This window comes from Taudactylus pleione, unplaced genomic scaffold (assembly GCF_031769625.1).
Source record: "Taudactylus pleione unplaced genomic scaffold, aTauple2 ptg000066l, whole genome shotgun sequence".
NCBI lineage: Eukaryota > Metazoa > Chordata > Amphibia > Anura > Myobatrachidae > Taudactylus > Taudactylus pleione.
In genome coordinates this window covers 6550924-6839281 of record NW_028284468.1, presented here as the reverse complement: position 1 = coordinate 6839281, position 288358 = coordinate 6550924, and the positions used below count along the sequence as shown (strand labels likewise).

Here is a 288358-nt window from a genome sequence, read left to right as displayed (position 1 = left end):
ACAAAGTTTATCTTAATAACTCAAATAGATTTTCTGTGGCTCTATACAAACCTATTTTACTTGCTCTTTATATATAATAATTGTTTAAGGACTGTCCCATCTCCAACAACTCCCTGTTACAGATTCCTAGGCTGTTCCATGTAAACCCCTAGAACCCAGGCTAACGAGGTCTTCTGCCACTAATAGCCACCCGCTGTTCCCTTAGAACTGGAAGACGTTCACAGGTACTTAAGTGGCCACCTGGGCTTAATACTTGGGGTAGTAGAGGTTTACACTGATTACCTTCGGAAACCAGAGAATAGCAGGAGATACTGGATACTGGGAGGAAAGTCAGTAGTATGGCTATGAAGCCGATGGTGCGACTTTGAGAGCCGATGATGCGTCTAAAGCTGGCAGTACAATTTGAAGAGTTGATGAAGTGGTTTGGAAGCCAGTGATCCGGATTTGAGAGCCGATGATGCGGCGTTGTACGCCGATGGTGCGGCTAAAACCGGGGGTACAATTTGAAGAGTGGATGTAGTGGCTTGGAAGCCAGTGATGCGGCTTTGAGAGCCGATGGTGCTGCTTTGTACGCTGATGGTGTGGCTAAAGCTAGTAGTACAATTTGAAGAGTAGATGCAGTGGCTTGGAAGCCAGTGATGCGGCTTTGGAAGCCGATGGTGCAGTTTTGTATGCTGATGGTGCTGCTGACAGAGCTGCTGGAGAGCAGGTGGGGTGGCTTGGAAGCCGGTAGCAACCAGGAGCTGACAGAGTGGCTGGAGAGCCGGTGGAGCGGCTTGGAAGCCAGTAGCTGCCAGGAGGCTGACGGAGCAGCTGGAAGCCGGGGAAACAGCATGAGCTACGACCAGGAAAGATGAGAATGCTAACCATGCAGCAGAGCCAAGAAATCCACAAGGAACACTATAGTTGGTGAGGTGGCAAAAGGCCAGCGTGTACACAAAGGGGAGGGAACCAATCATGCCGTGCTGTGGATAACACATAACATCCTGTGGTGTCCAGATCGCCTAGCAACCAACGGAACTGGAACCAGACTGCCAGAAGAAGGTAAATTGCTAGAGGGAAGCAAGTCGTGACCGCGAACTGTAATACTCCCAGTGCTAGGGTGACGGGATAAACCTAGCACCTGTTACAAGTCGCGGGCATGACTTGTCTCCCTCTAGCAGTTTACCTTCTCCTGACGCTGTTGTTCCTGTTCCGTCAGTTACTAGGCAATCTGCACGTCACAGAAGGTCACGTGTTTTCCACAGCATGGCGTGATTGGTTCCTTCCCCTATTTGTGCACACTGGCCTTTTGCCGCCTCATCGACTATAGCGTTCCTTTTGGTTCTCTCAGCTCTGCTGAATGGTCAGCATTCTGTGCTTGCTTGCTGCAATGTGTGCTGGTTCTCCAGCGGTATTGCCTAGCCACCGGTTAATGGTTTCCCAGCCGCACCAGCAGCTTCCGTGCTGCCACCGGCTCAGCAGCCACAGTATCAGCTTCCCAGCCACACCAGCAGCTTCCATGCTGCCACCGGCTCACCAACCACTAAATCGGCTTCCCAGCAGCACAAGCAGCTTCCGTGCTGCCACCGGCTCACCAGACACTGCATCGGCTTCCCAGCTGCACCACCAGCTTCTGTGCTACCATCGGCTCACCAGCCACTGTACCGGCTTCCCAGCCACACCAGCAGCTTCCATGCTGCCACCGGCTCACCAGCCACTAAATCGGCTTCCCAGCCGCACCAGCAGCTTCCGTGCTGCCACCGGCTCACCAGCCACTACATCGGCTTCCAGGCCGCAGCAGCAGCTTCCGTGCTGCCACCGACTCACAAGCCACTGCCTCCCTCTAGCAGGGAGCCTCGGCCTCCCAGCCACACTTGGCAGCCTCGGCCTCCCAGCCAACCAGCAGCTTCCAAGCTGCCCCCGTCTCCCAAATCACATCATCGGCTCTCAGGCCCGCATCGCAAGTACACAAACTTGTGTACCGGTACTCAAACCGCACCATCGGCTCTCGAAGATGCATCGCAAGTACACCAACTTGTGTACCGGTACTCAAACCGCACCATCGGCTCTCAAAGCTGCATCGCAAGTACACCAACTTGTGTACCGGTACTCAAACCGCACCATCGGCTCTCGAAGATGCATCGCAAGTACACCAACTTGTGTATCGGCTCTCAAGTTGCACCATCGTCTCTCAAATCTGCATCGCAAGTACACCAACTTGTGTACCGGTTTTCAAGCCGCACCATCGGCTCTCAAAGCCGCATCTCAAGTACACCAACTTGTATACTGGCTCCTTAGCCACACCATTTGCTCTCAAAGCCACATCACAAGTACACCAACTTGTGTACTGGCTCTCAAAGTGGCATCTCAAGTACACCAACTTGTGTACAGGCTCCTAAGCCACGCCACTTGCTCTCAAAGTCGCATCGCAAGTACAACAACTCGTGTACCAGCTCCCTAGCTGCACCATCGGCTCTCAAAGCTGCATTGCAAGTACACCAACTTGTGTACTGGCTCCCTAGCCACATCATCAGCTCACAAAGTTACATCACAAATTCACCAACTCCTCCTACCAGCTCAAAGCCGCACCATCGGCACCTTATTCCTGCTACCAGCTCAAAGCCGCATCATCGGCTCCTAAGCTGCATCATCGGCTCTCAAAACCAAACCTTCCTACACATCTACACTCAAGCCGCATCACAAGCTCTCCAACCACACCATTGACTCTCAAACCCAAACCTTCCTGCACACTGGCACTCAAGCCACATCACCGGCTCTCCAGCCAGGCCATCGGATCTCTGATTGCCTCATTGACACTTCCTGTTACAAACTCCTCACCTTACCACTGGATCCCATCAGACACTCGTGTAAGCTGCTACTACCCCGAGTATTAAGTCCAGACAGCCACCTAAATGTGAACGTCTCTAGTTCTAAGGGAACAACGGGTGGCTGTTAGTGGCAGAAGACCTCGCTAGGCCGGGTTCTAGGGGACTTACTCGAAAAAGTCTTTGTGATTCATAGCTGCGCTGCAGAAGAGTACCCGCCGTGCCTGCCAAGAACGGGTTAAGTATGGGCAGCAGTCAGCAGGGGCTGGAACAGCGGAAAGAAGGGTGTGGCTGGACAGAGTTGGGGGCGGGATTGGCTGATGTGTCTGCATTTACTGGTTCCTTTTAATAGTTTTAGTAAAGAGATAAGATTTTATAGAGACATTCTTCTGTTTCTGTTTAAATACCGTAGTTGACAACTTTCTCAAATTTTTAGGACAAGTCCCAGATTTTGAAAGATTTGACCCTGGAAATTTTCCCACTTTTCAGGATTTAACAAATGCACTATAGAGTTTCTTATCTATATGCTAGAGGTAATTCTTGCAATGTAAACTTTAATGTCATATTTTTGTATGATTTTAGTTGTAGGAATTAAAAATGAGACACAAGGGTGCCAGTACTGCACACCCTTGAGTACCACCACAAAAAAACACTGTAAACAGAAATGTATAAGTAAATGGAAACAGAAATGTACTAAACTAGCCAAAGCCCCACAAGATTATATGTATTGGTGACAGGAAACCTTTTGAAATGTTCTTGAGCCTTGGAGCTAAGAGCTTGGGCTCCTAATGTCAGGGACTTTTCACATACTGGGCCTGATTCAGAGCCGGACACTCTTTCAGAGCGCTTGCTCTGAATCAGTGCCCGCCTATTGTATTTTTAGAGCGGCCTCCTGGCCACTCACATAGCTGTGGGTGACCAGCCACAGCTAGTGCGAGCGGCCAGGATGATGGTCGCGATGGTCAAGACCATCACGACCATCGGACTTGCGACGAGACCCTTTTGGTAGGGTCTCATTGCCACAAGTCCCAGTGGACTTCTTGCTCTTACAGAGCAAGAAGTCCACCCATTGACACATCACTTGTTATGTCAGTGGGGCCGGCCCCAGACGGTAGGCGTTCCCATGGGAACGCCTTCGTCTGGGCAGCCAAGCCCCCGGCCCCTCAACATCGACAGCACGCTCCCTTTGTAGCGAGACCCGGAGCGACGGCTTGCCCGTCGCTATCCGGGTCTCGCGCATGCGAACGACGGAGCGTCTTTTGGGAAAAGACGCTAGTTATTATTATTATTAGCATTTATTTATATGGCGCCACAAGTGTTCCGCAGCGCCTTACAAAGTACAAAAACAAATTGTATACAAGTGACTTACAGAACAATACAATACAGGACATGGATAATATATATTGCTACATTAGTGACCATATCACCCAGATAAGCAACAGAGCATAAGCAACCAAGTGTTAGGTGCCCTAGTGGTGAGTAAGAAGTAAATGACACTATAGTAAGGAGAAGCACAAGAGGGTAGATGGCCCTGCTCGTGAGAGCTTACATTCTAAAAAGGTGGGGGAAGACAAACTGGGTTGACACAGATGGGGTAGATGGGGACGAATGAGCATGTAGCAAGGAGTTAGAATGATAGCTGGAAGGCTTTGATGAAGTAGTGGGTCTTGAGAGCCCGTTTGAAGGATTGCAAACAGGTGGAGAGTCTGATGCGGAGTGGGAGAGAGTTCCAGAGGTGGGGAGCTAGTTAGATTTATGTAGCGAGAACTTTTAACTTAGGGAAGATGCATACGCATGAAGCTAATAAACAGCGTTTGTACGCGGGCTATTATGCATTCGCTAATGTGCATATTTTTAATGTGTGTATGGGGTATGGTGAAATATGCGATCGCATGATGCTAATAATAGCATCGCCATATGTAATTAAGTGTGAGTTTCCCTAAAATGGCGCTGGGCGGCCATTCGCAAAATGGCGTTTTGCAGATCTCATTTTCTAAGATGGTGTCTTGTGGTCATTCGCAAGATGACTTAGTTCCAATCATGCTCATGCGCACTGGGCCAACATCGACCCGCTTGCGAGCGAAGAGAATGAGAGAAGCTGTACGTCCAGAACACGGCAGCTTCTCTCATTATTAAGCATAACCTGTGCTTTAAAAACTTTCAGCATGAAGCTGCTGAAATAAGTTCTTTCAAAGCTTATTCCTACTTTGCCTGGTGCATGAAAAGGATCAGCTTTAAATAGTTCTACATGCAGGCCCCAGTGGCTTATTTATCAGTGCATGGCAATACGGCTGATTTTCTGGCACAGCTTATTGACGCAATATAAATTTTCTCATCACTGCAATTTATCAATGACATATGGCCGGGGCAGCTGAGCGGTACTCAGGTGCTTTGGTGAGACTGGCACAGGGCAAGAAGGGCTCCCTATTAACGATACTGGATTTAAACCTCTATACGCTCCTGCCTATACCTTCTAAATCCTGCCTATACCTTCTAAAATTAACGCTATTTGCGTACGCAGTCATACAGTAAATAAATGCCTTCAGACTTTGAGATATGTGTTTCCAAAGCACAAAGGTTATTATTCAACATAAAAACAGTAGGTTACACGCTGTGATCTAAAGACAATTTAGCGCAAAGAAATCATACAGACCCAAGGTACAGTTATACATACGCACGCGCACTGGGACCAGTTACCAGCATCAACAAGAAACCTCCATCTACAGCATCAGCAAGAAGACTCCAGATTGGAGTCTGTACACACATTTATACCCTTACAGGGATAAGCAACACAATAGGCAAGTTTGGCATGGGTCCATTGGTTCCCAGTCACGGTGCTTCTGTTACAGGACATTTAACAGGTTGATTCAAATGGACACAGGTCAGCCTTCGACAGCCTTTTGTCTACTTTTTCCCGCCGCATGCAAATCTAAGCTGCTAACATTACAAAGTACATTTTAGTGTTTTAACTCTCTACAGTCCATAAGTTGAGAATGCATGTTGCGATCTTCTCACTGATGATACCGGAAAGCTGTTGAGACAGAGTAGATCAGTACAACACCAAACACGGTTTGCTTATCATGTACTAAACCTTAGATTTCAAAATAGTCTTTATTTCACAACATTAGTAAGAAATGAATAAACCTTGAATATTACACTTTGAAACTATGGAACCTTTTATGTGAGTATGCAGTGTGTAAGTATTTGCGGTTTGGGAAAAGACGCTAGTTATTATTATTATTATTAGCATTTATTTATATGGCGCCACAAGTGTTCCGCAGCGCCTTACAAAGTACAAAAACAAATTGTATACAAGTGACTTACAGAACAATACAATACAGGACATGGATAATATATATTGCTACATTAGTGACCATATCACCCAGATAAGCAACAGAGCATAAGCAACCAAGTGTTAGGTGCCCTAGTGGTGAGTAAGAAGTAAATGACACTATAGTAAGGAGAAGCACAAGAGGGTAGATGGCCCTGCTCGTGAGAGCTTACATTCTAAAAAGGTGGGGGAAGACAAACTGGGTTGACACAGATGGGGTAGATGGGGACGAATGAGCATGTAGCAAGGAGTTAGAATGATAGCTGGAAGGCTTTGATGAAGTAGTGGGTCTTGAGAGCCCGTTTGAAGGATTGCAAACAGGTGGAGAGTCTGATGCGGAGTGGGAGAGAGTTCCAGAGGTGGGGAGCTAGTTAGATTTATGTAGCGAGAACTTTTAACTTAGGGAAGATGCATACGCATGAAGCTAATAAACAGCGTTTGTACGCGGGCTATTATGCATTCGCTAATGTGCATATTTTTAATGTGTGTATGGGGTATGGTGAAATATGCGATCGCATGATGCTAATAATAGCATCGCCATATGTAATTAAGTGTGAGTTTCCCTAAAATGGCGCTGGGCGGCCATTCGCAAAATGGCGTTTTGCAGATCTCATTTTCTAAGATGGTGTCTTGTGGTCATTCGCAAGATGACTTAGTTCCAATCTAATTTTAAACTGATTCTGTCTCAGCCAATTATCCAGCTTCGACACTATTTAAGCTGGACAGTCCCCTGAATTAGGGAGTGCCCTGTCTAAAATGATGGTAGTTGGTAGGTATGGTTTAGCCCTGTCTGTGACATGTATAGAGATATCATAAGCAGCTCATACAAAGGTGCCAATCCTTGATGATATATATTATTTTATTTAATAAAATCTGTTTATTGTGCAGCATTGAACAATACAGAAATGTATAAACCAAGAAAAATAGAAAACAGGATCACATACCATAACTATGTTATATATGTACAATAAATTCTATGTAGCAGAAGGCTGTAGTTTTGGGTTTCCGTTTTATAAAACTAAAGAGGGTGCATAGCCTCTGGCCGGCACTTACATACATAATATCAAATAAGAGAGCTAAAATCATTTGGATTTAGTCAAGTGATAGAAATATACTGAAAATACCATAGTGTAAAAAAGGGGACAGAGAGAAGATAAAATTAAATAAGAAAAAGAGAGTAGAAAAGAAAAAAAGAAGAGAAAGGAAAAGAGGTACAAAATCGACAGGAGTGAATTATATTGATTATCATTCCCAATTGATAGGCTTAGCAGGATAGGTTACAGAGGGTCAAAAAGAAACACAGACATCAGGAACAAAACATTAAATGAGAATAGGCAGGGCTCAAAAGCTTAAGTAAGAGAGGGAGGGAAGGACAAATGAGAGGAACAAGCTGATACTTATTTTCCCAATTGAGTTGTTGCAGTAAAAAAACAATTTGTATTCTCAAAAACCTTCCAAATCTGTTTCTGAGTATGAGTCGGAAAGGCTGTCGGTGTACACACCCCATTTTTTGTGAAAAAATGCCACCCCCTTTTCAATAGAGAACATGGCCATGCAATATTCATGATAAAGAACCTCTAGTAAAGCTGTCTTCCATTCCCTCAATGTAGGAGCGGACCAATTGTTCCAGTGCCTTAAAATAACTTGTTTGACCACCGTAACCATAACTGACAGTAAAGGTAATAGATAGGTTATATTATAATCTTCCTCCCAAGAGGAGAAGTCTGCAAAAAGTAGGGCTCTAGTCATCCTAGGTAGACGGATATGGAGAGACGTGGTCAGGTGATCGAGGATTTTACACCAGAACTTCCTAATTTTTCTACAAGACAATAGGTTATGGAAAGTGTAGCACAAGAGATGTTGCATTTAAGGCATGAACCCGTTTCAGTTGGAACAAAATGTTTTCTTTGGGAGGGTGAAACGTATGTTCTATTTAGCACCCGGATGTGGATTTTCTGTAAACGAGCTGACTTTAGTGCTGGTAAAATCCTTGTGGTATACGGGAGCATTTCCCCAAGACCAGGCAGATCTGGAATTTTGGATTACCAGGCACCCTAAACTGCTGACCACGAGGATTCACTTAACTTGATGACATCGGAATAAAGGAAACAGATTTTAAATTATTAGTTTGTCTAACGGTGAAGACGTTCTGTGAAGTGGTGGTAAGGTCTGCGGAGCCTGAAGGGTCAGTGAGAGATTGGATGTAGTGTTGGGTTTGAAGGTACATAAAAAAATGTGAATGAGGTAGATGAAATCAAATCAAGTCAAAATCAAATTTATTGTGACATCCATATAAAATGCTTCAGCGAAAGTGAAATGCAAGATACTCACAGTCAACAGTTACATAACACAGTTTAAAATATTTAAATTAACAGTACTATGGTGTTAAAAGCAGAACTGTAGTCCACGAACAACAGTCTAACATACAAATCCTTGTTCTCAAGATGGCACAATATCTTATGAAGAACTATAAGAGCAGCATCCTCAGTAGATCTAGTAGTTCTATATGCAAATTGATAATTATCAAAAGCATCTGGGATGCTACCCTTAAGGCGTACCAAAATCAAACGCTCAAAACACTTCATATCTAATGAAGTAATAGGGCGAAAATCGTTTAAACCAGAAATAGACGTGGTTTTAGGAACTGGAACAATTGTGGTAGTCTTAAAACAACCCTCTCTTGAAGTTGTGTGTGAGAGTAATTGTCCACCCTTACAGTACCAAGATTGGAAAGCCAGGTTAGCTAGGTAGGGGAGAAAGTCAGGTTTCCCCATACAGCTATATACAGTGTGGAAAATTGGTCGCTCTAGAGGCATTTATTAATAGCAATCCAAGCCTTATAAGTGTCCCAAAAGAGGATATTACTGCGGCATGTCACAGGAATCTTAGTAATAGGCGTGTGAAGCAAGGTCGCCAGGGAGTATGGATAAAATAGAGCTTCCTCCAGTGTGTATTGGTAAAGTGATTGAAATGGAGAAGCCAGTTTGATATATATCGGAAGAGAGCTGTTTTTGCAAATGCTAGAATGTGAGGCATACCCAATCCTTCTGATTTTTGGGAACGTACGTGTGGGAGCGGGGCATTTAGGGTTTGCCATTATGCCATATAAATTTAGAGAATAATTGGGTGCAACAAAGGGCATCCGTTTTCGTTATCATGATTGGTAACATTTGAAGTAAGTAGGCCATTGTAGGGAAGATAATAGACTTAACTGCTGCAACCTTAACTACCGTAACCCTGCCTAGTAGTGAAAGTTTTAGATCCAACCAGAATTCCAATTGAGTCTTAACTTTAGGGAGAAAAAATTATAGATGATGAGATAGATGACAAGGAATATGAATCCCTACATATTTCAGTTTGTGTGGGGTAATTGTAAACATAGCAGAAAGATGAGAGGGAAGAGCAGACTGGCTGGAAGGGGTGAGGGAGTAATTCAGACTTATTAACATTAATTCGGTAACCAGCGAATGTACTGAAGTCCTTGATAACATTAAATACGGTTGGGATAGACATTGAAGGATTCGATATAAAAAGGAGCATGTCTTCCGCAAACAACCCCAATTTGGTTTCTATGGGGCATATTCAATTGAGCGCGAGGTTTAGCGAGGAAAAAAACTTGCGCCCCTTGAGCCCAATTTTGGATTACCTACCGCGGGTATGCGTGCTCCCGATACCCATGGTATCCAATTTAAAAAAGTGGTTGCAGGGTTTTCAGAGCTGAAAATCCCACGCTGCGTAAAAAAATAAATTAAAAAAATTATATACTTACCTGTCCGTGGGTCTCCGGTGGTCTACGCGGCTCCCAGTGACCTCCCCTCCATCTTCTCACTGGAGAGGGGGTTGCTGGGAGTCCCTGGAGCTGCTGGGAGGCTCCAGGGGTTGGTGGGAGGAGCAAAGGCTGCTGGGAGATGTAGTTCTCCCAGCGCCCATTACGGCTGCACATAGACACTGGAGGGGCATACACATTGGGGGTCACACACACACAACTCTCATACACACTCACTCATACACACTTACATATACTCACACACACTGACATACTCACCCTGCTGCAGAAGAGCCGTCTCCCGACGCTGCATGCAGAAGACAGCGCTGCAGAAGGTAAGTAATTGTGGTCTAATTAAGCTAATTGGAAACTTCCAATTGCTTAATTAGTCCTCAGGGATCCCAGGGCAAGTCCTGCTGATTCTTCCTAATATTAACGATTTTAGAAAAAAAATCACACTTGCTCTGGAGGTGCGAGAATAAAAACTCCCGGTGCTCAAAAAAGGAAAAAAATCTGCACCTAATTGAATAGCAAAAATCCTTCACCTGCAGGAAAAACCTCGCAGGTGCAGGATTTTTGCTTTTCTCGCCCCCAATTGAATATGCCCCTATGTCTCTGATCTTAATTTCAGTGAAATCTGGTGCTTGTCATGGAGCGATGGCCAGGGGTTCCAATGCGGCCGCCAAAAGCAATGGGGATAGAGGACACCCTTGTCTCGTGCCTCTCTGGATGGTAAAGGGAGGGGATAGGAATCTGTTAATGAATATCTGAGTAGTCGGTTCACAATATAGTGTTCCAAGAAGGCGAATAAAACTGTCAGGGAAGCCAAAGCGGGCAAGCGTCTCAAACAGGTGATCCCAGGTCACCAAATAAAATGCTTTTTCTGCATTTAAGGATAACAGAAACCCAGGATCACCCAAAGGGGAAGCCTCAAGTGAGAATTGCCAAAACTTTTCGGATATTGGTGACAGAATTTGTGTCACTGAAGAAGCCGATTTGGTCTGAGGGCCTGATTCAGACCCGCTCGCAAGCACACAGTGCTCGCAAGCAGGTCGATGTTTGCCCCCTGCGCATGTGCCGCGTCCGGCGTACGCCTGCGCGAGCCCCAGTGAGCGACTGAAGTTCAGTCACTCCGGGGCTCGCTACAAGATGGGGCGGCTGTCGATGTTGATTGACAGCTCGCCCCATTTTGTAGGCTAGTAGGGGGGGTGGTTGAGCAAACGCAGGCGTTACCAAAGGAACACCTGGCATTTGTGGGCGGCCCTACTGACATCACTCGTGATGTCAGTAGTGGACTTCCTGCTCTATTAGGGTCTCGTCGCAAGCCCGATGGTCGCGATAATTGCGACCATTTCCAGGCCGCTCCCACAACCTGTGGGTGGTCACCAACAGCTTTGCGAGGGGGCTGGAGACGGAAACCCCCCCCCCCAAAAAAACGCCCTGATTCAGAGTGAGCGCTAGCAAGGAGCGAGCGGCTCTGAATCAGGCCCTGAGTGTATAATTGATGGTAGAATTACGTTCATTCTGCTAAAATTTTTGTAATCAGCTTATAATCGGTATTAAGAAGGCAAATGGGTCTGCAAGAGGAAGGAAGAAGTTGGTCCTTACCAGGTTTTAATAGTATTTTCACCAGGGCCGAATTAAAATGTAATGGAAGGGAGTGGGAGTCAAAAATGGAGTTAAAGAAGGCTGTGAGGGGTTCTCCAATTTTAGGACAAATTATTTAAAAAAAATTGCCACTAAGCCCATCAGGGTTTTTCATTGATTTGAGGGCACCGATAGCTCCGCTAGCCTCCAGAGAAGTAATTGGAGCTACGAGTGTTTCTACTTGCGTAGAAGAAATTTGTGGCAAAAACATTTGTTGCCAAAATTTTTTTTTGTTTTCCTGATCTATGGGTTCTTGAGAATAAAGTTACTTATGGAATATTACAATAGCTTTGCCCTTATAGAATGGCAGAGTGGTCATCTGCTAGGGCTGCAGTATTAGAATTACCTCCATCTGTTGACAATAGACGACTAGGTATATTGCCATACTGGAAGAAATTATGTTTACCGGCTTATCCATTTGGGTCAAGACTTGATCGAAGTGGAGTTTGGCCTCACGATAAGAAATCCTATTTACTTGAGTGGGAGATGATTTAAAGGTCTGAAAAGCTGCAGTCAAGAAGGATTGGGCTGCCTTATATGTGGCATCTTGAGTCTTCCTGTAATTAGACATATACCCCCCAGGGGACTGCTTTAGCGGATTGCCAAAAGGGGACAGGGTTCTCTGAGTGAGACTCATTATTAAAAACATAATTATTCCAAGCTGTTTCCAGCATGGATTTAAACTTCAAAGAAGTTGCAATTTTGGCCGGGAAACGCCAATGGGAGTGAGTAACCAGGGTGTATCTGCCTTGAAACTTATTCCAAATGGGGACGTGGTCTGAGATAGTAATAGATCTATAATTGCGTCTACAACTCTGGCAGACAACGGAGTAGACAAGTAGAAGTAGTCCAGTCTAGAAAAACATTGTGTGTTGTGTTAATTCAATTGGGTGTCTCACCCTTCACACATCAAGAAGGCCAAGTTGATCCGCCATATCATTTAAACTTATCTTGGGTTGGCGGAATTGGAGACTAGAAGGGCTCTTTCTATCTAGTACCGGAGAGGCCACTAAGTTGAGGCCCCCCCCATAATAATTTAAGTATTAGCATAAGGACAGAGTAGATTAGTCAGATGTAGGTAGAATGACTTCTTGCATATTGTGGGGGCATAGACATTGCATAGTGTAACACGGGAACCGTCTAGAGTAATATCAAGTATAACTGTACATATATATATATATATATATATATATATAGTTTTCGATCGGCATTCCATATATTATGATGAGGGAAAACTTGCTTTTACATGTATGTAAAAGCAAGTTTTCCCTCATCAATGAATCCGTGGAGTGCTGCCTGTTTTGATGAATTATGTGTATATATATATATATATATATATATATGAACCTGCAATTTCAGTCATTTTGACGATGTGACCTTATCCTCTTCTTAGGGATTCTGGGATAGACTTGGGCATCAGCTACTGTGGTAAAGTCCCTTGGGCCTTGCGGAGTGAAGAGGTGCAGCCGTGCCGGGTAGATGAGGGAAAACCATTTGCCAGACTGTACCAATTGAGAACACAAAGGCGCCATCTCTCTGCAAGCCCTGGAGATTTTTGCAGAGTAGTCTTGGAATAAGAAGAGACTTTGTCCTTCCCAATGGAGAGGACCTTTGCTCCTGGCCGCAACCCAGATAGGTTCTTTGTGACGAAAATGTAGGTACTTGAATATCACGGCCCAGGGTCGAGACTGATTGGAATCACGTGGCGGATCCAGCCTGTGAGCTCATTCTATTTCCAACGAGGATAATTCCTCCGGATACCAAGCAACTCCAGCAGGTCTGAGAGCAGGAACTTGAGAAGATCAGGACCTTTGATAGCCTCTTTTAACCTTAAAAGTCAGGGGCAAACGCAGGATTTTCAAGTCTCAAATTATTTTGTCGCGACCTGTTTTCTAGGTCATCTACCTTGGACAACAGATGTTGACGAGACCTGTTGTTTGAGATCTTAAATTTCTTGGACATTCGAGACAATCCTGTTCTCATTAACAGAAACTTGATGTGAAGCAGAATTTAATTGAGATTTTAAATCCATTACAGCCTCCATACATTTTTCAGCTTGGCTCTGTAGTAAGGGTTCCATCATTTCATTTATAGCTCTCACTACTTCTGCATATGTCAGAGATGGCGGAGGTACTTTTAAAGGTATTATGGAATTGGGGAGAGCAAGAATATCTGTGAATTGTGAGGCTCCCAATGGAGATTTTTCTTCAGAAATAGAATCGGCACATCGTTCACCACCTCTTAGGGCTTTGGATTAGCAAGAATAAATTTGTCCATAACAGGCTAGGCGTGCAGCAAAAGAGAGTTAACAGCGCTCTAGAGGGAGAAATGTCTAGGTATCTCAGTGGTGGCGGCTCGGCAAGTGGGCAGTCCTACCCAACTGTAATAATCTAAAGCAATCAAGTTCTATGTCAAGCGCTAACCTCTGAGGGTCAGTAATCGTACATACAGTGAGTTGACAACCCATTAACAAAAATGGTGCAAGATAAACCCATTCGTTGTGAGGGTTTGTAGTGGAATGCAACTATGGGATGAAGGTATATGTCTGTTGATATGAAGTGATGGTATTCTAGCAATCCTATTGGTCCTAAGGACTGGAAAAAGACGTACTTATGGTTACAATATATTTATTGTTAAAATGTCACAGGGTATGTGTGCACATCTGTAAAATCAACTGTACGTGGTGACCGGATGTGATAGTTATGTCCAAATGAGTCACTTGAGCACACTTGGTATGCCTTGTGTGGTGGTGAATTATAGTCTATAGAGATGCGGCGTCCCGCGATCTCTATGGGCTGATTGTCTGATATTAAATGAAATAAAAGAATGGAGTGAGGATGGTCGGTGGTGTAACGTTGCCCGGGATGTCTTCGGGCTGGGGGGGACGCACACGGGTCCGACCGGTGAGTCCCGGATCGTACTGCCCACAACGTGGATCTGTTCGGCCGTGCACTACTGTGAAAGTGCCGGTCGCTCAGTCCAACCTCGAGGGTAAGCAGAGTCTGGGAGGAGGCAGGCCGCTCTCAGGTGTGTGAACCTGGCGTTGGAAGCCCCCTCCACTGAGCGGGATCTTACCTGGTCTGACCGCTCGTGAAACGTCCTCACTCCTCCGCGGAAGCCCTCTCCGTTCCGTCCTCTGTTGTGATGATCCACTTGCTTCCCGTGGGCACCCCGTAGCGTTGTTGTTTGTTCAGCACAGTCTGGTCTCCGTCCCTGTGCGCATGGACGTGTTGGGTCACGCGACCGTGATCCCAATGTTTGGTGACTGGGGGAACAATGATGCCACTGGTGGCTGGGTGAGTTGCTGTCTCCAGGAATGTATTCGGAATGTAGCCAACGCGTTTCGGCCTATGGTGGGCCTTTGTCAAGGATACCTTTGAGTGTCAGAGATCAGTATATATTCTGTTACAAACCAATCAGTCCCGGTGGGTGTGGTGTGCAATCGTCATCAATCAACGTTAACTGCCTGCAGGCAGTGCTTGTTACGTGACTATTCCACAGAGCTGAGCCTATTTGTAAACTGATCAGATTATGAATCCTCATATGCCTTATGTCACTCAAATGAGTGATAGTCCAATGTGTTCATATGTTTGACAGAGATATGTAAAATAAAGGTGAAACTCAAAATTAAAAAACTAGTATGTAGAAAATACGATTTATGGAGTATCGTCTACAGACACATAATGTTTGATTCAATATGTCTCTCTCTGGCATAAAGTGGATGTAAATGCTGAATTACTGACCTTAAGTAGCCCACTGTCTGTGTATAATTACACAGACTGTGTGAGTCAGAATGAACAAGTATCAAGCTGCGATCATGTATTTCAAAGCAATGCGTTTGTGTTGAATTCAATATTGAGACCCTGAGGTGTCATGGTTTTCAATAAAAAAAAACATTTCATCTCTGCCCTGTCTAGCACACGTAGGTAGTCACCTCCTCTCCAATTGGGCTGCGGGTGTTCTAGGCCCATAAAGAACAGTCCTGATGGGTCAGAATTGTGTTGTTCCTTGAAGTGTTGTGATACACTATGGTTTGAATAACCAATCCTAATATTTCTAATATGTTCATATAACCTAGTCTTTAGAGCTCTAGTGGTCCAGCCGATATATTCTAGATTACAAGAACATCTCAACAGATAAATCATTCCTTTGGTATTGCATGTCGTTTCCTCTTTTAATTTAAATGTCATATTTGTGGTGGTGGAGGTAAATTCTGTTAGTTTTTTACCATTTTTGTTGGAGTTCGTAATTTTGCAACCTGTGCATCTACTGCAATAGTGGAAGCCTTTGTGGCGGGTTGTTGGAAACATGGTTGACTGTACTAGGCTTTTGGGTTTTAAATGATTCCTAATAAGTTTTTTGTTTAAATCTGGGGCTTTTCTGTAGATAATGTGTGGTGTATCTGAAAGATGTTTTTTTAGAACTTCATCTTTCATAAGTAGTCCCCAGTGTTTCTGAAGGATTTGTTTGATGGCTCTAGCCGACTTATTGTATTGTGTGATAAATTGTACGTGATTGCCCAAATCTCTAGTCTCTTTTTGTTTATGTTTCAAGAGTTCATGTCTATCCATACTCGCTACTTCTGAGAATGCCTTTTCCACTGTTTGTGCATTATATTGTTTGTCTATGAACTGTTGTTTCATAAGACCTCCTTGCGCTAAGTAATCAGTTTGTTGTGAACAGTTTCTTTTGATTCTGCAGAACTGTCCCTTAGGGATGTTGTCCAACCATGCCCGATGATGACCACTGGTGGCTAGTATGTAGCTATTAACATCTACATTTTTCCTAAATGTCCTCGTGTGGATGTTACCTTCTTGAATGAAGATCTCCAGATCTAGAAACTGGACGGTGACCTGACTAATGTTCGTTGTGAATTTCAAATTGCGATCATTATCAGATATATGATGGATGAACTGGTCTAATGTGTCACGCGTACCTTGCCATATGAACAAAATGTCATCAATAAACCTCCGCCATAGGATCAATTGCCGCCCCGAGTCATGCCCCCCCCATACGCACTCCTCCCATTTGCACATGAAGAGGTTGGCATAACTCGGCGCCACCCTCGATCCCATGGCGGTGCCGGTTGTCTGTAGATAAAAAGTGTTGTTGAACCACACGTAATTGTGATGCAGTATAAAATCTATTGATGCAACCAAAAAATTGATTTGTTCGTGGTGTAGAGTGGTGTCCTTCTCCAGATAGTATCTAGTACTCTCCAGTCCTTGTTGATGCTTTATTATGGTATAAAGTGAAGTTACATCACAAGTAATGAGCCAATAGTCAGGTCTCCATGTTACTGTTTGTAAATTGTTGATAATGTCAGTAGTGTCTTTAATGTAAGATGGTTGACTTTTAACTATGTCTTGTAGAAACGAATCTGTATATTGTGCTAAATTTGATGTAATAGATTTTATTCCAGAAATAATGGGTCGTCCTGGCGGATTAAATTGGTCTTTATGGATTTTTGGAAGATGGTAAAAAACCGGTATGATAGGATTTTTATTTTGAAGATATTGGAATTCTGTCTTAGTGAGTATACCTGTATGAAGTCCTTTCTTCAACAATGCGTCAAGTTTAGTTTGAAATATCTGGGTAGGGTCAGATTTCAAGGGTGTGTAGGTGTCGGTATCCCCCAGAAGTTTAAGTGATTCGTCTATGTATTGTTTCTTATTAAGTATGACTATTCCCCCTCCCTTGTCAGCTGGCTTGATAACAATGCTATCATTTTGTTCAAGTTCTTGTAGTGCCTTACGTTCATGGTTGGTGAGGTTGTTATGATATGATGTTTGCCTGTGTCTATTCTTGGTTTGAGGGTTCTTTGAATCCAGCTTCTCCATATCCTCTGTAACTAACAGTTCAAAGATTTTGATCAAATGATTTTTGTATTGATGAGGAAAGAAAGTCGATTTGGATTTGAACTGGGTGTGTGTATATTCTCTATGTCCTGACTGATCTGTATCTGTAGTGTTTTTTAGAATTGGATTACTAGCGAAATATTTTTTGAGAGTCAGTTTCCTAATGAATGCTTGCAGGTCGCAATATGTATTGAATTTATTCGGGCCTCTAGTGGGTGCGAATTTCAGGCCTTTTGATAATACATTTTCTTGGTCAGTCGTCAATGTAGTATTACTCAGGTTGAATATACTTTGTTTATTGGATTCTTGAGTTTGTTTGTTTTTTTCTTTTGTTTTTTGGGAGTGTTTCCCACCTCTGCAACCCCTTCTACATCCTGTGTTTTTCTTTTTCCTTTTTGCTGTGATGTGGGTGTGTGGCAGGCTCTGACACCTGCCTCTAGATCTAAAAAAGAATCCCCCCATTTTGGACTGATGTGAGTTTCGACTTCTACTATGGCGGGTCCCCCTTTCTGATTGTTGGATGACTCAGGTGTTTCCTTTTGTATGTCTGTGACTACTGTTGTTGACCCTTGTTGATGGGTATATTCACCTCTTTGGGTATTGATATTGCCAGTGTCAAATGATAGGTCTACGAGATCTTTGTATAAAGTGTCTTCTTCTGAGTTGTACACTGAAAATGACCTGTCTGAATCTGATTCTACAACGATCTTCTTTTGCAGTGGTGGATCCTTACTGTTAGTGCCAGTGTGAATGAGTGTCATGTATTGTTGGTACGTCAATCCTTTATGTTTGTATGTCTGGCTGTATGGATCTTTGTGATTGTTTGGTAACATTGTAGTGGTGGAACTCTTGTTGCGATTGGATGTTAGACGGGATACATGCATATGTCGTTGTTTTGTCCCATGATTAGTGATTCTAGTTGTATTGTTTGCTGCACAAACTTTGTGGGACTTGGTATGGATTAAAGTCCGATCTCTGATGATTTTCTTAATTTTTTTCTTTATGATCTGGTTTTCTTTGTCTGCTAGCCTGGTGTATATGATATCCTCGGATATGTTTTTGTTTGGCTCATGTTTACCAGTGTCAAGCCCTTTGTTGATGACTTCTATTTGAATTGCTAATTTAGCTAATTCTGTTTCTTGGGTGTCAATGAGTAGTTTCATTAAGTTAATGGAACAATCGTGCAAAATCTGATTCCATGTATTCATAAATGAAGGGTCTTTCCTATGATGTGTTCTTGCTTTTTTGATTTTTAAACCTTTAGGTATGGTGGTGCACAAAATGTACCAATTAAGTACCCTTTTGTCCCACCATACCCGAGTTTCTTTGTGTAATGTCTTCTCTAGAGTATTATATAATGCATGAGTGTTGACTAACGATGTAGAAGGTATGACGCGTTCTAGATTCAAAAACTCTTGTTGGGCCCTGTCATTCCTATGGGTTCTGATGTCTAAAAGACCCATATAAATGTTGAGAGGTGCTATCTTAAATAATATACTTGAAATGTTAATGTCCTCTATATGCTGCTATTAAGATGTGGACAATTGCTCATAAGTGATACAAAAGAGAGTTAACAGTGCTCTAGAGGGAGAAATGTCTAGGTATCTCAGTGGTGGCGGCTCGGCAAGTGGGCAGTCCTACCCACGTGTAATAATCTAAAGCAATCAAGTTCTATGTCAAGCGCTAACCTCTGAGGGTCAGTAATCGTACATACAGTGAGTTGACAACCCATTAACAAAAATGGTGCAAGATAAACCCATTCGTTGTGAGGGTTTGTAGTGGAATGCAACTATGGGATGAAGGTATATGTCTGTTGATATGAAGTGATGGTATTCTAGCAATCCTATTGGTCCTAAGGACTGGAAAAAGACGTACTTATGGTTACAATATATTTATTGTTAAAATGTCACAGGGTATGTGTGCACATCTGTAAAATCAACTGTACGTGGTGACCGGATGTGATAGTTATGTCCAAATGAGTCACTTGAGCACACTTGGTATGCCTTGTGTGGTGGTGAATTATAGTCTATAGAGATGCGGCGTCCCGCGATCTCTATGGGCTGATTGTCTGATATTAAATGAAATAAAAGAATGGAGTGAGGATGGTCGGTGGTGTAACGTTGCCCGGGATGTCTTCGGGCTAGGGGTGCAGGTATTCAACGGTCACTTAGTCAGTGGCTCATTAGTATCCCAATGTTAAGGCCATAGTTGTGGGTGAGTTAAGAGATTACATCGCTAAAGTAGATTCAATGGTAATTAGAGAAGAGATGTACACAATCCGAGAGTATGCTAAGGAGTCAATTACTGAAGATCACTAATATGATATTAAATCTGAACGTTAACACCACCTATATGCACTGGGCTGAGGGGATGGTTGAAATAATGCAGGTAAATGAGGAAGAGCAGTAGTGAACTAAAATGACTCAGCACCAAAAGCAGTATGACTATGTGGTGACCTGACCAGCAGTGCCACCATGATGTGGGAAGAAGAGGCCACTAATGCAAATAAAGTCCCCTTTATGAGCCACTGAAATATAAGATTTTGGGGGGATCAGGAGGTAACAGTACCTGTGTGGCAAGTGTGGTCTACAGTACAGGTGTTATAAAGGCTGTTGCAGGAGTAACAGGGAGAGCATCCAACACTGCAGCAGGCACAATTACTGGTGTGGAGCCAGTTTGGGGCACCCCAGTAGGTGTTAGCACTGGTCCTCCTCCAGATAAGAAAGTCAGGATGATCTGTAGGCCAGAGTGGGGAGGCAGAGGTATCCCAGGAATAGATGAGGGTGATGTGGAGACACAGGGCTCACCACAGGAGTCAGTAACTGGCAGCATCTGTCCATCAAAATGACGTCTTCCCCTTAATGTCAGCCACCTCTATACAGCTAGCAGGGAGGGCTTCACTGGTAGAAGCAGAAGCCTTCCAGAGTGAAACCACACCCATCCGTCTCCAGCCAGGGTACACCGGATGAGTCAGGAGCATTGGACGTCTAGCGCAGTAGCGTCAGTGTCGATCACAGCAGACACCAGTCTGAAATTTAGGCCGTGGCTTGGGTCCAGTAGTAGGCCGCGATCATGGATCTTCGCGTAGAGGAGCGCCAGGACCGGGAACAGGACTCCACTGTGATAGAGGGCCACCAGACACCCTAGGCAGGGCTGTCATCAGGGGGGGGACCACCGTGCATCGAGTCACAGGCCCGTAGGGAGTGGAGAGAGAGGGGGGCACAGGTAGCAGTAGGAGAGGCCATAGCTGATTGGCTGCCGGTCCGCGTGCATCGAGTCACAGGCCCGTAGGGAGTGGAGAGAGAGGGGGGCACAGGTAGCAGTAGGAGAGGCCATAGCTGATTGGCTGCCGGTCCGCGAGCTGTGATTGGTTCGCGGCACGGCACAATAAGTGGCAATATTTGAAATGCCATCAGGCTCAGCAAAAGTCAGCATTCTATATCAATTCTCTCCCTGCCAACCTGGCTGCCGCTGCAGCACCGCTGCAACCCTGGGCCCCATCTCTCTCCATTTTTCAAAAGCAGCCAGCATGGATTCTACCTGGCTGGCTGCACCGGCGCAGCCAGCTGAACACACCACTAACCAGGTACTCCCTTACCTTGACATGTGCTACCCCCCCTAGTTCAGCCAGCCTTCCCTGGCTCTGTATATGGATCCGGATTTTTCAGTGTATTTTTATGTGGGCCTGAGATATATATATATATATGTATATATATATATATATATCAATGTTGATTTCCATATATATATATATATATAGATTTTGGTTTTATGTGTGTGTGAATTTTACAGCAGAACTGGTTTATGCACCAATTGATGTCCTACCCCCCTCACCTCTGCTCTATACCTACGGGGGGGGAAGGGGGGGAGGGCAGGGCCGTAACTAGGGTGGTGCAGGGCAGGGGGCACTATTCGGGCCTGTCAATTTTCTGTTTATTATCATTCTCACTTGTAGCTTTCTCTTATTTTATCCCCAACATCTCCTGGCCTCCCCTATCTCTTCATTGGCCCTTCCCCATGAGGCTATGGCCCTTTTTCGGGTGCGTTATGTCCCTATTTCAAAAATAGTGGGGGCGCCAATGATCTTTCTGGCACAGGGCGCTAAATAGTCTAGTTACGGCTCTGGGAGGCCCTGCCTATTTTGCCAGTGCTGGGCCCCCACAATTTCTGATGGCAGCCCTGACCCCAGGAGTCACTGCAGGGCCGGGAGGATGAGGTGGGAAGCCTGTAGGAGCCACAAAGGCCAGAGCTGTAGCGCTGCACATCTGCTCAGCTCCGCTGCAAAGCCACACCCCCTTGAAGACCTACTTTAATGGAAAGTGTATATTAAAAAAACAGTTGGTAACATGTTTACTCGCATATAATGCTAAAGCAATATTTTCTAGCAGTGAAAACGACATCTTGAAACAAATTTAACCAACTGTAAATCACTGCTGAAATCTCCAGGTCGGATCTTCCTACATATGCTGGTTACAAGATGTACTGTATTTAGTAAGCGTCAGAAGAGAACAAAAGGTCAGGTAAATTAATTCACAAATAATGGTAGGGGTCACACTAACATAATAACACAAAACACAAAGACTCGTATTAGCATTAATTAGTTCAACATAATTAAATGGTATATATAAGTATATAAAAAGAAATTCCAAATTAAACAGCTGGATGAAGGCCATTCCTTTAGGAAAATCAGATTATCAGAAGTATTGCATTAACATAATTTATTGATTGCACACAAGCAAATACCAGAAAGCCTCTGCCCTGGTGTAATACCTATTTATAAATATATGTCCCTAGCTCATACAGTTATCCAGCCTTCTCAAACATGTCTTCAGTGCCTTTTTAAACATTACAGATATTAAAAACTTAAACAGAAGAGACACAGCATGTAGACGGCTATAGCTCGGCCTTTATAATCTAGTTTAGTGCTCTGTCTGCATGATGCTGGCCATACATACTAATGAGAGACCCTGGCTGTCAGCTGGCCTGAAGAAAGCAAGTACTATTAAGTTGTGTATTGAGGGAACAATTGGTGAAACTGCTGGTTTGTGGGACAGGTGATTAGACATCTCCCAGGAAGCATGGTTAAAGTGAAAACCATTAATTTACTTTAAGAGCAAAAAGGGCAGGCAGCAGTAATTATCATGAATTGGTTTAATTTCAATTAATAATAATTATTTATTACTATAGATGATTATGTATATATATATATATATATATATATATATATATATATATGCACTACCGTTCAAAAGTTTGGGGTTACCCAGACAATTTTGTGTCATACATGAAAACTGACTTTTATTTATCAAATGAGTTGCAAAATGAATAGAACATATAATCAAGACATTGGCAAGGTTAGAAATAATGATTTTTATTTGAAATAATAATTTTGTCCTTCAAACTTTGCTTTTGTCAAAGAATGCTCCTTTTGCAGCAATTACAGCATTGCAGACCTTTGGCATTCTAGCTGTTAATTTGTTGCGGTAATCTGAAGAAATTTCATCCCACGCTTCCTGAAGCACCTCCCACAAGTTGGATTGGCTTGATGGACACAACAGCTCAATGGGGTTGAGATCTGGTGACTGCGCTGGCCAGGGCCGTAGCTAGGGTAGTGCGGCCTGTGCCATTGCACAGGGCACCACAGGTCAGGGGGCGCTTTTTGGGCCTGTCAAATTTCTTATTATCATTCTTGCTTGTAGCTTCTTATTTCATCCCCAGCATCTCCTGGCCTCTCCTATCTCTTCCCTGGCCCTTCCCCAAGAAGCCATGGCCCTTTTATGGGTGCATTATGTCCCTTGGAAAAATTAGGGGGGCGCACAAGGCACCAAAAAGTCTAGTTACGGCTCTGGCGCTGACCATTCCATTACAGACAGAATACCAGCTGCCTGCTTCTTCCCTAAATAGTTCTTGCATAATTTGGAGGTGTGCTTTGGATCATTGTCCTGTTGGAGGTGGAAATTGGCTCTAATCAAGCGCTGTCCACAGGGTATGGCATGGGGTTGCAAAATGGAGTGATAGCCTTACTTATTCAAAATCCCTTTTACCTTGTACAAATCTCCCACTTTACCAGCACCAAAGCAGCCCCAGACCATCACATTACATCCACCATGCTTGACAGATGGCGTCAGGCACTCTTCCAGCATCTTTTCACTTGTTCTGCGTCTCACAAATGTTCTTCTGTGTGATCCAAACACCTCAAACTTCGATTCGTCTGTCCATAACACTTTTTTCCAATCTTCCTCTGTCCAATACCTGTGTTCTTTTGCCCATATTAATCTTTTCCTTTTATTGGCCAGTCTCAGATACGGCTTTTTCTTTGCTACTCTGCCTAGGCCAGCATCCCGGAGTCGCCTCTTCACTGTAGACGTTGACACTGGCGTTTTGCGGGTACCATTTAATGAAGCTGCCAGTTGAGGACTTGTGAGGCGTCTATATCTCAAACTAGAGACTCTAATGTACTTGTCTTCTTGCACAGTTGTCCACCAGGGCCTCCCACTTCTCTTTATACTCTGGTTAGGGCTTGTTTGTGCTGTTCTCTGAAGGGAGTAGTACACACTCTTGTAGGAAATGTTCAGCTTTTTGGCAATTTCTCGCATGGAATAGCCTTCATTTCTAAGAACAAGAATAGACTGTTGAGTTTCACATTACAGTTCTCTTTTTCTGGCCATTTGGAGAGTATAATCGAACCCACAAATGTGATGCTCCAGATACTCAACTAGCTCAAAGGAAGGCCAGTTTTATAGCTTCTCTAATGAGCAAACCCATTTTCAGCTGTGCTAACATAATTGCACAAGGGTTTTCTAATCATCCATTAGTCTTCTAATGCGCTTAGCAAACACAATGTACCATTAGAACACTGGAGTGATGGTTGCTGGAAGTGGGCCTTTATACACCTATGAAGATATTCCTTTAAAAAACAGACATTTGCAGCAAGTATAGTCATTTACCTCATTAACAATGTATAGAGTGTATTTCTGATTAATTTAATGTTATCTTCATTGAAAAAAACAGTGCTTTTCTTTAAAAAATAAGGACATTTCTAAGTGACCCCAAACTTTTGAACGGTAGTATATATATATATATATATATATATATATACACACACACACATATATAACTAGCTGGGATTGGCTTTGACCAGCTCCAGATTCAAATTGCACTGACGCTGTCTATCCATGTCTTTTGCTGCCTGCTGGTGCGCCAGTTGTGATTAACTGGCGGCTCGGCCCCAAATCCACACCTGCTGGCTGCTGATGGCACACCGGGGGGAGGCGAGAGGCTGCTGGAGGGACACGGGGAGGTGAGTTGCTGGAGGGCATAATGTGTAAGGGGCACTACTATTGTGTGGAATAATGTGTTATATGGGGCACTACAACTATGTGGTATAATGTGTAAGGGGCATTACTTTGTAGTGTAAGGGGCATTACTCTGTGGCATAATGTGCATGAGGGGTACTTCTGTGTGGTAGAACCTGAATGGGCTCTATGTGGCGGCAAATGTATCTGGTTTTTTTTTCTCTGGGGGTGACCTTGCTATGTGGCCCACAAAGTTCTATTTACTCCCTTGCATGCAAACACAGAGGTTCTGGATTTAATATGAATTTGCCTAAGTCATGAAGTTTGCTCAGATTGATGTTAAAAGGATTCTTTTGTAGCTTTCTCAAAGGTTTTCAGCAGTCTGCCAATTTCCACTTTAGCCAGCCCCGAAACTTGTGTAAGTTAAGAATGTCCCCATCTTCAGGGATTTTGTGACAGTGTGTGGCCCTGGTGAAGTTCAAACCTAGGCAAAAACCTAATCCTGGTCAAACTACACCACCATGCCAAATTTGGTAATGCTAGGTCCAAAACTCTGGCCATGCATAAAGGACAAACAAACAGACAGACAGACATGCTTTCTCACTTATTATATAGATTTTGGGTTGAGTATGGGATGCCGGCGCTCGGATCCCGGTGGTCAGAATCCAAACGCTGGCATCCCGACAGGGTTAGGATACCGACACTTGTCGGTCAGTATCCTAATCCTTCCCCTCTAGCCCTCCGTTCCTAGTGCATAACCCTAACCCTTCCCCTAACCCCAGTTCTTACCGCCAGGATACTGGTGCCGGGATTCTGACAGGTGTTGGTATTCCAGTGCCAATATTCTAAGTGCCGGCATCCTGACTGTCGGGATTGTGACCGGATCCTGTAATTTTTACCCAACAGGGCGCTAGCTAGTGTGGCCGCCACATAGCCTCATCCCCTGTGTGTTTCTCCAGCCCCATACTTCAATGTTCTCTACAGCTTCAAGCTCCCTCTTGTGTCTCTCCAACCTCACGCTCCCCCATGTCTCTTCAGCCTTGTGCCCCCATGTCTCTCCTTCCTTGAGCCTCCCAGTGTTTCTACAGCCTCATGCAACCCTACTGTGTCTTCACAGCATCATCCCCCTGTGTCTCTAAAGTCTCAAGCTCATCCCCGTGTCTCTCCAGCCTCATCACCCTGAGTCTCTCACTGCTCTTGCCTCCCTTTCCAGCCTAATTCCCCCTGTGATGCTCCAGCCTCATGCCACCCCATGTCTCTCCAGCCTCATTGCCTCCCCATATATCTCTCCAGCCTCATGCCTCCCTTATGTGTCTCTTCAGCACTGGCTAGGGAGAAAAGAGAGGCATATGTCTAGTCTAGCTGGCAGTCTGTGAGAGTTGTTACATCATTTTACTTGTTTGGGTGTGGGGTGTCACTGCAATGACCCTATGAAAACTGTAACTGTACCACTACTACTTCTGTACCACTACTACTACTACTGCACCACTACTACTACTGTACCATTACTACTACTACTACTGTACCACCACTACTACTACTGTACCACTACTACTGTACCATTACTACTACTACTACTACTGTACTACTACTACTGTACCACTACTACTACTACCACTACTACTGTACCACTACTACTATTACTGTACCACTACTACTACTACTGTACCACCACTACTACTGTACCACTAATACTACTACCACTACCACTACTACTACTGTACCACTACTATTACTACTACTACTACTACTGTACCACTACTACTTCTACTACTACTACTGTACCACTACTACTACTACTATACCACCACTACTACTACTGTACCACTACTACTATTACTGTACCACTACTACTACTGTACCACTACTTCTACTACTACTGTACCACCACTACTACTGTACCACTAATACTACTACCACTACTGCACCACTACTACTACTGTACCACTACTATTACTACTGTACCACTACTACTACTACTGTACCACTACTACTTTTACTACTACTACTGTACCACTACTACTACTACTACTACTACTATTACTACTGTACCACCACTACTACTACTGTACCACTACTACTACCACTACTACTACTGTACCACTACTACTACTGTACCACCACTACTACTACTACTACTACTACTACTACTACTACTACTACTACTACTACTGTACCACTACTACTACTACTACTACTACTGTACCACTACTACTACTACTGTACCACCACTACTACTACTATACCATCACTACTACTACAACTACTACTACTGTACCACCACTACTAATACTACTGTAACACTACTACTACTACTGTACCACTAATACTTGTCACAATTTTAGTATTCTGTAGATACGGCTTGGGACTCTTGGGTATGGCTTACGTACATAGGAAACGTGGAGGCTTATGAATATACACAGGAGAGTAGGCACACTAGTGATTGTGTAGGAACTACAGACTTGTGATATGCATGGATACAGAACTGGAACCGGAGTGAACAGACTTGGCCCTCTGGGTGACCCTTGTCTAGTGAACTGCGAAGGTCAGCAAGACCAGGGATACACTCCAGGGACAGAGGTGACCTTCCTAACTAAGAACTATATAGTACTGGCAGAGTGAAACTTAGAACTCAGGCCCTGATTCAGAGCCGGACGCTCTGACAGAGCGCTCGCTCTGAATCAGGGCCGTCCTTCTCAATTTTTAGAGCGGCCTCTTGGCCGCTCGTATAGCTGTGGGTGACCACCCACAGCTATAGCGAGCGTCCAGGAAGATGGTCGCGATGGTCAAGACCATTGCAACCATCGGGCTTGCGATGAGACCCTTGTGGTAGGGTCTCGTTGCCGCAAGCCCTGGAGTGCTTTCGGCTCTATTAGAGCCGAAAGCACTCCCACTGACATCACTTGTGATGTCAGTGGGGCGCGCCCCAGATGGTAGGCGTTCCCATGGGAACGCCTCCGTCTGGGCAACCACGTCCCCGGCACGCCCACCAAAGGGGGCGTGCTGTCACTCAACATCGACAGCACGCCCCCTTTGGTACGAGACGCAGAGTGACGGCTTGCCCGTCGCTATCCAGGTCGTGCGCATGCGCTCTAGGCCAACATCGACCCTCTTGCGAGCGCTCGCGAGTGGGTCTGAATCAGGCCCTCAGACCAGGAATCAGAGTCTTATGTAGCTGGAGTAGAGCTTGAAAAAGCTAAATCCCTGGAACTGCTCTGATGCAAGACCAGGAACCCAGTGATGCACTCAGAAACTGGGAGTCAGGATAAGTAATACAGCTTTCTGGACACCTCAGTGTATACCATACTTGCCTACCCTCCCGATTCAGCCGGGAGCTTCCCGAAAATCGGGTACTGCTCCCGGCCCCCTGGAAAGGGAGGCAAGCCTTCCGGCCCCTGGCCAAACAGGACACAGCACATTATTTTGGCCCTCTGCTTCACAATGCCGGTAATCTCTGCATTGTGTAACAAAAATGATGCGATCAAGTGGCTGCACCCCCGCTCCGCCCACAAACGTGTCCTGTCACACACCCTATGCCGGCCACGCCCCCTGCTATGCCGAACTACCTGCTCCCTCCCGGAAGGGGCAGCCCCAGAATGTCGGCAACCCTGTCAGCAATACTGCACACTGAGCTCTAGCCCAGAAGCCTGCACCCTTTTCAGAAGTAGCCAAAGACAATAGCACATAGTACAGGGAAACCAATACAAGGTCAGCACAATAGTATAGCTGTATACCTGAAGTGTACCACAGAGCGCAGAGTTAATGGAGTATAGTTATCCCCCAAATGTATTATGGAGGCATCACAGCAGATATCTCTGATATCCACTGCAGTCCCTCTATTTCCTCCAGCAGTCGCAACCCCCATATGTTTCTATGGGGGATGCAATGCTGTCAGATTTACCACTTGGTCCCCACAGCTAACGCTATCTGTAGATGGCACAAGCTGCTGTAGCCTTTGGGCTACATGTCATAAGACTAGCCGGGAGAGGGTTCCATAGGAACTCTCCCTGGCAATGGCCGTCGCGCATTTGTGTGGTCAGTTGGCCGCGCATGCGCAAAATCCCAGCACGGGAGTAAAGAAAACGCTGACGCGGTCACTTCACTCCCAGCACATAGCAGGGACGGGCTCCTTTCATAGTCCCTGTCCCTGCATGAGCTTTTTTATCATACATCCTGATGCTATGATCGCATCCTACAATGCGATCATGGGCGCTAGTATCGTGCCCAGATCACATTGCAAATGCAATTGTTAATAAATGGGCCCCTGAGGGATATATAGCTAGTCATGCAGCAATGACTCTATGGACCATTATTCTGGGAGTTTTTTTATTAATACTATTTAACTCCTTCCTAACCAGGCTGTCTCCATGATTTGCCCATAATCCCCCCCAAAATCAATGTAAGGGCCTGTTCTGAATCAGACACATTCTCGGATGCATTTCCTTTCAGCAACAGCAGCCTGTGTGCTACCTTATGCTAATGCCAGTAGTGCAGGCCGCGCTACCCACTGTTTTTCCATGCGGCAGGCCGCGCCACCCACTGTTTTTCCATGCGGCAGGCCGCGCCACCCACTGCAGCCTTTATCACCAGTAATGGGACTGACACAGATCCCAAGCCGGATGCAAAGGATCTGTCAGAAACAGGCATCGTATCTACATCCACTTGCTGCAAACGAGCATAGAAATCAGCTGACATGTCCACGACACTCTAATGAGAAAGCTAAATGGTGGCGCCAGAGGTGGGGCTGCAGTACAGTCCAAAATTCAAATAGGGGAGTCACACCAACTGCCAGTGAGTACCGGCCGGCAATGTTTTGCAGTGTTTGGAAGGACAGTTGGGGGTATATTTATTAAAGTGAGAGTTCTTTAGAAGTGGAGATGTTGCCCATAGCAACCAATCAGATTCTACTTAACATTTAACTAGCACCTTCTAGAAGATAATAGCTAGAATCTGATTGGGTGCTATGGGCAACAGCTCCACTTCTAAAAACTCTCACTTTAGTAAATTTACGCCTTGGCGTGGCTCCCCTATTTGAATTTTGTACTGAGCTGCAGCCCTGCCACTGGAGCCGCCACTGAAAAGATCTATTCCAATGCCCTCCACCGCACACAGGGCCTGATTCAGAGCCGGACGCTATTACGTTCCAAAAAAGGGTCCGGCTATTAAATTGAGCGCTCGCTCTTTGTGGTTAGTTGCCCCTTTGCCGTTCGCATCACACGTCATCTCCGGTATTTATCAGATTAATCGGGTACATCGAAAGGCATCTGAACTGCTCGCAGTGCTTGTGGTAGGTTTTTCTTACTGCTATCACTGCGAGCAGTTCAGGCTAAAAGACAACCAAGTGACGTGGTCGATGACGCTCCTTTACTAATTATGCACTCCCATTAAACGCCCTTTTTACCATTAGGCACGCCTGCGCTCGGATCTCCACTCCCCCGTTTTCAAGCACCTTCCCCTGTTACCACCCAAAAACGGTACATTCTGTCAATCAAATTAGCAGCCCCTCGATGTTTTGCGAGCGCACGATTTCCGACCGCAATGACTGGTTTGCGCATGCGCATTACGACCCATACGCATGCGCAGTTGTGCTACTATCGCTCAAAGCGAACGAGTTGCCGCTTACGAGCGGCTCTGAATCAGGCCCACAGTAACAGCCCAGGAATGTTAAGTTCACGCAAAGAGAAATCCAGCAACAGACGAATCAGTCCGTCTCCACTTTCAATCTCCGTCTCTGTGTGTATGCATGGTACGGTGCATGCATAGTACGCGTTTGCTATCTGCGGTGCATGAGCAGTTTGCGGATATCTGCAAGATCAGTCCACAGGGTCCTAAATATTTACTATAACATAAATTGTTTTTGTTGAGATATCAGGAAAATAACCTGTTCGCCAGAGCTTATAAACAAGCCTTCATTATAAGTAGGACACTGGGGACGTCCCCTGTAACACAATGCTAGAATTGCAGCCTTGCAGATTTCTTTCCTCCTCGCCTGCTGTGATCTCTGCTCTGCAGCATTTGCTGACTCCTCAGTCTTGTCATATATCACTCACGATGCTCTGCAGTACTTCTGCAGTGCAAACAACCTTCTGCTCTTCCCACCCTCTCCCCTTGTCTTATAGGGTCTGTAGAGGCATAATCACTGCTATTTAAATGTCTGGGACTGTATAATATCAGCAGTTACTGTATGGGACTATGCTGATAGTATCATTATTAACCATTCACTGCATAACACCACTATGAATGTATATTATTTTGTCTTTCAATATTTTGTTATGTATTTTATTGATACTAATAAGGAAGGAAATTATAAAGTATATTTCCACTTGGCACAAACATTTACTCTTTAAAAAACAATTAACAACCTAGCAGAAAAGTTTTGAAAAAATATATCTTGTTAGTGCTATATGTACATTATTTTTTGCCCAAAATAATATAACACATTTTAAAATAATCTTTCACCTCTCCATACTTATTTTTCAGCTGCAGAAGCCTCTCTCTACAGCTAAGAGACTACGCCGCTTGCGCTCAACCGTAGAAAAATGGTGCCTGCACCAGCAATTTCTCTATTGTGTGTGCAGGCACCATTTTTCCGGTGATTACACTGCTGATTACCATAGGCAAACACAGGGGGGGTTCCGGTTGCCTGGAAAAGTAATAAATACACCTGTGCACCAACTTGGAGATCTGGAAAACACGCCCTTAGGGTTAATGCTATAGACAATCAATAGGGTTAATTATTAATACCATATTGTAAAACACTATCCAGTGCATACGGAGACCAATATGTACATACATACGTCCAGGGCAGTGGTAGGTCTTTTGCTGCTCACCCAGACTCCTGGACTTGCTCCAATGCTCTGGAATGGTATAATCTGAAATAAAAACATTCAGCTCAGGCAGGATGGCCCTACTGCCACATTTAATTGCTTAATGTGATTACTGGTCCCGTATATGCTGGAATTATGACACACAATACACTTTGTATGACGCATATTAAAGCTTGATAAGTACTAATTATGCCCTCATGGATTGGCCACACTTGCTCTAAAACCAAGCATTTGGAAACCCCCCCTCTAGAAATGCTGCATTTGCCGCTGATTACAGTGGCGCTGGTGGTGAGGTAAGTATAGATTATGGGTGCAGGGTGTCCAAGGACCCAGTGGCCCATGTGCACTGCACACTGTGCTCCCATTATAGAAACGCCCATGCCTACTCATCCTCCTTGACCTCTTTGTCACTTTTGATACAGTGGACCACCCTTTTCTCACACACCATTAACTCCTTTGGCTACTGGTTCATCTCTTACCTTGAATGCTTTCTCAGTTTTCTCTACTACTGACACATCCTCTCATACAATTCCACCATTTGTTGGGGCTTCTCAAATGTTCTGCTCTTCTGACTATACCTCTTCTCCCTGTGACAGCCTCTATCAGAGTCATAACTGGACATTTTCGTGCCCTGGATGAGAGAGAACACTTGCGCTCCACCACACCTTTCCATTTGGAGTTCTGCCTAAACTTCCAACAGCAAATTTTAATTTAAATATGTTATATTACACCTGGACTGTAGCTTTTGTTATATATATAATAATAATCTTTTTATTTGAAACTAGCCGGGATACCTGGTGTTGAAGAAAAGACTTTGAAGTACATCTGCAGCCTTTTTTTTTTTTTTACATTGCAGACGATATTGGAGACCATGGCATATGAAAATGTGCTTGGAGGAAATTAGTAACTGTCAGTGCAGGTGCAGTGTGACAGTTGATCCTCTGACTCACTGCTCTTCCGTTGGAGCTCTGCTGCCCCCTCTGATAAATATCAGCCTGTGCCTTCAGATGAGAGTAGTTTTAGGCACTGGAATCCTAAGTGAACTTGCTTAAACAAAAATATTTCAAATCAGAAACTCCATGGCCTCTTTGGTGGGTAACATATAGACCTTCATGGCCCTGACGTACTTCAAACATAGCCAAAAACCCAATCCTGGTCAAATCCTGGTAGAGCTAGGTACAAAACTCTGGCTATGCATAAAGGACAAACAGACACACACACACACTTTTTCGCTTATTATATAGATTTAGCAAGAACAAGCGGGAGGGGTACAGATGAGAAAATGTGGGGCATCATGGAAGGTATACAACACTGTACAGTAAAAAGCAAGTGTCATGACATTAATATAATAGCAAAACAATACTCCAAGCCCCTGTCCAACAACAAAAGGACAGGTGATGTGCTTGTGGGTCACGCTATTATCACTGCACACATGTAGCTATCACACCAGTAAATTTATCAGTATTGGACATAAACTAATGGGGAAACTGAGATCATATTACAGATGTATTATAGAGATGCACGCCGACCCCCGTGTTTTTGTTCTAATTCATCGACAGGTTTTGGTTTTGCCAAAACCACCCTTGTGTGTTTTGGTTTTGGTTCTGTATTTTTTTTTTTTTAAATGACAAAAACAGCTAAAATCACATAAGTTTGGCCTGTTTTTGTTCATACAGTATTATTAAGATCAATAACATTAATTTCCAGTCATGCCAAGTCAATTTTGACCACCTCACAGCTCACGATATTGTTTTCTTTCACTTTAGGCCAAAAGGTTGCACCGAGCTAGCTGGCTGACTGGGCGGCACAAACACGTGGCAGTTCAACTTTCAATATGGCACATCTAGGATACAGAGTGGCACTGTAGTGGCAGACAGGATGGCAGTTTAATAAACTATACGACCCCATATTAATCAAGAACTAGATCAGAGGCGGAGTATGTATATAATTGCAAAGAAGGAAGGATCGACTAGTTTGTAAATGTAATTACATTATTCTGAAGCAAATTTATGAGGGAGGAAGGGGATCCCACAGAATCCGAGCCCAGCTCGGGTTACCTGCCAGGCTTTGATTCCAAATCGGGGCAAAACATCATCATCCCGGCGTCGGATTTCGCGGGTTTTGGATTCGATCTGCATCTGTTGGAAAGCTGCAGGAAATGGTGCCTATATGCCTGGATTAATGGCATTGCAAAATATAAAAGAACATGAACGCGCCAGTAAAATACAGTAATATACAGTACACTGTCTGTCAAACACACACAATCTTGGCAAAGCCCATAATGAAAAGTTGTGCAATATGGAATTGTCCTTGGGCCCTCCCACGCACCCTTATGTTGTATATTAAAAGGACATGCACAGTTTAACAAACCAATCACTTCAGTGACAGGAACTGCCACTTGTGGCTGAAGTGATTGGTTTGTTTGGGCCGCCACAAAACAAGCTACCAAGGGGCAGCTGACATTGCTGGTAATGATCTCTATGTACAAACTAGCTCTACAGAGGCAAGATGTTATAGCCATTATCATCCTCACCCTCATCAGTGTGTATCATCTTCACACAATATTATTTTGTCCCCGCTGGAATCCACCATTACAGATGCCTCTGGACTTTGACATAACTGCCGTTAAAGGTCTTCCTTGTGGAATTTGTAGTTCATTTTGATGAATCTCATCTTTTCCACATTTTGAGGAAGTAGCCTCCTACACTGATCGCTGACAAGGTACCTGGCTGTGCTCAAAAAAAAAAATCACACACTGGAGGGTGGGCAGCTTAAGTAAAGCAAAGCCAGTCTATGCAAGGGCCTCCAAATTGCCTTTTTTTCTGCCAGTAGTCAAAGCGACTGTCTGACATGCCTATTTGAGTGCTGTCATTATAATAATCTTCAGCCATTCTTTGAATGGTGACCATATCAGATGGAGTCGAGGTAGAGGTGTCACTAATTTTAGGCAGTTCTTTTAGTCCCGATCAGATGTAAAAATGTTGTGTTGACTCATCTGCATCACCTATGGGTCTCTTAGGAAAGTTGAGTTTTTTCCTGGCAGCCACAGTTGCTGAAGAAACTGTAGGAGATGTAGCTGTGTCACGTGCCACTTGAGCTGACAGCTTGCCTGCCAATAGCTGTTTGCATCTCTTAAGATCTGTGTCCATTGGAAAGAAAGACACAATGCATTATTTAAACATGAAGCATATAGAGGGTGGAGTTTCACCTTGTTACTATCTCTTGCTTCAGCTTGTGGCAAGGCAAATCGAACTGTTCTTGCAGGTGTTGCAATCTTCTACATACAGCTACTGAATGCCGAAAATATCCTGACATTTTTCGGGCCACAGAGAGTATCTCCTGCATGCCTCTATCATTTAAAAAAAAAATTCTGCACCACCAAAGAGATTGTTTGCGCAAAACATTGGATGTTTTCGAAATCGCTCAGGTGCACTGCTCTCACCATATTTGTGGCATTGTCAGATTTCACAAATTTCCGAAGAGAGCCTGAGCGGGGAGAGCTATTTTACAATTACTTCCCTGAGTTTTTCTAAGAGGTTGACATCGGTATGCCTCTTAGTGAAACCGGTGATACAGAGAGTGGCCTACCTCTGAATGAGCTGGCATTTGTTAGATGCTGCTGTTGTTTAAGGCAATACACCTACCCAGTGGGCTGTCACAGTCATGTAAACTTTAGTTTGCCCTGTTCCGCTTGTCCACATATGTGTGGACATATCTTTCTGCCTGAAACTTTCCCTTTATTAATGATTTTTTTTTTCTTTATCAACGTAGTCAAATTTTTTTTTGTATTTAAGATACCCTGACTGAAAGTCTCTATGCCCTTGAGCATCGGCTTTAGTAGATGACGTTGAAGCGGTATTGTCATGATGACTGGTGGTTGCAGCAGCTTCAGCGCTAGTGCCTGGTTGCAGTGGCGTATCTATAATGGGTGCATGTGCATTTTCCCGGTGTTCTGCACATGCTCATTAGAAAATCGCCAGGAAAATGATGTGGCAGCCATTTTCCTGACAATTTTCAACTGTGCATGCGCAGTATACTCTGGTACAGCATCAGAGTCTATTCGTGTGGAAACAATTTAGCAAAGTATTAATCTGAAGACACCGTCATTTTATATATCCAAACTAGGAAATGCTAGAAGGGGAGAAGAGATGGCTAGAATGTTATGGGTATGTTGCGTGTGCTTTTGTATTAATGCTTTTCTAAATGATCACATCTAATTCTGGTATTTGATTAATTAGCCTCCTGTCCTCAACTCACTTTCCTGCTAGCAGTGCTTTCTGTAAGGGCAGATAATTTATGACTGTTGGAGATGCATCCATGATGTGTTTTGCATGGCAATAAAGGAGCACAGACCACATACTTTCTGTCTGATTTCTTCCTGTTGCTTTGCAGCAAAACCAACATTTAAAAATCCCATCTAGTAAAACTAAGCCTATGTATATTACTAGAGATGAGCGGTCCTGTTTTGCTGAAAATCAAACAAACCCGAACTTTGGAGTCCCGACTCAGGTCTTCTCACCAAGTTCAGAACTTGGATTAAAAACCAGATCTCGCGTGTTTTGTATTGCATTAATGTCCCTGCCTCGTGTTGTCAGGTGCTGTGAGGGGAGGTCAAAATTGACTAGAAATTAATGTTATTAATGTTAATAATATTAATGGAACAAAAACAGGTCCCAGTTACATGAATTTAGCTGTTTTAGCAATTCTTAAATTCAAAACCGAACCAAAACATTTGAGGGTGGTTTTGTCAAGACCAAAACCAAAACATGGGGATCCTAGCACATCTCAATATATTAGAGAGGTGCGGTTCCGTTCTCCAGAAATTCGAAACCACCCAAATTTAGTTAATTCGGACAGATCTGAGTGGCGGTTCTAATCTTCTGAGGAGATCCGGGCAGATCCGAGTCGCGGCTCTGATCTTCCCGTGGTTCAAAATTCGGATTTTAATCAGAATTTGGGGTTTTTGATTGCAAAAATTACATGATTTTAGCTGTTTTTAAAAACTTTTTAGAATTTTTTTAAAATAAAAAACCCAGATTAAAAATATATTACATGACAATATATTATGAACAACTGTGGAATTCTGCTTCTACAAGCCTTTTCACATCTAGGGTTCTATTTACCTAATAAAATACAATTTCTTCCAAATTTGTGAAAGTCTACTTGCTGGGACAGTGGTGAAAGTTGGGTTCTGTGCCACATGCACATTGAAAGAACTTTAGAGAGAGGAAGTATCTGAAGAGATCCCTTTTCGCACTTCAGTAGCTCTTTCTATTAGAGCTACCTGAGGACGACGTTAGCTATCGGCGACTAATATCCCTTCCTCACCGAGGCAAGGACCCGGGAAATACCAAGGTCATGTGTTGGTGTAAATCAGGCATGTCAAACATGCGGCCCGAATAAACAATTTCTGCGGCCCCAGAGTGTGGGCTCACATATATATAATATGCGGCCCACACCCCTGCCACGATTGGAACACAGCTCCGATCGGGCAGTACAGGCTGGCAACAGTGGTCTCTGAAGCCATCAGAAGCCTCTGATGGCTTCAGAGGCCACCGCTCCCAGTGATGCAGCTCGCGGGTAATGCCATGACATCACCCACAACGAGCGGAGCCTGCCGCTCTGGATCTAATTAGATCCAGGCAGCGACTACGTGGGACAGCGAGGACTGGAGCGGTACCCAGCGACCGTCGTGAAGAAAGGTAAGTATTGCACAGACAGGTGAGTGGGGCGCATTTTATACTGGGAGGGGGCACAACATAAGGGGCATTGCTGGGGGCACAACATAAGGGGCATTACTGGTGGCACAAAAGTAAGGGGCATTGCTCTGGACTCTGCATAAAGGGACATTATTGGGGGCACTACTAATGGCATTACTGGGGGTACAACTTAAGGGGCATTACTGGGGGCTCTGCATAAGAGGCATTACTGGGGGCTCTGCATAAAGGGGCATTACTGGGGGCACAACTTAAGGGGCATTACTATATAATGTTACCTTGGAGAACTGTTTTTGCCGCAAGCCAAAACAAGGGTTGGATTCTGCATGAGGGAGATTAGCATGTTTATAGTCCATCCAAGCTGATTCCAACCTATTATGAAAATAAATTAACTGTGAAAGATGTGTAGGGAACCTCCAATGATGATATGGGCCTCTATCAACCGTCATCTGAATCACCATCCAGACTAATGCGTGGTCGGGTTGGAACAATGGGTTCAATATTAGTTTTTAAAACTTTTGGAAAAAGAGAATGAGATAACAAAAAATGATCTATTTTCGAAAGTGTATGATGTGTCGCTGAGAGGCAAGTAAAATCCTTTACTGTAGGATCAACAAGTTGTAAAATAGAAGCTAGCGTAGGGATTCCTAATTTATGTAAAGATGTTGAAGAGGGCATAGCCTGTGAGCGATCTAAAATTGGAGATGCAATAAGGTAGAAATCACCACATACTGCTGTCGAAATCAAATAATTGGTTATGATCATCGTGCAAATTATTATCTGAACGATTTAGTCGTCTATGGTCTGATGACGAATTGCTTGGACGCTGCTCTGTGTCAAGGCATTACTGGACGCTGCTCTGCATACAAGGCATTACTGGGGGCACTACTAAGGGCATTACTTGGGGCTCTGCATAAGGGGCATTAATGGGGGCACTATTAAGGGCATTATTGGGGGCTCTGCATAAAGGGGCATTACTTGGGGCTCTGCATAAAGGGGCACTACTAAGGGCATTACTGGGGCTCTGCATAAAGGGGCATTACTGGAGGCTCTGCATAAGGAGCATTACTGAGGGCTCTGCATAAAGGGGCACTACTAAGGGCGTTACTGGGGGCTCTGCATAAAAGAGCATTACTGGGGGCTCTGCATAAAGGGGCATTACTGGGGGCTCTGCATAAAGGGGCATTACTGGGGGCTCTGCATAAAGGGTCACTACTAAGGGCATTACTGGGGGCTCTGCATAAAGGGGCATTACTGGGGGCTCTGCATAAAGGGGCACTACTAAGGGCATTACTGGGGGCTCTGCATAAAGGGGCATTACTGGGGGCTCTGTATAAAGGGGCACTACTAAGGGCATTACTGGGGGCTCTGCATAAAGGGCATTACTGGGGGCTCTGCATAAAGGGGCATTACTGGGGGCTCTGCATAAAGGGGCACTACTAAGGGCATTACTGGGGCCTCTACATAAAGGGGCATTACTGGGGGCTCTGCATAAAGGGGCACTACTAAGGGCATTACTGGGGTCTCTGCATAAGTGGCACTACTAAGGACATTACTGGGAAAACAACATAAGGAGCATTACTGGGGCACTGCATACTGGATACTACTAGGGCACTGCATAATGGGCACAAATTCAGGGAGCATTGCACAAGGGGCTGTAATACAGGGTAGAATTGCATAAGGGGCACTACTACAGGGGGCACTGTATTGGTTTTTATTAATAATAAACCTTTCAAATGATTTTTTTTTTTTTTTTTGCGGCACACTCACTCATAGACCTTGAATATTCGGCCCGGTTGGTATTTTGAGTTTGACATGCCTGGTGCAAATGGTTCATCCTGGGTTAGCTGACCTGTTTCCACGCCCCTGGTCAAGACCTGGGATTTTCCCAGGCCTGAGCTGAAAGGGCTGCGGTAAGAAAGGGGAAAACCGGGTTACTCTACAAGGAACCTCGCTGGTGGTTTGGTAGCGCTCTACTAGGCATAAATATTATGCTCCTGCATACATATTGGTGCTCACTTTTAGCCCTCTCAGCCATAAATTCTTCTCTTCTGCTCTGCTCTTCTCTTCCAGAAAGAAGATTGGCCATGATTGCAGACTGTAACTAGTTGCATTAAGCTTTAATTTTTTCATTTGCATTTTGAATATATAGGAGCAGGAGCTCTGGACTAGACAGTAACCTCATCTGTTAACACTTGCTGAAACCTACACTATTAATGATGTAGCAACGTGATAACCCTGTTCTGCAGCACAGACACAGGTCCAGTGTGAAAAGCAATGACCCAGGAATTATCCAGGAGCAAAGTTTGGTGCGAAAAGATGCAACATGGGTTGAGTCCGTGTTCATTATACCATCTCTGACCTGGGGTTTGTGTTTGAAAGGGGTATAAGGGACATAATTGTAAATTATAGAGTTCTAGACCCGATAATTATAATTTCCTATGGTGTAAGTACCATTGGTGCAAGGGGTGCAGCTGCTATGGGGCCGAGAGGTGAGGGAGGCCATTCTTCCTTATTCATGTTATGACACACATTAGTGCCCCTTTTACACAGTAGTAGTGCCCCTTATACAATGCCCACAACAGTAGTGCCCATTACACATAATGCCCACAGCAGTAGTGCCCCTTATGCAATGCCCACTGTAGTGGTAGTGCCCCTTATGCAGTCCCCAAAGTGGTGGTTCCCCTTATGCAGTGCTCACAGTAGTGGTGCCCCTTATGCAGTGTCCCCAGGAGTGGTGCCCCCAGTAGTAATGCCTTCTGTAGTAGTGTCCCCAGTGGTAATGCCGCCAGTGGCAGTGCCCCCAGTAGTGATGCCCCCTGTGGTAGTACTCCCAGTGGTAATGCCCTCATTAGTAGTGCCCCCCATTAGTAGTGCCCCTTACACACAAAAAAAACACAATAATTAACTTAAGCCCCACTCCTGCGTCCGCTGCTGTCTGTCTGGCAGCCCGCTCCTCGGAACTATGGGAGGATGTCATGACATCTCTCCCATAGTGCACACTGTGGGACCCGAAAGCCGGAGCTCTGGAGTGAACTACAGTCTCCGGCTGCTGCTGTGGGGAAGAAGCCGGGTGCCTGCTGGTAACAAAATCTCAGCAGGCACCCAGCATCTCCCTGCAGTGCTGGGTTGACATCCTTTGTTAGGTGGGCCGGAGGAGGCGGAACTGATTCCGTCTCCAAATGGAACGCAGTTCCACCCCATTCCAGCCCACTTTAACCCCTGGGCTACAGCAGCTAACACCATCTGAACATGGTGTTGGCTAATGGGTCAAGCTTGGTAAAATCAAATAAACGGGATCGCAGCAAATTTAAATTCATAAATAGGCCCTAAACTCTGAAAACTTTTGGTTTTTGGAGCTTGATAAGTAGCATAATTACAAAGTCCCAATACATTGTATGGGAGTGGCAATGTGCACTGATACTGCCATTAGCGCAGATAATATATGAGTAGTAAGGATACTAATTCAGAGGTGGACGCAATGTCAATGTTTGCGGTGTTGAGTGATTGTCTTGGTGCACGCGCAGTGGGAGTCATACACATGTGCAGTACAAAGTTTCAATGCCAAAGGTGGTCGCACAGTAGACTTGGACGCAAAGTGATTGACAGTCAGGGAGCGTGTCTGTTCCTGCAACTGCGAACTCTTACAAAGTGGTTAAGGCTCCGGCAGTTTACTTGAGACAGACATTCTGAAGGGTTGCTCAGAACATCGTTGCTGCGACCGATGGTGCGTCTGTGTGCAAGTGGCGGACTTGACACAATGCTAGTGGGCATCTCAATACAAATCCCAGCCACTGCAACATCTTAAATTTTTCCACAACCGCTGCGTATGGCATTAGAGGCGTGACGGGATTTGCGTTCACTTCTGAATCAGGCCTATAGGGAGGGTGTTGTAAAAAGGTTCAGAGGGCCTATACATCATACGCAATGGGCCCATTACACATGCGCAAATGCTAGTTTCCACGTGTTTTATGTAACAAGACCATCCATTATTAGGAGCCCAATAGGGCCGTCTATATTCAGCAAACTCCAAAAATCGAAGGCATCTTCAGAATGTGCCAATTCCCGGCACCCCGCTTCATCTTATGGAAAAGAGATCAGGGGTAGCGAAGAGGGATCCCTCCGCACAACACAGCCATTCACGACCTCAGGTCACACAGTTGGCCGGCGTCAGAGGGGTAAGTACCGCTGTAGCAGTGTTACTAATTGTAGGGACAGCTGCTTTTTGGAACTGCTGTCCCTGCACCAGAGCAATAATGAATCACTCCGGCTACGGTACTTTAAGTATCGGCCACTGAATACTTAATTATAGGGGGCATGCATCAAAGTACATTATTGTAGTCGCTCACATAGACTATTTACTCATAGGGTGCTTGACAGTCAGGGAGCGTTTGGGGGAGGCAGCAAAGAACGCAGGTGTGTCACGATCGTTTCGGGGGCATGTCACATCTTGCGTCAGCGATTGTGTATGCTACAGCAGTGTCCCTGTTCCTGCGGCCATTCTGCGGGACTATAAACTCACTGAGGACTACGACAATGGAATGTTATGCGACTGATGCTGCGACATTTTAAGCAGATACTTGGATTTACAAAGTTGTAGGTGGGCGTCTCAATACATCTCCTGGCGGCTGTGACATTTGCGCATTTTCGCATCGTAGCTTTGTACACATACGCAGCAGCGACAGCATTAGTGTACTTCTCTGACTGAAGCCCATTGTGTGGCCAATTTTTGTAATGTTTTCAACAGAAGAGTCTTCAGTAAAAACAAAAACTTGCTGCCAGGCTATTGTCTTACGTGTTTATTCTTGTTAATCTTGCTAGCAACTACTTAGCTGGCTGTATACAATATAAGTGCGAACAGTAAAACACAATACTTACCCCCTAATGGTTCAATTTGAACTATTTCCTTTGAATCCCTTGACTGCAATAGGGTTGAGATGAAAGTAGAACGCAAGTTCCAACAATGGACTTTGAAGTTTTATTTATGTACTCACAATGTGAACAATGAGTGCATTAAGCATCCAGATAGTGCCAGCTCAGACCTGTCCGCACTACAGGAAAATTGTGTGTTTTATGCTAAACTAATTCCTCATGCACCATATACCAGGAAACTTCCCAGCATTCCTTATTACTTCTTTATTAAACATATTTATTATTATTACTCATTAACAGTTATTTATGTAGCACACACTTAGGGCTCGATTCAATTACGAGCGAAGGGGGAAAGTTGCTGCTTACAGTGTACGATTCGCCCCCCTCGCACTCCGATCTCACCCTGGCCTCGCACATTTTTGCTCGCAGTCCTATGGGGCCGTGAACAAAAATGGGCGAGTCTGGCAGTACCATAAGTGTGGTGTAATCAGTTCCTAACTGTCATGTTACAGGTTGTCTTTGAAATGTGACAGGAGGTGATTGGTTGGTACTTTATCTCTAAGGCTTTGTACATCTACCCCATATATATATATATATATATATATATAATAGTTTTCACATAAAACTTGTGGCTCTATAAAACTGAAAGATTATGTGTTGTATATTATATTGCCCTTTCTTCCATCTTCATCCCCTCTTTCCTTTTGTACCCATCCTCTTAGTATACAATTGGCAAAATTAGTGATGTGAGCTATTCAATTGTTTGTGGCACTGGGCACGAGTACCACGGGCGCCCATTACTTATCATGGATTTCTGCTCGCAGCCTCCTGAGTAGGGCTTTTGGGCACCTTAACAGTATCACGCCTGGGTTTTGGGCACCTTAAGTGTCTCTTTAAATGAGGCTAGCCACTTTACGTTGTTGATCCCCTGCATTTTGGGCGTGACTTCCGTGACAGTGATGGGTGCACAACAACAATTGAATAGCACTTTTTTCGGCTACAGTAAAACAATTGAATTCCCCCTAATGTATCAAACAATCTAATTTTTAAATTCTGTCTTGCATAGTGCATAGTGCACTATGTATATCCTGAAAAGAAGGAAGAGCAAAAATAACCTGTGCTTACCAACCATTCAACTTCTAGCTATCATTTTATAAAATGTATGTAATAAATGGTAGCTAGAAGCTGATTGGTTGCTATGGTTAACGTCTCTTCTTTTTAAAAGGTTTGATGCTTCACCCCATAAATTGTGTTTGGTCCCAGGTGGGTTATGCTTACACCGCTTTCCCTCGTAAACAAATACTCCAAGTAGTGGGGCTGTTATTACAGAGAGCAAGGGAGTAGAATTGCTCCTGCTCTTACTTTGCCTGCCCTACAAGTCTCCCTCTATTCTGGTCCAACGAGTTATATATATTTCAGTATTTATTTAGGCTGCAGGCATTCAGTACTCTCCTGGGGCAATTCAGTCAGCCATAGGACATACTGCAGGAATTTAGCTGTCGGGTTAAAGGCCAGAGCTATTCAATTATTTCCTGGAGTAAGCCCGTGGCTAAGGTGCAGCTCCTGGGTTGTTTTTGGAGCTATGCTATTACCGCCAGTGATGACACTGCCACTAGCCGCAGAAGCACTAGTTAACACATAAACGCATTAAGTGCACCCTCGGGGCTAGTCGCGGGCTTAACATGGGCAGTAATTGAATAGCTCCAGGCACTTAACCCAGGAGCTAAAATCCTGCGTAAGTCCTACGGCTAATTATATTGCCCCCTCTGAGTGTGCCACTGATCAACAAATGACATTGTGCATGTAACGTACTAGTGGATATATATACAGGTAAACATTTACTGGATGCCACCATATTTTTTCAAAATGTTTTCTTATAAACACATGTTTATGCTATTTACCTGCACATAGTGTAGACAGGCATTCTGTGGACTAAATCAATGTTCATGTAAGTCCAAGTTATCATTCACTGGGCACATATTAGCAGGGGTGTATCTAGGGATCCGAGCGCCCCTGGCAATGTAATGGACTGGTGCCCCCTTCCCCTCATAATTTCAGGCAGTGCCCCCAGTAGTAGTCCCCCCTATGCAGTTCCCCCAGTAGTAGTCCCCCCTATGCAGTGCCCCCAGTAGTAGTCCCCCCTATATAGTGCCCCCAGTAGCGGCCACCCCCCTATACCCTATATAGTGCCCCCAGTAGTAATCTCCCCTATGCTGCAGTGCCCCCAGTAGTAGTCCCCCCTATGCTGCAGTGCCCCCAGTAGTAATCCCTCCTATACAGTGCCCCCAGTAGTAGTCTCCTGTATACAGTGCCCCCAGTAGTGGCCACTCCCCCCCATAAAGTGGTCTCAGTAGCGGCCCCCCTATAGAATTCCCCCAGTAGTAGTCCCCCCTCTACAGTGCCCCCAGTAGTGGCCACCCCCCCCAATAAAGTGCACCCAGTAGCGGCCACCCCCTATACAGTGCCCCCCCGTGCAAGGCTTACACGCACACACAGAAAAAAAAACAACTTACCTGATCCCCGCTCCTGCCGATGACCACCGCTGTCCACTCCTCCGGGTCCACTCTTGCTCTGCACTATAGGATGGGAGAGACGTCATGATGTCTCTCCCATCACCCGCTGCGAGGGGAGCCGGAAGACAGAGCTCATGAGTGAGCTCCAGCCGTCTCCCTCGTTGGACGATGCAGCAGCCAATGAGAGTCTGTCTGACTCTCACTGGCTGGCTGCTATAACAAACACACAGCTGCCGCTGGCGGCTGTGTGTTTGTAACTGTGTAGGGCAGACCGCTATCACTACAGTCTGCCCTACACTTGTGGGGCCCGGGGCACTAGCGATGGGTGCGGTGCAAGGCACCGGTTGCACAACCGCTAGTCCCGGGCTGATTCTACCCCTTGGCTGCTGGTAGCACTGCCGGATGGCGCCCTCCCTTTGGCTGGCGCCCCTGGCAAGTGCCATCCTGGTCAATGGGTAGATACACCCCTGCATATTAGTCAGTACTGCTACCGGTTCCAGCAAATTGATGTGCTTGCGAATATTGAATCTTCTCATTCTACAGAGGTAACATAATCCCCAATTTTGTTTCCTTTGATATACGGCCTCTTTCTCTGTCATTTGGAGTCTGTGAAAAACATGGTTCCATGTGACATAATTGTGCTTTCCAAATGGAATGTTAAGCCAGCAGCATCATTTCCGGTCACTACCACTCTGTGCCCAGGGGCACATAACAGACAGTCCCGGCCTTGCTCATTGCCATAGACATACCTCACAAAGCCAGCATAACAATGCCTGTGGTCGTTGTTTTTGCTTGTATGAATCCCCTATACCTTTAAGGGGACGTAATAATTATATACAATTTTGAAAGGACATATAGATGTATAAATCTCTTTCTTCCTACGTAAACTAAGGGCATTCTGATTCCTACAAGCTTCTTTGTTTAAAATCTTTTCCTTAATAATTTAAGACCAGGACCTGTACATCTTTGTACGTGATCATTTCTGCTCTCTTTTAGATTCAGTAGAGAAGGAATAAGTTAATTTCATAGAGAAATATCATAAATTTTAACGATGTGTAATCTAATTGGTCTATGTAGCGGATTGTATTTAAAAGATATTTCGCCAATTCAAATATTTACTGTTTTGCAGTGATTAAAAGAAAACAGGTTATTATCGGCACAATTCCCACGGCCTAAGCTACACCAACAGCTGAACAGAGGCACTTTAGTAAAGTGTTACATAATATACTATAAATACAATTAATATGTAGGAATATGGATATTTTCTATATAAACATTGGCTAATTGCACATATTTGTGTAACACTAAGATATTGCATGGTGATGATTCCTAAGCAGTAAATTAACGATTGTACTAGTCTAAAGCTGAACACAATAATCTAATATAAGTAATTATTCTTTGTCTGTACTTTTGGTTCTTGGGTAGAACTCAGTGTAATAGGGCAGCTTGTGCCAGAAGCGCCCAAAGGTGTACATTGTCTGACAATAATTTATAATTTAACCATTTATATGTATAATTTAGTAATGTGTAATATATTGGGGTATATACAATTACCCGCGGGACTTCTCCCGCGAGTAATTGGGGCTCGAAAGTCCCGCGGTGCGGGGTTAAGCTATTCAATGAAATAGCTTTTTCCTCGCGCCGGTAAATGTGCCCTCGCTCGCGGGAACACAGTTTCCGCGAGAAGTGCAGAAACAGTGTGTTTTTCTGACGCGCGCGAGGCCGACAAGGGCGGCTTCGTGCAGCTGTTACCTCGCACCTACATGAGGTGCGAAGTAAAGCACGACAGCGGGGGACTCGTGCGCGGGGTCTCGTCCCCATTAATTGACTCACCACCAGCGCAACAATTAGTCGCGGGGTAAACCCTGCGGCTAATTGTATATACCCCATAGTATCTTTCCTGAGCTGATTAATCAGAATATGAATCTGTAGTTTTATACTGCTGACTACTGCGCATTTCCCTATATCTCTATCTCACATCCTTAACTGAAAGTAACAACTCCATGAGACAACAATGGCAGTGACATGTCCAAGGGTCACGCATAATTCGCAGTGCGCATGCGCAAGCCATTCGTTGCGATCTGATTTTGGTTGCTCATAAGCCACTATCAGGTCGTTGCTTTGAGTGACAGATAGTGCCGTTTGTGGGTAGTAATAGAGGAAGGTGCTTGTGAACGGGGGAGTGGATTTGCGAAAGCAGGCGTGTCAGGCCACCAAAACGCTGTTTAAAGGGCGTGCATAATTAGCAAAGTAGCGTCATTGTACACGTCACCTGCATGTATTTCAGCCAGCGCTGATCACTGTGCTTGCGGCAGGTTAAGGCAACCCCAAGGGTTGCGAGCAGCTCCGATGGCTCATGATGGTCCCGATTAATCCTACATTTCCCGGAGATGACGTGTGTTGCGAGTGGCAAGGGGGCGTCTTTATACACTTGCGAGCGCACTTTGCCATAGCTTGCTAAAACATAGTGGGCGTCCTTACGTGACGCAGTGCAAGCATTTGATTTAAATATCCGGCCCCTTTTTGCAAGCGAGCGACCGCAACTTGCAAGCGGGTCTGAATGAGCTCCTCTGTGTGAATGGGAGGTCTACAAATGGACTGGTCTAATGAAATGGAAGATCCATCCTCTCTCCCAGTGGTTCCCAAACTTTCTTGAATCACGGTGCCCTAGAGTAGCAGCATTCTTTTTATGGCACTCCTAAACTAAATGTAAGAAAACAAATATTAAACTAAGTAAATGATGCTTACCTGTCATCCTTAGGGTCAATTGTGGGTGGTGGACAGTGTTGTGCCTCTGCTTGTCCACATACTTTATGATTGGCAGCCACCAGCACTGGTTTTGCCCATCACATTGACCATAAATAATTTCATCTGGTCCTGGACCACCAACCCATGGCGCCCAGTTTGGGAACCACTGCTCTATCACTTCAGGGACTCTGTAAACTTGATACAGTAAGTGTAAAGGCATCTTCCACAGACAAATAAGACATCCTGGACATTACTAAAGCTAAGACTGTGCGGAGATGGCAGGTTCCGCATGGTTTATGTGTCCTCCCAATTTATCAAGTTATATTGGAGATATCTCCTGTGCTAGACAAACTAACATTGCAAGCCACAGTCAGCATTATTCTCAATGATGACTACAGTATGGGCAGATTACCAGGATTCAAACACTTAGCTTTTCAGAGCTTGACTCATTAACTAATGCAATCTTCAGATGGTGCAAGTCGCTCTAGCCCTATTAGCAGAGCATTGCAGTGTAGAGGGATCAGAAGATCCCGCTCTGGCAGGCTCTGTGCTCCATCAGAAGATCCCTCTCTGGCAGGCTCCGTACTCCATCAGAAGATCCCTCTCTGGCAGGCTCTGTGCACCATCAGAAGATCCCTCTCTGACAGGTTTAGTGCTCCATCAGAAGATCCCTCTCTGGCAGGCTCCATTCTCCATCAGAAGATCCCTCTCTGGCAGGCTCCATGCTCCATCAGAAGATCCCTCTCTGGCAGGCTCCATGCTCCTCTCCAGACTGAAACAACAAAATGTTGCAGTGTAACAACCAGCAGTAAATCTACTGTTTCCTGCATACGTCAATGCTCACCCTAATGGGCATCCACTAGACGATTTTATCCCTGTCCAACCTCTTAACGATTTTCCCTTGAAGTTTCCCTTGAATTATGATCTTCCACTCTGAACAATTTGCAAAAGATTTGCAAACGATTTGCAAAAGATCTAACAATAAACTATGTTGTTTTAATCTGTGATTGAGAGCTTTCAGCTATAGTGGTCAGACAGTGGTTCATCGTTTGATCGTTCAGCATGAACGATGTGTAAACGATGTGTAAACGATGTGTAAACGATTTGTAAGCAATCAAGTGAAATTGACCTGCATGTTCAGTCGATGGAGGAGACGATCAAACGACCAGCGGGAGCGCGCATCGTACATCGTTAGAAACAATTAGTGCACGATGTTCAAACGATTATCGAACGATTTTATCATTATCGTTCAATCGTTCAACTTTATCGTCTAGTGGATACCCCCCTTAAATGTTAGGGAGACTCATGAACTTTAGGGAGTCACCCTAACATCCAGTCAACTTCTGAGTGAAATGTGGGGCATGATGATGAGATTCTTATCAAACAGTGTCATAATGGCCCTTCCCCCTCTACATGATGCCGTAATCCGTGGCACTGCGTCAGAGGTGACAGGGCCATAATAAAGTGATTTACCTGCCCCTTTTCCGACTGTAGCCATCTGAACTTACCCCCAGTGATCTCTCCCAGATGGTAAAGATCAAACAATAGGTAGCATGCTTCACTGCCAACCTCTTTGCCGGGACAGGCTCCTATCGGAGCCACTGTCCTGGTAACAATTTTTTTTAAACTTTGAGACTAATAATAGTTTCTTATCATGGCAATAACGAAACTTTGTTTACGGTGCCCCACTGCCACCACGGATAATATACATATGCAGAATTGTAGGGAAAATGTAGAGAACGTCATTGTCTCTTTCTCTCTCTAAATTAATATTATTCATTAACATGGATTAGTGATACTCTTTCTAACTAAGACATACAAAATGTGAGATTCCAGCATCAGACTCATGAAGGTCATAATTGAAAGAGAAACGTCTTCGACCACCTAGATCCCCACCTATAGGCATAGGAAGAGCAGTGTTGTGTTACACAGCCACCTTGTCTTGGTAAGCCCAGTTCTGAATGCATTTATTTTGTTATTTCCTTTAACACCTCATTACTCATTTTCCAACACAAATTTTGATTCCCTGTATTTTGAAAACTGTTTATAGCACAATATAAATAAAACTCAACAGAACACTACATGAAAAGGAAAATAACAAAGGACCTTTTTTCTCTTTAGAAAGCTCAGAATACTTTTTATCTATAACACAAAATACAATAGGCATGTAAAAAAAAGATAAACCCTATATGATCATTTGCCATATCCACAGGTTGTAACGAAGTGTAGGCCATATAATCACCTCCGCCGACCTCTCCAAGAGATTTACAGGTAAATGATTCAGCAATTATCAAGAGATCAAAGTTTTGGGGCTAACACAGGATGATTGAGCTATGAGGCAGTAGTCCAAATTTCCCATGTACGTAGAATTATCCGCAGAACACACAGAAGGTATTGATCCTATTTCACTGTAGATACAACTCTGCTAATGGAAAGATGAGCTGCTAGCCAGAAAGAAGTGGAATCTTATTTTGCAGCTGAGATAATAAGACACATTTCCTCATTTGTTTCTTCAGACCCTTAATTGGGTTATTTAATAAAACTGGCCAGGTATCAAATGCACAGCTATAACACAATACTGCTTTTAGCAAAGATTCATCTTCCAGAAGCATGGGCCTTTGGGCAACTCCACCAAATATTTTACATATTACCAAATTCCCCACACCCACAAGATAGTCAACAGAGGGTTTTCCACATATTCAAATGAGGCCCCAGCTTCTTCCTAATTTACGTGTCAATGTTTCTTTTATTGGCCTTATGCACTGTGGATTCCCAGCTCTCTCAAGCTGGGTACACCCTGTTCGATGTGTGATCCACCAACGGTGCGATGCGATTCAACGATAAATCGTGTGTGCCGTACACACTGTTAGATCTGGTGTACGATGGCACAATGTGCCGTTACATGCTGCATGAACAGCAGATGGGACGGTGCAATGAACTACAGATCGGGCGTACACACTATACGATGTGTACGATTTATCGTACGTTACATTTTATAGTGTGTACGTTACCCAGCTTTATTCTGTTTCATGGTTAGCCAAACTTAAATAATGGCCCCAGCTCTGATTGAAAGCCAGGGAGTGGGTGAAGCGGGGTGGGTCATGAAAACATAACTTGATCGCGGCATTTGCCTGCAGCAACCACTTTCTGCATCCCATGAGCTCCTGTTTAGCACAGTGCAAGGTGCACATGTAGTAGTGCCAGCAGCACCTCTGAGACCAGACTAGAAAGAATTTCTAGGCAAGCCCTGTTATGCATCAATGTGCTCCATTAAAAATAACAAGTGCAATAGGGTGACGGATGGGACCTCCCTGAAGTATTACAGTTTTCCTCTTCCATTATTACTTCTAACTTTTAAAGCTGGTGGAAACTCTGGTCACCCTGAAGTCACATTTAATTGTCAGATTTGTTTGGTGTAACGTAGCACTTGTTTATCTTACATTAAAATTCCTACCGATGTGTTAATACAGATTGGTGTCTCTTACTGTGATTAAATGTATTGGTTAACTCAGTAGTTCCCAACATTTCTTGGTTCACAATGCCCTAGAGTATCAGCATTTTGTTCATGGCACCCTCAGGCTAAAAGTTTCAGCAGAAATGATTAAATTGTGTAAATTGTGCTTACCTGTCATCCTTAGGTTCTGTTATCTGGTAGTGGACAGGATTCCGCTTCTGTTTGTCCCCATGATTGGCAGCACCACCAGCACGGAATTTTCCTATCACATTGCCCATAAATAATTTGATTTGGTACTGGCCAATTACCAGTGGCACCCCTGCAAGTTCCCCATGGCATACAGTTTGGGATACATTGGTTTTGTAAACCTTAAAAGAGAACCATTTTCTATAATATACTATACGTTAGATCATACAATTCTAAATAGCTGGGTTTATTTTGTATGCCATATTTTATACAACCCTATTCATTTATATTTGAAGTGTTCATTGTAAGACTTGCAATAAAAAGACATAATTAAAAAAAAAAAAAATAGACATTGGTATAATGCCAACTGAATGGCACTTGGTGGGCAGTTTCTGTGATCAGAGTACACTGACATTTTTTTATCTGGATTTTTTGCAATTCCAAACTCCAGGATCAATCCAAAATTTTCACCAACTGAAATTATTATTGTAATAAAATGGAGGGAAGTCTGGATTACTATGGATAAGAGGAAGAAGGGAAAGGGTGGAGATTATGATTATTAAGATGTATTCTTCTCCACCCTTTCCCTTCTCCCTGTGCGCAGATCCTTATTATCAGGTGGTTTGAGTCTCTTTCTGATTAGTAGCTCCTCAAATTATCCACATAGCCCCCATTCCTCGTTCAATGTGGATCAGTCTTGAGTACTTGGATACAATTAGATTTGCCCACTACCTAAAAGTATTGATGTGGTCCCCAAACCAGACTTTAAATGAGGAGACGCATCTCTTTAAGTTTAATGGAAAAATCCACAGTTTTTATCAGAGATGCGTCTCCTCATTTGAAGTCTGGTTTGGAGATTCTAATTGTACGAGTGTGGATGGGGTGGGGGCTATATGGCTAATTTGAGGAGCCACTAATCAGAAAGAGACTCAAACCACCTGATAATAAGGATCAGCGCACAGGCATGGTGACAGGGGGGGGACTAGTGGCACAGCTGTCCAGGGCCTCAAGGCCTGCACTCCAGCAGGGTGCTGGCAATGGGATCCGTCCGATAACTCAGAGCTGCTGTAGCCTGTAGCTGCTTTACTGCACTGGCCAATAAAGTTATTTTCAGGTTATTGTGGCGCAGCGCACGTAATGTCACGACGTCACACAGAAACGCACCGCTGAAACAGCAGAAGAGCAGTGGCGAGCTGGCAGAAGAAGGTAAGTGTTTGGGCTGGAGGGTGACTGTGAAGACTGGAGGGACACAGGGGGCTGGAGTGACTGTGGCGGCTGGAGTGACTGTGGTGGCTGGAAAGAGTCACTGGGGGATGGAAAAAAGACATGGGGGCTAGAGACATACTGTGGGGGCTGGGGAGAGATTATGCGGGCTGGAGGGTCTTTGTGTTTGCTGGAGGGCCACTGGGGGCTGGAGAGAGACTGTGGGAGCTGGAGAGTGACTGTGGGGCTGGAAATAGACACTTGAGCTAGAAAGAGACACTGGGGGCTGGAGAGAGAGACTACTGTGTTTGCTGGAGGGCCACTGGGGACTGGAGAGACTGTGGGGACTGGAGAGAGACTGTGGGGACTGGAATGAGACTGGAGAGACACTGTGGGGCTGAAGAACCATTGCTATATGACAATGACATTGGTTATATTCCTATGCAAACAGACATCTTCCAGACTACGTGATCTCTAATGTGAATACTGACTGAAGTCACCATCTACCCAGGGTGGAACAATTCCTTCAGATTCCCCATTGCCGAGAAACCAAATATAGGTAAGGAAGACTCTCAAATGACTGGCCTGTATCTGCCAGGGACTCGGGGATGGGAGGCCCCTAAAAAATTAGGTGTAAAGGGCCCCATGATTTCTGTTGCGGATCCTGTCTGCGTAAACTATCCCTTTTCACAGTAGGCGGCTGACCGCCGGAAACAAGCTACACAGATATAGTATTTTATCATAAGATAGTCATGCAGATGGCGGCTATGTACCCGTAATCCAACTTGCCATCATATGTTTCTGCACCTAGGCAAATCCCTCATCCCTGTCTGTTTTTATAATGCCTTTATATCTGTCCTCTTGTGCCAATGGAAATAGATCTCAATTTCCATTGGATGTAAACGTCCCATATTAGACTTCACCTCTATTCAGTACCTGATGAGCTAACCTTATACTACAAATAGAAATAGGGTGTACAGAATATACAAGGACTGTTTTAGGCCATATGGTGCCCAGTGCAGTACTGATATGGGTAAGCTAAGTGCCAGTTATGATAAAACTAGGGGGTCTAGTTACTAAGCAGTGTTATGAGACAGAGTGAAAAGTGATAAGAAAGTGATAAGGTGCCAGCCAATCAGCTCCCAACTGTCATTTTTCAAACACAGCCTTGATGACAGTTGGGAGCTGATTGGCTGGTACATTATCACAGACATCACTTTTCACTCTGTCTCATAACACTGCTTAGTAACTAGACCCCTAAGTAACGGAGACAAGTATGATAGGACAATGTTCAGCCCTAATAGGACTGTATGCATGTGTTGCCTGTGCCTATGAATAATGATGACACGTGATACATGCTTGTGCAGTTAGTTACCAGGCCAGCTATCACACACTTTCTAATATGTTTACAGGATGGACGTGTTCTATAGTATCAGGGCTGCAGTCTGCATGACATTTCCAAGAGAAGACACTGCCCAGTACACGCTGACAGGTTAATCTCTTATTCCACTTATTGCTGTAAAGCTAGCTTGTTCCTATGTAAAAAAAAATGCATTATTTTGTGTCTTCCACTCTTCCAGTAAGTCTCTCGGGTACCGAGCCCATTAATCAGCTTTTCCAGAAATCTTCTTTACTGCAGACACATCACAGGACTCCTAAGAAGCAGTGCAATGTATCTCATCCTTGTTACCTTCATATCATTGTACAGAAGAACAGGAGCTTCACAAGGAGAAGAATGCAACAACAACAACAAGAAAAAACATAATAGCTACAGTATGTCTCCATAATGTATGTCTCAGCTCTTACCGTCAGCTTGTTTCAGTTATGCTGGCCATACACGATGCGATGCACTGTGTAGTGCGACTGCTGATTCGTCAGCAGACGGATCGTGCTGTCACTGCCGGCATTCGTGCGGTCCCCGCAGACCGCACGATATGCCGGCTCCCCTCTCCACCATTTCAATGGGATCGTACACCGCTGCGGGAGCGCGCAGCACGATATCAGGTATGATATTCGTCGGATCGGCACGTATATCGTGCTGTGTATGGCCACCTTAAGTCACACCTGCAAATGTCTGTTCTAAAGTTCACAATAGGTCCGTTCTCATGCAATTACAAAGATCATATATTATCACATATCATTATTTGCAATAAATATATTATTTTAATTCATCAGTTATTTTGTAGCAAGTACTGTATTCATGTAGTGTTGATGAAAGCAGCTATTTTACATAATCATCAGTGTAGGGATGGGCATAGCAGATCGATCCCTCAGAAAGATCGATCTTCATACTCAATACAATGTGATTTTTGGGTCGTGGAGACACAATGGGCTAAATGTAATAGATTGCGGGAATACTGCCAGTGCGCCTGTATTTTTAATGCAACAAGCATGTTAAAGGCTAACCCAGCTTGGTGTAGCCTTTAACATGCTTGCTGCTTTTTTTTTTTGCCTACTCGCATGTATTCCCACATCCGCGCCGGCTCGCACTTTATTACATTTAGCCCGAGGTATTAACAGAATCAATCCAAAAATCCAGATGCTGGCATGGATTTTCTTACCTGTTCCCCAAAGTCTCTTCCGCCTCTGCACATGTGTTACCTTTCCTGACTCTCCAACTACGCCAAAATAATATCACTACTGCAGAAGATCAATATTAGTTCCACGTTTATTCTCTGTATTAGATGCAGAGATGCCAATCCCGCCTCGTTCAATGATTGATATGAGACCTCCGCTTGGCCACTAGGATTTATACACTTATTTGTTTCTGTTTCTATAACAGCCAGAGGTGTGAGCATTTGAAACAAATAACCTACTCACTTACAGGTTCCTTGCAGAGGATATAACAAAATAGAACGGTAAAAGTTTTATATTTTATTTGTAATTAACTGGAAGCTGACAGTAAAAATTCATTGTCCAGAAAGGTCACTGTGGTGGGGTGAACACAATGTATTTCTTAAACCTATCCTTGAGTTTCCCATCACATCTTAGGCTTGTCCTTTCCTCCCTTTTATTGTTCTTCTTATATGTATCTGAGCTGCTCACAAAACAAACAGAAAGGTTTTGGGCTTCCACCCAGGGACAATGTCCAGGGACAGTATTCAGCCACTTGGAGACTGGAATCAGCCTCTCCAGTAGAGTGACAGACAACGTCTCCCAGAGAACCGCTGACAGCAAAGTTGGACAAATTCTATGCCAGACAAGCAACTACAATTAAGGGCTTGGTTTACCTGTGACAGAAGGGGCATTTATAAAAGAAGGAGCAATTATATGAAGGGTTAATACAACAACACTCCTATTCTGGATGCTTATAAGTGTCTCTTGATGTCAAAATTCTGTATGATACAAACAAGTCAGGAGTTAATTTATGAATTGGTAAAATAGTGTTCAGAAGTGCATTTAATTATAAGTAAAGTAGTATTTGTGACTTTCCATACGCCGGGTCGTTAGCTAGTGTGGCTGCAATATAGCCTCATCCTCCCTGTGTCTCACCAGCCCCAACCCTCAAGGTTCTGTACAGCCTCATGCTCCCCCACATATTTCCCCAGCCTAATGCCCCCAGGTATCTTTCCAGTCTCATGCCCTTCTCCGTGTGTCTCTCCAGCCTCTCTTTAATCCGTTCTCCTCCCTGTCTTTCACCCCCCCTCTTTTTTTCATTCCTGGCCCCACTCCCCGCCCATGTGGGGTGGAAATCATGCGGGCCTGTGAGTGGATGGGGGTGGGGTGAGTAATTGTGAGGGGACCGTGAATGGGGGGTGGCAATCTCAGTGGCTTGCAAGCAGGGGTGTGTGTGGGGGGGCTGCAGCCACGTACAGGGGCTGTGGCTGTGCCTAGCAGCCAGCCAGAGAGAGCTGTGAGGGGGGGAGGTGGTAGGGCCTCCATTCAGCTCTCCAATGAATCTGCGCCATATGATACACAATGGACCTGATTCAGAGCTGAACGCTCTGACCAGAGCGCTCGCTCTGAATCAGGGCCCTCCTACCTTTTTTGGGAGCGTCCTCATGGACGCTCGCATAGCTGTGGGTTACCACCCACAGCTATAGCGAGCGTCCATGATGATGGTCGCGATGGTCTTGACCATCGGGCTTGCGACGGAGACCCTGTGGTAGGGTCTCGCTGCCGCAAGCCCTGGAGTGATTTTGGCTCTATCAGAGCCAAAATCACTCCCACTGACATCACTAGTGATGTCAGTGGGGCCGGCTTCAGACGGTAGGCATTCCCTTGGGAACGCCTCCGTCTGGCAGGCAAGCCCCTGGCACGCCCACCAATCAACATCGACAGCACGCCCCCTTTGGTGTGAGACCCGGAGCGATGGTGAGCCCGTCGCTCGCCGGGTCTCGCGCATGCGCACGACGGAGCTCCCTGTAAGAGCCGAAATCTCTCTGGGGCTTGCGGCAACGAGACCCTACCACAAGTGTCTCGTCGCAAGCCCGATGGTCGCGATGGTCTTGACCATCGCGACCATCTTCTGGCCGCCTGCTATAGCTGTGGGTGGTAACCCACAGCTATGCGAGCGGCCAGGAGGCCGCTCTAAAAAACAAGAAGGCCGGTCCTGATTCAGAGCGAGCGCTCTGTCAGAGCGTCCGGCTCTGAATCAGGGTGTCAGTGCATCCTCATAGACCTGCCCCTGCATGCATGTGGATGAGGTAACCATTGCTGATGCAATGTAATGTATTCACACTCAATGAAGGACTTACCAGCAGCCTGACTCTCATTCAGTAACAGCTTCATCTTCCTGTAACTAAAGATGAGCAACATTTTCAAAACAGTCCAGCAGTGTGAGCACCTTGTGTGCAGTATCATCACGCTTCTTGGGCAAAGTTTGACCTTTACTGTTCCTAGTCCTACCTTAACCGCACCATACAAAAAAATTAATTAACCGGCGCCATTCCAGCTCAATTCATAACTGTAAATTCAGCAAAATGACCACTTATGGTGACGCAAAGGCTGAGCGCAAAGTTTGAATTGGTGGAAGGTACGTTTTTTTTGTGCGTAGGGAACATTTAATATAAATATATTATATTGGGGCCTCTTTAGCTCTCACTCTTCTTTTGGTAATAACTGTTAAAAAAAAAAGTGAATCAGAAATACATTGTGCCATTTGTATTACATATGTCTCATCTCACAAACATGATGTTCAATTACCCCATGCATGTGTGTGTTGCCAATCAGCTCCATTCAAACAAGTCACCGTCTTAAGTTTTCCTTTGTACACTTCAGGTCGGCCGGTAGAACAGGATCTGGACGTTCCCCATCCTAACACTGAACCTTTTCATTAGGTGCCTGGCTCCTCTTACTATTCCTCACCAGTCCCTGCACAAGCCCAGGAAGTGTCTTTGTGCTGGATGATTAGCCGGCTCCTGCTCTGTGACTGCCATAAGAGTCACTGATGTCCCATCCATCACCGGCACTGCTATGATTCGCTTGTCACCGGTCACCTGACCCAGCCTCAGAAACACTGCTCCGATTGTAGTGGGCTTAGTAACATTACTGATACTAGTGGGCCTTGTATGTCTTATGTACTCTGAAATGCTGGGACTATAGGACACGCTTCATCTCACTCCACTCAACACATTCTCAACTGCTAGTTATAGCGCTGAGGAATATAAGTTTACAAATATAGTAGTTAATTTCCTAGTATATTAGTGTTTGTCCACTTTTCACAGTAAGACAAACTGATTTTCCATTGCTTTATTTATAACCAAAAAGTATAATTAGAATTGCATGTATTTTGCTATGCTGTTACCTTTCCGTTGTACTCCTCACTTCCGACTTTGGAGAACTCTTTTTAATATGAAATTTTGGCTACGTAGTGAACAAGTGCAGGTTAATACAAATATCTGAAATATAATAACAAAATTATTATAAACAAACTATAGTTGTCTGATTTGCACTTAATTATTCGTATCCCTCCTTACACCCTGCGACGGTCATTGTCCTTATTGCAGCCAATCACGGAGATCTGCAGCTAGAAATCTGGGACACAGTAGTTTCTGGCCATCTTTGGATATAATCGTGGATATGATCTGCGTATCATATGTTGAACATCTGGCAGGCACCCTGACTACCCCTTGTCTAGCACCCTTACTACACCTCATCTAGCACCCAGACTACCCCTTATCTATCACCCTAACTACACCTCATCTAGCACCCTGACTACACATCATCTAACACCCAGACTACCCCTAGTCTAGCAGCCAGACTACACCTCGACTACCCCTTGTCTAGCACCCTGACTACACCTCACCTAGCACCCTGACTACCCCCTGTCTAGCACCCAGACTATGCCTCATCTAGCACCCTGACTAAACATCATCTAACACCCAGACTACCCCTAGTCTAGCACCCTAACTACACCTCATCTAGCACCCTGACTACACATCACCTAACACCCAGACTACCCCTTATCTATCACCCTAACTACACCTCATCTAGCACCCTGACTACACATCACCTAACACCCAGACTACCCCTTATCTATCACCCTAACTACACCTCATCTAGCACCCTGACTACACATCACCTAACACCCAGACTACCCCTTATCTATCACCCTAACTACACCTCATCTAGCACCCTGACTACACATCATCTAACACCCAGACTACCCCTAGTCTAGCAGCCAGACTACACCTCGACTACCCCTTGTCTAGCACCCTGACTACACCTCACCTAGCACCCTGACTACCCCCTGTCTAGCACCCAGACTATGCCTCATCTAGCACCCTGACTAAACATCATCTAACACCCAGACTACCCCTAGTCTAGCACCCTAACTACACCTCATCTAGCACCCTGACTACACATCACCTAACACCCAGACTACCCCTAGTCTAGCACCCTGACTACACCTCGACTAGCACCTTGGCTATCCCTTGTCTAGCACCAGACTATCCTTGTTGTCTAGCACCCAGAATACACCTCATCTAGCACCCAGACTACCCCTAGTCTAGCACCCTGACTACACCTTGACTAGCACCCTGAATACCCCTTTGTCTAGCACCGACTACAAATCATCTAGCACCCTGACTATACCTCATCTAGCACCAAAACTACCCATAGTCTAGCACCCAGACTACCCCTTGTCTAGCACCTTGTCTACACCTCATCTAGCACCCAGACTACCCCTTGTCTAGCACCTTGTCTACACCCATCTAGCACCCAGACTACCCTTTGTCTAGCATCTTGTCTACACCTCATCTAGCACCCAGACTACCCCTAGTCTAGCACCCTGATTATACCTCGTCTAGCAGCCTGACTACACCTCATCTAGCACCCAGGCTACCTCTTGTCTAGAACCCTGGCTACACATCCTCTTGCACCCAGACTACCCCTTGTCTAGCTCCCTGACTACACCTCATCTAGCACCCTGACTACACCTGTATTGTATTGACTCTTCCACCTATTATATTATATCAAGTAGTTGCTGTCTATTCCCATTATTTAATTGATGTTTCCAATTTTGCTACTCCAATATTATTTTTAAAGGGTACAATAAAACATATGAAAATGTTATATTTACATTGAAAGTGTGACTTTCCCATTTATCAATGACTGCCAGACAATATTGGGCCTCACTCTGAGTCGGACGCAATGCCAATGTCACATACATTTTTTGCTACTGCGCATGCACAAAATAAATCCCTACAAACTTGCACAACGCAGACAGTAGCGATTGAGATGCACGGACTCTGAAATGTATTGGTATTGTATTCTGTGTTCCTGGGCAGTGGCTGGGAGGTGATAATTTTCCACCAGGAGATGGGCGTGTTACGGGCGTGTCACAGGACTGGTTGTGAACTCAGACACTAAATCGCTCACACTGGAAGCCATACTCTGATGGAAAATAGGCACCGAGTATGGGACTGGTGCAGATTTCGATGGTGCGTCCAATGGTTGTGACTAAATACGTACAAAGTGGGTTCTTGCACATTCAGATGCACTGTTGTACACCTATAGCAAAAGACCCTAACGTGGTCACAGCAGCGTGCAACGCAAAATCAGGCCCATTGTGCCTTATATACAGTATGACACTACTACACTGTATACCCATAGTGTAATGTACAATTAGCATTTACTACCAAATACTGTCAAGACTGCTCTACACTATTGTGTAGCATAAATATACCTGGTTGCCTCTGTCATAAATACTACTGGGTTTATTTTTGTGTGCATCTTTTCCTACGTAACACTGATGTGTCTGCTTCTATACCTACAGTATACAATGTTCTATGCAAGTGGAAAAAAAAAAGCTCTGTATAGACATCACTAACAACAGTGACACCTGCTGGCAATAAAAATGTACTACTCAAAACACTACTAGTAAAATAAATCCCTACTAACCAATGGTGGTGTTTTAAACTGCCCATATACAGGAATCCCCAGTGACTTTTAAAACTGAACTTTTATTAAATTACTGTAGCTAGAAACATACGATATGGTTGTTGATTTAAAACCAGCAAAATATAATACAATTGCTAGAGAAAGTAGGAAAACTGATAAAAATGAGCCATGCACAAATAAAATTAGTATAGTAATAAATAATTTGTTGAATATTAATGGGTGACATTATTGATATAGTATATCACGTCTGAGTTATGTGGACCATCAAGGATATGGGAATAATCACTGTATATCTTTACTATATACTATCTTTAGATATTCTACAATATTATTCTCACACTTTCATGCATACTGTACATTTCGTGGAGTGTCTATAATGTGTGCAGGATGTGCAGTGCACACGGGCCCCTGGGTCCAAGGGGGCCAACACCGCACACCCTGCACCCATTTATTCAATACTTACCTCTCCGGTGTCTCGCTGCGGCGGTAGCAGCGCTGTGCATATCACCATCAAAATGGCACAGCAGCCATTTTCCTGGCGTTTTGCACATGCGCAGTAGGGAAATCACCGGGACAATGGCTGCTGCGCCATTTTCCCCGGTGACCTGCGCAGTAGACTCTGGCATAGCACTAGAGTCTACTCTAGTCCCCGGAGTCTGTTGTGCTCAGTGCTCTGCCGGCCGTTGGGTAGAGAGGAGGGGGCTCCGGACGGAGACTGCGCACGGGACCCCTCCTCTCTTATGCCCCTGCATACATTCATCATTAATGTATAATTACATACTCATTGTACTGACAATGCTGCGTACACTGGGCGTGATTTAGGAAGCAGCTCATACAGGAGCTTTGTCCTGGGGCGCAGAGGCTGTGTGATAATATGTAGAAGCAGCAGGAGGCGTCTGCACTAGAAAGACACCCACTGACGGCTTTTGTGATCCGCTGGTGTGTCTGAAGACACAGCATTGAATCATCAGCATGAACATCGGTCATGGTTACTCAGGATGGCCGAGTATTTCACACTTTTGGGGCCAGTGAAGCCTCAGAGGGGGCACCCAAAAGCTCGGCACGTGTGCCCTAAGTTAATTTTGCGAAATGGCTAAAATTTATAAAATTTTATTTAATTTTTTTTTGCATTAATGTACAACTTACTTTATGTCTTATTTTATTTTAATTAGTAATTATTATTATTATTATTATTATTATAAAATGCATAAAAATGAAGTTTGAGATTGCACTTTCAGAGCACTCTCGGAGCCACTCCACCTCCTTCTCCTTCCCTGCCCTCCTCTTCCTCTGAACTTTACCTTAAATGACCCGAACAGGTTTCCGCAATGTATTCTATGGGCTCCATACTGTGTGGAACCCGTACAAAGTCTTGTCTGGTACTCATTCACCTGTTTTAAAATTGAAATAAAGAATATATAAATATGTATATCCTGTCCATTAATGTTTCCAATTCTATTATTGCTGCAGCTTTACTTTTTATTGCTTTTTCATAAACTAGCACTTGGCAATGTTACACCCCCTCTATAAATCCTGAATTAGCTTTTGACTACATGACTAATACTCACCAGGCCTGGCTAGTATTCACATAGCACTGGTTCCTAGTGACTGGATACCCAGCATTCTCATTGATAGTGCAAAGTACACTGGCTAGAATCTGGATGACTCTCTGGAATTTAGGCCCTGATTCAGAGCCGGACGCTCTGACCAGAGCGCTCGCTCTGAATCAGGGCCCACCTCCATAACTATGGAACGTCCTCCTGGACGCTCGTATAGCTGTGGGTGACCACCCACAGCCTATACGAGCGTGCAGGATGATGGTCGCGATGGTCTTGACCATCGCCAGTGCGATCAGAAGCCTGCGTTTGAGTTTCTCAACCGCAAGGCCAGGAGTGATTTTGGCTCTATCAGAGCCAAAATCACTCCCACTGACATCACTAGTGATGTCAGTGGGGCCGGCATCTGACGGTAGGCGTTCCCTTGGGAACGCCTCCGTCTGGCAGGCACGCCCCCGGCACGCCCACCAAAGGGGGCGTGCTGTCAATCAACATCAACAGCACGCCCCCTTTGATCAGACACAATGAGCGAAGGAAAGTCCTTCGCTCGTCGCGTCTCGCGCATGCGCATGACGGAGCTCCCCCCGTCATGCGCAGTGCACACCATCGACCCACTTGCGAGCGGACAGCCGCTCGCGAGTGGGTCTGAATCAGGGCCTTAGCTTAGTAGTATTTTTGTAATCAGTAAAAACATTGGGAAATGATAGTGAATGGAGGAGGCTATAGAGGCAGAGGGGTAGAGAACTGCAGAGAGAGAAGAGAGAACCGCAGGGGACAGCACAAATGTATCTTCTATGAATAACATGGAAAGGTTGGGGGAAAGATAGAGGCCCTCATTCAGAGCCGGTCACAAGAAGCGATCGCTCTCTCTGAATGAGGGCGGCCGCTTCCTTTTTTTAGTGCGGCCTCCTGGTCGCTAGCTAAGCTGTGGGTTACCACCCACAGCTTAGCGACCGACCAGGTTGATGGTCGCGATGGTGAACACCATCGCGACCATCTGGGCTTGCGACGAGACCCTAAGGTTAGGTCTCGGCAACCACAAGCCCCAGGGAGTTTCCTGCTCTGATCGAGTAGGAAACTCCCCACTGACATCATTGATGATGTCAGTGCGGCCGCCCACAAAACGGTAGGCGTTCCTTAAGGAACACCTCCGTTTTGGAAACCACCCCCCTGGCCCGCCTACAAACCGGGGCGAGCTGTTGATCAACATCGACAGCCGCCCCTTTTGTAGAGAGCTCCGGAGCGAGAGAGTTTCTCTCTCGCTCCGGGGCTTGCGCATGCACAGGGCCAACCATCGACCCGGTTGCGAGCGCATTAGCGCTTGAGACCGGGTCTGAATGAGACCCAGAGAGGATTGGGGGAGAACTGTGGGCCTGATTCAGAGATGGACACAAGGCCGATGTTTAAGCAGCCGAGTGATTATCGGAGATCTGCGCATACGGCAAGTTTCATTACAGTCGTTGCTTGCTGTGATGTTTTATCTGCAGAGTGACTGACAGGCAGGGAACTTTTGTGGGCGGCCACGCGATAGGGGAGGGGATGTGGAAACTGAAATGCATGTGTGGTGCCACCATTTTTACTGCGTGTCTCAGCCTATGACTGCCAACCCGTAAACAGTAAAAAATGGCTCAGACGAAAATGGCTCAGTTCTCGAGACCTTGCTGCATGACCACAAGCTGCCGGTGGGCGTCTCAGTACAAATTCCAGTGGCTGCAATGTTTGCATATTACATATGTTTACATATTGCAGCTGCAGTGGCATTAACGTACGTCTCTGAATCAGGCCCTGTGTGGGGAGGAGGGAGGGACACTGGTGGCACCACTAGCTCTGTGGGGTCTATTTACTAAGCTGTGTAGGAGATAAAGTGAACGTAGGTAAGGTGCCAGCCAGTCAGCTCCTAACTGCCATGTCACAGGCTGTGTTTGAAAAATGACAGATAGGAGCTGATTGGCTGGTACCTTATCACTGTTCACTTTATCTCCTAACAAAGCTTAGTAAATAGACCCCTTAATCTCTAGTGGGCACCCTGCATTGCACTGATTAGGTAATACTGCTGGCATCTTATTGGGCACCTAATACTGATATATAACTCCTACTGCTGGCATTTTACTAGACATATCTGATTTAAATGATTGGGCAACTACTACTGGCATATACCTTATTACTAGCATATTACTGGGCAGCTGCTCTCATTGTTACTGGTGTATTATTTTTAAACTACTACTATCATTCCTGCTACTGCTGTTATATTACTGGGCAGCTGCTACTAGGATTATAACTAATACTGGCATATTACTAGCCAGCTGCTGGTATAAAAGTACTGCGGGCATATCACTCAGCATTACTGGTGTCTTAATATTAGGCACCTTCTACTGACATATTAATACTAATGCTATCATATTAGTGGGATTATTTCTGGCATATCACCAAGAGTACTAGCAGTGTACATTTATTGCATACAGCTACTAATTCTGGCGAATTCTGAGAATAGCTACTACTACCAGGGGCTGGCTGGCAACTTTTAGCCTGGGGGGCAAATGCAATCAAGTGGCCCCGGATTTTCTACCAGCACACTGCAATTGCAAAATAGTCATGGTTTATCTAATGGGGATGCCATTTAAATGTGTAATGAAATATATGAAAGATCATTGTGTCTTTCATATACAATAAACTACCAAATACATAAACTACCAGCCCTGCCTGACAGAGACTATTCTAGTGACTGATATAAAATATAGGAAGCAATATACGTACAATTACCACCTGACAGCCCCTCCAATGTCCACCTCACAGCTCCTGTTCACTACTGTAGGGGGCGTGCCCAGCACTCACGGAGATACTGGGCTGCCCCCTAGCTCTCCCTGCAGTGTGAATAGATGCCGTGCCATGCTGGTCACTGGCGGGTGTAGTCACTCATAAAATCCTTGAGATGCGCCCCTGTTCATTACTGTAGGGGTTGTGCCCAGCACTTGCAGAGATGCTGGGCTGCCCCCAAGCTCTCCCTGCAGTGTGAATAGATGCCATGCCGGGCACTGTGGTCAGTGGGTGGGGATGGCTGTTTTAGTTCTTCACTCTACAGTGACCCTTATTCACGTTACTTTACACAGCAGTGCCCTTTACTCACGTTACACCTCAGTAGTGCACCTTATAAGACATTATGCCACGCAGTAGTGCTCCTTATACAGTACGTCATATTAATGCCTCTTACACATTATACCAGTAATGCCCCTTACACATTATGCCACACAGAAATGCCCTTTACACATTTTGCCACACAATAATGCCCCTTACACATTATGCCACAGTAATGCCCTTTAAAAATTATGCCACAGTGATGCACTTTTCACATTATGCCACACAGTAATGCCTATTCTAAATTATGCCACACAGTGAGGCCCTTTATACCATTGGCCACACAGTATATGAACGGTCACCTCAGAAGTAATTGGGATGGTTCTAGGAGAATATGCCAGCGGGCAGCTTTAGGTAGACTGAAAGATGACAAATATGTTTGAATTCATGGAGCTTCTCTGTCCTAATTAAAAAGGTAGTGTCTAGATGCCCTTCACGGAGTGGACCCTGAAGTCATCAGTGAGCCACCGTGCCCGAAGTGTGGCGAGCGAACAAATTCTTCGTTTGGTGGCCTTTATGGGCATGGAACCACACTTCCGCCCTTACCTCACATCACTTCCAGGTATTTACAATTAAGGGGTAATAAGCTCAACCTAATGAAAAGCTAAATAGGGTCTATGGCATGGACACCCCGTATACAGGACATAAGGCAGGGACACCCCTGTATTATAGTGTATACATCTCACGGCAGTGGGAAAGATAGTTACCAGCATGATGACCCTCCCACACGCCGCCATCTTGGGCCTGCAGCACAGCAACGACACAGAGGACTCAACGAGCCAATCGGAGTTCGCGGACCGGCATCCACTGCTGATTTGCTGCCGGTCCCAGAGCTCCGACCAGCACCTATTTGAATGACAGCGCTGGCTCTCAATGGCTGCAGTCAGTGCAGCTGTCAGGAATTTGCCACGCCACTGCAGCACAGCGCGTCGCATCCTCGGGGACCCGGATCCATTATCTAAAAGTGGGTCCCCGGTCATCAATACCAGGTAAAATACGTGCTATAGCGCGTATTTGCGATCACTGACATTGCTATGGTGTGCCCAGTACTGCACATTACTATGGAGTGCCCAGTGCTGCATATTACTGTGGTGTGCCCAGTGCTGCACAGTACTATAGTGTGCTCTGTACTGTTGTGTGCCCAGTGCTGCAAAGGACTATGGTGTGCCCAGTGCTGCACAGTACTCTGGTGTGCCCAGTGCGGAATCTTACCTGCTGTCAGTGTGGACCCAGCAGAATGAAATGTCCCTCTCCCTTTACAGGCAGCAGCAGTTAATCTGGGGAAGGAATGGGGAGCAGGAGTCCTGAAAAACTCTATCGACAAGCCCTGTCCCCCTTTTTTGACTCTCCAGACCCTTGGGTTCCTGGGAAAGAAAACCTGGCTCTCTATTGGTCAGTGGCGGCCATCTTTTTTGAAGCTTGCTGGAGGGGCAGCCATTTTCTGTAAGCCACTGCTGGTTTACTTTTCACATATTATAGTACAGAATGGCCTTGAATCACTAAAATTGTGCCGGCCCGGGGGGCAGACGGCACCCTGCCCCCAGGCCCAGATACTACTGATTACGGAAGGCGCATATCCCTCTTTGCCTTATGCAGCAGATAGGCTAGAAATACCCCTGGATTAACCCATTATTAGGTAGGTATATGCATAATTAAATAACACTCTACAAATAATGTGGTATTCTAATGGAAGCAAGAAACACTAAGGTGGGATGCAGTTGTGCAGTTAATGAACAAAGGACCTGATTCAGACCCGTTCGCGAGCACACAGCGCTCGCAAGCGGGTCGATGGTCCCCCACTGCCCATGCGCATGCCGGAGCGGGCGCTCCGTCTCTACGGGTCTCACACCAAAGCGTGGCAGCTTTCGATTGTGATTGACAGCTTGCCCTGTTTTGTAGGTGGCTGGCCTAACGGAGGCGTTCCCGAATGAACGCCTGCCGTTTGGGGGCGGCCCCACTGACATCACGAGTGATGTCAGTGGGTGAGCTTCCGGCTCTATTACAGCCGAAAGCTCACTGGGGTTTGCGGGAACGAGACCCTACCACCTGGCCGCTCGTTAAAGCTGTGGGTGGTCACCCACAGCTTAGCGAGCGGCCAGGAGGCCGTCTTTACAGAAAAACTGGGACGCCCTGATTCAGAGCGAGCGCTATCAAAGACCGTCCGGCTCTGAATCAGGCCCAAAGTGTGCACTTTAATAATACAGGTGGCAATGTCAGTGGCACGATATCGGGTCTATCATTTACACGTCCAAAAGGGAAAGATATGCATGTAGACATTTCTGTTATGCTAAAAATAACATGGCTGTTTATACAGACTTGGCCCTATAAATTGGCAAATACCAGCGGTTCCCTAACTTTCTTGAGTCATGGTGCCCTAGAGTATCATCATTTTTGTCATGGCACCCGTAAGCCAAAAGTTTTGTATTGATCAGTTCAGCAAAAATGATTGAAAATATTGTTCTTACCCGTCATCATTAGGGTCAGTTATGTGGAGGTGGACAGGGATGTGCTTCTTTTTGTGCACAAAGTGATTGGTAGCCGCCAGCACTGGTTTTGCCTTTCACATTGACCATAAATAATTTGATTTGGCCCTGTACCACCAACCTATGGCACCCCTAAAAGTGCCCTGAGGTATCCCAGTGTGCCACGGTACCCAGTCTGGGAACCACTGTCATATAACATTAACCATACGCTGGATCCAAATTTATATTAAGTCTATTAAAACCACTCTTACACGGTTTACCAATGACAACACATTATCATTTCTGCATATAAGTGTATATATTTTGTCATATTGTTTCTGTTGGAATGGGTATGTAATGCTGGCTGTCGGGATGCCTCCTGTCAGAATACCGACAGCGGCATCCCCCCCCTTCTTGTAGATTAACCCTAACCCACCCCACCCCCTCCCCGTTAGTGCCTAAACCTAACCCTCCCCCTTCGTGCCTAAACCTAACCCTCCCCCCTTAGTGCCTAACCCTAACCCCCCCAGTGGTGCCTAACCCTAAACCTCCCCCCTAGGGGTGCCTACCCCCAACCTCCCCCTCAAAACCTAACCCCGCTACGTTCCCTAAACCTTAAAATGTGTTAGGTTTGTTTTTGTATAGAGCCTCCCACATTCTGTAGTAGGACAGGCAGCCAATACCACATCATTAGCATTTTCCTGCACTATTGAACAATAAAACGAAGTAAAACTGCCTTTTGTTCTTAAGCTTCCTTCCTTTAATACAAAAGAAAAAAACAAACGTCTGTGATAAATTTATGAGTGGGGGAAATTGTTGTGTAACAAGCCACAAGGAAACATCACAATGAGACACACAAAGGAATGGTAAGGTTTGCCAAAGCATACATCTTAATAAGGACTTTTGATTTGGATATTTTGGTGTTATCTATGTTACATGGGACCATACTTTGTAGGCAGTCACTTTCCATTGACTTCAGTAGGCTCCACAGTGTTTTCCAGCATTGACAATTGTGTCATTGTAAAAAGCTGCTTGTGTTTCAATATGTCCCATTCTGCCCCTAGTTTACATCTGCAGCGCCAGCTATATTATGGAACATACTCCGGACTTCTTCTCACCACTGCTATTCATGTACCTCCCAGAGCTTTTCCTGTTTGGGTCATTGAGCTCAGCATACAGTCCTGTGTCCATGATCTCCTGCTGCCAGCTAATTGCCACAGCGCCAGTTGCAAACCTTTTGAAGAGCATTGCGTCTTTGTCATCGAATTCAATCCCGCGGATCTCAGAGAAGTCAGCTATATCTGCAATGTCTTTGGCATAGACCACAGACGGGTCTGGTACAAATGGGGGGTCCACCATTCCTGCCTCCAGTCTGTTAAAGTTTATGGATTTGAAGAAGGAATGTTTCCGTGGGTCATCATCATTGGTCCTGTGAGAAAGGATGATAGATAAGGATATAAAACAAACTATTCAACATGTAAGGGGCAGTAAGGGGTACAACACTGCAGAACTGAGAGACAGACATTCATGCACCTGTTATTGTACTCTGCAGGACACCATTAATTAAGTTCTTGATCATCCTGGCCATATTTCCTTCCATTCCCTTCTGCCATAAAAAATAGAGAAGAGTCTCGTCTAGATTCCTGCAGAAAAACCCATGGACAACCAATCCCTCCATCCGCTCATCTTTTTCCTCCCCAAAATCCAGCTTCCCTTCTCTAAACTATACCACCTAAATGATATGTCTTTGTCCACAGAAGGTATGAGCTACTGCCCTTTGAGCTAAGAAACCTCCATGTACAGTTCTTGAAATAATTCTCATCTGTCTCTAACACAGTGTTTCCCAAACATTGTCCTCACGCTTCCCCTTCAGTACAGGTTTTAAAGGTATCCATGCTTGAGAACAGGTGCCTTAATAAGTACCTCTGTCATCTTAATTTTACCCTCTGCTAGTGGGGTGTGAGGCACAAGTTTGGAAAACATTGCTCCACCCCAATAACCTTGCTCAGAATGGGGATCATTCAAGCCTCCACAGCTGGCTCTTGGTTTCAAGCAATGGGAGATCCCGGTGGGGATGTAATACAGTCTTGATTAAAGGGGATTGTCCACATTGGAAAATCCCTTTATAGTGCCCTCACTGTAGAATGTATGATGATGCTTGTTACACACTTATGTTCCTATAAGTCTTCTGAGCAAAGATAATGAATTGATAAAGCCACTCGTACTGTGCATGTGTATGAGGAGGGACCTGTGACCGACAGACAGTGGGACCAGCATACCCTCTCCCAAATAGCTTGTCTTACAGCCAGTGCAGGTGCATGGTGACTTCTCTTTACCTGAAGTGGTCACCTGGCTCTTTCTAATACTCATTGGTTTGGTGAGTGAGGAAGTGCTGGGGGATAGGAGAGACAGGGCTGCATGAAGCTAACAAGATAAGAAAGACTTAAATCAAAGTGTAGTAGGGTGTGAGACAGTAGGGTAACACCAAGGAGCATATTATACTATAGAGCAGTGTTGGCTAACCTTGACACTCCAGCTGTGATGGAACTACATAACCCAGCATGCACTGCTACAGTTTTGCTATTAGGGCATGCTAAAACTGTGGCAGGGCATGCTGGGATATATAGTTCCACAACAGCTGGAGTGTCAAGGTTAGCCAACACTGCTATAGAGTGTAAGTTTGTGAGCAGGGCCCTATCACCTCTTTGTTTGTCTGTAATTACTCAGTACTGTTATATTACTGTATTGTTTCCAATTGTAAAGCGTAGTGCAACATTCTTCCACCATGCAAGTATATGTTAATAAATAAATGAAAAAAATGTAAACTTCCTATATTGGGGGAGGAGTGTGATGGGTGAGGTGGGGTCTGTTGTGAGAGATTATGGTGTTTGTCATAATAAGGTCCACCACCACCACCAGCACCACCACCAGCAGCACCACCAGCACCACCACCAGCAGCAGCAGCACCACCAGCAGCAGCAGCACCAGCACCACCACCACCACCACCACCACCAGCAGCACCACCACCACCACCAGCAGCAGCAGATGGACAAGTTTTCTATGTGTTCTCTGCTATGACTGTTGTAGCTGGGAAAGATAAAATCCAGATTTTTTGATTAGCATTCATCAGAGGAGGAAAAGAATTTCATGTTCCCATGTCTCTAGCTTTGTAGATGGTCTTTAGCAGCCTGCAGTGCATACAGTACAAGAACAGGAGACTACTTCCCTTCAAATAACAGCGACCTAAGTAAAAATTATTATATTGCCATGCTGTAAAAAATGTGCTTTGGATTGTGGAAATAGGTGGCAGGGTTAAGCACGATGTTTATGTATCTGAAACACATTTGTAGTAATTCAAGCAAGTAACATAAATTGTTAATTTTACTTTTGCACACGAGTTTCGACCACATTAAAAAAAAAAAAAAAAAAGACCCTGCTTGGCACTAGTTAGGTAACTACAGCGCTCCCTGCTGGTGGATACAACATACTTGGTTTCCAGTCTGTATATACAGTGACAAACGCAATCAGCTTGTATGGTAGTCTGAGGGTAGCAAATATTAATTCCACAGATCATTGTGTGGCCTCTGGATTGATAAAACACATTACAAATACACACGTCTAAGGATGATGCACAGTAATCTACACGTTATGGCAGAGAGTGCATGTGTGTATGACAGAAGTATGGGCAATGTGCTGTCACATGACAACGTTCTAATGATATACACAAACAGGTCACCTACACACAGAGGGCCTCGTGCATGAAGTGCAATCAGTGTGCACAGAAATGTGCTTCATATACAGCAAAGTGGGCATCTACCCTCAACTCTTGGGGGTCACCTGTGTAATCTAGACGTGTGCGGGGCTGAGGGCAGAGATGCACTGTCAAACACTGTAATGCCTCCTACTGCATTATTGTACCACTTTTATTAATATAACTTCTGTTTATCTCCTAATTTCTGCTCCGTTCAGCCTTGTTAATGCATTCAATGAACCATGAAAGGGATGAGCCATCAGGCTCTCTATTGTGTGTAAAAATTCAAGTCCTTATGGAGATTGGACATTTCCGTGCACCCCAGCACTCACCACCACTCAAAATGACCCTTAATTCAGTAAACTTGCTGCGCAAGAGGACATTTTGTAGCTGCACTGCTTTACAAAGCTTAGTACACCGGTGCACCTGCAATATACTCTGCTGGGAATACCCTTACTCTACCACACTCAGGAAAGTGCTACACAAGTTAGACAATCATAATGTTGATATTCAGAATGTGAACAAGATAATGTCGACATGGCCTAAAAGTCGACATTGACATGTCTACACTAATGTAAGGTCGACATATTTAACATGTCAACATTATGCATGTCTACGGTGAGAATGCTGACCAAATTATGTAACCCTAACCGTAGGCTCACCCTAACCACAGCCTAATTCTAACCGCAGGCTTACCCTAACCACAACCTAATTCTAACCGCAGCCTCACCCTAACCACAGCCTAACTCTAACCGCAGGCTTACCCTAACCACAACCTAATTCTAACCGCAGCCTCACTCTAACCACAGCCTAACTCTAACCGCAGCCTCACCCTAACCACAGTCTAATTCTAACCGCAGGCTTACCCTAAGCACAGCCTAACTCTAACTGCAGGCTTACCCTAACCACAACCTAATTCTAACCGCAGCCTCACTCTAACCACAGCCTAACTCTAACCGCAGCCTCACCCTAACCACAACCTAATTCTAACCGCAGCCTCACTCTAACCACAGCCTAACTCTAACCGCAGCCTCACCCTAACCGCAGCCTCACCCTAACCACAGCCTTACCTTAACCACAGCCTTACTATAAATGCAGCCTAAATCTGATATGTGCACATTGTCGACAGACATTTTGAATATGAAGCTGTTACATGTTGACACTATAACAATGTCAACATGCAAATCAGTTCCACATTACAGTGTCGGCATTGCAAATGTTGACAATATGACTGCATGCCCTTCTCAACATGTAGCAACTTCTGCTCCTCCGCAAACACCACCCATCTTGTGCCATAAATGTGTATGCCATTCAGCGGTGGTCATTCCACCACTTCCTAGACTAGAATACTTTCTCTATAACCAGGTTTCTTGTGACTTTAGAACATGTTTTTCCACAGGAAGTATAATCTGTTTATTCTATGCTTTTGCTCTGCCATTATGCACTCGATGAGCTGTTTTAATAAAACATATCTTTTTAACTTAGCTCTGTGCTGGTGTAAGATCGGGTGGCACAGTCAAGGCCGTAACAGGGGCAGAGCAGTCAGTGCCATTACCCAAGGCGCAATGCAATGAGAATGGCATGTCCGCTGCCCACCCTAGCCCAGCCTTGCAGCTCTGCCCATCCCCAAACTGCAAGTACTGGGCACCCAATGTGATGAATTATACATGGGTAGCAAGCCCAGCTGTCTCCTCTGGCTCCCCCTTCTCCCAGTGTAGGGTTGTTGGCTAACAGCCATCACTGGTTAACCACTGATGGTAGACGGTTTTGCCATCGATGGTACAGAGCCATTAAAAAAATTTTCTCTTTCTACTTGGTGCCAGAACACGGAGCCTTGCTCCTCCACCCAATGCAACCCACTTAGCCCCGCACGCACTTCTAATTAGCCCGCTGCCCGGTGAGTAATAGAACAGGGATGATCTTTAGAGGGTGAGGCCATCAATGGTTCCCCTGTCTATGGTTTCATACCATTGAGGTTAACCATTAATGGTACCATCGATGGTTAACCCATCGTTGGCCATCCCTATCCCAGTGTACTGCAACGGTGCCACACTATTGACACTGGGGAATTAGACGTCATAGCGGGGTATTCAATTACCCGCGCCAGAGATATTCAATTAGCGAGGATCACCACACTCGTGAGTACCCGCAATCGGACTGAACCTCGAAGCTCATGGAGCTGCAAGGTAAAGTCCGCGGAATAAACACCAAGGGCCAAATGTAATAGGGTGAGAGGTTAGAAAATTAGAGTTTAGCAGTAAGCTCTCACATTGGTCGAGTTTTATCTTCAAAATGGGAAAACATCTGGATGAGATTTTAAATCGTGAGAGTTTTTTGAGTCTAAAAACATGCCAGTTTGCACGTTCACGGACTCTATTACATTGGCCGAGTTTAAACAGTGTCAGAGATTACTGCTAAACTCTCAAATTTTTCAAACTCTCACCATATTACATTTGGCCCCAAAATGGGCTTGCGTGTGGGGAAAAAAAAACATTGATTCCGCAGTTTACTCGGAATCAGTATGTTTCCGCGCGAGTCCTGATTTCTGGGGCGGGAAAAGGCTATTTAATTGAATAGCCTTTCCCCACACCGTGGGGATTTTGGCCGACAAGTTGTCGTGGGGTAAATCCCGCAGCTAATTGAATACCCCCCATAATGTCTCATCCCCTGAGGAGCTGCTGCAGGTGCCTATTTCATCCTCTTGCCTGCAGGAGCTAGAAAAGAGGTACACTATTACACCAGCCTGCCCAGCCAGAGCTGAGAGATGGAGAAAATAAATCAGCATTGTAAGTAAGTGACAAAATCATCAAATATATTATTTATTATATTATTATTGTTTAAGGGATAGGGTGTGATTTTGGGTGGGCATGACAAATCATTCAATATATTACATACAGGGGTGGGGGTTATTAGTGATCGGGAGGGACACAAGTGACAAAATCATTAAGTATATTATATATGGAGTGGGGATTTGTTAGGGAACACAAGTAACCAAGTCATTAAGTATATTATATAAGGGGTGTTTCTATTTAATCTAAGTACACAATTACAGCTATAGGGGATGGGGGGGGGGGGCGCCAGGGCTCTCTCTCGCACAAGGCATCAAAATGTTTAGCTACAGCAGTGGGCACAGTGGTGGGTGTATGAGCACTGGTATTGCCAAAGGGAGCCCTAGAGGAATAGGGGACATGCTGTCATCTGCCTACTTGTGACAGTAGAGGTACCAGGTGCATTGGGCAGCCTATCTGCAGTCATGCATCGTTTCATCATGTCCTACTTCAGGGGTGGACAGAACCTCTTTAGGAGTTTTGGGCCATTGTGTTGTGATGTACCCTTTTCCATTTGGGCCGCAGTGGCTGCACAGTCTGTTCTTATGTCACTGTACAGAAACATATATGAGTTACAGACTACACTGAGAAAATATAAGTAACCAGTGGTCTATTTCATAGCTGCCTACTCTCCCGGGAATTTCCGTGAGACTCTGGAATTTGCAGGGAGTTCCCCCGGCTCTCGGGAATGAAGGAAGCTCTCCTGCATGCTGCCCACTTTTCCTGCAAAAGTGCCCAGGGCAGGAGAATTCTGGATGAAGGAAATGTTCATATTAATTGTGGAAGAAAACTTTTGCAAAACTGCGCGTAATTTCTTGCAGAACATATTGCATATCACCGCGCATAACTTTTCATGCAAGTAACATAAACACATTCAAGTAACATCCTGACTTATACCCCAAGTATTGAGGGCAAAATAGTCCAGTCATTTAGTAGGTTGATCACATGTCTCTACTGCACCAAAACATATTCTCCATTGATACCAAACAAACCAATTCTAATTAACCAGTCAAGCGCAGTGATCCTCACCTGCTGCCCAATCGGTTCTCAGGTTTCTTGGCTAGAAATTGTTTACATATGTCTTTTGCCTCAGCTGTGAATTTTGGATGGTTGAAGACGACCTCATCCTCCAGTGTCCTGCGCTTCACCTCCTCCTTCGTCAGCTTATCCTTTGCATCTTTGAATGGTGTCTGACCTGCAACCATTTCATATACACTGCAGCCCATTGAAAACCAGTCAACAGGGTAGCCATAAGTCTCGTCCTTTAGCATCTCTGGTGCCATGTATCCATTAGTTCCAGCCTGGGGCACACACAGAAGAAGACAGCAGTTAGACCAGGTGTCCATATGTCATGATACTGAACAACTATAACTTAGATTAGAGACAGACATAGTTCAAATTTGACTTTTGGTACCATAAAATGGTTGTACTGTGGGTGGGGCAGATATAAAATGTGCAGAGAAATTTAGATTTTAGGGAGGATTGCGTCCAAACTGAAATCTAAATTGCAGCGTAAAAATAAAGCTGTCCAGCATTTGTGGACTTCATGCAAAACCAGCCAGTATTTATTTTGCTCCCACATTATATTCAGCCCCATTTTGTGGTTACATTGTCAAACAGCATATGTCATTGATAAGTAGACAATTGAGGACACAGGAAAGTTATATTTAGAAAGTGTGTTAACAGGCCCAGCGACTGAGGGGTACTAAGCTGACACATGTACCGGGTCTCATGCTTCTGGGGGCTCCTGGTAGAATACTTCCTAGCCAGCCAGTAAGAAAAAAAAAAAAACTGCCAGCTGAGCTCTTTGCCATGCACCGCGGACCCTTCACTGTAGTATTTAACTCTGCAGTGATAGCAACAGCTGAAATGACTAAAGCTGAGTTGTGCATGTGCAGCAGCTTCTCCCAAGGTGCCACACGCCGGGCCATATTGAGGGCAGCAAGGCCTGGGGGTGGCATTGTGGTTGCTCCAGCTCACGGCCAATCTACAACAGGGCACTTAGAGTGGCGGCCTGTCTGCCCGGCTCCCCTTTCTCTGCAGCTGTCCTGGGCCCTGCTGCAGTGCTGTGCCCGTGACGGGATGTCATGAACATCTCGCCACCATCAGTGATTACTCTTCCTCCTCAGCGATGAGGTGCCATGGCACGGGAAGAGGAACTGCACAGAATGGCCAAGGAATGAAGAAGAATTAGAAGAATAGAGGAAGAAAAAGATAGACGAGAAACAAAGAAGAAAACTTAGGTTAGAAAAGGGGAGTGCGAGATCGGCAGAGGAGGTGAGCTGCTATTTTCCGATCAGAGCATCTGTCTGGCTATGCTATTTTGGATACTACTTTTGTTTCAGATGCCGCAGGAAGAAGATGGACTGGATGGGACTCGGTTGGTAGACTCCATGGATGTCCAGCACAGGTAAAATAATTAATATTTGATTATTATGGGGTTGTATAATTAGCATAATAGAATTGGGGACACACTGTGGCATATGATGTAATTTGGAGGCACACTGGGGCAAATTATTTGATTTGGAGGCACATTGGGGCATATGATGTGATTTAGGGGTACAGAGGGGCATGTAGTGTGAATTGGGGGCACAGTGGGACATTTAACAGGGATCAGTATGAAACGTGGCAAAGACGAGCTCTGTAATCTTTCATCAGATGAAGCCAGCAGTGTATGAATTGTATTTTTTGCCCCTATTTTTTTTTTTTTGTTGAAATAAAGTAATGGTTTATTCCCGGCAGCGCCTGGCTGACAAAAGCAGAGTTCCCGGCAGTGGAAGCCCAACAGCCCTGGAAATCCCGATCGTTACTAAGGTAAGTATAAACTAACCTAACCTAACCCCCTAACCCTCCTTAGGGGTGCCTAACTCAAACCTCCCCCCCAAGTGCCTAACCCTAACCTCCCCCTCTAAGTGCCTAACCCTTTTCTGCAAAAAAAACCTCCAGAATACTATTCTGCACCACTTATACAAAAACGCTATTTAGCAGCTTTTGGGCCCATTTAAAAACACCAAATACCTTCAGCAAGCCAAATCGGGGGTAACCATAGGGAACCCCTATGTCAGAGCATCTTTTGGGGGGTGTCAGGCTGATTTCCCCAAATCTGATAGGACTTTCCGCTTGTTTAAGTTTCGCCCGTGTCCCGTTTTCGCCTACTTTCAAATTGAATACGGCGATACGCGGTCACGCGCGCGATACTTTTCTGCCTGCAAAACCCACGATGTAGGCGAAAAGGTATCGCGGATCTGCTCTAATTGAATACGGGCCATAATGGGACATATAATGAGAAGCGGGGGCACAATGGGGTATATAATGTGAATTTGGGTCACAATGGGGCATATAATATCAATTGGGGGGCACAGTGAGGTGTAAAATGTGAATTGTGGGCACAGTGTGGAGTATAATGCGAAATGGGGCACTGTGCAGCATATAATGGGGGGGGGGGGGGAAATGGTTTGACCAAGGTGCACAGTAATTTGCTCTTATTTGCTGCACTCCTATTTTATCGCAGCACAAGTCAGCTGCCGGACAGCTCCACCTCATGGCACATACATATTAGTAGGGTTAATCCAGAAACATCATTTTTTTTTGTAAAAAGTAAAAGAGCATCAGACCTCTCAACTGTCCCGAAGCTAGTGGGACCGCTCCAATTTGTGGACATTGACAGTGGCAGGGTTTCATCCAGAAGTGGCTGGATTGAAGTTGGGTCTGTACGGATTGGGGCAGGGCTTATTTTGTCCAAATGTCACATGTCTAAATAGGAGGGATGAAGAATACAATCCTTTATGAATTTGTGACCACCGCCTCATGTGGTAAGACATTCCACAGCTTAGCCACCTTTACATTACAGAACCCCTTATATGCTCACGTAAAAGTGTCTTTCTTCTTATTTTCTACATTGTACAAACACTACCAAGGACCATGGATTAGATCAGTGGTTCTCAAACAGGTCATGTTTTCCAGGTCATCCAGCAGGTGCACAGGTGTAGTCATTACTCACTGACACATTTTAAAAGATCCACAGGTGGAGCTAATTATTTCACTTGCGAGTCTGTGAGGAGATCTGGAAAACATGCACTGTTGGGAGTCATGAGGACCGAGTTTGAGAACCTGTGGATTAGATAAATATTTATATTGTCTTCCAATATTATTATAAATTATTGCAATAGTCTCCTTACTAGATACTTACCCCTCTCCAGGAATTTCCGGGAGACTGACGATTTTGGGGAGAGTTTTCCAGGCTCTTGGGAGAGTGAAGTGGGCAGGGCATGGGGCATGATTTACTATGAATTGTCTCATCATGGTCCTGCCTCCAGCACTGTGATTTTGGCAATCTTTGCAAAGCGATGTTGGGAGGAGGCTCACAATGGTGCGACTTGTGGCTCCATATACAAACATCCTCTGACCCCAAAAAGTGTTGTGCCTGGATCATAAAGCCCACCAAGCACAGCTGTTACAATTACAACTCTGTCGTTTTGCATTGTTCCCCTGCAGTATGATTCACTACCACCAGGGGCGGCCAGGTCTCTGGTTATGTGAGCTGCAGAAAGTTCCAGTAGTGCTGATCTCCCAAGTTTGTTCAGTGACCAGGGGTCAGGTGGCTACTAATAATCACCACTATGGCTTGCACCTGACACCTGCCTATTTAAGTTTGCCTGGTCCCAGCACTCAGTGCTGGGCCACTCATGTTTCCTGTGCTGGACTTGTGGTCTTCTAATGTTCCTGTTTCTACCTTGCCTCCTGTCTGCAGCCTGCCAGTAAATTGGATTATTTTGTTTCCTGCCACAGCCCTCTGTCTGGATCTAAACTCCATTTAAAACCTGCCCCTGTTCTGTGCTGGGAACTTGGACTATATTCACCTGCTGCCTGTTTCTGGCCCAGTTTCAGTTTTTACTATTCTGCTTGCCTGAAGTGAACTGTACCCTGAGTTTTGTTTTTGTATTCTGCAGCCTGCAAGGGCTTCACTTAAAAACCTGCATTTACATGTGCTTATGTTATATAAATGTCCTTTTTGCATCTGGTTCTGATCAGTGTTTCGGTTTATGCACACAACTGCAGAACTTATCCTGATGTATTAAACTCCTGTGACATATACTATATATTGTATTGTAAGCTGGAGAGCAGGGCTTTCTTACCTCTCCCAGCTGTACAGAGCAATGGAATGTCCATCCCTCATGAAAATGTCCTGCCCACTCCATTCCGCCCGAGCCCGTGTATACCTGTCACATTCCAGGTGGTGTGGTCCTCCTTCCCAATCAGATTAGTGCATGGTAGTTAAAATGTATTGAATTACAGGCAATTCTAAATTTTAACAAGTGTTTGTTTTTTCTTTATTAAATTGCTATTTTTCCAGTGTTTTTTTTGGATTACTTTCCGCCATCACAGTGTTGAAGAAGTATGTCAATGGAAATAAATGTATTTTGCCTTGTTATATTGTATATTGACAACAAGCCTCCTCCATTTCTACAATGAACACAAATGTACTAGATTGAGCAATATTCTGTGTCAGCTACCCGTTCCTGATGCCACCGGGCATCTTGTCACCCTGGTCAGGTGTCTAGCCCCCACTCACAATGTCTCTCCCCAGCACCCATAAGGACATCCATGAACTTGTAGTTCCTGGGCAGCTGGAGAGACCCAGGCAGGGCGATTACCTGCACAATCCATGCACTGGCATAGTTAGTGTCCCCTCGCTGCCTGCCTGGATTCACTCCTATGGAGGAGCTGCCTGGCATCCTGTACACATGGTAATGGGCAGTGTTGTATGTGCTGGTGTTCCCTGCCATGCGCCCCGCCTAGTCCAGTATTCACTGCCCTGTGCCCTCCAGGTCCAGCCATCCCTGCCCTGTGCCCACCACCAAGTTCCAGCCATCCCTGCCCTTTGTCCTCCCTCCCTAGTCCAGCCTTCCCTGCCCTGTGCCCCCCATTAAAATCCAGCCTTTCCTCACCCTGTGCCACCCCCCACCATGTATAGCCATCCCTGTGCCCCCAATAGGTCCAGGCCACCCTGTTCTGTACTTTCTATTAGTCTAACCCTCCCTGCCCTGTGTCCTTAAGGTCCAGCCCTCCCTGTTCTACATCCCCAGGTCCAGTCTTCCCTGTCCTGTCCTGTGACCATCCAGATATTACTGGTCTCCCATACACTGCCCCCACCACCCACCTTTTCCCCTGTACCCTGCACAAACCACATTTCCTCTTCCCGCTTCTCCCTTTCTCATCCCTTACCATCATCCTCCTGAAGGCGATGGAGTCCTGCTGGCTGATGATCAAGAGTGACGTGGAGAAGCCTGAGCATGGTAGGTAAGCACAATCTTCTGATTTAAATTTTATTTTCCCTCTAACTATCGTTGGCAAAAACCCTGGCAGCAGTAAAATTTCGACAGTGAAGGCTTCCCAATATGAACTACATCCACCCCCACAGCCCAAACTTTGACATTTTATTTTTAAATTGGTTACGCACCAATTGCTGCCCTACCCCCATTGTAGCTCCGCCCACATTGCCCACAGCTTCGCCCACCTCTCTCCCTCCACCAAGGGTTCCTGAGTCTATTATTCTACAAAAATAACACTGTATATATTTAATACCAAAAACAGATGACCTACAATTTGGACTTAACTAGTCAACAATTTTACATTATGGGACTATAAGCCCCTTTTAGCAATCATGTTAAAGATCACTCAGACTTGAGTATCACCAACATTGTTGAGCTGTACAATTCCAACACCATGACCTTCCCTTCTTAGAACTTGAGAAATATTTCTATCCTTTAATCACAAAGCACACAGGTGTTGAATGGCGTTCTTTTGTATACATGTATATATCAGGAACAAATGCAAGATTTCTAGAGTGGGGGCTCCAAATGCTTGTAAGGGGAAGTCTATTTATTTATTTGCACTACGAGGGCCGTAACTAGCTATGGGCGACCGGTGCCGTCACCGCAAAGGCTCTGTGGATGGCAATGTCGCCGCCCAACGGCCATTGCTCCTGGTTATGAAATGGCACCCTGCAGCAACCGCAAATCAGGGCTAATAAGCCGAGCGCAGTACAGTCCTATGAAATAAGGACAGTAGGGAGGTATGAGTCATATAACACAGATCTACATCTAATGAAAGCAGGGAGGAGAAAAAGTGATATAGGGCTTCCAAGAGATGGCCCGGGTACAAAGGGCAGGGCCAGATTAACAATGGGGCGGATGGAGCTCCAACTCCAGGCCTCCACATAAAAAATAAGCCGATCATCGCAATGATGAACAGCTGCCTAGCTGGTCACACAGTCAGCCATAAATCATAAGTTTTACATTTGTTTTTCCACTTTACTAACAAAATTATAAATTGTTTCTAATTGTATGTATTTAGGGAGACATTGGGGCTCATAGTGTATGGGGTGTACACACGTCCTTGGCTGTGATCACACTCACACATCGCTGGTTACAGCTCCTCCCCTTCTCAGTATAGGCCCTTGAACGTTTTCAGCCCAGGCCCAAGTGGCCTTTAACCTGGACCTGACTGGGGGGGAGGGAGCAAATCGGGGAGGCGTGGCTATGTCCTCTCCGAACATTTGTTCCCTCAGCAACACTGCAATGGGGAACATTTGTCTCCCTCTGCAGCTGACCCGGACCACTTCAACAAGCTCAACACGGGTAAAGAGTACCACCCCCTTGGCACCCCTGCAGAGTAATGGTTGATTCACACTCAATGATAATAGCAAAAAGGGGGGACCTGTTGTGACATGCTAGAAGCATACATGCCGACATTCAGTTTCCTCCTTCCAGGAGGGAGCTGAATGTTTGTGCACAGAGGGGGTGTGGCCGGGTGATGACGCCGTTTTAGGGGCGGAGCCACACAACCGCGTCATCGTGGCTCCGCCCCCTCTTCACAATGCCGAAAATATTGGCATTGTGAAGCAGGGGGCGGAGCCACGGTAATGCGATTCAGTGCGAATCGCGTCATTGGGCCTCCCGCTGCGGGGGTTTCTTGTAGTAGTTGGGGGGAGGGGTCAGGCGGCAGCCGGGAGGCTTGCCTGCCTTTCTGGGGGGGTTGGGAGTGGCACCCGATATTCGGGAGGCTCCCGACCAAATCGGGCTAGAAGGCAGGTTTGTGCGCTGCAGTTATAGGCTGGAATGTCCTTAATTTCAAAAAAGTGACACTAGGGGCTACCTTTTAGCATTGCACCTTCGCCATTCCGGATAGGGGATGACTTTTCAAGCACAGTGGAAACACCCCTTAAGTGTACACCTGAATGTAGGTATAGTTGGATGCAAATGATTTTCAGGCCTGATAAGGTGCATACACACGGTCAGATCTGTGATGAACTACGAACAATTTGAATGATTTTACCAACTATTTCATGGTCTACGAATTATTTTTGACAGTATTAAAATGAATGAAAATCGACCAAATCTGACTGCAAACACATCAGATGTCAGATATCGTTATCTGACAAACAGGAACGGGCATTGTTCATCGTTGCAGGGACACATCAGATTTTCTTTCAGATATGAACGACTGAACGATTTTTAAAATCGTTATTGTACAAATGTGAAGTATAATCTGACCGCGTGTATGCACCATTAGTTACACTTGGCATAAACCGCAAACAATGCAGCACACAGAAAAAGCAATCACAAAACTGCAGCGCATCTGATACATTGTAAACACGTGAGTCATGGGGGTACTTGGGCTGCTTATCAGCATTAATTAGAGATAAGATAGATCTGGTTTGTGCACGGATCTTCTCACCAAGGTTGGACCTCAGAACAAGGCAAAACGTCATCTATGTCCGTGATACATTACGTTTTGCCCCCAAGATCCGAACTTGGAAGGAAGATCCTAGTTAAAACCGGGCCACTTATCTCTAGCATTAATATGTCATACACATACATTTTCCCACCCTTCAGCTGATTTCCTTCCTGAGAATAGCACCCTGCTTTTCCCTCAGTAGGTGGAATGAAGGTACTAAGTAATGGGCCCCATCCATCTGCGATGGATTGCTGCGATCCATCAATGCTGCAACCCGGCATTGCGGGATCGCAGAAATCCAACATGTTGGATTTTGCCAATTTGACGATCGCGATCAAAAAATTATCGCGATCGTCAAATCGCTGACATTTAACATGACAAATGTCTGCGATCCAGCGAAGGATCACAGAACATCGATGGTGGGCGATCAGAAGTTTCCGATCGCATCCCTGCATCGTGACGATCCGTCGCAGATGTATGGCCACCTTTAGTCTTACTTGCCTATATATGATTATTTAATTTTTTTAAGTAATCAGGTGAAATCAGTTACCTGAGGAACTCCTAATAAGTCAGGCTCAGGGAAATCATGGGCTGGATTTTCACTTACCTTCTGCAGTTGTGATGGGAAGCCCAAAATTCACTTTAAGTACTCCACCCCGGGGTTCTGTAACCGCATTGTGCAACATACTGACCTTTGGCAAAATCCCAGGGTTCTTTATTTTCCACTAGTAGGGGCTGAGCAATATTAGTGGACCAAAATATATTCTATAAGTGCATATTACATAACAGAGGCATACTTGCCTGCTCTCCCAGAATGGCCGGGAGTTTCCAGAAAATCCTGCCGAATCGTCATCGTGAGCCGACCTGGATGCCCCAGGAAGTCGGCAAATGATATAATTACTGTTTGTGTCACCTAATACTGACACCCATATGTAATTTAAAAAACGCTGCATACATGCTATAAAGCAAGAATATTTTTCTGCGTGCCTCAATGAAACATTTGCATTGCAAACTATACATACATGCTTAGTTAAAAATGTTACTTAAAAAAACAAAAATAAATAAATAAATAACTTCTACCTTCTGTATATTACAATGGATATCAGAAGTCAGCTTGCCCTTCAGTTAAGTACGCATAAAACACCGTTGATAATTATACGAATAGAAGTAATCAATAAACTATTACCTATAGATCATCTCATCTCATTTCCGCAGAACTGCCAAAGGTTAAAGAACTAATGACCAGATGACACCTATCACTGTTTGTGCTGACAGCTGCAAAGGACTTAAGCTGCAGTCATTTGGGCTGTGAGGGAGCTTGTAACCTACAGATCTGATATGACAACTGTGAATTTCTACAAACCAACAGCTGGTGTATACCAGCCTACTGCCACTGTCATGGTAGGAGAACCATTCTGCTGCACACAGTGGCCTTTTGTACAGCAAAATGTGGGGCTAAAGGCCCAAATACATCTGCAATGGATTGCCACGACGTTTCGATCCTGCAACCCGGCATTGCAGGATCGGTGAAATCCAACATGTTGGATTTCACAGATATGCCAATCATGATCAAAAAATCATCGTGATTGGCACATTGGTGAAATGTAGAATTTCACTGATCCTGCGACGGATCGCGGAACATCGATGGATTCTGACTGGCGGATCAGCGTTTCTGATCCGATCGCAGGATCGCGCAATCCGCCTTCAGATGTATGGGTGCCTTTACCCAATCAGGGGAAGGGCAATGTAGTGTCCAAGGAACACAGAACATATCTAATTCCAGTTTGTTGGGAATACTAAGCTTTGCAAACCCGGGCAGGTGATAATTATTGAAATTACAGAGAAAGTGATGTTTGAAAACTTCTAATGAAATGAAGAGGAAAGTTTCCCAATTACAAGTGTGCAGGATGGGTCCTGCGTAGTCGCAAGCAGACCCTTCTATGCTTGACTGACAGGCAGAGGCATTTAAGGGGCGGTGCGGGAGCGGCCTACGTTCATGGATCGAATCGTCCCGTGTGTACGCACCTTAACTCAGCTGGCTGGCAGCCCGGTGCCATCCACCATCGCGACCACTGACCATCGATAGTCGCGATGGTGATCCAAGCCTGTGACATCTGTTGCAGTGCTGGGATCGCAAACACAGCAGGGGGTGTCATAAACCTCCTGCTGCATTTGCATAATAGCAAGGACGTAATTGCAAAGCTGTCTGCGTGCAGCTTTGCAATTGTGATTCTTGCTGATTCACCCCCTATGTCCTGGGCAAAGATCAGAGTTACAACCAAAGTGGCAGTTTTTATTCTGGGAATAGAAAAATGGAAGGCAGACTTTCTAAATTGACAAACAATTCTTTCAGGGGAATGGCCTTTGCACGCAGAAGTTTTGAACAGGCTGGTTTTCAAATGGGGTCAAACAGAGACAGATATAATGGCTTCTCGGGTTCAACAACAAAATGTACAGGTTTTGTTGCAGAACCAATGATCCGTTGGTCTTCCAAATAGATGCGATGGTGGTGCCTTGGATGTCTCACCTGGCCTACATATTTCCCCCAATACCAATGCTTCTGAGGGTTCATTACAGGGGCTGATTGTCTGTCAGGACATTCAGAGGCTAAATTTAATGGCATGGCTCTTGAAACCAAGATTTTAAGAAAAAAAAGAGTTTCTCATATTCAGTAGTTCATAATATGATGAAAGCTAGGAAGAAAGTTTCTTAAGACAATTATCACAGTCTGGAATAATTATATTACTTGGTGTAAGAAGGAGAAAGTCTCATATTCTTCTTTCTCGTTACCTAGACTCCTTTCTTTTTTACAGGTTGGTCTCACGTTGGGCCTTAGGTTAGGCTCCCTGAAGGTACAGATATCAGCTCTGTCGATTTATTTTCAGAAAAGACTGGCCCTTATTTTAGAAGTGAAGACTTTTCTTTGCAGGGTGTATTACACGTACAGTCACCATAGAGCCATGGGACCTAAATCTGATCTTGTACTGACAGCGGTCCAGTTTACACCTTTTGAGCCTTTGCAGGAGGCAGATCTTAAATGGGTATCTTGGAAGTTAGCATTTCTTTTAGCCATTTCATCAGCTAGAAGGGTGTCAGAATTGGCAGCTTTATCACACTTTAGTTATCCATGAATATAAAGCAGGATTACGTACTCTCCCTTCTTTTCAACCACAGTTGGTGTCGGCATTTCATTTTGAATTAGGAAATAGTAACTACTACTGTAGGTGCAATCACACGTCTATTTATTAACCAGAGAAAATCTCTCTCACTGGTGAAAATAGATGATTTACCATTTATCAAAGGGTCACCACAGGCGACAGCAACGCTACTGCCGGTGGTAATTCCTTTCTGAGAAAAAATATTGCAGCGTTCCTCCAGCCACAGCTTCCTCCTGCTTGCCTATTTCACGAGGATCAAAGTGGCACACACTCCTTCTGTTATCAACAGCTGGCACCACATATTAAGGGAACAAATGCTTTATTATTTAAGGAAAGCATTATTTCACATCTGAATCATTGCAGGGTATTTTAATTGTTTACTTATATATTTGTCTTTGTTTTTAAACTTTTTGTTTAAATTTATTGGTTAAATATGTTTGTTTTACTAATGCTACAAGTGAACCTAAAAGCCCAAGCCGGGTCACGCATGCCCATATCCCTGGTCTGGCTCAGCTGCCCCAGCAAATTTGTATGAATAAATGATGGCACTAGCGGAGGGGATTCAATCCAGGGTAATGTGCCACCGATCATCACTGCAATGTTCGGCTGAGCACATATTTGCCCATTATGGTACCCTCAGCATTGCTACTTTTCTTGCGCACCTCTATGGGGTATGGATGTTGATAGCTGCACTACGCTGGCAGATCACAGTCATTGCATTTAACCTAATTATCCCCTAGGAGGTTTTGCATTGCTGAAATAAGCCTTATCACCTCTTTTTTTTTTAATAAATAGGCCAATCAGTGCTCAAAATGACCAGATAAAGCACCACACATATTGCTTGTTGACGTGTAGCTAAAAAGTCACAAATGTATTTTATTTTGCTTCATAAATTATCCACAAAATCCTATATACACAATGGGCAGTGTAGCAATGCCAGCTATACCCTCAGTATGAAATGACCACTGCAGTGCCATTACCCATACATGTAATAGGACAACCCACTGAGAACTGGACTGCAGAAGACGTAACAATAGCTATGGATGTTATAGGGAATCGGTATGTATTACTGCCGGATCTAAGCCCGGCGGATGAAATCCCGACGCCATAAGGCCATCCGATGAAGATCCCGTCTAGGTAAGTAAGTACCCTAACCCCCCCCTCTCCCACCACTAACCTTTCCTTAGTGGTGCCTAACCCTAAACTCACCCCCCTAGTATCTTTCCCTAACCTCTCCCCATGGGTGCCTAAACCTAACCCCCCTCCCCGCACCCTATACCTAACCCTCCAAGGGGGGTGCCTAACCCTCCCAGGGGGTGCCTAACCCTAAGTTCCCCGGGAGTCCCTAAACTTCGGCTAAGTGCTCCCGATGCCCGGCTTACCTACGTTCGGTTTGCCAGGCGTCTGAATTTTGGCATGGGGCTAATGATAGGCGTCGGTATTTAGATGCCTATCTTTAGTCCTATGCCGGGCTTTCACTGTCGGGATTTCGGCGGTCGCCATTTCGACTGCTGGCATCCTGACTACATCCAGTTATAGGTAGGTAGGGCAGCAGCAATCAGGACAGTCTCACATAGCACTGAACCACAGGTACATATTAAGGATCGTATGTACTGTAAGGGTTATTGATGTTTGGCATAACAGGACTTGGTTCTAAATCTGCACAAATTAACTTCAAAAGGTTTGTTTTCCAAGAATAATAATGTCAGACCAATTAGCAAACCTTTCAGGGAAAGGCTATTACTGGAAAGAGAACACTAGAGGATTCAATACTTTGCAATCAATCGGGTTTAAACGAGGATGCGTCTTGCTTGTGCCAAAGTTTCTGATACAGTAATTCAACAGTATAGTAAGACTAATTGCAAAATAGAATTTTATATTTATGTATAATGTATCCATTCCTATATTCATGATTACACAAGACAGACACGTTTATCACAACCAAAATAAAATATAGCGGCGTATTACTCTAATGGTGCATACACACAGTCAGATTTTTCTTCAGATTTGAACGATAACGATTTAAAAAATCGTTCAGTCGTTCATATCTGAAGGAAAATCTGACATGCCTGAACGATGGACGATGAGCGATGCGCGTTCCCGATGGTCAGATAACGATATCTGACATCTGATGTGTTTGCAGTCAGACTTGGACGATTCCATTCATTTTAATGCAGTAAAAGATCATTCAATCATCCAAATCTTTGGTAAAATCGTTCAAATAGTTCAATCGTTCATCTGACAGATCTGACGTGTGTATGCACCATAACTTAAAGCACACACTACGTATAATATTTGCTGCTGTTTCTGTATGACTCATGTTACTTGTGTATTCCAATATTCTACTACTAGTAAATGGATCTGGCATATCCCAGGTCACCTTGGTTCATCCCTGCTGTATTACTTACCCCATTTCTGGTGTAGAGTAGTCCTACTATCTGGCTGGTCAGACTGGTGACCACCATGGAAGCTGTTGGATGGCGCTCGCCCTGGCTCCGACTGCGCATGTCAGAGATGGGACAGGTCTTAGCTGATTATTATGTAGCTAATGGTTCTGCAAGCTTACCACTTTGTATGCGCTCTTTACCTTATGGACTACTACAATTAAATCAGCGTATACATCTAAATATATATCAGGTAAATCCGGAGAAGGGAAGTAACCAGGTAAGAATATTTTGAGTGCAGAGATGTTCCCAATGTGTTTGGATACAGGAGCCCATGTCCATCTGGTTTACACTGCCTATTGCACCATATTTCCCATAGCAGGGAAGCTCAGGTTATTTCGGGTGGCTGTAGAGCATGACACAAAAGTAGTGTTAGCCTTAGGTAAACTCATCTTGGTATCCAGTATGATTCTACCTGAGTTGGCAACTATAAGACTTTTTAAGATTAGTATCCCATGTATACCACTGAGGTATATAACAGAACCCGCTCACTGGCTAAGGTCTTCAACCTTGGCCCTCCAGCTACTGTGGAACTACACATCCCAGCATGCACTGCCACCTTTTGATAGAACAGCATGCTAAAACTATGGCAGTGCATGTTGGGGTGTGTAGTTCCACAGCAGCAGATGGGCCAAGGTTGAAGACCCCCCCTGGTTTAAGGTAATAGTAATGGTAGTAGCCGCCATAGTGCAGGGGCATATTTCCTCCTCTCTTTGTGGCCTATTCATAAAGCAGAGAAACGCCCTGTTTTGCGGTACACAATTATTTTCTCTGCTTACTGCTATTCACAGGGCGGGTTTCCGTTGAGAACGTCATTACTTCTCCAGCGGAACCCCCACTCTGTGGATGAATCACCTCACCATATTTTTGTATGGTGAGTGCAATTCATAAAAGAAGGTAAAGCTCAGCTTTCCTTTACACTGCAGTCTACAGATTACATCATCTCAGGATGGCGTAATCTGTGCTGTGAAATGAAAAGCGCAAGAAAGTTGAATACTTCCCTGCTCTCCGCCCGAAACTGGTTCCGCCCACTTTTGCCCAGCGTCCATTGCAGCAGGTCTGATGTGACCTACTGCTCTCAGACACCGGCACATGCGCCGTAGGAAGCAGACATATCGGGCTCCTGATAATTACCGCACGAAGATGCCAGACAGGTAAATGTACATGAATGGCTACAAAACATCACTATATATCGCATCAATTATGCTACTTTAGCAAATGCATTTAGAGCTGTGACAAGATTTAATTGGGTAAAGGAGCCTTCCCAGCCTGCTAGGAATACAGATTATTTTTTAGGTAAAGATGGCTTGTTGTACTGAGGGCCTGATTCAGACCCGATCACGAGCGTTGAGCGCTCGCAAGCGGGTCGATGTTGGCCCAGTGCGCATGCACGAGACCCGGATAGCGACGAGCAAGCCGTCACTCTGGGTCTCGTACCAAAGGTGCTGTCGATGTTGAGTGACAGCACACCCCCTTTGGTGGGCGGCCCGGGGGCGTGGCTGGCCAGATGGAGGCGTTCCCATGGGAACGCCTACCGTCTGGAGCCGGCCCCACTGACATCACAAGTGATGTCAGTGGGAGTGCTTTCGGCTCTGGTAGAGCCGAAAGCACTCTAGGGCTTGCGGCAACGAGACCCTACCACAAGGGTCTCGTCGCAAGCCCGATGATCACGATGGTCTTGACCATCGCAACCATCTTCCTGGCCGCTCGCTATAGCTGTGGGTGGTCACCCACAGCTATGCTAGCGGCCAGGAGGCTGCTCAAAAAAAAAACAGAGGGCCGGCCCTGATTCAGAGCGAACGCTCTGTCAGAGCGTCCGGCTCTGAATCAGGCCCTGAGTTTGTACTCTTCAATGGGAGAGGATAGAACAGCTAGGAGGTCCTCTGATGCATGATCCACTGATACGTGGAATTACATATTCTCATTTATGTGGGAGGCATCTTGAGGAGGACAAAATGTGAGCAGGACTTACGTAGATTCTATTGGCCTGGAGTCCATATAGAAAGTCACAAGATATTTCCATTGTTTGTCCAATCTGTAGGAAAGCTTGCTCTAGACCTACTAACAGGGCTCCTGTGATACCCACACCTAGGACCTCATTCAGAGTCGGTCGTTGCGGCCACACGGTCGTACGCCACCGATGTTCGCTATACTGCGCATGCGTAAAGTTCGCAATGCGCGTGCGCAAACTAGCCGCTACGATCAGAAATTTCTCTCTCCTAGAACACAGCCAGGTCGGTAGTTTGAGTGACAGAATGAGGCATTTGTGCGTGGTAACAGGGGAAGGTGCTTGAAAACGGGGGAGTGGAGATCCGAACGCATACGTGCCTAATTATGCGAACGGCGTTTTATGGGAGTGCATACGGTTTATGGGAGTGCATAATTAACAAAGTAGCGTCATGGCACATGTGACATGGGAGGTTTTTACACTGACATGATCGTAGTGCTTAAGAGAGGGTATGGTCAACCTTAAGCTCTACGACCAGTTTCGATGGTTCCCGATGGTCCCGATTAATCCTTATATGGCCGGAGATGACGTGCAATGTGTATGAGAAGGGGGCGTATTTTTTTGAATTCCGACCGCTTCCTCCCCTTGGTCGGCCAGCTACCGATCTGAACTTAGGGACGCAACTTGCGAGGGAAACATTTGAATATCCGGCCCCTTTTCCCGTACGACCGTGCGGCCGCTTCGACCGACTCTGAATGAGGTCCCTAATGTGTAGGTGCCCTTTCAGCATGTTAGCATGGACCTTATAAGCCCAAAGGAGACACTAATAAAATTATGAGACAGTGGTAGTCCAGTCAGGGGACAAAGGCCCTGATTCAGAGCCGGATGCTCTGAAAGAGCGCTCGCTCTGAATCAGGGCGTCTTTTTTTTTTTATGGAGTGGCCTCCTGGCCACTCGCATAGCTGTGGGTTTCCACCCACAGCTATAGCGAGCGGCCATGATGATGGTCGCGATGGTCAAGACCATCGCGACCATCGGGCTTGCGATGAGACCCTTGTGGTAGGGTCTCGTGGCTGCAAGCCCCAGAGAGCTTTCGGCTGTAACAGAGCCGGAAGCTCTCCACTGACATCACTTGTGATGTCAGTGGGGCCGCCCCCAAACGACAGGCGTTCTCATGGGAACGCCTCCGTTTGGGCAGCCACCCTCCTGGCCCGCCCACCAAAGGGGGCGAGCTGTCACTCAGCTCACCCCCTTTGTTGCGAGACCCGGAGCGACGGAATGCCCGTCGCTATCCGGGTCTCGCGCATGCGCAAGACACAGCCGGCTCTGTCGTGCGCATGCGCTCTGGGCCACCATCGACCCAGTTGCGAGCACTCAGCGCTTGTGACCGGGTCTGAATCAGGCCCAAAGTGTTGCTGTTGGTTTCCACATAAAAGGGCAATATTTGCTTACTGATGTAATAGAGCCTGTAGGTTCAGTAAACTCTAAGCTCCGTCAACAGAGGGAAAAGAGGCAGGTCTGTCATTTCCTGAAGCTGTCAAGAGTAAACTCTAGTAATACCCCCTTTTCACCAAAACCCGGCTCCAACCGGGGACACTGAGCATGGGTCGAAGATGAGTTTTACCCCTTTTCACAGCCGTTCACATCGGACCCAGGTCTTCCAACATTACAGTGGATGCATGGAGATGATGTCATCTCCAAGCGCTACTGAAGGCAGCCAATCGGTGCATTTGAGGCACGACCCGGGTCATTGTGACCCAGGTCGCGCCATTTACATTGTACCATTAACCGGGTCCTTCTCGGGTCCCACCCTGGTAGCTACCCAGGTCAAATTCCCAGGTCATTTGACTTGAGTTATTTTTCCCATGAGTCGCAGCCTGGGTTAACCTGACAATAATCCAGGTTATTACGTCAGTGGAAAAGGGATATATGGGTTGGTGACACAAGTGAGGAGAATAGTATACTGGACTGGAGATGTACTTCTTGTTACAATGTGCACCAATTTAGTGGTATGCACTATGTGCTTAATATATATAAAGATGAATGTGCTGTCAGGAGCTTTTCGCTGCCTGCAGAGTCTGCGCCAACTTGTTGACGCTAGTGGGAGGGATATGTGGCAAAGCTGGGGACTTACCACATGCTTTCAGAAAGAATTTATCTTTCACTCCTGCTGACAGGCTGCAGGGTGGAGCTGTCAAACCACACAGAGCACCTAGATTAACCAGCTTTATACAGGGAAGTAAGAGCAATCAGACTCAGGGAGCAAAGACATGGGTTTAAAGCATACTTGCCAACTCTCCCTCATTGTCAGGGAGACTCCCTGAAATAGCAGCAATCTCCCTGTCTCCCTGAAGAGTCTACCAATCTCCCTCATTTCACCTTATGACACTGTTATATAAAAGAAAAAGCAGAGATATATACATTCAAATGGGATCATTAGTATAATTTCCCTGTATTGGTTATAAGGCACAATGATCCCTATGCCTACATGTATTTTCTGAGAAGTATCAGTGTGTTTTCATAAACAAGTAGATGTTACTAGCTGCTTTGGGGCTCATTTACATGTGGATGTAAATCAGTTTTATGACACGCCTCTCAGATGTAGCTGTACACGCCCACATTACCGCCGCGCTCATAGGTGCTGCTATCACAATCTCCCTGAAATGCTTTTTCAAAAGTAGGCAAGTCTGGTTTAAAGCTAGCCAATTAGGATAGAGCTGGGATGGAGCTTAACCTTAAAAAAGGTACTTGTGTCTGAAAATGGGACAGTCAACGCCAGACCAGTTGGCAGATCTGATAATCATTGGATTGTGGTAGCTTAGTGCTAGAGATCACCAAGAAGAAACTGTTTGTGAAAGTGGTCTACCATCCTGACAAACATTGCAAGTGTTATCCTGAAGATGTATATGTAACATGTATACTGTATATGAAGCCTGAAATGTTATGCAGTACATTAGGAATAGGTTGATATGCCTCACAGTTTTTCCAGCCTGAAAGCATCTGCAATGCAGTAGTTTCCTATCTGGCAAGAAAGTAAGTCAGTCCTGTTCCTTATGACTTCACAAATTGGGAAAGCACTGCTAAAATCAGAATTTTTGGGATGTATGCTCAATGTAGTAATGTAATTACCTACTCTGCCCTGTCCCTGGTACTATAGAAACCCACACTATAAAAGTGTCACTTCAAGCCTGCCTCCTTTCTACTAGCTGGTAAGTGACTGACGATAAAAACAGTGCTAGTGAGGGCTTCACTGGAGCATGAGCTTTGGATTGCTTTCTTGTTGGGGCTACTCTCATGCATATACCTAACACTTAACACTATGGTCCTCATTCAGAGCCGTTCGCTATTTGCGGTCGTTCGTTTAAAAACAAGGGGTGGCTATTCAAATGATCCGTACGCACATTGTAGTCTGTTCACACCTCTAAGTCTGAACGAGCGAGCAAAACATACGCTCGTTTATTTGTTAAAAACGCCCCCTGGCCGCTCGCATCCTACGTCATGTCCGCTATTTATTAGATTAATCGAGTACATCGACCAGCGTATGAACTGCTCGCTATTCTTGTGGTTGGTGTTTGCTACCACAAATTTGCGAGCAGTTCTGGCTCTAAAATAACCCAGTGACGTGGTCAATGACGCTGCTGTTTTAAATATACACACCCATAAAACGCCCGTTTTGACCTTTAAGCACGCCTGCGTTCGGATCTCCACTCCCCATTTTCAAGCACCATCCCCTGTTACCACCCACATACGCCTCATTCTGTCACTCAAAATAGCAGGCACTCGCTATATAGCGTACAAACGATTTTCGGCCGCACTGACTGGTTCGCGCATGCGTACTAAAAACCGTACGCATGCGCAGATGTGCAAACATCGCTCGGAACGAGCGTACTGCCGCTAACGAGCGGCTCTGAATGAGGGCCTATGTCCTCTTATTGTCATCCCAACGGAACATTTATTTACTGTTTTGAAAATGATTAAGATAGTAAGTTGCTGACGCAGAGTGTCGCCGAACTTAAAGAAAATCGCTCTGCGTATGCCCAGAAAAGCAGTCGCACGCATATGCGTGCATGCAGATATTGCGTGATTCTGACACCTACGCCTGAGTGCGCCACGAGAAGCATGACAGGGGAGAAAAGGGGCATTATAAAGTAGGCCGAGTGTGTTTTTGTGGGTGCATTTTTTTCAAATATATATACAGTAAAAAAATATACAGGCGCCTTGGTGCTCGGCACTCTATAGCTTTCTATTGCTTCACTTTACCGGGTGCCCTCAATAAGAAATCGATACACATACAGACAGGATGGCAGCACTCTTGGATACTCTCAGAAAGGATCACAGAGACCTCAAATATAGCTAATATTTAGTAATAGTAAGAAATAATATATATGTGTGTTTGTGAATATTTCAGAGAGGATATTTTTATTGAATACTAATAGTGAAAGCAGGAACGTAACTAGGTGTGTGTGTGTGAGCGGCACTGTTTTTGCCCCTGGAACGACGCCCTATAGCCAGAATCGCTGCTGCAGTGCAGCCTGTGGCGTCTTTTGGACGCTCCAAACATGTACACTGCAGCGTGCACAGCCCCCCAGAACATCCGGAGGATGACCAGAAAGTGCTGTAATTCCCGGCGCTGGCAGAGAAAACAAAACTTGTAATTTGTTCTCCCTTTTAATAGAGCACTCAAAGCATATTCTCACCTTTTCCTTGTAGCGTAGTGTACTATGCACTATGTACTATGCACTAATGGTCGCTCTCTTATTGTACTGAGAATTAACAGCAATGTGTATGTAACACTGACTCAAAATGCTTTGGCCGGCCCTAGGCATAGGCATTCTAAGCAAATGCCTAGGGCATGTGGCATGCCTAGGGGCATTCCATGGACCAGCAGCTCCCCTCCGCCGCTACTGCGATCGGAGCTCATCTCCGATCCGGCAGAGTAGTCAGACTGTCAGGTGACAGCCAGAGACAGGTCAGAATGGGCTTCTGCACAGTAGCTCATTCTGGCTACAGGAGACAGGGAAGATGGTCACGGCCGCAGGAGTGCATGCCCAGCTGCGGCCACTCCTCCCATGGTCCTTTGCGGAGCCGAGCCGTGAGTGACACCTCATGGCTCTGTCTCTAACTATTTGCCGTCCGCCGCCAAGTGCCTATCGGACCACAGGGCACTGCAGCAGACACAGCCCAGAAGACAGGACAGCCCCAGCGACTCCCACTCCAGCCTGGCTGACCAGAGACCTCCAAACAAGAGTGAGTCTCAGGGTAAGTTAGGTCAGGCTGGGAGGGGGGCAGCACCGGGGCACTCACTAGGCAGAGAGGGGTCTATACAGTATATATATATATATATATATATATATATATATTATATGTGTGTATTTTAATTATATATAATATGTATATATGTATTGTGACAAGAATCACATAGACCGGGTAAGATCCAACATATGTTTATTTTCTCACCACAGGCAGGAATACAGGACAGTCATTGTTCACAGGCAAGATGTTACAGGCTGGTACACAGAATCTCCCAAGCAGCAAAACAGTTCAGTGGACTCACAGGCCCAGGATCCCTAACACTAGTCACCCCCGGGCCTATAACCTGGGCGACTACTTCACCATCAGGATCATCATCCCTGTGCACAAACAACATTTTTAAAGCTAGCTAACAGGTGCTACTAATCAGCCTAGTTGCAGTTCATCTCTGACCTTAAAGAAAACCTGGACTAGATTGATGTTCAACTGCTGTTCCACATTTAAACCAGTAAGATCCTGCTGTCCCTGCCACACTGCTCTCCCCTTAACTTCAAACACCTTGGTGAAGCTAAGAATTTCGAGGTGAGCTACTTGCCTTGCCTACGACACCCATCCACCACCCTCCAGAGTTCCCCTTCTTCCCCCACTTCCTCCTCCTCTAGCTTCACCACAAGGTTGTGAGTAAGATCCGGACCCACAAACCTTCTGGACAGAGCATCGGTGTTTAGGTGTTGCTTCCCACGGCGATGCAGCACAACAAATTTAAATGGCTGTAAAGCCAAAAACCAACGGGTCACACGAGCATTCACTTTCTTGTTCATGTGCATCCATTGTAAGGGTGCATGGTCTGTGACTAGCCGAAATTCTCACCCCAACAGATAGTATTTCAGAGACTCCACTACCTACTTAATCGACAAGCACTCCTGTTCCACAATTGAGTACTTGCATTCTCTGGGCAGTAATTTCTGGCTAAGATACAGTATGGGTTTCTCCTCCCCGTCTACCTCCTGGAAACGGACGGCTCCTAAGCCTGTCCCAGAGGCATCAGTCTGCAACACAAATTGCTTCTTAAAGTCAGGAGCTTGCAAAACAGGCTCTTCACACAAAGCTCGTCTTAAATCCTGCCAAGCAGCCTCTACTGGTCTAGACCACATTATCTGATCTAGAGATAGTTTTTTAAGGCACTCAGTCAGTGAAGCCGCCCTAGTGGCAAAATCATGTATGAATCTGCGGTAATAACACACAAGACCAATGAATGTTCTGAGTTGTGATTTACATTTAGGTTTAGGCCACCTTACTGGGCTGAGGTTTAACCTGCCCTCTGCCTACGATATATCCCAAGTATGTCGCCTCCACCATTCCAATGGCACATTTCTCAGGGATAGCGGTAAACCCATGTGCCCGTAAAGACTGTAACACTGACCAGGGCCTGATTAAGGTCTGTGGGGGTTCCTGGGCAACAAACATGTGGGGGCCCCTATTACGTGCCCTTTATGCAGTGCACCCAGTAGTAGTGCCCCCAGGAGTGTTGCCCCTTATGCAGTGCCCCCTATGCAATGTCCCCTGTAGTTATACCCCCAGTAGTAGTGTTCCCAATATAATGCCCCCTGTATAAATACCCCCAGTAGTAATACTCCTGTAGTTGTGCCCCCAGTAGTCATGCCCCCTGTGTGTGCCCAATAGTAATGCCCTCAGTAGTAATACCCCTGTAGTTGTGCCCCCTGTGGTAGTGGCACCAGTAGTAATGCCCCCTGTGGTAGTGGCACCAGTAGTAATGCCCCCCCTGAGTAATGTCCCCGGTAGTAATGTCCCCCCCCGAGTAATGTCCCCGGTAGTAATGCCCCCCTCGAGTAATGCCCCCAGTAGTAATGCCCCCCCCGAGTAATGCCCCCAGTAGTAATGTCCCCCCTGAGTAATGCCCCCTGTAGTAATGCCCCCAGTAGTAAAGACCCCCCGAGTAATGTCCCCCCAGCAGTGGAAAAGCCGCTTGCGATAAAGAGAAAAAAAAAAAAATCATACTTACCTTAAGCCCCGCTCCCACTGCCTTCTGATCCGCTCGGCTGGCGCTGCTCCTCTGCACTATGGGAGAGACGCATGACGTCTCTCCCATAGTTCACTGCCTGAGCCGGAAGCCGGAGCTCACGAGTGAGCTCTAGTCTCCAGCTCTGGCTGCCGCTGCAGGGAGGGAGCCGGGCACCCGCTGGTTGCAATCTCAGTGGGCGCCTGGCGTCTCCGTGCGGCATCGGGGTTAGGTGTCCGGAGGAGGCGGAACTGGTTCCGTCTCCTCCGTTTCACTTTAACCCTGATGGGTTAAGGTGTGGGGGCCCAGGGATGATCGCCCCTGTCGTCCCCCCTTTAATCCGGCCCTGACACTGACTCTACCCTAGGAAGGTGTGACTACCAGTCAGAGCTAAAGATGACGATGTCATCTAAATATGCAGCAGCATACTCCCTGTGGGGCCGAAGCAACTTATTCATAGCCCTCTGGAAAGTTACTGGGGCTCCATGCAAACCAAAAGGCAGCATCTTGTACTGGAACAAACCCTCTGGGGTACAGAAGGCTGTTTTTGCTTTAGCAACTTCAGTCAAAGGAATCTGCCAATACCCTTTTGTCAAATTGTGAGTGACGAGATACTGGCTTTTTGCTAGATTCTCCACCAGCTCGTCAACCCAGGGCATAGGGTAGGAGTCAAACTGAGAAACTTTATTTAACTTGCGATAGTCATTACAGAATCTTAAAGCACCTGAAGACTTGAACAGACCGCAAAGTGCGAACGGTTCATTTGAATAGCCACCCCTTTTTAGAAAACGAACGACCGCAAATAGCGAGCGGCTCTGAATCAGGCCCTTAGGCACTAAGACAATGGGGTTATTCCATTCACTGTTTGACTCCTCTATGTCCCCCAAGTGCAGCATCTCCAACTCTCGTTTTACCGCTACCCATTTTGCATCAGGCATGCGATAGGGTCTCTGCTTTATTATCACCCGGGAGGAGTAACAATATCATGCTGTATGATTTGGGTCTTTCCCGGGATTGCAGAGAATACATCTTGGTTTTGTGCTACTAAGCTCACCACTTTCTGTTTTTGCCTAAGGCTGAGGGTGACCTCCATGGGTACCTGGCAGTCTGGGGTTTTCTTTGCCACTAAAGAGGGCTGACTTGCACTTTCTTCTCAAGGTTTTTTTTTTTTTACAAATTTATTTGTAGATTTTACAGAAGTAAAATAATACAACTATACATGATCCAATAATGAGGTATATGAAATATTCAGATCGACAAAACAATATGATATCATGTTAGCACATATATCAACAATCCAATCTAATTAGAATAGATCATATGGAGCAATACAAAATATTGGAAAAATATACGTGGATCTTTTCAAGGTTTTAATAGATTAGTATCCCGTATCCTGGTTTGAAAGACCGGTCGACTGTGGTAATGTCATAATTGCGTTTCTGACACTGTTGAGCTCTTTCCATGTGGTGGCGCAATCTGTCTTAACAGGCCATACAACTGGGACACAAACTAAACGATATTAGGATCTTGGCATGGCTGTTGCTCCCACCCTTCTTTTAACACATCCAAAATCCCTCTAGGTTGTCTCCCATAGAGGAGTTTGAAGGGACTGAACCCCGTGGTGGATTGGGGCACCTCACGAACTGCAAACATCAAATAAGGCAGGAGTAGATCCCAATCTGGCTTTTCTTGTGACACCGCCCTCTTTATCATCTGTTTAAGGGTCTAGTTAAAGCGTCCACTAGGCCATCCGTTTGCGGGTGATAAAATGAGGTGGTAATCCTATCTACCCTTAACAGTTGGCACAAACCTTTCATCAATTTAGATACAAAAGGGATATCTTGATCTGTCAGAACCTCTTTTGGTATTCCCAGGCGGGTATATAGCATCAATATCTCCCAGGCAATACTGCTAGATTTCATGTTAAGTAGCGGGATGGCCTCCGGGTACCTTGTAGCATAATCTACTACCACTAATATGTATTGATGCCCACGAGCAGATTTTTCCCACGGCCCTATCAGATCCATACCAATTCTCTCAAAAGGCACAGAAATGACAGGGAGGGGAACCAAGGGTGCCAAAAATCCTGGCCGGGGTGCTGTCTTCTGACACACTGGACATTCCTGACAATACTTTTTTTTACTGCTGCATGAATGCCGGGCCAGAAGAATCTTAACTGAATACGCTGGAGAGTTTTTCTACTCTCCCAAATAACCACCCCACAGGTGTGTATGAGCCGCCATCAACACCAACTGCTCGTATTTCCGAAACTTTCCGGGGAACCAACAATTGGTGGGACACAGCAAGGCTTGGCTCTTGGGACACCTCTGACGTGGGTCGTCTGCGGTCATTATGCCAAGTAACCATCTCTTGTAATAATTGAATGTCCAGACCTAGGATCAATGGGTAGGGTGGTCTGGAGGCTACTCCGGCAACCACCTTCATAGATCTTCTTTTTATCACTATCGGGAGGTGCACTCGGGGGCATTCTTCTACATCCCTATGTACACATATTATCTTTACCGGGGGTAGCACCTGATCAGCCCCAGGTGGAACCAGGTTGGCAGAGATGATGGTTAATTCGCTGTCAGTATCCACTAAGGCCCAGACCTCCTGGCCTTCCACTTGCACCATCAAACGAAACAAGGTTGTTTGCACCGGAAAAGTGCTTCCAGCAGCCATACTGACCACTGGTCAAGATGTTTTTCCAGCACTGCAGTCCATCGGCCCTCCCTGCTTTGGGTAGTCCTGGCACAAATGACTTGGCTCACAACGGTCAAAACACACAGCTGGAGGTGGGTTGTTGGCTTTAACAACTGAGACCTGGGTTCTAGGCTTGGGTACTGGCTCGAACCTCTGCTTGGCTTTATTCAACTTCCAAAGAGTCAGGTACCATTCAATCACCACTGCTAACTCCTCAAACGTTTGAGGATCAGCCTGTAGGGCCCACTGTTGCACCACATTGTCTAGTACTCGCACAGCATGGTCCAAAGCCACTACCTCTACTATACACTGAGCAGAGTTTTCATCCGGCTGCAACCATGCCTTACTCAGCCTAGCTAATTTGGCCAGCTGGACCCTTGGAGGCTCATACGAGTTCAGTCGCCATTCCTGAAACTCCTGAGCTTTGCTGGAGCCAGTCACTCCAACATATGCTCCCTGAGGTTCCCCTGTGAGACAGGGAGCAAGTCTGGCAACCCACTCCTCCTCAGGCCAATTTAAACGTGCAGCAGAAAAGCTTCAATGTCATCAGATGGGGCAAGCTTCTGTAACACCTCTCGCTCATGCCCACCTTTCCTCATTTCAGTTAACTCTGCATGTAATAACTGAATTTCAGTTTGTTGCCCAGCAGCCAGAGCCTGCTGCCGTGCAACCAATTCAGCAAACACTTTCATAAATTCCCCCATATTACTCTGCTTTTCCACTTTGTGGGCAAAAATAGCAGGCTTAGTTAACTATGTTGCAGGCCAGATTCCCAGCAATCTACATCAGCTGGCTTCCCTTAAAACTGCACTACATTCCCTGGGCCCCCAGCCCCATACACAGGTATTAAGCAGTTTTATATTGTGCACAATTTGCATATATACATGGACAGATTTACAATGAGCACACAATTCTGTGAAATAGCAGCTCCACCATTTTGTGAGTGACAGCAATCTCACTCTGTGAGAGTGCTAAATCTGCAGTTAACCACAGTGTGTGATGGCATACCATATCTGTATTGCGTAAGGAACATGTCCATTAAGGCGTCAGCCTTAATGATCGGAATTTCATTGCTTTTATAAGTTTGATTGGCAGAAATTCTATAAGTTTTGTGAAATTTCAAATCATGTCTAAGAAGCCTTAATGTTACATGTGAAACCGTAAGGTTTTTTTATCTATGGAATTTCAATTTTTGATTTTATAATTTATTAACCATCAGGGACAAGAGCAGCAAATCGGGCCACCTGCAGGGGAGAAGGGCAACAAAATGGTACGCTAGCACTGGTGGTGGAGGGGACAACACACAGGAGGTGTTTTGGAGGTGCAGAGGAAGAGACGGCTGAGAGGGAAGGCTGAAGGTGTGCGGGGCAGTGGGGGAGTGCACAGGGGCAGCAGCTGGGACAGACTGCTTCTTAAGATCCCTACACACAAAATGATGTGCTCACGATGTGATATTGTGAACGATTTCCCTTGAACACTCCCCAGCACTCCAGGACACGATATGGTGCTTAAACAGCACATTTTGACTTGGGAACTATAGTGCAAGATCTAAAGATACCTGACTGCATACAGTAAGATCTGTGATGTAGGCATCTGTGTAAAATAAATGATTCAGAGATGCACGCACGGATCAGTGTGATCTGTGTGGCTTGCATCTAAAAAAAAGAAATCAATAAGACACAGATGCATGGACAGATCAGTGAGATCCGTCCATGTATCTGTGTTAAAAAAATTAATAGAAGTACTTAAAAAAAAATAATAAAAAAAAAAACAACTGCACGCCCCCCCGCACCCTCTCCAGGAACAATCAGGCCTGGGCTCTGGAGACCCAGTACTGGTTGTGCTATATACACGGGACAAAAGGTGGAGCAGTTCCCCATATGAGGCACAACCTGCACCGGGCTTTTCAGAACCAGTCCTGGTTGCCAAAATACGGGAGACAAACAACGTAGGGGGCACTTGTATTAAGCGCAACCAGCACTGGGCTCTGAACCGGTCCTGGTTCTGGAAATACAGGGGAAAAAATATGAGATATGGTAAGAACTTACCCTTGTTATCTCTATTTCTACGAAGTCCATAGGGTTCCACAGGATAGCTTGGGGTATAGGCGATGGCGGCAGACATCCAGGCACCACAGAGTTAAATTTTCAGCCTCCCAGGATGCACTGGGGTCCCTCTCCTATACCCCGCTCCCGAGCCTCAGGCCACTCAGTTTCGTAACAAGCCATAGGCCGGAGCAGGAGCAAAAAAGAGAGAGAAGACAGTCTGGAACACACAAGAATTACATTCTCACCAGAAGGAGACGGAGAAACCGGTGACCAGATCAAAGCCCATCTGCAGTACAGGTGCGACAGGGCGGGAGTCCTGTGGAACCCTATGGACTTCGTAGAAATAGAGATAACAAGGGTAAGTTCTTACCATATCTCATATTTTCTACTTCAGGGTCCATAGGGTATCCACAGGATACTTTGGTGATGTCCCAAAGCAGTATCCTTTAAGGGTGGGGACGCTCCTGTGCTGTAAGGAGAATCCGCCGCCGAAGGAAGCATCCTGAGAGGCGAAGGTATCAAAAGCATAATACCTTACCAAAAATATGGACAGATGACCACGTGGCTGCCAATCACCGCTGAAGCGCCACGTCGAGCTGTCCACGAAGGACCCACAGACCTAGTGAAAGAGCTTTAATAGAGGATGGAACAGGAAGACCTGTGAATCCATCCTGCCAAAGTTAGCGTAGTGGCAGGCCAACCCTTTTTATGGAAACCAGAAAGGACAAAACCGAGAGTCTGATTTCCTAAATGGACTGGTACGGTCAACTTAAATTCTTAGCACCCGTACCACAGCCAAATAGGCCTCACCAGCAGACAGGACTGGGGAAGTAAAGGCAAGCACTGCCCTGTTCCTAGGAAAGATGAGAAAAAGGGAGGTCTACATGACAGAGCCTCCCATTCTGAGATCCTACTGGCCAAATTAAAAGCCAGAAGGAATACAGTCCTAGCCGTAAGCCATTTGAAATCCACTGAGCCCAGTGGATCAAATGGCAGTCCTCAGAGAGCCCTAAGGACCACAGCCAAATCCCAAGGAGCCACAGGTGGAACAAAGGGATGCTGAATATAACGTACACCCTGCACAAAGGTGCGGACATCAGGAAGAGTAGCAATCCTACACTGAAACCATACTAACAGGGCAGAAACCTGCACCTTGAGGTAAGCAAGGTGAAGACCGTTATCTAAGGCCACCTGTAGGAAAGCCAACCTCTGGATATCCGGAATACCCAAGGAGCCTAGCCTCTAGGGCGACACCTGAAAGAAAGTATACCATACCTAATGGTAAATTCTTGCAGATAAAGACTTCCGAGCTCTTAGCATGGACACAGCCCCTGCTAACTATAGAGCTGGAAAAAACTCCTAGACCTTAAGAGGGCAGTCTCCACCACAGACAACCCAGGTCTGGGTATCAGCCAGGATCCTGAGACAACAGGTCCGGGTGTAGAGACAACAGCTTCGGAGTGTTAACTGAGAGGCTCCGAAGATCTGAGTAATAGTGCCATCTGGCCTACGATGGAGCTATCAGCAGGAGCGTGCCTCCTTCTTGCTATTACTGGAGGAAGAAGGGATAATGGAGGGACGAGGTACACAACTTGGAAGGTCCACTGGACCTACCTACGTCTATCAGAAGAGTCTCATCTCTGAAAGGCTCCACTTGTTCACCAGAAGATTGAACACCTCCTGATAAAGAGGACATTTCCCTGAATGCACGTCTTGACGGCTGAGAAAGCCTGCTTTCCATCTGAGGATTCCTGAATGAATACTGCCGATAATGGCAGGGATATAGCCTTCCACCCAAGCCAGAATTCGGGACACCACTGTTAGTGTCGCCTGACTTCGGGAACCTCCTAGGTGGTTTACATAAGCCATCATGATGGCGTTGTCAGACTGTACCTGCACGGTATTTCCGTGGAGGACCTGTCCTGCATGCTGGAGAACCCTGAATACTGCTCAGAGTTCTCAGATGTTTATGGGAAGCGCAAAAACTACTGGTGTCCACCTGCCCTGGAACAAGTGTGGACCCGTCATGCTTCCCAGCCACGGATACTGGCGTCCGTCGTCAGAAGGACCCTGTCCGCAATCCCAAAGGGGGTGACCAAACAGGACTGTGTTACCGGTGGGTGCCCACCGCAGGACCCCGCCGCTTACCTTGTTCCCCGTGCATCCGGATACAGTCCAGGTAGCCGGGGATCACCGCTAGCTGTGACCACAGCTACCTACCAGCATCCCCGGATCGGTACCGGCGTTCTGGTACCGGCGGGGTGTAGGAGTGACAGCATGGACGTCAATACTGACTGTCCTATGCTGGAGCACTCTAGTTGTGCAGCCACAGCTGCGAAGAAATATTCAGGGGCCTTAAAAAGACCCCCCTCTGTACGGTGCGACTGGTCCGGCCAGGCACCTACGAAAACTGAGTGGCCTGAGGCTCGGGGGCGGGGTATAGGAGAGGGACCCCAGTGCATCCTGGGAGGCTGAAAATTTAACTCTGTGGTGCCTGGATGTCTGCCGCCATCGCCTATACCCCAAGGTATCCTGTGGATACCCTATGGACCCTGAAGTAGAAAAATGTGTAGGGTCTCCCTGTATTAACCAGAACCAGCACCAGACTTTTTCTAGCGGGGGAGAAATGCCACAGCCAGCCGAAGCATCATCCCTGACCGCTAGTCCGGGGTTCCTTGGGGAGTTGGGGTCCCCTCCATAAAAGGGCACCCCAGGCCTGGGCAGATAGCCCGGGGCTATCCCTGGCACCCCTGAGCGGTGGGTGTCGATTTGATTGTGTAGTGTGGTGCATATGAAAGTAAAAATATAAGGGCCCGCTGGTACCTATAGTACCCCTGTAAAAGAAATATTAAAATAAAACAAGGACATATTTTATTTTCCTGCACCTTCACCTGGGGGACGGCAGCCTTTAAGCTCTTTTTCATGACAGCCGCCCATCCAGGTTCTTCCCCGGTATCTTCTTTCTTTGGCAGCTTTTCTTTGCTGCCAAACAGCCGACGTACTGCCTTGCCGTGTCCTCACACTGGCTTATATAAATAAGCCAGCCGAGGGGGCGGGGTGATGACGTCACAAACCGTGGTTGGCTCGAGGCGCCATTTTTTAGATGGGCATCGCAGTTCTCACCATTGAAGTCAATGGTGAGAACCGCTCATTGGCTGAGAGACTTTCTATAGTGAAATCCCGCTGCAGAGCTGTCATTCGGGTAGTACTGTCCTTAGAGGACAGTACTAATGTCCATGGGTCTGCGTATTTCTGGTTTTTTTTTTGCCAAGACCCTGGATTGCCTACTTTGTAACGAAGAGGACCAGATCCACACATAGGAGGAGGTGAGTATGGATATTTTTATTACAAGTACACCATTGTATTATCTACATGGACAAGTGGACATGATTGGCTTCAGGTATACATAGGTGAGTATGTGAGATAGTGTGTGCATGTGTGTGTGCATGTATGTGTTAATAAACTTATACTTTGTATGGTGTGTGTGTCTTGTGTTTATTGCTGTGGAACTACAGGTACCAGCGGGCCCATAATGCCCCACATGTTGGAACTTGTGGTTCTCCAAGTACCAGCATGCGGGGGAGACTTGCTGGTAACTGTAGTTATACAACAAAAGACAATATTTTTAACTTTTTACTTGCACCACACTATTCACAATCAACCCGGTACCCACCGGCATGGGGTGCTGGGGGTAGCCCCAGACTATCAGCCTGGGCTGCCATGGAAAGGGGGACCCCTTTATTGGGGGGGAGCCTCAACTCCCCAGGGATCCCCAGCCTGGTGATTTTTCGGCTGGGGGGTCCGGTGAAAGGGATCCCCTGGCTGTGGTATTACCCCCCTGCTAGAAAGGGTCCGGTGCTGGTTCTGGTAAATACAGGGGGAACCTACACATTTTTTCACTTGCATTTCCAGAACCAGGACTGGCTCAGAGCCCAGTGCTGGTTGCGCTGAATACGGGGGACCCTTACGTCGTTTGTCCCTCGTATTTTGGCAACCAGGACTGGTTCTGAATAGCCCAGTGCTGGTTGTGCTTAATACAGGGGACCCCTACATTGTTTGTCCCCTGTATTTAGCACCACCAGGACTGGATATGCAAAGCCCGGTGCTGGATGCTCATATTGGGGGGGGGGGGGGGGTCGCCGTTTATTAAAATCAAAATTTTACACTTTAATTTTTTTTAAACACAGCAGCACAGATGGAACTCACTGAGCCCGTCCGTGCATCTGTGTTTATATTGATCACACACAGATGCAGGCATCACGGATCTACCAGATCTGTGTATGCTGCATCTGTCTGCCGCCGGGTCCCGCAGCCCTCACCACCGCTGCTGTAGCCCGCACTGATGGTGCCCACTCCAACCATGCCGCTGATGCCCGCTCCACTGCCACCAGTTCCACCCGCTGCCATTGCCGCGTCGTCCCGCCACTAAAGCCCACACTGGACCGCCATCTTGTTGCACCCAGGTGAAGCCACAGTGAGTACACCTGCTGAAGGCACCTACTGAGGCTACACAAAGAATTGAAACGTCCTATTCCTATAATGGCGCAATTGTGAGGTAATAGTTTAAAAACTGTTACAATCTCAATTACCTGAATCCCAAAAGGCCCTACCCTGGAACAATAGCTACCTAATAAAGCAAATCCAAAGTCTAAATTTGCCCCCTACCCTGAGTTTTGCCTTCCCAAAAATCCCCCATAGAGAAGAGCAGAGCTAACTGAGAGTGTCAGAAAAAACTGACAGTTGGAACTTTAGATTACTCTCAAATCCTAATTTTTTATTTGTTTGCCCTGCACCAAGCAACAGTTCTACCCACCCAAGCCAAATTTGAGTTCGGTACCTCCAATAGCTTTTTAGTTGTAGCCCCTTAAACACCATGCCCCCCCCCCTTCCAGAGTTCTCTATAGAGATTTCCATTTTTTTCGATTCAGCCTTAATATAAGGGCACAACTGTGCCCTTATAATATATATATATATATATATATATAGTTATAGATATATGTATATATCTATAAATATATGCCTGCCGTTTGTGGGCGGCCCCACTGACATCACCAGTGATGTCAGTGAGAGAGCTTCCGGCTCTATTAGAGCCAGAAGCTCTCTGGAGCTTACGGCCACGAGACCCTACCACAAGGGTCTCTTCGCAAGCCCGATGGTCTTGACCATCGTGGTCACCCACAGCTATGCGAGCGGCCAGAAGGCCGCACAAAAAAGCGTCTGTCTCTGAATCAGGGCCATATTGCATCCGGAAAGTATTCACATACTAAATACATTTTCAAAAAACTCAAAAAAACTTATTACATGTTGTCATTATGGGGTATTGTGTGTAGAATTTTGAGGACAAAAATGAATTTATTCCATTTTGGAGTAAGGCTGTAACATAACAAAAATATGAGATATGGTAAGAACTTACCTTTGTTATCTCTATTTCTATGAAGTCCATAGGGTTCCACAGGATACCTTGGGGTATAGGTGATGACGTCAGGCATCGGGCACCATAGAGTTAAAGTTTTCAGCCTCCCAGGATGCACCAGGGTCCCCCTCCTATACCCCGCCCCCGAGCCAAGGCATCTCAGGTACGTACCAAGCCATAGGCCGGAGGAGGAGAAGGAAGAGAGAGAAAAAAGATCTGGACACACACAAGAATCACATTCTCACGAGAGGGAGATGGAAAAACCGGTGATCTGCAGCACAGGTGCGACAGGGCGGGAGTCCTGTGGAACCCTATGGACTTCGTAGAAATAGAGATAATAAAGATAAGTTCTTACCATATCTCATATTTTCTACATCAGGGTCCATAGGGTATACACAGGATACTTTGGTGATGTCCCAAAGCAGTATCCTTTAAGGGTGGGGACGCTCCTGTGCTGAAAGGAGAATCCGCCGCCCGAAGGAAGCATCCTGAGAGGCAAAGGTGTCAAACGCGTAACACCTCACAAAGGTATGGACCGAGGACCAAGTGGCAGCCTTGCAGATCTGGATTGCAGAGGCACCACGTCGAGCAGGCCACGAAGGACCCACAGACCTAGTGGAATGAGCCCTGACAGAGGAAGGAACCGGAAGGCCTTCATGAAGATAAGCCTCTGAAATGGCCAGACGAATCCAGCCTTCCAAAGTCTGCTTTGAACCAGGCCAACCCTTTTTACGGAAGCCATAGAGGACAAACAAGGCGTCCGACTTCCTAAACGAAGAAGTGCGGTCAACATAAATCCTTAAGGCCCGCACAACATCCAAAGTGGCCTCACCCTCTGAAAGATCAGGTGAGTTAAAAGCTTGCACAACGATTTCCTCGTTGATGTGAAAACTGGAAACAACTTTAGGAAGGAAACCAGGATGAGTGCGCAGCACCGCCCTGTTCCTATGAAAAATCAGAAAAGGGGGTCTACAGGAGATAGCCCCTAAGTCAGAAACACGTCTGGCCGAAGCAATGGCCAGAAGGAAAATTGTCTTAGCTGTCAGCCATTTGAGGTCCACTGAGCCCAGTGGTTCAAATGGCGGTCCCTGGAGAGCCCTCAGGACCACAGCTAAATCCCAAGGCGCCACCGGTGGAACAAAAGGTGGCTGAATTCTGAGAACACCTTGCATAAAGGTGCACACATCAGGGATTGCAGCAATCCTACGATGGAACCAGACGGACAGGGCAGAAACCTGCAACTTCAGAGACGCAAGGCGAAGCCCATGGTCCAGTCCCGCCTGTAGGAAAGCTAATACTCTAGACAGACGGAACTCCCGAGGAGCATAACCTCTCGGCCGATACCACTGGAAGAACGTATGCCACACACGATGGTATATCCTTGCAGAGGATGGTTTCCGAGCCCTTAGTATGGTTTGCACTACAGAGCTGGAAAACCCCCTGCAACTTAACATGGCCGTCTCAACAGCCACACCGTCAAAGACAGCCGAGTCAAGTCCGGGTGAAGACAAGGACCCTTTGACAGGAGGTCCGGACGTAACAGCAACCGCAGAGGAATGTCCACGGACAGTCCCTGGAGGTCTGAGAACCAGTGCCTCCGGGGCCACGCGGGAGCTATCAACAGGAACGTCCCTTCTTCCTGTTTGAATTTCCGGATTACCCATGGAAGAAGGGAAAACGGAGGAAACAGATAAACAAACCGGAACGTCCACAGGACGGACAGAGAATCCACCAGAGATGCCTTTTCGTCTCTTGTGCGAGACCCGTACACCGGCAACTTGTTGTTGTGCCGTGACGCCATGAGGTCGATCTCTGAAAGACCCCACCTGTCCACCAGCATGAACGTCCTGGCGACTGAGAAAATCCGCCTCCCGGTTTAGAGCTCCCGGGATGAAGACTGCTGACAAGGCCGGGAGATTGCGCTCCGCCCAAAACAGGATTTGGGTCACCTCTACGAGAGCCGCCCGACTTCGGGTTCCTCCTTGCCGATTTATGTAGGCCACGGTGGTAGCACTGTCCGACTGGACCTGCACTGGGTGACCCTGGAGAACCCGATGTGCCTGCTGGAGAGCATAGAACACCGCGCGGAGCTCCAAGATGTTTATTGGAAGCTCTGTTTCCGCCCGAGTCCACCTGCCCTGGAACAAGTGAGGACCCGTGACTGCTCCCCAGCCCCGAAGACTGGCGTCCGTTGTCAACAGGACCCAATTCGCCACCCAGAATGGACGACCCTTGTTGAGATGGGCCGTCTGCAACCACCAGGCTAGGGACAGGCGAACCTCAGGAGTGAGCACCATCGTCTGGGATTTTAGACTCTGAGGCAGTCCATTCCATTTGAACAGGATCAATTGCTGCAGAGGTCTGGAGCAAAACTGGGCATATTCCACCATGTCGAATACTAACACCATGGAGCCCAGTAACCTCATCGCCAAGTGCAGAGACACCCGGCGATTCTGCAGACAACTGCGTACCCTCAACTGCAAGGCATAGATCTTTTCCCCCGTCACAAAGATCCTTTGCTGTCTGGAGTCCAATAAGGCTCCGAGGTGCAGAATCCGCTGAGACGGGATCAGAGTGGACTTCTACCAGTTTATCAACCAGCCTTGCCGTTGCAGTACCGCAATGGTCAGGTCCAAGTGACGTAGAAGGAGCTCTGGAGATCCTGCCACCAACAGAAGGTCGTCCAAGTACGGTAACATGCGGACTCCCTGCAGCCGCAGGGAAGCCGCCATGACCGCCATCACTTTGGTGAAAACACGTGGAGCTGTCGCCAGCCCAAAAGGTAACGCCCGGAACTGAAAGTGGTCTTTGCGGATTGCAAACCTGAGGAACTGTTGATGGCGTAAAAGAATAGGAACATGCAGGTAAGCGTCCTGTATGTCCAACGACACCATGTAATCCCCAGGTTCCAGCGCCAGAATGATGGACCGCAGGGTCTCCATCCAAAACCTCGGCACCCGCAAGGACTTGTTGAGTCCTTTGAGGTTGGGGATCGGACGAAATGACCCATTGGGTTTCTGCACCAAAAACAGATTGGAATAGAAACCCTGGCCCTTCTGGGAGAATGGAACAGGCACTATAACTCCAGCCTGGAGCATAGTGTGCAACACTTTCCGCAGTTCCAAGGCTTTGTTCCGGTCTGATGGAAGACCCGTGGTGAAAAATCGAGACGGGGGCCTGTGCCGAAAGGAGAGGGCATACCCGTGAGAAACCACCTCGAGAACCCAAGTGTCTGTCGTGGTAACCGACCAACACCGGGAGAACTGCAGCAGGCGGCCTCCCACTTTGGGATCCCCCAAAGGGAGGCCCGGACCGTCAGGCCGCAGGCTTGTCATCTGGCTTAGGGGCCGGACGTCTGGTACTCCAGGCCTGCTTCCGGGGCTTGGCCGATTTTTTGGGGCCAGCCTGTCAGGGAAAGGACTGTGCTTTAGGCCTACCCTGGGCCCTATAAGGCCGAAAGGACGATGTACCTGAACTGGAAGGAACTGCAGCAGACGGAAGACATGCAGATTTGGCTGCCTCCAGCGTGGCTACAATTTTGTCCAGGTCCGGACCAAATAGAACCTCTCCATTAAAAGGCAAAGCATCCAAGCCCTTTTTGGAATCAGCGTCCGCCTTCCAAGACCGCAACCATAAGGTGCGACGAGCAGCTACAGCTGCCGAAGAAATCCGAGACGCCAGGGTACTGATATCCAAGGCCGCTTCATTGATATAAGTCCCGGAGATTGCCCATCAACTCGGTCTGCTCAGCCGAACAGTCGGAATCAAAAGACGTCTCCAAAGTATCAGCCCAGCGCTCCATAGCTCTGACTACCCAACAAATGGCCATAGCCGGCCTTGCTGCCCCCCCCCCCCGCTAGAGAATAAACTGACTTTAGGCAGATCTCCACCTTACGGTCCGTAGCATCCTTCAGGGAAGACATGTAGGGCTTGGGCAAAGTGGCACTACAGACTAGGCGTGTCACATGAGAATCCACCTGTGGAGGGGATTCTCACTTAGAAAAATAATTATCCGCAAACGGATAAGCCACCGCCAAACGTCTCTGCGGCTGATACCGTTTGCCAGGCTGTTTCCACACTTCCTCTAAATGGTCCGCTAACTGACCCGAAAGGCATATTTAGATTTGGACACCGGAGGATCTTCGTCCTCAATCACTAAAGCTGTGCGGACTGCACGAATAAGTCCAGGAATATATACCTTGGACCTAGCATCCGACTCTTTAGTACAGAGAGGTTCCTGGTCCGAAAGATCCAGAATCTCCCCATCATCAGACGTCACGTCGTCATCCTCATAAGGAGCAGACAGAGACGCCACCGGCCGCTTATGTGGCCGCAACACAGACTCCCCTTGTAACACGTCCAACAAGTGCTGTACAGAACTTGTCAGCGAATTAACCCACACAGGTTCCTGAGAGACCTGGGGAGGGGAAATAGGGAGACTGTGGGGTACCATCAATTGCCTCGGGAAACCCTGCATGGGTGATGTCACCACTTACTGCTGGGACAATCCCATCTGTGAGAACGCAGGCTGCGGAGCTAACTGGCCCACCAGGGTTGTAAGCGCTTTGGTGAAACAAGCCCAGGGCGGCTCCTGTACCGGTGCCGTGACAGTAATTGGCCACGCCAATAAATAACACTGCCGACATAGCCCCTCTGCGCTACCCTCCCCCTCCGCTATTGGTACCTTACACGTACTACACAGAAGCTGGAGAGGAAAGTCACTCTCAGACATGATGGTAAGTATGTGACCCCTCTCACAGATACTTGTTAGTATAGTGTGAGACCACCCTGCAAGCACCGCACCGCAAGGGCTTTAGCAGAAAGATCAGGGACAGTGAAACGGCTGACAGAAGAAATTGAAAGTACAGGCAGCAGCGCTAGCAGAAGTCACATACAATGCAAAGAAAATCAATTCCTGCACTATCAGCGCTGATACTCAACTACTCAGACACGGAGCCTGGTAGGACACAGCGCTGCATACACACACCTGACCAAGCGGAGGAGAGGTATGCCGGGGGACCCAGACCGCAATGCCTCCGTTTCAAGCTTCCAGCAGCGTTCACCATGCGTTGAGAAAGATGGCCACCGAGGAGCATAGAGGAGGCTGGCCTGGGGGAGGAGCACTGCCTCAGGGCCAGTCAGCGTGTGCAGAGAGGGCTGTGGGGACTCTGGACCATGTTCAGCAGGGTCCCACCGCGGGACCCCGCTGCTTACCTTGTTGCCCCCCTTAGATCCGGCCATGGTCCCTAACATCTGGGGTCACCGCTAGCTGTGACCCCAGATGCTTACCAGCATCCCCGGATCGGTACCGGCGTTCTGGTACCGGCGGGGGTGTAGGGAATTCAGCATGGACGTCAGTACTGACTGTCCATGCTGTACTTCCAGATGTGCAGCCACAGCTGCATTGTAGAAAACTTCAGGGGTTCTTCTTAGCCCCCCTCTAACAGGTGCTCCGACTCCGGCCGGGCACCAAACGAAACTGAGATGCCTTGGCTCGGGGGCGGGGTATAGGAGGGGGACCCTAGTGCATCCTGGGAGGCTGAAAACTTTAACTCTATGGTGCCCGATGCCTGACGTCATCACCTATACCCCAAGGTATCCTGTGGATACCCTATGGACCCTGATGTAGAAATGTGGAAAAAGTGAAACGCTGTGAATACTTTCCGGATGCACTGTTTATCGGCAGATATATTGTGTGCCCATCGGCTAGTGTGTACAGACAGGTTGGGTATGAGATGTTGGCAGTGGGGATCCCGGTGGTCAAAATCCAGACCCCAGCATCCCGACACTTGTTGGTCGGTATGCTAACCCTCCCTCTCTCCCTCCCCTAATCTTCCGTCTTTGGTACCTAACCCTAACCTCCCCCCTAGTGCCTGAACCTAACCTCCTTGCACCCTAACCCTCCCCCTTGCCTAACTCCTAAACCTAACACTCCCCCCATCCCCGCTACTTACCTTTGGTATCCTGGCGGTCTGGATGCTGGCGTTGGGATTCCAGCGCTGGTAATGTAAGCATCGGCATCCCAAACGCCTAGATGATGAACATATCCCGTACACACAATATGTCCGTGAACAATGTCGTTCACAGACATATCGGGTCAGCTGTGCAGCACTGCCGTTGGCAGATATATCTGCTCATCGTGCTGTGTGTATGGGCGATCAGCCGACCGCCCGTACACTTGCTGCAGAGGCTGGCGGAGAAGGGGGTCGCTATGCGACCTCCAGCCAGCGGGACCGCAGATGATGGTTGTTCAGTGTGTATGAACAACCATAATCTGCAGATATATCTGTCAGGTGTTTACCCACTTTAAGATTGGTGGTGGGATTATCTGCTAGAGGGCACCAACCAAAATCTTGCCTAGGGCACCAAATTGGCAAGGGCCGGCCCTGTGTGTACTACAGAACCGGCCCTAGGCATAGGCATTGTAAGCAAATGCCTAGGGGCGACTGGAATTCCTAGGGGCATTCGGCTCTACAGCTCAGTCACTCCCTCCCTCACACTACAATGCACTGCAGCAGTGCAGACTCTACCACGTTCACCCCCGGCAGCCCAGTCAATTCAATTACAGAGAATGAATCACTGACCTGCTGCCACTCTCCCGTTGCTCCGCCCACACCGGCAGCTGTCTTAATCCCCACCCCCAATCATCAATAGCCCCGCCTACTTATCTGCAGCTGTCAGAAGCACCATCTCCACTATTGCTAAGCGCAGCCCAACCCCTTTGTCCTCCTGAAGCTCTGCCTATTCACCCCCCTTACTCGAAGCTCCACCCATCCTGTCTGGTGCTCTAAGCCCCACCCCTACCCACATGAATACCATTCCCTACACATTCCCCCTTTCCTGAAGCTGCACTCCCAGTTGTAAAGCAGAGCTGCTCAGCTGCCTGAGGAGGAGCCTACTGAAATGGAAATTAGTTGGTACAAGTAAGCTTTTTTTCTTTTCTTTTTTAATTAGCTTTGACCCACAGTTTTTTTTCCCCATGAAATGTGTTCCTGTCCTCTGCTTTAGCCGATAGTTAAGGGATTGTTCAAATTTGGCTGGCTATAAGACTGCTTGTCTTTGTTCTGGCGTGTATTGTGGTTATGTGGAGGTATATGACAGGGGCGCATTTATGATTGGTGCGGTGCACATGGACCCCTGTACCCATATTTAGTTCTACTTAACCTTCCGGGAAACTCCAATGTGCTGCTCTGCACGGACTGGTGCTGCAGAGCCAGAATCTACTGCACTGACAGAGAGGAGGGGGCCCAAAAGGAGGCTGCACACGGGCCCCCACCTCTCTTAAAATGCCCATGGTGAATGATGTGTTTTGTCTGTAAGCTAGAATTTAGTGGGGTGCAGGTAATCTTATGGTGCTATGTGGGAGATATTAGGGAGAGAGAAGAGTGTAATAAAATGTTGTGTAATGCTGGGTCCTAGCACCGTATCAAGACGGCAGTGCGCCCTGTGCTGTACTGCCGCCCCTCTCGCACCCCCCCCCCCTTTCCCCTGAGAGCTTACCTTTTTCCGCCAGGTGATGAGTGGATGGCGGGGATCTTCATCGCGTCGCTTTGCGAGCGCAGCGCAGCACTGCAGGTGGTCTCTTCATGCAGATCTCCGGAGCCGGGTAGTTTGCGGCCAGTGACCTTGGAGGATTCCGCCCTGTGCAGAGGCACCGGCCGCACCACCCTCCCTACGGCCCTGCTGGGTACACACTGGCAGATATAACGGATGTTCAATTAAACAGCTGGTATATCATGTGCATCAGCCAGTGTGTACAGACGATATGTCTGTGAACGACTTCATTCACAGACATAACGCGACGGCTGTGCGGCATAGCCAATGCCCAATATATCTTCAGATTTATTGGTGCATTGTGCTTTGTGTACGAGATATATACTGTATATATTATGTATATCTGTGTGAATAAACATAAATCTTACCTTAAATACCCGCTGTTTCTTCCCCAAGCGGGTATTTAAGATCAGATTTATGTTTATTCACTCTCGATATGTAGCCTGACGATGGGCAAATAAAGCCCGAAATGTTGCTGGACAATTTGAGCCTTTTTTATTGTGAAAAGAGACCGCCGAGTACCGCAACTGGAACTGTATGTGAATTTGTAGCGTGCACCGTGGCATATTGCAGCTGGGAAGGAGAGTGGCAAGCCATTTGGAATTATATATATATATATATACATATACACACAAATATATATATATATATGTGTATATATATATATATATATATATATATATAGCCATCATTGACTTGTATGCTTGACGAAAGCGCGGAATAAAGCGCTGAAACGTTGCAAAATGATCTTCTGGTTGTGAACACATTTATTACGGAGTGCCGCCTTGCGTTCTATATATATATATATATAAATATATATAGCTATATATCCTGCATTGCTAATAGGATATTAGAGAACAGTGTTGTTATTCCACACAGATGTAAGTTCCAATGTTATGAGATAATGGGGTAAAGTTACTATGATGGGAGTTCTATTAAGAAGTGATGTTGCCCATAGCAACCAGATTCCCGGTTTTATCTTCTAGAAGGTGCTAGATAAATGAGAAGTAGAATCAGATTGGTTGTTATGGGCAACATCACTTCTTAAATAGAACTCCCATCTTAGTAAATTTACCCCAATATGTCCTACTCTTCAGGGTAAATTTAAAATAGTCTTCACATTCAGTTTAAATCATTCCCCTCAAGCCCGAATATATAGGGGTATTCCTGCCATCTTTTAGTTTAGTTTTGCTGTGCTGACACTGTTGCGCTTCTGTTTTATTTATATTATATAGTTCAGTAGTATTTATATTGCGGTTTGGTTCCTTTATATTTATACTATATTTTGTGCTTTTAGCAAATGTATCTTTAACAATAAAAAGTTATAAACCAATGTGTTATTTTTGTCATCTGCGTAATAACACTTGGGGTGGTATTCAACTAGTTTCGCACCTGTGGAAAAGTTTTGCATGCCGTACTTTTCGCCGCCATCACGTGTTTTGACCGTGAAAACTTTTAGTGCGCTCCCCCGCTATTCGCTGTATTCAATTCCAAAAGACGCGAAAACACAACCCGGCGAATGTGAAACAGGCGGAAAGTGCTAGCAGAATTGGGGAAATCAGCCTGACACCCCCAAAAAGATGCACTAGCATTGGGGATCAATGTAGATGTGCCCGAATAGCCCTAATAAAGCTATTTGGGGTACTTAAGTTTTGTCAATTGCTTCTAATTAGCGTCTTTGCACATGTGGTGAAGAATAGCATTAAGCAGTATTTTTTGGTGAAAATAATTAGTCCTGTCAAATTTGGGGTACTTGAAAATGGGTGCAAGCTTATTTTAAAGTCGCTAAAGTGAAGTTTTAAAAAACGCACCTGTTGCAAGCACCTGCAATCAAAAAAACACCTCACCCATACTTGCAGACCCCCAAAAAGTCTATTTCAGTAGTTTTTATATTTGTACCCCCACTTTGTACTTTTTGTCCCCAAATTCAAAGTACTTTTTAGGGGTGTTCCTCATTTTTTATGCAGTTATCCTTTGGGGGGTTGTCCCAAGGGTACCAAGTGGTTTCCCCACCTTTGCACCCCAAAATAAAAAAAAATAACTTCTTTTCTCCTGCTATTCAGAGGCAAATCTTTTTTGCCTATTACAGTGCATTGACTTTCTGCGTACGCGAAAAGTATTTGGAATTGAATACGGAGATAAGTTTCTGACTGGCGAAAAGTTGCAATACTTTTTTGCGGATCTCGGCTTTTCGCGGCTAACTGATTAAGGGCCTAAGATTGGTGTTGGGATTATCTGCTAGGGGGCACCAGACAAAATTTTGCCTAGGGTACCATATTAGCTAGGGCCGGCTCCAAACTGACCGGAGACAGGGCCTGCACCATGCACATTTTAAAAAAAAACACAAAAGATTGTGGAAAGCATTTTAAGGAGGCCGTTCTGAAATCTGGAGTGTGGAAGCTGTAGAAGAGCTTTTTGTTACGCGTGAGGCTGGCAATTGGGTGCATTTCTGCAAATGGAAATGAATTGCATGCCTTCATATAGAATAATGACTATTATAGAGGATTGAGTGAGAGGAGATACAGAAATGTTATGTAATCATGTATTCAGGGGCGTATCTATAATGGGTGCAGGGTGTGCGGGGCACACGGGCCTGCCCCCCACCCTGCACACCCTGCACCCATAATATTACTTACCTCTCCGGAGTCCCACGTCGGCAGGGGTCCGGTGCTGTAAAAACGACTGGAAAATGGCCGCCATCGTTTGCGCAGTACAGGGAAAATGGGCGCCGTGGCCATTTTCCCGGTGACCTGCGCATACTCTATAGACTCTGGGCACACTCTAGTGCCCAGAGTATGACTCCGGCGCTAGCCGCGCACGGCTCAGTGCACTGCCGGCCACCGGAGAGAGAGGAGGGGGCCCATGTCGGAGACTGCACACAGGCCCCCTCCTCTCTAGAAACTCCCCTGCATGTATCATCATTCAGTTTTATACAATACCATGCCATACTTCAAGGAATTATTATGAGAGAATAATGCTGAAAAGGGGTATTAAATAAAATGTTTTTGCATGCATCCTAGGAGCAATGTACTTTCACTGCATACAGATGGATTAGTCTGAAATGAGAGAAACATCTGACCTTGTCCCCAATGTCACACCTTGATAGATTACTCTCTTTCCCTGTATAACCATCCAATCACAGCTTGTCATTTACTCCACTGTACATCTATCACACAAGCCATGGACCATTTGCTATAAAATGGGATTCCTACTGAGATTTATAACCCAGTAATCACAGTGTTCAGGTAAAAATACAGACCTATTTAAAACATATATAAAGCATACATGTAAAATATATCATATATTCATAACAATAAGTATGTATTTCTCCTGCAAAACACCTGCACTTTTCTTTCATTAACACAATGCTCTGCTACACGGAGGTTATGAAAGTCAATGTAATATTCTCTTTATTGGTTGCATGCAGTATACTGGGGGAGATGTACGAAGCCTAGAAGCGGTATCAGCGCACGTTATGTGCGCTGTTACCGCTTCTCCTCGATGTATGATCGGAGGTCTGGGCGGTAAATGACAGGGGCACTATGCGCCCATCATTATCGACGCTGCTATCTACAAGATAGCAGCGCCGAGCGGCAGGGCCATGTACGAACTGTCATACCGCATGACCGTTCGGCCGGCTGTAGCTGTCGTTATCGACAGCTACAGCCCGGCACTAGCCTATCTCCACAGCAGGGACAGTGCTGTCCCTGCTGGGGCTGCTGCCGGCTCCAGGGCTGCACGCGGGGATCTCGTGATACTTGCGAGATCCCGCGCATGCTCAGTGGAGCCGGTCGGGACAGAGACACAGCGCATCAGCACTAGGCTGATGGGCTGCTGTCTCTAGCGGGTAGCACCGGAGGGGGGAGTTAACGCTCCCCCTCTCCGGCCGATGAGATGTTCATACATCTCATTGGTAGTGCTTCCTGCTTCACCTCGGTAAAGAGGCGTAGCAGGAAGCGGTATAGCGGCACGTTAAGCACCGCTATCATACATCTACCCCATTGGTTTATATTTACTACTTGGTGAGCAAGGACAAGCAAGTCTTATTTATTCATTTCTCTCACTAAAGAGGCACCATGAAAATACACTTGGCTGTAACTGAAAATACTACTGTAGGCAACATTAATATATATATATATATATATATATATATATAAAAATATATGTACAGTCAGGTGCATAAATATTGGGACATTGACAGAATTTTCATATTTTGGCCTCTATTCACCACCACAATGGCTTTGAAATGAAACAAACAAGATGTGCTTTAACTGCAGACTTTCAGATATAATTTAAGGGTAATTACATCCAAATCAGGTGAACGGTGTAGGTATTACAACGGTTTCTAGATGTGCCTCCCACATTTTAAGGGGACAAGAGTAATGGGACTATCAACTCAAAAGCTATTTCATGGACAGGTGTGGGCTATTCCCTCGTTATTTCATTATCAATTAAGCAGGTAAAAGGTCTGGAGTTGATTTTAAGTGTGACATTTGCATTTGGAATCAGTTGCTGTCGACTCTCAATATGAGATCCAAAGAGCTGTCACTATCAGTGAAGCAAGCCATCATTAGGCTGAAAAATCAAAACAAGCCCATCAGAGAGATAGCAAAAACATTAGGTGTGGCCAAATCAACTGTTTGGAATATTCTTAAAAAGAAAGAACGCACCGGAGAGCTCAGCAACACCAAAAGACCCGGAAGACCACGGAAAACAACTGTGGTTGATGACAGAAGAATTAATTCCTTGGCGAAGAAAAACCCCTTCACAACAGGTGGCCAAATCAAGAACACTCTCCAGGAGGTAGGTGTATATGTGTCAAAGTCAACAATCAAGAGAAGACTTCACAAGAGTGAATATAGGGCCTGATTCAGACCCACTCGCGAGCGGCTGTCCGCTCGCAAGTGGGTCGATGTTATGGACTGAGCATGCGCACGACAGAGGGAGCTCCGTCGTGCGCATGCGCCAGACGCGACGAGCGAAGGAAAGTCCTTCGCTCGTTGTGTCTGATCAAAGGGGGCGTGCTGTCGATGTTGATTGACAGCACGCCCCCTTTGGTAGGCGTGCCGGGGGCGTGCCTCCCTGCCGGGGGCGTTCCCACGGGAACGCCTCCCGTCAGAAGCCGGCCCACTGACATCACTAGTGATGTCAGTGGGAGTGATTTTGGCTCTGATAGAGCCAAAAACACTCCGGAGCTTGCGGTTGAAAACCTCAACTGCAGGCTCCGGCTCGCAATTTCGATGGTCGCGATGGTCTCGACCATCGCGGCCATCAAAATGCACGCTCGTATAGCCTGTGGGTGGTGACCCACAGCTATACGAGCGTCCAGAAGGACGCTCCATTTTCATGGAGGCCGGCCCTCATTCAGAGCGTGCGGCTCTGAATGAGGGCCATAGAGGGTTCACCACAAGATGTAAACCACTGGTGAGCCTCAAAAACAGGAAGATCAGATTAGAGTTTGCCAAACAACATCTAAAAAAGCCATTACAGTTCTGGAACAACATCCTATGGACAGATGAGACAAAGATCAACTTGTACCAGAGTGTTGGGAAGAGAAGAGTATGGAGAAGGAAAGGAACTGCTCATGATCCAAAACATACCACCTCATCAGTGATGCATGGTGGTGGTAGTGTCATGGCGTGGGCATGTGTGGCTGCCAATGGAACTGGTTCCCTTGTATTTATTGATGATTTGACTGCTGACAAAAGCAGCAGAATGAATTCTGAAGTGTTTCGGGCAACATTATATGCTCATATTCAGTCAAATACTTCAGAACTCATTGGATGGCGCTTCACAGTGCAGATGGACAATGACCCGAAGCATACTGCAAAAGCAACCAAAGAGTTTTTTAAGGCTAAAAAGTGGATTGTTATGCAATGGCGAAGTCAATCCCCTAACCTGAATCCGATTGAGCATGCATTTAACTTGATGAAGACAAAACTGAAGGGAAAATGCCCCAAGAACAAGCAGGAACTGAAGACATTTGCAGGCCTGGCAGAGCATCACCAGGGATGAAACCCAGCGTCTGGTGATGTCTATGCGTTCCAGACTTCAGGCTGTAATTGCCTGCAAAGGATTTGCAACAAAGTATTAAAAAGTGAAAGTTAGATTTAGGATTGTTTAGTTTGTCCCATTACTTTTGGCCCCTTAAAAAGTGGGAGGCACATATAGAAACCGTTGTAATTCCTACACCGTTCACCTGATTTGGATGTAATTACCCTCAAATTAAATCTGAAAGTCTGCAGTTAAAGCACATCTTGTTTGTTTCATTTCAAAGCCATTGTGGTGGTGAATAGAGGCCAAAATATGAAAATTCTGTCAATGTCCCAATATTTATGCACCTGACTGTATGTATGTTGCAAGATTGGGTTTAGGGGTGCTGTCTCCTAGGGGTAAATGGCAGCATTCTCATGCAGCAGGCAATCAATAGCACATCAGTCTTAAGTGACTCGGTACATGCATCTGCATCTTTAATATAATAAACAAAATTTAAAAATAAATCCTAGCCTGTTCAGCTCTAACTAACATAAAGTTCCTTCTATCCAGGTGGAAGGACCTAATGTCCAACTTGCAAATAAAATGGCATTTAACTCAGTACTTGCATCAAACAAAACCAGTGTCTATCAGTAGGCCTCCATATGATTTCCCCTAGGTAGTGAGTGACTAACCACCTTTTATCAGCCTCTCTCAGGTGGTCTGGCAATCAAGGTTGTTCATTACCTGGTGATTACCACACAGAAGTTATGAACCTGGGACATACTGTATATACCTCCCATCAATAACTTACTCTATCTATCTATCTAGACTATAAAAAAAGTTAGCAAATTAGGGGCTATACCATAGTACATTGCAAATTCTTATGTATATTTTCTTTTAGTTCTGCCAAATTATGTACTGTCTTACAGCAGCCGGAAATCATTAGTACTCGGTATTCTCATTACCATTTCTACCTGATCTACATGCTCTTATCATGGTCCTGATCAGTTCACAATCATTCAGAAAGTCTGCGCTGCTAGGCAAGAGGCCAGCAGAGCCACAGTCACATGACTAGATTAATGTGTCCTATTAAATAGCTAATGCCTAGAAGTATATTTAGTAAAGGTCGATATTATTATGTTCTATTTAAAATCGTTGAAAATTGATCAACATCGATGTTGTGTTTCCCGGGCTAAATCACACATTTACTAACAGACAATTTTTATTTGTTTTTTTAAGTATTAGTAAATGTGTGTATAAACCCCAGAAACTCAACATCGATGTTGATCGATTTTCAACTATTTTAAATAGATCAAAATCGACCTTTAGTACATATGCCCTAGTGTCACTGAAATTATATAAAATGGCTCTAGTAAGCATTATGGGCCTGATTCTGAGTCACACACATTACCGATGTTCACATAGCTGAGCGATTATTTGCAACTGCGCATGAGTAATATATTTCTGAAGACTCCCTATGGCGCATAGGTTACACAGAGTGTACACACAAAGGTGCTGTTGTGACTGGGTCAGCCGCTATCAGAAATGTGGCGGAAAAGTGATAGGCGCTCCTGGGCGGTGGCTAATAATGCGCGCAAAAATGGGCCGCTCAGTAGGCGTATTATGGGAGTGTCGCGGATGTGTCAGTGCAAGTGGCTGCATTCCAAGATGCACAGACGCAAGCAGAGGAGGCCATGGTCTGGCGGAGAATCTGCACCTACTATAGGGCTGGTGCAAGTTTTGAGAGTACGACCGATGGTAGCTTATAAGAACAGGGCAATAGGTGTTACAGCATGCATGAACGCTAAAAGTGGGCGTCTCAGCCCTTGCACATTCGGCCACACGAGGGAGTTTATAGCAGCATTTGCATAAACCCGGGGGACCACCATTAGAGGCCCAATGGGAGCTGTGGTTCAGCATATTCTGGGTTCCACAGGATGTCCATCCCTAATGTAGCGACAGTATGGCAATCATCCCATCAATAGTATCACCCAGCAGTAAAATGTGCGAAACATAAATGAACACCAATAGAGAGGCATGGTATACAAACCTAAGTGTCTAACATATTATGTAAACTGGCAGCTAAGTAGTTCTCAAATGGTTAATTGGTAAAATCTGCTTACCATCTGCCTCTAAAATTAAATAGCCACATAAGGTCCTTAGCAAAGGCCAAATTATCCTAAGGCCAAATCCCAAGGAATTAAGACTTGCTCTTATACAGTAATACAAGGTAAAACAGCTCAGTGGCCTCTCCTCCTCTGCCACGTTATGTCAGAAGTCAGTGAGCGGCTTGTTACCTACCCGACTTGTGATGGCTTTTCCTTCTTTTACTATAACGGCAAGTCCCAAGTCAGAGAGACGGCAGTTGCCATTGTCGTCTAGAAGAACATTCTCTGGCTTCATGTCTCGGTAGATAATATTAAGAGAGTGAAGGTGCAAGATCCCACAGCAGATCTGAGCCGAGTAAAACATCACCCTACTTATCTCCAAACCTTTCTCTCCAATATTATAGATATGGTACTTGAGATCACCTCCATTCATTATGGTCATCGCTAGGCACAGGTGGCTTTTAGTCTCATATGCATAGGCCAAAGAGACTATGAAGGGACTGTGAACCATTTCTAAGATCTCCTTCTCCAACAAAGCCATTTTCTCCCCGTTCTTCTTCTTTAATCGTTTCTTGTCCAGTTTTTTACAAGCGTACATCTGACCTGTGTTCTTCACTTGGATGGCACACACCTGTAATCAACAACAATAGAGTTAGTTCACCTGAGCCCTGCCCTCCCTCATATTCTGCTTACATACAGTAGATTTTAGCATTTCAAATTATATATAGATATCATACAAACTCGGCACTCACTTGGTTATATTCCAAACTGTAATATATTTAAATTCAGGGAGTGTTAGTTCCAAAATATTGCTTTATTTGTATTTAAAATCTCTGTAATAGCTGGAGCCAAATGAGGCAGAGCTATGCTTATATTTGTGTGTGTCAGTGTAGGGACTGACCAGAAGGGGAGACCGTGACGGGGTTGGTCAGCTTGACAAATGATTGCAATATTTTGGAACTAACATTCCCTGAATTTAAATATATCACAGTTTGGAATATAACCAGATGACTCACTGCCGAGTTTGTATGATTTTTTTAAATTTAAATAGTGTGATCATATACCAAAGGCACCACCAAGTAGAATAACATCGACTATACCTAATGTGAGACGGATGTGAGCAATAAGCTTCTCATGAAAAAAGACCCTGGTGAATGCACTCTATTTGTTTTTGAACTATAAATGTGACATCCCTGGGGTGATTTACTGGGTTTGCACCCCTGTTATTGGATTATATTGCTGTGAGTGTGCCAACCTAACTTGGAATTTATATACGAATGTGGTTCAATACATAAAGTAACGAGACCTCTAATTGCGTAAATGTATTTAACTTGTACATGTATATATAATGAATAGTATGGCCTTGGTACAGATTATTTTTACACATACTTGTCTAAGCAATTGCTCCAATGCTACATCAAGGCATCTATCACGGCATAGAAGAAATCAGTGCCAAGGCCGGAAGCCAGTACCGGCATAGAAGAAATCAGTGCCAAGTGCCTGAAGCCAAGACATGATGCCATTTTCCTGTAACCCAGTTGCTCATGACTGATGTTGTGCACTGAGATGTTCAGGTTGTCAGCAATATCACTAACTCCTATGCTTCTGTCCTCCTAAATCAGACCTTCAATGCGGCACAAATTGCCATTTGTACTGGATGTGCTTGGCCGGCCAGATCGCTGCTCATCTCAAACTTCTGTCCTGCCGTTATCAAAGGCAGTGCACCAAACCCAAACCTGTTTCCGTGACATGATGTTATCACATTACACATGGACAAGTTGGTGATGAATTTCAGCTGCTGATGTGCCCTTTAGACGCAGAAGCCTGATCACACTATGCATCTCAATGTCTGACCATGTTTCCGCCATCCCTGCTATCTTACAACTGATGTTGGGACAGTATGACTGATATGAGGTGCAGTCTAATGGCCTGGTGGAGAATTAGAATGAAACAGAGAACATTAAACACGTGAGAGTTCTTGTTACCTTACTTATTGAACCACGTGTGTGTGTATATATATATATATATATATATATATATATATACACAGTATATACACACACCGATCAGCCATAACATTAGAACCACCTGCCTAATATTGTGTAGGTCCCCCTCGCAAGCAAGCAACAAATTAAATATTTTTTTTCTTTTTTGGAAAAAGTGTACTAACTTACTGGCATGGCCAATTCTCGATTGGGAAAATGTCTAATTGTATGAATAATTCTTTACAGCATATGGGACCTAAATCACAGGAACAAAAAATGTGCCAGAAGGTTGTGGGGAGATGTAAGTGGCATATGAAAAGCTCTGAGTGGCCTGTGTGTGGCATCTGGAGGTCTGAGCAGCATGTTGGAAGGCATGTTGCATGTGGTGAAGTATTAGGCATGTGGAAAGGTCTAAGTGGCATGTGGGGAGGGGATGTAGTTGGCATGGTCGTGATGCCAGCGCCGGAATCCCGACAGGGCTCACAATCCCGGCACTAGCATCCTGACCGCTAACAACCCAACGGTACGTATTAGGGTTAGGCAATAGGGGAAGGGTTGGGGTAAGGCTGTGGGGGAGTTTGGGGGGGGAGGGTTAGTGTTAATGGCAACTGGGGGTCTTAGTGCATGTTGGGGGATTTTATGGCAAATGTGGGTCTCAGTGCTTGTATGGGTATTTAATGGCAACTGGGGGTCTTAGTGTGGGTTGGGTACGGGATCCCAGTGGTCATAATCTCAAAGCCGGCATCCCGACAGGGTTAGGATACAGACACTTGTCGGTCAGTATCCTAACCCTCCAACTCTCCCTACCCCTAACCCTCCCTGGTGCCTAAACCTAACCTCCGCCCCCCTAGTACATAAACCTAACCTCCCCCCTTAGTGCCTAAGCCTAACCCTCCTCTTAGTGCCTAATCCTAACCCCTAACACTCCCCATAACCCCTGTACATAAAGTCGGGATGCCGGTGCCGGGATTCTAAGCACTGGCATCCCGACTATCAGGATTTTGACCAAATCCCCTTAGTGCATGTTGGGGAATTTTATGGCAAGTGCGGGTCTTAGTGCATGTAATGGTATTTAATGGCAACTAGGGGACATAGTGCATGTTGGGGAATTTTATGGCGTGTAAAAAAATTCGGTCACAAGTTGGAGGCATATGATACAAATTTGGAGCAATTGAGGAGCTTGTGGAGGCATTTTTGTATGGGTGGTTTGGAGATGTGTAGTACATTTTGGGGTTGCTTTTTAATTCTTTTGCACTAAAGGTTAATATAAATTCCTCCATCTCTGTGAATGTTAGAGGGTTAATAGAAGAAAGATTGAGAATTGGTGCGCAATAAAATAGGAGGTGCAACAAGAGGTAGAAATACAATAAACACCCACTACTCAAAAGAGCATGCAAATATAATTGATGTAGATCACCCTCTAGCGCTCCCCCAATCACAGGTACACATCAGTGACAGATAACTGAAAAGCAATAATCACCATAAATAGACTCCACTTGATAATGGGTCATCCAGACATAACCATATAGAACATCTTGCAATCTAATGGCATATAAAGGTAGATTCTCCTATCCTCCAGCTTTTATGCGCTGATCACAGCAACCCAGATACAGAAGGATATAAAAAGAAATACAAACATAGTATAGGTCAAACTAAAACACAATAAATTTTAATGATAAGGTGCACTCAGTGTAGGAAAAAATCAGGCATTTAGAATCCATTCAAGACGCTCTATATGGTTATGCCTGGCAGTGATAGCTAACCCTCCCTCCAACCCTGCTACTTACCTTTGGGATTCTGGCGGTCGGGATGCCGGTCCCTGCATTCTGACCACCGGAATCCCTGCGGTCAAGATATTGACCGCATCCCACGGGCAACATCTTGTCCTCTTTAGAAGGTTAGATAAATCTTCTTCTAATTGCTTTAATCCATTCCTTCTATATTACCATATACATATACTTTAAAGAAAAGTCTTAAGCTGGGTACATAGCAGACGATGTGCAAACAACGCGATGGTCGTCCCGATTTCCTTTGAACTTCCGGACAAATGATATAAACACTGTGCAATCTTCCAAACATCGGAATGATATATCGTGCACCGTTCAGTTGTTTGGTCGTTAACTATATAATGTTGACATATCGCCTGGTCATAGTGCATACACACTGCACGATTTGCTCAAAATCGTTGACGATATCTTCAGATTGACCTGCATGGCAGGCAGATCTGCAGATGTGATGAAAGACTCATCCACATCGTGCATACACACTGCATGATGTGGATGATTTGTCGTTTTTGCAATTGATCCCTTTGTAAGGGTAGAGAGCGGAGCTGTGGGTGGGGTGCAGCTGAGCCCAGAGTCCCCACTGAAGGTAATGGCCTACGCAGATGATGTCACGGTAGATTCTGTCTTCGCTGATGGAACATCTCATCGGAGAATATTCTGAGGCCTCATGCTCCAGAGTAAACCGTGAGAAGTGTGAAGTTTTCTGGATGGGGAAGGAAGGCGATGAGTTCTGCCTTCTGGACAGCTTCCCACAGGTCAGTTCCCATATTAAAATCTTATGTATACAATTTGGCCATGGTGACTATGCCTCCCTAAATTGTGATAAAAAGCTAGAATATGCTACCAAGAAGGTAGAGAGATGGAAGTTATCTCTGAAGGAAAGGGTTGATCTGTGCAAGATTCCTATTTTTTTGTATGTCAGTTACATATGCTTTTTGCCTCAATCTATGTGGCCCACATTGAATTCCTTGTCCTTCCTACTGTTGTGGGGGAATAGGATCAATACAGTCAAGAGAGGCATCACCTACAGACCGAGGAAAGACGGGGGTTTAGACATGGTAAACACTGTGGTCTTTTTTGCAACAGCTTTTTTAAAACTGAATGTTAGGAGTTTGTTTTCAGAGGCTCCCCTTCGGTGGGCAGAGGGATTCAGATTCTGGGTGTCTCCCTTCCTTAAGTTGCGGTTAGAGGGACGCCAAGTGAGAAGCTTTCGGTTTCGGCATGGTTACCTCCCGATCTACGTCATTCAGAACTTGAAGCTGATAAAACGATTTGGTGTGGAGATGGGTCAAAAACTTCTCCAGAAGGGAGTTGGGGAGAAGAATTTTGCAGACTCCTTTCCATGTCCCGCTGTCACTGAGGGACTGTCCGGGCGATGTTGCTTCAACCAGGTTAGCTCTGCTAAATACACAGAGGATACCGCAGAAGTTTAAAGACATCGCTTGGCTCTCTTTTCAGGGCTTTATGTTGGAGGGAACCTCATGTGGAGAAGTGCCAGTGAACGTGGTTGTCCACGGGAGGAGTGTCCAGGGGTGGAGGAGACGATGGACCACTTCCTGCTTGACTGTCCCTTTAATTTAAAGTTTATGACTAGCTATAGAAGGACATTGGTATCCCATGCCTTTCGGGTCTTAGTTACCCTGAATGGGCTTATGGGGTAGTCAGAAGGTACGGTGGATTTAATTTAACCACAATTTATTTAGTTAGCTTAGCAGTTAGATTTCACATATAGAATGCAGAATGGGCCTGATTCAGAGCCGCTCGCAAAAAGCGAGAGCTCGCTCTGACTCAGGGCGGCCGCTTTTTAAAAAAAAAATCCAGCCTCCTGGCCGCTTGCTAAGCTGTGGGTGACCACCCACAGCTTTTGCGAGCAGCCAGGTGATGGTCGCGACCATCGGGTTTGCGACGAGACCCTTGTGGTAGGGTCTCGTCTGCCGCAAGCCCCAGTGAGCTTCCGGCTCTAATAGAGCTGGAAGCTCACTACTGACATCACTGCTGATGTCAGTAGGGGTGTCCATAAATGGCAGGTGTTCCTTCAGGAACGCCTCCGTTTGTAAAGCCAACCCCCTCCTCGCCTATCAACATCGACAGCCGCCCCGTTTGTAGTGAGCCCCGGAGCGAGTGAATTTCTCACTCGCTCCGGGGCTTGCTCACGCGAATTTGCGCATGCGTGCGCAATGCCCCAACATCGACCCAGGGGATGTTGGATGTGGGAAAAACTCACCAAGCAAGTCTTTCTTGTAGCCTCCAAACTTTCAAGCGTTCCCTGAAAGCTCACCTTTTAATGCATGTATCAAATTATTGAACCACCCACATAACCTCTATAAGCTATTCTACCCAATTACATCCCCTGTACACAGTTCACAAAAACTCACATATGTTCTTTTCATACATTCACACAACTCTATTACTCCAGGCTAACACTGTTGTATAACCGGATCTCACAGAGAACTTGTTACCTTTGAAATCTGGTTGGACCAATATGCAATATCTAGCACTTATCCTCATGTCTCAAACTCCTATTTTAATATATGTTGTAAGCTTGCGAGCAGGGCCCTCCTACCTTTTTCTCATTGTTATTACAGTACCAAGTCCCGTATTATTATCAAGTTTCCCCCCCCCCAATTGAAAGCACAACAGAATATAGTAAATGTTAATAAATAACTGTTAATAAAGAAAATTAAGGATGAAGTAAAATGAACAGGTCCTGCGCAGTCGCAGATTTCCTATAATTGGTAATCTGCGATTAGCTGAATCAGCCCCAGAATCAATAAGGCTTATCTCATATTAGTAGAACTCCTGGCCACAGAGACAATGACCACCAGAACAAACAGTCTAAAGTTCAAAGTCAAGAAAGCAATGTCACCAGTTGTGTCCTGGCAAGCAGTTACAAACAATGGCGAGTCATCTCTAGCGACCTATGCCTCCACAATGGGAATGTGTGAGTCTTATAAAGTGCAGGCAGCCAGTGGATCTAGGAAAAAATAGGGCGTCAGTCTGCCAGTCCTGGATGGCAGCTGAGACAGCCAGTAGTGGACATAAGGCACAACCATCCTCTGGTGCAAGACCTAGTTCGAGTTTCCTAGTTTCCTTTATTAACGTTGTTTGCCTCGCTTTTCTTTTAATAATATCCCTTTTCCCTTCCCTCTCTTGCGTCCTACCCTCATTCTGTGTTTCCCTTACCTCCATCACAAAATCTTTTCACTTCCTCAATGAGTCTACACTCTCCAACTTTTCCCTTTTTTTTTCTCTCATAGATATTCTTCGCTGTGCACTGGAATCTTGCCTGACACCCAACATACAGTGACTTCTGCTGTGGTCCACAAGCACAACTTCTCACCGATGGGGAACCTTGGCTCATGTGTCATCCTGGACCCCGTGAGCTTCCCTTGTTTCTTTTCGAGCCACACCCGCAGATGCTCAGAGAACATAGACATGCTGCCTGTGCTAGCTATTCGTATCACTATGTGAATAAGATGCATTTAAAGGTAAAAAGTCACACAAAAAGACGCTAAGCGCTACCGAGTCACGCCATGGCATGACGCGATTAGAAGGGCTGCGATTAGAAGGGCTGTTTAATGTGCAAGGAGGCTAGATGTATGATGACACATCTGTACTTGAATCTGATTATGCTCTGTTCTCAATATCTTTGAGATTGCTCTCTGCTGATTCCTGGAGTTGGTTTTGGAGATTCCCAGAATATCTGTATATTTCTGAGCAGTTTCAGTCTTTTATTCTCCATGCCTGGATTGACTTCTTAGATAATAAAATTAAACACTGGGGCGATCCAATCCTTTTCAGGGAAAACTCGACGGCTGTTCTGCATGACAATATAATTTCTTAACTGGCTCAGAATTCGTTGTGCTCGGGGCGCCACCTACTGCATCTTGCTTCTTTCTCCACAAACTGACTCAGACCATACTAAGACTTCCCTATCTATATAAAAGCAAGGCAAATCCACTTTAGGTAGTTTTCTCTTGGCCCAAGTGCAGACTAAATTGGACTATATGAAAAAAACATGTTATCACTGGGGCAAAAACACTGGAAAGTTGTTAACTACCATGACCCAGTCTGCTAGACACTTCTAGCCCTCCTCTCACTTCCACCTCTGCCAAAGCTGATGCCTTCTTTCAGTATTATAAAAGACCTTTAAATGGTGACAACTCCCTGTCCTTTCCTTTTTTCCTGTTTGATTAATGAGGCCGATCTGACCACCCTGATGCCTTCCCAAAATGATCTGTTTGACACTGACATCAAACTCGATAAAATCTCTGCTGTCATCTCTGGTTTGCAACTACATAAAACTCTTGGCCCTGACGTTTTCACTGGGGAATATTTTAAGCTCCTAAAGACAACACCCTTCCTACCCAACTTTTAACTAAGTACATACCTCTCTCATTCTCAAACTTAATAAAGATCCCCCACTCTTGCTCTATATGGATTTTTACACGTTAGCTAAAACTAGAGTTAATTGGTTACAGAGTATTCTCCCGCAACTGCACTGATCATCAATTAGGTATTATATAATATGGGCGCCATTCGGTCCAAGGCATCCAGTCGGTGGTCACAATGGTTGCCATCTCCTCTTCTGCTTCTTCTAATGTTCTTAGCTTTGACGTTCAAAAAAAATGTTTGATACTGTTTACCTGGCCCTTTCTACAAATGTTGCTGATGACCAGAGAATTTGGGCCAGACTTTATGGCCCTTATTGACTATTTTTATACTATTCCTCATACCTCTTTTCTTATTAATGGTTCTTGTGGTTCCCAAATTGTGATATACAGGTGTACCAGAGAGGGTACACCTGTATATCACATGTACCAGAGAGGGGTGCCCTCTCTCACATCTATTGTTTAATATTTCTTTAGACCCCATGTTGTGTATCCTGCAAAAGTGGCCTCTTTTTCAGGGTATTCGGGCAGAGGCTGAAGCTTTATAGGTTATTGCCTTTCGGGATGATCTTTTGCTGTGTGTCTCTAATCCTGCCTCCTCCTTGCATCCTCTCATGGTTTGGATTGTGAAATTTAAATTGGCTTCGGGCTTCCAGGTTACCTTAATAAATCAGTAGCAATGTTTTTGAATCCTCAAGTAACCTGCCCTTCTTGGGTTGAACATCTCCACTTAACCTGGGCTACCAGCTCTATTACTTATTTGGGTACGCAAATCTCTAAAAATGCATCAGATTAGTATAAACTTAATATTACTCTGGCTATACAGACACTAAAACTTGATTTAGAGAGTTGGAATTAGCTTTGCATTTCTTATTTGGGAAGGATCAATCTTTTGAGGATGATTTCCTTTCCAAACTTATTATATCCCCTACAGTCATTGCCCCTTTTCCTCACCAGGTGGAACTCTAAGTTAATTGATGCTTTTGGGCCTGATGCAGTATGGATCGCAATTGCAGCTGCGTAATTGCATGCAATGCAGCTGCGAAAATATGCAAATGACTGCCACAGCTCAACAAGCATAGACGCCCACTACTGCTTTCTCACATACGTAATACCTCGCAGTCCTGCGTATACATCGGTACCATCAAAGCACATCGGCCCGTCATGCACAATTATAGCAGGTCTAACCAGTCGCAGAAACTGCAAGTCTCATCACACGCAGTACGTACTCAACCTGCATTGCAATCACAGTGGCTAATTTATGCACGCCCACTGAACGGCGTTCAAACGGACAGACACGCCTGCATTTCTCCACCCACTCTCCCGTCACCACCTCCAAACACTCACAGCCTGTCACTCATTCTGCGATGGATTCCTACGTAGTGTGGTGCATACGCATGCGCAGTACTGAAATATCTGCCAATCTGCGTATGTAGTTGCAATTGCGTACGCTAGTGAATCAGGCCCTTAGACCACTTTTATTTGGCAGGATAAGCAGCCTCCTAACATTCTTATTAATCTCGGAATGAAGGCAATAACCTGCCACATCTTGTTCATTATAGTTATGCAGCCGATATGTGATATCTTCTCGATTGGCTCTCTCATGGTGACACCTATGCCAATGCTGCTTTGCAGTCCACTTTTTATCCAATTGTGTTTACTGGCCGTCTTACACCTCCATGATCCATGATCAAGAACTTCATGAAGCTGTTCTTGATAACCTCCTGCTCATTTTGCGGCATTGTTTTTAATTTATTTTAAGTTGCACATTTCATTAAATCTATTCATATGCCCTTCCTCCATGACCCTGATTTTCAAGATAGCATAGCTGCCCAACCCATTACTTTCTGTGCCACACAGGGCCTTCAGTTTGTTGGTCAACTGCTTGACCGACCCTCATGATTTGTCTTAAGTTACTCTGTGGCCATTGCCCAGTTTCCTTCCATTAGTTCCTCTGTTTTTGCTTTTTTTTCAGGTCCAACATTTTGCTAACTCTGTTCTTCACTTTTGTTTTTTATTTTTTTAGATTCGGATAACCTACTTGATAAATTATTGTTACAAACTCCCCATGCTAGACAGGCTACAGGTTTGTATTATACATTTTTAAGAGTGATGCTAGACCACATGACCCTCTCTTCTGGTCTGCAACACTGGTTATCTCATTTTGCTGCACTAGAGATATCCGTTCTTTTCCATACTTCTATAAAACTAATTACCACCTCTAGATATGCTGAGATGTTTTTACATATATTCCACTACAGCTATTTATCTCCCCATAGAAGCTTTGTTATTGGCCCAAGTGTGGTGGTTCTGAGGCTGATCTACTACAATGTCAGTGGTCGTGCCCGGTTATCAGGGGGTTTTGGGTTAGTGTCTGGAGATTTGCTTCAGATGTTCAATTATGTCACTTTAACACCTGAATAGACTGTTTTGTAAATGCTTCCACAGGGCAAGAGAGTCTCTAAAGGGGTAAAAAACCCAACTCCTCTGTCGAAGCTGAATAATTGGCTGAGACAAGTTCAGTTTAAAAATGTAATCGCAGCAACGCCATCTTGCGAATGGCCGCAAGACTCCATTTTAGAAATGCGATCGCAAGACGCCATTTTGCGAATGGCCGCCTAAGCTCCATTTTGGGTGAACTCACAATATAGTACATGTGGCGATATTTTTATTAGCACAATGCGATCGCTTCTTTCACCATTTTTCATATGCACAATTATACTCACAAGGGCTATTTTAATAAACGCATATTAGCGAATGCATGAGACTTAGTATGAAACCGCTGAAAAAGTAGCTTTATGCACACGCATCTGCCCCAAATTATCTAGCGTCCTTATATCAAACCCCGAATACTCACACACTACATATTCGCACACAAGGTTCCAGTAGCATCAAATTGTATGATTCAAGTTGGTTAAGTTAGTTTAAATGCTAAGAAATAGAGGTTTTTGATAACTAAGGTATTATACATGATAAGCAAGGTGTGTTTGGTTTCGTTCTGATGCGTACGCTTTTTACAGCATCCCGGTGTTATCGGTGGAGAGATCGCATCATGCAAACTCAAGTTACGGATCGCAGAACTTACAAGCAACAAAATGTTTAGCTGATGGAATGTTACAGGAGGCGTTACTAGAAAGACCCCTGTTGTCGGAGGCAGGGAAAGTCTATTTGAAACAACCTGTTAAATGTGCCGTAACATATGCTTCTCCTCTGGGAACCAATGAGATCAGCAGGAAGTTTTCCCTTTGTCTTGTTTCAGTCTGGGGGGGAATAAATACATGTGTCCAAATACTGGTTTGCCAGTTCATGCTGAATTTTGGGTGTACTGAGGATATCTAGTCTGAGGTCTATCTCTGGGTCCAGAGGCGCAGCGTATGTATAACTGTACTTGGGTCTGTATTATTTCCTTTTACGCCTAACTTGTGTATGTATAGATTGCGAGTAACTGTCTGTACTTTTACCTGAATGATACTTGTGCGTTGGAAACACAGATTCCACTCCTGTCTTTACTTGCGGTTATACTGCGTATGCAATTAGCGTTCTGTTTAGAGGTTATAGGCAGGTTTTTGTCTTAGAGGTTCTAGGCAGGTGAATCTTAGAGGTTTATAGGCAGGAATATACTAAAGGTTAATACTGACGATTCAACACCTCGCTATATAGACAGCTGCTAACAAAAGTATCCTCCATGTGTGGATCCAAATGGTCCCACCCCTTTTTAGACATGTTTAAGAAAAATAGTTTTATCTAATGAGAATGGACAGGCAAGAAGCTTTCCTTCAAAAGGAGAAACACACTCAACAGTTTTTTGTGGTTTGCAAAAGCTTCATTGATGTACAGTCCACCCGGGATACGTTTAGGAAGCCGGCGGCCGCAATACCGACCGCCGGCTTCCCGAATCCTCTATCCCACCTAGGGTTAAATGAGAGGCGTCTAAAATCTAGACGCCTGTCATTTTCCCGACGCCGGGAGACAGGCACCCGGCATCCCGATCGAAGGGATGCCGGGCACAACGAGCAGACAGCCGCAGGGGAGGGTTAGGTTTAGGGCACCCGGGGGGGACTTAGGGTTAGGCACCCCCCCCGGGAGGGTTAGGCTAGGGGGAGGGAGGGTTAGGCACCCTGGGGGGGAATTAGGGTTAGGCACCCCCCCGGGGGACTTAGGTTTGGGCAGCAGGGAGGGGGGGTTAGGCACTTAGAGGGGGGAGGTTAGGGTTAGGCACTTGGAGGGAGAGGTTAGGGTTAGGCACCCCTAAGGAGGGTTAGGGGGGTTGGTTAGGTTAGTTTTTACTTACCTTAGGGACGATCGGGATTTCCAGCGCTGTCGGGCTTCCGCTGCCGGGCTCTGCTCTTTTGTCGGGCTGCCGCTGCCGGGAATCGAACTGCCGGCCATGTGGCAGCCGGGATTTCATACCGAATGCAGTCCACCCCTATTAGAGAAAGTATCTGGCATTGTTGTCACTCTACCCTTTGGTATAACTCTATAATCATTACCTTGGTCTCCTCATGGCTCATGTTTTGACATTCTAAAGTCAACATTGATGTTGGGCCTAGTTCTGAAATGGATGCTTTTGCTTTTAGATACAACTGCTGTGCAAAAATATGCTAATGCCTTCAGGAGGCATCTAAAGGAAAAAGTCGCCCCCTGCCAGCATCTCAGATCTGATGCCTGCGCCTGAAGACTCAGGATCAATAGAACATCGCAACCATCATGTTTGCAGCATCGGTCATCTAAGTAAATCTAAAAACTTGCTCAGAATGGCCACCTCCTACCCACTTGCGAGGCCAGTAAATCTGCACTGGCCTCTCCACTCCCAAAAACGTGGCCGCCCATCCCCGAATGGCCACAGCAAGTCAATCCCATGACACGCTGTAGCTTGGGGGCACTGTGGGGTTCATTCAGACCCGCTCGCGAGAAAATGACGCTCGCAAGCGGGTCGATGTTTGCCGAATGCGCATGCGCACGACTGAGGGAGCTCTGTCGTGCGCATGCGCGAGACCCGGCGAGCGGCGAGAAATATGTTGCTTGGGGTCTCGCACCAAAGACGGCGTGCTGTCGATGGTGAGTGACAGCACGCCCCCTTTGGTGGGCGTGCCGGGGGCGTGGCTGCCAGACGGAGGCGTTCCCATGGGAACGCCTACCGTCTGAAGCCGGCCCCACTGACATCAGTAATGATGTCAGTAGGAGTGATTTTGGCTCTGATAGAGCCAAAATCACTCCTGGGCTTGCGGCAGCGAGACCCTACCGCAGGGTCTTGTCGCAAGGACGATGGTCGCGATGGTCAAAGACCATCGCGACCATCTTTTTGGCCGCTCGCATATGCTGTGGGCGGTCACCCACAGCTATGCGAGCGGCCAGGAGGCCGCTCCATTTTCAGGTAGGAGGGCACTGATTCAGAGCGAGCGCTCTGGTCAGAGCGTTCAGCTCTGAATCAGGCCCTGTGTTCGACAAAGCAGGACCCATTCTGCACATATGCAGAACGGGTCATGCGCAGTCCCCGCCATTGCTGATGGCTTCTCTGAATCAGGTTAATTGTTTGCTTATCTGTTTTTTTGCGTCTCAATACTTATTACTCTACTTGTAGTGGCTGCTTCTATTGTTGATTATTGCACATGTTATATACTCCAACAAAAAAAAAAAGATGTCAGCCCTACGTAAGAGTTAGAGGGAGACATATCTACGTAGTGCTGCTCTTAGGGCCGCATTTGGCTGTGGGGATAAAGGAGACGATATTGAAACAGGAGTATATAGACATTACCACATTACTGTTTGCTTTTAAAAAACTGGCTACATAGTATGATAGGAGGAATGATAGTAGAGGGGAAAAATGGGCCAGGAGCCGAGTCCCTAAGAAGTTTGGTAATTGGCTACAAGCCTTGTGACAATGGGTCTAAGTCACAGTTGTACGTGATTCTGATGTTTACGGAGTTGAACAATTACCAGTAAACCATGCATGCATCAAGGTACATTACCGTAATCACTCGAAGTGGCTTGTCATGACTGTTTTTGGGTCGTGTCACACCCTGCATCTGCAATCCTGTAAGCAAGAAATATGGCTTTGGCTTCTCAATTCCCAAGCCCATTGTGCGGGACTATGGACTCAGGGCCTGATTCAGAGGCGGACGCTATTTGCGCTTGCTCGTTCAGAAAAAGGGGCCGGCTATTTAAATTGAGCGCTCGCTCTTTGCGGTCTGTTGACGCCTCTATGTCTGAGCGAGCGAACGAAACATGCGCTCGCTATTTTGTAAAGATGCCCCCTGGCCGCTCGCATCCTACGTCATCTCCACTATTTATTAGATTAATCGAGTACATCGAAAGGCATCTGAACTGCTCGCAGTGCTTGTGGTTGGATTTTCCTACCGCAATCATGCGAACAGTTCAGGCTAAGAAACAACCAAGTGACGTGGTCGATGACGCTGCTTTGTTAATTATGCACACCCTTAAAACACCCGTTTTGACCGTTTGGCACGCCTGCGTTCGGATCACCACTCCCCGTTTTCAAGTACCTTCCCCTGTTACCACCCACAAACGCCTCATCCTGTCACTCAAATTAGCAGGCACTCGCTATTTTGCGAGCGCTCGATTTCTGACCGCAAAGACTGGTTGGTGCATGCGCATTATGACCCATACGCATGCGCAGATGTGCGAACATCGCTCGGAGCGAACGAGCGGCCGCTTACGAGCGGCTCTGAATCAGGCCCTCATTCAGGACTGCAATAATTCAAATTATCTGAGACCGATGCTGCGTCTTTGCATGCACATGCTGCGACAATTCATGCAGACACTTGGATTTAAAAAGCCACCGATGGGCGTCTCAATACATCTCCAGACGGCTGCGACACTTGCATATTTTTGCATCGCAGCTGCCTACAAAGATGCAGCAGCATTAGCATACAAAACTGAATCAGGCCCAATAGCAATTCTTATCGGGGAGGAGGGTCTTCCCTATATGCTGTTAATACATTCCTACTATCACAGAAGTTTAATGCGAAAATATTATTAATGTTGATTGCGGGGCAGGGGTTGAGGTGCATGATCAAATATTATAGTGCTGTGTCATATTTAGCCACTCTAAAAATAGCTGTTAATAAATAATAGCGGTCTAACTTATTGGTATTATCATAAAGCAGTGGAAAATGGTTCAAAACAATGTCATGGGATTGCAAAGGTATGGACTTGTGGAAATCTTTCATGAAAGGAAATCGATTCAAACCCCTTTCAATGGCCGGCTATTGGTCTTCAAGGTGCCAGGAACACAGCTAAGAGAAAGGGTGACTGCTGGGCATTCAATGATGATGGATACCATTATAGGCATAACTCCTCAGCTTGGTGTGGTTAGCAACCAGGCTTTAGATGTTTCAAAGGCAACAGAGTACCAATGGGTAGACCGCAAACCAAGGGTTTTAGAGAAAAGGGCCTTGATGCCAGTGTGGGTTGTGTAGAGTAAGATTTAGTGTATAAAACAATTTATCAAAGGTTATACCTCTGAGACTAGGATATCCGTTCTGGAGGGAGAAGAACCTATACCGGAGTAAGAAAGTTTGTTTAGGGTGGCCACCCCAACTACCGGTAATATCAATTATTTTCTTTGGAGTCAATTGATGAATCACTTTTTCATATGGCCAGCTACACGGTACCGTTAATGGAATATGCTGACTGAGCCCAGTGAACTATACACGGGTGAAAGGTGGACAGTTGCACCCCCCCTCCTTTTTTTTTATTATCTATTGTTCTTTTTTATACTTGTATTAAGTTTTAGCATACGTTACGGTTTAGCATACGGTACAGCTGCACCATTAAGCCTGTGAGTCTCAGAGACCATCAATATGTTTTTGCAACACTAAGCTATTATTAGCAACTTTGTTAGGTACTGTATGTAAAGATACAAACATTCCATTGAAAAATTCATCTGACAACATTTGTCTTTATCGTGGAAGAAAATTATTGCAATCATTCATCTACCTATTTATATTTGCTGTATCCGATTTCTTGTTTATCTTCAGGAAGTATCTAAGCTTTCCAGGTCTTTTCTCGATTGTTTTTTTTGTATGTGCTTTTAGAACAATTGCTGAAATTGGATAAATAAACCATGTGTTAATACACACTGTATTTTATGGTTCATATGTAATATACTTAGGGCCGTATTCAATTAAGTGCGAAAAGTCATGTTTGGTGAAAAGCGTCCGCATGGCGAAGTTATCGCCGCATTCGCCAGTTTTGATGCAATCTTTTTACGCACATTCTCAATGCGCGCTCCCGCTTTTCGCCCTATCCAATTGCAAATACGTCTGTTTGTGTTGATAAGGAGATTTATGTTACCTGATAAATCATTTTCTTGGAATCCATAGGGGACACAGGCTTCACCACTGGTTATAGGTGGCTGAGCACCAGATAGTTAAGTTTCTTTACCCTGCAGCCCAGGCTCCCTCTCCCCTATACCCTGCCCCCAGTCCAGTTAAGATAAAAAGCCCAAGGCAAGGAGCGAGAGGAAGGAGACACTCAGTACAAAACACAACACATAGTGGAGGTGAAAAAGGGAACCAGTAACAGTGCAAAACTCCAGCAAGTCGGGTGCCTCAAGGTGGGTGCCTTGTGTCCCCTATGATTTCCAAGAAAAGAATTTCACAGGTAAGAACATAAATATCCTTTTCTCTGGTTATTTAGAGGGGACACAGGCTTCAACACTGGGATGTCCCAAAGCTGTCCTCCTAAGGGAGGAGATGCTCCTGAGAACCCTTTGCCCCAAGGACACATTTGCAGAGGTAAAGGTGTCAAAGGAATAGAGCTTGATGAAGGTATGGGCTGTTTTACACAACTGTTCCACAGACGTGTCCCGTCTAGCTGCCAAAGAAGTTCCCACTGCCCGGGTGGAATGAGCTTGCACCACCGCAGAGGCAGGAAGATCCACTGCAGAATAAGCCTGGTGGATAGTCAAATGGAGCAGTCTGCTTAGTAGCTGGCCAGATCCATTTGTTAAAGTCATCATTACAAAGAAAGAATCTGTTTTACTGAGATCACTTGTCCTGTCCATATAAATCCAGAGGGCCGGCTTGACATTCAAGAAGGGCTGCTCTTGGAGAAGAATCCGTCACCTGGAAAGTGTAATCTCCTGATTGATGTGAAACCGCGATGCCACCTTAGGAAGGAAGCTTAATTGCGTCCGAAAGACAACCCGGTCTGAGTGAAGAATAAGAAAAGTTGAGAGACAGGACAGTGCGCTCAAGTCAGACACTCTACGAGCCGATGCAATGGCGAGGAGGAAGACCATCTTCCATGTAATCCAGCGAATGTCCACATTGTCCAAAAGCTCAAAGGGAGATGACTGGAGAGCCTGGAGGACCAAAGATAAGTTCCACGGAGACATAGGAGAAACAAATGGAGGTTGCACATGGAGGACACCCTGTAAAAAAGTCTGTACATCAGGTAACAGCGCAAACTGCCTCTGGAAGACGACAGAAAGGGCTGAAACCTGTACTTTTAGGGAGGAAAGTTGGAGTTCCAAATCCAGACCTCAATGCAAGAAAGACAGTACTTGCGAAAGACGGAAAGCTCTGGGGTTGAAGCCTCGAGCTGAACACCAGCCAAAGTATGTCCTCCAAACCTGGTGATAAATCCTGGCAGAGGAAGGCTTTTGGTCATTAAGCATAGAACGAATGACTGACCATGAGAACCCTTTAGCTCTAAGGATGGATGTCTCAAGAGCCACCTCGTCAATGCAAAATGGGCCAGATCTGGATGGAAACACGCTCCCTGAGACAGAATATTCTTCCATAGAGGAAGACAAAGCAGAGCGTCGATCGAGAGGCCTAGAAGATCCATGTACCACTCCCTACATGGCCAATCTGGAGCCACTAGGATCACTGTGCCTCCCTCCAACTGCAATTTGCAGACGACTTGCAGAATCATTGAGATGGAGGGAAAATGTACATGAGAGGGAAGAGCTACTGAACCTCCAAGGCATCCACCAGGAGAACTCCCGGATGTGCAAGCAGTATCTTGGCAGTTTAAGGTTGTGTCGAGACGCCATCATGTCAATGTCCAGCAGGCCCCAGCAGAGAACCAGGAGCTGAAAGACATCTGGGTAGAGAGCCCACTCACCCAAGAGAATGTCCTGGAGACTTAAAAAGTGTGTCTCCCAAATTTGGACCCCAGGAATGTAGATTGCCAACAGGGTTGGTAGTTGATGCTTTGCCCACTGAAGAATGCGATTTACTTCCTTCATGGCACTGCGTCTGACGCCTTGATGGCTTATGTAGGCGACGGCTGTCTCTTTGTCTGTTGCACTTTGGGCCTGATTCAGCTTTGGGAATAGTGTAAGATATAGCAAGTAACTGTGAACCTGGACAAACTACATTGCAATGCAAGGGGTGCAAATACATATTTTTTTTTTGCATGTAGGGTAAATACTGGCTGTTTTTGTATCTAACCCACAAATACAGCACAGCTTTATTTTTACACTGCAATTTACAGTTCATTTTGAACACACCCCTCCCAAATATAAATCACTTTTAAAATGTGTCCCACCTGCAGTGCAGCATAGTTTTACCAAGATGCAGTTACTTGCTATATGTTACTCTATTCACAAAGCTGAATCAGGCCCTTTGACCGGTCGATGCTGGAGGAAGGTCTGTGCCTTGCAAAGAGCTCTGTACACTCGGAGTTCCAGAATATTGACGAGTAGCCAGCTCTCCTGAGTCATCCATGGACCTTGAAAAGTCTGATCCCTTTCCTGGATCCAAAAGGGGCAGCCCTTGTCTAGGTGGGACTGGTGGAATCACAAGAGGGAGTGACTGACAGATATCTCTCACGCACACACTCTCTCTCTCTCTCTCTCTCGAGAGAGAGAGAGAGAGAGAGAGAGAGAGAGAATGGTCTTCTGCAACTTGAGATGCAGATGGGGCTTGTTCCACCTGGCCAAAGATCTCCAATTGTAATGGACGGGCATTAAACTGGCATACTCTACCATGTCGAAGGTAGAAACTAGAGAGGCCAGGACCTGCATGCAAGAGTGGACCGAGACTCTATGTTGCCCCAAAAATGCACATATTTTGGTCTGTAAGGACCAAAGCTTGTCGAGGGGAAGGAATACACACTGGATCCTGGAAGCCAGTGGTAGGGAGTCCTCCTGAATAGAGGGGGCATCAATATCCGAGATAGAGGAGACCTCAGAGTCATAACCCGACAGGGGTGTAGGGTTGTCCCATCTGGTAGGCTTGCGTTTGGATGGGCGGTCCTTATCTGACATCAGTTGTAGAGAAGCCGACACCTGCACCAGACGTTGCACTGACTTAGTGAAGGACTGCATCCATGGCGGTTCCACAGCTGCAGGCTGCAAATCACCCAGAGTACTGTAGGTAGGACACTGGCAACCTGGCATGTGCCTGCAGGTAGACTATCAGGCCTAGGGGTGGCAAGCTGATTAAATGCCTGCAAAATTACCTGTGAAAGTGTGGAAGCCCTTGCCGGTTCCTGTGGCCGAAGGGACCTCGCGCTGCGTAACAAAGGACAGAGACTATCATGGTCCTGAACTTGAAGTGAAAGCACTTCATCACAGGTCCTACAATTACGCAACACAGGAGCCCCCTCCTCCCTTGGTGTTTTGCCCTTGGAAGACATGTTAACAAAAATCCAAGTATGTCACCCCACACAAAAGTTGGTAAACAGTGGTGTTCTAGTAAGGGGTGGTGCAAAGAATGTTTAAGTGATACAATATATCAAATAAGTGGGGCTATGTAGAAAGTTATATAAATCTGTGAATGCCAATAGAGAAATTGGTGTTTATTCTAGTGTAATAAGTATCAGTAGTAGAATAAAAATAACCAACTGAAAAGGTACACACAGATGACAAATAGGAGACACTTACTACAGGCACACAGAACATTCAATGAAATGAAATAAATGGGCTAATAGTGCTCAACAAACCAACCCCAACAGGGGAGCAAGGAGCTAAATGTATAACCTGACCAGGAGAGTGAGGTATACAGGGAGACAAGGAGGCTGTGCTGCTCTCTGAAGAGGTGCTGTGGCAAGTAGTGTGTCTCTAGGAGGGAGGAGTGAGCCTGCTGTGTGGAAATGCGCCCCGGGGTGGGGGAGGGGCTAGCAGGAAGAGCCCCCTTCTAAGCATGGTTGCTGCTATTTCCAAGTTGGAGAAAGGACCTCTGTGACGTATCCACCACGTGACCGCTGCAGGAGGCTGGACCGCTCCTGCGTTACCATCCACGAGGGCATAGAGGGGGAATAAATAATTGTGGCAAGCGCAGCGAGCCACCGTGCCCGAAGCGTGGCGAGCGCAGCGAGCCCGCGAGGGGACACTTTTGGTCCCCCATTACCATCCCCACCCCTCCCCCTTTCAGGCCAGGTCACATGGGTGTGACGTCACTGGTCCATCTGCGCTCTATAGTCTAGTCCTAACCCTTCTAGCATGGATCCCAGGGCAATGGCTGCCACAATTAGTAGAGCCCCTTTGCCTAGATGCTGCCCTGGTGGTCTAGTGGGGGTGCAGAGACAACCTGTGCCCCCACTGCCAGCATCCCCATAGTCTCTTTCACCGTTGGTGACAGCTGTGATGTGTGCGGGGAGCCACCTTACCTGCTCCCCATTGCATCATTTGGCTTCAGTGGTGTGCGCTGTGGAGCCCGGCCAAGGTCACTGACCCAGTCGCCAGTGCCGCGGCCCCCCGGTGCTGGGGCGGTGAGGGCTGACTCACTGCCTGCTCACTAAAAGAAAATAAAAGAAACAAACGAGGCAGCTTAAAAGCAGCCCCTGTAAAACTGTCTGCTTCTTGCAGGCACCAAACAAACTGGACCTCTAAGCTGCTGGATAAAGAAACTTAACTATTTGGTGTCCAGCTCCGCCACCTATACCAGTGTTGAAGCCTGTGTACTCTATGGATGACCAGAGAAATGGTAAATAAATTTCAGTACATGGCTGTGAACTTTGGAATTATCTCAAGGTAAACTGGTAAGCCAACCAGAATTATGACTTTGCTGGGTATTAAAGGTTATACTATGCAGAAGCCTGGTTTGCCTCCCAGCCTCCTATTATTAAAAGTTTACAGGCATATTATTTCCCAAATTGACCTCACTCTTTAGCTCCATCTTGGACGGTCGATCCTTTGATCCTGCAAACGCAAGAGCCAGAAAGCAATTATCTCAATTGAGGCTAAAGACCCCTCTCTTACTATCATTTACCATCCCATTTTATTATTGAATGTTGACCTGAAAATCTTTCCCAGTATTCTTGCCAACAAACTCAACATGGTTTTTACTTTTCTAGTTCATGCAGACCAGATGGGATTTATCCCGGGCCAATAAGCTGCACACAATACCAATAGAACAAGACTACCGAAATAGTTACTGCGCTGGTGTTCAATTCTTTTATCCAAATGTACCAATTAATTAAGGTTTGCTCTCTATTATTAAATGTACAAGAGGACTGTTTGGTTCTACCAAGATTGGTTTTATTCAAAATATCCACAAATATAAAAATAAATAATAACTATACATAAATAGCAGCAATATATAACAATAATATTAATAAACAGATAGACACAGTGGGCCTGATTCAGAGCCGGACGCTATTTGCAGACGCTTGTTCATAAAAAGGGGCTGGCTATTTAAATTAAGCGCTCGCTCTTTGCGGTCTGTTGACGCCTCTATGTCTGAACGAGCGAACAAAACATGCGTTCACTATTTAGGATAAAACGCCCCCTGGCCGCTCGCATCCTATGTCAGCTCCGCTATTTATTTGATTAATCGAGTACATCGAAAGGCGTATGAACTGCTCGCAGTGCCTGTGGTTGGATTTTCCTACCGCAATCATGCGAGCAGTTCAGGCTAAAAGACAACCAAGTGACGTGGTCAATGATGCTGCTTTGTTAATTATGCACACCCTTAAAACGCCCGTTTTGACCGTTTGGCACGCCTGCGTTCGGATCTCCACTCCCCGTTTTCAAGCACCTTCCCCTGTTACCACCCACAAACGCCTCATTCTGTCACTCAAATTAGTAGGCATTCGCTATTTTGTGAGCACGCGATTTTCGACCGCACTGACTGGTTCGCGCATGCGTACTAAAACCCATACGCATGCGCAGATGTGTGAACATCGCTCGGAGCGAACGAGCGGCCGCTTACGAGCGGCTCTGAATCAGGCCCAGTATACATGTATAAAAACCACTTTGCAAAAGGTCACAAGAAAGAATCCCTTATGCTATGCTGAGTAATTAGATATTAGGTATCACTGTATTCTTAAATAGGATACTTTAGCTGTTTGCAATTGTTGCAAATCCTGTGGTAGCTATATAGCTACAATGTCAGTCCAGTATTGTACTGTAGCAGATCATAACAAATAGTTATCACTCTAATCGCTGTCACATTTCAGTGTTTGGGTAACTACTGGTGTCCCAGTATTACCATAAATAAGCAAGCAGTCTCTGCAGTAACTATTTCAGTAGTCTTGTTCTTTTGGTAATATATTCAGGGTCCTAACTAGTTACGTGCAGCAGGTACCAATTAGGTGATACTTACATATTGCCAACAGCGCCAGGAAGGGTAGTGTTCTTTCACTACATTTAGTGTGGCGCACAATACCAGGCAAATAATCATCCCGCTTCACCATGTCTTGTAATGCAGGTTACCATTTCTCTTTCTCTACTTAGAAGAAGTGGCCATTAATGATGAGTTTCATCTTATGGAATTCAAGATACATTTCTAGCGGCATCCCAGTCTTATACAGTAACCCCCTCATTTCAATGGGTGCTCTCCCCTCCCTAATATTCAACAGGACCAGGCAGGGTTATCCCCTTTCCCCCTTAATTGAACCCTTTCCATTGAACCTTTAGCCTCTAAAATCAGCTCTAACCTCAACATTTTGTGTATCCTGATATCAGGCAACAGTAAAATTGCTGATGACATGTGGTTGACCATAATGCTCCCTAAAAACTTCCTTACCAATGTATTTGATTAACTTTATTGATTCTCAACACTTTCCAATTTCAAAATCAATATGACCAAGACCAAAATACCTTTTCCTTCCCCCAAAGCAGAAACACCTTCAGGAACTTAGCATTCCATATACCTCAACAACTCATAAATCAAATATTTGGGAATGATACTTTCCAACACCATAGATAGACTGTTTAATCCTAACTACCTCCCCTCATATTTCTACTGTTAAATCAGACCATGAGTTATGGAAGAACCTCTATATTTCTTGGATTGTTCACATGACCTTAATTAAAAAGAAAGTCCATTTTCTCTTGTTTGTACCAGAAAAGCAATAAGGCAGACTCCCTACTTGCTAATCATTTGAAAACTTGTGCGACCATATCGGCCATTCCGGCGCTTAGGGATCCATCTGGCTCTCTTCACTATAACCCCACCAAAATTAACTATTTTTAAGGACTACTACAGCCAGCTTTATAATGCTTAATCATACCCCTCAGTAGCCAGCCCCAACCACTTTTGTTCAGGATTCTCTGTCTTCCTATGCCTTTACCCAGATCAACTCTACCACCTCTGATGCACTTTGTCTTCCCATAACCGATGGGGAAGTCACTCATGCCCTTAAATCCCAGAAACCCTCCAAAGCTCCAGGCCCAGATGGTGTCCCTTTTTCCCATTATGAAACCTTTCAGGGCCCTCTCACTCCCCATCTCACGACCACTTTCAACCAAGTTCTCTATGGTAATTTTTCCATCCTGACATCACCAGAGCCAAAATTACAGTTATTCCGAAACCTGACAAAGATCCCCAACTGGTCACCAATTATTTACTTATTACTCGGCCAGCCTGATCTAATTTGTGCAATGGCATTCCCCACAGGGCACCAGGATTTGGATGAATATGGAGACTGTAATATTAGATGGCCATCCAGTATGTCCCCTCCTTTGGTTACCACCATACCACAGGCCCTCAGTAGCGCACTCACATCCTTTATTCCCAGAATCACTTGTTGCATTATAATAAAATGGCCAATTTGTCTCCCTCACATTCCCTAGTCATCCCACATTGGGGCAACCCAAATTCCCTCCCAGTCTCTTCCCCCACATTTCAACTACTTATGCTGGGCATACACGGCAAGATAAATTGCCTGTCAGACCAACAGACATTTTATCTGGCAGCCTGTCAGCCCGCAGATGTCAGCGGCATATACTGTGAGATATCCCACAGTGTATTAGCCCAGACATCTGCGCTCGGGGAGGAGACATTTCCCTGTTCCTTCCATGGGAAGGAACACAGGAAATGTCTGTCTGTCGGCCGCGGCTTGGCATACACTGCCAGCTGCAACTGACATTTTAACTCACAAATATCACATTTGACGGGCATGCTGGTCGATCCGGCATGCCCGACCGAGCGATATTTAATCCTCGGTTGCCCGCACGCTACAATTATCGGGGCGATCCGCGGATATCGGGCGGATTGCCCCGATAATTGTAGCATGTTTGCCCAGCTTAAGTCTAAAGTTAGCTTCTTATTCCTGAACAATTTCCTGAAAGCTGGGATTTTCCCTCCATACAAGGACCTGAGGGACCTTCCCGAATTCACTAGGGAGCAGTTCCACCAGTACCTGAATATCAGACAACTTTTCCATTTGATGGAATCACACCTTTAGTGCAGAAAATTTAGGAGATTGCCTCTACATCCACTCCTAAAATATATCATATCTTCACTCTATAATGTTCTACTTCCCACCACTGTTGCTCAGCTGAATCCACACCTAACTAAATGGGAATCGGACCTGGGAGAGCAGTTTGACCAAAAGGAATGGGCTGACATCTTTGAAGGTGATGATAAATCATCTATCAACATCTTCATTAAAGAAAATGCTTACAAATTGCTATATCACTGGTACAATGTCCCCACTCAGTTCCATGGAATCTATCCTGTCACTTGGATACCTGTTGGAGGAATTGCAAAAAGCTTGGGTCTTTTTTGCATGTCTGTTGGAGCTTCCGCAAGCTCCATTATTTTTGAGAGGAGGTTATCACCCTGACCATCAAGATTCTCAGTCTACAAGTTCCAAACAATTCTATGTACAAACTCCTCCCTCTCCCTACCCCAGACTGCTCTGAACACACCTACAAATTATTCTGCCATATTATGAGTCTATTTGTCAAATAGCTGCCTCCTGGAAGAATCTGCTGTTAATAATTTAGTAAGTAATGTGTAGCTAGATTCAATGTTAAAAATGTTGATGGTGGCTCTGGAGGTGGAGGTGACAGCATCCAGCTTTAGGAGTTAATACCCAAAGCAAAGTTGAGCTTATTCAAACCTCAATGGCAAGGGACACCTGGACTGCCTTCTGTAAGCACTGGGACACAGGCAAAAGGGATATGGTCCTCTGGAATAACTGAAGCCATTGAGGCTTTTTTTGTTTAATAGGACAAAAAGTTGCTTTGCAGCCAGCTCAGCAGATGGAAGCAGCTCTAGACAGCCTAATATACAGGAATTACTAGAAGTAATTGTGGGCAGCCTACTAAGTGTGAGCTAGTCTTATGTTGAAACTGCATTATAGTGGGTTGCATTTACGCTGCAATTCTTTCGTGCCATGCAAGTGAAAGGAGGTAGAAGGGCTGGATAGACGAATGGGGGGATAATTCTTACCATAAAGAGATGTAAGACATTTCAGCTAAGCTGGGTACACACTAAGTGATATATCGGACGATATATGGATTCGACGCGGATTGAAACGATATATATCGGCCACATTGCTCAGTGTGTTCAGGTGGTTGCGCCCTCCTGTGCGTCGTTGGTCAAATCAATCTGCTATACATGCACGGCAGATAAGATGATCCAGCGGCTGACACCATACTTCGGGATGCTGCGGGGGAACGATATATTGGGCTTTCGTACACCAGATAGTGCAGTGTGTATGGACCACCCAATATACTGTGCCGTCACTGGGTACACATATCGTCAAGTGTGTACCCAGCTTAAGTAAAGCATAATGTGTAAAACAGAGCAGGATATGTTTTTGTTGGGATGCAGTCAGGAAGCCGACGGTTGAAATGCCGACCACTGGCTTCCTGACTGTCTAATCCTGGCAGGGGTCTAATGATAGGCGTCAAAATCCCGACACCTTTCATTATTCCTACGCCGGGACCCTGACGCCCGGCATACCGAACGAAGGTAAGCTGGGCAGCGGGCGCGGACACCCGCAGGGGGGGGAGGGTTAGGTTAGGGGCTTCCGAGGGGGGGGACTTAGGGTTAGGCAAGGGGAAAGGGGGGTTAGGCACCCCCCAGGGGGGATTAGGGTTAGGGGGGGTGGGAAAGGGTTAGTTTTGCTTACCTAAATCCCCTGTTGGGATCTTCACTGCTGCCAGTCTTCCGGCGTCGGGATTTGAACCACCGGCCATGCGGCCATACATACTGATTCCGTTTTGGTCAAATACCCAGTAAGATTACTAAGGGAATTTTGCAAATGTGTCTACAGATACCTGTGCATTTACGAGACTTAACAAATGTTACAAGGTATCAATTTGCTAGTGTTATGACATCTAGTTAGGAAGTTACATATGAATTCCTATTTCCTATAGGTGCAGCTACAGAGAATGGGGAGTTCCAACAGGTCATAGGCAAACGCAGGGGGGTTTCCGTCTGCCTGGAAACCCCCCTCCCCAGCACACACCATGACTACAATAGTAATATAATACAATGTTACTAGTGCTGCATGTTCTTATCACAAATGAAATAATTAGCACCGCCTGTGGATCTTTTAAAATGAGTCAGCTAGTAATAAATATACCTGTGCACCAACTAGGAGATGTGGAAAACATGCACTGTTATAGACCATCAATAGGGTTAATTATTAATACTGTATAATAATACACTATCCAGTACATAAGGAGACCAATATGTACATATATGTCCAGGGCAGTGCTAGGTTCTTCTGCTGCTACCCCAGACTCCCGGACTTGCTCCAATACTCTGGAATGATGCCCACATCTGAATAAAAAACATTCTGCTCATGCAGGATGGCCCTACTAATGGGCTAATGGGTTACTGTGATCGCTGGTCCTGTATATGCTGGAATTATGCAACACAATATAATTTGTATGACGCATATTAAAGCTGGATAAGTGCTAATTATACCCTCTTCATGGACTGGCCACACTCACTCTAAAATCAAGCATTTGGAAACCCCCCTCTAGAAATCCTGCGTTTGCCACTGCAGGTACTAACTATATGTATGACTATAAGGTGGGGAAGGTCACGAGTGACTGATAGTGGTACATCAAAAACATAAGTAAACAAAATGCAAAAAATAAATAAATTAGATGAGGTATGTTTTTAGTCATGAGTGCACGGCTGCAGAGTCACTGCATTTCAAGAGGAGAGGGCCCGTGTACAGTCTCTGGCACTATGCCAGTCTACTGTGTATTCGCAAATCTCTGAGAAGATGGCACCTCTGCAGTGTTCGATGGAGAGATAATTAGAAGTAAGTATGGCTGCAGGGAGTACTGTGTAGGCCCTCCTTGATTCAGTGGTCTGAGATGGTATAAAGCTTGATGCAGACACAGGGCCTGAATCAGGCCGCTCGCATAGCTGTGGGTTTTGCGAGCGGCCTGGCGATGGTCGCGATTATCGCGACCATCGGGCTTGCGACGAGACCCTTGTGTTAGGGGCTTGGTACCCGCAAGCCGGAGTGAACTTCCTGCTCTATTAGAGCAGGAAATTCACTACTGACATCACGAATGATGTCAGTAGGGCCGCCCACAAATGGCAGGCGTTCCTTCGGGAACGCCTCAGTTTGTCCTGCCACCCCCCCTCCCTGCCTACAAAACGGGGCGAGCTGTCGATCAACATGGTCAGCCGCCCCGTTTTGTAGCGAACCCCGGACCGAGTGAAGTTCTCATCGCCCCGGGGCTCGCACGTGCATACTGGCCAACCATCGACCCGCTTGCGAGGTCTATGCGCTCGTGAGCGGGTCTGAATCAGGCCCACAGGCCACTAACATGAAGGCCAGTGAACCAGAGCCTTAAATGGGCAAATAACAAAGTGTCTTGATTTCTAGTCATAGTCTTTTACCATTGGGAGTTGGAGGACAGAACACCTAGGGGGTCATTCAGACCCACTCGCGAGCGGCAGTATGCTCGCAAGTGGGTCGATGGTCCCCACTGCGCATGCGCACGACGGAGGGAGCTCCGTTGTGTGCATGCGCGAGACCCGGCGAGTGAAGGACTTTCCATCTCTCCGGGTCTCGCACCAAAGGGGGCGTGCTATCGATGTTTATTGACAGCACGCCCCCTTTGGTGGGCGTTCCGGGGGCGTGCCTGCCAGACGGAGGCGTTCCTATGGGAACGCCTACCGTCTGAAGCCGGCCCCACTGACATCACTAGTGATGTCAGTGGGAGTGATTTTGGCTCTGATAGAGCCAAAATCACTCCTGGCCTTGCGGTTGAGAAACCCGACCACAGGGTTTCACTCGCAAGTCCAATGGTCGCGATGGTCAAGACCATCGCGACCATCTTGTTGAACGCTCGTATATGCTGTGGGTGGTGACCCACAGCTATACGAGCGTCCAGGAGGACGCTCCATTTTAATGAAGGTGGGCCCTGATTCAGAGCGAGCGCTCTGGTCAGAGCGTCCGGCTCTGAATCAGGGCCCTAGAACATTGGTCTTCAACCTTTGGCCCTCCAGTTGCTGTGGAACTACAGATCCCAGGATGCCCTACCACAGTTTTAGCATGCTGTTATATCTAAACAGTGGCAGGGCATGCTGGGATGTGTAGTTCCACAGCAGCTGGAGGGCCAAAGGTTGAAGACCCCTGACCTAGAATGTACATGTCTATATGGGTGCATCAAGTACTGGTTTATTCACACATACATTTTAGGTTAAAAGGCCTAACATTCTACTAATAGAGTGCATATTTAAATCAGGAGCCTAGTTCAATGTATTCTACAGTAGTATTATGGAGTACAAGTGTCCAACCCCTGTTCATTAATAATTATATGGTTAATGCTGGCCATACACGCTGCAATTATCGGGACGATCTGCCTGATATCGGCGGATCGCCGTGATAATTGTAGCGTGGGGGGGGCGACCGAGGGTTAAATATTGCTCGGTCGGGCATGCTGGATTGTCTAGCATGCCCGTCCGATGCGATATTTCCTGGGAAACTGTCGGCCGCATCGGGCAGTGTATGCCCAGCGCAGCCGACAGACAAGACATTTCCTGTGTTCCTCCCTACGGAAGGAACAGGGAAATGTCTCCTCCCCCGGGGGCGGAGCGCGGATGTCGGGCTATACACTGTGAGATTTCTCTCACAGAGTATGCCGCGGACATCTGCGGCTGGCAGCCGGCCAGATAAAATGTCTGTCGGTCTGACAGACATTTTATCTGGCAGTGTATGCCCAGCATAAGTTGTACACAGTGCTAAATTTATTGAATAGAGTTACTGCATATTAACAAGCTGGAATACCCAATGTTGCCAAGGTTTTAACCTTAAAGTACATCTGCAGCCTACATTTTTTAGATTGTCCCCACATATACCCCATTCCATTGATCCTGAAAAGGACCCCAATGTTTGCTAACATGGTCTTAGCCCTGAAAAGGACCTATCTATCCATTTATATAGAGTATTTAGCAGAGCCGTAACTAGAAATTTTGGTGCCCTGTGCGAGAGAGAGCATTGGTGCACCCCCCCCCCCCCTCAACCCCCAAAACAGCCTATATAAAAAAAAAGTACACACACAAATTCGGACACTATAGAAATCATATCCAGTCCATCCTTAATATTGCTAATTTGGTGAGAACAGCAGCTCCATGTTATGGGAGATTTATTTACGTATTATTGTTATTGTGTCAATCTGTCTATGTAGCATATAATTCTTATTAAATATATTTTGCAAGAAGCCAAGAGTACACACATATATATATATATATATATATATTATTTGTATTTTCTTTCTGAGCACATAATCACTCACTTACAGTGAGTGACTCACTCACTAGGAGTGGCATTCCACATAGTGCTTTCCCCTGCCCTCATCCCATATAGTGCTTCCCACATCCCACATAATCCTTCCCCCCAGACAGGCAACACTTAAATTTAACAACACTGGCTGGAAAGTGACAGGCACCCAAGCCATGGCTGTCTTCTGGCTCCTCTGAGTCTGCTTCTTCCTCCTGTCCTGTCTGCTGCCGGGGCCTGTGTACAGGCTGAGCCCTGGGGTGGGGGCGGGGCTACCTGATGACTGAAGCAGTTCAGCTTACAGTAGTCCAGAGATCCGAGGAGTCATCAGGCAGCTCCGCCCCCACCCCAGTGCTCACTCCTCCGTCCAGTGTCTAGTCCCCGGCAGCAGACTGATGTGCTGATGCCGTGCAGTCAGAGTGCACTACAGGGGCAGAACTTCATGGACTGGCCACACTCACTCTAAAATCAAGCATTTGGAAACCCCCCTCTAGAAATCCTGCGTTTGCCACTGCAGGTACTAACTATATGTATGACTATAAGGTGGGGAAGGTCACGAGTGACTGATAGTGGTACATCAAAAACATAAGTAAACAAAATGCAAAAAATAAATAAATTAGATGAGGTATGTTTTTAGTCATGAGTGCACGGCTGCAGAGTCACTGCATTTCAAGAGGAGAGGGCCCGTGTACAGTCTCTGGCACTATGCCAGTCTACTGTGTATTCGCAAATCTCTGAGAAGATGGCACCTCTGCAGTGTTCGATGGAGAGATAATTAGAAGTAAGTATGGCTGCAGGGAGTACTGTGTAGGCCCTCCTTGATTCAGTGGTCTGAGATGGTATAAAGCTTGATGCAGACACAGGGCCTGAATCAGGCCGCTCGCATAGCTGTGGGTTTTGCGAGCGGCCTGGCGATGGTCGCGATTATCGCGACCATCGGGCTTGCGACGAGACCCTTGTGTTAGGGGCTTGGTACCCGCAAGCCGGAGTGAACTTCCTGCTCTATTAGAGCAGGAAATTCACTACTGACATCACGAATGATGTCAGTAGGGCCGCCCACAAATGGCAGGCGTTCCTTCGGGAACGCCTCAGTTTGTCCTGCCACCCCCCCCTCCCTGCCTACAAAACGGGGCGAGCTGTCGATCAACATGGTCAGCCGCCCCGTTTTGTAGCGAACCCCGGACCGAGTGAAGTTCTCATCGCCCCGGGGCTCGCACGTGCATACTGGCCAACCATCGACCCGCTTGCGAGGTCTATGCGCTCGTGAGCGGGTCTGAATCAGGCCCACAGGCCACTAACATGAAGGCCAGTGAACCAGAGCCTTAAATGGGCAAATAACAAAGTGTCTTGATTTCTAGTCATAGTCTTTTACCATTGGGAGTTGGAGGACAGAACACCTAGGGGGTCATTCAGACCCACTCGCGAGCGGCAGTATGCTCGCAAGTGGGTCGATGGTCCCCACTGCGCATGCGCACGACGGAGGAAGGCCAGTCTACTGTGTATTCGCAAATCTCTGAGAAGATGGCACCTCTGCAGTGTTCGATGGAGAGATAATTAGAAGTAAGTATGGCTGCAGGGAGTACTGTGTAGGCCCTCCTTGATTCAGTGGTCTGAGATGGTATAAAGCTACAACTACAACAAAGTGACACCCCAACACAGTCACACACAGACAGTCATCCACTGTCTGCACACACAGCGCCGCGCAGCCGCGCCACTTCCTGTGCAGCACATTGCTCCCTGGGTCTTGAAGTTGCCGGCCGGGACTCGGGAGTGAGTCACCTGAAGGGGGGAGGCTGCAGCTGCTTTCTGTGGCTGTGCTTTACAGAGCTGGGCGCCGCGCATCACACTGTAAGCAGCGGACGTCCAGCGCTGTCAGAGAGAGGGGAATGAGGTGGGCGGCCGGTGTTCCGCCCTCAGGGAGTTGCTCTTTGTGCAGTGGCACCGGCCGCACCACCCTAGTTACAGCCCTGGTATTTAGACACTGTCCTCAACACTGAGGTATAATTAATATTGTTTGTTTATCCATTAGGAGCCAGAATTAAAAAGCTGTTGGAAGCCTTTAATCTTGAACATGCCACATAAAACGGAATCAGTATGATTTACCGCCGGCCTAACCCTAATCTCCCCCCCAAGTGCCTAACCCTAAGTCTCCCCGGGGGTGCCTAACCCTAACCTCCCCCGTTTCGATCAGTAAGCCGAATGTCGGGCTCCCGGCGTACGTCTAATGACAAGCGTCAGGATTTCGACGCAGGTCATTACACACTTGCCGGGATTAGACAGACTGGATGCATCCCAACTGCAACCCCATAAAACAACCCATGGGAAGAGCAAGGAGTTTGCAGATCAATACCTACTAGCATAAAAGACTGACCTTGGGCCTTATTGATGTTCATTGCAAAAGAGAGTTGGATTGGAAATTACAATATCTTGAATTCAAATGACATGTCTGTTGGCATCAGTGGGATGCAAGGAATGAACACATCCTCTCTTGTACCACATTCTGGTATAATAGTGGCTTCAATGACATGGGCTTTTATGGTGCCCACACACATAGCGATGTGCTCACGATCAGCCGATGTGTACGATTTCCCTTGAAACTCTCCCCGGCAGCTCTGCACACGATTCAGTGTCCAATCTTCATACGTTCTCTCCTGCATCCAGACTGTCACAGTGCATCGCTTTCCTAGATTGTCAGATCTGCCCTACAGCACGGCAGATGTGATGATGCGATGTGCGACCAGCGGGGACGCGCATCGCATCGTGAGTGGGGACTCACGATTTCCTCACGATTTTGGCATATTTTACACGATTTGTCATCACGATTCGTCGAAATTGAAATGTGTGTGGCCAGCTTTAGAGTTTTTATACAAAGTCTTGTACCATTGCAAAGCTTTGGAGCATCCAGGTTTCTAAGCAGCATGATTAGTGCACCAACCATCAAAAGTAATTTGTGCAGAGGCATCCCTGGTGGTTCCAGGCAGTTTAGAAATCCAGTTGGAAAATGCACAGCTTGGCCTGGGTCAGTGACAGTGGGCCTGATACACTACAGATCGCAATTCTGCTTATACGCACGCACCGCAGTTGCTAATATCAGCAGTGCTATTTAAATGTGTGCAGTCACATTGCGAACGCAGCCAGACATAAGGACGCCCACTTCCCCTTACTCACATCCATTTACTAGGGCAACATAGTGAAACAATCGGTAACATCGGACCCATAAGCACACTTGCACAAGCCCTGACTTTACTCAGAAATTGCTAACAGCCGTGGGGCGTGGCCACGGGGAGCATGTAAGAGCACACATCGTGGTGCGCTCTCCAGTCCCATCTATCCGGATTGAATATCCTGTCGGCTCCCCCGGGATTCCTCTTCGGTGCTTGGCTGGCTGAAGGTATAGTGGCCGTGGAGAGCAGCAATATACGTCCAGACTCTCTCCTGTGAATATACTCTCATGATGGGGAAGAATTCTGCGGCGAAGCAGGAGAAATTCTCCAGGGTACCCCCTGCTCAGTCCACTTCTACTGCACGGGGTGATAACTCCCCACCTACATTCCCAGCAGAGTCGACGGCCTCGGCTGAGCCATCAGACTCTGCGCTTCAACGCGTTCTCGAGGCAGTGACAGGCTGTCAGAAAAAATTGGAAAAGTGCAGTCAGATCTCTCAATTATACACCATGACCTACAGTGTGTGCGTGAGAGAGTTGGCGAGGTGGAAACTCGCACTTCTACCCTGGAAGATAAGATAACACCTTTAAGTGTCCGAGTTAATTCTATGGACTCACAGCTTCTTTCTATACAGAGGAAAATGTCTGACTCTAATGGCAAAGTTCCTGCACTATCGTGACCGTGACTCTGTCCTTAGACTGGCCCGCACTAGTGGTCCTTTACAATGGAACGGGACTCGTGTCTCAGTGTTCCCGAATTTCGCTATGGAAATACAAAAGGACCAGGGCCCAATTTCTCCCAATTAAAAGACGTCTACGTGACCTCAATATTTCATACGCCATGATATACCCATCTAAACTCCGTGTAGTGGCAGATGGTGAAACCAAATTCTTCATGACGCCAAGGGAGGCGGCGCTGTTGCTGGACCGCCGCAGACCCGCCAGGGAAGCGTTGGCTAATGACTAATTTCATGATAGCTTGTGATACATTAGTCCCTTGTTATTACACGGCCAATGTCTATTCTATCTATGATATAGTATACACGGTTCGTGGTTCAATGCTCCGTTTTATGGGCCTGATTCAGAGCCGGACGCAATTAGCGCTTGCTCGTCCAGAAAATAGTGGTGGATATTCAAATGAACCGTTCGCTCTTTGCGGTCTGTTCACGCCTCTAGGTCTGAACGAGCGAACAAAACTTGCGGTCGTTTTTTGGGAAACTACGCCCCCTGGCAGCTCGCATCCTACGTCATGTCCGCTATTTATTAGATTAATCGAGTACATCGACCAGGGTATGAGCTGCTCGCTATTCTTGTGGTTGGTTTTTGCTACCACAATTTTGCGAGCAGTTCTGGCTATAAAATAACCCAGTGACGTGCTCAATGACGCTGCTGTTTTAATTATGCACACCCATAAAACGCCCGTTTTGACCTTTAAGCACGCCTGCGATCGGATCTCCACTCCCGGTTTTCAAGCACCTTCCCCTGTTACCACCCACATACACCTCTTTCTGTCACTCAAATTATCAGGCATTCGCTATTTTGCGAGCACGTGAATTTCGACCGCACTGACTGGTTCGCGCATGCGTATAACGATCCGTACGCATGCGCAGTTGGGCAAACATCGCTCGGAGCGAACGAGCAGCCGCTTACGAGTGGCTCTGAATCAGGCCCTATATGTATAGACGAAATATGTATATAGATAAGGGCCTACTGTTGATGGCACCATATATTTACGGTCATATTTCCACTATCTGATATTCCATACTGTCCGGGTACTGTAATTATTCTGACCGTTTATGTGCTGGGATTTACAATCTCTTATAGGTGGAGTAATATATGTGACTCAGTTAGTTAGGTACCGAATAATTTTATACTGCAATTTTCAAAGATGTGTTTTTCCCCGGGGGACGACTCCGTGCACGGAGGCCTCCATGTGCTTTGTTCTATTGTCATTATATATTTTGCTTCTTGTTTATTACACTTTGTTAATATTAAGGTGATATATTTTAATTGTATTACCTAGTTTAGTTTAATAGTGTGGGGTAGGGCGTTCAGGTACAAGGTATGCCTAAGTTGGGTCTGGTGTACAGGGTGGGTGGTGTTTTAGGGGTTAGGACCATATTAGTTGGTATGGGAGATTCTACTATGTTTTTGTGTGTAATGGTTTCCTTCTGCTATGTATGGTACTATATAAATTTTCTCGGTATGTTGCCAAGGCTGTTTAAATATTTTAAAGAGCACGACGAATGACGGAATTGCAAAAGGTTAATATTCTCACTTGGAACGTGAGGGGTTTAAATGACAAAGTCAAGAGATCATTGGTGTTTCGACAGGTGAAACCGTATGCTTCAGATATAATTTGTTTGTTGGAAACTCACTTAGTTGGGGGAAAATTGTTGTCTTCAAAAAAAACGTGGATAGGCTGGACATTACATTCTACACATACTGCTGCATCCAGGGGCGTGTCCATATTAGTGCGTAAAACTGTCCAGTTTTCAATGGAACAGGTGCAATGTGATGCCTGGGGTAGATATGTGTTCCTAAAATGCAAAATTAACTCTATATCTTTATTATTGTTGGCGATATACATTCTTCCACCGTACTTGCATGAGGTTCTTAAAAAGGTGGCTGAATTTATGGCCATATTCCCGGACACGCCTGCTCTGTGACTGGGGGATTTTAATAATGTACTAGACCCATTGTTTGATAGGCATAGCATGTCTGCTCCAGGAACACGGGGGAGGGGAGCCGGGTTTTCAAGTATGGTCCGGGGAATGGGCTTGGTAGATGCCTGGAGGACGAGATATCCTAATGTGAAACAGTATTCGTTCTTCTCTTATACACATTCATCATTTTCCAGGATAGATATGGCATTAGCTACAACAGGTTTACTGCCAAGGGTTCATAACATTGTATATGAAACAAGGGGTATATCTGATCATTCCCCATTGACAGTCAGTTTGGATATGGAGGGACTACGGGGTCAACAATTCTGTAAATTTAACCAGTTCTGGTTGTCACGCATGGGCACTGGAGCAGAGTTGGAGGCCGCTATGAAATAATTTTTTGTATTAGTGGCACTGCATCCGTTGCTGTTCTCTGGGATACATTTAAGTCATTTTTAAGGGGTTCTTTAATTCAGAGAGTTGCTAATTTAAAGTCTTTCTATATAAAAAAAACAGAATTGGATCTGGAAGCTTCCTGCAAATCTTTAGAATTAGTCTATATTTCTGATGGTTCAGAAACAAATAAAAGAGCATGGTGTGATGCCCAAAAACTATGGAAGGATTGCTTAATGGACAAGGCCCAATATTAGATTCTATTTAATTTGCATGTACATTATGCAAAAGGTGATAGGCCTGTATCATATTTGGCTAATCTGGCTCGAATAGAACGGAAGTCATCTAATACTGTGGTGCAATTAGTTGGTTCAGATACCGTTACATATGTGCGTACCCCAGAAATAGAGGAGGAGTTTGTAAGGTATTATCAACAATTATACAAATCTAGGTTGGTATATACTCAACCAGACGTGCGTGAATTCTTGTCTGCTATTCCATTGCCGAAACTCTCCCGAGGCGAGGGATTTTCTAGACTCTCCCTTGACGCTAGAGGAAATTTAGGTGTCATTAAACTCGTTTCCCAATGGTAAAGCCCCAGGATTAGATGGGATCCCCCTCGAGTTATACAAAAAACATAATAAAATACTTATACCCCAATTATTTGAGCTCTTTAATCAAATGTATATAAATAATACATTACCTAAATCAATGTCCGAGGCATTAATAATTGTCTTACCTAAACCAGACAAAGATCTTACCAAACCCGATTCATATAGACCTATATCACTCCTTCCAACAGATGTAAAAATCCTAGCAAAAGTATTGGCCTCCAGGATTAATCAAGTCATAAGTCAGTTAATTCACCCTGATCAGACAGGCTTTATGCCTGGTAAGTCCACGGCAGTCAATCTACGCCGTTTATTCACACACTTACAAATAAAAGGGGCAGATGCACAAACCTCTGTTATTGTCTCAATGGATGCTGCCAAGGCGTTCGATTCGGTCGAATGGTTGTTTCTTTGGGAAACTATAGAACGCTTTGGTATTGGCCCGGGAGATATTAAATGGGTAAAACTTTTATATATGGATCCTGTAGCGAGAGTGTCGTTAAACGGTTTAGTTTCTACGGCATTTTCACTTTATTGGGGAACAAGGCAGGGTTGCCCTCTGTCACCCATTTTATTTGCTATGGCTATTGAGCCTTTGGCTTGTATGATTAGAGGTCAATCAAACATTTACGGGTTTCAGCTAGGTCCAAGGGTAGATAAAATTGCACTTTACGCGGACGACATACTACTCTTTATCTCGCGTTATGAGATCTTTATGTCCAAGGTCCTTGAAATTATTGATTTATTTGGGAAATACTCAGGATTACTAATTAACTGGGACAAATCCTGTATCCTTCCTTTCAGTGGAACCTGCCCCAAAGTCCCTATCATAAATCTTCCCCTGAAGTGGGTGGACTCGTTTAAATACTTGGGAATCTGGATTTCTAAAAAGTATTTATCATTGAACGTACAACCACAGATTGAATACCTCGAGTCCCGTGTCCCGATATGGGGTAAATTGCCATTAACTTTAATGGGCAGAGTAAATTTAGTCAAAATGGTCCTCCAACCTAAAATCCTATACATTTTAAATCACTCTCCAGTATATATACCTCAGAAATTTTTAAAACAGATTGATGGTCTATTGTCCTCACCACTCTGGGTCAATAAGAGAGTTAGGATAAAATTAGACACTCTGACCAGACCTCGTGATTGTGGTGGTCTGGCATTACCCCTTTTTAAATGATATTATTATGCTGCACAATTAACACATATATGGGAATGGATAAATGATAAAACTACTGAATCCCTACCTGCCCTTGTACTGGCTCAGTCCAAAACAGGATTAACGCCATTACGTCTACTATTGAGTGATAATACACATATAGTTAACATCCCCTTAATTAGGCAGGCCTTCACTATTTGGAGAATTGTTTCGCGTATAATGCAGGCAGAAGGCATAGATCCAGATACTCCGCTAGCTCATGCCAAGAGCCTTGAGGAACTCTCTGCCTTCCAGGTCGGAGAAGCTTGGGGTCAGTGGAAAGTAGTGTCTCTGGGACAGATATTTCAGGCGGGTGTCTTAAAATCCTTTCATCAATTGCAGCTACAGTTTGGTATCCCTAACCATTTTTTCTTTCGTTATCTACAACTCAGGCATGCTATTAATGCCCAATTCTCTGAAGTTCCTCTGTCTATACAGGAATCTCCTATTAAAACTCCTATTAAAACTCTATTACAGTCTGCCAGTTCTAGTCGCTTGATATCTGTGATTTATAACAACTTACTGAACAAGCATCATTAGTCCGACTTGGTATCCATAAAACAACAATGGGAAATTGACATTGGGGTATTATCAGAGGATGATTGGAGTGTAGCCCTTGCCAGTCTTCACCTTGAAACTATGTCTGTAAGGTATCAGCAAATACAATATTTTATATTACATAGGGTATATATGACACCCGTCCGGTTATTGAGAATAGGGGGTAGGACGGACTCAAAATGTCCCAAATGCAACTCCTCAGATGGTAATTTCTGGCATTTGTTATGGTTATGTCCTATAGTGCATTCGTTTTAGCAGAGCGTGATCAGGGTTATTGTCTCTACAGGTGTACCTCAAGATATTCTTAACCCTGCGGCATGTGTTCTGGCTGTAATACATGCAGACATAATTGACAAACCTGTTGTGCGCTATACAAATAATCTTTGCACGCTTGCTAAAGTATGTATAGCAAGAGATTGGATGGCATCTTCTGGGCCAAACCTTGATATCTCTGGTTGGAGCAGTTGCCGCACATGAAAAATATGTTTATACCGCTAGGGATATAATACTGAAATACTGTAGAGAATGGGATAGATGGTTGGATTCTCCATATAACCGGTCGGGGGTGGTAACTCCTTGCACATATATTGGATAGTTCCAAAATATAAGAATAGATGTACAGTAATATATACAGGCTTTGAAATGAAACAAACAAGATGTGCTTTAACTGCAGACTTTCAGATTTAATTTGAGGGTAATTACATCCAAATCAGGTGAACGGTGTAGGAATTACAACGGTTTCTATATGTGCCTCCCACTTTTTAAGGTGCCAAAAGTAATGGGACAAACTAAACAATCCTAAATCTAAATTTCACTTTTTAATACTTTGTTGCAAATCCTTTGCAGGCAATTACAGCCTGAAGTCTGGAACGCATAGACATCACCAGACACTGGTTTTTCATCCTTGGTGATGCTCTGCCAGGCCTCTACTGCAAATGTCTTCAGTTCCTGCTTGTTCTTGGGGCATTTTCCCTTCAGTTTTGTGTTCATCAAGTGAAATGCATGCTCAATCGGATTCAGGTCAGGGGATTGACTTGGCCATTGCATAACATTCCACTTTTTAGCCTTAAAAAACTCTTTGGTTGCTTTTGCAGAATGCTTCGGGTCATTGTCCATCTGCACTGTGAAGCGCTGTCCAATGAGTTCTGAAGCATTTGACTGAATATGAGCATATAATATTGCCCGAAACACTTCAGAATTTATTCTGCTGCTTTTGTCAACAGTCACATCATCAATAAACACAAGGGAACCAGTTCCATTGGCAGCCATACATGCCCACGCCATGACACTACCACCACCATGCTTCACTGATGAGGTGGTATGTTTTGGATCATGAGCAGTTCCTTTCCTTCTCCATACTCTTCTCTTCCCATCACTCTGGTACAAGTTGATCTTTGTCTCATCTGTCCATGGGATGTTGTTCCAGAACTGTAATGGCTTTTTTAGATGTTGTTTGGCAAACTCTAATCTGGCCTTCCTGTTTTTGAGGCTCACCAATGGTTTACATCTTGTGGTGAACCCTCTATATTCACTCTTGTGAAGTCTTCTCTTGATTGTTGACTTTGACACATATACACCTACCTCCTGGAGAGTGTTCTTGATTTGGCCAACTGTTGTGAAGGGGTTTTTCTTCACCAGGGAAATAATTCTTCTGTCATCCACCAGAGTTGTTTTCCGTGGTCTTCCGGGTCTTTTGGTGTTGCTGAGCTCTATGATGCGTTCTTTCTTTTTAAGAGTGTTCCAAACAGTTGATTGGGCCACACCTAATGTTTTTTGCTATCTCTCTGATGGGTTTGTTTTGATTTTTCAGCCTAATGATGGCTTGCTTCACTGATATTGACAGCTCTTTGGATCTCATATTGAGAGTCGACAGCAACTGATTTCAAATGCAAATGTCACACCTAGAATCAACTCCAGACCTTTTACCTGCTTAATTGATAATGAAATAACGAGGGAATAGTCCACACCTGTCCATGAAATAGCTTTTGAGTTGATAGTCCCATTACTTTTGGCCCCTTAAAAAGTGGGAGGCACATATAGAAACCATTGTAATTCCTACACCGTTCACCTGATTTGGATGTAATTACCCTCAAATTAAATCTGAAAGTGTGCAGTTAAAGCACATCTTGTTTGTTTCATTTCAAAGCCATTGTGGTGGTGAATAGAGGCCAAAATATGAAAATTCTGTCAATGTCCCAATATTTATGCACCTGACTGTATATAGTGCTGCATTTGTTGTCATTACTATGTGTATTTGTGACAGTAAAATGTAATTACTAAAAGTTCCATATGCGGAGAAGATGAGATGCACAGTGATATTTGTAGACAGAAGAGAAACCACACATGTATTTAATTGTAATTTTTTTATTTGCATTGATGTTTCAGTGTTTAAAAGTAGTATTGTAATGTTTACAATTGCTTTATTGTTGTAACTTTTTATGTACCAAAATTAACTTACAATAAAAAAATATTGGATTTAAAAAAAGAAATTGCTAACAGCCGCGCACACTATCAGTGCCATGGCTGCTTATGGCCACACAGTGGATAATTTATGCACCCCCCTGCAACGGCGTTGAAACGCACTGGCATGCCTGCGTTCATCCGTTCCCCCCCCCCCTCCCCATCACCAAACGCAGTTCCCATCGCAATTGCTAGTTCACGCACGCGCACTGCGCTGCATACGCATGCACAGAATGCAACAATCGTCAGATTGCGTGCGTATTAGTAACTGCGTTCCTTGTTGAATCAGGCCCAGTGTCAGTTGATCTATAATTGACAAATTCACCTTACGGTTCCTGCAATACTGTGTCATTGTTTTGGTGCAAGAATTGCATGCTGACATAGCCATTTGTGATCTCTGAAGTGTTGACGGGATACATTCAGTATCCCAAAACAGGGGATGACGGCGCTAAGAATAGAATAGCGGCATCAGAATCCTGACAAGTGTCAGAATCCCAGCACCGGCATCCTGAAGGTAAGTTGCGGGGATGGGAGGAGGGTTTGGGTTAGGCACTAAGGGGGGAGGGGGAGGTTAGGTTTAGGCACCAGAGAGGGAGGGTTATGGTTAGGGAGAGGGTTAGGATAACTACAGACAGGTGTCGGTATCCTAAACCTGTCGGAATGCTGGTGTCAGGATCTTGACCGCCGGGATCCCGTACCCATCCCGTGTTGATTTATGTTTGGATAAACACTCAATTACAGTTCTTGTGCTGTTTACCCAACTTTCCCTAAGTCTGCAGGAATGGTAACTTGTCCATTGGAGACCATGACATATGAAAATGTGCTTGGAGGAAATTAGTAACTGTCAGTGCAGGTGCAGTGTAAAGGTGCATACACACGTAACGATTTTGTAACCAACAAATTTCTGTCAGATTATCTGTCAGATTTTCCCTTGAAAAAGTGAACGATTTTTACAACGATGAACGAAAAAATGTTCCTTCCCTTAATTTGGACAGTCTGAAATGGACGATGAACGATAACTACAAATGGGAACGTGCTTGAACGATTATCTTTCATCGTTAGAACTCAAAAACTGAACGATTTTTTGAATGATTGAATAACGACAAATCGGTCAAAAAAAGGCTATGTGTGTGTATGTACCTTCACAGTTGATCCTCTGACTCACTGCTCTTCCGTTGGAGGTCTACCTGCCCCCCACTGTTACATATCAGCCCATGCCTTCAGATCGGTGCAGTTTCAAACACTGGAAGACATCCTGAGCTAATTTCACGGCCTACTTCATGGGCACCATGGAGGCCTCCATGGCCCTGACGAAATTCAACATAGCCAAAAACCTAACTTTGGTCAAACTACACCACCCTACCAAATTTGGTGAAGCTAGGTACAAACCTCTGACCGTGCATAAAGGACACACAGACACACTTTCTCACTTATTACGTACTAGCTGAGATCAGGGGCGCCGAGAGGGGGGGGAGCGGGTACAGATTACCCGGGCCCGGACATGGCAGGGGGCCCGGGCCGCCAGCAGGAAACGGTTTTCCTTTTTTTTCCCAACCTACATTTTTAAAGTACTTGGATATTATGTATAGTTGGCAGGCGCCGGGCGGCAGTTCGCAGTGGGGGGGGGGGGGGGTCGCTCGGTCCGCCGCACTGTCAAACTCACTCACAGTCAGGTGGTCAGGTCGGGTGCGTGCATCGTGGCTCACTTGAAGTTGTTGCAGCAGCAGCCGTGCCGCTGCGGAGCGAACGTCATCATCTCGTGAGGCTCTGTCAGTCAGTCTCACAGCAGGCACGCCCCGGGTACCAAGCACCACTTCCAGGCTCCGGGCGGTGGGAGGGGATTGGGAGGGAGTGTCCAGGGTGAAAAGCAGTCTGGGTGCCTTGTTTGTGTGTGGGCAGTGGCACAGCAGAGAACAGCAGACTGTGATATAAGTCTGCGCGCGTAAATCTGTGAGTTGGATGTCAATGACAATGAGACTATGGTGCCGTGCTGCAACTGATACTGGCTACTGAAAGCTTAAAATTATCTATAAATTCTATAAAAATGCATCCATCACTGTATATATTGGATATAGTATGTGTGTATATATAATATATATCTGATGTATATCATATATAGATAGCTATATCTAATAATGTTTGAAACATATATATATGTGTGTATATATATATATATATATATATATATATATATGTGTGTACATGTGTATATATAATATATATATATATACACAGTCAGGTCCATAAATATTGGGACATTGACAGAATTTTCATATTTTGGCCTCTATTCACCACCACAATGGCTTTGAAATGAAACAAACAAGATGTGATTTAACTGCAGACTTTCAGATTTAATTTGAGGGTAATTACATCCAAATCAGGTGAACGGTGTAGGAATTACAACGGTTTCTATATATGCCTCCCACTTTTTAAGGGGGCCAAAAGTAATGGGACAAACTAAACAATCCTAAATCTAACTTTCACTTTTTAATACTTTGTTGCAAATCCTTTGCAGGTAATTACAGCCTGAAGTCTGGAACGCATAGACATCACCAGACGCTGGGTTTCATCCCTGGTGATGCTCTGCCAGGCCTCTACTGCAAATGTCTTCAGTTCCTACTTGTTCTTGGGGCATTTTTCCTTCAGTTTTGTCTTCATCAAGTGAAATGCATGCTCAATCGGATTCAGGTCAGGGGATTGACTTGGCCATTGCATAACATTCCACTTTTTAGCCTTAAAAAACTCTTTGGTTGCTTTTGCAGTATGCTTCAGGTCATTGTCCATCTGCACTGTGAAGCGCCGTCCAATGAGTTCTGAAGCATTTGACTGAATATGAGCATATAGTATTGCCCGAAACGCTTCAGAATTCATTCTGCTGCTTTTGTCAGCAGTCACATCATCAATAAATAGAAGGGAACCAGTTCCATTGGCAGCCATACATGCCACGCCATGACACTACCACCACCATGCTTCACTGATGAGGTGGTATGTTTTGGATCATGAGCAGTTCCTTTCCTTCTCTTCTCTTCCCATCACTCTGGTACAAGTTGATCTTTGTCTCATCTGTCCATAGGATGTTGTTCCAGAACTGTAATGGCTTTTTTAGATGTTGTTTGGCAAACTCTAATCTGGTCTTTCTGTTTTTGTGGCTCACCAATGGTTTGCATCTTGTGGTGAACCCTCTATATTCACTCTTGTGAAGTCTTCTCTTGATTGTTGACTTTGACACATATACACCTACCTCCTGGAGTGTGCTCTTGATTTGGCCAACTGTTGTGAAGGGGTTTTTCTTCACCAGGGAAATAATTATTTTGTCATCCACCACAGTTGTTTTCCGTGGTCTTCCGAGTCTTTTGGTGTTGCTGAGCTCTCCGATGCATTCTTTCTTTTTAAGAATAATCCAAACAGTTGATTTGGCCACACCTAATGTTTTTGCCATCTCTCTGATGGGTTTGTTTTGATTTTTCAGCCTAATGATGGCTTGCTTCACTGATAGTGACAGCTCTTTGGATCTCATATTGAGAGTTGACAGCAACTGATTCCAAATGCAAATGTCACACCTAGAATCAACTCCAGACCTTTTACCTGCTTAATTGATAATGAAATAACGAGGGAATAGCCCACACCTGTCCATGAAATAGCTTTTGAGTTGATAGTCCCATTACTTTTGGCCCCTTAAAAAGTGGGAGGCACATATTGAAACTGTTGTAATTCCTACACCGTTCACCCGATTTGGATGTAATGTCCCAACATTTATGGACCTGACTGTATATATATATATATATATATATAAAATTCTAACATAGATATGCAAGGTCCACCACCCACTGGTTTCAATAAAGCTGCTTTACACACGGGACAATTCGCTCCATGAACGACATTGTCCCGTGTGTCCCCGGCAGGGATGTCCTCAGTGTCGTTAACGAAACTGAGCACAAACACTGAACGATATCGTTCAGTGCCGGGCTCCCTCTCTCATCCCCGAACATGTCCAACCTGACAATATCATCAGGTTGGACGGGAGGTTTGGGCGATGAACGATGACGAGCAACGACCAGTGTGAACGCGCCCCTAAAATGCTGTGGCCACGCCCCCTCCAGGGGGGACCCCAGGAAGTGGCTGTACCGGGGCCCAGGATTTCTCTTGGCAGCCCTGGATGAGATACCCAGTGTTGTCCAGGTTGAAAACTGGACCCTGAAATACACCTGCAGCCATTGTTTACATTGTCCATGCCTATAACCCCATTCCTTTGATCCTGAAAAAGACCCCACTGTTTGCAAACATGCATGCAACAGTGGCGTAACTACCGTGGATACAAGGGGTGTAGCTGCTATAGTGCCCGAGCTGCCTCTGTGGCCCGTCGCTCCCTCTGCACCGAGTCACGCACACAAGGTGGGCCGGTCCAGTCAGGGCCGTCGAGGAGGGCCCGGGTGTCAGCAATGTTGATTTGGTGCTGGCGCACCGGCAGGCAGACATGTAAAGACAGCGCCACCAGCCATGAAGCAATCAGGACTCACGAACCGTCAGCCAATCAATAGTGGTAGCTCCCGATTGGCTGCCGGTCCGCAAACTCCGATTGGCTCGCGACAGGTGCCGGTGCTGTCTGTCCATGTCTGCCGGTGAGCCAGTTGTAAATAGCTGGTGGACAGGCACCAAATGCACACCTGTTGGCTGCTGATGGTACACAGAGGTAGGCGAGAGGCTGCTGAAGGGATATTGGGAGGTAAGTTGCTGGGAGGGGGCATGTTTAAGGGACATTACTATGTGGCATAATGTGTTATATGGGGCACTACTACTCTGTGGCATAATCTGTAAAGGGCATTACTGTGTGGCATAATGTACAAGGGGCTCGACTACTGCAATGGCCTAATGTGCATAAGGGCTCTGGCATAACATGAATGAATCTGTGTGGGGGTAAATGTATGTGTTTTTTTTACTTCTGTGGGGAGGCCCTTTTAAGATCTTGCTATGTTGCCCACAAAGTTCTACTTATGCCCTTTCATGCAAACACAGAGGGTTGACTAGTATACTGTATATGGACACTTTAAAAAGGACTAACTGGATTTAATATGAACTTGTCATAAAAATTGACACTTGCTCAGACTGTGAGGGTGCCTCAGGACACTTTTCAAATTATTTATGGTCAATCAATGTAATGTAAATATGAGGACAAACAGAAGTGGAAACCTGTCCACTACCACATAACTAAACCTAAAGATGACAGATAAGCACAATTTACTTCCCTTTACTACATTTTTTTCTGAATTTCTCAACAAACTTTTGGCCTAGGGGTGCCGTGAAAACAATGCTGATACTCTAGGGTGCCGTGATTCAAAAAAGTTTGGGAACCACTGTACTAGCTGATGTAGTTGATTTCACCCAGGTAGACCTTAGATATTTCTATTTCCACCATCCCATCTTAAGGTAACATATGTCTAGTTCATTTTATGCATCTGGGGTAAAGGAGTACAGATAAGTAAACTTTACATGAAAGTAATACATACATAATACAAAGACACTTTTTGAAAATACTTCCAATAGAGTGAGTGTATATAAACATCCTCAAAAAACAATGTGGCCTTACTGTCGTGGGACATGATGGAGAACTACGTGCCTCACAATTAGTTCACAATTAGTTCACGCACCTCCCTAGCAATTAGCGGAGTGTCATATACTGTATGAGATAGGAGAGGGACCGGAAAAGGCAGGCTCAGTCTCCTGTGATGGGGACAATGGTGTGAGGCGCCATCTCCTCTTTAATATTCAAGAACTCAATTGCCATGTTCGAGAAAAAATACAAAAGCAAGTGAAGTAACCAAATTGAAAAAAAACTAGTCAACGTGTTAAGTCCTTAGCAGTGGTGACTGCAGAGGTGGGGCTGTAGTGCAGTACAATATTCAAATAGGGGAGCCACACCAACTGCCACCGCAAACATCTCTGGCAGTTGGTGTGTCTCCCATATTTGTATATTGGAGCACACTGCAGCCCCACCCCTGAAGCCGCCTCTTGACCTAGATAATTAGCTTACATTGCCACAGCACTAGGGACATGTTGCTTTGTTACCCAATTACCTCGATCGAGAGGAAAGATTTTACCACTTTTCACCCCCCATCCCTGCTTAGTGGGCACTTACTTCATGGAAGACATATACTCCCAGAATTTCATGTTTATAGTCAAGGGGTTAGGGCTGGGCGTTGATGAGTCAGTCAGGACATTTGTTTTTGTATACTGTACATGGATTGTGTAGTGTGTACACAGCTTAAGTGGTACCTGTACCTACTTTGCATAACATAATTTTCACTGGTTATGTAATAGCAGAATCAGTAACAAGATATATGTGCGAAACGCATCTCTATATGAAGCAAAGCCAATACCCTTCTATATGAATAGTTCCATTGCAAATAGAACATATATTCGACATTACCCCTATTTACTACAGGTCTGTACATAAAAATGACAAGTCTTATTGAACAGTAGGAATACACTGAATATGATGGATGGTCGCTAACCACCTGATCTTGGATGTACTGTATTGCAGCGAGCCATATTTCTTTATTTTAGGTTTATGTATAAAATCCTTTTATTTATAAACTCCGGAAAAAGTGCATGACTGTATGCAGCCTGTTCACTTACATCTATGTATTCATGGGTGCATTAATCTGTTGTCAGCCTGGATCTTGAAAAGGTCAGCACAATTATGTCACATTTAGCCTTAATAATTACTGTCAGAAATGCTCCTTTACACAGCGGGGAGTCTGCACTATATACAGAGGATTAGAAGGAATTAGTAAATGAATTGGAGGGATGTCAGGTCTTCATTAATTGCATTGATGCACAGTAAATCCACAGAGAACGAGTTTCACCCTCTCTCGCTGTACAACACAGATCTACAACATACTGGATTACTATAGACAGTGAGGGGATGAAATATATTGGTGATTAATCATAAATCAACTATTATTTACTAACAAGACTCAATATACAAGTCTTCCTCATGTTGGCCCAAGTGGGACAATGTACTATTTGAGGGTGGTTACCCACAGGGCAATGCCACCAGCATCACTTGTCAAACACAAGGCAGGGGAAGAGAGGTGTAGAAGAGAAGCTAACATGTTATTGCAGAGCATGAGCCAACTTCGAAATTAGAAGAGTTTGGAGCACAGCTCTACCTGATGTATGTGAGATTCAGAATTGGAGAATATACATGCATGCTATGAGATTTATTTGAGGATCCAATGAGATCTTCTGCCAAGCCTGTTGTAGGGTCATAGTCGGCTTATGTAGTCAACTAGGGGTCACAGGGAAAAGAGAATGCCAAGGGTCCACCCTACTTCCCCCACTGTCCCATGTAAATAAATACTAACTAAATGTATCCACAAGAGAACATAACGCAGTGCCCGTTATTCTAATCATCTGTGTCTGTGTAAGACTTCACTTGCCTCATATGCATGTGCTGAACTCGTGTGCCCCTGCCAAGGTCGGATTGGCCCACAGGGGTACAGGGGAAATCCCCGGTGGGCCCCACCTCCTCTTATGCTGCATACACATGGGACGATTTTCCTGAACGATATGAATAACGATATCGTTGTACGATATATCGTTAATTTTTAGGCAGTGAACTATCGGCCAACGATGCGCGTTTCCGCATGGACGATAGAGATATCTTTCACCATCCATGCATGCAGGCCAACTTGGACGATTGTCAATTTTCCCTGTTCAGAGATGTGGCAGGATGACTCACTGAAAAATCTCTTTGAACGATATCTTTCAAGTCGTTGGTGGTACAGATCGCACTGTGTGTATGCACCTTTATAATGTCAGGTTTCGGACTGTGCACTTGAATTATACATTGTTACTCTATTATAAAGTCAGTTGTCTGGTAGAGCAAAAGATGGATGAACAGACCAAGGACTGTAGTATCCATTTTGTCCACAGCTATGTCCTCTATAAAGGTTAGTTAAGCCTCTGTGATGGCTGGCCCCAACCCCTCTGAAGGCTGACCTCACCCTTTAAGCACAGGCCCCCTACCACTGTCTTCCCCAGGAGGCCATTGCTGCCCCAGTCAGACACTGCTTACTGCATGATCTTGTGATGGGAGAGATTGAGCTACTGCCAGGTGGATGACACAGGGAGATGTCATTGGACACACATTACCACAACCCATACAGGCAAACAGGGGTTACACGTTATTTCCATGGGATTGTGACTTCAGCTTTGTCAAACAAGAAATTACACATCAGTAATCTGTGTATAACAGATAAATAATATATGGGTAACAAACATGTACAGCAAAATATGTGTATGAGCAACACATTTCATTTTGTGCAAATACACCTATTTGGCCACCCAGCATATACATGCCCTTGGTTCACTTATGGGAACAGACTTTAAAAAGAAGATGTATGTGTGCATAGTAAAGAGTAAAAGCATAAAAAAGGTTACTTTCAGGTCCTGCAAGGTCCTGTTTCTATTTATAAAGATGCTGCTGAACATCCAGATCGGATTGGGCACAATTTGTGCATATTGTTGAGGACTATGCACATGATCACAATGTTGTTAATGTCTGACCACATAGTCATACAGTCCCAATAGAACATTAAATATCTGAATTAGTGCCCAATTTGGGACCAGACATGCTGTGGTTTGCAGAACAAGGCCTGAAGCTGGCAGACTTAAGAGTTAAGTAAGGCACCAAAGGTTTATCTAACTGGACTTATTCTAATTCTAGGGGCAAGATACAATTAGCCGCAAATTGGCTGAGAATTGCTTAACACAGGTTAAAATTCTGTGGCAGTAGTTTTTTGCTATTCAAACAGAAATACAGGTTGAGTCTCCCATATCCAAAATGCTTGGGACTAGGGGTATTTTGGATATCGGAATATTCCGTATTTTGGAATAATTACATACTATAATGAGATATCTTGTGATTGGGGCCCAAATCTAAACACAGAATGCATTTATGTACACACACAGCCCTGCAGGTCATTTTATACAATATTTGCAATAATTTTGTGCTTCAAACAAAGTTTGTGTACATACATGAAATTCATTTAGGTTTCACATACACCTTATACACAAATCCTGAAGGTAATTTTATACAAAATTTTTAATAATTTGGTGCCTTAAACAAAGTTTGTTTCCATTTAACCATCAAAAGTCAAAGGTTTCTTTATCTCTGTCATGCTAAAATAAATCCGTACTTCGTAATATTTGGATATGGGAGACTCAACCTGTACATGCCAAGATAACTAGTGTTTCCCGCTAGGCTATTGAAAGCGATGAAAAGCGCCCTGCCCTTATGACGGCGCTCCGATGAAACAGCCGTCCCTTCCCGCAGACCATGTTGTTCCACAGGGGGGGAGGGGAAGAGTCGTGGTGGAACCATCATCGGCGAGTGAATACACAGCATCTATTGACACTGTGGGTAGAGCTTGGGGGCAGCCCAGCATCTGAGTATGTCCCCTAGTAATAAAACGGGGGTGAGACTCAAGGCCACACCCCTTTTTTGCATGCACTAAAGTGCCCTTTTGTGATTAGTATGAGCACTAATAAAGCGGGTCTCAGTGGGAATTAACCCAGTTTACTTCACAGCTCCAGATTAGATGAAAACTAAAAACCTTATATTAATGTAAAAGTGACAGGACACAGTGCAGTACCCCCGGGACAACCCCTCCTAATAAATAACAAAAAAATTAGGTGTGTTTAAATAGGCAAATATAGCCAACAAACACATGTCATTTTTCAGATTATTTTCTCTAAAAAGCAGACTAAACAGGTTACTTATTATCCTTTACTTTCATGGCACCACAAGCGTTCCGCAGCACCTTACAAATGAGCAAAACAAGAAAACAGTGACTTACAGTACAAAACAATGCAGGACAAGGACATGGTTAATAGACATTGCTGCATCCGCAATCATAACACTCAAATAAGAAGCAGGACGGCAGCAAACAAGGGTTAGGTGCTGTTGCAGAGAGTCTAAGTTTGTGTAAGTAAGGGAAAGGAGAAGCACATGACGGAAGAGGGCCCCCACTCATGAGGACATACAATCTAAAGAGTAGGGGCAGACAGACAGGGGTGACACAGACAGTGAGGAAGGAGCAAAGAACAGTGGGTTAGGGTATGAGCTGAATGCTTTGATAAAGAAATGAGTTATGAGAGCCCTTTTGAAGATGAGGTGGAGAGTCTGATAGGGAAGTTGGCAGGAGAGACGGCATGCATTTGTGGAGCGAAGTGAGCGGACAGGCATGTGAAGGGAGAGAAGGTAAGATATGTGAATGGGAGAGGATTGGGTGAGGGCTTTGTAAGCGAGTGTGAGAAGCTTGAATTGGGTTCCTAAGAGGAAGGAGAGCCAGTGTAGGACTTGTAGGAGATGGGAGGCAGATGTAGTAAATTTGGAAAGGGAGATGAGCCACTCAGCAGCAATGAGGCCAGATAGATTACAGTAGTACAATCTCAAAATGACCAGTGAATAGAGGAGGGTCTTAATTGCCCCCAGGGTGAGAAAGGGTCTGATCCTGGAAATATTTCTGTGATGGAAACAGCAGGACTGCAATAGGTACTGAGGCCCTGATTCAGAGCCGGACGCTCTGAAAGAGCGCTCGCTCTGAATCTGGGAGGTTTTTTTTTTGTGCAGCCTCCTGGCCGCTCGCATAGCTGTAGGTGACCACCCACAGCTATTGCGAGCGGCCAGGATGATGGTCGCCATGGTCAAGACCATCAGGCTTGCGACGAGACCCTTGTGGTAGGGTCTCGTGGCCGCAAGCCCCAGAGAGCTTCTGGCTCTAATAGAGCCGGAAGCTCTCCCACTGACATCACTTGTGATGTCAGTGGGGCCGCCCACAAACGGCAGGCGTTCGCTTGGGAACGCCTCCGTTTGTGAAGCCACCCCCCGGCCACGCCTACCAAACGAGGCGAGCTGTCAATCACCATCGACAGCTCGCCCCCTTTGGTGCGAGACCCGGAGCGACGGAGCACCAGCTCCGGAGCCGGCTCCGTCGTGCGCATGCCCAGTGGGCAAACATCAACCCGGTTGCGAGCGCTCAGCGCTCGCGACCGGGTCTGAATCAGGCCCTGAGTGTGTAGTTTGAAAGCCAAGGAGGACTCAAGGATAACCCCAAGATACCACACTTGAGGGAATAGTTGTGCTGCCAATAGATAATAAAATTGTGGGAAGTGAAGTTACGCGGGAGGGTGGGAAGATGATCAGCTCAGTCTAAAGCTGGGTTCACACTAAACGATGTGTGCACCCAGCGAAGAGATTGACAACATGCCCCCCCCCCCCCCCGCCGTCAGGCCGACATATCGGGCAGCCGGTGCACATTACACCATCCGGTGCCCGACCTCCCTATATGTCGGTTCCTGCCGAATCCCACTGCATGGGGTCGTCAGTCACTGTGTCAAATTGAGCTGCATGTAGGGACGACCTGGTGATGCAGCTAACGACCCCACAGGAGCAACCAACACCAGACATAGTGGGTACATACTTTTGAGATTTAACGATTTGTCGTTCCGATCCATCGGAATCGGGAAATTCGGTCAAAATATAGTTAAGTGTGTACTCAGCTTTAGGCATTTTAAGTTTAAAAAAGCGCTGGGACATCCATGAAGAAAGTGGAGAGAGACAGAGATACGTGTTAGGAGACACGGAGAGGTCAGGGGAGGAAAGGTAAAGCCAGGGCCAAAAGTTTTGAGAATGACAAGTATTAGTTTTCACAAAGTTTGCTGCTTCAATGTTTTTAAACCTTTTTGTCAGATGTTACTATGGCATATTGAAGTAAAATTACAAGTATTTCGTGTCAATATAATTGTCAATAAAAGCCTTTAAGTTTATGCAGAGTGTCAATATTTGCAGTGTTGACCCTTCTTTTTCAAGACCTCTGCTATTCGCCCTGGCATGCTGTCAATCAACTTCTGGGCCACATACTGACTGATGGCCGCCCATTCTTACCTAATCAGTGCTTGGAGTTTGTCAGAATTTGAGGGTTTTTGTTTGTCCACCCGCCTCTTGAGGAATGACCACAAGTTCTTAATGGGATTAAGGTCTGGGGAGTTTCCTGGCCATGGACTCAAAATTTCGATGTTTTGTTCCCCGAGCCATTTAGTTATCACTTTTTCCTTATGGCAAGGTGCTCCATCATGCTGGAAAAGGCATTGTTCATCACCAAACTGTTCTTGTATGGTTGGGAGAAGTTGCTCTTGGAGGATGTTTTGGTACCATTCTTTATTCATGGCTGTTTTCTTAGGCAAAATTGTGAGTTATCCCACTCCCTTGGCTGAGAAGCAACCACACACATGAATGGCCTTCAGGATGCTTTACTGTAGGCATGACACAGGACAAAGACTCTTGGAGGATGGCCTGGTGTCAAGAAGGGCAGTAAAGAAGCCACTTTTCTCCAGGACAACATCAGGGACAGACTGTTTTCCTTCAAAAGGTACAGGGATTGGACTGCTGAGGACTGGGGTAAGGTAATGTTATTTTCTCTGATGAATCCCCTTTCAGATTGTTTGGGGCATCTGGAAAATCACTTGTACGGAGAAGGAAAGGTGAGCGCTACTATCAGTCCTGTGTCATGCCAACAGTAAAGCATCCTGAGACCATTCATGTGTGGGATTGCTTCTCAGCCAAGGTAGTGGGATCACTCACAATTTTGCCGAAGAACACAGCCATGAATAAAGAATGGTACCAAAACAACCTCCAAGAGCAACTTCTCCCAACCATCCAAGATCAGTTTGGTGATGAACAATGCCTTTTCCAGTATGATGGAGCACCTTGCCATAAGGCAAAAGTGATAACTAAGTGGCTCGGGGAACAAAACATCTAAATTTTGGGTCCATGGCCAGGAAACTCCCCAGACCTTAATCCCTTTGAGAACCTGTGGTCAATCCTCAAGATGCGGATGGAGAAACAAAAACCCACAAATTCTGACAAACTCCAAACACTGATTAGGCAAGAATGGGCAAAGAAGTTGATTGACAGAATGCCAGGGTGAACTGCAGAGGTCTTGAAAAAGAAGGGTCAACACTGCACATATTGACTCTTTGCATAAACATAATAATTGTCAATAAAAGCCTTTGACACTTATGAAATGCATGTAATGTTACTTCAGTATATCATAGTAACATCTGACAAAAAATTCTAAAAACACTGAAGCATCAAACTTTGTGAAAACCACTACTTGTGTCATTATCAAAACTTTTGGCCATGGCTGTACATCTGAGTGTCATCAGCATATAGATGATATTATTTTAAGTGGGACATTATGTTGGTGTGGAAGACACACGAGTAATAAAGAAAACAAGACAAGCCCTATTAGAGATGATAAACTCCCTTCCTGTATAATTCTAACCAGGGACTTTATCTCTATACTGGTAGAAGTGTTCTAGAGTAAAGCTGGGTACACACCTTTGTGATCACTCAGCTTATCACATAAACTGTCCTGATCAGAAGAGTAGTGTTCCCAGCTTGACCCTGTGAGCCTTTTATGGGATCAGATCAGGTCGATAAATATTAAGCAGCAGTTTATAGGCTAACACTCCTGCATACACACCTATACAATTGTCGGTCCAATCATCCAAAAGGTACCGCTTGTACATCCTGATTAAATTACTCTGCAAGGTTACCATACCTGATATATTTATTTAAATATATTTTTTTATTATCAATGTTTCAATGCTTATTGCATTTTCATCAGGATATCCAGCGGTGTTTGTGTGGATCTTTGAGTCATCCTGAGTGCCGCCTATCCTATGTGTTTATCCCCCTGCCTAGGGAGGTAACAGGATGGCAACGGACAATACATACATATATATACACACACTCCCTCCTTTAGTGATTTATTGGCAACATAGCCTAGTGTGTTGTTGACACATTAAATTTTTGGTGTTTTCTGTGCTTCAAAAGAACCCAACTGATGGGAAAGGACACTAGTGTCACTGGCATATTGTATAATCTATTACGGCTCCAGTGCTTTCATATCTTAATTAGATCCATTTGATTTATTTTCCATTTTTCATTCATATGCACCGACATAGCAACTAAAAGGCTTGCTGCTCTCCTTTGAAGGTGTCATATCAGATCAAAGGATTTCACATTAAAGATGACAGTGTAAACACAAGGGAAGGGATTCATTGTAGTCTCGCTGACTCCAGCCAGCCACCTGATCAGACTGCCATACTAGCGAGGTCAATTCACACCTCATGTCTATCCCTGAATAAAAGCTCAACGCTACTTGGTATTAAAGCACATTAGAACATAAACTCCTAGTACCTGGTAAGTTTTCATAACTAGAATATGATTGGCTGCTAGGTGTTTAAGCATATATCAAACACATGCATTTTTTTTTTTTTAATGATTGCAATTAAAAAGTTAGGATAACATTTTTTTTATATGGTGTCTTCCATCTATATCAACAAACATGCCTACCTCTCCAAAGCCACCTTTTCCCAGCACCCTGAACTCATAGAAGTATTTGTGGGTGATTGGTTGTCTCTCAAAGGCTTTCCACTGGAGAAATCGATCATAGAACTCACTGTTCTGGTACTCCTGGAAAGGAGAATTCCTGAGGTAGGCTTTGGTCTCCTCCTTGGCAAGAAGTAGCAGTGGCAGAGCATCCTTGACCTGTGCCTGCTTGGTTTGCTTGGAAAGATCTGCGCTCAGGAAAGTCAGGCAATCCTCAGACTCTTCTTTGAAACTTTTGCTCACCAAACTCTGCAATAGTTGCTCCTTAAGTGAGCCCTCCTCCAGTTCCCAATCATTTACTTCATCCAGGAACGTTTGAGCCAGCAGGTATTCTGGCACTGTGCTTAGAAAGTCTCTAAATAGTTGCCGTCCAATTGGCTGATCCACACAGATGCTTTGATAGTCCAGGGGAATGCTGTCTTTTATTTCCTTGCGACAAGTGTCTGTGGGAGGCAGCGCCAGACTCTTACGCCTCTTCTGCAGCTCTTTCAGGTCTCCTTCACTGCTTTTCCTGGCCTGCAAGTAAGCAGTGTTGGCGATCAGATTATCTAGACCTCCCATGTCACACATGGCTGCCTCCGGGACTTAGCTAGTAAGAGAGGAACACTCTGCCGGGACAGAGGTCACAGGATGGATAACTTCCACCTCTCTCTCTTCTTGTGACTCTCTTACTCCTCCTCAAGAACTGTGACACAGGGCCCAGCAACTGAATTAGCATTAAATACCACTAAGGGATTTTCATTAAGACCCTTTCCCTGTACCATTTGTGGAAAGTGACTGGTAAGAGGTTTCTCTCCAGTAAGGAGCTTTTGGCTTTCTATCTATAGCTGCTGATTACACACAGCAATGAGCGTTGCAGCAGGTAGCAGAAGACTAGCATAAAAGGAGAGCAGGGTAACAGCAGCTTGTTACGTGTGTATCAAGATGTAAAGATATTTTATAGGACATGGGGGCTTATGCTTTCTTATGGGATAAGTACCCTTTCAAACGAAGAATGATATAAAATTGGGCATTCAACAGCAACATGAACTGTTAATAGCTCATAAACAAGAATGACTGATTAGTACACAGACAGTCTGCATGTAACCTGTCACAGTCCTGGCCTTGTCTTTGTGAAAATGCTATGCCATCTAAATCCTCAGTACGGCATTCCCACTTCTCCTGCAGCTGCCTGTATTTGTTCAGGCATGGCTCATACGTGTGCCTCAAGATTTGTTCTTCTGCTCAGTTGTAGCCATGCATTTGTATGGTGCCCTATGTAAAGTAGGTTTCTTCTGTGCTAAGTATACCAGAAATTTCAGCAGGATGATTCCCGCTCACTTTTCTGTTATTTGACCTCATAAACAATGATGATTATAATAATAATACTAGATGCTGTATCACTGAATCATACCCACTGCAGTTCAGTCTGTCACAATGACAAATGCTTGAAGATCAGCACGACTGTTACAACTACTCTGTCATATGAACAAACATATTAAACACTGTAACTACAGGCTGACAGGTGGCGACAAGAAAAAAAAAATTACAGCACTGGATGTGGTGCCTGATTACACCAATATAATTAAAGAAATGGGAGTAGAATAGACCCAAGCTGATACAGTAAGTCAGTGTCAAAGCTTAAAAGGTATAGCTTTAAAAAAAAATATTGGAATATTTTATAAGATTGGGGTGCACAATATCAGTTTTATTGATGGGAACATTGGTAAATGCAATAAAATGTTGGATTTGTTACATAACATGACCAGTTGGCACGATCTGCAATTAATACAGAGCTAGCAGATCCTCAGCATAAAGGCGGGTATCCACTACTAGATATACAAACGAGAGCACGATTACAACATTGCAATCGTGATCTCGTTTGTATATCTAGTGATGTGCCTAGACTGAACGTTCACTCGTTCAGTCTAGGCAGATCAAGACACGGACCTCTCAGCCACTCTTGCCACCACCGGACCTCTCTGCAATACATGGGAAGGGAAACGAACAGTCACAGCCTGATGACGCTGGACACTCACATGTTGTGAGTGTCCAGCGTCAACAGGCTGTGACTGTTTCCTTTCCCGTGTATTGCAGAGAGGTCCGGCGGCAGCAAGAGAACAGTAAGTGCTCTCTATTGCTCCCCGTACATGCTGAATCTGATCGTCAGGTTGACCAGCATGTACGGGCAATGATAGATGGCAAAAACAACCAGTAGGGACGAACATCGTTGGTCGTTTTTGTCATTTACATGCCCGATTTGTGGGCGATTGCACGATAACTACGTCGTTATCATGCAATCACCTAGTGGATACCCCCCCTTTAGATACCACCATCATTTATGAAGTACAAGTAATAGGCTTGTAGAAGGGGTTATAGGTGCAATCCTTATTTATGCTGAATTAGGAAGGCATTACATGCCTAATTTTTAAACTTTGAACAGACATGGTTCTTGCTGGATCCATCCAGCAACAGCTATGTATGGGTTCTAACTATTGTAACCCATTCAATCATACTTTAAAAAAATAATACATACAGGCAGTTGCATAAATATTGGGACATTGACAGAATTTTCATATTTTGGCCTCTATTCACCATCACAATGGCTTTGAAATGAAACAAACAAGATGTGCTTTAACTGCAGACTTTCAGATTTAATTTGAGGGTAATTACATCCAAATCAGGTGAACGGTGTAGGAATTACAACGGTTTCTATATGTGCCTCACACTTTTTAAGGGGCCAAAAGTAATGGGACAAATGAAACAATCCTAAATATAACTTTCACTTTTTAATACTTTGTTGCAAATCCTTTGCAGGCAATTACAGCCTGAAGTCTTGAACGCATAGACATCACCAGACGCTGGGTTTCATCCCTGGTGATGCTCTGCCAGGCCTCTACTGCAAATGTCTTCAGTTCCTGCTTGTGCTTGGGGCATTTTCCCTTCAATTTTGTCTTCATCAAGTAAAATGCATGCTCAATCGGATTCAGGTCAGAGGATTGACTTGGCCATTGCATTCCACTTTTTAGCCTTAGAAAACTCTTTGGTTGCTTTTGCAGAATGCTTCGGGTCATTGTCCATCTGCACTGTGAAGCGCCGTCCAATGAGTTCTGAAGCATTTGACTGAATATAAGCATATAATATTGCCCGAAACACTTCAGAAGTTATTCTGCTGCTTTTGTCAGCAGTCACATCATCAATAAACACAAGGGAACCAGTTCCATTGGCAGCCATACATGCCCACGCCATGACACTACCACCACCATGCTTCACTGATGAGGTGGTATGTTTTGGATCATGAGCAGTTCCTTTCCTTCTCCATACTCTTCTCTTCCCATCACTCTGGTACAAGTTGATCTTTGTCTCATCTGTCCATGGGATGTTGTTCCAGAACTGTAATGGCTTTTTTAGATGTTGTTTGGCAAACTCTAATCTGATCTTCCTGTTTTTGAGGCTCACCAATGGTTTACATCTTGTGGTGAACCCTCTATATTCACTCTTGTGAAGTCTTCTCTTGATTGTTGACTTTGACACATATACACCTACCTCCTGGAGAGTGTTCTTGATTTGGCCAACTGTTGTGAAGGGGTTTTTCTTCACCAGAGAAATAATTCTTCTATCATCCACCACAGTTGTTTTCCGTGGTCTTCCGAGTCTTTTGGTGTTGCTGAGCTCTCCGGTGGGTTCTTTCTTTTTAAGAATGTTCCAAAGAGTTGATTTGGCCACACCTAATGTTTTTGCTATCTCTCTGATGGGTTTGTTTTGATTTTTCAGCCTAATGATGGCTTGCTTCACTGATAGTGACAGCTCTTTGGATCGGATATTGAGAGTCGACAGCAACTGATTGAAAATGCAAATGTCACACCTGGAATCAACTCCAGACATTTTACCTGCTTAATTGATAATGAAATAACGAGGGAATAGCCCACACCTGCCCATGAAATAGCTTTTGAGTTGATAGTCCCATTACTTTTGGCCCCTTAAGTGGGAGGCACATATAGAAACCGTTGTAATTCCTACACCGTTCACCTGATTTGGATGTAATTATCCTCAAATTAAATCTGAAAGTCTGCAGTTAAACCACATCTTGTTTGTTTCATTTCAAAGCCATTGTGGTGGTGAATCGAGGCCAAAATATGAAAATTTGTCAATGTGCCAATATTTATGCACAGACTGTATGATTGGGTCTGCCATTAGTTTTAAAGCAGGGGAATAGCAAAAATCCATCTCCTCTACCTGTCATCCCATGACCAGAGTATCAGAATGAAGAATAAAATGCACGTAAAAACATAAAAACCTTCCAAACATTAGATGAGAAACCCAAAGCAGAGGCAAGACAAAAAAGGTCATTTCATTTTATTCTACATCCAAAGAAACAGGTCTATATCTCCATGTTGATACACCAGGACACAATTTGTCATTATTATTTAATATACAAATCAAACTCTTTTGGTAATGGACTCTGACAGAGAGAATTATGGGAACAGTCACTTTTACCCGTCGTCAGGGGCATTCTTAAATAGGATCATTCATGTGGACCTCTAATGACTCTCCGTCACATGCACCAGAGTTATACAAACAAGCAGCTAGCTCTGGGCAACAAGCATCGGTTTCAGAGACAAATCAAAAGCTTGCACCCCTGAGCGAGGGCAGTGTTCTGCATGGGATACAGCAGTGATTATTTGCCTATTCTCTGCACCACCCAGTCCTGTTGACATAATGGACACCGGTTGTTCTGCTTCACCCACAGGGACATACAGCAGTTGTGAAACGAGTGATTACATTCTCCCCACACCACTGTAGGAGAGAAGAGCACAATGTTTGTATTAACATAGATATAATGACCAATGATAAGTCAGCAAGGTGAGTCTGTTATATTCATATGTACTGACCAATTTTAAACAGTTAAAGGTTAGATCACCCACATTGAAGGAGCACCTGGCACAGTGTCTAACATAGCCATAAGATGATCCTGGTATACACAGGAAACATGTCTTTCAAAAAATTCTAATAATAAAAAAAGGTTTACGAAGCTCATCACCACAGAAGCAGATCTCCAGTACACAATTCTGAACCAGATTAAAATGGAATCGGTATGAATTACCGCTGGACCCCTGGCCGGCGGTTCAAATCCCGACAGCGCCTGGCAGAGAGAGGAAGAAATCCCGATCGTCTCTAGGTAAGTATTCACTCACCTAATCTACCCCCTTAACCCTCCTTTAGGGTGCCTAACCCTAACCTTCCCCCCCTGTGCCTAAACCTAACACCCCCTTCCCCCCCGCCTAAACCTAAGTCCCCCGGGGGGGTGCCTAAACCTAACCCTCCCCCCAGCGGCTGCCCGCTGCGGCATCCGCTCGATCGGGATGCTGGTCTCCCGACGACGGTCAAATGACAGGCATCTAGACACCTGTCATTCGTCCCTAGTCGGGATAACAATGTCTGGAAGCCGGCGGTCGGCATTCCGTCCACCGGCTTCCTGAACGTATACCAATTGAAATAATCCCTACAACGGAAGGCAGACAAAACACCAGTACTAGTTGATACTGGGAAGGGTCTTTCAAGGGGGAACGGCTCATGGATTGCGTATAGTACACTTCCCTGCAAGGCCAGAAGATATGCAATACTTGTAGGTATGATTTGTGATCTCTGACACAAGCTAAGTTTTGCAGCCAAGCTATTACTAGAACACCGTATACACGGTGTGCTCTTTTAAGAGATTTACCCACCAATGATAATTCCTTCTTAAGAGACCAAAGAGATTAAAAGTAAAGACTTGGCTAATCCAGGCAGTCCCTGACCCCGTTGCCCTGCTGCAGTGTATGTCATGTAGAGCAGCTCCAGGAAAAAAAAAAAAAAAAAAAAAAACACTGCCAGCTGCACAAAAGGGTGTTATACAATGCATCTATTCGGTGAGGGAAGGTTTCTTCTTTGTGGTGTTCTTATCGATGGTGTGTACGTCTATTTTGTTAGAAATGTGACCTCCTAAACCTAGCTTTAATACACCATGTGGCACGAGACACCTTGTGCGAATGAGCTGCCAGGTCCTGTGTGTCTTGGCTTGCACTGAGTGCCTTTTTTACTCAAAATGCGCCTTAGTCACAATCGGATGTGACAAACAGCTTTACAAGACTGTACTGATTCATTCGATGTGTGACACTTTTATAACTGTGTGCGTCAGAGTCTGTATACAAAGCACAACGGAACGTGGTATAAAAAAAAAGCTGCGGCATCATAGCACCTCATATACAGATTCAGACTCACATATCAAGCTAATGCGCGCAGTCTCAGTGATCGTGCTGAGCGACAAAATATGTGGGTCCAGGGGACACGCCACTTAAAAAAAATGGGGTCCTGTCTGACCATTTCTGGGTCCCATTATAATTTATGCTTTAGAGCTTCCCATATACCGTTCAGACCTCCTCACATGCCACCACACTTTCTTAACAATAATGGGGACTAAAGTCTGCGGAATGGGATTGAAAAGCCACCAGTTCAAATCTCGACTGCAGATGCCCGATTGGGGTAGGTAAGTATACTAACCTTCCCGTCCCCCCCCTAACCCACCCTTAGTGGTGCCTAACCCTAACCTTCCCCTTAGTGCATAACCTCCCCCCAGGGGTGCCTAAAAATAACACCCCCTCCCCGCACCCTAAACCTCCAAGTTGGGTGCCTAAACATAACCTCCTCCCGGGAGGGCACCCCGGATTTACCTTCATTTGGGCTGGCTTCCTTGGCATTCCGGCTTCGAGATTAAAATAGGCGTCAGTATTTCAACGCCTATGTTACATTCCTTGCCAGGATTCTGCACGGCATTGAGACTGGTGGTCTCATCACTACATCCCGAAATCTGCTGCGGTAGTTAGCCTTCTACAGGAGATTTCTGTGAATTCTTCTGCATTAGACTATTGTTACATAGCGGTGATATATAAAATTATGCAGTAACTGTAATTTCAGCATAATTTAATGAAAAACCACAAACCAATAAATGCATTTTAAAAACAAGAGATATGGTAAGAACTTACCTTTGTTATCTCTGTTTCTACGAAGTCCATAGGGTCCACAGGGTTGACCTTGGGGTATAGGTTGGGAACCAAATCCGGGCACCACGCAGTTAAAGCTTTTAGCTCCCAGGATGCACTTGGGTCCACTCTCCCTATAACCCCACCCCCAAGCCAGAGGCACCTCAGTTTGTAAGTAGCCAAAGGCCGGAGGAGGAGAAAAAAAGAGAGAGAAAACTGGAACACTCGATAACCATACTCACAGAAATGGGAGACGGAAAACCGGTGACCAGCCACACAGCCCATTTGAAGCCAGGTGCGTCAGGGCGGGCGCCCTGTGGACCCTATGGACTTCGTAGAAACAGAGATAACAAAGGTAAGTTCTTACCATATCTCTTGTTTTCTACTTCAGGGTCCATAGGGGGTCCACAGGGTTGACCTTGGGGATGTCCCAAAGCAGTTCAACCAAGGGAGGGGACGCTCCTGTGCTGAGAGGAGAATCCGCCGCCAAAAAGGAAGCATCCGGAGAGGCAAAGGAAACCAATGCCTAGAACCTTAAAAAGGTGTGGGCAGAAGACCACGTGGCCATCTAGCAAGGCAAAACAGCCAAGGCGCCACAGCGAGCCACCCACGAGGGTTACATGGCCCGAGAAAAAACAAGCATCAACAACAGAAAGGCCTACCCATGGGTAGGCCCCTGAAGAAGACATACGAGGCCGTCCAGCCAACATTTGGCCATAGGCCGGCCATCCTTTCCTGTTAAAACCAGAAATCTCAGACCACCAATAAGGAGTCCGATTTCCGTCAGGAACTTGAACGGATCACATAAATCCACAGAGGCCGGACCACAGTCAATGAGGCCACACCAGCCGATAAGACCGGGGACTGAATGGCCTCACCATAAGTTCCAGAATAATATGGAACCTAAAAATCACTAAGAAGAAACACAGGGTGAGAGCAACTCACACCATGACAAGATGCCCTCCAGAAGAGGGAGCCACATGAGAACGCTCCCAATTCCGACACTCACCTGGGTGATATAAACTCCCTGAGAGAAAGAGAGAAAGCTAAAGCAATAGACCATGTAATGGCAATCACAACCAGCGGTTCCATTAACTTTCCCCGGAGTCAACGAAGAACCACTACTAACTCCCAAGGAGTCCCTAGGGAAGACAAATGGAGGCATAATCCAGAAAACACTCCAAAGGATGAACTGGATACCAGAGCGGAGCAATTCCATATCTTAATCATACTTACAGTGTAGAGATCCGCACTGTCAGGAAGGCCAGGCCGAGGGTGAAACCCAAGCCAGCCGGAAGGAATGCCAGAATATCTGGAAATCCTGGACACCAGAGGATCATATCGACAGGTATAATACCATAAGAATTATGGCTGCCACAGTTTGTGGTAGATCCCAGCAAAAACTGATCCATGTGCTCTAATCATTCCAACGATGACAAAGCCAGGGAAGCCGTAAGACCACTGTAGGGACGCAGTCAAAGACAAACGACCCAGGTCCAAGACAAACCCCAGGACCCTGAGACAACAGGTCTGGGCAGTGAAGCATCAGGAATGGAGTATCGATGGAGAGACTCCGAAAAACCAAGTACTCCTGACATCTGGGGCAATCAGGAGCCACCAGCAGGAAAGCATCTCCGTCTCGATTGAAACACTTCCCTCGAGGAAGAATGGAGACCGGAGAACACAGGTACGCAAATTGGAAGAACTACTTCAACGACAAAGAGTCACTGAAGGTTGCTTCAGAATCCCCAGAGTTGGACTGTAACACCATAGTGTGATAGAGTCAGAAGGCCATGAGGGTCACCTCAGGAGGACCCCCCCCCCCTGCTCACCAGGAGATGAAACCTCTCTTGGGGAAGAGACTAGTCCCCTGGATGCACGTCGTGACGGCTGAGGACTCCCGCTTTCCAATGGAGAGCACCTGAAATGAACACTGTGGCGATGGTCGGGAGGAGACCCTCAGACAATGTCCGAATGTATGACATACCTGACATTGCCACCCAACGAACAGTATTGCTAAAAAGGAAGCCACTGTTCTGACCCTGTCGGACTGAACTTTTTCAGGTTCACCGGGAAACAAGGGTTATGCCAGAGTGAAGGCCCAAGACAGGCTAAAGTTCCAACCAGTTAATTGACAGGGTGGAATCGACAGACATCCAACTGCACTGAAATGGATGCGAACCAGACACTGTCCTTAGCAAAGAATACCCTGGACGAGATGGCCATAGTCACCCGAAAAGGGACCGACTTGCCTCCGGGGAGAGCATCATCGTTTGAACAGTGATCAGACAGAAATAACTTGTTCCATCTGGAGATAAGCCAATTATGGAAAGGCCTGGAATGGAACTAAGCCCATTCCACCCTTCCAAAGGCAGACACTGAATAGTGGACCATGCATCCCAGAGTGTAAAGACATATGTCGACTGCGCAGACATCCATGTACTCCTAATGGAAGAGTGGAGATGCCGTCTTATGCCAGAAGAATTCTCAGATTCTGAGAATCCAGCAGGGCTCCTAGGTGAAGAATACCCAGAGAGGGATGCAGGGAGGACTTTTTCCCCATTGATTAAACGTCTGCAGTCAACCCCCCTGTCAGTCAGTCAGACCCGGCTGTAAAGTACCCCGGTGATCCTGCTAAGAGCAGGAGGCCATCCAGGTACAGGAGCATTGGGATATACTGAACAGAAGAACTGTCAGAAAATCCAAAACGCTGGTAAACCCCTGTGGGGCTGAGAGCAGTCCCAACAGGCAGAGCCCGAAAAATCGTAAGTGCTGTGATACAGCAAACCTCAGTCCATGCTGAGGTAAGGTCTCTGTAAGTACCCGTAGGCACGCGTCCTGTATATCCAGTGATACCATAAAGTCCCCAGGTTCCAAACATAGTATGATGGAGCATAGGGATTGCTTCCTGAGCCCAGGTAGCTTTAGGAACTGGTTCGGGGAATTGAGACAGAGAATAGGCCAAAGAGGACCATTCAGCCACCGCACCAGAAAGAAAGCAGAACAACCAGTCCCTCGCTGAGAAAGTGGGGATGGCCCAATTAGCTCCGCTTACCGCAACAACTGTATAGCTTTCTGGATTTGTAAGGCCCTGTTCCGAATAAGGGCCTGCGTACCATCACATGGAAATAGGCCGCCTGAGCAAAGAGAGTGCGTACCCTCCTACCCACGTGGCCGCGGCAACTAGACACTAGTACCGGGCAAACTGAGAAATCGCCATTTCCCAGTGGTAGGCCTGTCTCGTCAGGCTGACGATATATCCGTAGGTTCAGAAGCAGGATCGGCTGGCAGTCCAGGTCTGCTCGGAACTGGATATGTCGGCCCTTGTAAAGGCCGACAGTCTATGAAGAAACAGACCTTTAGGCTGACCCAGAGGACAAAAAGACTTAATAGTCTGAGGCCCCGTAGTGAGCATAGCTGACGGCGGGAAATTTGTACTGCCACTGTCAAGGTCAGGACCCAACAAGATATACCCTATAGATGGTATCTGCACCTCTGCATTCCCAGAGCGCAGCCATAGGGTATTACGGAGGATACCGTCGCAGCCGGAACTCTGAAAATTAGGAGCTGGTATCCAATATAGGCATGTCCACCTATGACAACTGCATATATTACGTGAGCAACCAAATACATTTGAACCCCAGACGTGTTGGAGGGGAAAAAACATTACAAATGCATCAGCTCAGTATGCAATAGTATTAACCAACCATGCTATCGCCATGGTAGGATGGGTAACAACCCCTGAAAGCGAGTATACTGATTTCAGGCAGAGTTACCACCTACGGATCAGAAGAATCCGACCACGCAGGAATGGGATGCGTAGTAACGTCTGTAATCCGACGAGTAACACGCCCATCCACCCCAGGAGGGGCTCATGATGACCCTCAGGGAATTTGGGACAGGAGACCAAACACTGTTGTAATACCTCATATCTGGCAACAGCCAGAGTCCCGCCATGCGATCCACCCGCTAGTCAGCAACAGGGACCCAAAAGGCACGTAATACTGAGGGTGTATGATACAGGTGCAGAATGGACCTGCTACCAGCCCTAAAACAGGGATAATAATACTCGAGATAGGCTTCCCCCCGTGTAAGAGGGAAAGAGCCCAAAACAGTATCCAGTTCACGGTAGAGCCAAGTGGGAAGTAAGCACAGGGCGTCAACCACGCCAATTTGCGTTTCATAGAAAAACGACATCCACCCAGGGTGGCTGTTGTGGTAATCCCTGCAAGGGGCATGACAGACTATTGTGGCACCAGGGGGAATTCATATACTCGAAAAACCCCTGTAGGGAGCGGTAGTCTGTGTCACAGGCGAAGAGTGCAAGAAACTGCGAGATACCCTGAGATGAAAAAGGGCAGTATGGTGAAGTAACCCCAAGTGAGGTACAACAATGGGGCCCGCCCGGCGATCCGCAATTAAGAGGATCCCGAGAAAACAAACCGCCCAAGGGGGTCGTGAAAGGGGCCGGCACCCGATGACGCCACATACAGAACCCTTTAAGAGTTAAATCCTCCGCACTAGCACCTGCAGCACATGGCTTGCAGGATAGTAAAAATGGGTGCAGTATAACGCTCTATCTCCTGGTCAGACATATCTGACCAAGCCTTGTGATCAAGCAGCGCTATACTGGTCCTGACTGAAACTAAAAATTAGCTGCAGGGACCCATTTTCAGCGTATGCAACACACAGTTCCACTCAAAATATGGCAACGTGCAGCACGCAACAGTATGTGACAAACCTCACAAATATTAACAAGTATATAAATGTGAGGTCTCAGAACCACCCCAAGTACAGCTGTATTAGGGCAGATAAGGAAAGGGATAGATATACACTGACAGGTGAGAGAATAAAGTACAGTCAGCACTAGCATAAGTCACATACAATGCAGATATATACATATATACATAAACATGTCATATAATATACTGCACTATTACACTGCATTCAACTGCCCAGATTCAGTGTCTGGGAAGGCTACAGCGCTGTGTACACTGACCTGATGGTGAGGTACGCAGGGGGACTGGACCAACTGCCATCTCCAGAGATTTCTGCTGCACCACAGAGAAAATGGCCGCTGGAGACCTCAGAAGAAGCGTGGCCCGCGGAGGAAGCAGCTCAGCGACGCCAGACTATAGATACTGAAAGGCGCGCTGAACTGAGGGGAGGAGCCGCTGTAACAGGGAAGGCTGTCTCCCCTGGCCGGCTATTAACCCCCGGGACGCCGGCTCCCTGCACCGAACACTAAGTCCCTGGTGGTCTAGTGGACACACTGGGTATGGGGGGCCCGCCGCCACTGCCGGCGCCTCCGGTCTGTCCCCAGAGACCGGAGGCACAGGACTGCATTTCAAATGCGCGGATCACCACAAGCGGTGACCCGCGCCTTACCTGCTCCCCGTGGATCCGGCAGCAGTCCTGGGCGCCCGCAGAGTCCGGCTAGTACAGACTCTGGGCTCCCTCTGAGATCCCCAGATCTGTACTGGCGTCTCAGCGCCAGCGGGGTGACGGAGCGGCAGCTTAGACGTCCTATGGACAGTCTGACGCTGCCGCTCTGAAGAATCCAAAGGAAAAATAAAAAACTCTGTCCTTTAGAAAAAATAAAGCTATGGGGCTGCTAATCAGCTCCCCACTGCACTAAACGGTGACCCGATTCCGGCCGGGCACCAACTTAAACTGAGGTGCCTCTGGCTTGGGGGTGGGGTTATAGGGAGAGTGGACCCAAGTGCATCCTGGGAGCTAAAAGCTTTAACTGCGTGGTGCCCGGATTTGGTTCCCAACCTATACCCCAAGGTCAACCCTGTGGACCCCCTATGGACCCTGAAGTAGAAAAGATACTTACCTTTGAACAAAAATTCTCAAGGAATTATTTGCGTCTAGCTGCGCTGTCCTTTTATACTGTGGGAGCTGGATGGGGGCCGCTGCGCTCATGCTGCAGGTCCATTTGGCTCCTTGTCTTGATGTATGGGAGGCAGAGCTGAGGACAGGAGTAGGAGGCGGGGAGCCGGGCACAGGAGTAGGAGGTGGGGAGGAGAGGAATAAATAGGGAGAGCAGAAGGGGCTGGGTGCCACCGGGTATTAGAGGGGGTAGGTAGGGAGCCACATAAAGGAGGTGGTGATGTAGAGCTGGGGACAAGAGGAATAGGCAGAGAGAGCAGAAGGGGCTGGGTGACACGGGTATTAGGGGTAGAGGAGAGGTGGGGATTAGAGGCAGAAAGCCCAAAATGCTGGGACCAGGTGCACTGCGGTACTCTCACCCTCATTCACAGCAGGCACCTGGCTGGCTATTCAAAAACAGGCTGACACACTCTAGCCTATGGCCGCGCTGTCCTCAGGCAGGGGAGGTAAGAGACTGGGGGCGGGGCCTCGCGTCTCCACTGCGCTTCTGGCCAACGGGGCCGCGCATCTGCACTGTCGTACTATGCAAATAACAGTGGTGCATTGGTCGCTCTGTCCCCTGGCCCAGCCCCCTCCCTTCTGGTCTGTACAGTGTAGGATCTCCGTACACTGTGAATAGACTCCCGGGTCACGCCTGCCGCAGAGTTTCTATTCACAAAGGAATGTAGCACACTGTCTATGTTTGGACCGTGTCAGCGGGTGGTGGGCAGTGTAACGCTGTGGGCTTCCGCTTCGGTGGGTGTCCGGCTCCGCCTACAAATAGCAGGTATTGCTGGCGGCAGCGAATGATATTTCCTGCAGCTTTGATAGGATAGACAGAGTAGGTTCCTATTGGCTCAGCACAGCTTCTCAGCCAACTCAGGAGCCAGGGATTGGCCACAGCGAGCGCGTCCATGGGGACTCACCCATTCTGCAAAAGTGGGTCCCCGGTCCTCAATTCCGGGTAAAATACGCGCTATAGCGCATTTTTGCGAACTCTAAGTCTGGCGAAGCAGTTTGTCGCATTCAATTGCGACTAAGACACATTTTTGGACTAAAAACACAAACAAAAAACGCTTGGTGCAAGCAGAGTCGCTCAGGACTGGCGAGCTGAGAAGGGCAGTGACATGACTGCATCAACTGTGTATGAGAACAAAGCCGTACATACACTATCTAGAACAGGCATCTTTCACTACAGCTTAACTAAACGTATGGAGGACTTAGTTATGTCACAAACAGAGATTTGGTCGCCAATAGTCTCCTTCTATGGCAACTATAAGAACACTGGTAAACACTTTAATGAGAGGGGAATATGCCAAGAACAGTATGGGGCAAGAGATCTTTTTTTCAAAGTAATTTTGTGTATTTTTAAAAGGTCACCAACACGGAATCACCCAGCATCTCACACAAAATCCGCCAAATTCTGAATGTGTCATCAATTTTTTTGGTAGAATACATGGAGGTAAGGCACAACATTAAAATATGCCAGTATGAGACTGTTACATATAACGTGTACATTACTACTATATGCCAAATACAACTTAATTTAATTAAAACCAATGGGATCTCTTATACTTTAGCCGAAAGCTTATAAGTACATTGTAACTCACCCACACAGTCCTCCTGCTTGTTCTCAGCTTGGCAGCGCAGGCAGGCGTCTGGAAATAGAAACACAAATACCATTTGATATACATTTACTGAGGGGAGAGGAGAGCCACCAAATGTCACACAACTTTGTTATTGGAATCGTGAGTCACAATAAACAACATCAATGCAGCTTGATTATATTAAAAAAAAGAGGCAATAATTTTAGAAAGACATGGATTCAACTAAATGTAGTTCTTTTTTTAGTTTAATTATGCATGTACCATGGATGTATGAATAGTGCAGGAGTTCAGGGGAGGGGGCTGGGGGTAATATATGCTGAATGGGTTATAGGAAGGGAGGAAATAGTGTATAATTAACTGATACAAGGGGGAGAGTATAGTGAATTGGTTGGTGAGTTGGATGTGTGATATGGTACTGGTACTACCTGGCACTCAGGATCTCGGCGGTCAAAATCCCAACAGGGTTAGGATACAGACACTCGCTGGTCAGTAACCTTCCCCCCCCCCCCCTCTCCCTCCTCACACTGCATGAACCTAACCTCCCCGCCCCCCCCCCCCCCCCCCCTTAGTGCCTAACCCTCCATCCAGTGCCTCCCCCTAACCCCGCTACTTACCTTCGTGGTGCCAGCACCGGCATTCTGACAGGTGTCGTGATTCTGGCATCGGCATCCTGTCGGAATATGAACGTATCCTATATGGCACAGGTTCTCAAACTCTGTCCTCAGGACCCCAGACAGTGCATGTTTTCCATATATCCTCACAGAATCACAAGTGAAATAATTAGCACATGTGGATCTTTTAAAATGAGTCAGTGAGTAATGAATACACTTGTGCACCTGCTGGGTGACCTGGAAAATGAGAACTGTGTGGGGTCCTGAGGACAGAGTTTGAGAACCACTGCTGTGTGGTATAGTGCAGTGTTTCTCAAACTCATTCCTCAGGGAGCACTAAAGCTGGCCATACATCAGACCAACTTTCATCCAACTAGTTGGCTGGTTGGAAAGAAAATCTGTTATGGGAGCAAATTAGAATTAGCAATTAACTACCAAACGGCAAAAAAACAAACAGACAAAAATGGTCGTTTGTTAAATTTTTTGATTTAAACAATTTGTTTAAATAACAGTTTTTGTCTGTTTTCCTGCGTTTGGAAGCAAGTGGTTGATTGACATTTGCTCTTATGCATTACCAGGTTTTCATTCCAACCAACTAGTTGGATGGTTGCATGTAAGTTGGTCTAGTACAGCCAGCTTAACAGTGCATGTTTTCCAGGTCTTCGAACAGACTCACAAGTGAAATAATTAACTCCACTTGTGGGTCTTTTAAAATGTGTCAGTCAGTTATGAATACACCTGTGCACCAACTAGGAAAATTGGAAACCATGTACTGTTAGTGGTCCATGAGGGAAACACTGGTATAGTGAAACAGTACAGGGGTGGGGAGAAGAGAGATCTAGTCAATTGGTGGAAGAGCAAGATATAGGGGGCAATTCATGGTCCAACTCTATCGCAGCTGCTACCATAGTAGTAACTGCAATAGCATCATAATGCTTTCATTACTCTTCTGAGCTGCGTCCATGGACACAGCATTGGAACATCTGCAAGATCCTCTGCCGACTTATGGTCACTCAAGACGGCGAATGCAGTTGACTGTGATCCTTGTCTCTTCCATCTCCGAACGGCAGAGAAGCAGAGGCCGCCACCCCCTCACCACCCAGAAATGGCAGCCGACTGTCAATCAATAACAGTCTGCCGCCGCTCTGCGTGTGAACACACAACACGTACTGCACATGCAGTGTGGGTCTTGTGCAGGCGCAGAACTACACAATCGTAGATGTGCGCTAACCATCAGGTTAGCGCACATTTTTTAATTAGCCCCATAGTGTGTAAGTAAATGGAGGAGGTGGTATAGGGACATACTGATACTAAAATGCGGTCAAACCTCTACGAAAAGTGCAGTTTTCACAGGTTTGAACGCATTTCCCATATGAATCAAGGTCTGGAAAGAAATTTTCTAAAGCTTTCACCAGATAAGCAATGAAAGCTATAGATGATGTTGCCTAATAGAAGCCTACAGGTTTCCTTCCGCATAGTTCCCTGAGAGGGATAAGAAAGGATCCCTCCCAGTGTCCCACGCACTTACACAGAAGGACTCGCAGATGTATGAAGCTCTGGAAAGTGATAAAGTGGAGAGTGATAAATGAGCAGCCACTCAGCTCCCAACTGTCATGTTACAGATGTATATAAGTTAGAGGCGCTGATTTAAATCAGAACAATTAAAAAATCAAAACACATACGACCGGCATATTTTTTTAAAAACTTTTAATATATGTAATATTTTCTGAATATGTATATAATAGCCAATACTACAATGCTAAATTTATATATCATCAAATAATAAGATCTAACCTACATCAATATACTATATCAGATTAAAGAATGAAAAATAAATATACACTTGTTTTTTGGGTTCTGCAGGTGCAGCTAATTATATTGTGCCCCTGAATGATATTTTATTTTATTTTGATAAATGCCATAAATCAACTAGATGTAGATCTGCACATTTGTTAATAGAACCTCGCTTAGTTTGTTGGAGCCATAAGTGTCCAAAACAGGTCTTTTGTCATCCAGCGATATTTTAATCCAATATGTATGTAGCAAGTGAATGGCAACAATGTTGATAGCAATAAGAATTGTATCTTGTAGCAAAAGTGCTACTCTCACCAATCTCCGGGACGTCCCTCTATATCACCGATATCTCAAATCCCAGCTCCTGGTATGGAAAAGTATATAAGTATCTAGTGCCTCCGTGTCTGGATGTCTGTATAGAGAGCTGCGGCTTGTCCCTCCCAGCTGCTAATGGCGTTCCCCGAAGTGCAGCTATATCCGGAGCGTAAGACGCGGGTATATTCTGAACAGGACGATTACTCCAAGCACAGGTACGTAGTTTGAAGTCGGCACCTTCTATGTCCCTGTAAATCTGCAGCTTGTTCCTCCCAGCTGTTGGCAGCATTCACCAGAATGCAGCTATATCTGGAGTTGGAAGCACAGATCCAAACCTAAATGGGACAATGGTTCTATAGGCCCAGGTGAGTGGTGAGAAGTTGGCAATACTTGACGCGTTTCTCCGCCTCCTTACTTGGCGGCTTCTGCACTATACCAGAAGAAGCCGCCAAGTAAGGAGGCGGGGAAAAACGCGTCAAGACATTGCCGACTTCTCAGAAGGCTCCAAGTAAGGAGGCGGAGAAACGCGTTAAGCAATTGCCGACTTCTCACCACTCACCTGGGCCTACAGAACCATTGTCCTGTTTAGGTTTGGATCTGTGCTTCACACTCCGGATATAGCTGCATTCTGGGGAATGCTGCCAGCGGCTGGGAGGAACAAGCTGCAGATTTACAGGGACATAGAAGGTGCCAACTTCAAACTACGTACCTGTGCTTGGAGTAATCGTCCTGTTCAGACAAGCCGCGGATCTCTACACGGACATCCAGACACGGAGGCACTGGATACTTATATACTTTTCCATACCAGGAGCTGGGACATGAGATATCGGTGATATAGAGGGATGTCCCGGAGATTGGTGAGAGTAGCACTTTTGCTACAAGATACAATTCTTATTGCTATCAACATTGTTGCCATTCACTTGCTACATACATATTGGATGAAAATATTGCTGGATGACAAAAGACCTGTTTTGGACACTTATGGCTCCAACAAACTAAGCGAGGTTCTATTAACAAATGTGCAGATCTACATCTAGTTGACTTATGGCATTTATCAAAATAAAATAAACTATCATTCAGGGGCACAATATAATTAGCTGCACCTGCAGAACCCAAAAACAAGTGTGTATTTATATGTACAGAGAATAAGTACGGGGCACAGGTGGGTTATCTTGCAAACAGGCACGGGGGGGGGGGAGGATATTGCAAAGAGGTACGGGGCACAGGTGGGTTATCTTGCAAACAGGCACGGGGGGGGGGGGAGGATATTGCAAAGAGGCACGGAGGGGGGGGGATATTGCAAAGAGGCACAGGGGGGGTGGGGATATATAGCAAAGAGGCACAGGGGGGGTGGGGATATATAGCAAAGAGGCACAGGGGGGGTGGGGATATATAGCAAAGAGGCACAGGGGGGGGGTGGAGATATATAGCAAAGAGGCACAGGGGGGGTGGGGATATATAGCAAAGAGGCACAGGGGGGGGGGTGTGGGGATATATAGCAAAGAGGCACAGGGGGGTGTGGGGATATATAGCAAAGAGGCACAGGGGGGGTGGGGATATATAGCAAAGAGGCACAGGGGGGGTGGGGATATATAGCAAAGAGGCACAGGGGGGGGTGGGGATATATAGCAAAGAGGCACAGGGGGGGTGGGGATATATAGCAAAGAGGCACAGGGGGGGTGGGGATATATAGCAAAGAGGCACAGGGGGGGTGGGGATATATAGCAGAGGCACAGGGGGGGTGGGGATATATAGCAGAGGCACAGGGGGGGTGGGGATATATAGCAGAGGCACAGGGGGGGTGGGGATATATAGCAAAGAGGCACAGGGGGGGTGGGGATATATAGCAAAGAGGCACAGGGGGGGTGGGGATATATAGCAAAGAGGCACAGGGGGGGTGGGGATATATAGCAAAGAGGCACAGGGGGGGTGGGGATATATAGCAAAGAGGCACAGGAGGGTGGGGGTATTGCAAAGAGGCACAGGAGGGTGGGGGTATTGCAAAGAGGCACAGGAGGGTGGGGACATTGCAAAGAGGCACGGTGGAGGGGGGGATATTGCAAGGAAGCACAGGGCCTGTGCCCATTTGCAATATACCCTCCACTTATCCATATATATTCGCAATAATATGAGATATGGTAAGAACTTACCCTTGTTATCTCTATTTCTACGAAGTCCATAGGGTTCCACAGGATACCTTGGGGTATAGGTGTGATGTCAGTCGCAGGGCACCAAAGAGTTAAGCTTTCAGCCTCCCAGGATGCACTAGGTACCCCTCCTATACCCCGCCCCCGGGCCAAGGCACCTCAGTTAGTTACCAAGCCATAGGCCGGAGGAGGAGAAGGATGAGAGAGAACAAAGATCTGGACACATACAAGAATCACATTCTCACCAGAGGGAGACGGAAAACCGGTGACCAGAGCAAAGCCCATCTGCAGCACAGGTGCGACAGGGCGGGAGTCCTGTGGAACCCTATGGACTTCGTAGAAATAGAGATAACAAGGGTAAGTTCTTACCATATCTCATATTTTCTACTTCAGGGTCCATAGGGTATCCACAGGATACCTTGGGGATGTCCCAAAGCAGTATCCTTTAAGGGTGGGGACGCTCCTGTGCAGAAAGGAGAATCCGCCGCCCGAAGGAAGCATCCTGAGAGGCGAAGGTGTCAAACCTGTAATACCTCACGAAGGTATGGACAGAAGACCACGTAGCAGCCTTGCAGATCTGAACTGCCGAGGCACCACGTCGAGCTGCCCACGAAGGACCCACAGACCTAGTGGAATGAGCCTTCAGAGAAGGAGGGACCGGTAGGCCTTCATGAAGATAAGCTTCAGAAATAGCCATACGGATCCAGGCTGCCAAAGTTTGCTTTGAAGCAGGCCAACCCTTTTTACGGAAGCCATAGAGGACAAACAAAGCGTCCGACTTCCTAAACGAAGAAGTGCGGTCAACATAAGTCCTTAAGGCCCGCACAACATCCAAAGAGGCCTCACCCACGGAAAGACCCGGTGAGTTAAAGGCCGGAACAACTATTTCCTCGTTAACATGAAACTGGGAAACAACTTTGGGAAGAAACTCGGGCCGAGTGCGGAGCACTGCCCTGTTCCCATGAAAAACCAAGAAAGGGGGTCTACAAGAAAGAGCCCCTAACTCAGAAACACGTCTGGCCGAAGCAATGGCCAGAAGGAAAACAGTCTTAGCTGTTAGCCATTTAATATCCACTGAGCCCAGTGGTTCAAACGGCGGTCCTCGGAGAGCCCTCAGGACCACAGCCAAATCCCAAGGCGCCACAGGTGGAACAAAGGGCGGCTGAATACGGAGAACACCTTGCATAAAGGTGCGCACATCCGGGATTGTAGCAATCCTACGGTGAAACCAGACAGATAGGGCCGAAACCTGTACCTTCAAAGAAGCAAGGCGAAGCCCATGATCTAGTCCCGCTTGCAGGATGGCAAGAATCCGAGACAGACGAAACTCCCGCGGTGCATAACCTCTCGGTCGACACCACTGGAAGAACGTATGCCACACGTGATGGTATATCCTCGCGGAAGACGGTTTCCGAGCTCGTAACATGGTACGCACCACAGAGCTGGAAAACCCCCGGGACCTCAGCATGGCCGTCTCAACAGCCACGCCGTCAAAGACAGCCGAGTCAAGTCCGGGTGAAGACAAGGACCCTGAGACAGAAGGTCCGGTCGTAGCGGCAACCACAGAGGACTGTCCATGGACAGACCCTGAAGGTCTGAGAACCAGTGCCGTCTGGGCCACGCGGGAGCTATCAACAGGAGCGTCCCTCCTTCCTGTTTGAATTTCCGGATTACCCGTGGAAGAAGGGAGACCGGAGGGAACAGGTATGCGAACCTGAACGTCCACCGGACGGACAGAGCATCCACCAGAGACGCCCCTTCGTCTCTTGTGCGAGACCCGTACACCGGCAACTTGTTGTTGTGCCGGGACGCCATGAGGTCGATTTCTGGAAGACCCCACCTGTCCACCAGTAGTTGAAAAACGTCCGGGTGCAGGGACCATTCCCCTGGATGAACGTCCTGGCGACTTAGAAAGTCCGCCTCCCAATTTAGCACTCCCGGGATGAAGACCGCTGATATGGCCGAAACCAGGATCCGAGAGACCTCTACGAGAGCCGCCCGACTGAGAGTTCATCCTTGCCTGTTTATGTAGGCCACGGTGGTAGCGTTGTCCGACTGGACCTGCACCGGGTGACCCTGGAGAAACCGCTGTGCCTGCAGGAGAGCATTGAAGACCGCACGGAGTTCCAAGATATTTATTGGAAGCTCCGCTTCTGTCGGCGTCCACCTGCCCTGGAACAAGTGTGGACCCGAAACTGCTCCCCAGCCCCGAAGACTGGCGTCCGTTGTCAACAGGACCCAATTTGGAACCCAGAACGGACGTCCCTTGTTGAGGTGGGTCGTCTTTAACCACCACGCAAGGGACAGGCGAACCTCCGGGGTGAGCACAATCGTCTGGAACTTCAGAGACTGAGGCAGCCCGTTCCACTTGGACTGGTGCTGCAGAGGTCTGGAGTGAAACTGGGCGTATTCCACCATGTCGAACACCGACACCATGGAGCCCAGTAACCTCATCGCCGAGTGTAAGGACACCCGGCGGCTGTGCAGACAACTGTGCACCCTTGACTGTAAAGCAGAGATCTTGTCCTCCGTCACGAAGATCCTTTGCTGTCCCGAGTCCAATAAGGCTCCAAGATGCAGAATCCTCCGAGACGGGATTAGAGTGGACTTCTGCCAGTTGATTAGCCAGCCGTGCCGTTGCAGCAGTGCAATGGTCAGGTCCAAGTGGTGTAACAGAAGCTCTGGAGATCCTACCACCAATAACAGGTCGTCCAAGTACGGCAACATGCGGACTCCCTGCAGCCGCAGAGAAGCCGCCATGACCGCCATCACCTTGGTGAAAACACGTGGTGCTGTCGCCAGGCCAAAAGGTAACGCCCGAAACTGGAAGTGGTCGCTGCGGATTGCAAACCGAAGGAACTCTTGATGGCGCAAAAGAATAGGGACATGCAGGTAAGCGTCCGGTATGTCCAATGACACCATGTAGTCCCCAGGTTCCAGCGCCAGAATGATGGACCGTAGGGTCTCCATCCGAAACTTCGGGACCCGCAAAGACTTGTTGAGTGCTTTGAGGTTGAGAATCGGGCGATATGACCCATTGGGTTTCTGTACCAAAAATAGATTTGAATAGAAACCCTGGCCCCTCTGGGAGAATGGAACAGACACTATAACTCCAGCCTGGAGCATAGTGTGCAATACCTTCCGCAGCTCCGTAGCCTTGTTCCGGTCTGATGGTAGACCCGTGGTGAAGAATCGAGCAGGGGGTGTGTGCCGGAAGGAGAGGGCGTACCCGTGGGAGACCACCTCCAGAACCCAAGTGTCTGAGGTAGTGAACGATCAACACCGGGAGAACTGCAGCAGGCGGCCTCCCACCCTGGGATCCCCCAAGGGGAGACCCGGACCGTCAGGCCGCAGGCTTGTCATCTGGCTTGGGGGCCGGACGTCTGGTACTCCATGCCTGTTTCCGGGGCTTGACCGATTTCTTAGGGCCAGCCTGTCGAGGAAACGACTGTGGTTTTGGCCTGCCCTGGGCCCTAGATGACCGAAAGGACGATGGTCCAGAACCAGAAGGAGCAGCGGCCGACGGAAGACAAGCAGATTTGGCTGCCGCCAGCGTGGCCACAATCTTATCCAGATCCGGACCGAAGAGAACTTCTCCGGTAAACGGCAACGCTTCCAGAACTTTCTTGGAATCTGCGTCCGCCTTCCAGGATCGCAGCCACAAGGTGCGACGAGCAGCTACCGCTGCTGAAGAAATTCTAGACACCAGAGTACTAATGTCTAGAGCCGCCTCGTTGATGTAGGTGGCCGAATGACGGAGATTGACAATCAACTCCGCCTGTTCGGCCGGACAGTCGGATTCAAAAGAAGCCTCTAATGAATCCGCCCAGCGCTCCATCGCTCTGGCAACCCAGCAAATGGCCATAGCCGGCCGTGCTGCCCCCCTGCAAGGGAATAAGCGGACTTCAGGCAGATTTCTACCTTGCGGTCCGTAGCATCCTTAAGGGAGGACATGGATGGCATCGGCAATGTGGCACTACGGACAAGACGGGTCACGTGAGAATCCACCTGTGGAGGGGATTCCCACTTAGCAAAATAATTATCCGCGAACGGATAAGCCACCGCCAGGCGTCTCTGCGGCTGGTATCTTTTGCCAGGTTGTTTCCACGCCTCCTCTAAATGGTCCACCAACTGACCCGAAAGAGGAAAGACTGTGGCATCGCCCTTCACATCTTTGAAAAAGGCATACTTAGATTTAGCCGCTGCGGGAACTTCGTCCTCAATCACCAAGGCTGTGCGGACCGCCCGAATAAGTCCAGGAATATATACTTTGGACTTAGCATCAGCGTCCTTAGTATGGAGAGGTTCCTGATCGTAAGGATCCAGAATCTCCCCATCATCAGACGTCCCTTCGTCATCCTCATAAGGAGCGGACAGAGACGCCACCGGCCTTTTATGAGGCCGCATCACAGACTCCCCTTGCAACACATCCGATAAGTGCTGTACAGAACTCGTCAGGGAGTTAACCCACGCTGGCTCCTGAGAACCCGGGAGCGGGGAAATAGGGAGACTGTGGGGTACCACCAATTGTCGTGGGAACCCCTGCATGGGTGACGACACCACAGACTGCTGGGACAAACCCATCGGAGTAAACGCGGGCTGCGGAGCTAACTGGCCCACTAAAGCTGTTAACGCCTGAGCGAAACAAGCCCAGGGCGGCTCCTGTACCGGTGCTGTAACCGTAATAGGCCGCGCCATGGACAAACACTGCCGGCAAAGGCCCTCCGCGCTACCCTCCCCCTCCGCTAACGGTACTTTGCACGTGGTACACTGTAGCCGGAGGGGAAAATCACTTTCAGACATGATGGCACCACGTATGTGACCTCTCTCACCAATTAAGTATTAAATAGGCGAGAGACCACCCTGCAGCACCGCACCGCAAGGGCTTTAGCAGAAAGAACAGGGACAGTAATAAAGCTGACAGTTTAGAGAAGAAAAGTTACAGGCAGCGCTAGCACAGTCACATACAATGCAGAGAAATAACAATTCCTGCACTAACAGCGCTGATCACTCAACTACACAGACACAGGGCCTTGTAGGACACAGCGCTGCATACACAGACCTGAGCCACAGCGGAGGAGAGGTATGCGGGGGGACCCAGACCACGATGCTTCCTTCCAGACTTCCAGCAGCGTTCACCATGCGTTGCAGAGAAGATGGCCGCCGAGGAGCAGAGAGAAGCTGGCCTGGGGGAGGAGCGCTGACACAGGGCCAGTCAGCACAGTGCAGAAAGGGCTGTGTGCAGCGGGGGAGGCGCCGGCTGTGAGACAGGGAAGGCGCGCTCCCCTGGCATGCATTTAACCCCTGGGACGCCGCAGCGCTACCGCTCTGCTGCGGTCCGCTGTCCCAGGGGGTAGTGGAAAGCGCAGGTTCAGTACCTGGCTCCACGCTGCAGCCAGTCCCCAGGGTGCCCCCTGCCTGGGGACTTAGGACCATGTGACCAGCGGGGACCCACCGCGGGACCCCGCTGCTTACCTTTGTCCCCCTTGGATCCGGCCATGGTCCGGAACATCTGGGGTCACCGCTAGCTGTGACCCCAGATGCTCACCAGCATCCCCGGATCGGTACCGGCGTTCTGGTACCGGCGGGGGTGTAGGGAAGACAGCATGGACGTCAGGACTGACTGTCCATGCTGTACATCCAGATGTGCAGCCACAGCTGCACTGAAGAAAGCTTCAGGGGCTCTTCTAGCCCCCACTCCGACAGGTGCACCCGACGCCGGCCGGGCACCAAACTAAACTGAGGTGCCTTGGCCCGGGGGCGGGGTATAGGAGGGGGACCTAGTGCATCCTGGGAGGCCGAAAGCTTAACTCTTTGGTGCCCTGCGACTGACGTCACACCTATACCCCAAGGTATCCTGTGGATACCCTATGGACCCTGAAGTAGAAATATCCCCTGTGGCAGGCGGTGTACAGTGCAAAGAGGCACAGTATTGCAAAGAGGCACAGGGCCTGTGCCCATTTCTAATACACACTGCCTGCCACAAGGGGATATATTGCGTATATAGATAAGTGAAGGGATATGTATAGTGAATATGGAGGGGGTTATAGTTAATAGGGAGGGGGAAATACGGTGGATAGGAACAGGGGGTGGGGGTGCACGGTGGGTAGGTACAGGGGGTGACAGGCATTACGTATAGAAAGCAGAGAACATGGAGCACACAGGCACAATAACTAGCAGCTAATATCGTTCCCTTAGTGAGGTGCACCACGTCAAGGACACCACTATGCCGCGCAGTGCCCCGGGTGCCGTGTGACACTGCGGTTACGGCTCAGTCAGAGTCCCCCACCCCTGAGACTCCTCTCTCACCCATGACCTGCACCCTGCAGATAGCGCAAGTATCGCACTCCACGTCCCAGCTCCACATCGCCACCGCATTCCATTTCTTCAGCGCAAACATCCTGCTGCTGCTGTTGCCCGGCCTGGGGAACCCCGCCCGCTGAGCGGCCATACTGCTGGGAGGCGGGACGTGCCAGGACCAACGAAACGGCAACTCCCAGGCTATAACCAATCATTGGCGATCAGTGGAGAGAGGCAACCAATTAGAGAACAGAAGCGGACGGTGTGTGTAAAGGATCCTATCACAGCACTAGGTCTTTACGGCATCTACAAGGCAGGAGCAGTAACGGTGAACCGCCAGTAGGGGGAGCACTGACCATTCTTTCTCAGCACTGCATCTGACACATATACGTAAGACATCAGCAGCCTCTTCTGTGTGATTTACAGTATGTTACATACATTTCATGTTCCATGGAAGACTTTAGTGCCTTATGGAACTTTGTGTGTCATACCCCTTTCAGGCATCTCGAGATTCCCAGGAATTTGGCCTGCCTCAGCCAAATTCCCGTGTAGCCGCGTCTGTCTGAAAGGTACCTTGGGAACACGTTCCCGGGTAGCCGCCCCTTCAATCGACCAGGGTTTTTCCCAGGACTTAAGTCCCAGGAAATTACCCTGCTTCTGTCTGAAAGGTGCTACCCAGGAATTTACTACTCCTGGGCAGCACCAAGCAGCTTTTATATGGAGTTGACAAAGCAGAGCGTCCTATAGGACGCTCAGCGCTGCTGCTCACCAGTCACCACCCCTAGTGCCTGCCGGCTGTGTACAGAGAACCCCAGCCGAATGGTGGGGACACCCGCCGGAGGGTCTTTGCCACAGCGGGCCGCCCGCACTCCCGCTGGACCACCAATGAAATAAAACAAATAATAAAAAAAAAGAGCTGCATTATGATTGGCCGGCTTCCGGCACCCAAATGATGACATCATCATCAGCCGAAGAGGGGATAGGTTAGGAGGAGCAGACGGCAGAGAAGAGGCAGGTAAGCTGAAAAACCCTGCTCTTGTCTGAATGGTGCTACCCGGGAATTTCCCGGGTAGACACTGTAGTGTGAAAGGGGGGTCTCGACCAAATACCCTGGAATTTGCACAGGAGAAATTCCCGGGTCTGAGCAGGAAATTTCCTGGGTTGTATGTCTGAAAGGGCTATCAGTGACGACGGGTACTAATAGCCCCTTTCTGCTTTTCCTATTTAATTTCATATTGAAAAAATTTGGGGTGAATTAACTGCATTTAGTAATACCCCTTTTACACTGATACGAAAATGCAAGGTTTTTGCACGTGAACGAGCGTCAACCCGGCATTTTTGTCAGTGTACACTAATCAAACCGGGTCCAGTGACCCGGGGATCCAACACGGCTAGCTTGCACGGTTGGGCACTGGTCATTCCACTGTCACCCTGCAGTGTAAACTGTGCGCCGTGCTGCATGCTAGCTGACTGGCCAGCTTTAGTGGCAATTGGAGATTACATCATCTCCAAGGGTCCACTGCAACGCCAGAAGACCCTGGTCACTGCAGACCGGTCTGGTGTGAAAGGTGCCGACCCGGGCATAACTCAGGCTGGCGCCGCAGTGTGAAAGGGGTCTGATCCGGGTTGGAAACGTGTTCCAAATCCTGGGTTAGACCCGGGACTTTGGTGTAAAAGAGGTATAACCTCATATACTATTCAAGGCAGAGGTGGGCACAGAGTGACAGCTAGTGAGAAAACAGTTACCTTGACATCCTTACTCTTTCTAGGTCCGACATTCGGCGCTGCCAGCGATGGGCTGTACATTAATGTACAATGGTCATCTGCACATGCGAATTACACTTACACCCAGAGGGGAATCATGAAAGACTGGGAGACTTCGCTGAAGCTGGAAAGGCTTTTGCTGGGGATCACAATGCTATCGCTATTTATAAACAGGGGCGTATCTACCCATTGGCCAGGATGGCACTCGCCAGGGGCGCCAGCCAAAGGGGGGCGCCATCCGGCAGTGCCACCAGCAGCCAAGGGGTATAATCAGGCCGGAGCTAGCAGCAGTGCAGCCAGTGCCTTGCACCGCGCCCACCGCTAGTGCCCCGGGACCCACAAGTGTTGGGCAGACCACAGTGATAGCGGTCTGCCCTACACAGTTACAAACACACAGCCGCCAGCGGCAGCTGTGTGTTTGTTGTAGCAGCCAGCCAATGAGAGTCAGACAGACTCTCATTGGCTGCTGCGTCGTCCACGGAAGGAGCTGACTGGAGCTCACTCATGAGCTCCGTCTTCCGCAGCGGGTTATGGGAGAGACATCATGACGTCTCTCCCATCCCATAATACAGAGCGAGAGCGGGCCCGGAGGAGTGGACAGCGGTCGTCAGCAGGAGCAGGGATCAGGTAAGTTGTTTTTTTTTTTTCTGTGTGTGTGTAAACCTGGCACGGGGGGTGCCGCTACTGGGTGCACTTTATTGGGGGGTGTGGCCACTACTGGGGGCTCTGTAGAGTGGGGACTACTACTGGGGCACTGTGCGGGTGGCTGCTACTGGGGCCACTTTATGGGGGTGTGTGGCCACTACTGGGGGCACTGTATATGGGAGACTACTACTGGTGGCACTGTATATGGGAGACTACTACTGGGGGAACTGCATAGGGGGGGCTACTATTGGGGGCAATGCAGTATAGGAGGGATTACTACTGGGGTCACTGCAGCATAGGGGAGATTACCACTGGAGGCACTGTATAGGGGGGACTACTACTGGGGGCACTGCAGCATAGAGGAGATTACTAATGGGGCACTGTATAGGGGGTGGCCGATACTGGGGGCAGTGTATAGGGGGGACTACTACTGGAGGAACTGCATAGGGGGGTCTAAAACTGGGGTCACTGCATCAGGGGGACTACTACTGGGGGCACTGCCTGAAATTATGAGGGGAGGGGGGCACCAGTCCTTTGCACTGCCAGGGGAACTCGGATTCCTAGATACACCCCTGTTTATAAATGGCACAAGCTGCGATACAGTCACAAACAGCGGCATGCTAAGCTTACTGTTTGTTAAATACTGAATGTAGGACATAACCCCTTTAGTGAGGGCCAAAGGGGTTATTCTATTTACTACAATCCGCATATTGAATGCGGATTGTAGTGTGATATTACCGAGTGAATTCGCATTGCGAATTCAGGCAATATCACAGGGATTTACTATAAATCCCTTGCAGGGACAGAGCTTACGATAAAGCTCTGTCCCTGCGGATCCCATCCGCACTCTAGTCGCGGTATTTTCGGAAAAAATACCGCGACTAAGAGCCCGTGCATGCGCCGACCGACCACCGCTACTACCCCCACCGACTCTAAGCCCAGCCCCCGGTGCTAAGCCCCGCCCCCGCGATCGCGGACCCCCGCGACCCCCCCCCTCCCTTCATTACACTTACCTGCATCCTCCTGGCCTCCGGTGATCTTCTCCGGGCTTCCCGATCAGGTGATCTCCCATACTGCACTGGGGCCCGATCACCTGACGACCGGGCCCCAGTGCACTATGGGAGACCAGCTGACCGGAGAGGAGCCATCACTGGAGGCCCGATCACCGATCCCTGGATTCAGGTAAGTAAAAAAAAAAATTTTTAATTTTTTTTTTTTTTTTTTACAGCAATCAGCTTGCGGTCTGCTTAGACCACATAGCTGATTACTGGTACCGTCTCCCGGCTCTGCTCTCCCCGTTAGAGCAGAGTGGGAGCCCGGTAACCGGGGGAGACCCTAGATAATGCCACCTCCAAGTGGCGTTATTATCACAGGGCTTCCCCCGGTATTTTTTTACAATTTATTTTTAGTAACTGTGGTCGGATCACATTTCCCATTACAATTATGGGAAATGCGATCTGCTTTACTAAAAATAAGTGATACTAGGGGTTGGAGTAGAATTTTACTAATTCTACTCCAATTGCCCTGTAATAACTACAGGCGAAACTAAAATAATGTGAAAAGGGTGTGAAAACACCCTTTTTCACTTTATTTTAGTAAAAATAATGTTAATAAATAGAGCCCTATGTCTTGTTAATTGGAGCCCTGGGTGATAGTGTGTTTCCACAGCATAGTGTGTCTCTGATAATATGATTAAAGCTAGCCACACACTGGACCAACTTACAGGCAACCAGTTGATTGGTTGGAATGAAAATCTGGTAAGATATGAAAGCAAATGACAATCAGCAATTTGCTCCCAAACACTGGAAAATGGACAAAAACTGTTGTTTGAACAAACTGTTTCGATCAAAAATTTAACAAACTTGTCTGACGACCATTTTCATCTGTTTTCTGGCATTTAGGAGCAAATTGCTGATCATCAGTTACTCCCATACGTTACCAGATTTTCATTCCAACCAAACAACTAGTTGGCTGGTTGGATGAAAGTTGGTCTAGTGCAGTGTTGGCTAACCTTGACACTCCAGCTGTTGTGGAACTATATATCCCAGCATGCCCTGCCACAGTTTTAGCATGCCCTAATAGCAAAACTGTAGCAGTGCATGCTGGGTTATGTAGTTCCATAACAGCTGGAGTGTCAAGGTTAGCCAACACTGGTCTAGTGTGTGGCAAGCTTAAATACGAAATAATTACATTGCCTATATTGGGATCAATATATTAACATGTACCTTTACTGCGCTGAAAGACATCCTGCATCACTGTTTATGAATTAAAAAGAGGGTAATCGGAGAGGTTTTATTGTGACTCACCCATTTGGTGATTTCTGTTCCTCTCTGTCACACCAGTCTAGTGATTATGATGCAGAGGCATAACTAGGGTATTTGGCACCCAGGGCAAGATGAAAATTTGCACACACCCCCCTTCGGCGCATGCGTCAGAAATGGGCATTGCCACCTGCTACCTAATTGTATTTTAGATTAATAAGAATGTGTAGTAGCTTGATATATTGAGAATCACAGACTTTTACTGTACTAGCAGGTGGCTCAATTGGTGAAGTGACTGACTGTAAAGAATGAAGATGCTAAGTTCTATTCCAGACTATGGTTGTATTTTAGATTAATAAGAATGTGTAGTAGTTTGATATAGTTAGAATTCACATGCTTTCTCTATAGTAGCAGCTGGCTCAATTGGTAAGGTGACTGATTGCAAAGCATGAAGCGACAGGTTCAATTCCCAACTATGACTTTATTTTAAATTGAGGAGAATGTAAAGTAGCTTGATATAGTTAGAATTCACACATTTACCTCATAACAGTAGACAGCTCAATGGTAAGCTTGTTGACTGCAAAGCAATAAAGTGTACATGTTCGATTCACAGCTATGACTATTTTAAAATGTGAATATGACTGAAGGCAGTAGCACACGAAGGGGGGGTTTCTGAATGCAGGCACCATGTTCTTAAGCCCCGCCCCTCACACCAAATTACCACGATTCACAGGTCAATATGGAGGAGGTAGAGCCAATATGATGCGATTAATCGAGTCATTTGGCCCCGCACCCTCCCGATTGACCCGCGAATCGTGGAATTTTGCGGGGAGGGGCCTAATTACATACTATAGCCCACAAGGGCAGATAATCACATACTCTATAAAAGATGATGTGCATGTTAGTACATGTCTTATCCTGAAGAATCGATCTGTGTTGGGGTGTTTAAATGTTGGTCCCGTAACCATATTGCGGCATGTAGTATATCGTAAACATTTATTACAGCCAGGAGCCTTAGAAAGAAATTTGGTTGAGGTAGTCGTAGAGCCTGAAAAATCTGTGATATCAGTGTGTACTACAAAATCTCTAATGTTCTTTCCTTTTGTGTAACAAGTCATGGGTCGCTTGTTCTTTAAACTATCTGGATGCACAAATCACCATACAAATCACATCATCCTTTATAGTGTATGTGATTATCTGCCCTGTTGCATACCTCCCAACATTTTTACTTACCAAGAAGTGCCTCCCGCGCACTGGACCAAAAAGGGGGCATGGCTTACTCAAAAGGGGGGGGGGTCTATGGAAAACAAGGCGGAGCCTAGCAGCTTCCCCCGTTTATGTCACTTTGGGGGCGTGCCCAGCACTCTCTGAGATGCTGGGTTTGCCCCCAGGCAGTCCGTACACATGAGAACAGATCCCGTGTGCATGCGCACGGTATCTGTTCTCCTGCACACCCACTGCTCTGCATACACCCGCTGCTCTGCTATGCAGAGCAGCGGTTTGTGCTCTCCCTAACTTCCTCCCCACCGCGGGATACTGCGGCCTGCGGGTGGGACAGCGGGACAGTCCCAGAAAAATGGGACTGTCCCGCTGGTAGCGGGACAGTTGGTGGGAGGTGTACTGTTGGGCTATACTATGAGGGGAAGACTACAAGATCAATGAGAGAGAGGATGTCTCTCCATTGTTCAGCCATCAAAGCGGCTTAATGGACTGCATTACAGGATGATTATGGCATTCCATTATTTTTTCTATTGGTATTAGTCCGTACAACTGTTTCTATGATGACTAGTGATATTTGTAATGTATATGTCTTATGGACATTGAGCCTGATTCAGACCCGGTCGCAAGCGCTGTGCGCTCGCAACTGGGTCGATGGTAGGCCAGTGCGCATGCGCACGACGGAGCCGGCTCTGTCGTGCGCATGCACAAGACCCGGATAGCGACGGGCAATCCGTCGCTCCGGGTCTCGTCCCAAAGGGGGCGTGCTGTCGATGTTGAGTGACAGCACGCACCCTTTGGTGGGCGGGCCGGGGGCGTGGCTGCCCAGACGGAGGCGTTCCCATAGGAACGCCTACCGTCTGGGTCTGGCCCCACTGACATCACAAGTGATGTCAGTGGGAGAGTTTCGGCTCTGTTAGAGCCGAAAGCTCCTACCACAAGGGTCTTGTTGCAAGCCCGATGGTCGATCATCATGGTCGCTCGCTATAGCTGTGGGTGGTCACCCACAGCTATGCGAGCGGCCAGGAGGCCGTTCTGCAAAAAAAAATGCCCGGCCCTGATTCAGAGCCCATTCTCTTTTTCTGTTTATATAACTTTCTGGTTTCTGTTATTCATTTATCAATCCTGTTTCTCTTTCTCTCTTGGGGGTCACTTCTCTCTCAGACACTGTGGACCTCTTTCTAACACTAGGTGTTTTCTTTTACAGTTGATCTTTTCTTAATTGAGATGCGCTGATAGACCGGGTAGCATCCTTGGCTATCCTAGCAATGTGACACTCCCAGCTCAGTGACGTCATCTAGGTGAGAAGCGCTGGACAAGCCAGTGCGTCCACCCGCTTCTTTCTCTGCACGCACGGCGGGCTTCTACAGCTATATTAAGGTAAGCTAATTTGATATCTTTTGATTCACACCTCTTCACCTTGCGCCTGTGCCCCGAAACGTCGGATATCATGCTGATTTAATCAATACACATTTATCAATTTTGAAAAAACTCTGAGGCCTGCTGCTTGCTTGTATAGAGCTGGTTTACATTTTTTCCAGTATCCACCGGTGGACGCTGTATTTATTGTGGGAGTGCTGGGTTGTTGGCTGTATTATATATATATATATATATATATATATATATACACATATATATATATGTATATATATATACATACAGTGTATATATATATATATATATACACTGCTTTCTTAAATGTGTCTATATACACAACTTAATATTTATCATCAAAGCCACTCAAGAGTAAAACTTGAGTTTGTCCCTAACCTGTCCTCTCTTCTCACACTGAAGTCCTTCTGCTCAGAGTCGTCCTCACTATTGTGGGCTGGGGCTGGGCCAGGGCAGGACTTAACTGCAGTATTACAGGGGGCGGGCCGAGTGAAGTCATGACGATGGATTTGCATATTCAAAATTCGAAAAAGGGAATACACAAACAGGTCGCTTATAAATGATATCTAGGAATCAAATTTACATTCCTCGGACAATCTTAAATTCACATCCCCATGGAGACAGAGAGAGATTTAGCATGCAGTCCCAAAGTCTCACGTGTGAGGAAGGTGTACCCCACTCACAAAATGGACAGAATGTGTGTTCCTCAAAAGGTATCTTTAGAACGATCCTTCACGCACATTTGTGCATTCAACACTAAATCAAGGTGCTGCGTACCATCACTCATAGGTGCAGAATCTGATTACAACGCCACTCATACCGCCACCAAGCAGGTCATTGAATGTTGTTTTGGCCTTTTAAAAGTTTGGTTCAGATGCTTAGATCGCTCTGGTGGAGCACTTATATATGTGCCGGAAATGGTTGGTCAGATTGCTGTGGTGTGTTTCCCAACAGTGCAATAAGGAGACATGTGCCTTGGGATGGACAGGACCTCTTGCCTAAGGATGAGGAGGTAAGGGTAGGGCATGGGGATGGGTGTAGGCAGGGCTGCCATCAGAAATTTTGGGGCCCAAGACTAACAAAATAGACAGGGCCCCCCAAGCCTACAAGCCTGGCTGTGTATATATAACTATTACAGATGTCCCGGCTCACTCTATCCTGCTCTCTTACCTCTACACTCTCCCTCTTCAGTCCTAGCCAGGCAGTCCGTACTTCCTGCATCCGCATGACATGTTGGCCGTCTGGCTGCTGCAGACTTACCTCATTGAAGGAGGCTCTTTCTTCTCCCGGGCTGGTTGGCTGGCTGGTGCGGCTCTTCACTCTTCCAGTGGCGCGGCGTCATGTCACGTGCGCCAACTAAGAAAAAGTTTATTGAACAATTGGGTGGGCGGAAGGGGCAGTGTACCTCCTTGTCCACTGTAAATCAATCAGTTCCAGCGCAGCGCGGCGGTCAGAGCGGGTGCTCCTGTCACTTGATGAGGTAGTAGAAGGAGGTAGTAGTGGGCGGTAGGAGCGGACAGTCCCTCCTTTCTGCCAAGTGTCCGGGCTCTGGACTATAGTCCTGGCAGTCCCCCCTGATGGCGGCCCTGACTTACCATATCTATTATTTCATCTTCAGAGGTTCCAGTGTATGTACTTGCTTTTGTGACATTTCTTCTATTTGATCCCAAGTTAAAGGAGAATTGTGAATAGTGTCTATATATGTGTATGTGTTGTAAAGTTTCCTCTGACAAGAAACGACAACTGGTACCTAAATTATTTCCAGCAAAGCCTGTTCAATATTTTCAGTTACCACCAGTACCTTCCATGAAATTTGTTTTTAGATACATCGGTTCTTTCTGGATTTTAAAAGAAATCAACCCAGTAGCTTCTCAGTTGGAATTCCTGCTACTTTATGGACTCCAAACATCATCTATGTCTTTTTATTTAAAACTCCTATCTCCTAATTGATTATCTGCCATCTTCAAAACCGCACCTTCTGTTTTAGTTTAAGAACAAAAAAGTAAGAGATTAAATAAATTGTAGATTTCTGCCGAGCTTGATCTTCAATTTTTGATTGATTGGAGGGGCTGTGTTATGAATAATGATCCTGGGTTAACTTCTCTGCTGCGGACGACGAGTGGGACTGGTCATCCACATGTACCTTAAAACTACAGACAACAGCGTCACACTCAGCTTCCGCTTCCTTCTGATTGCACTGCAAATCTCATGGCTTTCATCATTCTGTAAAGGTGTAAGGAGCTGGGGATGGGCCAAATACAATGGCAGTCCATTGGTATAAGACATCTCGTGTAATAGCAGTTAGTTGTGTGAGGGGTATTCAATGAAACAGACCTTGTAGATTTATTTTGATACAATAATATTTCTGTGCTAAAACAGTAGGATGACCAGGGATGTCTTCCATGTGGATGGTCTTCGGGTGGATGAACAAGTTTAATTTCTTTACATTGAGTACAGACCTGTTAGAACTCCCTGGCTTTCTGATCTGGAATATATGGCTGATCCATACTGTATGAGAGGCTGTTGGAACTTCAATTATACTTTAAAGAACTAATGTCAAGTTAAATGTAGCATCTGATTGCTGATAAAAAAGAAATTGTATGTGAAAATGAACGCTGGCTTTGGTCTTTTAATAGAAGCGAGGGGGAGCACTTTTTTTTTTACCTCTCATTGGATGCTTTGGTACTTTTTTGACAGTGTCTGAGACAGTACCAAGGGCCTTGGTTGCTGATCATCAAAAGCATTGTTTGTATCTTTTCTTACCCCTTATGTCCAATACCCTTTTCACACTGAAAATGAAATTACCGGGTGATTCACTTTTACCCGGTAATTTGCTGAACAACCCGGGATTTTCCCTGAGTGATGGATATTATGCACCCAGCATTGTATGTGTGAGAGCGCCAATACTAATGATGGCGGCTGCTGCCGCACATATGTATATATAATAGAGATGAGCGGTTCGGATTCTGTGGAATCCGAACCGCTCCGAACATTGGGGATCCGAGTCCACCCGAACCCTGTTCGGGTGTTCACCGCCTGACTCGGATCCCCGTTCGGGGCCGAACGGCGGCCGCCTGATGTCGGATTCTCACTAGAGAATCCGACATCAGGTCTCCTCGCGTGTAGGGCAGAGCGCAGTGATAGCGCTCTGCCCTACACAGACACAGACACACAGCCGCCAGCGGCAGCTGTGTGTTTGTTACAGCAGCCAATGAGAGTCACACAGACTCTCATTGGCTGCTGCACGGAGGGAGCCGGCTGGAGCTCACACATGAGCTCCGTCTTCCGGCTCCCTCCTCAGCGTGTGACAGAGCGGACGGCGCGGGAGCGGGGATACAGGTAAGTTTTATTTTTTTTATTTTTTTACTTGTCAAAGGTCCGGGGGCGCTACTGGGGGGGGGGGTCTGCACTACTGGGGGGGTCTGCTACTGGGGGGGGGCTATACTACTGGGGGGGCCATACTACAGAGGGGCCTGCTACTGGGGGGGCTATACTACTGGGGGGGGGGTCTGCACTACTGGGGGGGTCTGCTACTGGGGGAGGCAATACTACTGGGGGGGCCATACTACAGAGGGGCCTGCTACTGGGGGGGCTATACTACTGGGGGGGGGGGTCTGCTACTGGGGGGGCCATACTACTGGGGGGGATCTGCACTATTGGGGGGCCATACTACAGAGGGGCCTGCTACTGGGGGGGGGGCTATACTACTGGGGGGGTCTGCACTACTGGGGGGGGTCTGCTACTGGGCAGGGCTATACTACTGGGGGGCCATACTACAGAGGGGCCTGCTACTGGGGGGGGCTATACTACTGGGGGGGGTCTGCTACTGGGGGGGCCATACTACTGAGGGGCCTGCTACTGGGGGGGGCCATACTACTGGGGGGGCCTACTACAGGGGGGGCCCATACTACAGGGGGGGCTACTACTGGAGCAGCCTACTACTGGGGGGGCCTGCTACTGGGGGAGCCATACTACTGGGGGAGCCATACTACTGGGGGGGCATACTACTGGGTGGCATGCTAATGGGGGGCATACTACTGGGGGGGCCTGCTAATGGGGGACATACTACTGGGGGGGCCTGCTAATGGGGGGCATACTAGGGAGCATTCAACTGGGGGCACTGCATAGTGGACCGTACTACTAAGGGGACTGCATAGGGGGCACCACTGCTGGGGGACATTGTGTAAGGGACACCGCTACTGTGGGCATTGTGTAAAAGGGTCACTACTGTGGGCATTGTGTAAAAGGGGCACTACTGTGTGTCGTAACATAAATAAGAGACACTACTTTATGGTGTAATGTGAATCAGGCCCTATGTGCGGTGTAATGCTAATAAGATTGTGCACTGTGACTCCTAGGGCCGTAGCCCACTTTGTAAACAAGTACTGTGACTCTGCTGGCCGTACCCCACTGGGTGGGTGCACTACTTTTCATTTCTGCCACTGCTGTGTGGCAATGTGTCATAGATGTGCTTTATACTGTGGTGTCTGTGTCGTTGTGCCGCTGCTTTGTCGCTTAGTAACCAGTCAGCTCACTGCAACCTTTGGCCAATAATGTTGAAAACAATATTATAAGCTGTGATATGGTCTAAATTGACTGGAAATTAATGTTATTGAGGTTAATAATACTCTAGGAAGAAAAAAAAGACCAATTTATGTGATTTTAGCTTTTTTTGTCAATTTTTGTAAAAAAATACAAATCCAAATCCAAAGCCAGTCACCGCAGTTTGGCAAATCCAAATCCAAATCCAAAGCCGGACGACGAATTAGAACCAAATCCAAATCCGGCAAAAATGGTCCGGCGCACATCCCTAATATATAATAATAATAATGTAGTAAATCTGGCATGCATGGACATTTGAATATGTTGCGTGGTATGTTTTTCCAATTCAATTGGGGAAACCTTGTTTACCCTGCAGTGATTACTGTAGTCGTTAAGGCTTTAATAGTGTAATATTTTAATAGACCATATATAACAATATCATTTCAGCTCGGCTCCAAAGTCCGCGTTAAACTGTAATGCAGTGAGTATGGATTGCTCAGAGGTTTATATATTAGATGCAGAGGTGCAGTCCCAGGATAGTAGCATGGGAACCCCACAGCCTAACACAGGGGTTCCCAACCACGGTCCTCAAGGCACACTAATAGTCCAGGTTTTAGGGATAACCATACTTGAGCATGTGACTTAATTAGTACCTCAGTTATATTGATTTAACCATCTGTGCACAATCATGGATATCACTAAAACCAGGACTGTTAGTGTGCCTTGAGGACCGAGGTTGGGAATCACTGACCTAACAGGTACTATCACCCCTATACCAACCACCAGTCAGTGTAACTTCCTACATCCTGGTATTGGGAAGTGTAAGCCTCTGATAAGGAACCTACTGTATTACACCAGGTAAGGATTTCTTTGGCAGGTGTATCACAATGTCTGTCCAAGTTTACCATTATTTACGTCTTTATGGTGATAAAAATGTAGAAATTTTGTGAAATCCAGAACTTCATCTCATAGCAGTTTAGCAGCATTATTCAGGATTTCTGTGGATAATATGAGAGGTAATCATAATTACAGCATGAAATGTGAAATATTCTTACTTACTGTCTATTAATCTGCATCTCGCTGGGAGTTGTTGAATTGCAGCTCCCTAAGAAGCCTATTCATTCATTACTATTTATGGGGTTCCAGTAAATAATAGGTATCCCCCGAATGTATGTACAGGAGACCGCAGCAAATATTAATCATACAGTGGCGGACAGCACATAGGAGAAAGGCATGGGAGGGGTGCTGCTGCCACACACTAGCCACCCTATACTAATTACCAAATTAGATGTCCTGCAATACACTAGACACACACCATATTGAAAGTCTTGCCAAGCACTAGCCCCCAGCTTGGAGGTCCTGCAATACACTAGCCACAAGAATGGAAGTCATGCCATATACAAGCCACAAGACTGAAAGTCTTGCCTATTCCTTTCTACCAAATTGGATATACTAGACATAAAATCGGGTGTCTAGCCATCAGATTGGAGTGCCTGCCATATACTTGCTGCCAGATTTGAGGTCTGCTTAATACACTAGCAACCAGGTTTAAGGTCCTGCATACACCAGGCACTAGATTGATAGACCTACACTAGTGGCTAGCTTGGATATTGGGCCTGATTCACAGCTGTACGCTATGCCATGGTTTTTGCCTTTGAGCATGCATCCAGATACATTACCATAGTCGCTCGCGACTGCTTTTTATTCGCAGTTTGATTGACAAACAGGAAGCCTTTGCGGGTGGTAACAGGGAATGGCGGCAAAAAAAGCAGGAGTGTCGCAACTGTTTCAGGGTCGTGTCACGCGCTGCATCTGCCATCCCTGATGCAAGTAAAATTTTAGCGATCCTGCGACGGATCTCTGAACATTGATGGTGGCTGGCCCGCATTTCCACTGCTTGTATACCTAAATTTCCGGGTCTGACCTGGAGGGTGGAACAGGGTTCCAAACCGGATCAGACCCAGAATTTAGCTGGAGCGGATCCAGGAAATTCCAGAGTCTGCGCCGTTCACACCGGAGCCCGGTCTGCAGTGACCCGGCTCCTCCAGCGTGGACGCTTGGAGATGACGTCATCTCCAAGCGCCACTGAAGCCGGCCGGGGGAGGGGTAGGATGAGCAGGGGGAGTAAAGCAACAGGCAGTAAATCCTGAGGTTGCCTGTTGCGGAATGGAGTCCTACAATGCAGTGCATTGTGGGAGGTCATTCAGGAAGCATCTGATTTGAGGAGCGATGCTGCAGAACAGAGCTGACAATCGTAACTACAGGTAAGTAAGGGAAAGGGGTAAAGGGAGAGATATTGAGGGGTAAAGGGAGAGACATGAAGGGGGTAAAGGGAGAGACAGAAGGGGCAATGGATAACACAGTTTTTATCTTTCTTTATTAAATACGTATTATATTATTTTGACCCAACTACTTGAAACCAGGACTGCTCAGTAATTATTTTGGTTTAGGAGTGCCTTGAAAAACTTATGGAGGCTCTAAGGGTGCCTCGAACTGAGGGCTCGATGCAGACCCGCTCGCTAGATGCGTTCAGACGCTGCGAAAGTATGCAAATCTGCAATCGCACGGCAAGGCAATAGCATGCCCACTAGGTCTTAGCGTGTGATCGCTCTGTGTATGCAGACCCACCAGCCTGTCTTAAGACACCCATTTTCCCACGTCATGTCCAGGAAGTGTATGCAACCATCGGTAACATTGAGTACCATCGAAAGCGATCGCAGCACTTGTGGCTGGCCATACCCTACCGCGAGCACTGCGAAGGTTTCAGTGTGATTTTCAACCGTGTGACGTGTACTATGACGCTGCGTCTTAATTATGCACGCCTCTGAAACGGCATTGACGCTCAGGTATGCCTGTATTTGCACCACCACTCCTCCGTTTTCATGGACCATCCCGTCACCACCCACAAACGGCTTGTCCTTCCACTCTAGCTAGTGAGCTGTCTATGCCCCACGAGCAAACGCTTCCCGATCGCATGGACTAGTTCACGCACTGCGATGTGTACGCATGCGCAGATTGCAGAAATCGGCTGGCTGCGTGCAAACGCAGCCTAGCGAGCGGGTCTGAATCAGGCCCTGAGAGTGTTTGGAAACCACTGCTTTAGGGTGTTTAAATGTTTCCAAACTAGGCCTTGATTTTTTATGTTATGACGTCGATAACCTCCATTGAATGATTATAAATAATAACAGCAGTCTACTGTACCTTCTTTTTTCTCTTCTTTTTCAAGACCTTCAGTTTTCCACTCTGTTTTAAGATGGCTTTAAATGTAAATGGTGATATCTGGGCTGTGACTTTTATTTTCAGTCGTGGTAACTTTCCTGGGGATAGGATAAGATGTCAGATGATAACAGATAGGCAAAGTAAGCCTGCAATTTACCTTCATAATAATGATGTTCAGACAGTAATTGTCAGCCTGGTATAGTCTGCCAAAACACAATGTCATTAAGGCGCGATTTGTAATATACTATGGGAGAGATGTATCAAGCCTTGGAGAGAGCTAAAGTGGAGAGAGATAAGGTACCAACCAATCAGCTCCTAACTGTCATTTTCTTTAAACACAGCCTGTAAAATGACAGTTTGGAGCTGATTGGTTGGTACTTTATCTCACTCCAGTTTAGCTCTCTCCAAGGTCTAATACCTCCCCTTGTGTACTGTACAATGTAATTTACTAAACTCCAAAAATGTATTTACTTGGACCATTGTAAATTTGTATATATTGTTACATGGATCTCACAATTCTTAAGGAACTGCTTGCGCCGTAGCCTACATATATACGCAGCAAGAAGCGCTTCTGAATCATTTTTGCACGCCCTCTTTCTCACCCTGCTCCTTTTCATGGCTGCTGGTGACATCTTACCCAACCTTACCCAGTCCTGGGCCCATTACATTCCCCATTATTTGTTTACACTCCTCCCTAAAGCTTGCCATTACTTTGTACTATCAATCACTCAAACCTTATCCATTTATCTCCACCATTACCATCCCTCCACTTCTCTTGTGTGACCTCTACTCTTGGGGAACTCATTTGCTCATTCAGCCTCCAGTACCACTACCTGCTTCTACTGTACCTACCAATCTACAGCTCCCCTTCTGTACTATCTTTTCTACTGACTAATGCTCAACATGTCCAAAAGGAATGGGTATGAAATACCGCTGGTTGAAATCCCTACTACAGAAGCCCGATAAGACAAGATCTCGACTAGGGTTGGTAAGTACCCTAACTCTCCTCTCTCCTCATTCTAACCCTCCTTTAGTGGTGCCTAACCCTAAGTCCCCCCCAGGGGGTGCCTAAACCTTACCCTCGTGTCCCGCACCCTAAACCTAACCCTCCCGGGGGGGGATGCCTAGCCTTAACCTCCCCCCAGTGGCATCTAACTCTAACCCCCCCTCCCCCTAGCCTAACCCTGCCGGGGTGTTGCTTAACCCTAAGTCCCCCTGGGAGTCCCTAAACCTAACACCCCATGCGGGTAAGTGCTAAGACACCCGGACTTACCTCGATCGGTCCGGTGTCCTTCTGTATTCCAGCGTCGGGATTAAGATAGGCGTCTGTATTTCGACGCCTATCTAGAGTCTTCCTTCGGGCTTTAGTTATCGGGACATAGGGCCTGATTCAGAGACGCTCGCTGTTTGCGAGCGCTCGCTCTGAATCATGGCGGATTTTTTTTTTTAATTTTCCACCTCCAGGCCGCTCGCATAGCTGTGGGTGACCATCCACAGATTGTGCGAGCGGCCTGGCGATGGTCACGATTATCGGGCTTGCGATGAGACCCTGTGGTAGGGTCTCAGCTCCCACAAGCCTGAGTGATGTCAGTAGGGCCGCCCACAAACGGCAGGCACTCATAAGGGAACGCCTGCGTTTGTGCAGCCACCCCTCCTCCCCGCCTACAAAACAGCCGCAAACTAGACACAGTTAATACTAGACACAACCACATACTAGTCAAGTTGAAACTAGACACAGCAGCAAAATAGTCACAGCTGAAACTAGACACAGCCGCAAACTAGACACAAGCTGAGACTCGACCCAGTCAAAACTTAAGCTGGCCACACACACCAATTTTTTTTTTACCCGATTTGGCCGATTTCGATGAATCCTGAGGACAAATTGTGTAAAATATGTCCAAATCGTGAGTTTCTACTCACGATCACGATGCCAATGCGCGTCCTTGCTCTTCGTACATCGCATCTTCAGATCTGCCGTGCTGTAGGGCAGATTTGCCAATCTGGGACACAATTCACTGGATGCACGATAGATCTTAAGTCAGATTGGACATTTTTTACTCCAAATCATGACCACGACTGCCGGGGGAACTGCCTGGGGAGAGTTCAGGGGAAATCGTACACATCGTGGGATTGAGAACACATCGCTATGTGTGGGCACCTTTAGACCAAGCCGCAGACTAGACACAGCTGCAAACTAGACACAGCCAAGACCCAGCTGCAAACTATACACAGCCAAGGCTATACACAGATGTAAACTAGGCACTTTCCTCCTGTCTCCCTCTGTTCTTCCCCCATTCCTCCCGTCTCCCTCTGTTCTTCTCCCTTTCCTCCCGTCTCCCTCTGTTCTTCCCCCTTTCCTACAGTCTCCCTCTGTTCTTCCCCCTTTCCTACAGTCTCCCTCTGTTCTTCCCCCTTTCCTCCCGTCTCCCTCTGTTCCTCCCCCTTTCCTCCCATCTCCCTCTGTTCCTCCCGTCTCCCTCTGTTCCTCCCCCTATCCTCCCGTCTCCCTCCGTTCCTCCCCCTTTCCTCCCGTCTACCTCTGTTCTTCCCCCTTTCCTCCCGTCTACCTCTGTTCTTCCCCCTTTCCTCCCGTCTCCCTCTGTTCATCCCCTTTTCCTACAGTCTCACACTATTTTTCCTCCTGTCTTCCTCTGTTCATTTGACCCCCTTTCATCCCGTCTCGCCTAACGTTTCAAGGTCCTAAGACCTTTTCGTCAGGATTCAAGAGTGCTGCCTATTCCTTTCCACAGATCGGATAGGTTTCCTTTGGAGGAATAAAACTGTATATATGTATATTGATGCGTGTATATAATATGATGTGTGTGTCTTGCTCCAGTGACACCTACTGTAATATATTCACAGGATTGTTTGAAGGAGGGGGCCCCTAAACAATGTCTTGCCTAGGGCCCCTTGAGGTCTAAATCCGGCTCTGCAGCCAGGACCAAATTAAGGGCCATATGGACCTGGGTCTGAAAATGTTTAGGGGCATATACTGAAAAGTGTAGGAGGTGCATACTTGCCTACCCTCCTGAATTGGCCGGAACCCTCCCGAAAACCGGGTACCTCTCCCGGCCCCCCGTAAAGGCAGGTAAGCCTCCCGGCAGCTGCCGACCCCTTCTGCACCCGCCCCCCCGCGATTACATGAGAATCCCCCACAGTGGAGGGGGCTGGTGACACGATTCACGCCAAACCGCATCATTTTGGCCCCGCCCCCTGCTTCACAATGCTGGTTCTCGGCATTGTGTAGGGGGCGGGGCTAAAATGTGATTCCCATGGCCACGCCCCCCACTCCACCCACAAACGCAGGCCACGCCACCGATTTTGATTATCTGGCTGCCCCCTCCCGGAAGGGGCAGCCAGAACGTCGGCATCTCTGAGGAGGTCTGACCAGTACCATGTGGCCGTGTACATCCCCTGCCGATAGCAACCAATCAGCTACTAACTAGCATTTGTAAAGTACAATCTATAAAATGACAGGTAGGAGCTGATTGGTTGCTATAGACAACTTCCCCACTTGTCCTCTTCTCCACTCTTTAGGAGGCTTGCTACATCTCCCCCACAGCCGCAAACTAGACACCCCTTTTATTAAATTATACTTTTTCAGTTCTCCTCTGCAAATACTGCTCAGTGTAGCCTTATGAGGTGAGGGGACATTGTGACTACATTTACTACATGTGGCCCTTTTGTGTATTAGAAGCTATTTGTTACAGTGGGCAAATTGCGCTTACAAGGATCCAATTCCGAGTTCTATGCAAATTGTGTGCACAAAACTAAATGCACAAGTAGATTTGCTGCTTTGATACACACAAGTATATGGCTGGTGCATACTGTACGTGCACCAGCCATATACTTGGTGCAAATAATACATCAGAAAACAGGCGTATTTATACTTCCAACCAGCGCTGCCCAGCTCGCAGTTCCATCATGGCGCCCTCTCTGAACGTTATCTATGTGAGAACACCATTACAGCCCAGGTACGCCCCTTCAGTCACAAGTGGAGATGTGACTGATACACATGTACTTGAATGATAGTTTGCCTGGTCCTGGAGCAAACACACACGATGGACTCCACACATAGCTGTACATTCAGCTGTGCATCAGCCCCAGGAATACATTTCTCTAGACTTTGCTGAAGTGCAACTGGAAGATGCAATGAATTCTGATAACAGTATAGTAATATAGTAAAGGGAAACCCTGAACTCTGCCAGCCTTGTTCTTGTACAAAGTACTTGTCATCGTAGCACCTTGATTTCTGTCAGTCAGGGCCTCCAGGATGTCAGCGGCTGGCAATTCTCCCAGGCAGTTATCATCAATGTCCAGTTCAGAAAGCTGCTTGGAGTAACGAATCAGACTGGAGGGAAAAAAAACAAAACATTTTTACAAATTTTTTCCCCCTTGCAAAGCTGAAATCATTGATGTGGCTACAATGCACATAAGATGCAAACTTCCGTAATAAGGGCCTGCTTCTGTAAGGATCGGAATTGCAAAGCTGCACTCAGGCTATAGATATATGATATATGCACTCAGGCTATAGATGTATGATGTATGCACTCAGGCTATAGATGTATGATGTATGCACTCAAGCTATAGATGTATGATGTATGCACTCAGGCTATAGATGTATGATGTATGCACTCAGGCTATAGATGTATGATGTATGCACTCAGGCTATAGATATATGATGTATGCACTCAGGCTATAGATATATGATATATGCACTCAGGCAGCTTTGCAGTTTTGATCCTTGCAGATATGGTAATGCACAGGAGGAATCAGGCCCCCTGTGCATTACTTATCCAAGCTGCGTTGTTCAACACAGCATCAGATAATCTGCGTACCATCGGCCGGCTGTTTAGAGGAAGAGGCCAGGAAATCCCCATCACCCGACGGAGATCCTGGCCTCTTCCTTCTCCCCCAACGGCGGCGACACGCCTCCGTTTCGGGTAACGGAGACTGTCGCCACCCCCTCCACGCCCCCAAACGGCAGACGACTGTCAATCACTAACAGTCTGCTGCCAGTTTGCAAGCGGACTCGCAGACCCATTCTGCACATGCGCAGAACGGGTCTGGTGTCTGCGCAGATTCCCAAACATCGGGAATCTGCGTTCAACCTGCACTAGCGTGCACTGCTGAATCAGGTCCTAAGTACGAAACTACGGAAATCGTTACCTGAGACAGAGCATCACGCCATATGGCCAGGTGTATAAGGACACATCTGTAGGGAAATATCTCACACAAATATCTTAAATTTGCCTCAAATATTTTCCATTCTAATCACCATATAAATATATAGAATGGTATTAGAATTAAATAAAGACCTTACTTTGGCTGCTAATCTCTGCCTATGCAGCCAAGATTTTTTTCTACTAGTCTATCTGCAAAAGGAGGAGCAAGTTATTAATATACAGTGTCTATTAGTGTACCTCTGATTATGCAAAACGCTTACTTGCTCAGTAACTGAGAGAACTCCAGCACCCCGATCTCTCGTTCCTTCCCCTTTGCGTCAATCCCATTATCACCCAGATGTAACTTGCTCACCCAGGGCCCAGGAGGTGGCGCAGGTTTATTCTTTTTCTTTCTTCCTAAGAAGATGAAGGTTAAATCTGTCTGACACTATCATTATTATTACATTTTATTTATATATAGCCTCACAAGAGTTTCATAGTAGTGGATGGAACATACAGCAAAAAAATAACATAGTACACATAGGTAATCAGACAGGACAGATATAGGTCAAGTTCAGAACTTTAGAAATATACATAATTGTAATGCACAGTTTAGATAATTCCAATAAAATCAAGGAGAGAGGGCCCTGCTCGCAAGAGCTTACATTCTAGTGAGGAACTAACGGTAATCACATAAAGGGAGAAGCGATTCCTTTGGCTGGAGGGGTTGGGTACAGGATTACAATGGTCACAATGCCGATGGTCAGAATACCGACAGCGGCACCCCGACGATAAAAATCCAGATCTATTTTGGCAAGTATTCTAATCCCAATCCTAACCCACCCCTACTGCAGCCTAACCCTACAGGCCATATTCAATATGGGAGCGAAAAGTCCGCTTTTCGCTCCACATCGGAGGTTAGAGTGGGGATAAAGTATCAGGCGCGTACCCGCTTATCCCGTATTCAATTTAAAAGGAGCGAAAACGGGACCCGGCGAAATAGGATCTGCGAAAAAAACCTGGAATTTTCGGGAAATGTGCCTGGGACCTCCTTAAAGATGTCCAGACATGGGGGATAACTATGGGTAGCCCCATTTTTGTCTGCTGAAGGAAGTGGGGGTTTGTAATAGACGGGCAGGTGCTTTTTTGCGGCTATGAAGAAGTGGAGAAGAATAGCACTTAGATGTTTTTTTGTGAAAAATAACTGTTCCTATAAAATTTGGGTACATGTAAATGGGTGCACGGATATTTTTAAGTCCCTAAAATGATTTTTTAAATTTCTGCAAAAATGCACCTGCCACGATCACCCGCATTGAAGAAAACACCTGCCGCATACTTCCAACCCACTCTGGATTAAATTTACCTATTTTATAAGTTCTTTTTCATGCACAAAGTACAGAACTAGAAACGCAAAGTCATTTATGTGTATTTGCTGCTATTTGATGCCTTGCTGCAGCTCTTTTTGTGCAAATTACTTCATTAATAGATGAAAAGCATGAACCTGTATATCAAGATAGTGGTTATTAAAGAGGATGCTAAATATTGTATGTACTGATGGTACAAGTTGGACATATGTAGCTAAGCTATTTACTAAGCAGTGTTAGGAGTAGGGATGAGCGGGTTCGAATTTCTGAAATCCGAACCCCCCCCCCCCCCCCCCCGAGCCCCCCCGATCCGAGTGAGGCTCGACTTTTCCCGTCTGACTCGGAACTGAAATTGAGGCAAAACATCATCATCCCGCCTTCCGGCGCGGGTTTTGGATTCTATAAAAGGTCCCCGTGTCGGCGCCATTTCTCACTCCGGCTGTGGACAGTGAAGAGGGAGGGTGGGAGCAAGGGCTGGCTGGGCTGTGTTGTCCATAGGGGCTGTGACCACTCAGTCCATAGGGGCTGACTAGGCTGTGTTGTGCTACTGTTGTCCATAGAGGCTGGCTGGGCTGTGTTGTTCTGCTGTCATAGGGGCAGGCTGGACTGTGTTGTGCAGTGTCCCATAAAGGCTGTAGTCCTAGAGGGGTGCTGTAGTGTTGTCCAGGGGATGATCTGTGCATCAGGGGTGCTCCCCCAAAGTGCACTCCTAAAAAAAAAATTTTTTTCCTCTGTTTGTGAATTGTGTGCGCAGTAGCCGCACGTGCATCAGCAAAGTAACGCCAAGCGTGCGCCTGTGTCATAAGTAAAGGGCCGGATGGCTTGTCCGTTAAAGGGTGCTGTAACCCCCAAAGTGCACTCCAAAAAAAAAAATTCTTTTTTTTTCTGTCTTTGTGAATTGTGTGGGCTGTAGCCACACCTGCATCCTCAAAGCAGCAGCGACAAGCGTGCGTCTGTCTGTTAAAGGGTGGTGTAACCCCCAAAGTGCGCTCCAACCAAAATAAAATAATCTTCTTTTTTTCTGTGTTTGTGAATTGTGTGCACTGTGGCTGCACGTGCATCAACAAAGTAAGGATACTGCCTTTGAACCTCTATATACCCCTGCCTATACCTTCTAATATCCTGCCTAAAAACCTCTAAGGATGACGCTAATTTGCGTACGCAGTCATACAGTAAATAAAGACTCAGACCTAGAACCTGTGGTTCCAAAGCACAAAGTATTATTCAAGTTAAAGTACAGCAGTTACACGCTATGATCCTCATATAATCTTAGTGCAAAGAGATTATACAGACCCAAGTACAATTATACATACGCAGCGCTCTCTCTGGTCCAGATGTTAGGCATCAGCAAGAAACCCCTTGTCAATCAGCATTCAGCACGAAGACTAGGAACCCAGGGCCAGAGCACACATATTTATACCCCCCAGAAATAAACAACACAATAGAGAAGTTTGTTGCTAACACCATTGGTCCTAAAGGAGAGGGCATATGTGTCAGAGTTCAGCCGGGGATCGGCCGTCCCTTACCGTCCCGCCGGCTTCCTCTGACTTCCCGGGCAGTCGGGCGGCTGGTGCGGCGACGTGGGAGGTGCTGAGCATTCTCCCTGATGCTGGTGTCTCGGGTGGCCTGGTGCGCGGGGATCGGAGTCCCTGTCATGGGCGCCGCCATGACACTTCCTTTTCTGACTATCCTTCCTTCCCTGACAGTCTGGCCGGTCAGCTGACGCTGTGGACCAATCAGTGGGCTTCCAGGGGTATATATCCGGCTCCTGTGTATCAGGTAGTTGCCTGAACAACCATTGTCGCTGCTAGTGTTACTAGTGGTCTTTCGTTCCAGGTTCCCTTGCTTCCAGTGATCTATTCCTGTGTGCAGCTATATCGTTTATCTCACCAGTGCTTTACCACCTCAGCCTGTGTGCAGCTATAACGTCCATCTCACCAGTGCTTTACCACCTAAGCCTGTGTGCAGCTATATCGTCCATTTCACCAGTGCTTAACCACCTCAGCCTGTGTGCAGCTATATCATCAGTGCTTAACCACCTCAGCCTGTGTGCAGCTATATCATTCATCTCATCAGTGCGTTACCACCTCGCCTGTGTGCAGTATACCTCCATTCCACCAGTGCGTTACCACCGCCGCCTGTGTGCAGTATACTATCCATTTCACCAGTGCTTTACCATCACAGCCTGAGTGTAGTTATACGTACCAAAATCTTCAGCGTTATAATCTCTGGCTGGCTCCAGTACTACTACCCACCTCATTACTGGACTCTGTGGTCCCTACCTACGTGTTACAGTATTGCACCGTGGTGCAATCTTTCTGACCGGCAACCCGGTAGAGTGTGTCCGCAGTGCACACTTCCTTGTACCTCAAGTACAGTGTCCCTACGTGCCCCTTACTGGCACCGACCCTTTGGGCCACGAGTGTTCGTCTCTCCTTTTTCCCGCAGGCTTTGGTCACCTAGTCAAAGGACCGCGACCTGCTTACAAGGTGCAGCTCAAGATTCCGCACCTTTGACTAGGTCTCACCAACAACCAAGACCCGTGGATGCGGAGGTCGTACATTCAGGCCCCTCGCCTCCGTTTACTCCCGCAGCCTCAGGCCTCAGCTTCCAGAAAACCGCCTCCCAGCGTGACAATATGTTACAAGGCATTTAACAGATTGGTTCAAATAGACACGATCCAGCCTCTAACAACTGGTGGTCTCTGGTTTCCCGCCCCATGCAAAAACAGTTGTTCATATAATGTACATTTTGTTGCTTGAAGTCTCTGCGGTCCATAAGTTGAGAATGCATGTTGCGATCTCTCCATCGATATTACCGGAATACTGTAAAATGAGTCCGCATCAGTACAATCCCAAACATGGCTTACTTATCACTTATAAAACCTTAGTTACAAAATAATCTTTATTTCATAGCAATTATAGTAAATGTGCATACTTGAATCTTATACCTTAAAGCTTATGGAACCTTGCATGTGAATATGTAATGTGTGAGTATTTGGGGTTTGATGTAAAGACGCTAGTTAACTTGGGGCAGATGCGTGTGCATGAAGCTAATATTCAGCGTTTTCATACAGGGTCTTCTCCATTCGCTAATATGCGACTAGTTAACAGCGCAATTGTGCGTATTAATGTGTGTATGAGAACACCTAGCAGTGTGGAATGCTGAGCATTATAGTTCCATGACTTGCTCATGCCCCAGCAGCCCCCACCCTTTTCAGGCTCCAAAATACTGGTCTTTGTTCTCCCAGGGCCTGTGTGGATGCAAATTAGCACAGCTACAAGACCCAAACCTCAGATAACACTCTTGGCTTTGAAGTAGGGGTGAGCGGGTTCGGATTTCTGAAATCCGAACCCCCCCGATCCGAGGCAGATCCGAGTCAGGCTCGACTTTTCCCGCCTGACTCGGATCTGAAATCGAGGCAAAACGTCATCATCCCGCCTTCCGAGTCTCGCGGGTTTTGGAACCTATATAAGGTACCCGCGTCGGCGCCATTTTCTCACTCGGCTGTGGACAGTGAAGAGGGAGGGTGGGAGTTAGGGCTGGCTGGGCTGTGTAGTGTAGTGTAGTGTAGTGCAGAGTAGTGTTGTGCTGTGCTGTGCTGTGCTGCTGTTGTCCACTACTTCAAAGTCCATAGGGGCTGGCTGTGTTGTGCTGTGCTGCTGTTGTTAATAGGGGCTGTGTCCACTACTTCAAAGTCCATAGGGGCTGGCTGGACTGTGTTGTGCAGTCAGTTCTCCATAGGGGCTGTGTCCACTCCAAAGTCCTGTGCAGTGTCCCAGTCCTAAAGGGGTGCTGTAGTGTTGTCCAGGGGGTGCTCTGTCCATCAGGGGTGCTCCCCCCAAGTGCTAAAAAAATTATATTTTTTGTGTGTTTGTGAATTGTGTGCGCAGTAGCCGCACGTGCATCAACAAAGTAGTGCCAAGCGTGCGCCTGTGTCATAAGTAAAGGGCCGGCTGGCTTGACCGTTAAAGGGTGCTGTAACCCCCAAAGTACACTCCAGTCCAAACCAAAAAAAAATTATTTTCTGTGTTTGTGAATTGTGTGCGCAGTAGCCGCACGTGCATCAACAAAGTAGTGCCAAGCGTGCGCCTGTGTCGTAAGTAAAGGGTCGGCTGGCTTGACCATTAAAGGGTGCTGTAACCCCCAAAGTACACTCCAGTCCAAACCAAAAAAAAAATTATTTTCTGTGTTTGTGACTTGTGTGCACTGTGGCTGCACGTGCATCAACAAAGGAGCAGCGCCAAGCGTGCGCCTGTGTCCCATAAGTAAAGAGCCGGCTGGCTCATTTCTTAAAGGGTGGTGTAACCCACAAAGTGCACTACTCTCCAGCAAAAATCAAAAAATATTTTCTGTGTTTGTGTGCGCTTTAGCCGCACGTATATATCAATATAACATAAATGGAGGACCAAACTTTCTCCGATAAAAATAAAATAGGGAAAGATCAAGAACCACTTCCTCCTAGTGCTGTTGCTGCTGGGAGTTGTTCATCATCCCAGAGAGGAAGTAGGAACATCACTACTTTTACTAAACAATTGACCCTCCAACAGTCCCTAGCGATGAGGATGAAGTACGACAGCAGTCATCCTGAAGCAAAACGTATAACTGAGGCCTTGACTGCTATGTTGGTGTTAGACGTGCGTCCGGTATCCGCCATTAGTGCAGTGGGATTTAGACAATTGATGGAGGTAGTGTGTCCCCGGTTCCAAATCCCGTCTCGATTCCACCTGCATCCTCAAAGCAGCAGCGACAAGCGTGCGTCTGTCTGTTAAAGGGTGGTGACACCCTCAAAGTGTGCTACACAAACAATAAAAATATTGTTCTTTTTTTTTCTGTCTTTGTGAAATGTGTGGGCTGTAGCCGCACCTGCATCCTTAAAGCAGCTATGACAAGCGTGCGTCTGTCTGTTAAAGGGTGGTGTAACCCTCAAAGTGCTTCAAAAAATAAAAAACTATTTTTTTAATGTGTTTGTGACTTGTGTGCGATGTAGCCGCACGTGCATCAACATAGTAGCAGCGCCAAGCGTGCGCCTGTGTCATAAGTCAAGGGCTGGTTTGGACATCTGGTCCGGACTGAAGGACGTGCCAACAATTTCTGACAAGTCTACTGTCACTGCATATGATACTGTCCTCAATGCAGCAGCGACAAGCGTGCGTCTGTCTGTTAAAGGGTGGTGACAACCTCAAAGTGTGCTACACAAACAATAAAAATATTCTTCTTCTTTTTTCTGTCTTTGTGAATTGTGAGGGCTGTAGCCGCACTTGCATCCTCAAAGCAGCAGCGACAAGCGTGCGTCTGTCTGTTAAAGGGTGGTGTAACTCTCAAAGTGCTCCAAAAAATAAAAAACTATTTTTTTAATGTGTTTGTGACTTGTGTGCAATGTAGCCGCACTTGCATCCTCAAAGCAGCAGCGACAAGCGTGCGTCTGTCTGTTAAAGGGTGGTGACACCCTCAAAGTGTGCTACACAAACAATAAAAATATTCTTCTTTTTTTTTCTGTCTTCGTGAATTGTGTGGGCTGTAGCCGCACTTGCATCCTCAAAGCAGCAGCGACAAGAGTGCGTCTGTCTGTTAAAGGATTACATCGGTGACAGCATCCAAGTAGGCATGTCAGACAGTCCGTACCTGTACTGGCAGGAAAAAGAAGCAATTTGGAGGTCCCTGTACAAACTGGCTCTATTTTACCTGAGTTGCCCCCCCCTCCAGTGTGTACTCCGAAAGAGTGTTTAGTGCAGCCGGGAACCTTGTCAGCGAAAGGCGTAGGAGGTTGCTTCCACAAAATGTGGAGAAGATGATGTTCATAAAATGAATTATCAACTCTTCCAGGGAGACCAGCCTCCAGAACGTACAGAGGGACCTGTGGTTGTGGATTCCAGCGGGGACGAATTAATACTCTGTGAGGATGAGGATGTACACAACACTGAAGAGGGTGAGGAATCGGTGGATGAGAACGACATCTTGCCTCCGTAGAGCCAGTTTGTGCAGGGACAGATTAATTGCCAGCTTGTTTTGTGGGGGCCCAAACGAACCAATCATTTCAGCCACAGTCGTGTGGCAGACCCTGGCGCTGAAATGTTTGGTTTGTTAAAGTGTGCATGTCCTGTTTATACAACATAAGGGTGCGTGGGAGGGCCCAAGGACAATTCCATCTTGCACCTCTTTTTTTTCTTTGCATTATGTATAGTTTGGGGCCTAGTTTTTCAAACTGCCATCCTGTCTGCCACTGCAGTGTCACTCCTAGATGGACCACGTGTTTGTGCCGTCCACTCGTATCTCTTAGCATAGTCATCCAGCTACCTCGGTGCAACCTTTTGGACATAAAAACACTATTGTGAGGTGTTCAGAATAGACTGGAAATGAGTGAAAATTAAGGTTATTGAGGTTAATAATAGCATAGGAGCAGAAAAACCCACAAATTCTGTGATTTTAGCTGTTTTTATGCTTTTTTTCAAAAAAATACAGATCCAAAACACAAAACCCAGAACCCAAAACACGGAAGGGTGGTTTTGGCAAAACCAATCCAGATCCAAAACACGAAGAAAGATCCAGATCCAAAACACGAAAAGTGGCCGGTGCACACCCCTACTTTGAAGGCATTTTATTGTAGGAAGTCTGCTAATGTAAGGTGCTACAAACGACCCTCTTGCTGTATTCGAGCAGGGCCACCTGGAGTGAGAGCAGACGTTATGTCCATGAAGCTTGTCTTCACAGGCTAGTTGTCACGTGGCCATTTGCTCAGTTTAGCTAATGCAATCCAATTTTGACATACTGTACAGCCATTTCTGAAATATATCCTTTAGGGGAATTATAATAATATACACACTTTATCCAGAGCACCCAAACTACGTAAAGTCATGAAATGGGCTTTTGATGAATCGCCGTAACTTATGGCGATGGTCACAGATGCAATCTCAAGATGCTAATAGTAATATCGCCACATGTACTAAAGTGTGAGTTTATCTAAAATTGCGCTTAGGCGGCCATTCGCAAAATGGCGTCATGCGATCTCATTTCCAAGATGGCGTCTTGCGGCCAGTCGCAAGATGGCGTTGCTGCGATCCAATTTTAAACTGATCTGGTCTCAGTCAATAATCCAGCTTCGACAAAAGTAACGCCAAGCGTGCGCCTGTGTCATAAGTAAAGGGCCGGCTGGCTTGTCCATTAAAAGGTGCTGTAACCCCCAAAGTGCACTCCAAACAAAATAAAAAATAATTTTCTGTGTTTGTGAATTGTGTGCACTGTGGCTGCACGTGCATCAACAAAGTAGCGCCAAGCGTGCGCCTGTGTCATAAGTAAAGGGCCGGCTGGCTCATCTGTTAAAGGGTGGTGTAACCCCCAGAGTGCACTCCAAACAAAATAAAAAAATATTTTCTGTGTTTGTGAATTGTGTGCACTGTGGCTGCACGTGCATCAACAAAGGAGCAGCGCCAAGCATGCGCCTCTGTCCCATAAGTCTGTTAAAGGGTGGTGTAACCCCCAAAGTGCACTCCACAAAAAATAAACAATTCTTTTTTTTGAGGATGCAGGTTTTTTTTCTGTGTTTGTGTGCGAAATGTATGCGCAGTAGCTGCACGAGCATTAACACAGCAGCAGCGCCAAGTGTGCGCCTGTGTCATAAGTCAAGGGCCGGTATGGACATCTGGTCCAGACTGAAGGACGTGCCAACAATGTCAATTTCTGACATGTCTACTGTCACTGCATATGATACTGTCACCACTGACAGAATGGTGGAGGAATTATTTTCTGTGTTTGTGAATTGTGTGCACTGTGGCTGCACGTGCATCAACAAAGGAGCAGCGCCAAGCGTGCGCCTGTGTCATAAGTAAAGGGCCGGATGGCTTGTCCGTTAAAGGGTGCTGTAACCCCCAAAGTGCACTCCAAAAAAAATTAAAAAATCTTTTTTTTTCTGTCTTTGTGAATTGTGTGGGCTGTAGCCGCACCTGCATCCTCAAAGCAGCAGCGACAAGCGTGCGTCTGTCTGTTAAAGGGTGGTGTAACCCCCAAAGTGCGCTCCAACCAAAATAAAATAATCTTTTTTTCTGTGTTTGTGTGTGAAATGTAGGCGCAGTAGCTGCACCTGCATCCTCAAAGCAGCTGCGACAACCGTGCGTCTGTCTGTTAAAGGGTGGTGTAACCCCCAAAGTGCACTCCAACAAAAATAAAACATTTTCTTCTGTGTTTGTGAATTGTGTACACTGTACGTGCATCAACAAAGGAGCAGCGCCAAGCGTGCGCCTGTGTCCCATAAGTCTGTTAAAGGGTGGTGTAACCCCCAAAGTGCGCTCCACAAAAAATAAACAATTCTTTTTTTTCTGTGTTTGTGTGCAAAATGTATGCGCAGTAGCCGCACGTGCATCAACACAGCAGCAGCACCAAGCGTGCGCCTGTGTCATAAGTCAAGGGCCGGTTTGGACATCTGGTCTGAACTGAAGGACGTGCCAACAATTTCTGACAAGTCTACTGTCACTGCATATGATACTGTCACCATAGACAGAATGGTGGAGGATTACATCGGTGACAGCATCCAAGTAGGCATGTCAGACAGTCCGTACCTGTACTGGCAGGAAAAAGAGGCAATTTGGAGGCCCCTGTACAAACTGGCTCTATTTTACCTGAGTTGCCCCCCCTCCAGAAAGAGTGTTTAGTGCAGCCGGGAACCTTGTCAGCGAAAGGCGTAGGAGGTTGCTTCCACAAAATGTGGAGAAGATGATGTTCATAAAAATGAATTATCAACTCTTCCAGGGAGACCAGCCTCCAGAAAGTACAGAGGGACCTGTGGTGGTGGATTCCAGCGGGGACGAATTAATACTCTGTGAGGATGAGGATGTACACAACACTGAAGAGGGTGAGGAATCGGTGGATGAGGAGGATGAGGACGACATCTTGCCTCCGTAGAGCCAGTTTGTGCAGGGACAGATTAATTGCCAGCTTGTTTTGTGGGGGCACAAACGAACCAATCATTTCAGCCATAGTCGTGTGGCAGACCCTGGCGCTGAAATGATTGGTTTGCATGTCCTGTTTATACAACATAAGGGTGGGTGGGACGGCCCAAGGACAATTCCATTTTGCACCTCTTTTTTTTCTTTGCATTATGTACTGTTTGGGGCCTAGTTTTTCAAACTGCCATCCTGTCTGCCACTGCAGTGTCACTCCTAGATGGGCCACGTGTTTGTTCCGTCCACTCGTGTCGCTTAGCATAGTCATCCAGCTACCTCGGTGCAACCTTTTGGACATAAAAACACTATTGTGAGGTGTGAGGTGTTCAGAATAGACTGGAAATGAGTGGAAATTAAGGTTATTAAGGTTAATAATAGCATAGGAGCAGAAAAACCCACAAATTCTGTGATTTTAGCTGTTTTTAAAAAAAAAAAAAAAATACAGATCCAAAACACAAAACCCAGAACCCAAAACACGGAAGGGTGGTTTTGGCAAAACCAATCCAGATCAAAAACACGAAGAAAGATCCAGATCCAAAACACGAAAAGTGGCCGATGCACACCCATTAGGAGACAGAGTGAAAAGTGATAAGATGCCAACCAATCAGCTCCCAACTGTCATCTCACAGGCTGTGTTTGAAAAATGACAGTTGGGAGCTGATTGGCTGGCACCTTATCACTTTTCACTCTGTCTCCTAACGCTGCTTAGTAAATAGACCCCTAAATTTGGGTTGGGCCGCACTTGTCTACATTTGATTTCTCTCTCCCGCTCTATCAGAGCCAAAAGCACTCCCACTGACATCACTAGTGATGTCAGTGGGGCCGGACCCAGACGGTAGGCGTTCCCATGGGAACGCCTCCGTCTGGGCAGCCACGCCCCCGGCACGCCCACCAAAGGGGGCGTGTTGTCACTCACCATCGACAGCATGCCCCCTTTGGTGCGAGACCAATAGCGACGGCTTGGCCGTCGCTATTCGGGTCTCGCGCATGCGCACTAGGGCAACATCGGTCTGAATCAGGCCCAGAGTACAGACTTAGCAGAACATACTATGAAGCCTAGGACACAGAGAACATGCAGAGCTGGACATAAACCCAATTTGCACCCTTTTCTCCAGACAATTTCATTTTTTTTTTTGCACTTTGCGCAGTCACCAAAAAGTCTTACACATCGATGGCGATGTCAATGCTAAATAAGAGGCCTTGTGCTAAGAGGAAGGGAACAACAGTTGGGAGGGCATGTATTTGAGTCCACAGTAAAGTAATAACAAATCAAAGGCTCAATATCGCTTATGGTATCAGGTGTGGCAGCATATCAATAATTTGCTTACTGTGGAAGGTGCAGATGTGACATTTAGGGGTCTATTTACTAAGCAGTGTTAGGAGACAGAGTGAAAAGTGATAAGAAAGTGATAAGGTGCCAGCCACAGGTGACTTAATTAGTACCTTAGGTATTTTGATTTAACCATCTGTGCTTAATGGATATCACTAAAACCAGGACTGTTAGTGTGCCTTGAGGACCGAGTTTGGGAATCACTGTTCTACGTTAAAGTCCTTCCTACTATCAGTTTTGGACCCCACCCCCCTAACCTCTTAAATTCAAATTTTATTTTTATGCTAAAATGTTGGTCATTACAAATGATATATTTATTACATAAGAGATTAGAAAAAGTAGATATTTGTACTGTCTATTAATTATTTCACATTTGAATTTACTATAACTATTATTAAATTGGTCTTTAGGTACATAAAAAGCCTGATTTACCATGAGGAGAAAATACAGCTAAAAGGTGCAAGTCTGCCCCTGGACCCTTCATTCTAGGACCCGACAGTGAGAAACACTTTAGTTACCCTTTTTTTTGCTGCTTCTCTTTTCAGTACTTCTGGCAGCTGGTAATGCAGATCGTTCTGGGGTGCTTGGCTGCTCTGAGACCGCTGTGTGAATGCCAACTTGGTCTTGTGCTGCCCAGGGGAACCAGAACATAAGTAGCATTAAGTGTAATGAAATGGGAAATTGTTTTTGTCTTTTTTTTTTTGTCAGTTGACCTGCTACTTTCAACACAATGCAGTAAAATGTACTATTTATCTGCAAAATGCAATGTATCCTATCAATGTAACATTGCCAAAGTAAGCTGTGGTTTGTTCCTAAAGTCATTAGTGCACTAGCGTCTGAGTTGATTTGTCTATGTGAGCTGATATGTTCTCCTGACTTAGGGGCCTATGTATAAAAGCTGGGAAAGAGATAACATTGTAACAAATAAATCACCAACCAATCAGCTCCTAACTATCATTTTTTAAACACAGCCTGCAAAATGTAAATTGGAAGCTGATTGGTTAGTACTTTGGGCTCGATTCAGACCCGCTCGCTAGATATACGTACGCTCGCACCCAGTGTATGCAAATCCGGCCAACCCACAGCAATTCAGGCGATCCCACAGCAAGGCATTAGCACACCCACTATGTCTTTGCCTGCGATCGCTTTGTGTTTGCAGATGCCCACCATCCTGTCTTAAGACGCCCACTTGCGCACGTCATCTCCAGGAAGTGTATGCAACCATCGGTAGATCGGTTACCATCGGATGCGATCGCAGCGCTTGTGGCAGACCATACCCTACCGCAAGCACTGCGAGCACTTCAGTGTAAAAACCAGCCAGGTGACGTGTACTGTGACGCTGTCTCTATTATGCACACCTCTGAAACGGCATTGAGACGCTCAGGCACGCCTGCGTCCGTACCTCCATGCCCCCTTGAAAAATGGCCAGCCCCTGTTACCACCCACAAATGGCTTCTCCTGTCGCTCACTCTGCTGGGCTGTCTATGCGCAGAGAGCGAACGCATCCCGATCTCTAGCACTGGTCCGCACATGTGCACTGCGATGCATGCGCAGAATGCGAAAATAGGCCAACTACGAGCGAACTCATCCTAGCGAGCGGGTCTGAATCAGGTCCTTTATCTCTCACAATTTTATCTCTCTCCCAGCTTTGATACATAGGCCCCTAAGTGTTAAACTGGCTATGTATTAAACATAAATAGTCCACAGCAATTTGCACAATTCTAGCCTACCAGCTACCATTACATACCATAATAGGACATTTATGGCCTTCATTCATTAGAAATTGCCCTAAAAAATATATAAATAACTGGGGCCTTTAAATTGCTCCCAACATTTAGGTAAGCCTGGCACAAACATGCAATTCTCCAAACAGAAGAGGTAAAATGTTTGATAACACAAAATAGATTCTCTCTACATGTATCAAACTTAATAAAACACAGACGGCATGTTTCACTCGGGGTAAGGGAACTTCCCATTCACCTTCTAGAATTTGATGGGCTAGGCTTGTTGTCTCCTCAGCTGACTGTTCTGCAGACAGTCCCTGGGCGTATTCCGCAATAGCTGTAATTAGAGCCACTGCCCCTGAGCACTGCAAGTAGTTTCCAGTGAGGTACAGTTCACTACAAGAGAAAATGATCACTAGCATCAGGCAGATGGTCAGCTGAATCAGCTGTATCAGCGGCTTATCCTATGCAGCACGGCTGTGGAAAACGGAATCCGTGGGTAAGGATGAACTGTGGCGCTGATTCAGAGATGGGAGCTATCGTAGCAGTTGCTGCGTTTTTATTATACACAGCAGCTGTGCAACAAGACGCAGCATCAGATGAACTGAGGGCCTGATTCAGAGCCGGACGCTCTTTAAGAGCGCTCGCTCTGAATCAGGGCGGTTTTTTTTTGTTGTTGTTGCGGCCTCCTGGCGCTCGCTAAGCTGTGGGTGACCACCCACAGCTTTTGCGAGTGGCCAGGTGATAGGGGCTTGCGACGAAACCCTTGTGGTAGGGTCTCGTCCGTTGCAAGCCCCAGAGAGCATCCTGCTCTAACAGAGCAGGAAGCTCTCCACTGACATCACTGGTGATGTCAGTGGTGCCTCCCACAAATGGCAGGCGTTCCCTCGGGAATGCCTCCGCTTGTGTAGCCACCCCCCCTCCCCGGCTACAAAACAGGGCGAGCTGTCGATCAACATCGACTGCCGCCACTTTTGTAGCGAGTCCCAGTGCATGAGAATTTCTCTCTCGCTCCGGGGCTTGCGCATGCGCGCTGCGCAGTACCCCACCATCGACCCGCTTGCGAGCACTATGCGCTCACGAGCAGGTCTGAATCAGGCCCTGAGTGAGTATCCCTCCAGTTACACAAGATGTCCGTGTAAATCACGTTGCTGGGGGTCACTGGTTTCGCCACGTCCAGGAGATGGGGAAGACACGCCCCCGCTTTCTGGAAGACTTATATAGTGTGTCAGTAAAGCTGCCCATACATCTGCGATGGATTGTCACAATGAAGCAATACGATGGGAAATGCCGGCAATTCCGGGTGGAAACGCAGACTACCCACCATCGATGTTCAGCGATCCATCGCAGGATCGCTGGATTTTGACATGTTAAATGTCCCCGATTAGACAATCACGATAATTTTTTGATCGCGATCGTCAAATCGGGAAAATCCAACATGTTGGATTTCTGCGATCCTGCGATGGCGGGTTGCAGTATCGCGGGATCGCGGCAATCCATCACAGATGTATGGGGCCCTTAAGAAATGTTGGCTGTCGGTACAGGGCCCCATACATCTGTGATGGATTGCAGCGATCCTGCGATGCTGCAACCCGGCATCGCAGGATTGCAGAAATCCAACATGTTGGATTTCCAGATTTGACGATCGCGATAAAAAAAAATGATCGCGATCGTCAAATCGGGGACATTTAACATGTAATATTTCAGTGATCCTATGACGGATCGCTGAACATCGATGCTGGCTGTCCAGCGTTTCCACCCAGCAGATCGGCATTACTGATGGCGTCGCAGGATCGCGGAAAAACCTGTCAGATGTATGGGCACCTTGACTCTTCACATGCAACAGCCAACTTCTCCCTACTCCATTAGCGCTACCATGGAGTAGGAGTTTAAATTGAAAAAATAAAATAGCAAAATTGAAAAAGAACACAAGATACTTAAGAAGGGCAATTATTCTGTATGCATGGGCAACTTCATAGTACATCCTGTCTTGTATTATTGACAAAGTTGTCCTAAGTTTGGAATGGTAAAAAAAAGATATGAGCATAAAAATTCCCAATTGCTGTAAAACAAATATGAGTCTGCATTGTGTGGCAGTGCGAAAATGCCCAACTAACTTCATCTCATTCGTTCCTAGTTGTACTTCTGCGGGTTTCAATAAAATATTTACTTTTTTAGCTGAACCCATCAATGCCTAAATAGTAATAAAATAATACATAGGCCATGTTATCATGTATTAATAACTTCTCAAGTCTATGGGCCTGATTCAGAGATGCACGCTAAGGGGTCATTACTATTCCATGCGATGTTCTTGCGACAATAGCCGCACTTGACGGCAGCCTGGATTTGCTTAAAAGTGCTCGCAGTCCCGTAGCGCTCCGAGCAAAATGAAGCGAATTCAGGCTCGGGATGGGCCGCAAAGGGTGCGAGGTGCCAGTCCATTGCCGGCGTTTTAACACCATTGCAACGGCAACTAGCACCCTTTGCATGGAGTAGGATTGACCCCACGCAGCAGCTGTACGAAATGATGCCAAAGCTGCAGAAGGCGTCTAGAGTAAAAAGACGCCTTCTGCCGGCATCGCAGATCTAAGGGCTGCCTAAGAAGACGCAGTATTGGATCTACATCGCGACCATTGGCCACGGCATCGGCCATCTGAGAGAGCCTACGGCTAGTCAGAATGGCAGCCTCGTCTCCGCCGCTGAGGCCAATAAATCGGCATTGGAAGACGCGGTCACTGTCCTTGGCATTCCCAGAAAATGGAGGAGACATGCCTAAGCTTTGGGAAATGGTTCTCAGCTTCACCCTGGAATGTCTGCAGCCTGTCAATCAGGCGGCGGCGATGGCGTCCAGGGCACTGCAAGGGATGTCGCAGGACGAGATCTGCACATGCGCAGTGCGGCTTCTGCTCATGAGCAGATCTGAAAGCATTTCAGATGTATGTGAGCATCGGAGTTCTCTAAATTAGGTTCTATGTTACGTAAACCACAAAGGTAAACAGCAAAACTAAGTTAAAGTACCTGACTGCCGACTCTGCCAAAAGTTTACCCAGTATGGCTCCACTGGAAGGTCCAAGGTTACAGTAACACAGACTAAGACAAACCAGCTTCGTGTTTCCTTCCAGTGCATAAACAAGGCCTTGGACCCCTTCATCTCGGAACCTGACAAAGAAGGCAGTGTTCTGTTTATATAGACAATGATGTCATCTACATCCGTTATGTAGGTAAGTGTCTTACTCATTGTAATCCAAGATTACAGATGTCAACTGGCTGTATCTCATTGCTTTCCCCAGCCTCTCTGCCGACCAGACATCTATCCCACAGTCAATAGCTTCCAGTTTCATGAACGGATAAGAGGTTCTCCCACTCAGCTCCAGAAAAATGGCCTATACGTAAGTAGAAGAGACAATTCCCAGCTGGCTTATATATACTATATATACTATATAATATATATATATATATATATATATATATATATACACACACACACACACACTCACACACACACAGTGCATCTGGAAAGTATTCACAACGCTTCACTTTTTCCACATTTTGTTATGTAACAGCCTTATTCCAAAATGGAATGAATTCATTTTTGTCCTCAATATAAAATACCCCATAATGACAACGTGTAACAAGTTTTTTTTGTGATTTTTGCAAATTTTATAAAAAAAAAACCTAAGAAATCACACAACCTTTGTTCAATACTTTGTTGATGCACCTTTGACAGCAATTACAGCCTCAAGTCTTTTTGAATATGATGCCACAGGCTTGGCACGCTTATATTTGGGCAGTTTTGCCCATTCCTCTTTGCAGCATCTCTCAAGCTCCATCAGGTTGGATGGGAAGCGTCGGTGCACAGCCATTTTCAGATCTCTCCAGATATGTTCAATCGGATTCAAGTCTGGGCTCCGGCTGGACCACTCAAGGACATTCACAGAGTTGATATATAGGGGGAGGGGCCCTAGATTGCACACCCAAAGCACAATGTGAGGTGCTACTTGCTGAGACTTGTAGTGCTGCTAGCAAAAAAAAAAAAAGACAGATGCAAGTGCACACTCTAACTATGCTGAACCTAATAATAATATTGCTAAATTGCATCCAAGAGGTTCTTAGCATAATAATGGCCATAATTATGGGCCTGCCCACCGCGTCCAGGTGACCTCTATCAGGCAGGTCCCTAACACTCCAACGGAACAAATACAGAGCACGGGACCCCCCAGGCCAACCCAGCAGAACCGCCCCATGGCATCACACTAGTGTGAGACTAAAAGTGAAGGTTAAAGAATAATAAAGAAGAAAGCCTATGTGTTAAGTCCTACATAAGCAGGAGGTTATAATAAAAAGTGTATAAAGTGCTACATGTACAAAAAAAACAAACTAAAGAAGTGAAAAGGTGTACATTATGATGCCATGAAGCAGTCCAGCCACACCAGCCCAGAGAGCCCCACACCCCAATACCAGTCCCAAAACTGACACACAGCATATGTATAATAGGTCTTACCCACAGTGTGCCTCATAAGATGTGCAGTCTTGGAGTGCAAGGACTCCTTGCTAATTAAAAACACCCAGGGGCAGGTGAGAGGGGTGCTAATCAAGGTGGGAGGAGTCTCGTCCTTCCAGTGTACATACATACACATAGTACAGAATACATAGGGGGCGGGGCCCTAGATTGCACACCCAAAGCACAATGTGAGGTGCTACTTGCTGAGACTTGTGCTGCAAGCAAAAAAAAAAAAAAAGACAGATGCAAGTGCACACTCTAACTATGCTGAACCTAATAATAATATTGCTAAATTGCATCCAAGAGGTTCTTAGCATAATAATGGCCATAATTAGCATAGTTAGAGTGTGCACTTGCATCTGTCATTCACAGAGTTGTCCTGAAGCCGCTCCTTTGATATCTTGGCTGTGTGCTTAGGGTTGTTGTCCTGCTGAAAGATGAACAGTCGCCCCAGTCTGAGATCAATTGCGCTCTGGAGCAGGTTTTCATCCAGGATGTCTCAGTACATTGCTGCATTCATCTTTCCCTCTATCCTGACTAGTCTCCCAGTTCCTGCCACTGAAAAACATCCCCACAGCATGATGCTGCCACCACCATGCTTCACTGTAAGGATGGTATTGGCCTCGTGATGAGCGGTGCCTGGTTTGCTCCAAACATAACGCCTGGCATTCATGCCAAATAGTTCAATCTTTGCCTCATCAGACCAGACAGTCCTTCAGGTGCATTTTGGCAAACTCCAGGCTGGCTGCCATGTGATTTTTACTAAGGAGTGGCTTCCGTCTGGCAACTCTAATATACAGGCCTGATTGGTGGATTGCTGCAGAGATGGTTGTCCTTCTGGAAGGTTCTCTTCTCTCCACAGAGGAATGCTGTAGCTCTGACAGAGTGACCAGCAGGTTCTTGGTCATCTCCCTGACTAGGGCCCTTCTCCGCCGATCGCTCAGTTTAGATGACCGGCTAACTCTAGGAAAAGTCCTGGTGGTTCCGAACTTCTTCCATTTACGGATGATGGAGGCCACTCTGCTTATTGGGACCTTCAAAGCAGCAGATGTTTTTCTGTACCCTTCCCCAGATTTGTGCCTCGAGACAGTCCTGTCTCGGAGGTCTACAGACAATTCCTTGGACTTCATGCTTATACCTCTTTTCCACCAAAAACCCAGGTCCGACCTGGGTTTTTGGACATGGTTCCAACCCTGGTCAGACCCATTTACACTGCACCTTTGATCTGGGTTACTCCCAGGTCAGCCCTGTTCACACTGAACTCAGGTCTGCCCTGCTAAACCTGTGAGGTCATAAAAAGTGGGAGGTGAATGCTCCACAACCACCAATCCGCTCATTTTAGGCATGATCCAGGTCAGATAACCCGGGTTGCACCGTTTACACTGCACCATTTCCTGGGTCCATCCTGGGTCCAACCCTGGTAGCTACCTGGGTTGGATTGCAGGGTCACTTGACCCAGGTTATTTTTCAGGGACCCTTTTACACTGAGCTGCGACCCAGGTAGACCCAGCAAAAACCCAGGTTTTTGCTCTGGTGTAAAAGGGGTATAAGTTGTGCTTTGACATGCATTGTCAAGTGTGGGACCTTATATAGACAGGTGTATGCCTTTAAAAATCATGTCCAATCAACTGAATTTACCACAGGTGGACTCCAATTAAGCTGTAGGAACATCTCAAGGATGATTAGTGGAAACAGGATGCACCTGAGCTCAATTTTGAGCTTCATGGCAAAGGCCGTGAATACTTATGTACATGAGATTTCTTAGTGTTTTTTTTTTTTTATTAAATTAACAAAAATCTCCAAAAAACTTTTTACACATTGTCATTATGGGGTAGTGTGTGTAGAATATTGAGGACAAAAATTAATTTATTCCATTTTGGAATAAGGCTGTAACATAACAAAATGTGGAAAAAGTGAAGCGCTGTGAATACTTTCCGGATGCACTGCATAGATATACGAATATACGAGTAAAATTTGTAAACCAACATATATGTATACATATGTGTGTGCGTGTGTGTGTAAAATTTCCCATACATTAATGTAACTTGAGATCTTGAACAAAGTATTTCTTTTTGCTATGCAGCTGAGCACAATCTATTGTTCTCTGGTGTCAGCCTTTGGACAAAAGGAGCCATATATTACTGTCACTGACAGCTTTCCTATCTCTCTACTGCCTGGTACAGCTGCATTAAAGCAATGGTGGGTTATGAGGTGTCACTTATACCCCTTTCCGACATCTCGAGATTCCCAGGAATTTGACCTGCCTCAGCCAAATTCCCGGGTAGCCCCGTCTGCAATCGAACAGGATTTTTCCCGGGACTCAAGTCCTGGGAAATTACCCTGCTTCTGTCTGAATGGTGCTACCCGGGAATTTACTACTCCCGGGCAGCACCAAGCAGCTTTTACATGTAGCTGACAGCGCAGAGCATCCTATAGGACGCTCAGCGCTGCTGCTTTGAGCTGACAGTGCAGAGCGTCCTATAGGATGCTCAGTGCTGCTGCTTTGAGCTGACAGCGCAGAGCGTCCTATAGGACGCTCAGCGCTGCCGCTCACCACCCTCCCACACTCCCGCTGGACCACCACTACTGCCCATATTTCCCGAACATAGCATCGGGTGACGGGGTGAGATGCTGGCTCGCTGGGGGTTCTGCCTGCCCCGGCCACTGTAGAGGTGAGAGATGGGGAGGGCTGGGTGGGACGCTGCTGCCGTAAATATGGGTGGGTGACAGCTCTTCGTGCACCTGTACCAGGCCTGTCCGGCCCTGGCACCTCGGCTGCTGCTCTGCTCTTCTCTGTGCCCATGATCAGTGCCAGGCAGGAGCCTTGTGTCCAGGGGCAGCCCAGCCAGAGGCCTGGGGATGGGGGCGAGCTGCCAGGGCACCCATGGGAGGTAGTTTGGGGACATGTTGGGAAGTGTTTCAAATGATGTGCACCCCCACATACACAGCATGCCAGTCACAGGGGGCACATAGTTGTGTGTGATCAGGGCCTGGCACCACTCACATCAGCTCCACCTCATCTTTGTGTCCAGCTGTTGCCATGTAATCTAAAAACCCTGCTCTTGTCTGAAAGGGGTCTACCTGGGAATTTCCCGGGTAGACGTTGTAGTGTGAAAGGGGGGTCTCTACCAAATACCCGGGAATTTGCACAGGAGAAATTCCTGGGTCTGAGCAGGAAATTTCCCGGGTCGTATGTTTGAAAGGGGTATAAGGGATATATTATTAAAGGTCGGTTTGGGGTTTTTGGTCGTTTTCTCGCTGGTTATACAAACCGACCATTTACTAAAGTGAAAACTGAAGGCAAAACTTCTAAAACCCCACTTTAGAGAAGAATATGATACGCAGATTTACTAATGGTCGGTTTTACAACTGATCGCAAAATTACATGAAACTCGTCTAAACTATAGAACTGCCTGAGGCACACGAGTTTGGGAGGACTGCACAGATCATGGACCGCTAGGTTAACAAGTTTACAAAGCCTTAAATTATTTTAAAAAATTGTTCCCCTCCCCCCCTAACCTCAGTAACCAGCCCAGGACCTCTCAGCCTTTCTCCGCCCCCCCATTTTCTAATACCAACCAGGCTGAGAGGTTCAAGGTTGGTTACTGATATTGGGGAGACCCTACGTCTTTTAAAAAAGGTATTTAACATTTTGTGAACTGTTTAACCTAACAAAGCTTCCACATATTATAGTGATCTGTGCAGTGCTTCTGTGTGGGCGGGTTTGCTGTAATTTTTGTAACCTCTATTTGCTGTCAGTTTTGGGCTAAAAGGTTTAAAACCAAGGGACTTCAACGCTGCAAAAAACAACTGACATCAACTTTTAATGGAAACTCAACGGATGATAAATAGTGATTTTTTTCTTTGACAGCCGGTGATGTCCATCGTAATCATAGTAAATTTACCCTTAAATGTCAGGGGCTATTGAAAGGCTGACAACCCTTATGAAACACAAATGTCACAGAAATGGAGATAAAAGTTCATTTGTAGAATTGAAAGCATTTTCACAATCAAAATAATAAAACTTTTCATAGATATATGATGATTACAAGGTTAGCTTTCATCTCAGAGAGTCTTCTCCAATAGTCCAGGGTCATTGAGCAGGGAAGAGGCTCCTGGGGGAGATTTACCAAAGCTTGGAGAGAGATAAAGTGGAGAGAGATAAAGTACCAGCCATTTAGCTCCTAAAGCCAGGTACACACTAGACCAATGGTCTCCAACGTTAATTGAGGTGTGAGCTACTTTAAAAAATTAAACCTCCTGAAGAGCTACTAAAATTGTAGAAACCAAAATCTTGCTAATAACCAAACAATTGAAGGTAATTTAATGAAAAAAATAAATTCATAGAAAATAAATATACATGTGATTATTACAGTGATATTGTTGTAGTTTGTAAATAAAATGTAAGCACAGGCACATTTCACTGTTAATTACCAGCTCCAAAGAGTGCACTAGAGGAGCAAAAGATATAGGCAGGGCTGCTGTGGTATTTTCCTGCAGGGCTGGGCGGGAGTCACTCGGTCCGCCGTAGCGTAGACGCCATGGGTGGAACCACGGTGAAGCACTTTAGGTGATTGCTGTAGAGGCTGTGGCAATCACTTGACGTGCTTCCCTGTGGCTCCACCAATGGCGTTGATGCCACGGGGGAGCACACGTCAGAGGTCACTTCCTCCTAGTTGACTCGGCAGTACTGTAGCTAGGTGAGCTGCCAAAATGAAGACCACGAGCTACCGGTAGCTCGCGAGCTACAGGTTGGAGACCACTGCAGTAGACTATATGTCGTCGGATCTGGATGACATATCGTACACTTCGGGCTGGATGTACAAGCTATGTCGCTGGACGATGTGCGCTCCCGAATGCAGCATGGTCCCCGCCGTCGCTCCCAGCATCAGGAAGTGTGTACGCACTTGACGATGCTGGCACCCCGCCAAGTCCTGCCGCTGCCATACACACTAGACATTGTCTAGTGTGTGTCCGGGACAACTGTAATTTATGGGCCCAGATTGATATTAGTACCAAGCTCAGTGGGTAAGAGGATGGAGTACAAAGCTCAACATGTCGCCATCGCAGTACCAAAACAGTATTGCACCCGCTGGGTCTCTTATGACAGCTGTACTTCCGTTAATTTTACTAGTATACGGTCTGACACATATATTATGTTAGCATGTCTGTACAGCTATATGCAGTTCACACATTATTGTAAATGTACGTGATTTTATAGGCAAACTTACAAGACTGGCAACGTCCTGGTTACTGAGGGAGATTCCCCATATGCATAAGTCTGTCCCAAACATGTACCGTTCATCACGGATTGTCATCAATAGCGGCCTTAATAAGACGGGTGCAGAACTAGCCGAGGAACACTCAGGGCAGGACAGTACGATCTGTGGGAACACAGAGTCCAATATTATTCTTTGTACCGGTGCCACCAACACAGTAATAAGCAGCTGAGTTTAGAATTCTGTTCATTAGCCCAGGTCACTGCAATATTCCGTAGGCTGCACATTTATACCAACTAAAGAAATAACACATCCTACAACAATCAGAGGAGACTTTTATTTTAGTAAAAAGATTCTTAAAATTATTTGCTTGGGGCCGATATTAAGTAACCTACTTTGTTTCAGCTTTAAATTAATGATGCTTTTTTATCTCTGAATCTTCTTATATATAATAACGTTACATCTTAATCAAAAGGGGAAGTATTTGGGGTAGAACCTGTAGGTATGGTTCAATTATTCCAGGTGATCACATCAAGGGGTGAATTAGTTTGTCGAGTTTGCGCTTCACACCAGTAGATTTATTATGTAGCAGTTTGGAGGGTTAAAACTGAAATTTACGACAATGTGTGACAGTTACTTTCAGGCAGAGCCATAACTAGACGTCTTGGTGCTCTGAGCCAGAAAGAGCATTGGCTCACCCCCCTCCCCACCCCCCATTTTTAAAATAGGAACATAGGACGCCCAGTCGAAAAAGGGGTGTGGCCTCATGTGTAAGGGCAATGACAAATCTGATTTGTCCCATACAAGGATGAAGGGGTACCGTCCAATTGTACAACTGTTATCCAGGTGTCACTGCTAAATACTTGGTGAAGTCAATGGCCGCAGTGATGATACACAATAATTATGCAGTATAACTCACCAACTCTAAATAAAGGAGAGCACTGGTGAAGCTGCATCTGCAGCAGGAATTATCTATCAGAACAGCCATGCACAAGCCTGGAGCTGGCAGTTTAGATCACTGACTGAAGGTATGGAAAGAGTGCTACTTGTAGTTTATATGCAGCAAATATCAATGGTGGGGAGATTTGTGTATGTGCTGTATCCTGCGCCGGCAGCTGTACTCAGGGGCGCCGAGAGGGGGGGAGCGGGTACTGATTACCCGGGCCCGGCCCTGCCAGGGGGCCCGGGCCGCCCACAGCACACCAGTAGCCATTTTATGTTCAACCTTCTCCTTGTTTAAATTCACTTTTATTAAAACCTCCGCGGCATCAGGCGGCAGTTCGTGGAGGAGGGGGCGGGATTAGTCTCTGTCACTGCACTGTCAGAAACAAAGGCAGTGTTTCACTGACATCCTCCACCGCGCTGCTGCAGAGCTAGTGGTCTCGTGAGATGATGATTACATCATCATCTCGCGAGGTGATCTCTCTCCGGGCTCCAGAGACTAGGAGGGACAAGAAAACTGAAATGCAGCCAGGATGGGAGATCGTGGTGTGTCTGCCTGAGGGAAAAGCGCGCGCCACTGACTGCTATAAAACTGGGAGTGACTTTTGTGGTGCTGCAGCCTGCAGCTGCTGAAATCATTACATTTATAAATGCCATATAATTAATTTATAAATATAATAAATGCATCCATCTCCATTAATGTATGAGCTATATATATTATACCATATATATATATATATATATATATAGTATAGATAATATATATATATATACATACTGTATATCCTATATGTATAAGTATAAGTAAATGTGTGTAAATATATATATATATATATATATATTATATATGTATGTATGTGCGTGTGTGTATATGTATAGGGATGTAGTCAGGAAGCCGGGGTCAAAATGTCGACCGCCGCTTTTTCGACAGTAAAAGCCCGGCATGGGACTAAAGATAGGCGTCTAAATACCGACAACTATAATTAGCCCCACGCCGACGCCCGGCATTCCAAACGTAGGTAAGCTGGGTGTCAGGAGCTATTAGTTGCGGGGGGGGGGTTAGATTTAGGGACTCCCGGGGGGACTTAGGGTTAGGCACCCCCCTGGGAGGGTTAGGCTAAGGGAAGGGGGGTTAGGGTCAGGCACCACCGGGGGGAGGTTAGGGTTGGGCACCCCCCCGGGAGGGTTAGGTGTAGGGTGCTTTAGGTTTAGGCACCCTTGAGGGGAGGTTAGGGTTAGGCACCACTAAGGGAGGATTAGGGAAGGGGTAGGGGAGGGTTAGGATGCATACTTACCCTAGTCGGAATCTCCATCTGCCGGCCTTCTGGCGTCTGTATTTCATCCGGTATTACATACGGATTCCTATATATAATGTATACAAGGCCCGACACTCACTGGTTTCTCTAAAGCTTCTAAATGCCCCCAAAATGCTGTGGCCAAACCCCCTCCAGTGGGGCCCCAGGAAGTTGCTGTACCGGGGCCCAGGATTTCTCTTGACAGCCCTGGCTGAACTCACCGGCAAGGGTACTCGAAGTGTGCTGGTAAGGTAACACCTGGGTCTGGAATCGGTGACTTCAGGGCTGCCATCAGAAATTGTGGGGCAGATAGCGGTGTGTGTTAAATAAAAGAGGATGTGACTGAAGGTGCGTGGGGAGGTGGCCAGGTAGAGGGGGAGTTGGCCAGGCAGGAGATAGGGATACCCAGGAGATGCTGGGGATTAAAGAAGAATAAGCTACCAGTGAGCATGGCACATGTCGCACCAACCTAGTTACGGCCCTGCTTTCAATTCGCCAATATACAGGGGTCTAGTTACTAAGCAGTGTTAGGAGACAGAGTGAAAAGTGATAAGGTGCCAGCCAATCTGCTCCCAACTGTCATTTTTCAAACACAGCCTGTGAGATGACAGTTGGGAGCTGATTGGCTGGCACCTTATCACGTTTCACTCTGTCTCCTAACACTGCTTAGTAACTAGACCCCATAGTGTCAGGTTTAAGAAAATGCTGTGATTTTTTTTTTTTAAGTTTTTTTTTTTCCTGTTCATTTTTGCTAAATAGTGAACTGGAATTATGTCGGAACATTGTGGTTAATAGTATCACTGAATTTCTGCATATTTTGTTTAAGTCGTTTGAATTGCCTTATACTGCAGTTTATGATAGGATGGTGATACTTTCTGATATTCCCTTTGTGTCTGCATTTAACACTAATGCCGTGTGGTAGTCACACTGCCTTACCGATAACTGTTGTTTCTTATTTTCGGTTGCTGTATGCTGATGATATTAAGGCATCATTTAGTTTGTTTTAACCTGGGTAAGCTGTATGGTGACCTTTATTTTGAGCACCCAGATACTGCACCACTGACCACTATATATATATGAATTAAAACCCAGCTACAAATGCTGCAGTGTCCTTGAGTAGCCCTATTGCTTCCTGCACTCTTAGTAGCAATATTCTTAACTAAAACGCCATAATTCATCAAGTGGGAAATGTCTAGTGTTGGAACCACAATTAGCCATGGCCATCACATTCACTTAATAGCTAGGCCAAAGTCCAGCTGCCAAGGACGTAGTCAGAACTTTGTGGGCCCCATAGCGACATTTTGAAAGGGCCCCCACCCTAATGTTTCTAGACGTATACCTTTTTCGGTAATGCCTTCATTTTCAGCTCCATAGTAATGCCCTAGGTCCTGGTTTAGAGATGGACGGTATTGCACTGCCGCAGGGAAGCGGCTGTGCAATATCATTTAACTAATATTCTAATGCAGCAGGAGATGTCTCTAGGTAATAGGCAGTTCTGGCATGCATCTGTGATCCGAGTACAGCGTCCATAGACGCTGCCTCGGATCACCATGGTGACAATCGGCCGCGACAGCTGCAAAAGCCGTCGGAACTGGACAGCCGGGCCCAGGGAATCTGCATCCAATGACCCTGTGCTTGGCACGCCTACAAAATGGGGGTGACCCCCTCTGTTTTATAGAACAGTCCCTGTGTCCGCCCGCCAAATGGCGCAGAATGTCAAACATGCTACTGCTAAGGAGGGACTATGAGTGTTCACATAGGACCTGTTCTGCACATGTGCAGACCTCCAACAATCGGTGCTGTATGTAAAATATTGTGTATGCGTACATCTCTGAATTCTGCCGCTAGTTAATGTTATGCCTTATAGTAATATCCTAGTTAATGTTATGCACCATAATAGTGCCAAATTTTATTGTAACCATAGCAGTACCCTAGTTCACAATATGCCACACTGTAGTGCCACCAGTACACTTTATGCCACACAATGCCCCCAAATCACATTACAGTATGCCATACAGTGATCCCAATATATATTATGTCACATTGAAGTGTCCTCAGTTTATAATGCCACAGTGTAATGCCTCCAGTTCATATTATGTCACATTGTAGTGGCCTCGGTTCATTTTATGCCTCATTATAGTGTCGCCATTTCATATTATGCCATACTGTAGTGCCTACATTTCAAAATGTCAGTGCCACCCCATTTATATTATGCCACATCACTGTACCTCCTGTTCATATTATGTCACATTACAGTACCCCCAGTTCATACTATGCCTCATTAGAGTGCCCCCCGTTCATATTATGTCATACTATAATTCTTCCAGTTCATATTGTGCCTTATTACAGTTCCCCAGTTTATATTATGTAACATTACAGTGCTCTCCAGTTCATATTATACCACATTGGAGTGACCAACTCAGATTATTTCACCTTGCAGCCCCCCCTTACTATTATAGCATCCACTACACACACAATTAATTGAAATTGGCCTGGCAATGAATCAGAACCACTTGCTAAGCAGGCAATTCTGGGAACTTGGTAGACAACTAGATGACCTGTGTCTGGGCCCCCTTAAGTCTTTGGGCTTCATAGCTTTGGCATTCTCTGCACCCACTATAGCTACGCCCATGCTAGCCACCATTTGTGTGTGTTTGCAGTCAGGGCTGAGTGGGTGTGGGGTGTATTGTTCTCCCTTAAAAAAATTTCAACACTGGATTTTGTGTCTTGTTCCTTTGACTAACTCAAACTCACCTTAAGGTAGCGGGAGCCATTTTGGATGCTCTTTTTCAGGGCACGAGTGATGGTGGGGCTGGCAGGGGACTGGCACTGGGCACAGTGATTCTCGTATGTTTTCAGAAACTTCTTCAACACTGATGTATCTACTAATTTAACTCCTGCTCCTTTTCCCTTCTTCTTGCTTTTCCGAGGCATGTCATACCATTTACCATACCATTTCTGCAATGGAACAGACATACAACATATACACACATACCAATGTAAGCAGTCACTCGCCAACCTGTACCACAGCGAGCATCTATGGCTGCAGAGGGCAACATGATATTTTTCAAGGGCCTCACAAGTGGATATTGGTCCCACAAGGCGGCTACACCTTACCTGTATGAGGAAACCTTAGATCTGATTATGACAACGGCAAAAACAATTGAGCAATTCAAACTGCAGATTAAGCCAGAAATGGTGAGAGGAGTGGCTGAGGCTTTGACATATAATTATTGACTAAATTGCTATGCAGACTATGGGTCTGATTGAGAGATGGCCACAATGACGATGCCGACGCAGCTGAGGGATTATATATCTGTAATCTGCGCAAGTGCAAACTTTCATTGCCATTGTCGCTTGCAGTGGGGATTTATTTGCAAAGTGACTGTAAAACCGGGACCGATTGTGGACGGCAGCAGTGGGGGGCTACTCAACTGCAGGTGTGCCGTGACAGTTTTGGGATGTGTCTCAGCCTGCGACTGCGAATCTGTATGCAGCTGCAAAGGCTCCGATATCCCAGTTCCAGTGGCCATTTCCGATAGTCTACTGATCTGTGACTGATGCTGCATCTTTGTATGCAGTCGTTTGGATTTGCAAAGCCACCAGTGGGTATCTTAGTACAAAACCCTGCAGCTGCAACATTTGCTGAAGTTTGCACAGCGGCGGTGCTATTAGCGTCCTTCTCTGAATCAGTCCCATTATCATCATACAGTGTTTACTATTCTGTGACTTCAGAATCATTAGGAAAGAAGATGACCCAAGAAGAAAGTGACCCTGGTCAGGAGGATCACTGGTTGTCCACCAATAATGAAAGTTCTGTAGCAGATTTCATTCATTGCCATTGTAGCAGATTTCTGAGTCTAATGGAGAAAGTAATTTTATGTGTGGTTTACCAAGAGAGTTTAGTTATGGTTAATCTGAGGCATCATGGGAGAGCCACTCTGTAATTATACAGTAAATGCCATGGATGCTTTGTGGCTGGGCAGGTTCCTCTAAGTATACATTATTAATGTCTAGCTGTACCTTACATCACAATATGTTTACTCAACTTAGTTACAATGTAATGATAGATAGATAGATAGATAGATAGATAGATAGATAGATAGATAGATGTGGTGAAATGTGGACAGGTTGACTAGGCGTATCATGTGACTGGCTTACATCATACATGTGACTGGCTTACATCATAGAGAGCCTTTATGATGCCACTCAGTTTAGGTAGAAAAGCCACTGCTTTGTATAAAACTGTAAGTTGTCAGCTCTATCTGCTGATATTCTCTTAGTATAAGATAAGCTTATTCTAACCTAAATATTATCTGAAAATAATGTTAGATGGAGAGAGATATAGATATATATCAGTGGTAAAATGCAGGCAGGTTTTGAATTATCATCTCAGTGTCACAAGCCGAGCGAGCATTCGCTGAAACTCCTCCTATCTCCTGTCCATCATTCGGGGAGTACTCTGGATTGGTTCCTGCATCTATTTCTTCCTGGTGCAAACAATGCCGGTGATAGAGTATTCGTGTTTCCGGTTCTGGCATAGTCTCCTGTTATTAAGTCGAGCTCCAGTTTTCCTATCTTAGATTGTTATACTGCCGTTTGTGTCATCCAGGCGGCATAAGCCGCACTCCAACGTACGCTGCTTGTGTCAACCCTGGCAGCACAGGCCGCACCCTAGCATACGCTACTTGTGTCAACTCGGCAGCACAGACCACACTACTGCATCTAGTCACGTTTACCAGCCCTCAAGGCTTCTACCCAGCCCAAAGGCTGCTACACGGCCCAGAGGCCGCATCTAGCCAAGTTTACCAGCCCTCAAGACTGCTACATGGCCCAGAGGCTGCATCTAGCCAAGTTTACCAGCCCTCAAGACTGCTACGCAGAGCAAAGGCTGCTACACAGCCCAAAGGCCACATCCAGCCAAATTTATCAGCCCTCTAGGCTGCTACTCAGCCCAAAGGCTGCAACAAGGCTCAAAGGCCGCATCCAGCCCAGTTTATCTGCCTTCAAAGCTGTTACTCAGCCCAGAGGCTGCTTCTCAGCTCAAAAGCCGCATCTTGCCCTATGACCCACAGGCCACAACCTGTCAATCTATTCCAGCTTTCAAAGCTGCTCCATGGCCGTAACAAGCCAAGCATTACCAGCCCTCAAGGCTGTTGCAGGACTAACCATCTCAGATTACACCTCAGCTCCTAACACCCAGTAGACTTATCATGTGACTGGTTACATCATAGACAGCTTTTATGATATCACTAGATTTGGTATAAAAGTTACTGCTTGGCAAAACGCGCACTTATCAGCTGTATCTGCTGATGTGACATCTTGCAGTGTAATGTAAGCTTATTTTAATGTAAATGTTGTATGGAAATAATGCTAAATGATAGATGGGTTTAATAGATAAATGATGGAGAGATGGAGAGATAGTTCAATAGATAGCTGCTAAACAATGGGAAGTTGTCAAGGGGAGATATATATGCCCCAGGTTCCTAGCGTCTATCTACTAGAGCAGTGGTTCTCAAACTCGATCCCCAGGACCCCACACAGTTCACTTTTTATACATCTCCTGGCAGGTCCACAGGTTTATTAATTACTAACTGACACATTTTAAGAGATCCACAGGTGGAGCTAATTATTTCACTTGTGATTCTGAGAGGAGACCTGGAAAACATGCACTGTTTGGAGTCCTGAGGACCGAGTTTGAGAACCTGTGTACTAGAGTTAGCTAGTTAGCAACCTTAATTGTCAGACGACTTGTGAGAGGCTGATAAAAGGTCGGTCAGTTTCTCTAGTCTGTCTCCCAATATCTGGGGAGAAGTCTGACAGACCTGTTAAGAGACACTGCTATGGATTTATGTAAGTGCTGTATTTAAATGCTTTTTTTTGTGCATTAGGTCCTTCCACCCTTAGAGGCATATTTAACTGGGGGCGAGAAAAGCAAAAATCCTGCACCTGCGAGGTTTTTCCTGTAGGTGCTGGATTTTTGCTATTCAATTAGGTGCAGACTTTTTCGTTTTTTGAGTGCCGGGAGCTTTTTATTCTCGCACCTCCAGAGCAAGTGTGATATTTTTCAAATCAGCAGGACTTGCTCTGGGACCACGGCGGCACCCCCCTGAGGACTAATTAAGCAATTGGAAGTTTCCAATTACTGTAGCTTAGTCCATAATTACTTAACTTCTGCAGCGCTGTCTTCTGCATCCAGCATCGGAAGCCGGGTCTTCTGCAGCAGGGTGAGTATGTCAGTGTGTGTGAGTGTTTGCAAGTGTGTATGAGTGAGTGTGTGTATGAGTGTTGTGTGTGTGTGTGCCCCCCCCAGTGTCTATGTGCCCCCCGTAATGGGCGCTGCTCCTCCCACCAGCTCCTGGAGCCTCCCAGCAGCTCCTGGGACTCCCAGCAGCCCCCTCTCTAGTGAGAAGATGGAGGATAGGCCTCCGGGAGCTGCCGAGACCACCGGAGACCCCTAGGCAGGTAAGTGCAGAATTTTTTTCTATTTTTTTCATGTGGCGTGGGGCTTTCAGCTCTGAAAACCCCACGACCACTTTTTTGTAATTGGATACCGTAGGTATCGGGAGCGCGCCTACCTGCGGTAATACAAAATTGGGCGTAAGGTTTTTTCCTCGCTAAACTTTGCGCTCAATTAAACATGCCCCTTAGAGTGGTAGACTTCTGTTTAGTTAAGGCAAGGCTTTAGTTTTATGATTTTATTTTGCTACACAAATAAAACTAGCTACCTATGCCCTTGACAGATGTGATACGAATTGGCTGCTGCATGCAGAGTGAGGGCTTTTCACACAGAAAACAGCACTCCTATGATCTTACAGCACAGTATATCTAATATATATATATATATATATATATATATATATATATATATATAGAGAGAGAAAGAAAGAAAGAAAGATAAAGAAAGGAGTGGAAGAGTTGCATATATGAATAAAGGACCTGATTCAGAGATATATGCTGTAGCACAGCTGCCACTGTGCTACAGTGTGCAAAAGCCACAGGAGGCGTCTTAAGTAATAAGACGCCCATTGCTGGCTTCTCTGATTTGATGCTGTGTCCAGAGAAGCAGCAATCGGATTAATTGTGTGAACAGTGGTCATGTTAGTAACCATCAGGTTAATCAGGATGGCCATGTATTTCACACTGCCGGGGTCAGTGAAGCTACATCCAAGGACACGGCCACAGACCAACACCCCTATTTTCTGGGATGCTGGCCATCGTTGCATCTTCTCTGTCCCCAAATGACCACAGCATGTCCATTAAGCTGCCACTTGGGAATACTGCATGCAATATCTCAGAACGAGATCTGCACATGCACAGTGTGGCATCTGCACATTCACAGATCTCACACCATCAGAGATGTACATAAACCATTGGGTTTGCATAATATTTGAATCAGACCCAGCAAGTGATATAAATTATGAAACTGGCTAACCTAAAAAAATCAGCTTTTGTAAGGTCACTCAGTTTTGGTATAAAATTCACTGTTTGGTATATAACTCAATTGTAATCTATATCTGCTGATCTGACTTCTCATAGTGTAATGTAAGCTTTTATTTTACCTGTTAAATAGATATATAGATGATAGATAACCAGAAATGTGTAAAGAAGCCACTGCATGTGGCTGAATATAGCATCCATTCTATTGGATGATTATACCTTCTTGTGCCAGCATATTTCATATTGGTTACTACAACCCACGAATTAGACATTTCTGGTTCTCCTGTAGGCTGCATTATAGGAATCCACAGCAGTCGGGATGTAAGCAATTGGTCTTATTAACTTTTTTTTAATGAGGAAACTAGTGCCCACTATTTGTTTTCAAGTAACTGAATTAGTGCCACTTGTTATACTCAAAACAGACTACTAACACTATGAAGTAAGTGTTAATAATTCCACTAATTACTAACACCACCTGTTAATTGCTGAATTGGATATAATCAAATATGGAGAGAAGCGGGTTCAATATTTCTTGTTGGACTGAATACAACAGGACATTTCAACCTGCTAACATTGATAGTTATCAACCTAATTATTACAGTTCATTATAATAGGTTGTTTATAACAACTGCCATAATACATATGGTTATTATGTTCTTTTAATTATGTTATCTATGTAATTATTTTGATACTGTATATTTACCAGCCATGTAAATTAAATACTCTGTTTGTGTTTTTCCCAGATATTATAAAAAGCCTTTGTGATGTCACAAGCTTTGGTATAAAAGTAACTGCTTTGTATAGAACTGCCAGTTATCAGGTGTGTCTGCTGGTATGACTTCACACAGTATAATCTAAATAATATAACCTAAATGTAATGTAAAAATAGATAGATGGATTGCTAGAGATAGATATATAGACTCATAGATTGCAGTGGTAAAATACAGACAGGTTAAGATTCATTACTTCAGTAGGTTGATCATATGACTGGCTAACATCATAAACAGCTTTTGTGATATTACTCTGCTTTGGTATTAAACTCAGCTATCATCTGTATCTGCTAAAATGACTTTTCACAATGTAAGATAAACTGATATTAAGTTGAATGAAAGATAAATATAACATTGATCAAATGCAAGCAGATTGTGATTTATCACCAGAGAATGTTACTTATGTGACTGGCTTATATCATAGAGAGTCTTTGTGCTGTCACTAACTTTGTTATAAAAGTCATTGCTTTGTCAAAAAACGTTCAGCTGTCCGCTACTGTGATTTTTCAAAGTGTAAGGTTAACTCAGGGGCGGGGAACCTTTTTCTGCCAAGAGCCATTTTCATATATATAACATTATTCGCGGGCTGGGTGCAGGCCACGTCCCCTCCATGTGATGTCACACGGGGGTGGGGCCACAATCACTGGTGATTACAGCAATGCCCGAAGCATCCTGAGGATGCTCCGGGGAGCTGTAAGGGCAGCAGTGTGACTGTCTGAAGCATCCTTGCTCCAGGTAGCACTGCTGCATAGACTCTGGCTGCTGTGTGCAATTCTAGGCACCCTGCTAGCCAGATGAGGCTAGCAGAAAAAAGCTCAGAGGGCCAGACCAAATGATTCCGCGGGCCTTATATGGCCCCCGGGCCTGAGGTTCCCCATCCCTGGGTTAACTGATTACAACTAAAAAGTTACATAGAAGTGTCAGCTGTATAGAGGTAGATCAGTAGTGAATGCAAAGGGAAGGGGAGGGGGGATTTTGAGTACCCAGAAACCTGACAGACCAAATAAAATTCTTAGATTGACACAACTTTGGGCTCTATTTATTAACATTATTTTTACTAAAATAAAGTGAAAAAGGGTGTTTTCACACCCTTTTCACATTATTTTAGTTTCACCTGTAGTTATTACAGGGCAATTGGAGTAGAATTAGTAAAATTCTACTCCAACCCCTAGTATCACTTATTTTAGTAAAGCAGATTGCATTTCCCATAATTGTAATGGGAAATGTGATCTGTGTGCAAGTTACTAAAAATAAATTGTAAAAAAATACCGGGGGAAGCCCTGTGATAATAACGCCACCTGGAGGTGGCGTTATCCAGGGTCTCCCCCGGTTACCGGGCTCCCACTCTGCTCTAACGGGGAGAGCAGAGGCGGGAGCCGGTACCAGTAATCAGCTATGTGGTCTAAGTAGACCGCAAGCTGATTGCTGTAAAAAAAAGAAAAAAAAAATTAAACATTTTTTTTTACACTTACCTGACTCCAGGGACCGGTGATCGGGCCTCCGGTGATGGCTCCTCTCCGGTCAGCTGGTCTCCCACAGTGCACTGGGGCCCGGTCATCAGGTGATCGGGCCCCAGTGCAGTATGGGAGATCACCTGATCGGGAAGCCCGGAGAAGACCACCGGAGGCCAGGAGGATGCAGGTAAGTGTAATGAAGGGAGGGGGGGTCGCGGGGGTCCGCGATCGCGAGGGGCGGGGCTTAGCACCGGGGGGCGGGGCTTAGCATCGGTGGGGGGGTAGTAGCGGTGGTCGGTCGGCGCATGCGCGGGTTCTTAGTCGCGGTATTTTTTCCGAAAATACCGCGACTAGAGTGCGGATGGGATCCGCAGGGACAGAGCTTTATCGCAAGCTCTGTCCCTGCAAGGGATTTATAGTAAATCCCTGTGATATTACCTGAATTCGCAATGCGAATTCACTCGGTAATATCACACTACAATCCGCATTCAATATGCGGATTGTAGTAAATAGAGCCCTTTGTCTCCATCTCTCCGCAAATTGTAGCTACTGCACATGTGAGGCAGTTCTCAGACAGAGGGCGCTTTTCAGCAAAATTCTCTGTGCACTGGATACAGGAAGATAACTAAGGCTAGCTGCTGTGTATGTCCAGCTGAAGCAGCTCCTCCCATGTCATTGCCAAATATTCAGTCTCCTCCTCTACTAGTACCCAGCCCCTAGCGGGAAGTTCAGGTAGTGGCGAGTCACACTGTGATTGAACCTGATAAGGGCACCCCGCATTCTGAATATATATATATGTGTGTGTGGGGGGGAAGCCTGCAGGCTGAATGTGTGTGTGGGAGGAAAGGGCAGTCTGCAATACAAGTTGGGGGATACATATAAACATACAATGAACTGCAAAAATGTATCTTTGCAACAAAAATATAGGCCCTCATTCAGACCCACTCGCGAGCGGCTGTCAGCTCGCAAGTGGGTCGATGGTCTGCGCATGCGCACGACGGAGGGAGCTCCATCGTGCGCATGCGCGAGACGCGACGAGTGAAGGACTTTCCTTCCCTCGTAGTGTCTCATCAAAGGGGGCGTGCTGTCGATGTTGACTGACAGCACGCCCCCTTTGGTGGGCGTGCCGGGGACGTGCCTGCCAGACGGAGGCGTTCCCAAGGGAACGCCTACCGTCTGAAGCCGGCCCCACTGACATCACTAGTGATGTCAGTGGGAGTGATTTTGGCTCTGATAGAGCCAAAATCACTCCTGGCGTTGCGGTTGAAAAACTCAACCGCAGGCTGTTGCTCGCAGTTTCGATGGTCGCGATGGTCAAGACCATCGCGACCATCCTGCACGCTCGTATATGCTGTGGGTGGTGACCCACAGCTATACGAGCGTCCAGGAGGACGCTCCATATTAATGGAGGTGGGCCCTGATTCAGAGCGAGCGCTCTGGTCAGAGCGTCCGGCTCTGAATCAGGGCCATAGTGCACTATTTGCAAGCTAAGATGAATAAATTAGGAAAAAAGTGGCTAAGTAAAGAAAAAAGTAGCAGGAAAAAGTCTGCTTTTGACATTCAGATTGTCGTCAGTCTCAAAGTTGACATTTGACATGTCGACACTTACATAATGTTGACATGTTCAACATATCAACATTATGCATGTTGACAATGAGAATATCTATTTTACCCTAACCACAACCTAACCCTAACCACAACCTAACTAACCCTCATATCATATATATATATATATATATATATATATATATACATATATATATATACACATATATATATATATATATACACACATATATATATATATATATATATATAAGGAGATAAGCTTAATGTTGACATTTTGATGTCAACTTTAGACAATTTCATGTTGACCAAATATGTCGACATTCCGAACCATTACACTGTCGACAACCTGAACCATGTGACATTACATTGTTGACATTCCGATTGTTGACATATTGATCTATTGGTATACAGTTACTATCAGTGATAAAATACAGGCAGTTTGTGATTTATCGCCTGAATAGGCTTACCATGTGGCTGATTTCCATCATTGACAGCCTTTTTGCTGTCACTCAGATATGGTATTAAAGTCACTGCTTTATATAGAACTGTCACTTATCAGCAATATTCGCTGATATGAGTCATCACAGTGTAAGGTAAGCTTATTTTAACTTAAATGTTAGATAGATGGATAGACAAGTAGTTATGTATTAGTAGTGAAAAGCATGCAGGTCGAGATTTTTCAACTTACACATTGTATGAAAATATCGTTAGATGGAGAAACAGATAGATAGATAGATAGATAGATAGATAGATAGATAGATAGATAGATAAAAGCAAGATATATACCTAAAAGGGAAAGATAGAGACTAACGGGTAAATTCACTAAGATTCGCGTTTGGTCGAGTTTTGCCTTTTTTAACTCGATTTAACTTGCTAAAACTCAGGTGATTTGAGGCTCCTGAAACTCACAAATTTACTAAGAAGTGAGTTTAGCTGAGAGTGAGTTGGCCGATGGTGAAGCAGATTGAGATATCTCCCCCGAGTAGCAAGTTTAGATGAGATTACTCACCCGAGATTGCAGTGTTTTCATCTCTCCCGAACAAGCAGCCTGCACATATCAGTGAGATATGTGAAGGCTGCTTGTGTTGTACCTGTAAAAAAAAAAGGGTTAAATGTTTAAAAAAAAAAAAAAAACGTCGGGTCCCCCCAAAAAGCATAACCAGCCCCGAGCTGCTCAGCCAATCCAGGTTCCTAAAATTACAGGGGGGAGGGGGGGGTGTGTGTAGGATTCCCTTGTAATGTAGGAACCAGCATCTGGCTGACGGGCGAGTCCTGGTTTTAAATATTGGGAGGAAAAATGCATAGGGATCCCCCTATATCTAAAACCAGCACTGGACCCAAACCAACTGGGGTGTAATTCCACAAGCCAGGGGACCCCAGCCAAAGCATTCACAGCTCAAGCCAGTCAACCCAAGCCGGGGATCACAGGGGAGGTGGGGACCCCCAAGAAGGGGTCCCCCCTCTCCCGATACCCCAGACATCTCACAGGCTGTGTTTGAAAAATGACAATTGGGAGCTGATTGGCTGGCACCTTATAACTTTCTTATCACTTTTCACTATGTCACCTAACACTGCTTAGTCTGAAGCCTGGGGCTCTTACCCACACCCTTGTACATGTAGCGGCCACAAGTGCCAAAGGGCAGGCATGCTGGCACCTGTAGTTCCACCATAAAATACAATAGTTTTGAACGATTTCCCCCATTATTACCCCCATACCCACTGCTACAGGGCTGGCCCTTCAGCCAGATGCTGGTTCCTAAATTACAGGGGAACCCTATACGTTTTTTCCCCCGTAATTTTAAACCAGGACTGGCTGAGCAGCCCGGGACTGGTTATGCTTTGGGAAGGGGGACCCTACATAATTTTTTTTTTTTAATTAACTATTACAATACTGATTTCATGCAGAAACATACACAACTCACACTGATCTGTGTATGTTTCTGCCAAACTCGCAGCTCAGGAGGTGGTCTATTTGAAACTTCAATTTAGCTGCAAGTTTGCTACATTTACACCCGAGATTGTAATCTCGTTTCTTAGTAAATTCTTGAGTTGTATCTTTTTCAGTGAAAGTACTTTTGAGTTTGGGCGATGGTGAAAAGAGAGAAATCTCCCCCAAACTCACCCGAGTTTAACTTTAGTAAATTTGCGAGTTGAAAAGCCTGAACTCACTCAAGATTGCAATCTCGACCACACTCGAATCTTAGTAAATTTACCCATAAGGGTCCTCATTATCGAAGGCCCCCTGATAAGTATTCAGCTAAAGTTGTGGCAGTGGATACTACACTACCATAGCAATTCAGTATTACTCCAGTTGAGGGACAGCTCTGAAAAACAGATGTCCGATTAATTCTATCACCTACACCGCTAAATACTACCTGAGTTCACACATATGTACAGAGAAAGCCACTGGAGGTGGACGGATATGAATGGATCCCTCTTTGCATCAGTTTCCACAAGAAGTTTTTGATATTCACTGAATATGGAATGTGTATAGTGGATGTAGGGATACATTACTTAAAACTAGAGATGTGCGTAGACCCCCATGTTTCGGTTTTGGTTCTAAATCATCATCATGTTTTGGTTTTGACATAAACGACAACAAGTGTTTTGGATTGGATTAGAAACAGCTAAAATCATTTCATTTTGGCCTGTTTTTGTTCCTTTAGTATTATTAGGGGTATATTTACTAAAGTGAGAGTTTTTAGAAGTTGAGATGTTGCCCATAGCAACCAATCAGATTCTACTTAACATTTAACTAACACCTTCTAGAACAGTGTTGGTTAACCTTGACACTCCAGCTGTTATGTAACTACATAACCCAGCATGCACTGCTACAGTTTTGCTATTAGGGCATGCTAAAACTGTGGCAGGGCATGCTGGGATATATAGTTCCACAACAGCTGGAGTGTCAAGGTTAGCCAACACTGTTCTAGAAGATAATAGCTAGAATCTGATTGGTCGCTATGGGCAACATCTCCACTTCTAAAAACTCTCACTTTAAAAAATGTACCCCTTAATATCAATAACATTAATTTCCAGTAATTTCCAGATAATTTTGACCATCTTGGAGCACCTAAAACCATGAGGATGGGATCTAAATGCAAACCAAAACACTCAAAATACGTTTTGTAATCCAATTTCTGAATTGAGAGAAGACCCGAGTCAGGACTCTGTTCTACTCAGAACCCCAAAATGATTCCGAAACTGGGACTCGACTCAGAACCTTTAAGCTCTGGTGTACTCGGTCTCCAGGGACACCGAACCCCTCATCTCTACATATATATATGTCCAAAACTGCCGGCACTCCTGCGATCATACAGCCAGTCCTGGTGCCATATCAGGAAGAAACACAAAGAAATCCAAAAGGTAATCGGCACTCAAAGGACATTATAACCAGTAGGCAAAAAAAGCAAAGTGTTTATTGCATGGTCTACGTTACGTTTCAGGGCATCCACCCCGTTGTCAGGACCCACTTGCACATACACAGGACAAACACAGACAAATACTTACCCTCCATAAATACCCACATAGGAGTCAGCCTGCTACATCCGTCCACGCCCAGCCGCGAGTTAGTCGGCGTATCACACTGCCGCACTTCCGGGAACAGTCAGCCTGAGTTGCTTAGCAACCCAATTGCTTGCGGCTCACACAGAATGGGCTTAAGGAGCACACCATCCCAGCATCTTGGCTAGCGTGAACGGGGAGCACCAATCATGCCTGACCCCAAACATCACACAGTAGCAAATAAAAAATACATATCTACAAAAATACACAATATAGAATATGGGAATACACAATGTCGAAAGTGAAGCAATTACATAGGAAAATATTAATAAATCTAATGAACCACATTAAATACATATAGACACACTTATAAAGATAAAGACATATATAAGGAGATTACATCAGGCTATTCCAATTGATCTTTTCATTAAGGCCTCTGGGCCACACAGTATCTAGTTTAAACATCCAACGTGCTTCTAAAATCAAGAGGGTTTTGATCCTATCACCACCTCTACGTGACTCTGGAACGTGATCAATTAACTGATACCTTAGGGCATAGAGAGGATGTCCAATGATTTGAAAATGTTTCGCCACAGGCTGGTCTATGTTCCTACCTGAAATAGCTAAATTGATGGCCGATCTATATAGTGCCATCCTATCGCGGATTTTATGCGTGGTTTGACCCACGTAATATAGGCCACAAGGACACCAAATAATATAAACCACGAAAGTCGTGGTACACGTTAGCACATGGCGAATATCAAAACTCTTATCGAGGTGTGGATGCTTGAATGATTTACCTGGCACTAAATATTTACAAGTAGTGCAGTTATGACAAGAGTAGCAACCTGGGGGCTTCACATATACATTTGGTGGTCGAGGTAACCCTCGCCCCGTAATGTCGGTGATCATCAGCCGATCTCTCAAGTTACGGCCTCTACAAAATGCTGCTACAGGTCTCATTCTTAAAAATAGGTAACTCTGGATCCGAAGACACTATGGGCCAAAGTGCCTTAGTGGCATGCCTGATCACTGGACTAGCCACAGTAAAATTGCTAGACCAAGGCATAATTTTATTGTGATCCCTACGTTTAGTTTCTAGTAATTCACCCCTAGGCATAGCTAACACCTTCCGTTTTTGTTCTTGCAACATATCATGGTCATATCCTCTAGCTAAAAATTTAGCAATAAGTTCATCCAATTTATCCGACATTCTTGAATTATCGCTCATTATCCTCGCCACTCTCATCATTTGAGCGAGCCGCAGGGCTTTCTTAAGCGCTGGTGGATGACGACTATTGAACATAAGGAAGGTATTTCTCTCCACATCCTTGCAATACACGTCAGTAATAATCTTGCCATTGACAACTTTCACCTGCACATCTAAAAAAAAATGCTGAGTCCATACTATAGACATATGTAAACTTAATGGTCGAATCCAAGCCATTGATCTCATTCATCAGTGATTCAAATCGTGTCACTCCCCCTGTCCATAGCAAAAACACATCGTCAATATATCTAGTATACACGGGAATAAAACATTTCACATCAGGTCTATTAAGAAACATTAGGTTCTCCTGCTCAAACATGAAAATGTTCGCATATGAGGGGGCCACAGCCGACCCCATAGCACATCCGCACAACTGTAAATAGTATTGACCATCATATAAAAAGTAATTTTTAAACAAAATAAGTTCAAGAAAGGACATAAATAAATCAATGTCCAGAAGATTTGGATCCAGATACTGTGTCACAAATTTTTTCATAGCCTCTAAACCACCCACATGAGGAATTGAGGTATAAAGACTGCAGATGTCAAGGCAACATAGTAGAGTACCAGGCGGTACTTCGTCAATATTTAGCAGTAGATTTAGAAAACTGGTGGTGTCTTTCAGAAATGAGGGCTGTAGTAATAATAATGGCTGTAACAAAAAGTCTAGGAATTGGGCCACTGGCTGTAATAGTGAATCTCTAGCCGATATAATCGGTCTCCCAGGTGGCTTGTTACTGTCCTTATGCAGCTTGGGTAAGGTATATAATACCGGGACTTTAGGGTATTCATTATATATTACTTTCATCAATTGTGATGATATTTTGTTATCAGATACTGCCTTATCCAAGATCATCTTAAATTGTTGTTGGTATTGTTTAGTGGGATCGCAACGTAGTCTCTTGTAGACATCAGCCTCAGATAGTTGTATTGCGATCTCCGATCGATAATCTTGGATTACAATGGCGCCGCCTTTGTCGGCGGGCCTAATTATGATGTCTTGATATGTACCCAGATCCCGTAATGCAGTAAGCTTCTGCTTGAGACAAATTTTTCCGTATCTTACCCGGAGCTACAGTAAACTTGGTGACCGCGTTATCCAATAACCTATTAAAGGTTCTCAATGAGGCATTAGTTGAAACCGGGTCGTAAGAGACCTAGATGCTGTTTTAAAAAATTTATCTATCAGCGATATTTCTGCAATCGGAGTTTTATGTTGATAATGCTCCTTAAGTCTTAGGTTACGGGAAAATCTATGTTGATCTCTTTTCCAATTAAAGGTGTCATGATAGTTTGTAGGCACGAATGAGAGTCCTTTGTTAAGAACCTGTATCTCTGTATCACTCAGAACTCTCTGAGATTAATTAAATATTAGCGTCTCCTTCTGGATGTATTCGGTGGCGGATTTTTTCTGTCCCCTCTTGTTTTGCCGCCCCCTACGGGTGGCAGTTCTTCTCCAGCCGTGTTGGTTGCAGCTGGGACTTGATCTAAAGGGACACTCGATTGTGCCGAAGCATCATCGGATTCAGACATTAGAAAGTCACTATCGCTATTGCTAGTGGCATTACGATCACGAGCTCCAAAGGTCCTAGATTGCCATGGTCGCCGTCTCCGTGCTGGATTTTGACCAGTATTGTACACATTACCTCCCGATAACCATCTGTACACTCTGTTTTCTTCGTAATCCAGATCTACTGTATATTTTTTATTCTTTTTAAATCTAATTAAATCATTTTTATATTCGTCACACTGTTGTTGCAGCTTATTAATCATATGCTGATTAAATTCATCCTCCAGAATAAGTTTGTGTTCCTTTTCAAGTATATTGATTTTATTCCTAGTATTTTGTAATTCATGACTTGCTTCATCCACAACCAACACCATCAGATCTAAAGCGAGTTTGTTTAAAATGCCAATCCATTTCCTTATAAATTCAGGGTTCTGGCGCCCAACAGTCGGAACATTCTTTACTCGGAAACCGCGAGGTATTTTTCGTTCTCGCACATATTCTGAAAGGGATACCCCATGTAGAATGTTTTTTTAGATGTGCAGGTGAAAGTTGTCAATGGCAAGATTATTACTGACGTGTATTGCAAGGATGTGGAGAGAAATACCTTCCTTATGTTCAATAGTCATCATCCACCAGCGCTTAAGAAAGCCCTGCGGCTCGCTCAAATGATGAGAGTGGCGAGGATAATGAGCGATAATTCAAGAATGTCGGATAAATTGGATGAACTTATTGCTAAATTTTTAGCTAGAGAATATGACCATGATATGTTGCAAGAACAAAAACGGAAGGTGTTAGCTATGCCTAGGGGTGAATTACTAGAAACTAAACGCAGGGATCACAATAAAATTATGCCTTGGTCTAGCAATTTTACTGTGGCTAGTCCAGTGATCAGGCATGCCACTAAGGCACTTTGGCCCATAGTGTCTTCGGATCCAGAGTTACCTATTTTTAAGAATATGAGACCTGTAGCAGCATTTCGTAGAGGCCGTAACTTGAGAGATCGGCTGATGATCACCGACATTATGGGGCGAGGGTTACCTCGACCACCGAATGTATATGTGAAGCCCCCAGGTTGCTACTCTTGTCATAACTGCACTACTTGTAAATATTTAGTGCCAGGTAAATCATTCAAGCATCCAAACCTCGATAAGAGTTTTCATATTCGCCATGTACTAACGTGTACCACGACTTTCGTGGTTTATATTATTTGGTGTCCTTGTGGCCTATATTACATAGGTCAAACCACGCGTAAAATCCGCGATAGGATGGCACTACATAGATCGGCCATCAATTTAGCTATTTCAGGTAGGGACATAGACCAGCCTGTGGCGAAACATTTTCAAATCATTGGACATCCTCTCTCTGCCCTAAGGTATCAGTTAATTGATCACGTTCCAGAGTCACGTAGAGGTAGTGATAGGATCAAAACCCTCTTGATTTTAGAAGCACGTTGGATGTTTAAACTAGATACTGTGTGGCCCAGAGGCCTTAATGAAAAGATCAATTGGAATAGCCTGATGTAATCTCCTTATATATGTCTTTATCTTTATAAGTGTGTCTATATGTATTTAATGTGGTTCATTAGATTTATTAATATTTTCCCATGTAATTGCTTCACTTTCGACATTGTGTATTCCCATATTCTATATTGTGTATTTTTGTAGATATGTATTTCTTATTTGCTACTGTGTGATGTTTGGGGTCAGGCATGATTGGTGCCCCCCGTTCACGCTAGCCAAGATGCTGGGATGGTGTCCTCCTTAAGCCCATTCTGTGTGAGCCGCAAGCAATTGGGTTGCTAAGCAACTCAGGCTGACGGTTCCCGGAATTGCGGCAGTGTGATACGCCGACTCACTCGCGGCTGGGCGTGGACGGATGTAGCAGGCTGACTCCTATGTGGGTATTTATGGAGAGTAAGTGTTTGTCCTGTGTATGTGCAAGTGGGTCCTGACGACGGGGTGGATGCCCTGAAACGTAACGTAGACCATGCAATAAACACTTTGCTTTTTTTGTCTACTGGTTATAATGTCCTTTGAGTGGCGATTACCTTTTGGGGAGATTTATATATATATATATATATATATATAAGAGAGAGAGAGAGAGAGAGACAGACAGAGAGAGACAGAGAGAGACAGAGAGAGAGAGAGAGAGAGAGATTTATCAAGTAATATTAGCTGGATATTCCACGAGAAACACCTGTTTCTGGGGGACACCCGCAATTATTAAGTGTCCCCTGAATGTACCATGGTCTGGCAACTCACTAATAGTACATCTTGGTGAACAAAGATTCCTTATTGCCATGAATTGCGGTGGTTTCTTGGGGCAGAACGTAAATAATAATAAATACGCCCCCTAGTCTCCCCTATACAGTATGTCCATTTATGTAACACAAAGAGGCAAACTGATGACAGCAGAAATCTGGTCGCTGTCGCAGCTTGCCTATATAATGGTGCACATTATGACATATACATTCTATGACTTCTGTGACATTTCAGATGACTTGAAGGCAGGCAAGCAATGCACCAAAGCTTTGAGGAAGGCAAGTCAGATGCTTGGTTGCATAGGGAGAGGGAATCAGTAGCAGGAAGAAAGAAGTAATAATACCACTGTATAGGTCCTTGGTACGGCCTCATCTCAAATACTGTATTCAGTTCTGGAGGCCATATCTCCAGAAGGATATAAATACATTAGAGACGGTACAAAGAAGGGCAACTAAAATGGTGCAAGGTCTACACCACAAAACGTACCAGGACAGACTAAAAGATCTTAATATGTATACAGGGGCGTCTTTAGAGAGGAGGGGACCCGTGTGCATTCCCTGTCCAGGGCCCCCTCCTCTCTTCCCGGCAGCCGACAACCGACTGACGTGGCTGGCCGGCCACCGAAGCATTAGTAGACTCTGGGCATTAGAATGTGCCTGGAGTCTACTGCGCAAAGCGCCGGAAAAATGGCTGCGGCAGCTATTTTTATGGCTTTTTGTACAGCGCTGACACCCGGTGTGGGATCTTGGAGAGGTAAGTTTTAAATAATATGGGTGCAGCGTGTGCGGACCCTGCACCCGTTCTAGATACGCCCCTGTATGTATAGTCTGGAGCAAAGAAGGGAAAGGGTGGGACATAATAGGAACTTTCATATACGTGAAGGGTTTTAACAAGGTACAGGAGGGAAGCATTTATCATATGAAGAGATGTACAAGAACACGAGGACATGCACTGAAAATGGAGGTAGGTAGGCTCAGGAAATTTGAGGAAAAACGACTTCACAGAAAGGGTAGTGGATAAGTGGGATAGCCTCCCATTAGAGGTGGTGGAAACTAAGATGGTGGAACAATATAAACACGCTTGGGATAGGCATAAGAATATCCTTAAGAGAGACGTAAGAAGCAAATAGGGTTGAAGTTGCCAAAAGGATAAATGAAAAGGGGCAGACTAGATGGGCCAAGTGGTTCTTATCTGCCGTCAAATTCTATGTTTCTAAGTTTCTAAGTGTATGACAGTATAATTTACTGGAGATTATAACAATGTATTGTCTGCGTTACTTCCATATTATATTGGATACTATTACATATGCTTTGCTGCCTTTTTGATGTCTGCTTTTTACTATCCCAGAGTTACATAACACATCAAAATGTTTCTAAACATCTGTAAAGCTACATTAATGTTTGCACTCAGACCCAGTAAGACAGGACTTACAGTACCTGGTAGACGAGAGGACAGATCTGGGAAGAGCCTGCAGACTCTGGCATTCAGTTGCAGTTTCCATGGTGCCTACAAACTTCTCAACAAGAGTTCACGGACAGTGCTCTATACGAGTAGTCCTGGGCGTGTTCCCAGCCTAGCCACACCTGTTGCCCTCTGTACAGTATATAACTGTGTGTATTTAGGTTTTGTATACATTCTACCACAGCATAGACATCAACCAGTTTGTATACTGTGCTATTTCCTCATTAGTTTCCCTGTGTTGCATCCAATTTGGAATGTTAGCAAAAAGAAAACTGTTTTGAGGACAAAGAAAAAACAATTTGGCACCAATAACTAAAGGGAAGATTTATCACTATTTCTAAAAAGGGCAGGTGGGGTGTTGCCAGTAGCAATCAGATTGTAGCTGTCAGTTATCTAATATATTCTACAAAGTCTTGCTTTCCAGATGCTTGTGGAACTACACATCCCAGCATGCCTTGCCACATTTCTGCAGTTAGTTGATGCTAAAACTGGCAGGGCATGCTGGTATGTGTAGTTTAACAGCAGCTGGAGTGCCCCATGTTGCATTGCATGAATTTGGCGATTCTGACGCATCGGGACGAGAAGTCATTCTTATAGTCCAGGGTGTATGCACTATGTCACTGATGACGCACGCTTCTGCGCGTCGTCAGCAACATCGTTCTTCAGACCGATGCGGCACCCCCGCCTGATCCTGCCGCTAGCGATATCGCGCTGGGTACACATCGTTTAGTGTGTACCCAGCCTAAGAATACTAAAAATACCATGGAAAGTTCTGTAGTAGAAAAAGTCAGTAATGAAGGGCGAAACACATAATATGAAATAGCCTAATGACTGTCATATTAAATCTCATTGCATATAAAAATAGCAACTAGTAGTGTATTTTTAATTGGCTAGTACACAGGGTCTAAACCATGTTTTTCCTGAGAATTATTATTACAAATGGTGCTATTGGTAATGTCAGAGAGAAGGTGATTGGAAAGAGCCGTCCCTTAGACTCACTACAAAATTACCCTATTGGCTGAAATTACCCTTTTATAATATCTTCCTATAAATTATGTGACTAAAAAAGTATATACTTGGAGTATCATAATAACCTAATATAAATTAATACAATATATTATCATTTGAGGAAAATAAAAATAAAATAATCAATTGGTTTGTAAACAAAGACTCTGGTAGCTACACTAAATAATTTAACAATCCATTTTTGCTCATAATTCATAGGCTGAGAACCCATGGTTTATGCCAAAGTGCTGACAGTAAAATGTTTATTGGATTAACAGAAAGTTATTCTCGGCGCTGGAATCTAGACACTAAAGGTAGCAAGTAACAAGTATACACCACTATTGATATAGGAAGGAATTACTCAAGTAATAAACCTAAAAATATTCAAGCCCTGGTGATATTGTGGACTCTAGTCCAGGTAAGTGAAGTTTAGAACAAGGTATGACCTTATTGGTCCCTCTGGGCTTGATTCAGATAGCACGCAATGCCGATGTTCCCGGAATTTAGCAATTGCCTGTGTTTGAAAATTCCTAAAAACTCCTATGGTGCATGCATTACACAATGTGCACAAAAGATCCAGAGGTTTTATGATATTTATAATATTATTCTTTTTTGTTATTATATCTTTTTATTTGTGAAGAAATGAACACACCAAAAAGTTTGCACATTTATCTCTGTTTAATAAAACTTTATGAAATTTTTAACACACTTTGGATGATTGTTCATATGGAAAATGGGTATGTAATGCCAGCTGTCGGGATGCCTCCTGTTCGAATACCGACAGAGGCATCCCATTGGGTCAGGATAGGGACAGGTGGAGGGTTAGCATACCGAGCAACAACTGTCGATATGCTAGCCCTGTCGGGATGCCGGTGTCGGGATTTTGACAGCCGGGATCCCAAGTGCCGGCATCCCATATCCAACCCCTTCTGCTTACCTTTCAGCCATGAGCTGTCCCCATACAATAGTCTCGGGACCTAAATTAATCTAGCTCCAAAAATATAATATTTTCAGAGCTTGATTATAGGAACATTAGCTATCTTCAGATGGCATTTGTTTCCTGCGCCCTGCCCCTTCCCTATGAAGAGAGTCCTGGGTTGTGAAGTGGGATCTTTTAATATACCTCCGCCCCTGTTCGGCTCTGTTTGCTGGATGCCGGTGCTTTGTGTGTCTGCGAGAACCCAGGCTCACACAAGCGCACTAGCACTGTAGAGACTACAGACGTAGCAGTGAAGGGGGTTGTGGAGACAGATGATTTTCGGATCAGCTGTCTCCGCACTGCTGCTCCAGTGATTTTGTATCCACGTCTGCTAACGAGTTGGATACTTAATCATAATGAACATAATATCTAGGCCTCAGAGTGAATAAAAGGGTCATATTTTGTTCTAAGTTTCACTTACCTGGATTACAGACCACCCAGGTGGTATAAATATTTTCAGATGTATTACTTGAGTAATTCAATCCACTATCATTAGTGGTATACTCGTTAGCTGCTATTTTTAGTCTCTAGATTTCAGCACCTTGGATTTCCCTTAATCAAAGGTCCGTTTGAACCATATTGAGGGGGAAGGGGGAAGGGGTGTCCATTCTCCTTGGCAGCAACTGCGACCATTCAAAACAAACATTAGTGTCTTACTGGCGCCGGTCTGTTACCTTGATGTAAAACGTATACAGCAGAGCAGGAAGAAAATAATGATTAAAATAAAGACATTAAGCTGTTGGAAACAAAATGTAAGTATTTATTATTCATCTACAATGCCACATCATTTGATTCAGCTTTCATATCCCTGACATACAGCTTGACAATACTGTAAAACAGGGTTTCCCAAACTTGGTCATCATGGCACCCTAACAGTTCAGGTTTTAAGGATATCCATCCTTGTGCACAGATGGTATAATTGAACACTAATGAAGTCATCTGTGCTTAAGGCTTAAGCATGGCTATTCTTAAAACCTGGACTGTAGGGGTGCCTTGCGGACTGAGGGCTTGATTCACTACCGTACGCAATACTGATTACGCGCGTAATCCGGCGATTGTTGTGTTCTGCGCATGCATATGCATCACAGTGCGCGTACGCGAGCTAGCTATTGTGATCAGGACTGTGATCGCAGTGACTACGCAGACCCATTGCAGAGTGATTGACAGGAAGCACCATTTGTTGGTGGTGATGGAGTGGTCGGGGAAATGCAGGCATGCCAGTGCGTTCGCACGCCGTTACAGGGGCGTGTATAAATTATCCACTGCGATGCCATACGCAGCCTGAGGTCTCATAGCGTGCGCGGTTGTTAGCAAATTCTGAGTAAGGTCAGAGCTTGTGCAACTGTGCGTGATGCAGCGTTGGTACTCGATTGAACTGATGGTTTCACTAATCTGCTAAGTATTACGGATGTGTCCAATGTAAAGTGGGCGTCCCTGTGTAGTGCCGAGTTTGCATTGCGATCGCAATGGATTAGCATACTATCGCAATTGAACTGCGTGCGTACGCAATATTGCATACCATAATGAATCAGGCCCTGAGTTTGGGAACCACTGCTGTAAAATATAAGCTGTCACGTCAAGAATTCTAAACACTTATATTTAAAGACTGTATCTTGGTTTATATATCATTAATTTGATGTATTTAAACATCAATCACCCCCAACCACTGTGTATTGTGGTTCTACTCATTTTTGTTTGTTTGTGTTTCATTCGGACATGAAGTGTGTCACTGTCCTGGGGCCCAAAGCAGGTGCATTACAAAATAACCAATTGTGCATCTGACAACTAGAGAACCGCTAAAATAGATTTAGGAACCCCCACGCCAAATCATACATTACAGATTACCGTAGAATAATCTTACATCCAATGGCTATCTAGCCAAGGGTTGAGCATTACTAGTGGGCTGTTAGCACATTAGCTATGAACAGTATTGACAATCAATCAATGAAACCCTAATAAGTGTCTGAAAGCGCCTGTGCTTTCAAAGTACACCCCAATATCTGAACATTAAAAGGTCAATATATAATGACCAGCAATGGAACCAAAGCTCTAGTAATGTAGCATGAAGTCTGTACACAAGATGTGTTTCCCAATGCTAGTTATCAGGTTCTTTAGCTATATTACCAATGGGCAACTGTGTCTGCGAACACTGGGGTGTATGTACTGGGCTGACTCCATCTCTACAGCTCTGCCTTGCAGAGTCATCTTCAGGCAACCGGAGAACCGTGCTCCAAGTTCTGCTTGTTCTGCATGAAAAGAGAAGAAGGGAATTTAATGCAGTAATATCACTGCTACAATTGTTACATTGCTATGACTCTGTGATAGGCAACCTTATACAGTTTGGGGCCACACTGGGTGGCCCTCTAACCATCAAAGGGGCTGCAAATTACTCTTAATCTCAGTATAAAACACCAGAATTTTCAGGCACGGGTAGTTTGTACCTTTTACATGGAAATTGTTTTTATATCACCTCTCTTTCTAAAGACTCCACCTCTCTACTAACCATCAAATGGGCTCTCAACACCCACTTCTTCATCAAAGCCTTCCAGCTCTCATTCTAACCAACTGCTCCATTGAGGGGCACCAGGAGGGGTGGGGAGCGGATACTAATTACCCAGTCCCAGGCTTGTTGAAGGGGCCCGGCAGGGGACTGGATCCAATGCTGCCTGCCCTCCCTCCTTCCCTCTTACCTATCAGCAGCCCTGCACACGCTGCTGGGTGCTGGGCTGCAGTGGGAGACCAGGGAGACTGCTGCCGCTGAGCAGCCTCAGAAGTCTCCTCTCCTCTGCAAGTGGGGGGTGGGGGGGGGAACGATCACACTAATCGTGCCTCCCCCTAAATTTGCATGGGGCTCACAGCGCCCCCTTCCCCAGCAAGCAGTGCTGATTCGCGGCACTGCAAATAGTGATTTTTATTTCTTCTAAGGGGGGCGTGGCCACACCTCTTGCAATTAGCCCCCCTCCATACTAACGGGGCCTGGGCCGCTCTCTATGGCCCTGGCTCCATGCTCCTTCCTTACTGTTTACCCCATCTGTGTCGCCCCTGACTTTCTGTCCCTCCCTTTTAGAATGTAAGCTCTACATGAGCAGGGTCCTCTTCCCCAATGTGCTGCGCAACCCTTGTGGCGCCATATAAATAAAGAATAATAATAATATCTAAATCACTGGGAGTCCATAAAAACCTCACTAAACAAACTTCAAACATTGGAAGTGAACAATCAAAAATCAATGTTATGCACCAAGCTTGTTAAAATTAAAAAAAATTAAAAATAGTATCGGCATGGCAGAAAATTAATCCATTTTCTGCCATGCCAATACTATTTGTTTTTTTAACAAGCGCAGTGCCTCATATTGATTCTTAATCTTAGTAGCAAGTTAAATTAATACATTTCATCAACAAAAAAGACACCTATCTGTAATAACATTAGAGATGTGCGGGTTTGGTAAATAACATATCAGATGACCTTTTAAATAAGAATTCTAAGATATAACAAACAATTATGACAACAGAGTAGGAAGGAGCTGTACGCTGCTAGTGAAGGCTTGGAGGGCCGTATGCTGTCCCAGGGCTGCCTGTTGCCCATTGCTGCTAAAACTGTTAAATCTGCTAGTATTAAATGTTACCTACACTGGATTAGCTTTGTGGTATGAATGCATAATTAACAAAATAAATACAGTACATTTAATTCAAGATTTTAGGGAAGCAAGTGGCCACCTAGACACCTCAAGACCTGCCAAAAAGACACTGGTCGACTATCTGATTTTGATCAATTTAAAAAAGATAAAAATCGATCAACATCGATGTTGTGTTCCTGGGGCTAAATCACAAATATCGATATTAATTTTTAGTAAATATACTCCTAGGTTCTCAACCTGTGTTATGGGTATCCCGAGAGGTACATCAGATGAGATCAAGGGAGGGTACTTTAGTCTGTTGAATAAAATGCTAATGGGACTGTTTACTCATGTAAATTTGCAGCATATCCCCAGGAAATGCCCAATTTCAGGAGATATATATCGCAAATTTACAATATCCCCCAAGTATTCCCTGAATGTACTGTATCTAGTAGAGGGGGCATCGGTAGCTAACGCCATCTCCAGATGGCATTAGCCACGGTAGCCTATTGTCTACAGATCACAAGAGTTACCAGAAAAGTTACCAGCACTGTCCATTCGCACATGCGTGGTCAGCAGACCACACATGCACAGTAGCACTTCCATGTCCCTGCGGGTGTTTTTTTTTAAAATACATCTTGCCATTAATTAATTTCTTATTGTCGCGACTAGGACCCGATAATTAATAAATATGCCCGTAAAAAACATTATTTTGTTACTGTTTATAAGTAATGAAACATATAAAACTAATCAGAAGTGGTATTTTAAATATTTAGGTACATATAAAATGGCTTGGCACAATTTCATTAGGAGATGGTTTGAATACTTTTATACACATAAGAGTAGGTACATAGTATAAATGAACACACTGTAGGGTTTTTTGGTAAAGGTTTACCAATCCATGGGGGCACATTGTGCAACAAAATTTAAGAAACCCTGTTGTGAGCAATACTATACTAATTTACCTCCGACACCTCCAACAGAAATGAGTGCATCAGGATCTACCCACAAGTCTTCCAAAGCCTTAAAGTCTGCAGGAAGAAGGCCAGACGAAGATGACGATTCCTCCATGCTTAAGACAACTTGATGTGATTGGATCATCAGATCCACAGTATGCCAGGCTCTAGGACATAGGCCGGGTGGTAACTTTAGAGAATGTTCCAGTTTACCCACCAGAGAGACCGTTAGAACCTGGAGACAAGCACAGAACAGTATAAATAAATTGTGGTATGACTAGAATCTAACAAAAATGTGTAAAAGCGAATGACAGTGAGAATTCCTAAATAAGGAAAAAACAGTGATGTCTTCTACCTGTTTCTCCTGATCCAAGGTCATGGTCAAGGTGGTGACATTCTTTGCTCCATATAAGCCCAGCAGAATTCCACCATCCTCTAGTACTCGAAATGAGAGATGAACAGATAGACCCCAGGGCTTGCTGTCCTTTGATGGGAACACTACAGGTGACAGGTAAACATGAGAAAAGGAAAGTATTAAAACATTATAGGTAGAAATTCAATATACACATAGAGGAAAAAAATAACTTGTTGTTAGGTAAAAGATTGCTAAACCTAGAATGTAAATTGTTTCAGAGGAGAGCGCTGCTAAGAAAAACCCTGTATTCAAATACAGGGCCTGAGTCTTAAGGCGGGTATCCACTTGCCGACAAAAAAGGACTGAACGATAACGATTACAGAAAATTATACAACATGGAAGTTTGCTATGGAAATGCAATTGAAGCGTTAGAAATTGTGGAAGGTTACGATAGATCCTGGTGACAAGCCAAGTCCAGACAATGTAGAGAGAGCCATGGGTACCATAAGTGTAGAGCAACACATGTATTCTATCATACATGGGATGATGTCAGGTAAAGACATGTGGACAACACTAGGCAGTAGGCAGCATACCAAGATGGAGGTCTCATGACAAGGATTCATTTATATACAACACAAAGTTATGTGAATACAGCCATATGATTGACTACATTGGCAGAATGATGTATGTTTCTCAGCAACTAACATCTGTTGGAATGCAAGTAGATAATGAAGTGATCACTTGATATACGTATATAGCCCCTTGTCATTACTGAAGAACATTTCCGATAGTCATTTGGAGTTTCTAACTGTAGCAAAAAAATACCACTAAGTGTATGAACATAGAATGTCAGACATTTACTACCAAATAAAGGCTGAGACACAACTCATAGAGTCACAACTTACAGGCTGGTTTAAAGATGGCATAGCCGTGGGCAGGAAAGAAAGCACCTGGCTCCTCATGTGTAAAGCATCTTCGGTTTTCATCCATCTCCATTGCATTATCTAGAGCTTGTGTGTTCTTTTTCACCCAGGCCCAATTACGCATACACCCATCTAGAGCAGGAAGCAACTGGGCAGAGACAGCACAGAGCTGAGATCACTTATACAGTCCTGGAGTTTTGTGTGTTACTCCCACAGAGGGTAATTTATAAACATACGTATACTGTATATACTGTACATGTGCTCTAACCCATAACAACCAATCATACTGTATGCCTGCTTGCAATAGCCTTTCAGTAGTTAATGTCCATTGCTGATTGATTGGTCGGTCTGTATCCCTGCAGATATATACAATTTCCTCTTTAAGTGACATACATAGGTAAAGTTCATGAAAATATCTAATTTTATTAGCATCACAGTCCCAACAACTGTTATTACTGAACGGATCATGGAGAGTTTAAAAGGGATGGGTACGGGATGCCGACACTCGGTTCCCAGCAGTCAGAATCCCGACGCTGGCATTCCGACAGGGTCAGCATACCAGCACCAGTCGGTAAGTATCCTACCCCTAAACCTAACCCTCCCCCCCTGCAGCCTAAACCTAACCCTCCCCCCCCCCCCCTAGTGCCTAACCCTAACCCTTCCCCTAACCCCACTACTTACCATCAGGATGCCGACGCCTGGATTCTGTCCGGAGTTGGGATTTCGGCGTTGGCATTCTGAGAGCCGGCATATAAACTACATCCCTTTTAAAAGGAGACTAGAAAAAGTGACTGGAAAAGTTTTACACTTACTAATTTTATATTATTGTTTCCTGTAAACTAGGAGATCTATGGTCCTGATTCTGTGTCACATGCAATGAAAGTGTTCACGTAGTTGAGCAATTATTTGCAACTGCGCATAAGTGAACATTTCTGAATACCCCTATGACAATACCTCCCAACCGCCCCGATTTGTCGCTACAGTCCCGCTTCTCAAGCGCTGACCTGCCGTGCCAACTGCGGGCTACAGTTTATCGCAATGAAGGGGGGAAGTTGGGAGGCCCCTTATATCCTGCTTCTTTGCTTAGCAGTGCAAGCAATGAATAGATGTCATGCTCATGTCATGGCGTCTATTCACAGGAGGGAGGGATTGGGGGCACGTCCAGCAGCTACCGGATCGGTGGGCAAACAGAAATCGATGGATACGGCGTTTCCAGTGAGGCCATGCCCCTTTTTCCAATCACGGGATCAATTGGGAGGTATGCCAACGAAGCATGCGTTACACAGAATGTATGCACAAAGGCGCAGTTGCAATCTGGACAGATGGTATCAAAAAGATGGCAAAAAAGTGATCTGCGTTCCTGAGTGGTTACTGGTAAGTGGCTACTAGTGCATGCAAAAATGGCCCTTCAGTGGGCGTACTATGGTAGTGTTACAGACGTGTCAGCGCAAACGGCTGCGTTTCACAGAGGCACATCCGCAAGCACAGGAGGCCCCTGGTCAGATGGAGAAACTGCACCTGACATAGGGCTGCTGCAATTTTAGAAAAGGGGGGACTGATGGCTACGCATATGGGCGCACCAATTAGTATATTACCGCGCACGGGCATCACAGTGCTTGCACTTCTGGCCGCACTGATGCACACAAGGGAAGGAGTTTGTGGGCTATTTGCATAAAGTTGTAGGTTGGGGTCCGTCAGTACACAGTTACATGCAACTCAGAATCAGACCCTATGAGTGTAGTAATATTACACCACTGGGCTTCTAGTAATACGGCAGTGAAAGGATCATGTGGTGGCGCAGTACCGGCCTGAGAAGCTGAACATTACTGTCCACTGGAACATCACCCAGGATGATACGGAGTCTTGAGTCGACCTGAGTCGTAAGTTCATTGTTCACATGATGCGTCAACATCACCACAACCTCCCCGTCCACTCTCACATCGATAGTGTTGATACTACTGTCCACAGTCACCTGAAAAACAGTCAAGCACCATAAAGCAGGCTACAGTGGTCGTATTTATAATGTATCAAAACTGACCCAACTGCAAAGTGATCTTGTGCTACAGATACATGTCCAACATATCGGGAGTTATCTACTTGAAACAAGTTTTTGTAAATTTTTGAACTCCAAATCACTGGATGTGATACTGTAGCTGGTGATTTGGAGTATAAAAATGAACCTGTCACTGCTGGAGACCACAGGAAAGAGGAGTACACACACTTAATTTTAAACATAATAAGAGGTGCTAGTATGCTGAGACGTGTAGTTCCATTTGGGAGGTTAAACAGGAGGTCACATCCCCATAACAATGAGACATCAGCTTTCACATTTTTCAGAATTTACAGATATTTGACATGTTTGAGGAAGCTGGCAAAGTGCCCATGAAACCTGCGCTAAGTACTGGCCACTCTGTATTTGCCAGGACAATGTCTAAAGGCACCCGACTCTCTGCACTCGCATCCTGAGTGTGACGTAAGCGATGCCTATTGTGGGTTCGATTCAGAGCTGCAGCATTAACCCTCTACTTTGCATATTAAGTTGCACCATCGGTTGCACATCGAACGCACCATCCCTATGGAGGCACAGAATGTCAATATATATATATATATATATATATATTTACATGGCCACCAAAGTCAGTGCAACTGGGGAAAAATAAACGGGTCTATTAACTAAGCCTTGGATGGAGATAAAGTACCAGCCAATCAGCTCCTAACTGAAAATGACAGGAGCTGGTTGGCTGGTACCTTATCTCCATTCACTTTATCTCCATCCAAGGCTTAGTAAATAGACCCCACAGTTGCTGACTGTGACATTCCCATGACACACCCATGCCTGACTAGCTACCCCATTACCACCCAGGAGCGCCCACTGAAATTGCCTATCTCTGTGTCTAAATTCATTCTGCGTCCTCTGGTGGTAAGGAGCAGGTAGCATATGCAGTGTGACTAGGACGCTTGCGCAGACTGAAAACATCGGCTGCTTGTATCCGACATCGACACTGCATCTGAATCCAGCCCAGCATGTGCAGGAGCGGGTGCATTGTGCCATGTGCCTGTTAACATTGTCCCAGCATATAAGGGCAGACAGCGGATCCTGGCAATAGCCTGGTAAGCGAGGTCACCTTTGACTTTTTATCAAAACCAATCCTTTGGACCTTTTTACCAGTACCATAGCAGCTATAATTGGGAATTAATTTATGTACGCAATCCCACAAGCCTTTACATACATATCAATATCCTATCTTACCTTCCTCCATTTACCATCGCTCACATTTGGCCCCCACTTGGAGAGAACCATTTGTCCATGTCCGTTGCTCATCTGTACCTCAAGGCGCTGTTCCCGGACTGCCAGTACAAACCAGTTATCTTTCCCAATATCTCCATAGAAAATGATGCCTTCTGAATCAAAGGTCCGGAAATCAAAGGAGGAGAGATTACTGTAGAGTAAAGGGGAGCCATCACATAAGGGGAGGGCACACGGTGGCCAACAGACCGTAATATGCACCCAGGATTACTGCAAATACAACAATAATAAATACAACAAACCCAACTCTGGTTTTCTCCCCTAGTTCAAAAACATACTGGTAGATTACCGGTCTTCTGCCAAAATCAACGCCACATGTGTACATGTCTATGTTGTGAGCAATATAGATTGTGAGCTCCAGTGGGGCAGGGACTTATGGAAGAAGACATAAACCTTGGACTGGTTAGTGGTCCATGGGACACCTTACATTACCAGTATCAGATGCTTAAATCTCAGGGTGGACTAGAAGTGAGCCCTGCTGGTATTTCACAATCTAGGGCACTGGCAGCTGAACTGAACTTGACTTGCTTGGCCATCAGTTAATTTATTTCCAATGTAATTGTCTTTTGGACCTCTGGAGCTCACCACGCTGCTGAAAAGGCTATTGAGACTCCAACATGATGGTCTGCTAGATAATTTGCCTTGCCTGACAGACAGTGCGCCGCTCGTAATTGCCTGTAACTGCACTCTTTGCTCTGCAGTTAGGTCATAGGTGGAACTGCTCTACCTCTAGGTCCTGCCTGGCATCCACAGGGAGGTCTGAGAACATGATGAATAAATACAGCACGGTACGATCAGCAGTACTTTCTCAATTGTAAAAGTAGCCTAAAACTGTGGATGTGTTCAAAAGTATAATTTATTACACAAACTAAAACACATTAAATATATTAACGGCAGTGAATGAATGACCTAATAGTGTTCCGAACAGCCTGACAAATGTGTATAAGAACATAAGGCCTGATTCAGAGGTGGATGTTTGCGGAGTTGAGCAATAATTTTTGTGCAGCACAGGTGTCTGACCCGCAATGTGCATGTAAATTCTTCAAAAGGTGACTTTAAATAATGTCCAGTCAAAAATGAGCTCCTTCTGCAGCTGTCAAATCAGGATAACGTGATATTTAGACACAAAAAGAAAAAGTACATAAATGAATACAGTGATATACACACACACACATATATATATATATATATATATATATATATATATATAGTGTATCCAAACCAATGTGCATGTGCCACTTGGTAATCTATTGCACCCCATTTCAAACAAGTGCAAAATAAGCAAGCAGCATCCACAAATGTGCAAAAATGCAAAAAAAGTGCTTCACCACAAATAAAGTGCACAATGTTTAGTGCAATTCTTTGTCACCTTTTGAAGAATTTACACTAGAAGGCGCTGACGTCTCACTATTACTGAACACTGTTTTATTGGTCATTCTTAACCAACGGTCCTATTTTGGAAACTATTCTAGCAGCCACTCTGAGAGAAGAGGAGTGTAACCTTATTTCTGATTGGAATAAGTGGGTTTTAAGGAAAGGACAATATAGCCGTTTCTATCTACAGTTATATGAAAATGGATATGTCCGGCACTCAGGATGAAATAATTACAAAAAAAAACGGGAGCCATCCTAAAACAAATGCATGAAGAAATCCTTGAGACATGAGTGTGCACTCGAGTACTGAACAAGGAAGGCGGCACTCCAATAAATGAAAAAAATCAATTTGTATTTAAATGACAAACATTAACATGGTGAAAAAGTGTGTCGACGTTTCAAGGCCCTTTGGCCTTTTCATCAGGACATAGACAAAATAGTCTCAAGGATTTCTATATATATTAGGGATGTGCGCCGGACCATTTTTGCCGGATTTGGATTTGGTTCTAATTCGTCGTCCGGCTTTGGATTTGGATTTGCCAAACTGAGGTGACTGGATTTGGATTTTTTTTTACAAAAATTTACAAAAAAAAAGCTAAAATCACATAAATTGGACTTTTTTTTCTTCCTAGATTATTATTAACCTCAATAACATTAATTTCCAGTCAATTTAGACCACCTCACAGCTTATAATATTGTTTTCAACATTATTGGCCAAAGGTTGCAGTGAGCTGACTGGTTACTAAGCTACAAAGCAGCGGCACAGACACCATAGTATAAAGCACATCTATGAAACATTGCCACACAGCAGTGGCAGAAATGAAAAGTAGTGCACCCACCCAGTGGGGTACGGCCAGCAGAATCACAGTACTTGTTTACAAAGTGGGCTACGGCCCAAGGAGTCACAGTGCACAATCTTACTCACATTACACCGCACATAGTGCCCCTGATTCACATTAAACCATAAAGTAGTGTCTCTTATTTATGTTACGACACACAGTAGTGCCCCTTTTACACACTGCCCACAGTAGTGACCCTTTTACACAATACCCACAGTAGTATTCCCCCCCCCAGGTAGTATGGCCCCCCAAGTAGTATGGCCCCCAGGAGTATTGCCCCCCAGTAGCAGGACCCCAGTATTATGCCCCCCAGTATTATGCCCCCCCAGTAGCAGACCCCCCAGTAGTATGGCCCCCCCAGTAGTATGCCCCCCCAGTAGTATGGTCCCCAGGAGTATGGCCCCCCAGTAGCAGGCACCCCGTATTATGCCCCCCAGTATTATGCCCCCCAGTAGCAGGCCCCCATGCCCCCCAGTAGCAGGCCCCCAGTAGAATGGCCCCCCAAGTAGTATGGCCCCCCCCCCCCCAAGTAGCAGACCCCCCCAGTAGCTGTGCCCCCCAGTAGCGCCCCCGGCCCTTACACACATAAAAAAAAATTAAAAACTTACCTGAATCCCCGCTCCCGCGCCGTCCGCTCTGCATCCACGCGCTGAGGAGGGAGCCGGAAGACGGAGCTCCTGAGTGAGCTCCAGCCGGCTCCCTCTGTGCAGCAGCCAATGGCGGCTGTATGTTTGTATCTGTGTAGGGCAGACCGCTATCACAGCGGTCTGCCCTACACAATAGGAGCCCTGATGTCGGATTCTCTAGCAAGAATCCGACATCAGGCAACCGCCGTTCGGCCCCGAACGGGGATCCGAGGCAGGCGGGGAACACCCGAACAGCGTTCGGGTGGACTCGGATCCCCTATGTTCGGAGCGGTTTGGATTCCACAGAATCCGAACCGCTCATGTCTAATATATATATATATATTTATAGTTGAGTAAACTTAGAATACTATCTATCAAAAGGCTTGTTTGCCTACTTTCTAGGTGTCTCTGGTGGAAGGATGTCATTCTAGGACCTCCCTATTGTCATTCATGGCCTATATCCTGTAGAAGAAACCACCGTCACCATTGATTCTCATAAACAAAAGAATCCTGTGCTGTGAAGATCCATTACGTTACTTCTAGAAGATTTTGTACTTACTATTGGTCGAACATTTAAACCTCACGCTCCAGATGCCTTCAGGACATTGTTGTATTTACACAAATACAACTGAGGAAGACTGCAAGACAGTTGAAATGGCCGTTGGGCCACTGCTTACCTATGCTGCATTATTCACTTTTATCCATGTGAATAAAACGTATGAAGTTTTCATCTAATCTTGACTGCTGTTTTTTTCAAAACTAATTGCCTTTGGCTCAATTGGTGTTAGAGTGTTTATTATATATATATATATATATATATATATATATATTCATTCACACTCCTCTCACACACTATATATATTTTAACACGGGGTGTAGAAATGAGGACACAAGGCAGACAGGTACTCGGTAAGCAATGTCTTTAATGGCAGCAGACATTGCATTTCAGCATACATGAACATAGGCCTGGGCACACACATGCATATAACACAAATAAACCAACACAGTAAATGTCCCAGCACTCCACGTGCTTGGCAGTCAGCAGTCACTTGCAGCCACAATTGGCCATGCTCTCTCAGCATAGACCTTGGTCCCTGGCACTACAACACTTAAGCTGGCCACACACTAGACCAACTTGCATCCAACCAGCCAACTAGTTGGCTGGCTGGAATGAAAATCTGGTAACGTATGGTAGTGACTGATGATCAGCAATTTGCTCCTAAATGCCACAAAACAGATGAAAATGGTCGTCAGACAAGTTTGTTAAATGTTTTATCTAAACAATTTGTTCAAACAACAGTTTTTGTCCATTTTCCAGCGTTTGTGAACAAATTGCTGATTGTCATTTGCTTTCATACCTTACCAGATTTTCATTCCAACCAATCAACTAGTTGGCTGGTTGGACAGATAATCTTTAGATGTGTGGCCAGCTTAAGGCCTACTAAACTGGCTGCTAGTCAGCATCAGTGCCCAGAGCAACAGGCAGATGAGAGTTTTAAACTCTTTCTCTGCTGCTCAGTGATGAGTTGCAGCTGGGTCTGTACAACTGTGAAAACCTGGAGTTCAACACCTCCCTTGCTGTTGCAAACTGAACAGGCTTCACTTCAGCCTCCCTTGGAGGGAACTGATCCCACAGGAATGTGGGCAATTCAGGTGAGAGACAACCCCTCTCACCACAATATATATATGAGAAAAAGGAAAATTGTTGCCCCAGCAGTTCCTGTAGTGTTATTTGGAGGATTTTGGGATTCCCCCAGGTGAGTTGGCTCTCAACTTAGATATATTAATGTATGTGCTATTATCATGTAGCCTAACAGTATGCAATTACATGACTCATAATGAGTGCTATTATCATGTAGCATAAGGGACCATCAGAACAGAGACGTCTTGATGTGGTCTGGTGGATTAAACATATCTTTGCGAATATATGCGAACTGAGATTTCTGTATTTCTATTATCATGTAGTATTCAAGTCTCATTGCTGGTCCTTTGCAGTGTGCTGTGGGAAACATTTTTCCTTTTTCTTGTGTAAATTAACCCCCCCCCTTTCATGCACCTGTAAAGGGCCATTAAGTTGATTTAAGCAACCACCATACACACAGAGCAAAGAGGTCCAGAAGTAGATAAAGGTTCTAAGAAATTACGAGTCATAACTCTAATCATTAGTTTGAAAAAGAATTACCAAGTTGCAGATTGAATGGAGGCTCAGTTCCTATGCAAAATTGTGAAACTGTAACTGTTCATAAGGACCACTGTTCATAACCACTTACGTACATATAACAATCCACCTCCAAGGTGATATAGTATCAGCAGGCTCACAACATCTCACTAGGGAACAGCAGTCCACCCACACAATGTTAATTATATTTCAGCATCCTCATGGTCCTTAGTTTCATTCAAAGATGTTGTACTCCACAGTTATTGCTTTGCTATTGGACCAATTTAAAAAAAAGGAGATTGCAGATATATCCTTGTGTGGCTGCTGTATTTTTCCTTGGTGGTAATATTTATATTCATTATATTATTTACAGTCATATATATATATCTTTTTAATTATTTGATCAACTAGCATCATGGAGCATGAAGTGGTGAGTTGTTTACGTAGTTGGTGTACAGTATATGGTAAATGCAAGACACAGGTCCTATACTTCTAGTGGACCTATGGGATAATAAACTACCTACTGTAAATTATTATAAGGATATTAGTAGCCACTGAGGAGTTCTATGACCATATTA

At 45.8% G+C, this 288358-nt stretch overlaps 4 protein-coding genes and 1 long non-coding RNA gene across 5 annotated transcripts in view; 1 reads left to right on the top strand and 4 right to left on the bottom strand.

Annotated features, from left to right (window-relative positions):
• The first annotated feature begins 52010 nt into the window (after nucleotides 1-52010).
• On the top strand, nucleotides 52011-54337 carry LOC148534407 (uncharacterized). Its single transcript, XR_015877642.1, has 3 exons — nucleotides 52011-52783; nucleotides 53637-53716; nucleotides 53805-54337. It is a non-coding gene; the product is annotated as an uncharacterized LOC148534407 (long non-coding RNA).
• Nucleotides 54338-68467: 14130 nt separating this feature from the next.
• GRK7 (G protein-coupled receptor kinase 7) lies at nucleotides 68468-179878 on the bottom strand. Its single transcript, XM_088466835.1, has 4 exons — nucleotides 179207-179878; nucleotides 123851-124288; nucleotides 75326-75597; nucleotides 68468-69146 (listed from the first exon to the last, which is right to left on the bottom strand). The coding sequence occupies exons 1-4, from the start codon at nucleotides 179810-179812 to the stop codon at nucleotides 68801-68803; spliced, it is 1662 nt and encodes a 553-aa protein (XP_088322961.1). The 5' UTR covers nucleotides 179813-179878; the 3' UTR covers nucleotides 68468-68800.
• Nucleotides 179879-183560: 3682 nt separating this feature from the next.
• Nucleotides 183561-205078, bottom strand: RNF7 (ring finger protein 7). The gene is made up of 3 exons (XM_088466609.1): nucleotides 204898-205078; nucleotides 193725-193772; nucleotides 183561-184018 (listed from the first exon to the last, which is right to left on the bottom strand). The coding sequence occupies exons 1-3, from the start codon at nucleotides 205037-205039 to the stop codon at nucleotides 183900-183902; spliced, it is 309 nt and encodes a 102-aa protein (XP_088322735.1). The 5' UTR covers nucleotides 205040-205078; the 3' UTR covers nucleotides 183561-183899.
• Nucleotides 205079-217115: 12037 nt separating this feature from the next.
• LOC148534404 (uncharacterized) lies at nucleotides 217116-253339 on the bottom strand. Its single transcript, XM_088466608.1, has 10 exons — nucleotides 253160-253339; nucleotides 248181-248333; nucleotides 241683-241831; nucleotides 241467-241607; nucleotides 238705-238844; nucleotides 237243-237353; nucleotides 225376-225511; nucleotides 224174-224280; nucleotides 219912-220027; nucleotides 217116-217708 (listed from the first exon to the last, which is right to left on the bottom strand). The coding sequence occupies exons 1-10, from the start codon at nucleotides 253337-253339 to the stop codon at nucleotides 217700-217702; spliced, it is 1242 nt and encodes a 413-aa protein (XP_088322734.1). The 3' UTR covers nucleotides 217116-217699.
• Nucleotides 253340-274405: 21066 nt separating this feature from the next.
• The window catches only part of SHBG (sex hormone binding globulin), a 17079-nt gene continuing 3126 nt past the window's right edge, over nucleotides 274406-288358 (bottom strand). Inside the window, exons 3-8 of the mRNA XM_088466607.1 lie at nucleotides 282727-282916; nucleotides 281281-281448; nucleotides 279459-279624; nucleotides 278554-278696; nucleotides 278208-278433; nucleotides 274406-275874 (exon numbers count right to left, since the gene is read on the bottom strand). Of these exons, the coding sequence (XP_088322733.1) occupies nucleotides 275744-275874; nucleotides 278208-278433; nucleotides 278554-278696; nucleotides 279459-279624; nucleotides 281281-281448; nucleotides 282727-282916 (1024 nt within the window). The 3' untranslated portion in view covers nucleotides 274406-275743. The remainder of the gene's footprint in view (nucleotides 275875-278207; nucleotides 278434-278553; nucleotides 278697-279458; nucleotides 279625-281280; nucleotides 281449-282726; nucleotides 282917-288358) is intronic.

Excerpts from the sequence above, each read along its gene's own strand:
- LOC148534404 (XM_088466608.1), bottom strand. The coding sequence starts at position 253,339 with ATGCCTCGGAAAAGCAAGAAGAAGGGAAAAGGAGCAGGAGTTAAATTA. Across the intron at positions 241,608-241,682 it reads GTAATCTTGGATTACAATGA|GTTCCGAGATGAAGGGGTCC; the intron begins GTAAGACACTTA and ends CTTCTTTGTCAG. Across the intron at positions 237,354-238,704 it reads AGCCCATCAAATTCTAGAAG|CACAAGACCAAGTTGGCATT; the intron begins GTGAATGGGAAG and ends TCCCCTGGGCAG.
- RNF7 (XM_088466609.1), bottom strand. The coding sequence starts at position 205,039 with ATGGCCGCTCAGCGGGCGGGGTTCCCCAGGCCGGGCAACAGCAGCAGC. Across the intron at positions 193,773-204,897 it reads CTGCAGGGTGCAGGTCATGG|ACGCCTGCCTGCGCTGCCAA; the intron begins GTGAGAGAGGAG and ends TTCTATTTCCAG. Across the intron at positions 184,019-193,724 it reads CAAGCAGGAGGACTGTGTGG|TGGTGTGGGGAGAATGTAAT; the intron begins GTGAGTTACAAT and ends TCTCTCCTACAG.
- GRK7 (XM_088466835.1), bottom strand. The coding sequence starts at position 179,812 with ATGTGTGACATGGGAGGTCTAGATAATCTGATCGCCAACACTGCTTAC. Across the intron at positions 75,598-123,850 it reads GAAAAGCCATCACAAGTCGG|GCTGGAACTAATGGATACAT; the intron begins GTAGGTAACAAG and ends TGTGTGCCCCAG. Across the intron at positions 69,147-75,325 it reads GAGAACCGATTGGGCAGCAG|GACCAATGATGATGACCCAC; the intron begins GTGAGGATCACT and ends CCTTTCTCACAG.